A 249,725-nucleotide genomic window follows, 5' to 3' on the forward strand; every position below is an offset into this window, starting at 1 on the left:
TTTCTGCTGATCTTTATAGTGGTAGTTTCATGATAGAATAGCAGTGTGCTTACTGAAGACTCTAATGTATGGTTTGGGATTGGTGATTATTTTAGGGGGAAGGTAGAGACTTAAAAGATAGATGTTGCTCTGTGGACAAATAATTTTTCTTCTGTTTGAGATTTGTATGTGAATTATACGCATAAGGGATCCTGCTGAAAGTGGTGAGAGTTAAGGACCTGTGGCATTTAAGAAATCTGGAGAACATTAAACCTTTTGTTTCAGTCATATTATCTAGGAAATTATTCTGATTATTAGCTAGTATAGTGTTTTGTGTATGAATAAGAAAATCTATGTTAAAGTTTGGTAGACTATGTGATGTCAGAGCACATTATATAAAAGTCAAGAGCATCTTCAGGAAAGTGCCTGCCTTGTTGAGAACGTTGCAAAGATCCTGTCTGTCACAACAAGAATGTGATTGCTTATGAAAAAAAGAAGAGACATGCAACTGGTGTGTGAATAAACATTGCTGTTGATTTTTTGAAAACTAATAATAATAATAATAAAGCAAGATTTTCCTTGAAGGTGCTTTTTTTCATAAAGTTAAACCAAAATGCAATGCTTCAAGCAAAACTCCTTTCGAAATCAATAATTTGGTTTATAGAGGGAAGTTATGATATTTAAGATATTTTTTTCCTGTGTTAATAATTAAAGTTTAAAATCTTAGGAAGATACTGATTTTTGCAGATCATGTACTACAAATCTGATAAAGAGGAGTATAATTCTTTGTAGTGAACAGTGAATCAAATACCAAATTCAGCTGAAATATGGAACCAGATTTTGCTTAAAAGATGATTGAAGGCAAGTTGCAGTCTTTCTGGCTCTTTCAGACCTTAGACCAAGGCCAAAGGACTGGCAGTGTGTGAAAGTTGATTGAATTACTATGGAACACCAGTGGAATAGGCCTAAGTCTGTTTCTGTAAAGTTGATCTCTGCAGTATAACAGCACTGAAATGCAAAGCTGCTTAGCAATAGTTCATTTGTGCATACCTTTATTCAAATGTAGTTTAGTTGAAATCTTAAATCCTCTCAATGAGTTACTAGTGGTTACAGACTTAAATTTGCATCACACATTCTCTGTATGCTGTTAGCACCAAGCACTGCCAGCGCCCTGGAGAGGCTTAGTCTTGAATAGCTGCTTGCCTTGTGTCAGCCCAGTGTCAGTAGGGCCCAATGGCATGAACCTGCTTGCTCTGATTTTGGTGGTAGTCCTTCTTTCAATCACACACAGCTTTTCTCAATGTCATTCAAAACACCTCTAAACATTAAAAATAGAATGCAGGTTAAAGCAGAATTTCTATTCTCTGTCCCACTTTGCACACTGGAAGAAATTGTCACCCAGTGTGCAAACTTTTTCACTCCCACTTTACCTCTGCATCTCGAGGAGAGTCTCTCTTGAAAGAGATCTTCAGTGTTTTCACTTCAGAGTTTCCCCTGAGGATTGATCAGATAGCTAGTGGAGCCACAAGAGAGCTAGGAGCAGAGTGAGAAAGAGTTACTGAGGGCAGATGCTTGTCAGGTGCAGTTAATTTTTTCCCTGTCAAAGCGTAAGATGTGTTTTCTCTGAGAGCCTCATTTTTACTCATCCTTCTTATGTATTAGCCTCTAGGACAAACAACGGCTGTGAGAGCAGATACAGAGTGACATTTTGTTGCCCAGAACTCCTGGGGATGTGTTTGGTTGCCTGGAATTCAGAGCATCTTGTCTTCACAGTTCATTTACACTCTGGGCCCTGAAAATACACGTGTGTGCATGTGTTATGAGCATAAACAAACTCTTTCTTTTCAGTGAGTTCAGTGTGCAAAGAAAGCTTGTTCAAAGTAAAGGGAATAATGAATTCTTCGCCTTAGAAAACTTAAGATTGAGGTATTGCATGGCAGCATGAGAAACACACTGCTTTTTCCTGGAGACCTCACAGGGGCTTTGCACAAATAACGTTGATTTCTACCAGTGAGCCACAAAACATGAATCTAGATGCTTTGATATGCCTTCCCCCCAGTGCTAATTACTGAGTAAGTTCTAGCTCTGTATGTGTCTTTTCACAACTAGGATGGTAAAAATGGTATCCAAATTCCCACGAAGCTTGAATATGGAAGCTTTTCATAACTGCTTCAAAAATAAAAAGCTGAACTAACTGAGCAGCCTAACTGCTGCCCCTCCTTTGTGCTACTGAGCAGTATTGTGTTATGCCACTCTTTTTACTGACATCAGTGGGAATAGGTTTGATATAAAGTCGGCGTGAGCAGGGCAGCACACTTTATTTTGTCATGCCTATAATTCATTAAATAGCTTGCATTCCTTATAGTGTTATTCCTGTTCCTCTTCCCTCGTCAGTTGTCTCCTTCTCACCTTCATGTTTCGTAGCCTCATGGAATGCTTTGCAAGAAATTACATAACTTTTCCTGGTAAAACTATACTGAGGAAGAAACAAACAGCTATTTTATATCTATTATAGCTCTTGTTTAGTCTTGTTCCTTGACTTAACATCACGGAAATAGTTTGTCTCAGTAATATTGAGTAAATTATAAAGACTTTCCTTTTCTGGACTGCAGTGCAGATTGTGGGCCAGATCCCTAGCTTCTACAAGTTGGTGTTGCTTCATCAGCTTCAGTGGAGTGACACTGATTTGTCTGGGGAATTCAGCCAATTGGTTTTAATGTATCTATACCAGTTTATAGCAGCTGGGGAGATGTGAGCTAAAGGGCCTTTCTAATTGTAGCTTATGTTCACTGCATAGAAGATGTATTGGTTTCCTCCCCTCTGCCACTCAGACAAATCATCAAAATGTAGATATATCCCAACAGATCTGCTGCTCACAGCTATGGGGCAAAGCTGAAGAACAGTTCATTGTGATCTTAAAACAGAAGTCAGGGAAAACCACAGGTCAGACTCAAGCTGTGACTCAACATACACATAGAAGACTGATTATCAACCCTGTGTGTTTGTGGCCTCATGAGTTTAGCACAGTTGTGGTCTGTAATCTCTGTAATCTCTCATTCCATAACCTGTCTGTGTGTGCTTTTGATTGGTTGTGTGGTAATGGAGACCTCAAATAGAAGTCTAATTTGTTTTTCACCTTCTTGTTTACCAAAACAGAATGTATATTTTTTTATTCTGTACCTTAAACAAAGAACATGTGTTAAACCTGATGGCAGCATAATGGTGAAGATTAAAGTTAAAGCTTCATTTACAAAACGCTAAAATTCTTAAGGCCCAAACCTTCTGTATATCCTCATCTCTTCCCTGGGATTGCTTTCTCTACAAACAACCAGGAGTTTAAAGCTTTTAGGGAGCTGGTGACAGCAGGAAACATTATCTCCACGGTATTTATGAGGATATAGAGTAACTTGCCAAAGGTCTCGCAGGAAGTAATACTTTTATTTGGAAAGCTTATGCTGTTTGTTGTTTCTGATTTTAATCTTTTTTTTTTTTTCCAATTGTGTTTGGTGTTTCTCCTGTTCCCTTTTCAGTCACATCTTTGTGTTCAAAGTTCTTTTTGTGCTGCTTCTGTCCTGCTTACAGTATATATAATTTGGTCTGCTTCCAGACAGCTCATAATTTCATCTTATATTTCCACTTATAAAATTTTCCTGTAAGCACCTGTGTATTTTCTCTCCCACTTGTGAGAAGCTGCTATAAACAACTACAACATTACCACACTCGTCCTGCAAAACTTTCCTTTGTCCCCCTATGCTCCATAAATGTCAACACTGTTCCTGCAGAGCAGCAGGTGATGTTTTGTTCCAGGTAGGTAAAAGGGGCTACTTAAAATTTGAACAAGTTCTTGAACTATCAGAAATTATCCCCAACAGATTCTTCTTCTGGTGATGCCTATCTTTGTGGGTGGCTTCTCTGCTCTCCTGATTGCTCAGGATGTCATGTCAGAAGTCCCTATTCCTGACTGCATCCTTTGTTTGTACAGGGGGGGCAGCTGCTCACTAGCATTACCTCGTTATTTATTGGTATACTTTTTTTCAATCTGTATCCATCTTATTTTCTCATTTTATACCTCTGTTGAGAGAAAGCCTTTTTTACAACACTTGGCGCAACAAGGTGCCCATTTTTGACTCCTGTGTACTACGACTCAAAGGTATTAGTAATGGAGAGATGACCTCAGGCATTACAGTCCTGCACTTCAGCCCCTAGAGATTTGGTCTTTTCTACTCTTGCATTTATTTTAATATGTCTTTTAGAATTGGAGTTTCCAAACTTCAAAAGTGAGAAAACATATAGCAGTGACGATTTTTTTTCTCTTTAGTGTAAAATGTATTAATAAAAGAGTAATAATATGTTTTACAGGTAATGCATCCCTAGCAAAAACACTTCCCTACATGAATCTGTTAACTTTTTTATGGTTTCTAGAATCTGGTGCACACCATTTTACTCATCCCTTTATAGTCAGGTGTAGATTAGGAAAGAAAATATTTAAAAATTGCTAAAATCTTTCTGCTTTTTCTTTGGGTAATGGAATTATGTTCTCATTTACACTAGTTTCACCTTGTTATACTTCATTGACCAAGGTGAGTTACTTTGCCCATGTATCGGTGTGAATTTTATTCTCCTATAGTTTCCCTTGCCTCTATTCCAAGGGGCTTTCCAATTTGATAACTAAATATTTCTGGTTTTCAAGTTGTTTATTTCCTGGTTTGCCAGAACAGGGGAAACAGGTTAGGTTAAGTTGTGCTAAATGTTGTTGTAGCAGTTTATGGTAGGCATTGCAGCCCAAGCCCCTTTGCTGCCATTTGAGGCAGGGCAATCTGCTCTGAATAGATTTTTGGGGTATAGCTGCACAGTTCTTTGTTGGAGTCCAAATCATGCTGACAAACATGTACTACTCTGCTAGAGTGGTGGGTTGAGCACCATAAATCCTACCGGAACACAGACCCCTTTCTGGCACATGTGCTAGGAGGGGAGGTGACTCATTTGCCCTGCCAATGTGACATTTCTTCGGTGCCAAATTTCTCTTGCTTGCACCTGTCTTTAGATTCCTTCTAAAAGGAATAGGAAGAGCTGCTCCATCGTGATTCCTGTCACCTCCTGGCTGACTGCAGTCAGACCCTTGAGAGGCCCCAGGGGACAGGACTAGCAGCATGCACAGTGAAACTCCCTAATCATGAGGTTTCTTCAATGACATCAAAGGGCAAGGATCAAACAGTGGATATCTCTTGTGTTATGCTGGGAAGATGAGAGTTTGTTGGTGTGTTCCCCGCCCCCCCATCCCCCCCCTTTATCCTAGGAATTGCTCCAGAGCAGTTAATACTTTCCCTATCTCCTTGACCTGCATGTATGAGCTAGCTTTACATGAGCTAGCCCAGCTGTTCACAGCCTAGGGCAGGAATTTTATTGTGCAGGGTGATTAAACAGTTTATTTTTCATGCATCAGGAAGAGTCATCAGAGTGTTAGTCAGCTGGACTTGCTAGGTGACAACTTCTACCTTAGGCTAATGGCTCTCTTGAAAATAGCCGTTTTCAGACTTGCTCAGCCATTGCTCTGAGGGATTGTTTGAACTTCTAACATGCTTTTATTCTCATTTTGGGCTCAGGTTTTTCGGTTCCTGCTGTGTTTTTTCTGAGGTTTCACATTTCTCTCATTGCAGAAACATAGATTTTATCTTCTTGGAGCTGTTTCTTAAGACCACTGCTTCCCTCTAAGACTTGTGGATTTTCTTATCATTCCGTTAAGGAGAACAGTGTGGCACTTCAGGTGCTGCGCTGACCTCTAGTGACAAGTCAGGAGACAAAAAGTATCTTTGCCGTTCAAATCCACGAACAGCAGCCTCCCCTGGAGCACTCCTTTTTCAGCACTTCTTTTTCCTGCAGTGTTCTGCCCAAACAAATCGTAAGGGCTTAATCTCTCCTACTGTATCTCCAAGCTGTTACGATATTTGCTTAAATTTCTGCTCAGTTATTGAACAGCTGGTGTAGGATTCAAATCTGCTGGTTGTGCAATGGCAGAATTCTATTAACTTGTCTTAATACTTATTAATTATAAAATTAATAAATTCGGCAAGCTGCTGATACTCTATCCCATTTATAATCCTACGATAAAATGAAGACAATTTAAACCTTGAAAACCGGAGTTTAAAAAGCTTGATTTGACTCTTACAATTTTTTCTTTAATTACGTTTCAATTCACGCTTCTTGTTGCCAACAGGGGAGTTGGAAGGGTTCAGTGAGATACTACTTGATTTGAAAAACAGAAAAGAATTTATAATTGTAAATTTCTCCAGTGTTGCTATATCTCTTTCAGAAGGTTTTAGACACTTCATTCATCACAGTTTCGAATTGGTTTATTTGTTGAAAATTTGAAGTGTTAGAAAATTGGGAGCACAGTTACCCCTGTGTGAGTCACTGAAGTCAGTGGCGTTGCACAAAAATTAGGTGGGAAAATGTTCATATTAACAGACACTGTCAGTGGCATTTGTCAGAAGGATGAAGAGCTGACAGTGGAAATTGCATGGAACTGAACCAGAGACATTAAAAGTATAAGGGAATTGCAGTGGGAGAGAGCTGGGGGGAACTTTTCCCTTGGTCTGCCCTGGAGGCTGATAGGCCATGTGCAAGAAGCTCCTGCTTGAGGTCCTTGCCCTGGAGTCTTGTATGCTCCTGAGTCTCTAGGAGCTGCTTTGAGTTATATGTTTAGACAGGGAAAATACCTATAGTGTTAGATTTTCATGGACTATCTTCCTTTTGGTATGCATTTGCATGTGTTATGTTAGGTCTAATATGTGGTAGATGTAATATTTTTAGCAAACACTCAAATATAAACCTAGTTTTACTGGATGAGGTAAGGGCCAAATGGGCTAAAAATAGTTATTGCTGCCTTCTGGTAGAGTAACCGAATACCAGAACTATTACCAGATGTGAAATTAATATATATGTTTAAATGCACTATGTATTGTTTCACTCAATAAATGAAACCTTCAAAAGCTTCCTATCATCTGCTTTGGTTTATATTCAATGTGCTAAAATGAACTAACGTTGCAATCAGTAATATAGTTAATAGAGTTCCCTTTTTTTCTTTGCAGCTTAAGGGAATTTTAAAATAATAATTTTCTTTTTATTGAGCTTTTTTTTAAATTATGTCTAATTATGAGCAAATATGAATGCGAGTTCCATGTTCATTCAACTCACTGTTGTGCAAAGCAAAGGGTTTCCCTTTCCTGCTTTACTTTTGAAACTTCCTTATTTCATGTTTGCTGTTCAGCTCAGTTTGGTAACGCTGCAGGCCAAAGAACACATTCATTGCTGAAGGCATGTTTGAAATTTATTGCTCATGGTAAAAGAGGGACAATGAACGTCACATCTCTCTGGGTAGTTTAGTTGACTTGATGGTCCCTTCTATTTCTGTGAGGAGAGATTGCTGTGAGGGAAATGATTGGTTTACCTTGGCAGAAGATTTTTCTAAGTACCGGATAGCACCTATCAATTTCAACACATGCCAAATCTTTATTTAGAGACTGAAAACTACTTTATGGAGTCCAGTGTCAATGAACAGGAAGGATTGGGTACATGGGATGCTGAGGCTTTGGATTATGAGCAAATGACAGGATGTGCTGGAGGTAAAAAAGCAGAGGCAGGACTCCAGTCTGGAAAGGAGTATCAAATGGAACAGAAAGCCACGAATGCCCTTGCAGCTGGAGTTGAGTTGGATGGCTGCCTGCAGCAAGAAGAGGAGTTGTGAATCCTGAGAATGGTGCCCACTCACAAAATTACAGGGCAACTCCAATGACAGTAAAGTTTCATTCAGTTTTAGGTGAAAACAGACAATATCCTGCTCAAGATTTTGGAACAGGCCTTACCCACCCTTCCAGGCAGCTACCGCCTGGATGGGAAGTGACAGAAATTGAACTGTTAATGTGAAAGAAATAAAAAATCTGCTTAGCTGCATTCAAAACTTTTCTGCCAGAGACATTCCTCATTAAACACACATTGTGGGATTTTTTTAAAAAGAGCTTGGCACAGCCTTTTCTCTGCTCCCACTGGAATCCATGTAGGTGCCACAGGTTTCAGTGGGAGGGGAACTAAATCAATATGGAGTGCTTTGGAAAAATGCAGCTCAGATGGATCCTGGCAGCGTAAGCAGATAGGGATTGGAGGTGATGCTGAAATTGTCACGTAGAAATTTTCCATTCTGGCTAGCAGTATCCTCTCCGTCCTCCTTGGTTCGGAGTTAATGGAAAGCAGTGTGTGGCAAAGCATGACTTGAGGAGAAGGGAAAGTCAGTGTAGCATGAAATAAGAATATCCTAATTTCTTCTCTCCTCTGTGTCCTTTGTCAGGACAAAAACTTTACTTCAAAACTTCCTTTTACCTGATGTTGCCACTTAACTGTTCAAGGACGTATCGGTCAATTACAAGCAGCAGTGCACATTGTGCATAATGCTCCTGCTGGGTGGGATTCTCCTGAGGTGGCCTGAGCAGATTGGTGCTCTGTTTTGTCTAGACTGCACCTGACAGAAGCTCAGGTGTGGGAAAAGAAGGAGAGGAGGTCATGTTCCCTCTGTCCAGTTCCCTATCTCACATAAGGATAGATAGCAGAGGCTGTTGTGTCAGGTCACAGCCTGGTCTCATGGAAAAATGTATCTTGGAAGGGACCTCTGGAGGCTCCTAATGCAATTTCCTGCTTTAGGCATGGCAAATTTCAGAGTTCAGTGAGGTTGCTCAGCTGCAGAGGCACAGTGGTATCTTCTCAGGCTTAGAGCGTGAGAGGGAGAAGAGCAATCACAGGCCATAGACACAGCTGGGACAAAACATGCAGCCTGAAGACTTCCATTAGGAGTCTATGATTCAAAATACATATCTGGTGATTCAGTGGTCTTGAAGAAAACCTGACATGGCTGACATCCTGCATTTCTTTGGTTTATGTTATTCTTTTCCCAATAGATAGCAAGATCACTTATTAATGCATATTGTCATAGGATAATCCTGTTTCACTACATGTTCTCTAATTTTTACATGGGCACTAAAAATGGTAAAGGTTGGTGAGGGGTTGTGTTTGGGTTCAAGATCTTGCACAGCTTGGTGTGCAAACACAGCCAGTACCAGCTGCAGAGTTGGTGTCCCAGGTGGGTCTAAATTTTCTAGTTCTGTTGTGTGAGGTTATTCCTGCAGTTGAATGTAGTGACTGTAGCCCAGCCCAGTGATAGTGTTACTCTCACAAGGTGACATAGTCACTCATTGAGAAGCTTTCAGTAAGTGGCTGATTTTCCTCATTCACTCATTCTTAATTTTGCTCCTCTTTTGGACACATCACTTCCCTTGATAAATTTCAGACCTTCTGATAGAAAAAGCTACACAACTACCAAATTATGACCTCAGAAGAGAACAGTAGCCTCTGTGACACACAGCAATTCACCTCCTCTTTGCTTGAATGGCTCTTTAATAGCTTCCTTGGCCTGCTTGGTGTTAACAGAGTCCCCAGCAAGTACAAACTGCCCTTCGACGTGGGTGGCATTGTTAAAAGAACAATACTGTAGTGTCTTCCAGAGGCAGCAGCGGGGTTTGCAAGTTTGCTGTGCACTTTGAAGGAATGCACTGTGGTTTAATTGCTGCCCAGATCAGGCCTATGACATGCTCTAATAGGGTCTGTCACCTTTCCTTTTGAGAAATTAGGAAAGAGTGCCAAAGCCAGGAGCCCCTCTGTTGCCAAACTCAGATTCAATCCATATGAGGGTAAGGATCACTGTGAGCTAATGGGTCATGACAACCACTTTGGTGCCTTTAGCATTTTAGGACTTCTCCTAGTCAGGAATTTATTTGAGTGTGACAGTTGTCACTGACTAGCTGAATATTTGTCATGACTGAGAGTTCTGTCTCTTGGATCAAAATGATCTGTCCAGCTGTGACTGTTTTTTCCCAAGGAATGTTAGTGCTCACTTTAGTGAATAGTTTTAACATTGGCTAATTTCTTCCACTGAACAGCATCCCAACACGAAAGTATCTGTTTATATAAAATATCTTTCTAGCTGAAACGTGTGTAACTCTAGTTCCATAGTAACTTCATTCTCATTAACACAGCGGCATTATAAGGGAACTAGCAGAATTCAGTTCTACCACGTCAGCAATTTTATTTTTTGTAGCAAGGAAATGTCTGGCTGAAAAAGGACTAATACCTTTTTTAAAAAAATCCATATGGATGTATAAAGTACTGGTGCCATTTGGTATAAATTGTAATCAATTCCAGATTCTACTCCATTCAGAAACTTGAATCAGGGAATTGTACGTGGTGGTTTCTGTATTTTGAGGGCTCTCACCTAAACCACAGCTCTTGTAACAAGTAAATGGCTACATCCATGGTGTCCAGTCCCTTGTCTTAATCATGTTAAGAAAACGTTGGTTTAACTATGAATCAAAATTGTATTCCTAAACTGTGCAGCTTTTCAGGTGAAATGACAGAACCAGCCTTGCTACACTGAGGCAAAGTAGGTGGGCTCCAGAGGCTGAGGTCAGATGGTCTGAATTTCACTTAATTCCTTCAATTGTGGTTCCTTTATTAAAGTATTTCTGAAGGCCTGGAGCCAGGAAACGTGGAATACTAAGCACTGGGATGTAGGTCGTTTGGTCTGCTTTTGGCTCCCTGTGTGTGTTTTAAGGTATGTTAGAGGTACAAAGAGGTAAAAGGGAAAGGCACAAGCAAACAAAAAGTCTGCTGTTTGCTTATATAGTGTCTGTGATTGATAGAAGAGTGTGACTGTGCTGAGGACATGGCCGTTGAACCAAAAGAATGTTTCAAGCTTCATTCAGGGCTTGAGTCAACTGCTGCCCTCTTGAATTAGGCAAGGGAGATGGAAGATGGCTGAACACACCAAAATCTCTTTTGTGAATTGCTGGTAACAAAAACTGATAGGCCAATAGGCAGCTTAGGTTTGCTGGCTGTTTTGTTTTCCATGGAACCATAGCCAGCGTATGCCGTCTCTTCGAACCTACTGATAGCTTTTAACGTCATGACCAACTTCAACCATGTGTGTAAGGCAACCTAGACAAAAAAGCCAGTACAATCTGAGGTCTGTGAAGTTTGATGAACAGCCAGAGACAAATGACCCAACCAATCCTCCCTGCTGAGAGCATCAACAACATTTGTTGTGGCAGCAGTTGTGTCAAATCCTCTGCATCTGTCACCCTGTCCTGGCACCCACACCTGCAGACAGGTGCTACCTGTGCTTGTTGAGAGTGGCAGAGATGCAAGGACCTGGAGCTGGAGTTAGTTCTGCTGAGGAGAGAGTTACAAAGAGAGGTTATAAGAATTCAGGCTTCATTTTAGTTTTGCTGCTTAAGGAACAACTTTAGTCTTTGTTTTTGTTTTTGTTTGTTTGTTTGTTTTTGGTGTTGTTTTCCTTTTTGTTTGTTTTTTTTTGTTTTGGTTTGGTTTTTGGTCTGAAATAACACAAAGTAAGGAGTCTGAGTGTGTATATTTTATAAGAATGGTGAAGTTCCAGGCTATTCTTAATTTGCTTTTTTTAAAAAATGTAATAAATCAGCAAGAAGCCAATCTTGTGGCTCAGAATTACATGTTCAGTACAGTGTTTGTCCCCCAAGGAAAGACTTCTAAGGCTACTGAAGTTTGAGAGTTACTTCCTCAGCTGTCACACTGGTGAACTCCCAGGAAAAAGCAGAGGCTCATACTGTCATTTTAGCTCCCTAGCTGGGGATAGATTGATGGAGTACTGGGATGTTGACAATCTGAGGCTGCAGTGCCATTTGCAGTGGCACCTTTGGGGCCTATGCTGTCTTTCAGAGGTGAACGCAGCCAGTTTCTGAAGCAGAAGAAGGTGGGAGTCAAATTCCAGCAGACAGAGAGGAGGGTCTGGGAAAGACAGATGCTTCTGCAAATTCACAGTCACATGGACTTTAATAAGATCTCCTGTAGTGCACAGTACCGAAAGGGATACAACTTAAAACATTTTTGGTTCAGTGGCTGACCTGAATATTGGAAAAGAAATTCTATTCAGAATCAAAACAAGTATTTCTTTTTACAAGAAATAATAATGCAATTTTCTGACAACTGGACGGAGTTTAACTCACTTTTTAAAACCTCATGTTATCCTTCTCCTTAAAAACGTCAGGCAGGTCTAAAAGACACAGCAAGAATATTTCATTTGAAAAATATCAAAAGGACCTGTTTCAGGATTACCAAAAGAAACTCTTTCATGCTGGAGAAGGTCAAAATAAAACATCTGTCAGCCTCCTAATCTCTTTCTCTCGTTCCACTGAAAAATAAGGGCTGATGGGAAGATACAGTTCATTAGAAGGAGAAAACTCTCTCCCTTGTCTTCAGTGTTTTCTGAAAATCAGGCCATCATACTGCAGAAAATCTGTATTTGTAGATTTAGTGGGAAACATGCCTAAACCAGGAAAGAAGAAAAATTCCATGGGAATCAGCTTCCAAGTCAAACAGTTTCTGTAGGTCTGTGTTTGAAATCTTCCCCCTGAAAGCCTAACTTCAGGCATTAACTAATTCAGATTCTGGTCTTATTAAAACAGCATGAGAAGGAAAAACCAACCAGACAACTCCCTATGATTATTGTAATGTAAATTAAATCTAGCACTGTAAACACCTGAGGGTTGATTCTTGCAACATAAACACCAAAAAAAGAAGAAGGAAAAAAAGCCACAATTAGTAAATAGCTTCTCTTTTTTTTTCTAAAAAAAAGGTGATTTTATTGAGTTTTAATATACAGCTTTAATATGTTAGGGTAATCATACAAGATCTCTCTTGTGTTCAATTTACACATTACAATACAGACGTGAGCTAAAATCTTTTGTTTTAATGTACAAAAGGAATCCAATGTTGTCCACTAGCAGCTTTGAACTTGGCAAGAAAGATTCTAAAGACTTTAAGTGCAGTAACAACCATACAGGATACAAAATGAATATAAGGACATTTCGCCAAGGTATATAAACATTTGAAAAAAAATAAAGTGGTGCCTGCTCCACAGGGCAGACAACTAGCAAATTAAAAAAAAGTCACTGACCAATGTTCCAGAGAAGGAGGAGCATCACCCTGTGTAACAGTTCTTACAAAATGGCCTAAGAATATCTGTATCATAGAATTTGTACTTATCAGAAAAAGGTCTGAAAAGGAACAGTAGGCAAGGAACTGAACAATCAAAAAAATGACATAGTAATATAAAATATTTCCATCACTATTTAAATGCCAAATTAATCAAGCAATAATAAAAAAAATTCAAAACAAAACAAAAAACCATAAAAACCAAAGCTCTTCTGTTTAAAATAACAGCACTGTTTTTGAATATTTTCAAAGACTTTTTTTTTACGAACACACTATATACTCGATTGTTTCTTTCATACAGAGTAATGTGTCCATTTGGTTTGTCACTTCAGTGAAGCTGATAAACAATCAGCCCATCATGTCTCACCTTTGACACATTTAATGTTTCCTCCCCTTTCATTTGCTACTCTGGTGCCTTCTCAAGTTAAATACTTTTCTTCCTTTTCTTTATACAGTGCAGAGTATATGGGCTTAGGATATCGAGATTTTCCTCTACTCCAGTTCACTCTCTGGTTCTGAGTTCAGTGGTGTGCAGTAGTTTGGCTTGTCCGAAGGCACGTACCCAGGGAGACACAAACATTTGTACGAACCTTCTGTGTTAATGCACTTGGCATTCTTGCAGAGAGACATCCTGTTGTTCAGCTCGCTGCACTCGTTCACATCTGCAACAAGCAGCCATCAAAAGACAAGTACTTCAGTATGTGTGTAGGTAAAACTCATTTAATTTCCAGCATTGTCAAGAGTAGAACAATCTGCATGAATATCCTGAGAATTTTATTTTCAACTCCGATTGGGTGGAATTAGGCTGGGTCAAAGTTAATTAGAAAGAGGTGGAAGTTAACACAGGAAATCAATAGGGTTTTAAAGGGCCTTAAACTGTTAGATTACCAAGTTCAAATTCAGCCTAAGCCACCAAACAAAATTTAATAATCACTTACAGGTGTTTATCTGATGAAAAGTGGCTTATAAGAAAGAAGCTCAAAGTTCTCAGTATAACATCTGTATTTACACAATTGAATACTTGAGGAGCTGTTGGTGTTGTCAGCTAAAGAGTTGCGAAGAGCAAACTACCTGCACTCAACATCGTGCAGCATTGGCCTGACATACAGGAGCCACATTTTCTTGCTAAGGAGGCCAGCTTGCCATAAAGTCCTGAAGATTGCAAGGCATGTAGGCAGCTTCTCTTCAGAGAGCTGTGAGACCTTAGCTGTGGGTTACGGAGTGTAATGCTAAGCAAGGTTAGTGCAGACCTTAAACTGAAATAGTCATGCATAATTTCTACTAGACTTCTACACTGAGGGCAGGTTGTTTTGCTCCATCTTCTCATTGACACTTGCCATTCCCATGTTTTGTTGTTTTAAGTGAAGATTTAGATGTCTTGGTTAGTAAATGTACAGATTTACTAGTGTGAGAGGAATAGTTGAGTCTGTTGACTGTTGAAATCAGTGAGAACCAGGGGCCAAACTTCACCAGGTGGTTGGTGAATCTGCATATTTAGGCAATTCAACTCCTCTAAAAATCCATTCCTAAAATTACTCCCAGTTTCATCCTCCTAGCTCACTAAAGCTTTTTAGAAACATTTGGTCCATATATTAAAGTTAAATTCTTCATAGAAGTCTAAGCTTCATTCCACAGATGTCTGTCTGTTCATTTCTACACGCTTAACTGAACACAGCTGCATTGACCAAGATGACCTGAGAAACACCAACATAGTTATTTTTGTAACAATAATTACTGGCTTTTGCAGCAAATAAAACAAAACTGGCATCTGTAATACAATTCAGGTGATCGACTCTAACTCTTTTGTTCCAGGCCCTCTTTAGGACAAGTGACCGAGTAAACTGGACAGACTAACGGGAGAAATAATATGCTGTCCTCACCAACACAAGTCATCTTGGCCATGTCCAGGTGATAACCATCAAAGCAGTCACAGGTGTAGCCTTCCTGGACTCTTACACATCGGCCATTTTCACATCCATTCAGAATACCACATTCTTCTGCTTGTAACTCCTCAAAGCTGTTCAGGAAACCTGGGTGGAGAAATAACAAGAAAGTTACAAAGCTGTTTAATCAGTATACCCAAATATATAGGAAGAGTCTGAAATTCTCTCGGAAGTTTACTGGAATGTGACTTGACTTTGCAGAAAATAGGTCAGCTTTAGCAGAGCTGCACCATCTGGAGTTTTAGATGTACCAGAAAAGTACTGTGATATGTTTCAAGATAGAAACTGAATAAGTTTGTTAACTCTTAAGTTTTTGTGTTAAAAGTCTGTAATTTATTTTTTTTTTTGTAGTAAAGGAAACAGCATAATTTGATAGCACATTTTTTAAAGGATACGTCAGTGTTTTCTAAATAGGACATTTTATTTAAATTGTTATGTGTATCAACCTTTATGGAAACAAGTAGTAGTGCAGTTTAGGGTAAAAGATTCTTGAAACCGTATTCTAGAAAAATAAGGTGTGTGTAGAAGGGAAAGAGATGCATTCTAATTTATCTAGAAGAAAACATATATAAAAAATCAATCTCAGCTGCCTTGAGGAAAGTAAGAAGAAATCAGAGACTGCTTTCCTGTTGTGGTTTTGGCTTGTACTTCAGTAACTGGTGCCAGTACAAATACCTATAATCCACCAATTGCTCCTTGTCATAATTCTAGATGGTGAGCAGTCAAAGCTTAAAGGGTTGAGCTTTTTTTTTTTTTTTTACCTCTTACACAAAGAGTTGTCTTTGTACTCAGTGGTTTATACAATGCCTTTTGTGCTCCCTGTGTTAAGGCTTTTGTGACAGATATGCTTTTATGTATAAGGAAGGATTTATACTTACAAATTTATTTTTTTTTAACATGTTCAGAGATTCTCTCTAGGACTGAATTGCTCCTCTAAGTCCCGCACGAGTTTTTTTTTGCTAGTTTTCTGCTCATGGAGCAGTGATGTAACAGGACTGCAGATGGCAGCCCATCACATCAGAAAGACTTTCATGGAAAAAGTTGAGAATGTTGGAGTCATAGGTTTAACAGCATAATGAATATACAGAGGAGAAACTGGAGCTGGAGTGGAATAGAGTGGGATATATCTCCCCATCTGCCCCGTAACATACAGTGACATCAAAATCAAGCCATTGACTTATTGAAAACCTGTTTACTGATTTATATTACAACGTGATATGTATATTTGCTAACATACCTAGGACTGTGCATTTCTCCCTTTCCTTGTGCTTGTTCTTCTGTCTTTTTGTATTTACTCCATCCTGTCTCAGTCCTTGAGGCTCTCATTTCTATTGGCCTGCTTTTGCCTTTCTTCTCTGCTCTTTCCATATTATCCTCCATTTAACTTCCATACTGCCATTTCCACTCCCCCTCTCTTTGACTACATACATTGTTCCTATCCTGGATTTTCTAGCATGGTGGGATTCTTAGTTAGGACCATGCTGGCCAGTCATACACTGAATAGATTCTGAAGACACTGAATACATAATGTGACATGTACTTGCTGACATATGTCACATCTCAAGAACACATATAATAAATAGAATGTATACAAGGGTACATTAAGTGGGAAACATTGCAGCCTTTTCCATGAACCTAGTAAATCACTTCTGGGTGCAATGGTATTGAGGGTATTGAGCGCTGTCATGATGTAGGTAACAATGCAGTAAGAAATTTAACCAAGTTTAATTTAAATGTTCTCTGATAGAGCTTGCAGAGGGCTCTACAAGAGACCTTTAAAGTGAAGACCTTCGCTAATTTAGAAAACAGTGCCAAGAAAAGGAAAGGTGTCCCCTCAGATATGCAGATATTTTTCAATAAAGAAAATGCATCATTTATTAGACAGATATTTTATACACAGGTATATATACATGTGCATAAACATGTGTACACACCTATACACATATTTTTTCTCATCCTCTCTCTCTCCCTCATAAACACACTATGTCGTAATTTTAACTAGCTAAAACTGAAATACTTATCACTCACAGTAAGTTCTACTTCACAAGTTACTTCAAAACAGCTGGATGGGACCTGTATTGTAATCCTAATGCATGTATTTGGTTCTGTAGAAAATGACTGCACAATGACAAATACTACACTGAAGTATATGGACCTGCCATGGGACAGGAGGTATTGATTCCTCATACAACCTGCAGCAGGATTGTGACCTTGAAGTCTCTGATGCCTTAAGCAGGATTCCTCATCTGATTCAGTGATAGGACAGGAGCAAGAGACATAAGCATTTAAGCCTCTGCCCCTAAGAGGCTGGAACTGGATGATCTTTAAGGTTCCTTCCAATTGAAGCCATTCTATGAAGACAGTGGTCTCAGCTGTGCATTCAAAACCATCCACATTTTATCATATTTATTTACCTCTGCTTATAGCTTGTGAAATGCTTCTTTCCCAGTCAGTATTTTATCCGATTAACAGTATATGAACATTGGTTTCCCAGTCATCCTTCTGACCTTTCTTTTGTGTGGATGGTAGTTTCCATTGGTAGTTTTCAACTATGTTACATTTCAATTAAACATCAACACTAAGTAACTAAGTTTCAATTAAACATCAACACTCGATAACACTGACTGCGAAAGAGCACAGCAGCAACCTGTAGACCATAAATATATAAACCATGGGAAGTTACCAGCTCCTTCTGATACCTCCACTTTTCTTCTCTAAAACTGTGATTAAATATACTGGACCTGTGGCTGATTTTGAGAAAGATGCTGAAATCCGTAAACATTACTTTCCATCAAATCTTAACAATGAGCTGGGCCAGATCCCTAAAGAACCCCTACATTCCTCAAGTACAGCCAAGATGCCGTGTACAATCCCTCACACCCTGCTTGGCAGGCCATACACTCTAGCCTGAAGACTATATGTATATAGTGTATACAGCACACTGTGCTGTACTTTTTCTCCACTGAGCAAGAAAGTCTTGCATGTTCTCATTTCACCCATATAAATTCTGCTGGGAAATTATGGAAATTTTTTCTTTTAAATTAAATGCACTCTGGAGAAATCTGTCCTGTGCTCCAAAGGAAAATTAATTTGTGAGAAGGAAAACTGGCAATTCTTTTGACCTTGATTTGTAAATCTGTTGGTAAACACAAGTTTAGTAGACTTGGCACAAACTATTTCACTATATTAAAAATTAATTGTACTCTGAGCCCAACTGGACTCTCATACAAACCTGGCTCTTGAACTGGAACACCTGACTGAAAGCTAGTGTCATAGGAATAACTAAAACATAAAAAAGCCACATTACTCAGAAGCAAAGAGAAGAATTGAGCTGGCTACAGAGAAACAATTCAGGTTGCAACCCTCATTTCAACTGTTTTACATAACAGAGAAACTTGCTTACGGTCTTCAACAAAGTATGGATTAGTTTCTGGAGTGTAGTGCTCCTCGAAGTCAACTAAAGCATCCTGTCCATATGGCCGTCTTGATCCTGGAACAGGAATGTTGCACAGCTGGGCGTAATCCTCTGAGGGGGGAAAGAAAATAGGATATAAAAGTAAACACACTTGTAACACAGGCTGCATTACATTAGTCCCAGTGAGCTGTGGTTCATATTTGCTGGAAATAAACTTATCTTCCTAGAAACACCATAAATCTGCAATTTCCAGAAAGCATTCTCTCTTCAAGAAGAATGTCATTAAAATGTTAATGAGCCAAAAATATACTATTAAGTCATAATAGGGATAACACCAGGGATATCTCTGAGTCAATAACTGTACAAAAAGTTATAGGTCAGGTTCTTCTGGTCTGCATGGGAAGAAGAGGAGAGGGATGCTGTGTATCCCACTGCTAATGCATTCCTCTCCAAGACTATCAATGTTTATAGTCCTCATTCTGTGGAACAAAGGCTATCCCAGACCATCATGGTTGCTCTCAGAAGCAACCCCAAAGGAAATAAATTGGAGCAAGTACAGTCATATTTCTGGCACTGTCAGCCAACCTGCAGAAATCAGAGTGAAAAATACTTTTAAAATAGCCCACACTTATCTACACACTGTATCTTCAACACACAGGTTTAAGGATGAGTGCTGTTCAAAGTCTCCTTGGCTGTGAACCTCAAAAGGTATGGGGGAAAGGCACAGGAGAAATAATTACGCTCTGACTTTGTGCCTTTCTCTAGTAGCTAGACTACACAAGTTGAAGCAGACCAAAGAAACTCTTCATTTCAGGTGCCAGAGTCCATGTCTGAAATGCTGATGCAGAGTTTAATTTTTTTTTAAATCAAATTAAAATTGTGTCAACTCTGTTTTTATTACCCTTTACTAAAACACATACTAAACAATTTATTTGAAAATAGAAATGTTGTTAAAATATAGAATCCAGGTGCTTCTTTAATGTTCCTACAGACTATTTGGCATCTGGTTCTGTGAAGATTGCCTGGTGTTCTGGGAATCAGGCAGAGAAAGGACGTGCAAGAAAAACCACCAAAAAGAGAGAGAGGAAAAAAAGCCCTAAGCAGATACAAAATCCAAGAATTGCAAATGGTTACAGGCCAGAAACCTCATGCTGTGTAGAACTGTCCCACACAGCAAATAGCTGGATAAATCCAGCCTGCTCTAGACATTGCAGAGCACAACAACACTTGCTGCCCAGCACTGTAACTTTATTTTCACAGGTAGTACCTCCTCCACCTGTAACTATTTTATTTTGTACTGAAAAAAAAAAGTTCAAAAAGTCTGTTTGAATTCTGTGGTCAACAATGTGGCCCTTTGAGAGCACAAGACAGTACAGTACAGGTAAAGCTTGTCTATGAACATCTAGAGTTGTGAAGGGTGCCAGTCCAAGTCTGCAGAATGAACTCCCCAGAGAACTTACAAATCACTGTAAGTCTCACTACCTTCTGTTTCAAGAGCAAAGTGGTTTCCTTTGACGTGTGTCCTCCAGAACATATTTATATACAGCAATAATATTCAAAAAACCCTCTCCTCTTCCAGCTGACAAAGTACACTGCCCAAGAGTGGTATCCCAGGGCACATGAAACAAAGTCAGCATGAGAAAATAAACAACATACAGCATACATCCCTGACTGCACAGCTTCCCACTGAGATAGTATGATAATAAGCATAGTTTTAAGAGCTGTCATAGGACCAGAAACACCCCATTCTTCCTTCCCCACATCTAACTCCAGATAACATCCATGCATGGAGACAGCCAGGTTACCATCTCAGAGTGACTCCTCCATTCATATATACATAGAGAAAAGCTGTGTTGAATAGTAAAAGCACTTTCTCACAGATGCCCACGAATGTTCTTGGCAAAGGAAATCTGTGCTCTACCACAAAATACTAATTCATCTGGCCTGTGTGGAAGAAACCACCACATAAAAACAGTCAGTGAAAGGCAAGGGGACAAGACAAGCAGGTCTTAGGGATCACTGCTTCACTGGCTTCCCAGATTACTCAGTGCTAATTTTGCCCTTAGTGATACTGGTAGTAGAAACCATGTTTTAGTTGTGAAGGAAGCAGTTGGAACATTTGCAAATCTGTAGAGCTGGAGCTCTCAATGTACATGAGAGTTGGGTAGTCTGAAGATTGTGCAAGACTATTTTATACTGCACGTTTGCCAACACAAAGTTGTTTATCGTCTAAACAAGAATAAAGAAATGTTGACAAAAGAAACTTGTTTCCTGCCCCGCTGGTCCCCAAAAATCAAATTTTGAATATCTGCATTTTTAGGTCTCTTTCCCTATAATTACCTATCATCATCATTATCATGGTTAGGCTTCACAAACAAAGATTTGGGAAGGACTCTACCCACATTTGCTACAAGCAAATAGACACCTAGAGATAGACACCTATAATACTCTCTTAATACTCTATGTTCTATTTAGCTGTACAAGTAGCGTAGACTAAATCTCTAGTCTTTAGTAATGCGTTGGTTCGGTCACTAGGTGCTCAGTTGCTCTTAGCAACTCACTTAAGAAATCAACACCAGCGATTGAGGACCAATAACAACGGCAAGTTACCTATGTTACCTTCCTCAGCTTGTGTTTTCCTTTTTCTTTCTTTCCCCCCGCCCCAAGGGAAGAAAAGGGTGGGTGAAGAGGAGAGTACAAAGACTGAAAAATATCTGGGGGGTCACATTCTGGAAAGATCATGAGAGTTTTGAAATAAGGAGACTTGAATGCCTGAGAGAAATGAACCCATCAGAGTGCCCCTGTAGAGGATAGAACAAGTTATGGCAACGACAGTTTCTGTTGTTTTAAACTTTTCCCCTTGCTATGCTATGTTCCTACAGTTCAAACGAAAAATAATGTATTTTGGGTCACAGTGATGTCTGCTCATCACAGTTTTCCAGGGGAGGGAACTAAATTAACAGAGTGCTGTAAGATTTGTGCGTAAAAGCATGACTGACACACAGAAAGTTGCAGCAAGTATACAAATGGGAGAACAGCATGACATTGCCCTAGGGAGATGACAGTAGGAGACTGAGATCAAGAAGGTGGTAAGGGGGCAAAAAGCAAGAGAGAATGTGAAACTACTCCTGAATGACAAAACCATTTTAGTTGTCACAAAAATTAATGCTCACTTTCAAAAGAATCTTTCATGTAAAGTTAAAAAAATTATAGAATTCATAATCAATGAAAAACCTTTTTCTATATGGGTTTTTCTACTTGCTCATCTTCCGGCTGTGATCAGGGACAACACAACTGCAGTTCAAGAGGAAAAAAAAAGACTTTGTTTTTAGTATATAGTTTAGTCTACACTGGTCCATGTGTTTCTAAGTTTTTCTCATAACTTGCAAATGAAGCATAGAGACATCTTGTTGTATAACTTAGGGTAGCTATTTTAAAAGGAAGCTGATGTATGCTTCCAAAAATGTAAAAGACATTTTTAAAGTCAGATGTATTGCATATTAAACAAGTGTTAGGGGATTACAGCTAGACACATATGCGTACTGGCACAGATGTGAACTGTAATTGGTGATGAAAGCTCGGCTGACAGAGACAACGCAACATAAATTGGATGGACAGACTGGTTTTTAGGTGCTCTTTAGCACAAATGCAGCTGTGCAAATGTGCATCTGATTTGCATATACAGCTGTTGTAACTGCACAAGCCTGTGTGGGCCCAACTTGTACCCAAAAGGCCTAAAAATCCTTAATTCTCCCATCAGAAAAATTATTCCATATTTCACTTATTTAAAGCAATATATTATATAAAAAAGCTTTCCTGACACAAGCACAAAACAACGGCACCACAGCCAATTCAGCTCCTGCCCATAAAGCAAGCTTTATTTCTGTTCCAGCTCCTCAGAATTGTCACCATCACACACACACACACAGAGCCAAAACTATTGACACCAACGCAGTTCCTTCGAATTATTGAACAATGCAACAGTTTTGCCACTGAAGAAATCACCAGAGAGATGAAGAAAACCACAAAAGCATTTATTACATGTAATATATGTCCCTTCCCAACCAGAGGTTCTGGACATCAGTCTGAATTGGTTAACTTTAAGCTGTCTCAGGAGAATTCATCATTTGTGAACACAAGCTGAAGGTATTTCTGCTCTACATTTAGACTGTGCTATTTGATAATTTAGATAATTTCATTGATATCACCCATGAACAAATGCTGAGGTTTGTGGTGGAAAGCATTCACGTATATTCTACAACTGAAGAAAAGGGAATGCTATCAGTTCTAAGGGATTTTTTTCATGAGTTAGGAAGGATATGAATGTCTTCACATGGATATACTCTAAATGAAATTGCTGAGAGAGAGTTTACAGACGATGCAAAGCTCTTGCTAAAACTGAAGTAATTACCAATTTGTTTATCTCAAAAATCTTTTGGTTTTGTTCCTCACCTTTTGCTCCTCAACCAATGCTGCTCAAATTTCCTAAAATGATCTCTCTCCTACTGCTAGAGGTAGATAGTTAAAAGTTGTAATAAGAGTCAGGTTATTTTTGCTGCAACTTTGCACATGGCTTTCTGACTGCTTGATGGCTTCCATGTACACTCGGAACGTGAGGTTTCAGGAGGAAAACCCTTCCAAAGCTATTCTGCATGTCTCTCCTAAAGTTCAGAAAAAACACTGAAAACCTTCGTCAATAGAAATTAAATCAGTCTGCACAACTGAGCAGTTGTCAACGCCCAGTTACTGTAATATTTTAAGTCCAGAGGACATAATCGATTTGACCAGAGTCCTCACCAGAAAGGAAGGAGGCACAATGCCATCCTAAATGGAAAGATGAACAATGGTGTCCAGAAATGAATCCAGTGCCTCCCTGCTGATCTTTACCATCTCAAAAGAGGACAGATGGAAACTCATCCTTTACACACATTGGTTTTCCCTGTACTTCCAGATCTTCATGAGTGACATTAGTCAGAACTTGAAGGGAACACTATGTCCTCATAATACGGAAGCTCAGCCCAGAACTAATTCATGATGTTTACAAAGGATACATAGAGTCCCTTGCAACAAAAATGCAATCCAAATAATCTGTTCTGCCAGAAACGGGTATAATTCAGCTACATGTAGGCATCTCCAAAGGTCTGCATCTGAATTAGTTATCCAGTGTCCATTCTTTGCCCATGGAAACACATAACCACTTCTAGGATACCATCTCACTGTAAAGTACACGTCTAGAACAGGTCAGAGGAATATATTGCACAAGGGGCTGATTTCTCTTTCCTGATGGAAGGAGAAACTGGCAGGACCAGCACTGATGTGGGTTTCTGTATAAAAAACACCATGTGATATTGGCCAAGAGAAATCCTACGTTATACAACATCCCAGGCGATTCATGTTACCCACTACCTTCAGTGTTCTCCTAGTATGGGCTTTGCAAATGCTAAGGTGGAGATAAAGAGAAATTTCAAGGACAACATAAGTCTCCAGCAGTTTTTTATGCTACTGTCCCACAGAACATCGGTAACATCCACTGTCCTTTCTGAAGATCTTTTAAACATACAGTGGTTCCATAAAAACCCACTAAGTACTAGAATTTAAAACTTACAATAAAAAAAGGTATGTATAATGATACACAAATAAGAAGGCTGATAAACAATGCTAGTGCCCTTTCCAGTTGCCTAAGAATGTGTTCATGATGTTAGCACTCACACCAACAAAAAGGCAGAAGTTACATACGTAGTAATGTACCCCCACTCTAAATAGTTACTAAAACATCTGTCAAAGCTGCAGAGCCCCAGTCCTACCTTACCCCGTTTTTGTATACTAAAACTTCTCCAGGCAGCCACAGGACAAAGCACCCTCCCTCCTTAACTGACTGACATATCTTTAGTTCAGGGGCTCTTAATTCCATCTTACCAGCATCTTAAGGTGTTACTGAAACAAAGGGGGTACTGCACTGCAAGAACTCCAAAGAGATAATTATACAAATACAAAAATATGCAGTCTCTGCAAATTAAATGCTGACCCCAGCACACCACCTTACTGAACATTTTCTAGCTGGTAGTTCTATTTCCTCCTTTTCAAATGTCCTGTAACCTGTAACAATACACCTTGTCTAAAATCCACTACAGTTCCATAAGGGTCTCACAGGAGCTTCTGGACTCTCAGGAGGTTTATAGTTCAGGTCCTACATGTTCAGGTTAACTTCAAGTGTACACGGCTTTATTTAAGATTCCAGATTTTTTCAATCTAGGCCACTTGCTCTGCTTTCTAGCATGGAGGCTTTGACCCAGCTGCTAAACCTATCAGTGCCTGTCCTGCTGCCAGTTACTGGACTATAGACTCTGGATAGAAAGAGTTGGGACGTTAGACACTAACAGTAAATTGACCAAGAAAGCAGAAATTCTGAAGGCAGGCCATCCAGCAGGTATTTTTTGGGGGTGGGTGCAATGAAGAAAAGATATTTTGCTTTTGTTATCTAAACCAAAAGAATCCAATTTTCTGATTTTCCACAATTGGTCAATTACTACAGATTGCAAATGACAAATCTCAAATAACACAGAGGTTTCTTGAGAATAATTACTAAACATTCTTTAGGCAAGTACCTACTAAAGCCAAAATAAGCTCAGAGAGAATATATCTCAGTAGTTAATATTTTGGGATTGGATGCAATTTGTGAAAGTCTTTATCTGCAATATGATGATATCATAAGATTAGAATGTTAGAACCAATGTGATTGAAAATAATCTGTCTTTGTATCCTTTGTTTAATGATGAGAAGGCCTGCCCCAAGAAATTGTATGCACCAGTAAGACATACTCAATCACACCATTATAGTTCATGTTTACAGTATTTTGATCAGGACTCTGAACCAGTATTTTGAGTTTGTTCCTCAGTGTTGTCATCCAAATGCTTATCAATCTTACTGTTGTTAGATGTTGCTGTTCAGTTACAATATTTCAGCAAGTGCTCAGGTAATAAATATTTTTGTCACAGGCTCTGAATGTCTGGTGTTATTTTCAGTGGGGTTTGTTCGATTAAGCACTCATTAGTTTTTAGAAATCACAGCAAACGTAAGTTCTGTTTTCATGATGATTTAAGACTATATTTCTTTCTACTTAATATAGAATGTAATTCTGTATGTAATTCATCCTATAGAAGTTCTCTACCTTCCCACTGGTTTTATGCTGGATGCTACTTAAACAGGACATTTAAATCTTGTCATGAAAAATGGAAGGGCTTTAAAGACGAGCTGGGTTACAAAAATTGGAGGTTATTTTTATTAAAGCAAGAATCTCTTTAGAAGGGACTTGCAAATGTACCACTTATGCTGGTAGGTCTGTATTTCCTTCTTTCTAAGGGTGGCAACTAGATCCTCAAATACAAGAAGAGTATAATAAACAAGGTAAAAGGAAACCACAGATCAGTGAATGATCCGTTCTATGATCGAACCCATTTCAAGGTGAAAGTCTTCTGGTGATAATGCTTTTCACATCACCAGGTCTTCTTTAACATGTGTTGCAAATCTTCAGAAGGCTCCTAATTGGGGAAATAAGTAAACACCTTCAGTAGTAAATCTGGCCAACACAATACCTAAGTATTTAAAAATGGAGAAATTCCAGGTTCCCCAGCCAGGACTTGAACCTGTGACCTGCTGGCCTGGAGGTGTGAAAGCACTCTCTTGAGCCAATGATATCACTTTAAGCGCTACAGACTGAAGACATGTCAAATGAATCATTTATTCAGTTCAGTCAACTTTAAATTTTTCTTGGTAAATGTTCCTGAAAACAGAGGAAGGCTTCCAGGTTTCTGTGTGGGTGCGTGCACGTGTGTGTGAGGACAAATGAGCACATACCATCTCCACTAAGATATGTAAGCTTGTATGCTTGTTCTGACATAATAAAGATTCAATATGCTTTTATTTTTAACTATCTATGTTCCAATCTATAAGGATCATTTTAAGTATTTGGGATCAAAGTATGACTAATAGTTTTAGTTAAAGCAGATATTTCTCAATGCAAATTAAACATCACATAAAAGTTATCCTGCATCTGGAGAGAGAAAGATTTTATGATCCAACATAATGCTCTTCAGCTTTGACTGAGGATCATTGAACTGATATTCAGGATGTTGTCCATTGGGAACTTCCATGTCATTTTTTTAATTAATTTGTCAGGGTTCTTCATAGAGCTAGTGGGGATCTGCACCCCACTGCTGGCATGGGATTGCTGCTCCAGAATCCTGTGGTCCTAATGATCAAAATACACTTAATATTTTCAGATTGAAATAGTTCCAATTTTTAACTCATATCAGCACTTTTGTTTAATTAAAAAGTTTACAGGAATCCTCCATGATTGTGCTGTAATGTAGAGTCTTACTGTTTGTTCTGCACCCACCTTTGGAATTTTTCATCTTCCCTTGTAAGACAGTTGCCTTTCCCTGGCCATCTTTGTAGTCTTTTTCTCTTCCTTTTCAGATTTATCCTGCTTTAAATATAACTAGCTAGAAATTTCCAGAAGCAAGTCTCATACCTACCTGAACTCTCTACCAGGAACAGTTTTCTCCTTCTCTCAGGATTACATGGCACAGATGGGTCACTGTCACCATGTAATGAACTTTGTACAAAGAAAAACTGCTTTAATCTGCTCAGTCTTTCTACCTGAGGAGCTCCAGGTCATAGCAACAATTCTTCTACTAGCTATTGCCCTGGGGTTTTTTGTCAATATTACATTTAATTCCATTGCAATTGTTATTCTAGCAGGTGTAGTAATTCAATGTCCTTCTGTAAGATTTGTTCTGACAAAGATATTTCAGAGATTTCCATATGTTATAAATTAAGCTCCTGTCATGCCCTGTTTTTCTTCTTCAGTCTCTTTCTGGGGTAAGCATCAGCCAGCAGTTACTCGAGCCAACATCATCAAAATCAGGAGCTTTTTTTCAGTTGCTGTGCTTCCAAAGCAAACTCAAACAAGTAAAGATATCTAAGAACGGGTTCAGGGACCTCGCAAGTAAATTATAAAAGCATAAAAACCAAACAGAAAGAAACAACCACATTAATGCTTCACTGACCTTCCCTATATAGTTTTAACTCCAGGGTTTTTGCTACAAGTAAAACATGTACTGCTTTAGCCATGGCATTATCACTAGAGTAATGTAGGCCCAAGTGAAAATCCAGGTATGTTCACAATAAAATGTTTTACCAGTACAGCATGGTATTCCTACATGGAAAGCCATATTACCGAAAAACATATTTATGGTAAGAAAGCTACATCCAGACTAGACCTTGGAATAGTTTATATGCAGGGGAAGAAGTTAGTATCGTATCAGACTGTATATACCAGGGCTGATGTATCTTAGGCACAGCATGACATGTACCTATGCTGTTTCCACTGGTCCCTTCTCCAGTCCCCAGACATAAATCTATGTGCCAGTGACATTTCTCTCTACATCCTTTTTGCTTCTGTAGTCACCACAAGCAGCAACTTCTACCTGAAATATCATGGAACAATATCTGATTTCTACGCGCATAAATAAAATACAGTCTTTTAAAAATCTGACTGTCAGCTTTCTTTAACATTAAGTTACATTCCCTGGAAATTATTCGGTCCTTATTGGTAACCCATTTCCTTTAGCTATCTTAAATTGCTCATCTATACATTTCACATTATGTGAACATATGGCCATATAATAATAACTTATTTTGAAGGGCTTAGTGATTCTAAACCACAGCTTACCAGATCCTTATCAAGCAAACACATCTAATTGTGGCAGCCTGGCAGAATATCACATTGAAAAATGCATCTGAATGTATAAAGCAGCAACAAAAAAGCAAAACAGTTATGTAAGCTGTTGAGCAGTGTGGTGTGTGTGTGTCTGTGTGTGCACATGAACTGCATCTGTATTTTCACAGATGGTTTTTGTCAGCCACGTTAAGGAACTCTGCTACCCTTAAAATGTCCTCCCGTTTCCACCAAAGTTCTAAACTGCCTATCACTGATAGTTCCACTGGAAGGAAACAAGTCCTGTAAATGTCAAAAAATAAAAGCAAATACATTTTCAAAATGTAGACTGTAATGATTTTCCGTTAATTAATGAGAAAAAATTTCCATTAGTTCTTGAGGGGTTAGGGGTTTTTTTTGTTCTTTCTTATGTTATTAGCACAGGTACCAATGCAAGGGATTAAACTGATTAAGTATTTCAGATTTCATACCAAGAATTGGAATGTGTGTTTCCTTACCTGACTCTTTCATAGGACACAGTGCACACTGCATGCCCCAGGCTTCACCGTACAGGCAACAGCACTCAGTATACGTAGTCTGCTTTCCAACCAGAGGTCGACTACAAACAAAATCGTCACTTAGGTGCTGCCAGCAAAGGTCCTGGTAGACCTCAGCTTCTTCAGTTTGTTCTGATGGAGAAGACAAGATTAGATCATCATCACAGCACTGTTATTTAAAAAAGACACTGGCATATTGAAAAATTTTCTAAATTTGGATTAGAAAAATAACCTAACTTTACAGACTTTGCTGAAATTTAAGCTTAGAAGTCATGACCATTTTTAAGTGCCTGAGGTGGCTCATCCCTTGAGTGTTCAGTTTTGCAAAACTCTTAAAAAGTTCTGAGTTGGCACATTAGGTCAATTTAAAAGCACATTGGCTTGGATGCCCAAGAAATAAAACTTCCTAAATCATAGTCATTGCTGAATGCTTAACACTGATTCAGCTCGGCTCTCATGGAAGTTAACAGAGCTTGACAAAAACCAGCATTGAGACAGAGATGAATGCTTGGGCAACTCCATCCACAGAATGAATCTTTAAAAGTTGTTATTTTGCTTTTCTTCTATTGCCGTCAATGGCATCTGAAAGGACTTTTACAAGTAGGGCAGAGCTGAACAAAAATGGGCTCAACGGGAGACTGGACAAATACTTGGAAGAGAGAGTCCCATTAACTAAACAGACAAACTACATCAGGCTCAGGAAATCCCCTGAGCTGAAAATAGCTGGAGGCTGAGAGTGTGCTGGGGAGGGTGAGGAGGAGTATTGTTTATCTGCTCTTCTGGTCCCTAATCATCCACTTACAGCTATTGTTAGAGACAGAATACTGCTGTGAACTGCTGTCACATTCTTATGAACATTAACAAAAACATGTATTTTTGTCAAAGCTGGAATATTTCAGAGGCATACTAGTTTTGACATAGATCTCAGTAGGAATCATTCCTGGTCCTAGCAAGCTTTGGTCACTGCTGATCGGAGTGAGAGGAACTGTAAACTTAATCTTCCACTTGGAACATAAAAACTTCAGCACAATTGTTTTGTAAAGACATCTGCAAGGTTTTGATTTTGTTCCAACACAGAGTGAAAAATAAATGTTGTCAGAAGCCAAGGTTCTGTCTTGTCTGTGCATATCTATTTACTGTGGTTTTACATTATGCATGGGCGAGTACAGAACTGAAGCCTCTCTCAAGAGTAAAACTGAGTTCTGAAAGCACAAAGGTGATCACCATTTAGATACCTATTCTACTAAGAACTTGCCAGAACACGCAGTGAAGAGCAGCAGTGCGTCTCTGCAACCAAATCCAAATTCTGCTGGCAGCAAAGGAACGAGCCTGTCCCCTCCTCCTCTGCGTGAGGGAGGACATTGCCAGTAGCAACACAAGGTTTGAGTGCTTTGTGCTGGGTGAGATGATCATTGCTGCGTCAGCCTGAATGTCGCATGACAGAAGACCCTTTGGGCCCTTGCATTCTCTTCACACCCTAAATGAACCCAAAGGAGAATCTTGCTCTTGGTTTGTTTAACTGAAGATTGAACAATAGAAATGCTGTGGTTCTTTCACAGTTCCAGGCAACAGGATGACCACATTACTCCTCAAAAGTATCAGCCTTATAATTTGGAATGACTAAAACAGGCATTCAGTCTGTATTCCCATTTCTTTTCACAGAAGCAACTCAGGAAAATGCACTGCAAGTTGCAGGGATCCGAGGTCTGGATTTATGGCTATACAGTGCCAGTATTAATCAAACCCATTGTAACATTTCTTTCAAAGACGTGTGTGGCATAGACAAAGCTGTGCAGACTGCATAATGTTCTGGATTTCTGAGATGTTTTTAAGAATTTCATAAGATCTAACATCTTTTCTGAAATCAGTGTCTACTGAAATTAAAAGAACATGCAAAAACGTTACTCTAACAGTGATGCTGCAGCCCGCCGCTAGAGTTCAATGTACCTTCAATGTTAATCAATTGAAAGCACACATACAATTTCAGCTATTTCCTCCTATATCCTGTCATTCCTGTTTTTATTCCCTACTTTGGTAGAACTGAATCTCCAGACCTAGCCCGCAGCCAAACCCCAGCCTTACTGAGACAGCAAGCAGGCTCTGCTTCATTACCTACAAGGCTGGACAAGGCAGGCGCAGAGCTGGTGAACTGGGGTGAGGTCGGGCTGAAGAATCCTCAGCCTGAGTCTAATCTCATAATATTTCCAGCAATGTCCTGTCTGCATTGGCAAAGTGGAGCACTGTGGAGTCCTACATCATGATGCCTTCTGGATCAACAGATGATGGTCCAAGCACTGCCTTCCAAAATCCTCTAGAAGAGCAGGCTCATCCAAGGATAACCCAGTCTAAGCTTAGACTTAGGGTGTGTAGCCATGTCAGCACCACCTCGTAGAGGTGTACTCACTTCAGTAATATGTATAATGGATCATACCACTCGAATCTGCTGGTCTGATGCATCGCTTTTCTGTTGCGTCCAAAATCATTGGGTGTGTACAGAAACAGTTGTAAGATCCTTCTGTGTTAATGCACTGGCCATCAATACAGCTGTTTGGGTCCTGACATTCATCCGTGTCTTTAAAATGGAAGGAAATGTATCAAGAAGAGCCAGCACAAAGTAGTTGCATTGTGTTACTCTATGTTAATGTTTACCTAATTAGGAACAGATTTCCCTGCCTGCCTTCTGTTAATTACCACAAATACCAATTGCTCACAATAAAATCCTGCCTATGCCCATGGAGAAGGACAGATAGATCAGCAGGATTCTGACCTCTAATCCTCAAGTGCTAGCGAGGAGTACTATGGAGGATGAGGAGCCTTGCTGGGGGGACTGGAGTGCCAGGCACACCGTGCATCCAGCATAGCTGCAAATGCTTCCCACATTCCTATCCCTTTGGAACAGTATCAGGAGGTATTAGAGGTGGGCATACTCTCAGAGATTTTTCATGAGCTTGTCAGGAAAAGGGATCACCTTACCTAGCCACAGTAGTTATATTCCTTAGTTTGTCTTGGAGAGGAAAAGCCAAAATTTAGATTTTCAGTTGAGTAACAGAACAAAAGGAGTACAAGGTTGTGCAGACTAAGGTTGGGCTTATCAATGACCTTAACTAGAATTTTGCATTGCATATTAACTCCTATATGGAAAATATCTGTCCATGAAAGAAAAAAGAAGTGTTAATTTGATTTAATATAGTAAACCTGGGACACTTACCAAATGAAAGGTGAGCTTCAACATACAGGCTTTCAACTGCTCACCCCACATACAAAGAACAGAAGGTGAAATTGTACCTTAGCAGAGTGAAGCAGCGGTGTGCATGTAAGGAGGGAGCACCCTCTGATTACATTGTGCTGCCTTCATAAAGGCTGGCACCAGCATTTGACTATGCACTCAAAGGAGCATAAGGAACTGTTCTGGAGATGCAAACTCCTGGGAATAATTTGCTGAAAAAGGAAGCAAATAAAGCAAACCCTGCTCTACATGCCACAGCCATGTCATCCAGAATTTCTGACCAGCCGAGCAGAAGGGAAGGGAAATGACCCAAAGCATCTTAAAAAGCTGCTACAGGAGTTCAAAGGCCTGGTGTTCCTCCCCTTGCTGGGAATACCACGGTTGTGATGGGAATCCCGCCGTACAAGTCTGCTTGTTTTGCCCATCTGCATACCATTATAGTGACAAGACCACTTTAAATAAACTTACCAAAGCATTGGAGCTTAACAGGGTCATAGTATGTGCCTTGTTTGCAGTAGCACTCATAACCTGGCTGCGTATTCAAACAGAAGCCATTTTTACAGATTTCTTGTCCAAAGAGTTGGCATTCATCAGCATCTGGGGAGAAAATATTAAAGGCTTTGTTACCATCGTTACTATGATACCATGTAGAGGAGCAAGATGGAATAAATCCCATATGCTTCTCTATTCAAACAGACTTCACTTTAAACAGAGAGTCCCAGGAGCACAGATATCCACAGGAAAAAACCCAAACAACTGGTGTGGAAAAGCCTGTGGTGCACTTGTAGCTAGAATGGAAAAGGAAAAACTGGTGGATCATTACTTTCCCTTTCCCATGTCAGAATTAAGTCCTGCAGCACACAGAGACTGGAAGAATCTGCAGTTCCTCTTTCTCTCCTTTGGTACCCCACTGCTCTTAGCTCCAAACAAAAGAGATGAAGAATATGGACTGTATTTTCCTGTATAATTTGCTTTACCAAAGGGATTCCCACCACGGATCTAATTTAAGCATCATCTGATTACAAAACTAAGCAGTTATGCTTATGGATAGACTTTGTGATTGTTCTCCTCTTTCCACACAGTTTGGTGACTCTGCTGTACATGGCAGCAAATCTTCATATCTGTTCTGTCTGTGGCTTTATTTTTCAAAACACAGTTTCTATGCAGAATTTCCATCATGTAGGACCAATCGTGTTTGTTGCTAAATATAAGGCTGCAAATACTATAGAACTAGTGACAGCTAACAAAGAGAATCAAATGAGGCTAAATGTTTTCAGGAATGTTTCAAGGAAAATATATGCCAGCTCATATATAGCTTTTCACAGTTGTACACATTTTTTCCCAGCCTTGTATTTATGTATTTGTTACTGCTGGAATTCTATTCACTTCCTTTTTTCCAACCTACTTTTCATTTGCTAGACCTACTTAGAATAGTCTGTTAAAACCAGTTAAAAGCTGGTATTAAAAATGGCAATAAAACGCACAGCATAAAGTACATAATTCTTCTCTCAATACCAATTTTCTTAACCCAATGTCTTCTATAGATTTACTCCCTATTTATTCTGGGGCAACACAGACTTTAGCCCAAAGCTGTCATTTCCAGCTGTACAGCAGTTTTAATGGTGAATTATTCAACTTTTTCCTGAAGAATTGAAAGGTCCATAAAACTATTTATTTTAACACCCACTCTTCCAGTCACTAAGTGGCTACAAACATTAAATATTTTGACTGTTTAGCAGCAAGAACAATGCAAACATTAATAAGAAACGTAATCTGTCTTTTTCTTGTGGAACATGGATTTTGTGTCTGGAGAAAAATGTGAAAGCCTGGGACGCAGAGTCAAGAGAGGCTGGCTGAGTATATTCACTTCTAACAGATAATTCCAGTTAAGAAAACAGGAGTTGTTCCTACAAGCAGAAGCTCGTGGACAAAGGCAACAGGAACATATGAGTTAGTGTAACAGAGAAAGATCACATTACTAAAAGTTATTTATTCATTTAGTATTGGTCCTTTTGTCATTCCTAAGGTTTTTTACAAAATAAACTTACTGAAAACAGAAAAAGTCTGATTACGGAAAGGATTTGTGGAAGATATTTCTAGATGAACTATTTCCACGTTTCAATATTTATAGTAGCTAGAGATATTATCAACCCTGAGGTAGCACAAAAACAATGCATATTTTGTCTGAGACATTTGGACATACTGTACACACAGCATGTCCCAACCCCCCCCCCCCCCCCCCCCCCCGTGAATATATACAGAAATATTAGAACTGCAAAGATAAACAACACCTTCAAACAATCCCTGCACAAAAATACTCTCAGAGACTATCAGATCCTTTGAGATGAGCTCTGTGACAATGTTCTAACTTGTCTAGACAAAAACTATAAGTCTCTCGATGGTTGGTCCCTGCTACCTTCAGTCTCAGATCTGTGTTCATCCAACGGCACTTTGTTCTTTACTCCAAGTTGCTGGACAATGCAACCTCCAGAGAGTGGAGTCTTACAGGAGTTACCCCATTTAAAAGCCCACGTTAATTTGAACGAATCTGGGTATTAGTGCCTTATAAACTTTGTTATTTTTTCCATGTCACATGCAATTTACAGGCGCAAAGAAGCACCTGCTGAGGATAACACAAAAAATTACTAGTAGGACAGAGAACTGAACTCAATTATGGTCTACTCACTAACTCAACAAGAAAACTGACTTAGTAGTGTCCTACTCAGTGAGCAAGGGTAGTTTAAAAAGTACATATAATAACCTTTAGGGAAAAAACCCACAAAAATCTTTCCACCATTTTTTTCATCTCTCAGAATTAAGTCTGACAGATTAATTATTTAGCTAGAAGCAAGTCTGACAAATGCTTATCTATCAACCATGTGATACTGGGGATGTCCCAACCCTGGCAGTGTTCAAGGTCATGTTGGATACGGCCTTGAGTAACCCACTCTAGTGAGAGGTGGCCCTGCCCATGGCAGGGGAGTTTGGGACTAGATGGTCTTCTGTGTCCCTTCCAACCCTGAACATTCTATGATTCTGTGATTCTGCCTCCATTAAGGTCTTTAAAAAATAGTATTTTTTACTGCATTTTTACGTGACATGAACACACAGTACTTGCTATATTTATTTCTTGATTTGTAAAACAGTCATTCTAATAGTAACAAATATATTAAATGTGTGCTTTTCTACAGATTCTGTAGCTGTTATGTAAAAGATAATACATTGACTTCATTTTAGGTAACACAAATTTAGTGTGCTTATGCCAAGGAAAACTGATCTCTCAAATTATTAATATTGATGGCTACTTCTCAAACCTGAAAAGGGATTCCACTGATCTCACTTTTCCTTCTTGGTGATGCCAGTTCCCTCCCACTCACATCCACCAACTTCTATCCCTCTTATTTCTCTACCACCTTTTGTTCAATAATTATTTTATGAAGTTCTGTATTGAAAACATTGTTGCTAAACTTCTCGTCAGTTTTTATATTCATTCTCCCTTGTAGGCCTAATGTTTAACAGAACTCTTCTTCTCTCTCCCAACTCCCCATACACCTATCTACAAATTTAAGTTGGCTTTGTATTTCATATGTAAATGAGTATTTGAGGTTTGTGGTCTCAGCACCTGTTCTCACAGTTTATAGCACTTAGTATAAATTAAACCAGAATATTACAGAGACTGTGTAATTGACATTCTTAACAATCTGTCAAATGATTTTCAGTAATGTTTCATATCACAAGCTGTTTTTATCACCTAATAAAAGTTGAATTAGTATGTTTACATTGCTGGATCACACTGCTAGTCAATCAACTACCAGAACTGAAATAATTAAACTTGATACAAATCAGTACTGACCTTTGTAATTCTGAGTAAGAAGCCCATAAGATGATTCTCCAGAGGGAATGAAACCTTTTCCTTCAGGACACAAATCAGTAAATTCAGCTGCGAGAGAGAGAAAACAAAAAATTATGTTGTTAAGAAAAAGGTACTCACACATGTATGTGCTACTTATGTGTTTCAGGGTATTTTGAGAAACCTGCCTTATTTGCACATATCAGGCAATCATGTACACTCTTAGCTGAAAAGGGCATGTTAAATGATACAGCCTGACTTTCCTCTGCTCTCTGTTTGCTGAGCTAGCCTTGAGAAACCTAGCTAGGGTACCCATAGCATCATAGAGCTCCATACAAACTCATTTCTCTTGCTCCTAGGCAGGAGAATGTAGGCCTTACTTAATTTCATGGTGTGCTGCAGTTATAACAATACCAGTAGCCAAATTATCTTAATTAAAGCTAGCAAGGGCCTCTCTGAGCTATACTGCAAGCTGTAATATAGACATACCCCGACTGAGATACAAACCTCTGTTCACATTCTTCAGTCCTTATATAGGAAAAACACTAATTGACTGCAACAGGAGAACATGGTGTGGATTACAGAGGGAAATTATTTCAAGTGTCTTGGAGACTATACAGAACCAAATCAACCTATCCAAGCAGAGAGGCCCCTTTTTTGTTATGCATTTCATTTCAGTTTCACTGATTCTAAGGTATAGTTGAAAAAGGAATTAAACATGGTGATGCATTTGTAATCTTTAGTATTAATCTCAAAAATTTTACACATGTTCTCTCTTACGTGATTTTTTCCAGCTGGATTCTGAATTTCAGCCAACACTGTTTACATTTCAAGTACAGTTTTTCAATATTTGTGACAAATATCATACGGTTATTTTTGTCAAATTTAATATTTAGAAGTTAAAAAATGGTCTGCTGACAACACGATCACCTGAATTGCTCAGTAAGTAGCAAAATGTAAAACTAATGTTGTAGATGAGTAACTCATAGTGCTGTAGAAAAAGCTTTACAAAGAATAGCTGCAGACCTAAAAATGCTGTAATGCTTACCTTTGTTTTCCATCTTACAGAAAATATCTAACATGATATTACAGCATCTACAAAAAGTTTCTGTGAGAATCCAGCTTTCCTTAAAATCAGTTGGAGTTAATGCTGTTCAGTAACAGGCTCTTCTTATCCACAGAGCAACTGCAGAGAAGCCAATGGATTTACACCACGTAATAATTATTCTTACTAACCCTTCCTCTGTGGAAGGTTTCCTTCGATAAATCGTGACTAAATACTACAGACTACAGGATTTAATGGACAAGACTTCTCTGAAGGTAAAGCACACTACTGTTAACATAAACATAATGCTTCAAAAGCTTGCAAAGGGACAGGAGGCCCCATCTTACCAGTTCCAATGACAGGACATGGGAAGATTTCACAGTTATCACCCCAGCCAGCACCCAAGGTACAGCAGCATTCTTGTTTGGTTACATTGGATGTAAGCACATTGTCACAGAAATTAGCATCATTCAGATTGTAGTAGCACTCCTTCTTTCCATCTTCATGTTGATCGGTCTCTATTGGCATTTCTAAAGGAGGAAAGAAAACATAAATCACACAAGATAACATATGAATAAGTCTTACAGGAGAATGAGAAGAGCAGGAAAGAAAATGGTTAAGTGCAAATTTTGGTTTAACTTTTCAGTTCTTAGAAAGAATGATGGAAGTTGATAACATTCTTTTAGCTTTTTCAGATCTGTACTCCAACCTGGTCACAAAGGGATCCCTACATCTTTGCACTTCTATAATTTTCAAGCAATGCATGAAGTACCTGCTCTCATGTTCCCCTACCTAACAACCATGCTCAGCTACTGACATGGCGCTTTTTACATATGAATCTGGAAGCTCTTCACAGAGGTAAGCAAACATTACAATCTAATTTTTCAGATAAAGGAGCTAAGGCACAAACTGAAAAAGACACAATTTTCAAAACAATGAAAATTTACAGCCCCTTTAAATTTCACTGGGAAAAAAGCATGTTCCACATTTGAATATAAGGCCCTTTATGATTTTTGCAAAAGTAACTTACTGACTCCATGGTAAGCAGAGGAATATAATGCAGATGTCAAGTTAACTGACTCTGTGTTTTACTTTTAAATAGGCATCCAGCCAAGAAGTCAGATTTATTACCTTAAGCAGCTGAGTGGGTCCTCTCACAATATTTATATGGACTGGAGGCAAAATAGTCTGTCCCGTAGATGCAATAAAAGACCCTATTAATAGGCAATCCTAAAGTACACCAAGAAGCGAGTTTGAAAAAAACCCCAAACTAGTTAAAGCTTCTGTGTTTGCAGAACTCTGTCTACCTAACTTTGCACTTCACAGAAATTCTCATCAAGAGCTCAGAAGCGGGAACTACCACATAAAATTGTTATTCACACTTGATTGATATGAAAAACTTTTCTCAGGCCATCAATAAAGTCATCAAGTTCTAAAATTATATATGCTCACATTTATTAATCAAACCCAAAACTTTGTTTAGGAACCTAAGATAGATAAATCTTGAGATGACTGGTCCATTTCCCTTTTATCTAGGGAAATAGTTCTTTATGCTTAGCACTTAACAAATGTCTAACTCACAAAAAAACTACTAAAAATTATTGCATAATGGCCAATTTTCCATTCCTTGAGATTTCATTCATTTCCACTTAGGCTCTTGCACAATAAGCCAAGCATATGACATTTCTCAGGCAATGCAGGTATCCAGGTAGGAATCAGAATCTTATTTTATACCTGAGTGACAGCACATTTCCATATGCTACTGCAGCAAATGTTAGTTTCATGGTGCTGCAGGAAAACTATAGCATAGTTGTTGTCATCAAGTCATGGTGGGATGACTCATACAACTGGAGAGTTGCAATGAATGGTTATAAACTCCTCATAAGAGATAGGCAAGGAAGGAGAGGTGGTAGGGTAGCCCTGTATGTTAGGGAGTGTCTCAATTGTCTGGAACTTAATGATGATGACTACAGAGTTGAGCATTTATGGGTAAGAATCACGGGGAAGGCCAACAAGGCAGATATTCTGGTGGGAGTCTATTATAGACCACCCAATCAGGATGGAGAGGGAGATAAAATCTTCTATAAGCAGTTGGGAGAAGTCTTTCGATCTCTGGCCCTTGTTGTTGTGGCTGACTTCAAATTACCAGATGTCCGCTAGAAATACAAGACAGCAGAGAGGAAACAGTCGAGGAGGTTCGCAGAGTGTGTGGAAGATAACTTCCTGACACAGCTGGTGAGAGAGTCAACCAAGCGAGGTGCCCCGCTGGACTTGCTGTTTATGAACAGAGAAGGACTGGAGGTGATGTGATGGTCAGAGTCTGTCTTGGCCAAAGCAATTAGAAAATGATAGTGATTTTGATTCTTGGAAAAGTAAGGAGGGGTGCCAGCAGAACTGCCCCCTTGGACTTCCAGGGGGTAGACTTGCACCTCTTTAGGAGACTCCCTTGGGTGGCAGTCCTGAAGGGTAAAGGAATCCAGGCAGGTTGGATGTACTTTGAGAAAGAAATCTTAAAGGTGCCATAGGCCACATCTATGTAGTGAAAGACAAGATACCAGGGAAGACCAGCTTGCCTGAACAGAGAACTTCAGTTAGAACTCAGGAAAAAGGTGAATTACCCTTGAAACCAGGGAAAAGTAACTCTGGAGGACTACAAGAATGTCAGGAAGTTACACAGAGAGCAAATTAGAAGACCAAAGCTGAATCAGAACTTAATTTGGTTACTTCCATAAAAGACAACAAAATGTGTTTTTACAAATACATTAACAACAGAAGAAGGGTTAAGGAGAATCTCCATCCTTTTTTTGGATGTGTGGGGGGGAACACAGTGACAAAGAATAAGGAAAAGACTGAGGTACTTAATGCCTTTTTTGCCTCAGTCCTTAATAGTGAGACCAGTTATCCCCAGGGTATCCAGCCCCCTAAACTGGAAGACAGCAATGGGGAGCAGAATGAAGTCCCTGCAATCCAAGAGGAAACAGTTAGTGACCTGCTATGCCACGTAGACACAAGTCTATGGGGCTAGATGGGATCCACCTGAGGTACTGGGGGATTTGGCAGACATTCTCACCAAAGCACTTTCCATCATTCAACAGCAATACTGCCTAACCAGGGAGGTCCCAGTTCACTGGAGGTTAGCAAATACAACACACATCTATAAGAAAGCATAGATATATATAAGGAAGGACGATCCAGATGAAAAAATGCCTGCAGGACTGGGCCCAGACAGTGGTGGTGAATGGATTTAAGACCAGCTAGTGGCCAGTCAGAAGTGGTGTTCCCCAGGGCTCTGTACTGGGGGTAGTCCTGTCTAATATCTGTATCAATGATCCAGATTAGAGGATTGAGAGCACCCTTAGTTTGTAGGAGGTCATCAAGTTGGGCAGGAATGTTGATCTGTTGGAGTATAGGAAAACACTGCAGAGGGATCTGGACAGGCTGGATTGATGGGCCAAGGCATACTGTATGGGGTTCAACAGGGTCCTGCACTTGGGCAACAATAGCCCCATACAGCGCTACAGCCTGGCGGAAGTGTCTGGAAAGTTGCCTGGTGGAAAAGGTCCTGGGGGTGCTGGTCGGCAGCTGGTGGAACACGAGTCAGCAGTGTGTCCAGGTGACCAAGAAGGCCAATGACATCCTGGCCTGTATCAGAAATAGTGTGGCCAGCAGGACCAGGGCAGTGACCGTCTCCCAGTACTTGACACTGGTGAGGCTGTACCTCAAATCCTGTGCTTAGTACCGGGCCCCTCACTACAAGAAGGATATTGAGATGGTAGAGCATGTCCAGAGAAGGGCAACAGAGCTGGTGAAAGGTCTAGAGCACAGGTCTTAAGAGGAGCAGCTGAGAGGAAACTGAGGCTGTTTAGCCTGGAGAAAAGCAGGCTCAGGGGAGATGTTATCGCTCTCTACAACTACCTGGAACATTGTAGTGATGTGGGGGTTGGCCTCTTCTGCCATGTCTCAAGTGAAAGGATGAGAGGAAACAACCTCAAGTTGCTTCAGAGGAAATTTAGGTTGGATATTAGAAAAAATTTCTTCACAGAAGGGTGGTCAAGCATAGGAACAGGCTGCCCAGGAAAAGTGTTCAAGTCATCCTTCCTGAAAGTGTTCAAAAAATGTGTGCCACTTGGGGACATGGTTTAGTGATGAACATGGCATTGCTGGTTAATGGTTGGGCTTGATGATCTCAGGGTCACTTCCAATCTAAACAGTTCTATGATTCAAAAATACCACTTAAAAATAATGGTTGTGAGGTGAGAGCTTGAAGATAGTGATTGTCCAACAAATGCTGAAGGAATTAAATGAACTACAGCTCTTGCTACCCTCAATCCTATTATCACTGCACACCCACATTCCCCCAAGCAGATGGAGCAAGGCAACTTTACCGAGCATGCAAATATTAGATCCATTTTGAGGAAAGCAGGTTTAAAAATGCCAGCATGGATTGCACTCCAATGGTATGAAGGTGTGTAATAGTTCTTTGGGCTTCTAATTCCAAACTGACAATCGGAATTATTTCTAGTTTCCTCAGAAAAGTGACTTCAGTTTTGGGATGTTGAGGGCCTGGCAGACACCTTTATTCAAATTCAGTATAGCGTTGCCACCTACAAGGCAAACTTTCCTTTGCAGTTTTGCCAATACAACTAAGTTGTACATTAAAAGAAACACCCAGCTGGGTGCTTATTTCAGCTTTGTCAGTTTAGCCTGTGGTCAACCCTCATCAGATAATTACAATTTTCCATAATGTGCTGAATTGCATCAATTGAGGTGGTTTTGCGGTATCAGTTGCTATCCAATAGGAACTATGTTAAGACTATCATGTCACAGAAATGCAGCTAAAATCTGCCATTCCAAGGTGAGAGAACAGTACTTCAGACACCAAATCATACATTTTCCTTGGCCATTTGCCATCTGTCTAACTGAATCAAAGCCAAATTTACAACAGGAGAGAAAGCATGGCAGTTTTCATCCTGTTTACTATAGAAAGAACACCAGAAGCTGCTCTGGGAGGAAGGGGAGATAGTCTCATGTCCTTTTTTATTCCCATTTTACATACGATGTGTTGGTTTCTCCTCCCATTATCTGTTCATCAGCTTAAATGGGTGTTGTTTACACAGCTGTGGCTGAGAGTTAGTCAAGCAGGCGTCATGAATGTTTGGAAAGCAAATGAGGCAAATGAGACACAAATCTTTTTTTTTTTTTTTTTTTAAACCAAGACCAGTCTGTGTCTACAGGTTTATAATTTCTCTTTCATAGATTATTAACCATTTAGTAAAAAGGTTGGTTTTGAAAGTGATTTCACTAGGTATGTTGAAAAAATAAGATAGGAAATAGATACATATTTTTTGCATTGTTGCTTCTGGTTTTTTGTTAGAAAATGTAAAATATCTGTCTACCTAAGGCATGCTGGTACAGGAACATAATTTTATCATATTCTTGATACAACAGCCTATATGAGAAATTCTGTATAATTGCTGCATGGTTGGATTCTGAAGTATTTATTAGAAATAGGTTTATATACCTTAGATTAGCCTTGATCCAATAATATGCTTCAGCATATGTTTGATGCAAAAACATACATTAGTAAAATCGGATTCAGTAGACAGTCTGGATATTAGCACATGCTTAGATTTCAGCATACACTTAAGTATTTGTCTAATATTGTCCTGTTAACATTTTGATCTGAAAAAACCCCAAAATGTGTAGAACTGATGGATCTTAAATCATCATGGCTGGGCTTCGCGAACGAAGATTTGGGAAGGCTTTATCCACATTTGTTACAGGCACGTTGGTGACTTATGAGGCCAATACGTGACAGACGTATCCGATTGCAAAAGGCACAACAGAAAGACTCCTTAGATGGTGTATTCCGCAAGACACGGTTCTTCCTGCGTTGCCTTTTCTCCTCGAGAGTGAGGATCTTAAATACTGCAGCTGTATCCCAACACCTCTCATTCACAGGTAGAATCAGAAAGATGGTTGCTAGAGTGAAAAATAGTCACTGCAAGTTCATGACTTCTAAAAACTCAGCAAAGACTCAGGTGGCTCTGAGCAAATGCTTGAGTAACACTGGCTGAGGTCACTTGGTCTGTTCAGCCTGGAGAAGAGGAGACTGAGGGGAGACCTCACTGCAGTCTACAACTTCCTCTGAGGGGAAGAAGAAGGGTGGACACTGATCTGTGGTGACCAACGACAGGACATGAGGGGATGGCCTGAAGTTGTGCCAGGGGAGGTTTAGGCTGGATATTAGAGAAAGGTTCTTCACCCTTTGAGTGTCTTTGAGTACTGGAACAGGCTCCCAGAGAAATGGTCATGGCACCAAGCCTGACAGAGTTCAAAAGGAATTTGGGGATAGTCTCGTGCAGGGCTAAGGGTTGGACTCAATGATCCTTATGGATCCCTTCCAACTCATCATATTCTTCGATTCTGACTTTCAGAATCTGATTTTCAAAAATCCAGGAAAAATAGATTTGTATGGGCCTATCATCAGGGTGAACTTGTCTAAATTTCTCAATTGACTCCACATGTGACAAGCTGCAACACAATGCGTGTGTGTGTGTGTGTGTACAGTGCATATGCGTATCCAGGTGTTTTAGGAATCTTCAGGCCTGGGTTGTACAAGCTGTGTGGTGTTCACAGTTAACATCCAGCAAGTTGAAGTCCCCCACAGGGACAAGGGTATTTAATTTGGAGGTGTCCATTAGTTCCTCAAAGAACAATTCACCAGTGCCATTGTCCTGGCTAGGTGGTCTATTGTAGGCTCCCACGATGACATCCACATTATTTGTTTGTCCTCTAATCCTTACCCGTAAACTCTAAACTGTGTGATTGCCAGCTGTAAGCTCCATGCATTCCAGCCCCTTCATTACACACCATCTTTCACCTTGCCTGAAAAGCCTGTAACCATCCAACAAGGCACTCCAGTCACAGGACTCATCCAACCACGTCTTGCTTATGCCAATGATGCCATATCTCTAGAGGGGACTGGGCCAAGGCTTTGAGCTCATTTGTCATGCTGCAAGCATTGGTATAGAAACATTTCAAGTGTGGTTCATCGTAGCTGACAGCTCATGAAGGAGATTGAGGGATCTCACTAGCACTCAGTTCCTCAAGTTTTGGCGTGCCACCCCAAAGCATACCTGTTCTAATCCTCAAATATACACTATCCATTATTGCTTCCATTATCCATTCTATGCAACGACACATACTAGTAATGTATCAGTCTATATTAGTAGTTGAAATGCATTCTGCAACATGCACCAATTAAACCCACAATAATATGTATTATTGCTTGAACTACATTGAGTTTGGTACTTGATAGAAATTAATCACAAACGGCTTTATACAGCTTGTTAAAAGAATAAATGAGAAGACTTTAACCTAATCCATGCATTTTTTTCTCTCTTAGATACGAAGATGCATATAACAGCAAATTTTCATCTCATATAGAATAAAGTCACAGCAGGAAACGGTCAACAATTTAGTGGTTTGGGTTTTTGCTTTCCCCACTATGTTTTCTTAGGACTTATGTTAATACTAGACAATGCTAACAACATATCACTATATACAAATTCTGATTTTAATAATACGCTTCCTTAAACATTGTCCAAGCATACTATGTTTGTAAAAATTTGAACAAAAATTAAAATCACTCAGGACACAGACTTGATTCCATATCACATTTCATTATTACAGTACAGCAAACAAGAGACTGTTTACTCTTAACTGCTGTAACAGTTCATCATTATTGCCAAGTCTGTTGATGTATAACATTTAGAAGGTGTTTCTGCTATGTTTTCACTGCTAATGATTCACTGATAACATATTCTGTCCTAGAAAAACCTCTTCTCGTGCACGCACTTTCAAGAAGAAAAAGTTTTAAATTTTTCTGTTATTGTTAAAACAACACCAGCACTTAAACCAACTTTGCCCTTCCTGTGGTTACATATGCAGTGGAAATAACAGCAAGCGTGCAAAAATCCACTCGCATTTTACCTGGTGAGGTACGGAAGCGACACTGTCCGGTCATTGGATCATACTCCTGGTTTTCATCAGAGCACAGACACAGGAAAGAGCCATCAACATTTTCACAGAGGGCTTCGCCACATACTCCACTCAACATTTCACATTCATTCACATCTGGGGAAAAAATCCAAAACATAAATTGAGACCCATTACTGACAGTTTGTTCTTTTATCTGCTGTATCTGTGCCAATGTTGTCTGCCAGATTACTGATGTGATCTCTAGGGAAGGATTAAAAACTCACTAATACCAAAGTAGATTCATAAACAAGTAGTCAGTCCTTTGAAACAAAGGTCCCTGAAAGTGACAGTTTATAGGGTATTAGTGCTGATTAGGTGCTGCTTGTAGACCAGAAAACACTTTTTTTTGGTGTTTCTTTCTCATTTTTAATACTTGCTTTCCAGTGTATCCTCTTCTTGGGATTTAATATTCAGACTAATTTCATTTGTTTTCTTGACCTTATTATCAAATTTTCACTAAACTGAAGGAGCAGAATTAAGAGGTTTTGGTGTGATTCAGACTGCACTATAAAAAGACAATTAATTTTCCTCCTTAAAATCCCATTTTCCTTGTGAACAACCACTGATCAGTGAATTCCCCAGTCCCATTGCCACCATATGCCTCTCATATGCATGGCCTCACGGGCTGCTCTGGAACCCAGAAGAGTTATGCACAGGTCATCCAGGGACCCCTGGAACCCAGAAGAGTTATGCACAGGTCATCCAGGGACCCCTGCCAAACACTGCAAAACTCCTCATTCCACATATTCCTAACTTGGATTCCATACACTTGCTAACTAGCCTACTCTGAAATGTTTGCTTGATTGATGAGAGTTGTCTGTATTTAAGCAAGGATTACCAAATACTGTCAGGATCACCTAACTTTACACTCTTTTGCTAAAGTGGACATTTGAAAATCTACTTTGTCTACTAATGACAGAATCTGTAAATGATAATTTCTGTATCACAATTCAGAAATCTCTATAACTGAGTGTGGTATAATGTATAACTTGTGAGGCAATGCTTCATCAATTTTACCTCTTACCCATCAAAATCTACTCATGAATAAATGTTATTTTTGCATATTTTTGTATAAATATGCATTTTAACTTAGAGTTTGCTCAACACTTTAAAAATATACTTAGATTCTTCTTTATCTTTTTACTGGGTTCCTCTCATAAGGAACAAGTCTTCTTTGGGGACCATTGCCTAGTCAGGAACTAAAGACTTACTTTTTCCTAAAACTGTTTTTGTAGAAAACTGGCTTCAAAATTTATAACAGTATTTTATTTTACATAGTGTATACAAGAAAAAAATAAACAAATATATTACTTTATGGTTTTACTTCACTACGAACTCAAAATTAAATTTAGCTCCATACCAGCTTTTCCTTTCCCCCTTTTTTTTTCTTTCTTTGCTTCATTTGTTTTCTTCCATGAAAAGTTACTGCATGCCAAAATATATATTGGTATGTTGCAAGCTAAGTGCCAAATGGCATAAAGAATTTTGTAACAAAACTATTTAATATATTAGAAAATGCATACAAACACTCTGTAAAACTTCTAACTCCTCCTCTCTGTTTGGCATTCCATTTTAGTCTCTGTTCCTGGTAAATGTGTTTCATCCTGATTCTGGCTTGAAGAAATCACTTAATGAATACCTTTCCTTGATCTGGTATTAATTTTATATTAGAAACTTGTGCTGCCTCAGATGGTTCTCAAGTCCAAGCATCACTATTAACAACAGATCTGGAAACCTACTACTCACAAAAGAAATGTGCAGTATTTACATACCTATAAAAATCTCACATAATTTCATGGTGATAGGTGTCTTTCCTAGAGCTAGAAGCCAGTGTTAAGATCTGTTCAAATACGTGCAATTAGGGAGGTGCCATCTAATTCAGCCTGGCATTTCTGGTAGGAAATGCCAGACGCTATTTCCTGCAGGGGTAGTGCAGGGTCCTGGTTATTCAGCTAAGGGACTAAACAGATGGTGCACTTGAATAGGCTGAAGTATTAAATTCGACCTATTATGATTTATACTTGTGAATGGTCCCGACATGCAGAAACAGTGAGGTTTCTTGGGTTTTTAAAAAGAGATAAAATGAGTGGCTCGGCTTACTTGCTGTTGGCTTCCATTTGTCCTAATAGCAGGTTGTCATTGAATAGATACACAGTTAAGTTTCCATCTGGCACAAAGTTCAGTGAGTAAAGCACAGTTCAACCTCATTTTACTCGTAAGTGGTATAACTTCAATAAAAAATGACAGAAAATAAAAGTGTACTTGTGAAATGCGTTTTGTTTGAATGCTGCTTTTTGATCACTTGAACTTTGCAGCAATGACTACTTGCACCTAAGAACTCACCAGTACACCCTTGCCCATCCTGTGTGTCCTGATACCCTTGGTAACAGAGGCAGCGGTAGGAGCCATCCATATTTTCACAGAACCCGTGACTGCCACATACTGTGCCATTTGCACATTCATCCATATCTGCAAGGAAGAATTTTAACATCAGACAGGCTGCGTGACAGCCAAAGGCAGACATTCATGAAGTGTGCAGAAAATTAACAGACAGGCCATTTTTGCAAACAGATGCAGCAATGGTCCTCTACACATTGGGAAGGAACACTCAAAGGACAAGATACAAAAATTTGCACACATACAATTTAAGAAACTGTTTCAGTATTCACTTTGCAGGAAATATGTCAGACAATGGTTTTGGTCAACTGCCTCCACCCATCTGTTTCACCACACCTGCCAACCATGGCATGATACATACCACATAATAAGTCACAGTTTAAATAATCTCTCTGATTGATTTACAGATTCTACCAGTGTAGTATTATGCAGTCAACAGCACCTGTGAAACCAAACCCACTCTGCCTACAAAAAGAGTTCAAGGGCAGGGCTGCATTCCTTGTGCAGAAGTGCTGCACAGATCTCATTCTGGCTCTCAGCACAGAAGAGAATTTCATGGTCTAAGCGGTAAATATCTGTGGACTGAGCCTTCTGTCTTTAATCCCATAAATTTACACGCCCAAATAGCCTTACTCAGGTAGGCAAAGTAATTCCAGTGCCTGCATGCTTTCTACTGTCCCTTTCATTTATAGTTCCTGTTTGTGGTTTGCTGGCCTTGGAAGTAAGAGTCACTTGCATGAGTAAGTCTGTTCTTTGACTCGGCTGCCCCTCAAACTATAATGAAGCAAAGCTGCTTGCGGCAGATCACGGTTTATTTTTGCAAGTGTATGACAAGTGCTAGGAATGTATTATTTTTATCTCCACTTAAAGAAAGACCTAAACCCAAAGCCCTGACCATTTGTGGTGATTAAAGATGTCATGGTATGCTTTTCGAGAGGAAGAACAGGAGCTGAAACAGGGAACCTGCCAGGATACTAGGAGTAGTACCTTCTTCCTTCTAAACTCCACTGCAGTCTGAAGCAGAGAAAATATTGCTGTATTTCTTTCCTAAAAATCATTATGACATTAAGTAAGGTTGCTGTCCCCTTGCCTTCTGCACAGTGCCTCAAGGGATAATTACATTTTAAATGGGAAATAAAGGGATTTGCTCTTGATTTATCTGAGTACTTATTACTACAGTTAATTCTGTACATTACAGTTGCCCTTCATGTGATGGTGCTTGCCATCATCCTACCTCCAATGAAGGCCTTAGGCACTTCCTGAACTAAAGAGTTGGTGGGACTGAATCCTGCATTGCCTCAGAGATAGGGCTTCTTTGAACAGGTGAGCAGCAGTGCTGCTGAGTGTCTATCTCTTAGGAGAGAGTAGGGCTCAAACATAGTCCTGTCTACTCCTCTGGCTCTTCACAGCTGTGTCAAAGAAAGACCTAGAGAAGTCAGCAAAGATGCACCTCTGTAAAGTAAGAAATGCAGATATCCCCAGAAATGCCAAGGTAGTGGAAAGAATTCAAAAAGTTTATGTAGAAGGCCAGAACATGAGAAACTTAAAAATACCTACCAGTGCCGTTCACACACCGGGCCCCAGGGAGAAAAAAAAGGCAAGTTCCCGCCCTCTAAGGGCCTCTTTATAATCTCTGTTTCTCCCCTGCCTTCCCAAGGCCTCTGTCCGTGTCTGTTAGGGCTATTTCTCTCCAGCATAGGAGACACAGAGATAACGCAGCTCTCTCTGCAACACCCTCTGGATTGCAGAAGGGGAAAAAAACATCTAACACTCTTGAGAAGGTACTTTGCAGGCTTCCCAAGCAAAAACAAGAATTTCTAGCTTTCCCATTACAAAGTCTTCCGAAAGCAAACTACCCCTACAACCTCATTCTTCCCCTGACAGTGCTCACCCAGCAAGGACATTTTTCCTTTTAAATTGTGTCTTATGCTAAGCTGAAAGGGAACTCTTGGTCTTGGAACCAAGTGGTCACAGGTCCCCAAGCTATTAAAATTTAACAGCATGTCATTACCATCCATACCTGTTACCTGTTGTGTTGCCCTCTTGCTCCCCAAGTGCTCAAATTCATCCACACATATTTTCACATGCCACAGGGAAAGGCATTTTGGCGTCTTGAAAAACAGCTTTTCCTATGTGCTGTGGCAGGGTGTGAACAAATTTGGAATTGCATATAGACTTTTGAAGCCAGAAGAGACTATCCACAACCTTTTAAATAAGTTAACAAACTCTGGCAATTTCAGTACCAATGGAGTAAATTGTGCAATTTTAACATTTTTCTCAGAAAGGTATCTAATTTCACTTTAGAATGCTTAAGTGTGTGGAAACTTACATCTACTGATTCACTGGTTAACAATCTTCAGCTAAAATACAAATTTCATACAAAAAATGTATGAACTACATACACCATAATCTAGGAGAAATTTATGAGTATAATTAATGATTCTAAAAAAAGTACTTGCAGATGGAAGTGGCAGAAAAAAATTATTTGGTTTGTAAGTTTTGTCAATAAAGATTTTAATGGTCTTTATATCTTGATTTATTAAACAAAGGAAAAAGATTGAAAGAATTTATGTCAGAAAGGGCAATTTGTATTTGGCAAAGAATACAATAGCCAGTATGCTTATTCTCAAGGAACTGAATATTAAATTTTGGGTGGTTTCTGCATATTGAACTTATTGAAATCTACCACAAACTCTCCCTAGTAGAAATAATTCAACAACTAGAGTACACAATGTATCTGTATTAAAGACGCTGTCAAAGGTGAGAGGTTCCAGTACAACCTTTAATACCTTTTCCTTTTCAAGTCACCATAATGACAAAATTATAAAAAGATGCATGTGGAGTTAAGAAAATAAAAATTCTTTATGGTTGTGTTTTTCTAGTCCCTCCTTCTTGCTGCTATGCACTAGACCCGCATAACGTATCTGATTTTAATATTTAGTCCCACATGATAATCAGTTTCACATATCTAGCAAAAAAATCCGAATACCCTTATTCAGAAAACTATGTTAATAACAGTTAAGAAAAGGAATTCAAAATGAGTAAACAATGGTAGATTGACAGCCAGGAATTTAAGACAACAGACAATAACAGTGTTTGCATTTTCAGTGGCCTACATGAGTTGAATAAAAAAAGTTCCTGAGCCACAGAACAATTACTCTGTTAGAAACCTAAGCAGAAGAAACTACAACTGAAGATTTCAGAATGACCTAAACTATGGAATTTCACTTACTTAAAAGCTAAATGTTAAAGGAAACAGGACAATGATTCATGCAGGTGGTTCTTCATAGGTAAACCCAAGGTCATCGACTAAAAAGCTGCAGAAAGAAAACTTGTGATTGCATCAAGTGTCCTAATTCAGTATATAATACAGCCACAGAAGACGGTTTTGTTTTTAAAAAGCACAGTCTAAACATCTTTCAATGTATGGGATATTACAGAGAAGGTCCAAGCACCAAATATTTTTCCTTGTCTAGACAGTTCACTCAAAGGACTCTTTTTTACAGCCGGAAAGGACATTTGTTTCTTTAATCACCCCATAAAGAGTGAGGTTTGTAAGCGGCGATTCTCTTGCTACATGGAGACAAATTAAGCGGAAAAAAACTAAATATGAAACCAATATATCCTATGTCTATACAGTGACTAAAGCAGTTCTCTGTAATTACAACCTGTTTTAGAATCCATGAGTCAGTGCTATGTGCCTTAATCAAAACTCCTTTGATCTAATGTCATCAAGATGTAAGGAAAGGCAAAAAATGTCCGCACTCAAGCACACTATTCAGCTCAACGCTGTGTTCCTGTTTTCTGCCAACCCCAAAAAAATGAGGGCATCCTCAACCTCAGGCATGATATTTAAATCTCACTGAAATCTACTTACATGGCAAAGTGTCTGGAAGAGAAACTGCTTCCTAGAACAGCTCTGTACAGTGATTAGGGAAGCAGAGCTCTGATTCTAAGACTTCCAGGGCTGCCTATAACACCCATACATAAAAAGGAAGAAGTAGTGATCGGAGAGCTCTGGTGGGATGTGTAAGTTTTTTTGGATCACCTGTTGAAGCAGGCAGTGAAGCTCCTTGTAGTAGGAGGAGAGAAAAGTGAGGGAGCCACTGAGAGACATACGGCATTGGACATGGAGACAGAAGAGGCACTTGAGGCAGGGTACTGACTTAAGAGTCAGGGAACCTCTAACTTGAGGTTTTGCCAACATGGTTAACTAGCAGCCAGCTGGGTAAAACACCATCTTTACACGAACCCCAGAGAGCTTGACAAGGAACTAGGGAGTGCTCCGAGAGCTTCCAGTTCAGAAAGCCTGGTGCAGTCAAATTGCTGAGTCTGGGGCCAGGCAGCAGCGAAATGTCACTGCTACAACAAAAATTTGTCTACACCTTGGAAGAAGACACAGTCTCCACAGCTGTTCAGTTTACTTTGGCCAATGGCCATAAAAACTCCATACCAGAACTGAACCACATGAGGTTCTTAAATGTTTTATGTTGTTGTTGTTTCTAACTTTTTTAAAAAAACAAGTCAAAAACTCACACAAAAAAAAGACTGGAGATATGGAAAATTTGCTCTCCAGGTACAGAGAGGTGTGTAAATCCAGGAAAATTTCCTCAGGTTCTTTCTCTGATGGTATAAACAGTTATTCTCACTCACTTAACTACAAGTAAATTCACAGAGGCACCTAGTGTAAAGAACAGTATCTTCTGCAGCTGAAAGCCACATCCCTTCTCAGTACCTGGAATGTCACACATTCCTTTTGTTTTATCTTGCCTTTTCGCATGAAGCTGACACCACTACAAATACTAACACTGATGCCATCAGTGTTCCCTTCAAATGAGTTTTTTCAAAACTCTAGAGTTGTTTTTATTAAAATGACAGAATGGAGAAACTAATTGTGGTGGAAAACGAGTGCTGCTGCTTCAGAGACTAGAAGTACCCTTGCTTCGCCAAGTTATTAAAATACTTTTCCAAGTGCTGAATATAAAGTCTGATCTGTATTCCATATACTGTACCAATTACTTGTGAAGCACACTCAGCTGGTTTTGTACTTGTTTTATTCTTCATTAAAGAGTTCCAAAACTACTCACAACCGTGGAAATAAGATCTTGTGATTTCATCTTTCTCTATTTAGTCAAAGTTTGGCTTTTTTGTTCTAATGGAGATTAACTTTGTCCTACTTCATCATACGTGATAGCAACCCTTCCCTGGAAACTGCTACTTTATTAACTGTTAGAGGTTCAGAGGGATTGTTGTTTCTGGTACACCTCCAAAAATTAGATGCTAATGACTTCAGGATTTTTTTTAAAGTTGTGTTCCTATTCCGTTCTGTTCAGGTTTTTTTAAAATTCTGTTAATAAGTGGTCTTCTAACTTTGATTTGAAATAAAGTGTTTAGTTCCTACTAGAGCAGACTGCATTCTTCTCTAACCACTTTTTTTTTTTCAGCTGTGCTCAACAGTGAGGCAAAACACCTGCTACCACTTTTCTTGCAGCAAAATCAAAGATATCCAACCATATCCTTCCTAAACACTGGGTGAAATGTATACCTGCTGCCAAAAGAGTCCATCAACATGCTTTGGAATTATCCCCATTACTTGAAATCACAAAATACTTCCTTGTCCATCAATCACTGGAATAACTCAGATTTGCTCTCTCTAGCCTTCTTAACCAGGCTTTTGTCTTGGCAGTAAGAGAATGTTTCTTTCAACTTATGCCATGATTACAAAACAAAGAAAAAGTTTAGAGAGAAAAAAGCTGTAAAAATACTGCAGGATTTTTTTTTTAGTTATCAATATAATTAAAACACAACTATTGTGCTTGATGTCATGCTATATCTAAATATACAGCACTTATTCCCTTACAGCAGCATAACAGTGTTCTTGCCAGCAGTGTATTTCATTTCACTAGAGATCACATTACAAACTATATGGCAGGTTATGTGCCAGCTCAAATAATAATGCTGTAATGCTGGTTTTCCTCTGGTATAAGTAGAGGGAGTAAATGCAACAAGTTTCAATAAACCTTGTCCACTGAAGGACGAACATTTTCACTATCCCTAAGTGAACTATGAGAAGAGCTAACCCATGAAACCTAATCACATATGGATTTACTGGCCTATAATTTGGGAGAAAGAACAGTTGCTTAATTCTTGGATGCTTGAGATCCACTACTCATAGGTTCTCAGTGCTTCTTTGCACGCATCTCGCCAAAATACTATCACAAAATTTTTTCCTTTCTGAACTTTTCCAACAAGGCTTCTTGTCCTGAACAGTTCTCTCATCCTTAAGAACAGACATTTGTCACCCAGTTAGGTGATTATTTGTTTTCTGTCAGCATCACTGACCACAAAAAGCCTCATAGCTTCTGGATATCATTGAGCACAATTCTCCTACTTTAAATTCTGTGCAGGAGAACAGCATCACTAGCAACTGCATGCATTCCATTAGCAACAGGATATATTGTCATGCTATAACCACATAAAAACCCTAGTCACACTAAGTTCCAGGCTCCTGGTTGATGCTTTTTACCAGTGTTATTACTGGAGTAGCTTCACGATCTTATATTAAAGATACCTGTATAAGCATACCTGCGTACACTTACAAACAATAAGCTGACTTAGCACTTTAGTAAAGATCTAATTATTGCTATTTACTCCATTTCTGCCATTTCAAAAGGCCTGAAGTTCTATCATAGGTAGCATTTCACTACAACTTCTCATTGGAGTTACTTCTCTTGTATGGATGCATAATCTGCATATTTAAAAAACAGAAAGTCTGGACAAGCGAGATTCTGTTGTCTCCGACACAGCAATGAGAACATTCAGGCAGCTCAGGCTTGCTGATAATGCACTTATGCTTCAAATTAAATAATCATAAATATCCATGGTAGGAAGATCTTACACATTGAAACTTAATCAGAAGCCTGAGTTCCAAATACACTTTACATGCATTTTACATATATTTATTCCTTCAACCCCTACCGTAAGATAGAAATAATTTCCTATCTATGAATATTATCACAGATATCCACTGGTTTCATTTATCTCAGCATAAAAATATAATTCCCTTCTTTGCCATTGTTAGGTTAATACTCCTTTTTTACCAATTTGCTCAAAAAAATGTAATCTAATGTTAAGATAGCAAAATTATTAAAAATCAAGAAATGTAAAGCACAGATTGTAACAAACATTAACTCCATTATGCTGCCCATTTTCTAAATTTCCTATTATACTTCTTATGATTCCAACAGGAACATAGCATACCAAGTATTTATGAAAAAAGAATGAAGGACCCTTAAGTGGCAGATTTTGGAGGTAATAGTAGAAGACTATTCTTCTCACCCAACTAAAACCAGCAAATCAATGGGAATGGATTATTATAACTTGTCTCACCTTCACATGTTCGGCCACCTGCAGACACAGAAAAGCCCCGCTCACATATGCACTGGTAGGAACCATCTGTGTTTAGACACTCCCCATGAGGTGAGCAGAGGTCAGATCTCTCACATTCATTGATATCTGAAAGCACAGAGACATTAATAGCTTTGCTGACCATTGTATCCTTAATATTAAGCCTAAGTTCAATTTATCTTAAAAGTAGCTTTTATTTCCAGTAGCTATGTAAATAGCTATGCGAACAGGGTTCATTTTCCAGAGCAACCAAATGTCCTGGGATCATTCCTAAACTCTGTATAGGCATCATTATGTTCTGTTGCAGCATATTCTTTTTACATAACTCCCTGTGATGAGGATGAGCAAAGAGAAGAGAGTGATTTGTGCGATATCAGCATAAGCTCCATCCTAGCCAACACTTCTTCTGTGTTAGAGGAATTCTCAGATAGCTCCATCTGACTGCTTTTTGATTGCTGCACACTGGTCAACTTCAGCATCTGGCTCTACATATTACTAGCAGGTTTGGAGTTGCATCTTTCCCAGTAGGCTGATTTTCTATAATTTAAAGCCAAATGCTCTTTTTTGCTGATGGAGAGTGGGAACGATCCAAAAAGGTTGCTATATGAGAGTTTGTCATCATTGTCTGTCTTGCTGGGTTCTTTTTTAAACTTAGAAAGCATTTTTCAAACACCACCTTTCAAACTTGTGAATCTGAAAAACAAGTATTTTTTTTTGATTCATGTATCATCTTAGCAACCTATTCTGCCCTCAGAACTTAAGGACTGCATTCTTTCATTAAGGAAGTATCACTTTCATATCAATTACCATTCACATTGTAATTGCATTTTTGTATTTTGCTTTACAAAAACCTATTAAGATGCATTCAGTACCATGCTGAGCTCAAACACAAATTTACAAACAAAACTTATACATGTGGTTTATTCATCCATCATCACAATACTAGAACGTCTCATTCTTAACTGTATCTTTTGTTGCTTAGATTCTGTCTGTTGTTACAGCCATCCAAAATGCATCAAAGTAGACAGTAATTTTGATATACTAGAGAAACTATGATTTCAATACCAACATCTCAAGACCATGACATCCACTATGGAATTTTCTTTAGATACAAACTGATTCTAACCTGTGTGTAAACCTTCTAGACTTTAGCATCCTAAAATCATGGTCATGTGCAGAAAGGGAAGAGGCAGCTTGGAGAAACTATATCTGCATGAGATGCCCAAGGAAAAGTCATTGCTCCGTGCTTAACACAACATCCACATGTATAAAGGTCTCTTGAATTCATAGCAAATGCAAACCAACAACTACTTCCTGAAGCTCTCTGGAAGTTGGGAAGGGCGGGAGATTGGCAATGACAAGGACAGTATGGCAGTATTCTTGGGACCTACACTGTTCTCAAAATTTAGCTGTCAGTTTCTTAAAACTGCTAGAAAAATATTGAAAACAGAACCAGCTGATTACACAAGGTAGAATGATGTATTAAAAAGACAGGAAAACAAAATTAGCAATGTTAGGCAAATAGAGTATAATATGTCTGAAAAAGCAAACTGCAGTTTCTCATGTTTTGGACTCTTTTCAACTTTGCTCCTTACCAAAACGCATGTTCCTAATTTCTAGTCTAGTCCAGATTCAACTTGCAGACACTGCATTCTGTGATAAATTTGCCAGTTTAATTCAATAGCTCTCTGTCTGTACTGTCTGTCTCTTAGTTGGCTCATACGTGCTTTCGGTTTTATTATATTTATCCATTTAAAATATGAAGCCTATATCCTACTACTTTAGATGACAGAGTGAAGAGAATAGAGGGATAGCAAAGCTGGCAATGATTTTAGCTTGTGATCAATTCTCTTTCATCTGCTAAAGCAAGGTCTAATACAGTACTTCCGTATGCTGAATGCAACATTTCTGGAATTAGAAAGCAGTCACATATAATACTCAGAACTTTTAAAGGGAATTTACTTTGGTTGCAAAAGATCTTCAACATAGATCAGCTGGAATACAGTCTCTTAGCTCAAGTCTAAACTGTGCATAAGAGAGCAGCCAAAGCAAAGTCCAGTGTCCTGGTCCTACAGTCATTTAGAGCACGAACACGCTCTCACTTTCCAGCTCTGATACCATGGTTCCTGTCTCATAAAAGCAGATGGCAAAATGGAGTCGTGAGGCATGCCTGGATGTTGTGCCAACACAAAGTTGGGATCATTCAGAACTAAAACTTGGGAAGTATTTTTCTGGGTTTGGCAACGCTGACTCAGTCTCAGATAACACATTCTCTTCCTCCCCACCCATCCTCCACAAAGTACTGCAAGTGTTTTAGAAGTGAGAGAGGTTTATCTAATGTGACTTGACACTAACTATACTGCTCTTGCTGTTGCATCACTAATTTACAACACACAGAAGGTTCTGTTACAATAAAAGTTTCCAGGACCTGGGAAAAGAGGAGCACTCTGTCTCTGTTAGTTCTAATATAGAATCTCTTTCAGGTTATAAAGGCTGAGACTTCAGTCACTTGAAATAATTTTTCAGCATACATTTACAGAGAGTAATACAAAATGAGTAAGAAAGTACTAAAAATGATAAATGAGTTTTTCTTCCTCAGCATGATCAGTGAATATCACGAGTTACGCTTACAAACTTGCACATTTATAATAATGATCCAGGTATTTTTTACAGTATTTCATACCTTGACATCCCCTGTTTGCTATCTGCTGGAAACCATCTGGACAAGTGCATTTATAAGACCCATCAGTATTTATGCATTTTCCTCTAAGGCAAATATTGCTGTCTTGACGGCATTCATCAACATCTGAAATGAAAATTCATCTGTTGAATTAGATGATGTAAAAACTGATGAAACTTTTAATAGTGATACCTTGATACTAACATAGCAACTTGAAGCAACTGTGTGCATGTGTGGAAATCAAGTTTACTACAGTTTAGGATGTCTTTTTAATTTTCCTTTCATCATATCATCAAACTTCTCTTATTTCTAGAGGGTTTTGAAATTTGAGTTTTGTATGTGATTTATTCCTAGCAAATAAGACTCACATGTGCCACGTGCACCTCTCACAAAAGCATATCATAACAGTAATGCAGTTAAAAAGAAATCCAAGCAGCTGTACATTTAGAAGACAGACACAAAAAATACCTACTAATGCAAATTTGCAATATACGTCTTTAGACACGTTTAAACCACTACACTGAGATCCCTGGGTTGGAAGTGACTTACTCAGACATCCCCCTGAGTATGGGCGAGCCCAAGCACAGCTGGTGTGTCACACCAGACAGGACATGCCTGTGAAGACTACTCACAAAACAGCCACACTCACAAAACAGCCACGTGGGCAGGAGGCCTGCAGGACATGTGCATACTGCTGTGCTAATGGGTACTTCAGGCAGTTCATGCGATGCAACACAGCCATTTCACAGGCTTAACAGCTTAGTCATGAAGCTGAATAGCTGCTTTTGCACAGTGCTGCACCCAAGTCATAAATCCAGCGGCAGAGTCTGGGCATGCAGGGTCTAGTTCCCAGCTGCCTATACACCACACTCCCAGCATCAAGCCTCAAGTCTGTAGACATTGCCCTAGTATCTTGATATCCATGGGCTAAGTGTGCTGGTTGACACACAGCAGGAAAAGTTTCAGGATACACACTAGACATAAGGTAATCAAATATTTCAAGAACAGGACACTGGTATTGTCTCCACTCAAAGTCTTTTATTCTCGTTGTCTTTCAAAGGGCTTAAAGGCAGCCCAGTGGAGGAAACAGAGTATGGCTACTATGGGTATAGGATTAACTCAGCAAGTGCCTACATTCCAGTGATATTACACAGTTTTGGTTTCACTACAGCTAAAGATCACAAGATATTTGATGACTGTACCTCTAAGTTTTAAAGCAAACAGAAAGTGAGAGGGTCAAACACAAAAAAAGCGTCTTATAAGCAACTTCCCTCTGCCTCAACAGTCCCCCACCTAATAATTTACTGAGTCTATTGCTTTGATAATGTAGTGTTTCCTTTGAAAAACAGTAATCAAAGACTTTTCCCAGTGCCTTTGGTTATTCTGATTTCTTAAGCATGGATTTTAGCTGATTAGAATTCTAACTTTTTCCTGTGCTGCAGGAATGAATAACAACTGTAATTAAAAAGAGGACATGACCTCATTTCTACACTTATCTCTGGAAAGCCCACACTATATACCTCTCCTTGGGATTTAATCTATTTGATAAAAATAAGAAATAGGGATAGCTTTCTTACATAAATGAATGTTATTGAAGATAAAACTGTACTTAATGTTGACAAAGTTGTGACCTTTAGATAACCACATGTTTTATAATGATTTTCAACAGAGAAATAAATTGTGGCTTATTTAAAAAGCAACTGATTTTGACTAGGATCATGAGAAAAAACTAATGACTCCCTTGTGCTAAGTTAATGCCAAGTCTCACAACAAGAAGGTGCCTTCTGCCAAATTCAGTCAAAATGCATTATTTTCCATATAGGATGCGAACCTCCCTTTCTCTGATGCAACTCTTCATAGATCCTATAGCTGCTGCAAGAGAATCTCCAGAAAAGTCAGAAAGTAACTCACACTTGAGTGCTTTTCACCACCCTTTACACATGCGTCTGAGTGTTTTGGCCACAAAAATCTCTGAAAGCTCTTAGAAGAACACTGGAGCCTCTTATGTTTCAGACAGACTTTCTTGCAGTAATCCGAATTCTTTGAGATTTACAGTCTGTATTTACATCCCACTGGTGCACATTCCTGCTTCCTGTAAGTTGAAACAAGGACTCACAAGTGCACTCACACTTTGGGTTCCCTCTTTTTCAGAGCAAGACTGAGCAGATAAGTCTCAATGTCACTTAATCTCAAGAACAAGATGCTGAATGAGCGACTAAGGCAGAAAGAAGATAAACGTGCATGTGGGCGTGTATCTTGTAGACCTCTGACTACTAGGAAGTAACCTCTTTTTCTATCTTCAAGTGGAAGGTTTCCAAGCAGGTAATAGCAAGTCTCTGGAGGTAACGCAGAAGGAAAAAGTTCCTCAGCCTTGGATAACAGGGTATACAGGCATTTACATTAGGAATGGACATATGGCCTATTGCTCTCAAACAGAACTGAACGACTGAAGGCCTCAGTCCAGCTTTCTTATTTTCTGAAGAGCTCAGCACAAGAATGCACATAGAGCGCATATACACTTGTATAAACCAATGTATATAACAGTTATTTGCAAATAACCTCTATTCTTAAACATGTAAAATATTGTGCAAAGACTTCCAGACAAAAACTTAAGCCAGAGAGTTGCAAAAATCACAGCTGAAAACGAGCACAGCATAATTCTGCCAAATTCTGCAATACTGCTAGAAGTCTGTACAAGTTATAATGATCAAACCAGCAAACTCCTTCTTGAGCAGCTACATCTTTAAGAAAATTTCTGAACTAGAAGAAATCCTAATTAAACAAACACATTTCTTGCAAGTGTTTTGCCAATCACTTTGGCTTTGCAGCATCATACATTTTTGGGTATCCTCTGATGTGACAAATGCCCATACCTGACGCTTTGAGAAACTGGACAGACTTTGAACCACTTTGTTCTTTCCAGACAACTGTGCTGTGCTATACTTACAGTTTTTGTCATCTCTTTCTCGCTTTCTCTGTGAAGTGTTAGAAAACATTCAGGTAAATAGGCTAGTCCAAAGATCAGAGGCCATTATGCAGAGAAACACTGGATGTCTTGTCAAGGTGATTTTGTCTTCATGGAAACTCTGCCCTGTAGTTCACACACACATCTGGCTAAAGTAATAGTCACAAGGAAAGCCACGTTCATGAAGATGGGAACATGGTTATGAAGCTGAGGACCTTCACTGATATAAAAATAATACAAGATTTAAAACTGTAGCCGAGTTCCCTAAATGTGCACTGAATACTTCAAGGAGTCACCAAAAATAATTCCATTACAAGGTGAGGAAAAACAAGAGAGTTGAATGTATAGCAGCTAAAACAGTAGCACCAACCATTCCTACTGACATAAGAACAAGCACAGTCTGTTTAAACTTAGTTTCCAAGGTGCAAAAAGCAGTCTGCAATATCCTATACTTCAGAAAATTTTGAAGGGATATAATAAAAGCACAGAAGAATTCCTTCCACTTCAAGAGATTAATAGATTTTGGGGGGGAGTTGTAATATTTACGAAAAGTTTCAGTGAACAAACTGTCTCTACAGAAATTAATCCCTCTGTCACTGGGTGGAGAAGCTCTAGATTTGGTTGCAGACTTGGAAATGAGGCAAAGATTCTGGGGTGAGGGAGCAGTTTTAACGTTTTTCCTTGTTTGATCCAATCCCTCTTCTTTTGCTTTGAAAGAGTCCGAAATTATTTTGTCTTGAAAACTGCCTTTGAACAAGATCAAGAAAAAGTTGAAAATAAAGCATGGACCATGGTCCTGACAGGTCAGGTGATGGAGAGCTGCAACAGTTACCATGACTTCTTGGGATGTATAAAATGCACCAAAGCAGTCTGAAGAGAAGTTTGGAATCTCATCTGCTGAAGAGTAGGTTAGATGACTAGTTGTCAGGAATGATTCCTATTGTCCGTTTTGCCTTTGGGAGGCAGGAAGAGCCATGATCCCTTTCACCACATTTTTCTTCGATTCTTGACACAGTATCTTTTCATCTGCTGCAATTCATGAAGATCTTGAAGCCAGATGAGAGCAAAATTCTTTGACACGAGTTTCACAAGCCTTGCATCATCAGCCCACATTTCTTGAAGCTGATGCAAGTGATGCTGGTACTCACCAGGAATTCTGAAAAGCTTGTGTTAAATTTTTCCGCAAATGTATTCTTCAAGTAGGTCAGTACCAAAGACTAGCAGTGCGCTACGGAGATTTTATGAGATTATCCTCATTCCTTGTTGGTGAGAACTTCAAGAGGTGCTGTCACTCATTTTCACAATCCAGTATAATCATTGATGATAAAGTCCTTTATAGGTTTGTCGCGAGAAAACAGCATTTAGCTGGCTCAGAGGGAACTGCTTTTTTGCCTGGATCACTTGAAGAGGAGGATTCATGACTTTCTGCTGTGAGGGAGAAGGTGAGCCTTCCTGTATGGAGGACAACCTAGCAGCAGAACACTATTTGGTAGAAGAGCAGTAAGAAGCTGAATCTTCCATGGTATCAGCAGTTACAGAAGGCACACTAGAGGCCGAAAAGATTTTATGTGCTAATACCACATGTACAGTGAGATCTTAACTGAGGTTAAGTTTCCTGCTGCTAGCGTGACATAAGAAAGCAACTGAGATACAATCTTTTCTGAAGATCACCAGTAAGTAATTTTACATGCTCAAGGTGACCATGAGTAGTACAGCAGACTTACCATATCAGGTGTTATAGCCAATGACAGAGAAGAGGGAGTTGCTTTGAAACGATGCACTAGAAAAAGTCAGTTTGCCAACTACTGGACAAATAAATTGTTCTACTTGAGACACAATAGAAAGTTTTTGTTTGCTATAACACAACATTTCTCCCTACATTTACTGTACATCTTTTACCTCTTACTTTTGTTTTTACGTGCTCAGTACATAGGCCACGGTGCAAGCTGTGACCTCCAGCAGATCCACTGGAGCTCGTCTTACACTATATACTTTCTCCTGTCAGTGCACATGTGATTGTCAGGCTGGCTTCAGGTTCCCAAAACCAGCTAGAGAAGAAGTTTTAACTTAGCAGGCCCCCATGAGAATAGCATCTGCTGGCAGAAGTTTTTATAATATGGAACCTCTGTGTCAGAATATAAACAACAAGGTTTGGAAAGGTTTAATTGTTTTCAGTAATAATGTCAACTGCTCTTCCAGTCTTACTGTTGGAAACACATGTTCTGATTTCTTGTATATGGAAAGATGACAGGGACTATTTCTAAGAATCCATTAATTATGTGGCTGTGTAGGTGGGGATTACTGAAGGTTGACATTATAGAGAAAGAAAGAGAAGCAACACATATTTCTGCTCCGTTCTCAAAAGAGTTCATGCCTACAGGTGAAATACTCAAGATCTTACTGAAAAAATGAATCAGTAGCTTAAGTCCCTAAGCTTACCCTCACACTGATCTCCAGCAGATGATAATGAGTAGCCTTGGTTACAAATGCATCTGAAAGATCCTTCTGTGTTCCTGCAGTGCCCATTTGTACAGAGCGATCGGTGCTGGCATTCATTAATATCTGCAGCAGAAGAGACAGTGAAAATGTAACACATGAAAATACCCATTACTAATCAAATGGTGCAAAGATCAATTCTGAACAAAACAGCAAAGCAGAGCGCCGATATCCAGTACTGCTTCTCTTGTTCTTATTTATTAACAAATACAGACAGTCAATATGATGCATAAAATTATATGAAATTGCAGACTGCATGTTTTCCTTGAGATGACCGTGTTCAGCGTTCTCTCCTGTAGTGCCAACTTATCCCTCAGTGCCCAAATGGGTACACACAGACTCACAAATACATACACAGGCTGCCTGAGAGCTGCTTTTGTTTCTATTGTATCTGGCAAAGGTAACAAGTCAGTCACTTCAGTGAGTCAGCAAAACTCACAAAATACTTTCCAGCAGGATCATCACCTTTTAACAGGGTGTGGTTTTCAGATGCACACTGACAGGCTGTTCCCCTGTTAAGTTGTACATTAAGGCTCCTTAAAATACTTGCCTTGTAACAGTATTAGTCATCTAAGTGGAGGGAAATGTCTCTTTGCTTCCACAACACTGCTAATCCCTCTGTGCTTCAGTTCTCATAAACTGGGGTCAGCCTGAGTTAACAGATGGAATTGAATACCAAAGTTAAATTTTCCTATGGAAAACTCAAAGTATTGGCGGGGAGTGGCACTTTGAATTCAGAACATAGTACATGTCTTGTTTGAGCTAGGAAGCTTGTTTTCCCTCCGTTATTTATAAAACCTTCATTAAGAACCCATAATTAAATTGATATGGTATGTTCTTAGTCACTTGTAGCATTTAGGCATGGCTGAGTGTCTTTCTGAAAATACACTTCAATTCAAATAGGAGAAAACAACTCAATGAGGTTTTTCAGGTCTCTGTTATGGCTATGTAGTCTGACCTCTTAAGTAATGGTCTTTTACAACCACAGAAGTTTAGAATTTAAGGATCATTGAAAGCTGTGGGGCTGCATGAAGCATCTGGGCATGTGTACGGGTCCTTACTTCAGAAGGGTGCACTTTAAGAGAACAGTCTGCACATGCCAGCTCAGTTTGGCAAGGGCTCTTTTCCATGAAAGGCTCAGAGGAAGCAGTCAAATTTTGTCTACATATTTTCCCCAAGACCAGTCTGCTGTGCGTCCTGAACAGCACATTTAACTCACTCAAGACACATAACTTACACTGATGTTTTGTTTCAAACTTCCCGACAAATTTACACGAATGATCATTTAGTTTTATTGTAACATTTTTAGCACTCAGAAGTCTGCAAGTGTTGGTGCTGTACAGAGACACTTAGGGAAGGATGAGGGAAAGGGAAAAGAAGAAAACCCAGCATCTGACAAGAAACACAGAGGTTTCTGTGTGCTTCCACAGCCTGGAGACACTGTCCCAGATCTTCACCATTAGGGAGAAGTTTCAAGTCCCCTCTCCTTAAGGACAGGAATTTTCATACCTCCTGTACACACGCTAGGCTCTCTCTCAGAGTACTTCACTCCAACATCAGACCTAATTTTGTTCCACTGGAGCAGTCCCAACGGGAATTTTAGACATGGAAGAAATGTGGAAACTGACCCTTTGGAGGTACAGGTACTGTTCTTAGAAATATGACACCAAATTCTCTCTCTCACAATGTACCACTGGAATTGTAGGGACACCAATGCAAGCAGCAGCTCAGTGTTAACTAACACTGCTGAGTTACAAAACGAAGCAGTCTAGGTTTTTTGATTCCACTCACCCTCACTGAAGAAAAAAAAGATAAATAGAGAGAAAAGCAATTAAGGCAGCAAAAGTCACTATCCCCAAACCTCCAAAATGCCAGATATGCCAAGGGTTTTGCAGAAATTTCAATTTAGCAACATAAATATTACTACATGTTCTTAATTGGCTTTATAACACGTCAAAATCTACAATGTGACCATGGAAGCCATAAAATGGAAATACATATTCTTATATTTTGGAGTTTTTAGCATTGGTGTAGTACATTTGGTGTTTCTCCATTAAAAGGAAGGTGAAAAAAAAAAAAAAAAAGACAAACATTATCTAAAAGGTAAGAACAATCTTATGAATTTTGATCCTACCTTCACACTGATCCTTTGATGCAGAGAGTTTGAAACCCTGACCACAAATACATCTGAAAGATCCCTCGAGATTTTCACAACGTCCATTTGTACAGAGATTGCCATACTGACATTCATTTATATCTGTGAAAAGAAAGAAAGCACAAGTATAAAATTAATTTGGGTACAACCACCTTTCAGTTGAGCTTGGGAACTTATTGAAATTCTGCCATAAGCATGGCTATAATTCCTGAGGAATTTCAACGGGATTTCTGCACTTTATTCAGGTCCCTTTGTAAGGCTAATCTACATATGCAACAAAGAACTTCACAGGATTATAAAAAATCTTCCCAGTCACAAGCCATCCTTTATTTAGAAGGACTTGAAAGAAACTTTTTTTTCTATTAGCTATTCCATAGACACCTACTTTCATTATTCTCTGAAAGAAGGGTATTAACTAGATGGGCCACTTTCCTTAGCCAGCATGAAAATTGCTATGTTACTATTTAAGAATAATTTTCAAGAATTCCTTCTGAATGCAATTTGTATAAACAAAACAGAAATCAGGTATAGAAATAAATGAAATATTTTGTTATAAATGCAGCTAGAATTAATTCTGTATTCTAAAATACAAATTACTGACTTTTTCCTAGCAGTGGTTTTCACTTAAAAAAATAAAAGTCTAATTTTCAAATTTCATTTATTTATTTTGGGGGTGTAGTCAACAGCAAGCATGTGTCCCTGTTTGTATGGAAAAAGCTGTATTTTTTTAGCTTCACTGATGCAGAAAAAGAACTACATTTTGTGTGCTTTTATGTGCCAGAAATCATATTACTCCCAATTATCCTGTCTTTTACCACCAGAAAGCACACAAACCTCATCAACATAAAAGCCAGCAGACTGTTTGAGGCACTTGAGATATTTAAGCAGCTGTATCACAGGGAGAGCTGGAAAAAGATTAGACATCTTTAAATCATCATCATAGCTCTTATTAGCTATTGTGAATACGTGCAGTAACTATTTTTTTCATATGTATTTATCACTCACGGCTCGTTACAAGCTCCTGTACCATCTGACTTTGACAAAGCCCATCTTTCCCCAGACACAAACAAAATCATCATTATCATCCATATTTCAAATGATCTACAGTTCTTGTTTCCTCACTTAAGTGTCTAACTCTGTAAATAAGATGTCCTGTTGCCATGAAGATGAAGTGGCATCCTCCCAGAAACGACAGCACAGATTCACAGGTGCTCTGCTGTGGCAGTTCAGTAGGTGTTACCTTTCTTCAAGGCTAATTTCTCAGATCCCTACTGCTTCAAAATGTGCCTGCTCTACAAAACACGACCTTTGCTCTTAACATATATGATCAATGCTTTAATTGTAGAATCTGTTAAAAGGCACAGAGCCTAATTCAGCAGTCAAGTACACAAACTTCCAGCTGAACAACAAACCTGCTTCTTACACATTCATTTTCATCTATTTCTCTCCAATCTGCTTGAAAAAGAAACCTGCAATGCTATTTCCGATTTTTGGATGGGACTCGAAGATCAAGAGGCTTCCCCATAATACCAGCAGAAAAACAGGAACAGAATCTAAATCTTCTGAGATGAAATCCAGACCTGTAAGTGATTCTATTGAAGCTCCTTACAGTACGGCTAAAGGTACATGGATTGGCCCCACTGACCTGTTGATATCTTCTAATGGAGTCCTTAAAGCTGTACAAGCTGAATATTGATAGTTAACCACAGAGCTCTAAAATCCACCACCATGACAAACATGAGGCGATCTAGAGAGCTTTGTCAATCTATTTTTTTAATTTGTTCATCATCACACAGAAGTGTGCTCTTGATACATTATGATACATGAATTTATTTGAATGTGCAAATGTAGAGAGAGAAAAATAAATCAGTGATTGAAAGTAAGCTTAAAAACCAATTATTTCAAATAGTCCCATGTACAACACAAATGCACTGTAAGACCTGGGACAGTGGCAATTTCAAGACAATGAGGAGGCAAGGTGTGCAGGTGTCACTTTTTTCTTCCAATATGCATTGGGTATTCCCACCTAAACTCCAACTGATGGTATTCTACCCAAGTTTGAAGCGAACTGATTGGTTTGCCTTAATGAAACAAAAGTGGCTATGTTCCTGGTTTTAAACCCTGGAAAATTACAATGTAAATGGCATCAAAGAACTGTAGAATTGTTACAGCAGATTTTCTATGGCATAAAGTGCAAGCAGAGGAATGAAGTGAGGTAAAAAAAATACAGCATTGGGGAAAACCAGCAGAGCTGTGACTGACCTAAATTAACAAGAGAAACAAATGAATTTATGGAACAATGGACTTACATATCCTTCACAGATAATGGGAAATATTTTCCTTTCTAGTGTATTTAAGCTGTACAATATTGCAGACCTACAGATTTAAGACAAACTGTCTGCATTACATTTTCTGAAATGTGTATGGCTCATTTCCAATATGATGTAAGTCTAGGATAAACAAAAAATCAACTGATCACATCATTAATGAAGTGAGTGAGAATGTCTAGGCTTAGAACATTTCATAAAACAAATGAAAAAAGGGAAACTACATGCAGTAATACAAGTAAAAAAGTTTCAGTAATTTGGAACCAAGACATGACTTAGTTCTGTTTGTAAATCTGAGCAAAGCAATGACTTCTCTCATTTTGCTCCTACTAACCTGGTTAGCAAGAATGAAGCAAGTGAAAGTTAGGCCATGGCATTTTCAACCAGGCTATTTTTATAAATAGGTACAGAAATCAAGCTTGATATTGAGACAGAACGCAGAATTAAGCAAACATTTTTGCAAAAAGGAGTTAATTAAGAGGGAACTGTTCTAACAGAGTACATGTGCCACACTCTTCCCAGGGGCAGCAGGGATCCAGGTAGGTGGGAAAGAACAAAACAAAGATGAGTGTGGACTAATCTGTGCTAAGTGAAGCCCATTAATTTGTTGTAAACATTTCATATCTTGCTACAACTCCATTAAAATCCATGAAATTACCTGAGAAATACATTCCTCCACAGCAAATCACATTACAAGACCAAATATGCGGCTATGGAATGGCAGATCTGTTCAGACAGTATGCCTTCTTTAGAAAACACAGTGGTTGAAAAAGATGTATTCTGTATAGCAAAAACTTGTGGTGAGGATCTGACAGCCATGCCATGCATTTTTCAGATGCTTCACTGCAACCTGGCTCTAGCACATTTGCAGGTGAAACACAGCAGGTGCCCATCCTCCAGAGCTATTTCAACCAAACAATGCTCTTGGATTGCTTTGTGAACTGAACCAAATCACAGCAACTGGGAGCCATTAGGAAATAAGCTATGGAAGTACACTGACAATCTGACGTACAACAATAATGCAAACACTCCCTATATGTATGATATTGTACACCTTTTTAGGTACCATGCTTATTCCAGCTACCACAAATTATAGGGAATGTACTACATGGAGTGGTCAGGAGAACTCACAACAGACAGCAGATCCTTCACAACTGATGTTAAATTTAAGTTTCTGGTAGTACCCCAAAATGTGGCATTCAAAACCCAAAAGATTATTTCTTTTTGTCCAATGGATTAATTTCCTCTTTCTTACCTTTATCTCAAATAGCCAAAATTGATTTGAAAAAAGTTAAAAATCTAACATTTTAAAAAAAAATCAACAAAAGTTAAATGTGAGAAATCTGTCCTAAAATCCTAATCTGAAGTGAGACAAGGTGCTTTAAGATATGCTAATATTTTGCTGGACATATAGATAACTAGGAAGTTTCATTAATATGCTTTGTGAGCAAAGTCCCATATCCTATTGAAAAATCTGCTAGTCACACCGATGTGTTAGCATTCACATGCTTTTCCGTTTGCTAATACCAAACAACAGCCTACCAGTATTTCACTGATAGTAATCCCCTTTTGGTTCCATATTTGCTATTTCAAGAATTTTGTTTTGTAGTTACAATTATATTGTTTGTATTCTAGATTCAGTGTTCATTTATCTACAGTAAAACACAATTTCCTCATGCATACTGTGTCTGAGAAGATAAAGTAATTTCAAAAATCTCATGTTTTCAATTATTATTGAATTAAATGGGGACCCAGGGCACAATGCTGCCATCAGGTTGTAGCACTGATGGAATACGAAATACAGCACCTCAGAACACATGACAGGTGACTGGAGAGACAAAGAGTACTAAACATACCATGGCACTGTCCATTCCAGCCCCTGAATCCCACTCTGCAAGGAATGCACTGGTAAGAGCCAGGAGCGTTAAGGCACTGTGTATCTGGACAAGTAGCTGGAGTCAGGCATTCATCAATGTCTTCAAAAGAGAAGATAAAAGGAAATACCGGTCAAAGCTGTAACAGAACACTAAACTACTGTTATTCTGTTATTGGTTATTCTTACTCTGCTCCTGTTATATTAATGCATTGTAAAGAGTTGCTTACTTCATCTATTAGAGACACAGGAAAGTACAAGTTCACACAGATTTGTACCAGCGAAGGGGCATCTCTGAGAAATATGTGCAACTGAAACTGAATTTTCTCTTATGCTACAAATCTTCGGTAGGCCTTCCAGAACATACAACATGTCAGATTTCTGGCTTAGGTAAGAATAACTTTGCTTATGTCACTCCTTTAACATACTAAAGTGCCCTGAGGTTCTTCCTATAGTCAGACTTCGAAAGTTCATTGCAACAACAATAAAAATTGTAACTTTGGCTTCTAAAAGCCAAGTGGAATTTTGTATTCTCCATTGTTCCAGAGTTATGCAGCACGTAAGTATTATGTGGACTAAGAATTTAACTGTGTGAATGATAATTAAACGCATTTACAGGGAGGAAGAAGTTAATTGTGTCTGACAGAAGGCACAAGCCACATCACTGCAGCTGGCTGTGTTTAGGGTAACAGAGAGACTTGTATCAGGCAAGGTCCTAGTTTACCCACAACAAGAGATAGGTCCTGAAAAAGTCATGGAACTCATTATCTAGGTTCTGAGCAAGAATTTCCTATCCTGCACCAAAGAAACCCATAATACATACAATAATACATATGCAATCGAAAGGAGACTGCATACAAAAAATGACATTTGAAAACAACTTGCTGTCAAGTGACCAACAACCAGAAGACGGTGGAATTAACACTGTGTGGGCAGTCTCATTGCAGTCTGCTCCCATGCATGAGTATCATTTTATAATATGATCTTTAATTACACAATACATTTTATAATATGATCTTTAATTACACAATAATTATAACCTTTCCCACCAAACACTTGCTTCATGCAGTGCACAGAACTAATTAAATTGTTAAAGTCACCTCTAAACCCAGCTTCCTAAGGTCCCATTTCTTTCCTGCCCCAGGCCTAACAGGTTTGTCTTCTGCAATTAAGGACTGCTACTCCAGCACGTATCATAGAGGGTAATTCACTCCTAGTTTTGAGAACTAGCTCACAGAAGTCAAGTAGCCTCCAATATTTGTAATTTAACTAGACAAGGCTACAGACCCCAGAGAATTTAACAACCCAGCTCTGAACAACTCATTGGATGTGCGCAAATCACAATTTTTCATAGAATCATGACTGTCCAGCTGAAAATACTTTCTCATAAAAACAGCAACAGGCCTCTTCAGCCACTACACTGCAGACCTGCAAAAGTTTCTCACTGAAAGTGCTGTGAGATTTTTTTTTAATTAATTAACAAAACCATCCACTTCTGCTGTAACCTGTTCTCAGAACTGTCTGGACTGTGTGAGTACAACTTGAGGGTAGAATGAAGATGGGGTGAGGAAGTGTTAGTGAACTATGTGTGTTGTCTGCAGTTTGGAGGATTCTTGCCTTTGTTTTTGAAGTGTGGAGAAGGTGGAAAGGAGTTATTTGTGGAATCTGAAGTCTGTCAGTAGGGTGACTATACTGTGAAGGTGTAGTGACATGGTGTAACAGTTCCCCAAATGTGTCATTTCCTTGGTTTGATGGATCTAGTGTAGGAGGGTTTTTCCCTTAAGGAACCTTAAACAACTTTCAACAGAGAATTTGGTTTCAGAAATTACATACAGTTAAGTTAAATTATAGAGACTACCACCACACTACTTAAAATACAAGCTAATAACGAATTTGACATACTGTAATATTCTGATTTCTAGCCTATTTTAATCACAGATTCCCTACTCACAGAGAAGATTTGCAAAGACTAGTTGTAAGAGTGGAGCATGAGAAACATTTAAATAAATAAAAAATAGAAAGAGGAATCTTCCAGCAATGCTCAGAGCAGCAAATATATCCATGGTAGCTCTAAGTCACTTATTTGCTAGGCAACCTGACACGTCAGCAATTTTATTCTGTCCTGTGTAACTGAGACTAAAGCATGAACAAAACTATGTTTAAAATGAAATGACTGCTTGTGGCATTAAGTTCACAATTCAAGTTGAAAATGAAAAAAAACAGGAAAAAAGGCAAAAATATCACACTAAAAAATAATGTGAAGGTTTAAGTCAGATGTTCTAGGATCTCTTACAACATGAAATAGCTGCTAGATACAGGTATTAAAAATTCAACTTATCATTTGTTACCTGTTATAAATAGGAAAAGTTGTAACTATTTTTTTAACAGAAACTTGGTAAAGTACGCAGGGAAGAACTAACAATGAAGTTAAGTAATTCCATGGTGAGAGCCATTAACATAGCTGTCCCAAGATGGTTCTGTCTGTAGTGGGGGAACTCCTTTGCATCATCTTAAATCTAAATAACAAGAATTGAATTGCAGTTCCAGACATCAAATAACAACAAAGACTGAAGAGTACCCACAAAGGCTTCTTGTTTAAGATTGTACCCCCTGAGAATTGTCCCTCTGTGTTAAGCCTCCACTGAACAGCAGGGAGTGTTAATCATTCCAAACAGTAGTAACATTTGGCATTGTTTTTGTGCTCTCAATAAATGGTAATTTTACTTCACCATTACTCCTGGTGAAGAGTTCAAACCTACCTTCACATTCCCCTCTCCTGTTCATTTGGTATCCACTATCACAATATTCACATCTATATGAGCCAAGGGTGTTTATACAAAAGCCTTCTCCACAAGTATGAGGTCTTGAACATTCATCAAAATCTGCAGATGACAGAGAGAACAGAAACTGCTTCACCAGGAAATTACTGAATGCTTGTGTCTCTTCTAAACTCTGCTTTAATTAAACATTTAAGTAAGTTTGGCTTTTTGAAGCTCTTTGCAAGCCACAACCCCACAGTTGTTCTTACAGAGCAGTTCAGTCTTTACCTCACACCTTGTAAACACAAAGAGAATGAGTTCTAGAAACAACCAGGCTATAGGAATAAGGACTATGAGCAGCCCTGTGGTTGCAAACACGATGTGTGTTGCTGTGTGTATATTGTGCCCCAGACAGCGCTAACCTGAGGATGACCACAGCCAATTCAGGCTGTTCGTGTTGCTTTCTGAAGTCCATGGCTGTTTGCAGCTATATTTAAAAATATGGTTTGCTGCAGCTGCTAGTTATTGAAGGAGATTTTCCACAACAGAAAATATTTTATTAAATGGTAATTTTCCTAAACCAGGATGATACTAAATAAATTCTTGTTTTTCAACAACTAAACATTTTGAAAAGTAATAGGAGCTACTTAAGTGATTGGAGCTGCCTCTCTTGGTGACAGACTGTTAAAAACACTTGCAGCCATCAGTCCAGTACCAGTGGCACTGAGGTAAAAAAAACTGAAAGGGGGACTTTAGTGGGGTTTAGATAAGCTTTTTGATTAATTTTTGTATTTTTATTTTCTATAAAGAAGACCAGTAATTACCAACACAGTCGGTTCCATCTTCACTGGCCATAAATCCAGCTTGGCAAATACATAGGAAACTTCCTTCTGTATTTTCACAGCGTCCAAGGGAACAGAGATGGGGTGCCTGATTGCACTCATTAATATCTACAAAAGAAATGTAAACATAAGACTGTAGAATAATATACTTAGTTGTGATTCTTTTTCTGCATTCTATGCCATGCATTTGAAAAGACCGACCTTGTAATTATTTTAACTACTTGAAAAAGTCTATGTTTTCCTCAGAGATGCAAAAAAAGATGCATCAAATAGTTTCGGTTGGAGAAGAATGCTCTTATTGGCTTGACTATAAGAATATTGCATTGGCCTGAAGAACGTGACATGATTACTGTTCAAATCACTACACTGTGTGCAACACAGTTTCAGTTTAATCTTCCAAGCCACAAGCATGGAACATTAAAACAATTTGGACGAAATAAAGCGATTGTAAATTGTTATTTGGCTGTGTTGTGTAAATTACCTTTTAATACTGTATTTGCACCTGACTGCATGTGTTACAGCGTGAAGTTACTGAGCTTTGGTGGCATGAAAAGTTGATAGTATATCATCTGGCAACATGATATAATACACTTTTTCTGATCCAAGTTACAGAGGAACTAGTATACTCTAAATAAAGAAAAAATACCGATACAGCTGCTTCCAAATCTGAAATGGCTCATGTAGAGCCTCTGTTCCACAATTTACTAGCTTAGAAGAGGATGAAGACTCCACTTTGCAGATCTCCTATTGTGCTTCTTCAATGTTTATGATATACTTTCTCTTTTCAGCAGCAGGCTGAAAGGAATGACCTAACAAAATGCCTGGATTTAATCCCGCTGCAGAGCTGATAGCTGGGTAGATCGTTCTGAGAAATAGGCACCAGCTAATTTTTTCTCCAAAGAGAAGTGTATTTCTTCCTAGCAGTCTGACATTTTAGATACCTGATATAAAGCTGAGAGGAGATGGTTTGCCTAATCAGTTTTTCTCTCATGTCACAATGGGAAAGGTTTTCATTTAATTTAATTAAATTCATGTTCATTTCTGAGCAGCTGGAAGGCTATATTAGAGAGTACCTGGTAAATTTTATTTGACATAAAAAACTAGTTCGAACTTTGGAAGCATTCAGTAGAGGAAGGAATTCCTGACTGCTCTGTAGATATTTGCCCTGATCAGATTCTACATTTCAAGCATTTCACAGCATGGTTATTTCAGATTTTTGAAAGCATCATTTCATACCAGAGCACTTTGTCTGCTGATCATTAAGTTTGTACCCCTCGTAGCAGATGCAAGTGTATCCCACAGGCAAATTAACACAGTGTCCTGCTCCACAGATATCAGGATTAACTGTACATTCGTTGATTTCTAAGCAAACAAAAAGAAGTCTCACGTTAAACTCTCGACATAGTTCAGTAAGTGCACAATATTCATGTCTTTTGGACACAGCCGTAATTTAGACAAATGACTTGCATTTCTGTTATTTTCACTTCTTGACAAATAGGTGTACACAAGGCAACTAACACATCAGAAAAAGGAGAAGCACAAACACCAGAAGAACATTTAAAAATACATCTTACAGGAACTCCTCATCTGCTTTCTGCAGAACATGCTGATCTACATCCCATGAGGTCTACATCCTTTTATGAATATGATCATGTATACTTCATGAACATATGTGCAGAATATCTAATGACCTGACTTGTATCCAAGAAGTATGTATTTACTTCTGGACTTCCCTTGCAGATCATGTAATCTGAGGTGGAATTATTAATTTTACCTTCTATGTGGGCACAAAAATGGCAGGTACATCCTGGGAGGGCCCAGTCCTGGCTCTATTGACAGTACCCTCATTGCTGTGCTGTTCCGTACTTTCTCTCAAGAGTATTCGTGTTCTACAGACATGTTCTCTTCACTACGGTAATTCAGCAATACCACAGAACAGAAGTGTCAGGAGCTCATTCATTTCTTAATTTATTTTAGTTCTAAAAAGGAAGTACAATACCTGTAACTTGAGTAGGTGCGATAACTTGACTTGCACTTGAAGTAGAGACTTCAGGAGCAACTTCAACAGGCAAAGGAGGGGATGTTTTCTCAATCACTACTGTGTGACATGGAATGGAAATCAGTCACCTCCAAGAAAACCACCTTAAAGCATTTGAAAACCCCCACCCCTTAAAGAATTCACACATGACACTGAATGAGCCAGACATTATGGCGATTTTGATTTGTTTATTCTGCTTTGATCTGGAGTAGAAAAAAACAATATAATTTGGTTTCTCATCATTCTACTGCTTGTGAAAAGAAACCCCGAGGTGCTAAAGAAAGCAAACACAGTCATAAAACTTTTGCAGCAAAAGTTAAGCATAAATCTATGAGGAGGCACCTAACTACAGTTTCCCCTTGAAAGGGGGGACACTGAAATTCTCATGTACATAATCCAAGATACTACTTTTGCTTAAAATATATCTTTGCCACCTAACAAGTCACCTAGCCAATGCCAACCTCTATTCCATTCCTCTCACTACTTCTTCCATGATTTTTTTTTTTTTATAATGGAGAAATTGCTTCTGAAGCTTCAATCAATTTTTCATTAACCGCTATTACAATTGCTACTTCACCATTCTTTGAAGAATTGTAAGCACTCTCTCATACTGAAAGAAAAGTCAAAATAAATTACCTGGAAACTGTGGATGCAGGTTAATTGTTGAAATTCCAGGAGAAAGCTGAGGTTGCCCAGGCTCTAGATAAGGCTGCTTTTCTTGATCAAGGGAAGCTAATTCCTGGAAGAAAGATTAAAAAAATAACATTCTGAAAACGTTCCCTTAATTCATCTATCATAACAATCCACAAACTCCTAGCTTGAGAAACTGCTAACATTCTCATGAGTGGCTTTTGATAGCAGATCATTAATCACCATCAATTTAAACCTGAAAGAACGTGGAATACTCTGTTTATACAACAGCATACAATTTAACACTGATTTTATTTGAAGCAGCCATTTCACGGAGTTTCTTTGGCTTTGTCCCTCCATAATTCTCCCATTCTCTGGTCTTTATTCATTTAGAGTAGCATTTAATTGCAGTTCAGCACCACAGAAAAGTATACAATCACATCTAAGTCTCTGACCACTGTGAAAGGTTCTCTCTTATCTGTTGCACCAATCATCTTATTTTCATGGAAATCTTAGATGCTTTTAAACCTTTAGGAAAATAAATGAAGTACAGCTGCAGCTATTCACAACAAATCCCATTATCTTCAGCATAGAGAACCTGAAACCTCCAGAATGGAGGACTTAACACATATACACTCGCTCTTCTCCACTGAATACACAGGAACCCTAAAAAAAACAGCTTAGGCACTAATACAAGTCTCATAAGCAGTTCTCACAAATGCTTCTCAAAGCTTCATACTATTTCTCTCTGATTCATTTTCTCTAACTGTCGGTATCTGTGTCTTTTCTTCATATTGTCTGCATTTTTCATTATCCTCGTTAAAATACAGTCTCCAGAATGGGATAGAACAATATATACTAGACCCTCCACCAAATGCCTTTAAGATAGGTTAAAGTAATCTCTTTCCTGTACTTCGCTACCTGCCTGTTGTTGTATATAATAATAACATGAGCTCTTTTTGCCTCAGGGTTTGCACAGTAAGTCCACAGTGAGTTGTTTGTTCATCACAAATCCTAAATCCTTTCAGAGTTATCCGTATCATATCTTGTACACATGGTCTGCATTTTAATTCCTAGATAAATCACATCATGTTTTACCTGATCAGGAGCTGCAGTTGCCACTAAAACCAGAAAGAAAAAGGAAAATTAATCAGTTTTCACAAAAACATTTACTTATGTATTTTATCACATTTGAAGGTGGTTGTTGCCATCGCAAAAAAATTTCAGGCTCTAACCTCATTCCAAAACAGTGCAAACTTGAAGTAATGTTCCTGAAACAAGTGTACAAATTAACCTGAACTAGAATAAGATTCTACACACTATCCAATACTTATTTACTCAGTATTCAGCTGCCTTGTAGGTTTCTCAATTGTTTACCTGTTTCCTTAGAAACAATCTGACAAACTCACAGGTTATTAACTCACTGATTCAACTTTTTCAATTCCTTCAAAGGAATATCAACATCTGGAAATATTTTCAAGGTAAATTAATATAATAATGATATATAACTTATCATTAACAAATTTGCAAGAATTTATCGTAAAAAAAAATCAAGTTTTAAATTTTGCCTTTTCTTTAAGCAAGCAAGAATGGTTTGTAGTTTTTTTCCTTCACTAAAGTGACTTTTTTTTCTGGGAAGGAGCAGTAGGAATTTCATGTAAGTTCTTATTTTCCCTTGCAATTTGCCTTTTTTAATTTATCAATATATAATTTTATTTATAAATATTTTTTAAAAGTCTTACAACATATATGTACTGTTTTTTATCATAAAAATTAATGAGATTAAAGCAGTCTCTCTCTTCGTGGTGTTCTCAGCATCTTGTAGGACCTAAAATTTCAGAAGTAAATCATGTAATGCGATACACTCCACGACATGGAACGCTCTGCTGTGGGAAGTGACGCCTCTCTGTCCTGCACTGTATGCAGCTACTACTCAAAGAAACATACCATTGAAGACACATGCACAGAAACATAGAAAGACTAAATTTTCCCACTCTCACCTTCTTGCACAGCCATCTCAGTCTCACTTTTCTGTGAGAAGGTCAGTGCCTCCACTGGCTCTTCCTTTGCTGGGAGAGGTGGAGGAGAAGTACCTTTAGCAACAGGTTGAGTAATCGGGGTCTTGCCAATGACAGGTGGCTGTACTCTAACTGCTGGGTGATGATATAGCTTGTTTCTGTGAGGGCCAGAAACCGTATAACCCATTCCACCAGGGCAGATTTCCTTAAAAGCAGCTAGATTTGGGATGGGAAAATATTCCTTTTAGGAGTCTAAAAGTGCAATATGTTGACATAGTGGAAAATATAATGACTACCACTAATAAATTTCAACTCATATTGTATATACATTTTTACAAAAAACTACTTATAGACAAGCTATGCATTGCATGCTAATATGACTGAGCATTCTCCCAAAAGAATGTTCTGGCTGTTTTTTCTGGGAGGTTTCCACTCCAGTTTACCATCTTTCTTCAGTTATGCTTAATCTATCATTATATCATATTTTTTTGGTATTAATCCCCTTCAAACAATATATTCTTTCTGAGTATTAATTTAAATATGCAAATTGTCATTATCATCTTTATTGCATAAGGAATGAAGATCATTATTGCTATAATTCTCTTTTTTGCAGAAACCAAAGGAAAAAAGCTCATCACCCTTGTACTAGAGGAGCAGAAGACTATCAACCAGTAAAAACATTGATTCACAGGATCCCATCTGACTACATGAGAGGTCTCATACCAGCCCTGATCCAAATTCCACTGAATTGAAAAAGGCTGGATAAAAACAAGTTGGGGATCACAAAAAAGCCAAATCACCAATGAAAGAGAGGGAAAATAATCTCATTTATAAAGCTGCTACAGAGAAAAGTAATGAAAGTCAGGCAGCAGCACCTGCTCTGATCTCTGCAGCTGCTCTACATAAATATCAGGGTTTGCAATCCTACTTGAAGATCAAAATGAAAAAGAAATACAGGTCAGTCTTCCTCCCCGCCAAAGATAGCTTTGCTCCTCTCAGGGACAGGGAGACCTTAAGGAGTCTTGAGGGGGCAGTGCTTCATTGTCCTTATTAGTCTAGGTTAAGCCACATTTTATGGGATGAAATACTGAACATTTAGACTTCCATGTGCCCGGTGTGATTTCTTACAGCTTCGTAAGAGATGTGTGGAGTGGGGCATTGCTAAGTTCACAAATTCTGCTTTGAACATATCAGGATTTTAAAATTAAGTAGCATCTAAAATAAAACCACAAAGTACTACCTATAGGTACTCCACAGATGAATTCATTAAATTATACATGAAATTGCAGTATACAGTAATTGTATAATGGGTTCTCATAGTGTCTTAGTAATAGAAAACATGAAGGTTCAACGAACTGATGAAATTCAGTGGATCCAGAATGATGAAATACTTTTTGTTGGGATATGCTAATATCAAAACCTTCCACAAAAATGCCCAAATGAGGGTGGGAATTCTGGTCAAAGGAGGAAGACAGAAAAAATTTGATGTCTGTCCCTTCAGATGCATACTCAGGTTTTAGGTAAACTTGCCTCAGATCATATTCTTTCAAATGCAAAATAGAAAAGTGAACCTTATTCTACCACAGCTCTGACAGGTGCTCTCAAAACCTGGCCATACACATCTGGCCCCAGTGTTTGTTTCTTTAGAAGATGATTTACTCTATACGAATATTTTAGAAGCTATCAGGGAGTGAGATCATGAGTTTTAAATTAACATGGGATGCTACAGTAAATACATTACCCCATTCTGGAGTATCCCACTTTCACACTTTCATAGAAAACTCTGAAACATTATGAATTTAACCTGTTACAGAAAGGAACATGTTTTTAAATCATGAAAGTAATCATTAAATGGGAAAAGCTCATCAGAATTTTCTACTGACAGATTTTCTCTCCAAAGTCTTTTCATTAAGGAAAAAAAAAAATCACTGACATAACCAATTCCATATGATATTCAGTGTATTTCTGGTGACTAGAGAGCAGTCAACAAAAGGATATATTCTCTGCTCCATAACATACATAATTGGGCAGGAAGCCTCATGCAATATTCTCATATATGTAAAGCACCTGCATTTAAATTGTGAGTCATCTAATGAGAATATATTTTTTTCTCCATTAAAATCTATAGAAATATTATTTATCTGAAAGTGACTGGAGTTTTAAAATCCTGCTCAGTGATCTAGTGACCCAATGGTCATGCAGGAAACAGTGGCTTTAAAAATCAATTGAAATGCTCTAAAATGTTGGTCACTTTCATTTCTGTAAGTCCAACTTAAAAAAAAGTAGGGAATCTGCTGCTCTCATCACGTCTCTAATGCTAGTTGTGGATTTCCCAAAGCAGCTAGCTGTTTTTGACAATGTAAATCACTCTAAAATACTTCAAAGAAATACATGACCTGTATCATGGCAGTGACATCTGCAGCAGAAAATTCAAGTAAGCACAGTGGATTGCCATTACAAACACCTATGCTAAAAATACTGAAGACGCTGGACATTGCACCAAGCAATTATGTTTTTAAAGAAGATTAATTTGATCATACATTTGGACAAAAAGATAAAATTAAATTAATATATACCAAAGAATCCATGGACATTTAAGTTTTAAGCAAAATTGGGGAATAGAAAGTACTTAAAAGCAGCAATCAGTATCTACGATATGTGGTATCTTAATCTATAAGCAGCCTAAATGAGGGTCGTGACCAAGCAAGCTGGTATTTTCAGAATCCTTATATACTTTAAAAACAGCAGAACTCCAAGGGAAGTGATAATACAAATGAGCTTTATGTAACAAGTAAGGAATTGTTTAAGTGAAAGTTGATATGAAATGTTTAACTACAAGTTTTTATTGTTAAGAAGGCAACACCATCCTTAGCACAATTCTCAAAATGGATGGTAAAGACATGGAAGAAGGTGAGAAAGAAAAGATACTACCATGTATATCCTACTAAATGTAATATAAACTAAACCCCACGTTGTTCTGTAACCTAACTCTCAAAAGCTGCCGTCCTTTCACCAGAGCCTTTACTAACTGAGGAGTATTAACTAGATTTTGGGTTAATTTCCCTATATCTATAATATATAGTGTGGGTGGTTTTTTAAAGCATGCATAACAAACGTAGGGTGGGGGGAAGAGTTTGTATTTTTAATAGGATGTTCTTACCTGTTCCTGGAAGTGGACACTTCTCACAGTGTGGGCCCCAGGCTTTGCCAACACTGCAACAGCAAAGCTGCTTGCTGAGCTGAACAGAAAGAGGATGCATGCATTGCTTTCCTGCACTGACAAACCGGTAGCAGGGTCCTTTCTCTTCAGCAACTACAGGATTATCAGCTGCAACGAAAGTGAAAGAGAGGATGCTACTATTCAGGCAAAAAGAAAAATAGAGAAACACCATGAGATTTCCAACACCAGTTAAATGGATTAATATTACTGTCTGCAGAAGGTTTACTTCAAACACCTATCTCAAACAAGAATCACAACACAATAAAAAAAAAAATCTTATTTTGCATCAAACACTCCTGAATTCAAACTCATCCTAGACCAAGGATAAGTATTTTAAAGAAAAAAAAATAATTCCAAAGTTGCCATGCTGCCACAATAGAGTTAGAATCAGCTATCTCACTTGTCCACAAGTCCAGTTGCTGTAGATCAATCACTGGTGTTACACAGTTGTGTCAAGCTACAAACTCACTAGAACATTCATCCAGAAGTAGGCCATGTCAGTGAGACTGCAAAAGCATTAAGTATCATACATGACACTTTTTTTTAAAAAGAGACAATTACATATTTACATTTTGTTACACTTAGTTTTAATGTGGAAGAGCCAAAGGCCATAAGTTATGACTAGTATGAGAAAGCTAAGACCCATCCAGCTTTCTAATTTATGCAACCAAATTAACATATGGTTAACAGTTTTGGGTAATTTGTTCACTTAAAAATACAAAGACTACCTGATTTTCAACATGACACATAAAAGCAAAATCAAAAACTAACAACCAACTCCTTTTTTTCTGGTGTTCAACTGAAAAGTGATATGAAGTTCTCCAAACTGCTAAGAAACATTCTCAGTAATTGAGTGTCATTAACTAGTAGCATTGGATAATTATGCTGGGGAAAAAGAAAAGAAAGAATTCACCTGTATCTCAAGACCATATTTTATAAATATGAAGACAACTCAGAGAAGGAGCTTAGGAGATTAGCGATTTTTCACTTTACAGATTCTTTGCAGAAAATGTAAAGTGAAAAATTTAGTTTTTCACTACATCATCTTTTCTTCTCACAGAGGTAGTTGATCTCAAAGTAAAAGCTGACTAGTATGGGCAAATATTTGCATTCATGCTGTTCATAACTTTTTCTTTTTCCTAATTCTTTCTTAATTTTTAATCCTTTTTAATGAGAAGGAAAATGTGCCAAATATCAACCTGGGCTAAATGTTTAGTAATGGAAACTACTCAGATCAAAGCTGTAGAGGTGGAAGAGGGGAGAGCAGGACACAAAGATGATTTCGGCTGGGGAAGTAGCAGAGATGGGAGAAAAAAATATGTGGGAAGGAGAACTCCAAACTACTGAGAAAGACTGAATGTATGAGGAGGCTGGATGTGGCCTTGAAGGTTTTTTGTGACAAGCCAGGAAAACATAGCAAAGGTCTTGGGCAGCCACTAGTGGAAACCAACGTTTCCAGGACAAGAGACAGAAAAGAGGCATGAGCACTGAGACTGACTATGTAAAGTGAATAAACTGAGAAGATGAGATGGGGACAGCAAATAAAAGGTGACATTAAAATAGTCAGGCCTGGTCAAATAAATCTTCACCTAAAATGCAACTAAGTATCTGTTAGCTTAGCACCATTACTTACGTATGCATCTTGAGAGGGTAGGATCTGGCACAAATCCCATTTTGCAGGTACATCTATAACTGCCCATGGTATTCAAGCACTCACCATTAGGGCATACTCCCTGTAGCTGACACTCATTGATATCTGTGGGAAAATTGAAAATAATCAGATGCTGAAACACGTATTAATACTTCTCTTTAGTTACCTTTTTTAAAAAAATGTGTAGGAGGACTGTTACAAGTTAACACTCTAATCAACACTTTTTCCCATACTGACATTTGATTTATAACCTTTTAAAACACTGCTGAGAACATAACGGAAACAAAATTACATTTATACATCATTCTTGAACACTTTGAATTAAAAAGAACAAATACACTTTGGCTGGCTTATCAACCCCTCTTTTCCTGACTAGATGATTGCTTGTGCAGCCAAACACAGCTCACAAGAATGTTCACAGAGACAAATTTAAAGCGATGTAGTATATATTTTATGCAGGGTGGAACATTGCTTAACACATTTTACTACAGTTTTTATTAGTATTTGTATTCAACACTGCTCAAAGGTTCATTGTGCTGCAAGAAGCACAATGCAAAAATATCATCTCTAGTCTAAAGAGCTTACTGTCTTGATAACAAGAATATGCTTCAGGAAGCACAGAACACATGACATGAAAAAACATGTATCTGTGGGAACACAACTTTGTAACAACTGACAACTACTTTGATAAAGTTTGTTGTTATGAGGCCACCCACACAAGTGTCCCTTTCAGGGTCTCACTGAATCATTCTCCCATGACACAAGCATTGGACCTCAAGCCTGTATCATATTTGGGGTTGCATCTGTAATTCACTTACTCTTAGAACAGGACCTGCCTGACAATCATCTGGATACCATCTCTAACTAAGTCAGCCAGGATTTTATATCAGGGGAGAGCAACAACATAGCTCGGACTGATAAACAAAACATTAAAATAATAATAAAAATAAAAGCCCATCTAATCCATAATTACCTCTATCATAAATTTCCATGCCTCCTCTTGCAGAAAAATTGAGAGAGTACATTGAAATAGACCTACTTAAAAATGTTTATGTGTATTATTTTTACATAAGACTTCCCTCCCTATCCTTAAGGCTAGGAAAAAATGCCTACCTTTCTGGGCAAACCGCAAGTGGAAGTCAGATATTCCTGCTAGCTCCTTGAAAATCAAGTATTAGTGATCATTTTATCTAAAATATACAATATTTATTATCTTTCCTCTTGGCTCTTATAAAACCATCACCATTTTATTTCACCTTGTTGTATACTGTTGCCTAATTCAACACAATCAATGAGGGTAAGAAGTGGAATATACAAAATATGACAGATGTGCTGGAGTTTGCTTTTGGAAACCTATAGAAAGAACGTTTTTTCTTAATTTTTCTCCACAAGTTTGGCTACTTGTCCCACTACACAGGAGTGCACAGTACAGCAGATGCTAGCAGTTACTATACCAGCTGCATTTTTTTCCAAATACTTAGTGTTCAGCTTATCCCTCAGCTCTTCCAGTGCTATACCTAATATAGTATCTTGACACCACCTGGATAAACTTCTCTTCTATGCACTTAGCTATGTGTGACAGAGAGTGATAATTTATATACTACAACTTCGGACGAAATGTGATGGAAACCACATGAATTACAAAGGATCAGCTTTGCCTCAAAGGAATTTTCAAGTGAAATTCCCAGACTACATGACTTTCTAACCTCAGAGGGAGTGGACTATTAAAAAAGGAGAATGGTATAAGAAAAGAGCACAAAAAACATCTGAAATATTCTCCTACAGCAGTCTACCTTTTGTCTCATCCAACCTTTGAGCAGGATTATAACCCATATAAGCACAGGAGTATCTTATTTAAGGACTGCACTAATAGAGAATATTTATTAAGCTAGACTTTTTCTGATGCACTTGAAATTTTTTCTTGAAGTTTCTTCCATTTCTTAGTCAGACTAGATTCTTCCTATGCCTATGATTGAAGGCATCTACAAAGTTCCAGTTGATCCCAAAAGGAAGATCATAATTTTTCCAATACCATTATAATTTGTGAGTATAACAAGGAATGAACTTAAATATTAATAGTTAGCAAACTACAGATATTATTGAAATATCCCTAAATGGAAACATACTGATGCTACTGTAAAGTTGTCAGGAGGAAAGGAAGTATTACTAACCCTCTACTTTCAAAAATCAGGCACAACAAAGACCTGACGAAAGAGAAGACTGTGAAATACCTAGAAGCTAATACAAAGCAAATACTGGAACACTCAAGAACCTCCTACTGAATTTTTCACCCATAGATGATTTGGTCCTCAAGTGCTAAACCATGAAACAATTCTACTTGCTTTGATGAGCGCTGTCTCTGTTGTCAGAAATAAGTTAGAGGAAGAGACTGTATCCTTGTTCCCTTTACTTTGAATACAGGAAATCTTGATATCTGGGTTCATTTAAAAATAAAAATCCTCAACAAAATTACACAAATACAAAACTATATACACATAGGCAAAAAGCACAGAAAGATTTTGGAGGAAGAGAAAAAACGTGGGAGAAATTGGTACATATAATGAAAATAATTGCTTTGCTTCCTACACTGTAATAACCAGACATTTTTAAACAACTTTTTCCCTTTCCAAATTCAAAGTGTACATTTTTATTTATAGGAAAATTAACCTATACTAATGGGAAAAAATGGAAGATATCTCCCAGGTGACACATGTAACATATCACTTTTTTGGTCACTTTTTCTGGAATATATATCCATATAGAATTAGCAGAAATTCTTTGTAGAGTGAAAACAGGATTTAAGTTTTAAATCAGCATAGAAGACAACTTATTTTAAATAATGTAAATTTGACTTGGATTTTATAGCTCTAATTTTCAAGGAAAGACTAAATCTCATTTATTAACCATTAAAATACATTGCTCTTTGAATATATGTGATCATGAAAAATCTGGCACTTTCCCATTTTATCGAGGAGACTAATTCTACCATTCTATGTGTATTTAAGCAAGGTAAGTAATTATATAGAATAGCATAAGTGCATTTATATTTTTAATGTTTAAAATTATTAATGATGCATTTATTAGATGATAATTTTACTCATTGTTTGAATCCACCTTAATTTTAAGGAATGTTAAAAATCTATATGTGGATAAACTTCATTATTTGAATACTAAAAGTATATAGGCATGCTAAAAACAGAAAGCAAAATCCTGCAAAGACACAGATATATATTATATTTGTAGAACTATGTCTGTACGTTGTACAAAAATGGTGTCTGTTGTTGTAATTCTCAAGCAGTTGTTCAACTTTGAATAACTTAGCTACTGAACTGAAATCCATATATATATAAATATATTTACAGTGAAATGTTAGGAGGTACAAAATTCTAGTTACAGATTAAAGACTTCAACTAGCTAAATGATCTTGAATACCTACTAGATAAACTGTGGTATTTGGATTTTATAATGATTTTTTTTAACATAGCTTAAACTGTAATTGTGAACTTCTCGGTAAATTTAATTTGAATATAATCTAAACAGAAATTATGCATGTTTTTACAGATCTGAACTGTATTTCATGTCATTGCTGAGGAAAACTGGCATGGGAACATAGGAGACACTTGGTGAGACTGGAAGAATCTTCTTCTAGAGTTTTGCCTACTAATAGTGAAGGTTTCGTGGCATTATTTATTGAAGTGGTTGATTTGCGGGTAAATGGGATCTTCCTATAATTCATGAATACACAGGCATCTTTCTTTCCAAATGATTCAATTATTTTGCAGGAAATATTCACAGATGCTGTCATTATAGCCTCTGTATTCAATCTCTTTGCAGACAAACTGAGCTTGTATGTCTAGTATTTCAAAACACAACACCCAATCCACATGTGCTCTGTTATTGCTATTTAATGTGGGCGCCACTACATTTAAGTTCCAGCTCATGTGTAAATAGCTAAATACCAGTGAACTTTCCCTTTAGAGTCCCCAATACAGATATTCCTCTTTCTAAATTTGTGCACTTTTTAAAGTTAACTTCATTGTGCATGTTCTGATGCCTCAGCATAACTTAATTATAGTGTATTTTAACGCCTCTTTTCCAAGTCATATCTTCTCAATGAGCTCATAGAATTACTGAGCTGACGCTCTATGCTGAATTACACAAGCCTATCTAGGGATTCCTCAGAAACAAGCCATAAAAAAACCCCAACCCTTCACATTTTCAAAAGAAACATGTATATGTAAGAATAGTGGTTATTTAACAACTTGGGTGGAAAAAAAAAATCCCTTCCAGATTTACTATCTACTTCACTTCATTTCAGACTGTGGTAAAAGGCCACTTATCCAAAATGTTTGCTACCACTTGCCAACCTGCCCAGCTATGCAAATTGCACTGGAATCAACTTGTTCAGGCAGCTGGAAAAGAAATCTGATTCAAGATTAACAGATTTTTTTCTTTTCAGCCCACTATTTCTTGTATATGGACATAAAATATAAGTATAGGAACGAAAATTCATTTGTTCCATTGTACTAACTAGAGAAAAACACCTGAATAATCTTTTGTTGTGCCGAAGTATGAACTGATGACACTCTTGAGAAGTGATTTGATTAAACACCTTCATATACACAGAGGAAATACTATGGGGCTAGGTAGCAGTACTATAAAACCATACACACATAAATAAAGCCTTCCAAAGATCAATTCAATATTGACTTTCAGTTTTTGAAAAAAGCAGAATAATGAAGTTCCCTCGGTAAAAAGCCTCTGCGTTAGTGAGACAGAAAAAAAGAGTTTAAGCAAGGAGATATTCCACACAGCACCTTGCATGGCTACGCAATAAATTCTCATGCTAGTTCTTTATAAAGAACTAATAAATAAAGCATTGATTTTGTAATAGTTGATGTTTGATAATGGGAATGACTTGACCTTTCTCAATGGTAATAAATGAGTATAAACCCACTGGCATGAAAGAAGTATTGTCATTCTGCACTGACTGCCAGCCTGACCCTTTGCTGTTACTCTTCCATATTATACATGCCAAACACATGGAACTGTTCCATGGCATGCTGTGCTCCTCAGTTTGGTAGTCCATCTCCATGAAAGTTTGACTCATACTTTCAGTCTGTGGTAATGGCAGGGGAAGCCACATGCCATCCCAGCAACCCTGTTGGTTGACTCTGCTCTCATGAGTTCATCCAAATTCACAGAATCTTTGCCATAACCAAGGTCTTGACAGTGATGCTGCAGCACTGTACAGATGAGTCTGCTGTGTCTCCTCCTATATTTTTTTCTAAGCACACAGCTTGATATATGGTGAGGTCAGCCACCACACTGCCCTCCAGAGCCACCACAGTGCTCCCAGCTTCAAATAACCCAGATGCTGTAACCAAACTGCTGCTAATCTATCCCACAATCTTTCCCACTAAGAAGAACTTAAAGCAGTCTCTCTTAACAAGAACCGTTAGTGTTTGATACCTTCCCACACATTTTTATAGGTCTTCTGGGTGTCAGGTCAGCCTGCTCTCAGAAAATGAAATGTGTTAATGACTCACTGCCACTGAATTTCCTGGGGAAAAAAGCAAGCTAAACCAACTATTTCCTAACTGAATGCTTGTCTGCTCATGTGGAGAGCGTGACTTTGAACACAGTAATCTCCATGGACTTTAAAAAAAAAACAAAACAAAAAACAACAAACCCTCCTCCAAAACCAAACGGAAGTGAAGGAGGAAGATGAGAGCAATGTAAGATGTTCATTTAAACAAGTAAGCTTCACAGCCTAATGCTCTTCTACACATTGAGAGGCCAAGACAATGTGAAGAGCTTGATGCCAACTACAGCCAAGCAATGTGTTGCAGAAGGACTTGTTGATCAGCAAAGAATTTTTTGCTACAGAGCACCCTACAAAAGCTGATGGTTGGCGTATCAGCTCTGTAGTGTTTCCTTTTGGCAGCTTCCAGCTGTAAGACTATTTAGGAAGAGAAGTTCACTATGTTTTGGCTGTGTTAACCATTATAACAGCTCTTCAGACCACCCAGGCCCAGCTGGACTAATGCAGAAAAATTAAGGTGGTGTAAAGCTGTCTTCTCTGCCTTCAGCCTTGTAGGTCATTTGGACACATGGAGCAAGTCCCTTTTTGAAGAGTGAGCAATGCCCATATTTGGTCACAGACATACAAGAATTTGAAACATTTCTATAAAATTAAATTAATTCTTTCATTTCCAGGCATAGTACATTGAATTTATGCTCATCAAAATCATCACAGCTTGGAGCATTAAGTATTATCTTAAAATTCTAAAACTGAACATACAAGTTTATTAATGTGTTTTGGTCAAAGCTGAAATCTTCTGACTTTACATTATTTAAATCTATCTATTCATTTTAAAGAAAACATTTTTACTCAAGAAAAACAGTCTACAAATTCAGAAAAGTCAGGGGTCACAGCAAGAATTTTGAACAATGCAAATGCAAACAAAAACAGTCTGTAATTCGTTTTTTTGAAAGAAACCATTGCTACCATTCACGTAAATAATGTGGTGAATTTTGTTTTCTGGAGCACTGGTAACTTTGAAATGGTAAATTCCACTATCAAAATTGGACCAGGGTTTGAGTTTTATAACTATTTTATGTTGAAGTAACTAAAATGCATTTAAAATTTTCATAAATAAGGCTGAAGAATGCTAAGAAGTGATTTAGTATTAATTAAAAAAATATCTCTTTTGAAAGAATAGATCTCACTTGTATCATTGAGTTTTCTGTGTTACAAATTTGAGGTGATTTTTGATTACATGAATAAATTCGACTCAAAAGACAATGAACATTTCAGATTTTCAAAGTCAAATTACATGCCCTAAAAGAAGAAAACAATGTTTAATTTCACAATTTTTAAGAAAACATATGACAAGGTATAAAAAGTAAATATGCAACAGCTTCTAGCTTGGACAGTCATGATATCCAGAAGGTTCTTATGAATTTTGGACCAAGAATGGGAAGTTGTAGAAGCAGGAACTTCTAGTCAAACCACCACAGCCTTGGTAGCTTCACTGAAATATTTAGAATAAACTTGTGGCTACAAAGTACTGCAGCCTATCTCATGCTCTCTGTCTCAAGTGCCTGGTGCCAGAGGACACAAGCAATCTCAACAGTTTGAGACAGTGATTCCAGCCCTGAGCACTGTGGAAAGGTAAATTTCTGAAGGGGACTTCTGCATTTAGCTCTGAAATTCAGTCTCTACGTTTATCAAAAACCAATCGACTTCGGTTAAATTACTAAGCAATAAAACTGAACAGAAAATAGTAGTCTCCTTATGATGTAAAGTGAGCAAGTTGCTTTTCAATAAGACCCACGCACACTTAAGACACTTTGCTGCATTTAAGCAAAGCAAGTCTTCTAGATCAATTATATACTAATTTGCCACAGTACTGGGCAACTTCTTAATTAAAATTGGCCTAGTAGTCAGTCATTAAATGTTATTTAGTAAATATATGCCTGGATAGATGTTTTCATGCAGTAAGTGCTTTAATACGCACAATAAATTAGGTTGCAAATTTAGACTGGAATATATAATTTACATTATTCATGAAAATTTTACTCATTCTGGTACTTACATACCGGGAGTGCCATCTGACTGAATGATCTCCAAATTGACTCAATATATGGATATCAGCTTTTATTCTCTTTATGAAAATCAATTACAATCAATTACCTACTAACACCACAGAAAACACTGTTCCAACTGGTTCCACTATAGGTACATTGTTAACCACTATTAATATCCTCTGTTCTAAGAAACATATAATATCCAGATTTTTCTGCCTCCATTATAGTTGATTGTTTCAATAATAACATGATTAGTCAGAACAAGGGGCAAAAGAAACAAAAAACAAGGTTTCATTGTTAATTAATCTATTGCAATATTTTCTAAAATTACAGAAAAAACAGCTGCTTATTCTAAGAAATGACCCATTGATTTCTGTGAGCTAACGTAAAAGCAGCAGGAGAAATCAGTCCAACTCATTTTGTGCTTTTGTGTGGAATTTACTGGAACACAAGTTTGCAGATCCACACTTCTCAAACACATAATCAATGTCCAAACAGCAACCCAGCCCAGTTTCTGGAGATACATTTATTTCTCAGTACGATCATCATAAAAGAACTTCTTTGAAAGACGGTTGTTGACTTAGTAGCTAAGTAACATAAAAAGCATTTCTTATAAAGCTAAGCTCTTTTATTACTTTAAAGTAGTAAAATAAATATACAATGTGCAGAGAAAAGAAATTTATTACTGTATTTTAAGGACAAATGTAGGAGAGCAGAATATACCCTCAAAATTTATCTTAAATCATGATGAAGCCAAGGGAAAAGAGCTTTAAGTCCCCAGAGCACATGACTATAGAATTTGATCCATCAACAGACAAGTACTAGTTTCTACAAGCTCATATACATTTTATTGTAAGAATATAGGGACTTTCCATGGACTTCCATGCACTTTTTACTTCAATGTAAAACAACAAGTGTCCAGGTATTTTTCCAGTTCTTCAAGATAAGATTTCTAAAGTGCTCTACTGGCAATATGCTAGTTTCCTGAAAAACGAATCCAACCTTTTCACCAGCTGTTTTTTTCATTCTGTTTCAGTTTTCCAAGAAAACCATTAGAGAGTAAGGAAACAGTAGTATAATTCAAAGCAGGGAACCAGAAATTAACACTGCATGTGGATTCTGACAAAGAAGTTGTAACTCTGATAAGATGTATTTTGGCTCTAATGACAGCCTTAGGGCATCCATGTGTGTACATGTAATAAATCACCCAATTGAAAAGATAATTACTGAGGGGGGAAAGAGCTTTCTTAATAGCAATTACACTAAATTGTTCGAATTAACATACCCACAGATGGGTCTTTGTTGTCCTACTTACACATTAGAGAGAAGAATGTTTCATTATATTAGTTCACTCACTTGAAAGGAAAGAAATCAGGATCTGGTTATTAATCACACTAATACTTAGTTTATGAAGCCTTTGTAGGCTTTTGACTGCAAAACCAGTGTAGAACAAAAGGTTAATTAGACTTTTAGGTCTGATTTTCAAAGGCAGTGAAAGCTGGACAATATTTAGGTGAAAACAACAATCTCCTTAAGCTGGAGGCATGGATTCAGAAATATATCCCCATTACTATTTTGTCTGGCAACCCTGGTCCTTTCTGAGCATGGACACAGCATGCATACCCTTTCAGTAAAGAATAATCTAATTAAAACGTACACTTCCATATAGACATGCTGTTCCACTCCCTTTCAATATAATTGTAAGGATCATTGAAAGAATATGAATACTCCCATGACAGCAGCTTAAACAGTTTTCTCTCAACATCTACTGCTGTAGCTTTGCTCTGTGTTAGTGATATAGACAGCCCTTTTTGCATTAGTCCTGTCCTCTTTGTTCCTAGAAAAGCATTTCTGCTTCAGATAAACTAAGAGGACACTTTCGGCTGCCCCATTGAAAAGCACATGCTATTAACCATTTCAGGACTAAAATGCACCCTGACAGCAGCTTTCACGAATGAAGCTAGCTTTCCTGAAGAACATTCAAACAGAGGTCAAAATCATGACCTGCTGAAAGAAAATGGTAATCTTGTTACTTACTTCAACAGTACTAAATTCCATCATGCTTTGTTTCACGGGTATTTCTTCTCCCAGTTCCTTCCTTTTTTGTATCTCCTTTTTGGAGCGTGTTGGTGAGCAAACCACAGAGGAGCCATCCAAGCCTTGATAAGGCAATAGGGGGAACCTCCAACAGCCACCCCCCTCTGCCCTCTCCAGAAAGTTAAGAGATTGTGTCCATCCTCAATTCATCAACAGCCTACTTCCTGGTGAGATAATCCTACTCCCATTTGATGCTTAGACTCTAGATTATAAATTCCCATGTATCAACTACAAGTTATATTTAGAATTTACAGCTTGCTCTCTTCTGGGATAATGACAGCAGTATAAAACAAACTATTTTAAAGCCTCATATTTCTTGCAGTGTTAGTTATGTGGTACAAAAATGTGTCAGGGGAAAATCTATCAAAATCCAGTGCAAAAAACAATGACTAGCCTACCAGGTATGGATCTGTTTCTGTACACTACCATGTCAGTACTAAGTTCCCTCAAATGCTCCTACCCAGAGACATATGTTCTCCCTCCCTTATCAGCCTGCCACTGCTCAATGAAAAAATTTCCTGGTCTACTACAGGCAACCTTCCACAAGTACCAGACAATTTTTAACCATCTGTAGACCCTGACTGAGAATCTTAGTTTCCATGGAATAAGATTTGCCAACACCTACAATCTCGTGAAACAAACTGAATGCCCTACACGCCTTCAAATGCCTGCTGGGTTGCTGCTGTCTAGAAGACCACTGTGTGGGGTTTGTGCTCAACTACTGAAGGTACCAAAAGCTCCCTTCTCTCCTGGATCATGCTCAGAGGGATGCCATGATGGCATCATGGCATCTTCTAGGCACTTTCTGTGCTCAAAGTTAGAAAACCTCTCTTTTGCAGACTCCGAAAAACCTCACAAATAATATGCAGAATGAAACAATCTCCTTCAAAATAGCTGGAAACATCTTGCTGAAATATACACACCACCTGTGTGTTTAATTTGAGGCATGAAAAGGTGGCCCATTTATGACTCACACTCACCTCCTTCACCTTTTCACTTTTCAGTTCTCATTAGTAAGTTAGATCAACATCTCCCCACACCTTTTATTTATTAGGAGGACCCTATAGTTTTTCACTGCAGAGCAGGGAGCAAGCTCCTGAGATGCAACTGGCAGCTCTCCTCCATCTAGTTTTCACTATTTTGACCCACCCCAATTTTCTCGTGCAGTCTTCCAAATGCTCCTACCCTGCAACCTGGTAAACCACTAGGTAGAGGCCAGCAGCAGATCAGCTCAGGAGGCTATACTTGCAGATAGCAGCTCAGATCTCCCTCAGCAGTGAAACAGCATGACATTTGTGTTTAATGCTCTAGGAACTTTATTTTGGTTGGTAAACGATTTCTTTATGCAACTGGCTATTGTACATTCCCTCATCAAAATGTTAAGTGAAAGTTTTCAGTTAAATAAGATTAACTTTATGTCCAAAATGCCTACAAATATCCTTTAACATCAATTACTCTTTCATTTTATCCTGCTCTCTACCACCGCTACTCTTTGTTGGGACCTCTTTTACCCTTGCTGTATCAACAATGATTAACAAACCTGACCACAGCAATATCAGTCTCACTTGAACTCATTTTTCCCTTATTTCCCAAATCTCTCTCCAGAGTACCATTGCAAGACTGCTCACATCTTCTCAGACCTCCTTCTTGTTTGCTTGTGCTGTGCCAAACAAGTCAGACAAGCAATTAAGGTTTTTCCTACATCCTCATCTGGCACCTCTGTCCAGTGCTCAAAGATACACAGAAAGAACAACCATATGCCTATGGGTATCTCTTCAGCTTCATCAGATAGAGATGCCATAGGCCAGGAGTATATAAATGTCCCAAGCCTTTCTTTGTAGCTTCATGATCATGCAGATCCCACAACCCTACATGTTTTGATAACTTCTGTGTTTACAGCCAAGACGGAGAGATAGACAACAGGTTAGCAAAGGCACATAGAGCTTTTGGAAGACTCCATAAAAGAGTCTGGCAGAATAAACACCTGAAATACAAAGATCAGTGTTTACAGAGCCAAAGTGCTGTCTACTCTCTTATATGGGTCCGAATCATGGGTCATTTACCACCACCACCTGCGTCTCCTAGAACGCTTCCGTACAATCCTAAACATCCACTGGTCAGATTATGTGACCAATACATCTGTTCTAGAACAGGCAGCATTTACAAGTATTGAGGCCATGTTGCTGAGAACACAGCTGCGATGGGCAGGGCACGTCTCAAGGATGAAGGACCACCGCCTCCCCAAGATCGTGCTCTATGGTGAACTTGCCACTGGTTGCCACAAGAGAGGAGCCCCAAAGAGAAGATACAAGGACTCCCTGAAGCAACATCTCAGCCTTGGCCACACTGATCTCCATCGCTGGTCTACTCTGGCCTCCAATCAGGAGGCCTGGAGACACACCATCTATAACGCTGCTGCTTCCTTTGAGAACACACGCAGGATCACCATCAAAGAGAAAAGACAACGCAGAAAGAATTGTGTCTTGCCAATACCATCCAAGGAGTCTTTCTACTGTGCCTTTTGCAACCGATCTTGTCTATCTTGCATTGGCCTCTTTAGCCACCAGCGCACTTGTAGCAAATGTGGGTAGAGCCCTTCCCAAATCTGCATTCACGAAGCCTAGCCATGAATGTTTTCAGCCAAGAGATAATACAGTCTACTCTTGGAGTAACACAACTTATACACTGTCTAACTCCACACATCCTCACCTGCACTATGCACAACCTGGAAGTATGTGGGTCACTGCTTTACACAGCAGCCAGGTACACATGCTTATAATCTTCATCTTGCCAGGGACACTGTCTGGCTTTTCTCAGTACTGTTGTGTCTAACCTCTAAGTCCAAAAGGATTTTTCTCTGATTACTCTAAACTTCCATGATTATAAAAATTATTCTATATTGCTAGTTTCCTCTGATTTAACTAAGTGTACAGATTCACTGTTCAGCAAAAAAACTGACAGAATAATGTCTTTATACTGAAGAGTAAAGTAAATGGATCCTTATGAAATCATCTTTATACATCAAAGAAAATGAAACTATAAGTAAAAGTTTCAAAAGTTTTTTGCCCTTGAGGCAAAAAACCACTCTATACAGTTGCCAATATTTGGAAAGAGTTAAAAGTAGCCTCAACATTTTTTCTCAAATACAAATCAGTAAACTGGATTCATTCATGTAAGTCATAAATATCAAAGAATATGTCACAGAAAACAAATACACAAACACAGTCAATTGTGGACACTATCATACCTTGACAAAATGTAGCATTGATCCTCTTGTAGCCTTGTGGGCATTCCATCATAGGACTGTATCCATGGTAAGCTGAAGAAAAAAATTATATCAGTTAAATAATGCTAATTTATACACTGACAGCCAAATTATCATATAACTATAAAAAAAATTCCAAGTTTTTTTGATTCTTGGTTAAGCATAAAAGATAAAAAAATTAAAATTAAAGGTTGTACAGGTAACCTTAATTCCATCTCTTTCCATATGTTTACCATTTAAGATTTCAGTTATACAGTCAAATTTGTATTTTTTACAAAAACAGAAACCTTTGAAATCAGAACATTATCATTCATCCTATTTGTCCTAAAATATTTAAATAACTAGTTTTGCAAACAAGCTACAAATATCATGCTGGGAAAAGATAAAGTTGAAGATCCATCATGGAAACTCAATGATGGTTTTATAACTGAAAGCAGCTTCAGAAAGCAAAAGCATCTTCAAATGTTAAGCAAAATTGTTGAGTACCAGTTCTCCTGCCATACTGAATTAAAAAAATACTTGAAATCCAGAGCAAATAGATACAAATAAACTTTTAAAATAAGGGGAGAGGGGAAAGAAGAAAAGGGCACATCTGTGATTACAAAGCTGTTGAATTTTAGAAGACTGAACTTCACTTACTGGCTGATCAGTGCAAACTGTCACAGACATAACACTGCAAAGTAAAGACTGAATTCAATTTTGCCAAAATAGAAAGTGTTCAGTTAATCAGTTTTTTATTTCTCTTTATTGGTTTTTTCTTCCCTTAAGGTTGCTTTTGAGACTACAGAAAACTGTATTGATTCTTAAACATCATAAATAAGAGCAGTAACTTCCTTATATGATTATGCACTAAAATCTAACTTCTTGACGAAGTCCAGTAAGTTGTTAAACATACAGGACTAAGCTTTTGGCACTATGATAACATACGTGCCTTTGCTAAGAGTCAAGAGAGTTTTTCATAATTTGCTACAACAGAGATCCCTTACATTTTGTCACATCTTTCGGTTTCCTTTGAAAGTGTTCTAAATGTTCAGTAGATAAAAAAAAAAAGAACTTAAACCAAACCAACCAAACAAAAAACAACCCCAACAAAAAACCAGATGCAGTACTTTTCATCTTTACTGTATATAAATTGTCAAATAAGACAGAACAACTGAGTAACAACGTTGTTGATTGGCTTCACACTACGTAATGCCTGAATTGCACATTTATCCCTGCAGTTTATTTTAAAACTGGTAACTGGTTGACCGTAACAGTGAGGGGGAAAAAAAGGAAGAAAAAACCCAATAATTATTTTCATTACTTCTAAGGGTTTTCCTATTATTTGGAAAAATTTAAGTCATGATCTTGAGTAGCAGCTTTTGGAGCAAGATAGTTTTATTTCAAATTGCTGTGACTCATTTAAAATAATTACTTAATTAGAACATTAAGATTCTCCTTAGATATTGCATAAATTACAAAATGGTTAAACACAAAAATATTATGGGCTAAAACACAGTAACAATATTATTAGAGTTTTGAACACATATTTTCCATCTTTACATTGACTACAACCATTTTAACTTAACCCAAAATCTGGAAATTTTTTCTTTTAAAGTGGCAGCTACAATCTTTTCACAATGTTAACATTAAAACCAGTTGAAATTTAAGGTGAGATTTACAAAAGCACAATGGTCTAGTCCCCCCCAAAAATCAATGAAACTCCTAATAGTTATGTTGGCAGAGTCAGACTCGTAATTGCACTCATTACATCCTAACTGATCTGTGTTTGCCACTACAGACCTGATTCAATTCTCACTAAAACCAAGTGAGATACCCTGCAGTGCAGCCTGATGAACAAGAACAGAGGAAGAGCAGAACTCTTGCAGTTGTAGATGGAGACTAGCCCATAAGGTATGCCAGGCCTTTTCCAGTGCTGCAACACATTTTCCCTTCCAGGATGACTCAGCTGCTCTAGAAAGTGCAGCGGTGGAGTGAGGTCAGAGTTTTTTAACCTCTCTCTCCCTCTTCATCCTCCTACTCCCACACTGAACAGGAAATGGCAGCTTATTAGCAGCTGTTTTCTTCCTTCTACAAAGAGCAGAAACGTTAAGTGGGTCACAGTAGAGTAAGGAGCTTGTTCAGTGATGCCTAGTGATCCATGTGGGAGCTGGATGGAGTCCTACATTACTTACCCTTTATACACTTAGACAACCTGTTTGTAATTATTAACTGTTAAGAAGAAGCCTGACCAATCATAACATTCCCCATGTAACACAGAAATGCACTTTATCTTAAACGTCTTCTGTAGAAGCCCTCAAAAATGGAGATCTGTTCCAAAATTTCTTCTCTTGGTTTTCAGTAAAACTGAATAACCCATAACCTTACAGACATGGGAGCTGTCTCAGGCCAAGGCACTTAATTTTGCAATAGGACAGAAGCCCTGACTGAGCAGTGGCTGTAACCCAAAATATTCAAGTACATCTCTACAGAGTGACAGAGCCCTACTTAGGACTATGGGAAAAAGACACACATAAGCTCACGCATGTCCTTAAGCAGCTGACTGAAGTGAAAAGAAAAGTGCCTGCTAGTGAGACTGAAGTATATGCTTAAATATTTTGCTAAAGTGTGTTACACAAAAGATCGCAACCTGACTACATATTATTACAAAACCAGGTCAACCTTAAACTAAGTTTATGAAGCTTAAAACCATAAAAGCAAAAGGAAGTCTGTTTGCTTCCAAAAAATTTACAATAAAAAGGGTGATACCAATTTACTGAAGTATCAGAACAGGTCAAAATTATATGGGACTAATGTGGGACTAATTTTGCCTGTTGAGACACTGCCATAGGTATCACTTAACTAACAACTTACTAATGATTTACTTGACTCCCAAGTTTTTCCATCCAACAACATATAAATTTATACATGTAAATATATATGCATACTCTTTCTACTACTGAATGATTCTCATTGTTGTAAAAATAAAAATACTTGATGAACATAAATCCTTTAGCAGCCACTCCATACTTCCATTAAGTCTTATAATAAAGTTACATTTATCTTTGAAAATTGTTTACTCTACAGAAGCATAACACTTTGATACTGGCATGAGGCTTAGTTTGACACCTATGCCCTAAGGACACTTAGGCCCAGATTCAAAACAGATTTAGAGGTTCAAGTTGTGTGCCTAAGTTCAAACTGATCATCTATAAAATTCTAAAATGCTGTAAGATCACTTAAACACCTTCAAAACTCCAAATTTATCACCTAAAGTTCTTAGAAATATGAAAATTCACCATTTGCACCCATGCAGGCTTGCCATAAGACATGGCATGATTGAATAGCATCACACGTAGAATCATTCCTAAATCAAAGCTGGCCTAGAAAAAACACCTATACTGCTACCAAAGCTCCCTGACAGATTTAATGAATATTCCTGAAGCATACACCTACCAAATTATGTTCTTGATATAATGCAGTGATATAATGACACTGCATTTTAATCTGGGGAAAACAGAGAGTGGACCCTTCTCCTTCTCCCTTCTTAAAACACTAATGTACAGTGAGAACTCCCACCTAGAAAGATGAGAAATGTATCCCATTATGTCTAGGAGAAACAAACGCTTACTTTCCAGGAATGCTTTAATCAGAAGTAGAGGATTATTCCAAGTGACAACATTCTCTGTCTCCTCTTGAGATCATACAGTTACATTCAAAAAAACAATTCCAAATTGAGCCAGAAAGCAGGAGTGAGCATGACTCATACCGTAAGTAATTAAGGACTCTGGGAAAGAGACTGGGTTACTAGTCCTGTTCCAAGAATTGTTCCTACATTTTATGGGTTAGGGCATCTCCTCATAGGTATAAAATGTAGATTAGAAATTATTCTGGCAGATAAAGGAACTCTGAAGTGTCCCATCTTGAGCAAGTGTGCTAGCCATTAAGCTTTTATAACAAAAAGACATTGCTCATCTCATTAGCATTTAAAAAAAAAAGTATTCTTACTCAGTGCTTTGAAAAAAGGGTGCTGGACCTCCTTTCAGGAGAGGTTTTTAGGTTGAGTTCAGGCACTTTTCTGTACCCATCTAGGAAGCATCTGTGGATCAGGATTTCAGACCTGGTTTGCCCCAGTGTTTCATTCACTGCTTGCTCTTAACACCATGCCAGACATGTTGGTATTAAAGATCTGCCTGACCAACACATCGACTGTGGATTCCAGGCTGAGACAACCAGTGTTGTACGTGAACAATGAAGAACTAACAAGTAGACTTCACTTCAAACCAGAAACCAAAAAATTTGTATTAGTAGTTCCAAACAGTTTTTGGTTGAATCATCCCAGAAACTACAGGCCTGTCAGTCTCACTTCAGTGCCCAGTAAAATCACGAAAAATATTATTCTGGGAAATACTGAAAAACACCCGGAGGACAACACAGTCATCGGTCACAGCCAGCACAGTTTCATGTGGGGGAAGTCCTGGGATCATCAAGTCCAGCTCCTAGCCCTGAACAGGACAGCCCCAAGAATCACACCATGTGCCTGAGAACATTGCCCAAACGCTTCCTGAACTCTGGAAGGCTTGATGCCGTGACCGCTTCCCTGAGGAGCCTGTTCCAGAGCCCAACCACCCTCCGGCTGAAAAACCTTTTCCTAATATCCAACCTAAATCTCCCCTCACACAACTTCATGCCATTCCCTCAGGTTCTATCACTGGTCACCAGAGAGGAGAAATCAGTGCCTGCCCCTCCATTTCCTCTTGTGAAGGAGTTGTAGACTGCGATGAGGTTTCTGCTCATTCTCCTCTTCTCCAGGCTGAACGAGCCAACTGACCTATCAGTTGCTCCTCTTATGGTGTTCCCTCAAGGCCCTTCAATGTCTTCATAGCCCTCCTTTGGATGCTTTCTAATATTTTATATCCTTCTTGTATTGTGGTGCCCAAAACTGCACAGAATATTCAAGGTGAAGCCGCCCCAGTGCAGAGCAGAGCAGGACAATCCCCTCCCTCGACCAGCTGGTGATGCTTTGCCTGATGCCCCCCCGGACACAGTTGGCCCTCCTGGCAGCCAAGGTACTGCTGACTCATATTCAACGTGCCGTCAACCAGGACCCCCAGGTCCCTTTCCATGGCATTGCTTTCCAGCATCTCATTCCCTAGTCTATCTGTACATTCAGGGCTGTCCCATCCCAGGTGCAGAATCTGGCACTTTTCTTTGTTAAACGTCATACTGTTGGCATGCATGGCCCTGTTAGAAACTGTATTTACATAATACAGGAATAAAAATTCAGGTACCTGAGTCTTATTAACTATGACCCCAAGGAGGTTCTCTCCCTGAAGCACATCAGAAAATAAACATACTCTAATGCATGAAAATTAAATGCTTCATAAACTAGCAGATCAGACTGAGTCAGCATAAATTATGTCAGTCTCCTATGGAAGGAGGAGTCAGAGAAATAGAAGTAAAAGTAGGTTTTCTGCTGGAATTGTATTTATATCTACATTAAGACTTGCCAATCAAAACATGCTTCCAAAAAGATCTAACACTGAACATGTTTCCAACATTGCTATCTGTACAAATAACAGGGTCCTAGATGACCTAGATAAGAATGACTGCAATCTCCTGCCCTATTTCTGGCCCACTAAATGCAGGTCCACTCCATCTGCAAAACCGAGATTACATTACCTTTACCCATCTTTCATTTAACGATGAAAATATGACATGACACAGGAGTATTGTTATTCCTGTGCAACAATAACATAATTCACAGAAAGTTCAAGAAACTATCTTCACCTATCATGTAAAAAATTTGAAATTTCTTTTTCCTTATAATATGATGTCAAAACTTAGTAAAATGGTGAAAGAAGTCTTTGTCATTGTCTAATTGTTGGTGAAGATATTTCAAAAGCAGAGAAAAAAAAGCAACTGACAATTTAGAGCCTGGAAGATCTTGGCTCCAAACTTGAAAGTTCATCTGCAGTCCCAAGACGTCACTGCATTCTCTCCAAGCAGTAACTGGCGCCTCTATAATTTAAAATTTCTGTGCAAACTTAAAAAAAAAAAAAAAGTCCAGCTGGAAAAGGCAAGATGATTCAACGTGATTATTCTTCCTGCACTGAGAAAACACAACAGTCCACCACTGACTGAAAGGAGCAAGAAGGGGAGAAAAAACCCAACAATGTCAACTCTGCTGGCTGCACTGAGTGCCTGCATAATGTAACCCTGCTGGCATGCAGGGGAATTCCAGTTTCTACAACCTGTTCCTAATCAAATCATAGCACATTCTTTCTACTAGGTTCCTTTTGTTGTTTTTTTCCTTAAAAAAAAGAAAATACTACTTGAGGGGGAAAAAAGGCATAAGCTGATCCAGAGAATAACAACAAAATAGCACTTACATGGCTTCTTGGGACATTTCTGGCATTTGTTAAAACCCCAGGAAGTACCCACGGTTCCACAGCAGTCTTCTTGCTTAGAAAGGCCAGGAAGTGCTTTACCACACTGGAATAGTCAGGTAAAGAATACTCTGGTTAGTGATACTATAAAATGCTCACTTCTAGTACAATGTTTTTTCAGTTATCTTGGGTCAACCTCTCGCTGAGACACTGAAGATTCACTGGAGCTCTTAGCTGAGCTTAGAAGGTGCCTATGCATTGCAAAGGCTCTCTACACAGGCATGACTCAATTAGAGGACATTATTATCTTCTCCTGTGTCAACTTGAAAAGAAAGAGAAAGAAACAGAAGGAAACAATATGCCACAAGTATGAGTGAGTACATTTCTAAGGTAGTAACTTACCACTGGCACCTATTCCCTACCTTCTTCCTCATCAAAACATCCTTGTCCACTTTTTCAGAAGTTATATAAATTGTCTCAAACACCTAATTACTCTCTTAGAGAAAGACAAAAAGTATGATCATGGTTTTTATGTTATTTCCTACTAAATAGCCTCAATTTCCCATCAACTTATGTTTAATGTTTATGATCAGTTACTGAAAACTGCCAAATTTAATGACAGATTCTGCTGCTCAGACACTGAAGATAACACATGTAAGATGACTAAAGTTGAAATTAGCGATGCCTGTGTTACTCCAAAGAACTCTCTCACTCCCCATGCAAATATTCAAATTAATCATGCAATAATTTCTGAGGTCAATTGTCATTTCCCCCATTTCATTTCCTTATTCTGCTTTTTATTAATAAGAATACTAATTTTCAGAAGCTTACAAGGTACTAATTATGTTCTTGACTTCTGCAATTTTCTTCCATTTCTCATGGTAAAGAAAGCTTAAATGTATTTCAGATGCAGATGTTAAAAAACCCAAAACATCTAAACTTGCCAATCAAGTATAAAATGTAATGCACAATGCACAGAAGAAGTTCACAACAGTTGCCCTTAGTACTTTCAAAGCAAATGCTGATATAAATAAGCACTGCAGCAAACAATTCAAATGTGCCAAAGTGTGAATCCTCAGTACGGAGTGAATAGACTTTCCCTAATCTAACTCTGCTTTCTGACAGCATATAAACCTCTGACCCAAATGCTCACTGCCACTTAGCTTTCAGATCAAGATAGCTGGCTCATCCTATGCCACAGGCTGTGGCCTTGCAGTTGATTTCACTTCAGCTAGTAACCCAGTCACTCTGCAGTTCAGATTATGCTGAATGCACAGGCACTGACAGCTTCCTCCAACTTTTCTAAAATTTTTCCAATGTGCTCTTGATCATATGGGCACACGTGAGCCAATGATGTTTCTGAAGCAGAGTTACTCTTTGTAACACTCATAGTGTGACTAGTAACAGGATAGCAAGCTACCCCACACCAGGGTTGTGACTCATCAGAGGGTTCCCTCTGCATGGGGAGGGCCAACAAGTCATCATCCCAGCCATCTTCTCTATCCCTTTCTCACAGATACTACCCACCCCCAGGCACCTCCGGAAATATCTCTGCAACAAAGCAGCCCCAGTACACTATTTAAACATCAAACTGCAATGTGCAGCCTGCAGCAGCTCAGCACTTACTGCACATGAAGCTTAGACATTTGTCAAGGGATGTGCAAGAAGCTGGAAGCATCCTCCATCTTAATGACAGCTACACATGTCAAAGTTTTTGGCACTATGGCAACTTAGCACAGTTATGGTGTGCCTCTGTACACCATCCATATACAGGGTACCACCACTTGTGCTTTGAGTCTCGTTTTAGGGTGACACATGAACAGCAAAAACAAGAGTGGCCAAAAAGATTCAGAAAGACTGCTCAGTTATTGTGCAACTTCAGGAGTCTATTTTCAATTGCTGTCTGCAGAGGGTCTGGTGAAAAATTTTCCGATGTTGCAGGGGGTGAGAAACAGTCCTCGCCTGGATGGTTTTTGGCTGTGTTGAAGCAGCAAAGTATCTAAGCAAGATACTGGCCCAGGCTTACATTATATGAACACATCTTTCAGCTGTCTTGCACTAGACTGACCATTCCTGATCAGTCAGAGTCTGCTGAGTTGTTTCCAGAAGCAACTCTCAGCCTGGTACTTCACAAAGACCATCAAGATGCACAAATTCTTCACAACTCCCTCTGCTGTAGCAGCTCGGCTGTTTTGAAAACTGGAACTAGCTCTTCCAAGTGCCCCTAGCTAGATGATATACAGATTGTGCTGCAGTTCCCAGAAGCTTAAAAATCTTTCAGCTGGAGAATACTCATAATGCTTCCTCCAAGTGGCTACACTAAAACCTTAGAGAATTTGTATTACATCCTTAAACAATGCTGTTTTTCTCAACCTGTGTCCCAGGTGAGTATGCTCCAAGAAGGACCATTTTACATTATAACCACAGCTATTCAGTTTTACTTTATAATTACAGATGCTCAGCCCTTTTCCTAGAACTGAGATTGCTTTTTCAAAGACAAAGAAGCCACTTATTAAAGTCGTACACTATGGCTGTTATCAAGAGCCAGCTAAAGCATGTTGCACTCAACTCTTCTTCCCCCAGTGTATATTGCTTTTACAACTCTCCTCTTTCTGAAAAAAAGTAGAAGGAATCAAGGTTGGTGCTGCACCTCCCCTTAGGATCTCAGAAATGGAGCCTTTGGGCAGTGAGGCACATTACCTAAAACCCAGTGTTTCTCTTCAAGGTCAAAAGCCTCAAGGACACATTCCAGCAGTTCACATGTGTCAAGGCAAGATTCCACTAACCTGAGAGCCAACATTGCATCATGAACTGGCCCTTTTACCCCCCACCCCCAGAATAGAAAAGGTGTCATTTAATAGTAATAAATTAAAACCATAAAAAGTAAAGAAGGATGGGAGAAAAATAAAGTAGGGGAGGAGGAGGAAGATGAACTAAAGCCTACTTATAGTTTAGGTGTGGTGCTACAGCATTTGCACTCTACCAAAAATCATGATCTCTGTGGTCATAACTTTTTCAAATTTCCATATAAAAACCATGAGCAAAAATAAGGATGCCAAAGTCTGAGTCATCTGGCAATTGTAGTTTGTAGTCCTGTCAGTAAAAACTGGCAATGATTAAAGCTGCTGCTCCCACTGCCTCTATGGTGAATTAAAGCTTGAAGAATCAATGATAATTTGGTTAACATCCAGATCATTGTAGAAACTGGCCAGTGAGAAAAAGCAACTGCCACATGGGACTCCCAGTGCTGTAAGATCTGTGTAATTCTGGAGCTATGTATCAGAAAACATGACTGCTCTGCAAAGTCCTAATCCAAGCAGAAACAAAGAGTTCTTCTACTCCTAGTAAACCCTGATTTTTCTGATACATCTAATAGTGCTTCAGATACTCTCAGTGCTCAAGTCGCTGCACAGTTTCCTAGCCCGCTGTATTTTCTTAAGATACTCCCCCTCTTTCACAACCCTTAAGCATCTATGCACTGAAGCTCTGTTTCTACAGGTCTCAAAAAACTTTTATAGGTAATTTCTATCCACTTAAAAAGTCTTACCCACTTCCTATTACCAAGAAGAACTCATTAGTTTTTCAGCCAGTCTTTTCCAGTCTCTGAGTCACAAGTGACTGGAAACATCACTTTGGGGAATTCCCAACTATTTTTTAGTTTATCTGACCATTCAACATAACTCCAACACACACACAAAAGCCTAAAATAAGCAGAAAAGCTAAACAGGCATACAGCTTGACTGTCCATGAAGATAATGCCATTCCCTAAGCTTAGGTTTACACTTTTCTGTCAATCATCTATATTTTAAACTAATCTAGTCTGTATTCCTGAGGGGTCCTGGAAAAGAAAACAGATTTTCATGAATGGTATCTCTGTCACAAGCTTGGGATTTGGAAATCACTCTTACTCGATCAGAAGGCAAAGAAGTCATGAAGGTTTCATATAAAAGAGTCCAACTGTGCTGAAAGAGGCTCAGCAGTAGCAACAGTATGATGCACACATGGTACTGCTATAAAACAAAGTTCTTCCTGGGTAAAGAGCTCACAGACACTGAAAGTATTGTTTCGAATCCACATATTTTTCCCCATGCGTGCCTGGGCTTCTATGCCAATATTTTATATAACTGAAGGAAGTACTGAATATTCCCACTGGAAGACTGAAATTCTGGCTGACCCTATGCTGGTGCACGAAGGCCACCCCAAGCCACATCACCTCTTTATTACTCTGTCCAGACTACAGCCTCTGCCCCATCTCCACAGTCCTGGAGTGCTAACAGTTGTGTACTGCCACCAGGGTTTCATGTGTTTTCCAGTGCGAAGGGAAAAGGAAGGATTATATCCCTCCTTGAAATCCCTCTGCTAAGGCAGTAGATGAAATTTATTCTGTAAAGTGCAGTAGGGAGCCCAGTCTGGCAATTAGTCTCAGGGCAACCACAGAGGATTTTGGCCAGGGGACCACAACATTTCCTGGGACTCAGACACCTGCGTGACCCATCCACAAATCCCTGTCACAAGCTGTTAGTCAAAACCACAATACAGGCATAAATAAAGGGGTGTCATATGATTAACTATGATTGAAATTGATAGGTGCTTTGCCTGAGTTAATAGCTAATGACTCCGGGATTCAGCTCAAAAGACTGTATTTCACATACCACAATAGGAGAAGTGAATGGATACACTGTTTAACTTTCTGTAAACTATTCAACAGGCACAGACCTCGGATTCTTGCTTCTTTTTTTTTTCCCTATAGGCACGACAAACAGAGAAAGAAACCTCAAACTTAGTAAACTGCATTACTGAAACCATTAACAAACAAACTTAATTAGCTTACTGACCAGCTGAATGACAGGTTGTTACAAATGAAGAGTATTATCCCATGTACCACTGGCTCACTAACAGGCATTGTCTCATAAGCAGAGGAGAGAAACTTAAATATTTCCAGACTTTCTAGAAGAACTGGTAAAGAATTTGTTTTGGCTTAAACAGAACATTCTTCATAGGCAAGTAAAAATTATCCAGCTTCCTTCTATTTGAGTAATTAAAACAGTGTTTGGAGTTTTTGGTATCTGATACATCTTTAATCTTCTGATATTTCAGAGTATTGATCTTGCAAAGAAACTATTGCGAATGAAGCATTAATCCTGGACATGAATCCACACCAATTTCTGACAGTCTATTTATTTAAGAACTTCAGAAGCCAAACCATGAGCTTCAAGGAATTCCAGACAGTTATTTTATTTTATGAGATGGTATTTCTGAGACTATTCTAAAGAAAAAGGTTTTAAAAGTGCTCTAAGAGAACAAGTACCAGTATGAAGTACAAGACTGTACAATTTTTCCTGCCTGAAGAATATAAATAGCGAAGTTCATTTCACACAGCTGTCACAAAATGAAAATACCTGAAATTTACCTCCATAGGAAATGTTTTGTTAAATCTCAAGTTCAACAGGAATACTTATACAGTTGAATGAATAACTTCAAATGGCATATTACTACTGTAATCACCTCCGCAGTATATATACACTATGATCATATTGCATACAGCAGTATCAATGTTAGGTTAGGCATTAAGAGCTATCAACACATTTTTGATTTCTAACTCAAAAACTTTGCTGCCTTTGTTTAATATTTCCCATTTGAAAAACTCATCAATTATCTAAGTCCAGTTCCTAAACACTTTATGTATATTCTCAAAGTTAAGTACCCGACCAGCATATGCCCTTGGCTGAATAAGGTTATGTAAACGCTTAATGATTTGCAGTCAGAATCTTTACCATGATACAAGTTGGTAATTTCTGACCTTTTCCAGCTGCCACCAGTCACTTGGGTTATTTTGTATTCTACCAAGTCTGACAGCAGACAGAAGTGTGTTGCTCAAACAAAACCAAATGTTTCCTGTAAAAGACATTACTGAAACACAGTATTAAATAAACCATTTCCATAGAAATTTATCCCACTTGAGATGCTGATTAACTAACATCTGTTGATCAGGCATGCTAAGCAGCATTTGAAACACATTTGAACACATATGTGCACTGAAAAATGGACAGCCTTTGTAATTTTCAGTAGTCTTTCCTAGTGTTCACCATTAATGTTATTTAGCTTAATTAAAACAATTAATCTATCAAGATGTGCTTCTATTGTCTGCTATAGGTGTCATATTGTAATTTGATTCCTAACCATAGGAAAACACATGAATATACTTAGTTAACACTTCAAAGTGGTCTTAAGGGGTGAGAAAAGCAGTGCTTAACCATCTCTATATGAAGTTTGACAGATAGCAGGCATCTGCATTCTTTTCTTGATTTAAATGCAAAGTCACCATATGCAAAATCAACAGGACTCAAGAATACCAATACAATCTTTACTAGATGCACCACTGACACTGTATAAGTTTTTAGGAAATAAGATATTCTGTGCCGTAAGGCATTTTTGTTAGAATTAAAATAAAAATCTGCAGAAAAAAAGAAGAAAAACATAATCTCCCTTATTTACTTGCTTTTTAAATATGACCTAGAGAATCAGTGGTCTAAGATGACCAATGCCTTGGATTTCAGAAATAAAGGACTACATGGCTGTAAAACATCTTTCAGGACAAGTCTCCACGTCCAGTCTCTAGCCTTTGAAGCCACCATAACATATAGCGCTCTCCAGAAATTTATTGTTTTCCATCTTAAGTGCGATTTCAGTCCTACTGCTTCCACTGTGTTCATTTCCCAACTTCAAGTCTCTATGTTCTCTGCATTATTTTCTATATAACAAGGTGCAAGTTCAGGTAAAGGTTTGTTTCCTATATCTTTATGACAACAGAAAGTTTCTGCCCTGCAGCTTAACTGTTAGTTCATGATATACCTTGCAAAAATATTTCTGGTACTAGGAAAGCCATACTTTTGTATGCGAGATATCATAGTAAGCTATCATGTGACATGGTAAGCTACTCTGGAGCAATCACCACTAACATATTCTAGAGGAGAAATAATTGCTAAGCATTTCACTTAGAGAAAAGAGAAGCAGCCAGGAAAAGTGAACTGACTTAGGTACAAAAGAGAACCATCCAAAACACTATTTTTTCTTATATTTTTTTTTAAAAATTCAAATATTAATACTACTTTTATAGTTATCTTTCCACTTTATTTACCAGTGCTGAGAACACTTCAGAAAACAGTCACAATTAAGCAACACATACATACACGTGTATATGTATTTATGAAAACATGTGTCTTTATTTATTCTAATCAAACCAGGAAATTTCATTCCTCTAGCCCCTCTCTGTCCTCTAAGCTTGTAGACTGACATCTTTTCACACATCTTTTACTAGCCTCTTCTCTCCATTGCTGCCTTTGGTTACAGTCACTTATGATACTGCAGACAGCTAAGCGAATAGAAGGTCTAGAAGAATTCCTATGTCAGTAATTAAAAGTCATTGGAGGCCTGATAACATGACCAGATTCTTTAACTATCTGTACCATAAAGTCCTCTGAGCTTCAGTTCAAAGTGGCTCCAGTTGCTCACTTTAACAGTATGCATTCAGTTGGAAATTCACTGCAGAAAACACACTGTCTTGGAATTTGAGTATAGTGACTATCCTACTGTTTTTGAATGAGATGCATTAAGGGAATTTAACTAAGGTGGGGTGAGAAAGAATGTGCTGGGAGATGAAAAATATTCCATGGAAGGTTGTGAGAAAAACCTCAGAGCGCTATAATCAAAGGACCTGTAATTGAAGAGCAACTGAAATTTGAGGAAGAAGGAGAGAACAAGAGATGGAGAGAAACATAGAATGGTAGAAGTTACACATTCACACAAAACCACAAAAGAGATTCTGATACTTTTTTAATCTTGTGCTTTTAGCCCGGACCAGAGTCCTTACTAACTTGGCTGATTTGCTTACAAGAGGCCACACACATATCCTTCCATCAATCTGCTCTATACACAGTAAATTCATCTCTGATCCCAGGATATTTAATAAAACATTTCTGAAGCCAAGTACACAATCCACCCTGCAAAAAAATGTATAAAAACTGATGATTGTTGAACAAAGTATGGATATCAAAATTATCCAGCATCAACTCCAGAAAGGACTTGCAACACATTGTTCCGAACAATCTCAATTTAGTATCTCATCTGAACAGTTAAAGAGAACCCTCAAATATAGCAAAGCAAATATGAAGGAAACAAAAAACCTAATTCTTTTAGAATAGATCTATTTAAAAGTAAAAAAAATTAGGTGTTTTTCCCAGTTCAAGGCATATTTAACATACAAATAAATAATATGCACTGCTTGAGTGCAGGAAAAACAACATTTCAGATTCAAATTTGAACAGTCAACCAGTCACTTAGATCTATATGTTTGGCAAGGTCTTAAATGAATGCTCTACAAAATGCCATCCTAGAACTCCAATTCTAAATTTATCCATTAAATTACATAACAAAAGGCATATCTGAAATCCTTACTATGCTCTTCTTCAAGACTGACATGGAAAGGATCGACAAAATCTGTAAAAAATGAGAACATGCACGATTCTAAAGTAGGAGGCACTACCCTTTCTTGAGAGAACTGCAAAGACATATTGTTCCAGGGGAATACTGAAAAAAAAATTATCAAAATTGGTGACTAAGCATTTAGTAGGATTCCAAGTCAGACATGAGGGCAATGGAAGCATATTTTCCCTTTTCTCCTCCTTTAAAAGGAGCACGCTACTGTCTTCCAGAGAGTGATGAGTAAACTTTAGTTTCAAAACCATTGTAATGTGAGGGGCAGGCATAGGACAGAAAATTTTGGTATGTCATTCCAAAATGCCTTGCTTATGCATGCCTCAGAAACAACACACAGGAAATGATCAAGCATGAGAGGTAGGAGATAAAAGACAGAGCATCTATTGCCAAGTGTAAGACCAAGGAAGGAATTTTGGATTCCTCTATATATGAGTACAAATAGAACTACAAATAGATACTAAACAGCTATTAATTATCATAATTATTTCCAGATTTTTATGATTATGCATCATAATGCCATGTTTGTTAGATTGCTCATTCTTAGGAAACAGAGAGAAATGGTTGTTTGACACAGGCCCTGCTTCATTTTGTCATGTGAAATCCATGAACTTTCTTTTGAACATGTGCTTCAACAGTTGTCAAAGAAAAAATTGAAGGTTTTACTATTTCTTAAACAGACAAGCATAAAGAGCTCTTAATTGTAGATCCCAAATCAAGCGTTCAAGAATTAGTGAATACTAGCCTAAAACATTCCATACTCAGACTTAACTGGTGTTTTAGAAACATTTTCGGTGCATTATGACATTTAAATTTGCTTCTTCCACAGCATTTTTCAGAATGAATTATTTGTCATTGCCCTCATGAGATGGTCTAGCATGGTCTAGTGGGGGGCATTGGGACTAGATGATCTTTAAGGTCCCTTCCAACCCCTTAACATTCTATGATTCCAGAAGGTAACTGCTATCACAACTTACCATCTGACAACTACACTACATTGCCATCACCCAGGTCTGACAGCATCCTGCTTCTACTCCTGCCTGTTCCCCATTACCGCTCCTTTCCAAAGTTTCTTCCTTGCCCATTTGTGAGTCAGGGAGTGAGGTCTCTTCTCTTTTTTCTTTTTTTTTTTTTTTTTTTAAATTGGGGGCCAGGGTGTTGCACGCTGCTTAAGAGCCTTTAAAAAATTTCAGTGACAGCTCAAAGACACAGCTAGAAGATACACTTGTAAAGGGCACTTTGCTCTAGTCCAGTGTTTCAGGGAAGATGAAATCTTTGGATAATTTTGTTGCCAACATCTTACAAATGTTTGTGGAATATACTGAAAATAGATATAATTTCAGATGTTTGAAAATTGGCTAACTTTGGGTACATATTACTGAAAGGACCGAAAGCAGAGTGGCATTTGTGATAAATTTAAAATTCAAATCTCCAATTATAAAGTCGTAAAGTAATTTTTTAGCCTGAGAAAAACAACATATTCATTCTCTAACATTGCCTCCCAAAACAAGTGATTTTTCTGAAACCTCTCACAAAATATCAGTCTGAGGTACACATTCAGCTTAAAAACACTGGATCTGAAAAGTTATATTTCAGCATGGTGATAAGCAATAAATAAGAGGATTTTACTAACTTTTTAACAGTCTCTTCACATATCCTTATCATCTCAGTGTATATTTAAATATATATGCAAAAATAAAAAACTGTGTATCTTATGAAAATGCTTTCAGGAGCTGAAAGAAGATACACAATTTTGGATAGTCATATGCAAAACCTGATGTAAAAAATTATTTCTAACTGAACTAAGGTTTTTCTACCCCATTCAGTGGTCATATTTCAACAGATTCAAAACATTACCCTACAATACCGTAAAACACATAGAGATGCTGAATAGGAATTTCCATAAAAATGGCAACTGCTTAAAAAATACTGGCTGTTGAGATATATATGCAAAAAGACTCATTAAACCAAAGGACAGGAAAAACTGTGGAAAATGGTGTAACCTTGGTTGTTCAGTCAGGGAAGTTAGAGATTGGATTTAAGTCATGTTTTTTTTTTAATTTGGAGAAATAGCTTATAAATGGAGAAGTTGTGGCTAGAATAACTGAAATCAAAATGTCAGGAATCCAAGACTTGAAAATAAAGTCAGTAGTTTGAAGGAGAAAGAGGTTCAGAAAAATTTTGTAAGAATTTTACATTCTCGAAATAATTTTCTTTCAGAAAACAATGTCAAATGTGTCCTTTCCCAGCAATTGTGAATTTTTTTTTCATTCTTTTATAATACTGTTTTAAAGCTACCTGTCTTAAAAGCCTTAGCAAACATTTCTTACCTGCGTCCCAACAGTCTCCTGAAAGCAGCGCCCAAGCTGAGTTTTAACTGAAACAGGAAACATATGAGGAATGGGTTGTTGATTTGTGTAAGTTGTATGTCCTTTCTGGGTCTTCTGATATGGAAGACCTTGGTAAGAGACCTGTGGATGTACTGGCTGAGGTACTTTCGCTTTTTGTCCTGTTGATGTGCTGTCAATTCTTGAAACTTGATGGATCTGAACTGAGGCTTCTGGGGGATGTTTCACATGGATATTCACTATGTTAGGAGGGAACTTCACTAAAATAATTGAAGGAAAAACATATAAAAAAATTGGTAATAAAATATGTGAAAAATATATCTTAGGCACCTCTAAGACATTTCTTTTTTGTACATCAGAATTTTTACAGAGTGCCTTAAAGCAACTGAAATATAAATGAAGCCCAAATTTGGGGGTTAGAGGGAAGACTGAAAGAATGCATAGAGCCTCACTAACAAAGCAAGAAAATGAAAACTCTTCACACAGGAAAGAACAACATTATAAGATTGTAAAGACTGCTACATAAACATGGATGTCCAAATTGGCTGGTCTGACATTAATATTTGTGGTCATACTGTGTAATAAGAATCCCATTCAAAGTTCCAGAATTCAAACTCTACTGGGTTATTTCTGGATATATAGTAAGTTTTATTTTCTTTTTCAGATCCATCATCTGTCTCTGGAACACAGAAAAAGTTTCAGATTTCAACCCTTCACCTTTATGTACCTGCCAAGTCCTGAGACTGCCCCTGCAAGAGTTGCCAGCATCTGAACCATCTAAAATCACCACTCCCTTTGTTGAACTTTGAATTCAGGGTTTGGCAGATAAAGACGGAGGAAATTATTTTCAGATACTTCCATTTTTAAATACGGTTGTAGTTTTAAGTTTGGGTATGTAGACTGAGACCCTCCAGTCAATGTAATCTGCACAGAAGTGCTTATGACCCTCAGGCCTCTTTTCACTGGAGCACAAAATGTCCTTTAAAGATGCAATTCAAATTATTACTGGAGTGGGTAAGGAGAAGAGGTGTGTAAAACGTTTTATAGTTTGTAAGCTGCATAACAAAGTTAGCATTTCCTGTGTCTGGGTCAATCTCCCACGTCATACATTTTTATGTATGAAGAGGAATCCCTTCAACTAGTTTCTCTAGCTGCTAAATCTAAAAAATATTTTAGTCCTCAAAAGAAATCACTAATTGCTCTACTTTAATCTAACAATCCAATCAGAGATGTCCAGATGCTGAAAACATCAAATTTAGGCTGGGTCCTCCCGTGCAATATTACTATCACAATCCTCTCCAGGTCTTGGATCACTGCCTAGATGCGTTGATTTTTATTTCTGCCAGCCATTTCAGGATTAATTGTTTTATTATTTCCTTTAAAGAAATGAAATATTCCTCTCTCAACAATCCAACATTCTCATTTGTGCATAGAAAGAGAAGAAAAGGCATTGTGACTGCTAATGGTTCCTTTGAGGACTTGAAGGTCTGATTCAAGAGATCAGACTCTTTAGCAATGAGAAACCTATTGTGCATTTTAAGAGAGGAACTCTAGATCTGAAAAACAACTGCATCTTAAAAATTTGGTTTTTATGGTCCACCATAAAATTGTCTAAAATTATTTCATCTGTAATTACATAGGCACAGAAATATATTGCTGCTCTGCTAAATGTTTTGGTAATTATAGTCTCTTCTTCTGACCGAGCAGATACTCAAAAGTACTTGTAAAATATTGCGTTTCCAGGATACTGTCAACACTTCCTTCACAGCTATGTCACTTTCTGAAAACAGAATTACTACATTAGATTATATTTATCACAAACATATAAATAGTTCGGCTTGTTTTAGCAAAGTTATTCAGGAACTAGTTGCCAGCAACTGAGCTTCCTCACATCTTTACCTATTTATTTTGCTTTTATTCAGAGGTGCTGGAGAGCTAATTGTAAAATTACCCTTGACAAAAAAAAAAAGCAAACAGAAAAAAATCAAGCTGACTATTCAAACAAACAAACGTCACATTATTTCATATGTTGTGAATCTGAGTTGCAAGGGTCACTCCAGATAGACAGGATCCCACCCAGATAAAATGCTATCTACTGTCATAGGACATACAAGAGACAAATTCAACACTTCTCTTCAAGGTCATCAGAACGTGTCACCTCACCAAAAAAGTACTAAGGAAAACAGAATCTGAAGCTGAATGAACTTTCTTTGGGCAATATTTGATTAACACGATTGATTTCCTTGTTTCTTATCTTCTGCCTTCTTCACAGCATTAGCAGTATGAAAACCTTACCCTTTCTTAAATTATATTTTTCTTTGACCTGGAAAGAATGTTCTATTTAACTGAATCATATCACGGCCCACCTACACTAAAAAGTTCACCACAAAATTAACTTATAGGACTCTGCCAAATTATATAAAATTAACATGGATTGTATTTTTAGTTTTACATTAGATTTAAATTTCTGTTATGTTGAAAAGCATTGTCTCTTCCCTCCATTAGTAACCATGGAATGACCTGCAACTCTCTGTCTAGGTAAACTGCAATTTATGGACTCTGCTCAGCCACAACCATAATCTTTTTGAACAGGTCTACACTTCTGGAAGAAACCCCCCTGACTCTGCAATCTGTATTAAATTGCACCGTAAGGCAAAGTAAATTTACTTTAAAACTCTTTTCAATACCACTATTATTTCTTAGTGCTTCAGTCATCAAGCAAAATATGTTTCAGCCGTTCTGGTAAGCTCATGATTTAAGTTGTGGTGTCAACCTCCAGTACAGGTAGGTATATCACTATTGTTACTGGCTGAATACCCAAAGTTAGTTAAAGGAAAAAATATTTAACAAGGAAGAAGTTACCTTTTACACCTTGTTGTCCAGACATCGTCAGTGGTAACGTATGAGTAGAATGGATAACTTGTGATCCTACAGCCTTGTTCACCTGTTGCGGGTGATGGTAGTGTTTTGGAGAACTGGCAGTCTGCACAGGGATCTGACAAAGTTTACCAGTGTAATTAGGAGGGCACTGGCATTTATCTCTAGAACTACACTGGCCTCCATTCATGCACGGAAGATGGCAAATCACTGAAACAAACACAGAAAGAAAAATTTTGTTAATGAGTTTAACTTTAGTATTATCTGACCACATACCACAGAAAAGTTGAGGAGGAAAGGAATAGGGCTGGAGGCCTTCGTTCTTCTGACATCTGAGGAATGACTATCCATCTTTTAGTTGCCTTGTGGTAGAAACATTTCCCTTCCCCTCCTTGAGACTTCTATCTGGTTTTCACCTTCCTTCCATCACAAACCCTCCTTTTGAACTCTGCCTTGTTCTCATCTTCTTTGCATGTCAAAGTACATTCTTCCGTTAGCTATCCCAGCTATTTTACTTCACTATGCTATTAAGCAAGACACTAAATTAATATGGTGCCTGGTTACACCTCTTATTCACGCTTCAGTACAGGTACTCTTACTTTGTCAGCCTCCCATTTCTGAAAATCCTGAACCACTTACGTTTCCCTGGAAGGCTGGGAAAAAAACTCATCAGAGCATAGACAGTACTGGGGACAAATTTTCCACTTTCACTTTAAGCCTTGGTTGTTCTCCAGAAAACTATTTCTCACTGAGTATCTGAATTTTTGTTTAACATTTCTCTCTCAGATAAAAGAAGCTAATTTGCAACCACCCATGAAGATCATAAAAATATCAAGAGATTCTACTCAAATGATTTCAGAAAAAAATTCCAAAGCACTAAAATATAAAGACTCCAATATAAAGACAAGGATAATTACTTCTGTGCCAGCTAGCACTTGCACATCTACACCAATAAAAATTATGAGATGAAACATAAAAAATGTCAACATCAAATGAAAACTATTTCTTAACTCAGAGATACAAACAGTAATAGGCATGGTTCAGTACTTTCTAAAAATATGATGTAGGACTTTATAATTAATCACAATCTAGCTGAGTTGTCAGCATTTTCAAAAACTAAATGATGTGAAAACAACAGGAAAAATACCATAAGTTTTTTGTTCAAGACGAAGTAAGGTCATTTTTTCAGAAATCAAATATTACTTGAGAAATAATATAGAGTATCCATTCGTCAGATTTAAGATAAAGTCTGACTTTTGAGAATAAATTAATTAAAATATTTACAGTAATCATGGCATTTTGCTGGATTGGTATTGCTCGGTCTATAGTGAATTATCACAAAAATGAGAAACTGTAGATAATGCAAGGTAATTAAGAACCTAGTGCTCATTATGCCAAGTGCTGTTACCTCTGGACAACCACAGACTATTACTAGTGTGAATACCATAGAAGGTCAGTATTGGAAAAGGAACCTGTGTGTTGTGTGTCACAAGAAGACAAAGTAAGACGCTCAGCAGCCCAAGGAGTTCCAACCTAGCTGCGTAATTCCCTTGGCCCAGGAAGTGTGCTCAAGAAACAGCACAATCAACCTGGCCCGTCACAGATGGTGCCTGATTGCCAGATAAGGCCACGAACAAATGTAAACAGTCAGAACTGTTTTTCCAGTGTGCTCTGCAAATGTATATTTAATATTTTTCTTCTCTTATCTCGTATTTTAAATTCATATAAACTGACTGAAAGTACTTCAAGCTGTAGGACTGTGCTAGCAGGCCTTGTTGATGCTGGAAGACTGTCCACGCCAGCGCAAGCCTCACTTTTTTGGGTCCCAATCCATGTTGGGACTTTATCTAAGTGTATAAAAGATGTCCTTACAGAACTGCTGTTCTTCAGGGTAAAATGAAGGGGGATCAACCCCCGAAGTAACTAAAGCATGACAGCTCTCTCTCTCTCGTTCTCTCTCTGGTACCATTTCTTCCTAAGCAGCCACAAACAAGCGGATGTGCTGTAGTGGAGATAACATAAAAAGAATTTCAGTACTTTTAAAGATGTGCCTGAGCGAGGTTGAACACTAAGGTGTTTTTTCTGCAAAAGTAACATCACATAATGAAACAGTGCAAAATAGCATTAAGGGGGGAGCAGTTTGGTGTTTGAATGAAGTGCATTGAAACAGAGGCAAACAGAAATAGTCTCCCTGCGGAATTCATTGAGTACAAGAAGTCTAACCCATAGATTTTCTACTCGCCCTCTCCAGCCTCAAGGCAACAAGGTAACATGCAAAATATATATTTTAAACAACATAAATATACCCAGTATTTCCACCAAAAATAAATTAGTTTCTTCTGACCTCCTGTTCCTATATAGCAGGTGGTATCTAGAAGGCCTCTGCATTACAGGACTCTTCAGGCACTCCTCTCCTGCAGTAGTCCACTGGGTATTGAATCAATGGACATGTGAAAAGCTTTGCTTAAAGCCAAAAGTTTGTGCTAAAATTACTGAGAAGGAAGATGCCAATAGAAAAGAGTGTGTTCATTCCCTTTTCACAACTGGTAAACAGTTGTGTGGATATTCACACAAATAACTTGTGCAAATAAGTGGAAACAAATAACTCTAAAAGGTCTAGTATGAGGTAAATATTAAAGAATTTTTAATGCCTCAATATTTACACATAACAGGAAATAAAAATTCCAAGCTGCCCACATTAACATGTGGTACAAATCACTCAGTCAACTGATACTGATTTACATCTCTTGAAGGTCTGGCCTGTATGAGGAATGAACTTTCAATGAGAATACATGAAATCTATTCTGAGAATATAAAATTCTGTAAAAAAATTTTAAATTCTGAAATATACAACTGTAAGTTAAATTCAGCCATGTAAAAACAAATAGGATGTAACCTCCAGGCTAAACTGGACAATTTCAAATGGCAAATATCACAAGAACTTAAAAAAAAAAACCAAAAAGCTAACCAAAATACAACCCTCCCCAAACAAACAAACACCACCCACACTGAAATAAAATTTCTGCTAATTTTAAATAGATGTAAGCAGTACACTCACTTCTTGTGTTATTTCCTCAGGTAGTTTATGGCCAGGAGAAGGGGCTACATAACTGGTGCTGGAAATCACAGGCACACAACTTCACTAGAGCTGGAATTACACACAGACCATTTGAGAAAAGTGAGCTGGAGGAGGGTAAGCCTCCAAAAAAGCAAAGGAAGGAAACTCTACTTTTCCTTGACAAGCGTCTGGGAACCTCAGTTTAGTAAAGACCAAGGAGCCCTGGGGAAAGGACCATTTAAGATAGGAACAGAATACAAAGCCAGGGTATGTTTGAACAGCTCAACCTCTGACGTGAGATTTTGCTTTGTTTTGTCTTGTCATTGAGGTTAAAGGACTTAAACAGAACAGTAGAATACTGCCAGAGGCATAGGGGACATTCCCGACAAAAAACAGACCCATGTGCTGAGAGAGATCATTAGAAGATGCTGGGTTTACTCATATGTTCACAACCAGCATTCAGACAAAGTGCACTGGTTCTCACTTGGCTGTTGCCATTTCCTCTGAAAAGGAAAAAAAAGGAAATAAAAATACCCATTATGGTGTAAAACCCTCTAGCTTCTTAGAGCCTGACAAAAACGTGAAGATAGGTCACGTAAGATGAGAAGAAATTTCAGTTCCTGTGTGGGTATCTTACAGATAAAGCAAAGAAAGCATTAATGGACCTAAGAAAGTCAACAAATTCCTCATTTGGGTCTGACGTAAGCTAAGTCTCTCAGTGGTCTCTTAAGGAACAGCCAACATATGACTGAACAAACTTAATTATTTTTTACCATAAATGAACATACATCCCTTAGAAATGTGGAGACAGCTTTAAAAAAATACAAACATTTTAAGTATTCTTTCCATTATTGGGAGTTTAACTGGCAAGCTTTGATTTCTCTGGCACCCAAAAGCCTTAGCTCTTTTCAGTCTGGCACAGTTTGGTGGGTATCGCTGTTTGAAATGAGCCAAGCAGAGAAGGCGCATCAAGAAGCCCCCACAGGGAGTCTCTGAGAGGCTCAAGGCACAGAAAAAGAACATTTGCAAGATGAATCCCAATAAAGCTGCCACAGCTACAGGTTGGAAACACAAGAACAGGGCATGAAATCGTCAGCAAAACAGCTAAGAAACCACTGATACACACTTTGTCCATGTAATTACATAATCTAATTTGTTTTCGATACTCAAACAACCTGGAACAGCTCCAGATAAATTAATTTAATCAAGTCCAAATGGTTTCATATAATGAAAACAATGTGTAACAAAACAAATTCCAAGCACCTAAATCTTCCTAATTCCTAATAAATAGCCCATGCTTACCCAAACAAGCCCTTAGGATGGATGGAAACTCCCTTCCTGTAACAGTGTTTGAGAAAGTTAAGAAAGTGTTTTGAAATGTTCCTCATCTGACTCTCCAAATTCCTTTTCTTTTACACCTCAGGGAACACATGAGTTTCTGTCCCACTTTCCCTCACCACTCTTTGCCTTTTCTACTTACATGCTATCAGCTACTCAAGTGTAACACTATTCACAATTACGTCAACAGGCTCTCCAAGGAAAACCCTGAACTGCTCATTTATATTACAGTCTTTCCATTGGATGCATCACAAAGAGCAGATTAATTTTGTCTATGAGTGCTACAGTTATCCAGCATTACTACATGCCCCACAGCTGCTAGGGCATCTTTCATCCATCCTGTTACTAAGTACACCAAAAGTGCAGGGACTAGTACATAATTCTACCCAACATAAATTTTCACAGGAAAGTGAGGATGGCATTCACTGAGGGGAAGCAACACTCTTGTAAATACAGTGCTTCTAAACACCACAGATTTTAGGTAAAAGTTGAAAATCAGAGGTGCCACATATAGGTCTGTGCAATTGCTCTAAACCTAGTTCTTTCTAATTGCAGAAACTCTAACAATAACTCACAAAAGGCACAGAGGCATGAACTACACTAACGATGCTATCATCCCATTTAGATTCTTCCCTACATCTTACCTGTTGCCCCTTAACTTTCTAATCGATTCATCCTAAATTATTTTCTCTTCAGATTCGTGGTTGTAATTCAGAAGTGTAAGGTAAAGATGTCGCAAATTAAAAAATTCATTATTTGGTTATTTTAGTAACATTAAGACAACCTTGATATTACAAACTTGTGCTTAGGGAAGTAAAGAGAAAAAGAAATCTTTAAGTGGCCTTAGTAGTATTATATCTCTATATTCATCTCTGAATTCATCCTAATGTTTGTATTTTGACAACTTTTAACATAAACATTCTATTGCAATAACAAAACACAATTTTAAAAAATAAATCTGATGGCAAGGGCTACGGCAGAAGGCTCAGAGAAAATCAAGAGAGTTAGTCACAAAGAACAGTCCTGAAAGAAGTTCAACATTTCTAAAATACTATCAAGTTTTTCTGCATATAAATATTGTTTTCTGTATGCAAAATTATTTTCTTACATTTGCACTGTCAGCATTATTTTTTTAAAAAACAACAACACCAGGGGTAAAAATGCAGAACAATGACATTTCTCAGGAATACATATAACCACTTATTATTAACATCTTACACTCACACAAAACAGTATTAATGCTAAGCTGCATTTCAGGAGTCATTTTGCTGGTTTGCAATTGAGTGCACATGACATTTCAAGAGTGTTAACATTAAAGACATAAGCAAACATCAAGGATGAACTCAATAATGAATTCTTGAGCAAGAGACTGAACCACATTCAAGTTATGACAACTGTCTTTACTCTGCTCTAGCCCAAACACAATCATACCTGACCCTGTAAAGAAGACCAATGCAGCAGGTTGCATCTAAAAATCCCAGAGTAAGGAGATGTCTGTACACGACACATGTACACACCTTCCTTTATATTATATTGATCCTCTTCTTTATCTAGAAACTACTAACAAGGATACTTGGGTCTTTGAATGTTTTTTTGATTTTTTTTCTGTAAAGAGCACCCTAAACTTCCACACATTATGAGAATATGGTGCTTTTTAAAATTTATTGCTTAAGGGAGAATGTAAAATGTCCTACAGTTGCATCTCTCATATTATGACACAACAGATGAAATACCCAATTTCAGTGTGAGGAATCCAGGCAAAACAATTAAGAGGGAAAGAGTCTTAGCCTCAATCTTTTGCCAGTGGTGTAACACAGCCTTTGCTCACCAATTTCCGAGGACATACCACACCTGGGCCCTTTCTGAGATGGACTAAACATTGCTGAGGTTGAGATTCTAGTTTCCTTTACTTCAAAGGCTCAGTAACGTAAACAGAAGACTACTTAGATACATCTTGCAGTGTGTGAAATTGATAAATATTTTAGAAATCTAGTTTTTGTTGATCCAACATGGATTTATCTTTTTAAAGGAGAGGAAAGAACATATTATCCTTTTCACAAAGCATGAAATTTCATCCTTTCAGCCCCTTTGTTAGGATCACTACCTTGAATTTAACAGTTCTCATGTACTAGATGATATCTATGTCTACTTTAAACCATCTCTAACCAATATTTCTAGTTACTAACATTCCAGAAAGTAATCAGGCATTTCTGTATAATGCACATATGTTAGACAGATTGGTTCTACACACAAAGCAAACAGCTACTGAATCCTTCTGCTTTTATTTTAGTAATTTTATAAACGTACCTGTCTTATCTGCCATACCCACTACTGGATTTCTTCTCATACAATATTTAATGTTTACCCTGAAATATTTTTCTGTGAATTCTTTAGCTATCTCTACCAACTTTCTATATTTAATAACTTTTAGTTTATACTTCTCACTATTTTCCCACCTTCCACTTGTCATCAGTGATCTCACTGTATCCCACTCATCTTTACAAAATTATGTCTTCCTTCTTTCTTGCTGAACCATGACTGAACACTTTCAAAAGTAATTCCCATCTTTTCATACTTTTTTTTTTTCCCCTGATCAATTCTACTTTTAATCTTTGATCGTCAAAAAATCCTTACTGAAGAAAAATCACATGGCCCACGGTAATCTCACGAGGTTTAACAAGACCAAGTGTAAGGTGCTGCACCTGGGTCGGGGCAACCAAGAGGGACTCTGAGGTGGATGAGAGGCTGGACATGAGCTGGCAATGCCCTCTCACAGCCCAGAAAGTCAATTGTGTCCTGGGCTGCATCAAAAGAACCACAGCCAGCAGGTTGAGGGATGTGATTGTTCCCCCCTACTTCTCTCTAGTGAGACCCCACTTGGAGTACTGCATCCAGCTCTGGGGTCCCCTAAACAGGAAGGACCTAAGAGATCAAACTGGAATTGAGCCTTGAGAAGAAAAGGCTTCAGGATGACCTAATCACAGCCTTCCACTTCCTAAAGGGAGCCTACAAGAAAGATGGAGAGGCCTTTTTACAAGGGCATGTAGTGACAGAGCAAGAGGGAACGGCCTCAAACTGAGAGTAGGTTTAGATTAGATATTAGCAAGAAATTCTCCACTGTGAGAGTGGTGAGAGTGGTGAGACACTGGAACAGGCTACTCAGATGTGGATGCCCCATCCCTGGAAGTGTTCAAGGCCAGGTTGGATGGGGCTTTGAGCAAGCTGGTCTAGCGGAAAGTGTCCCTGCAGGGGAATGGAACTAAACAGTCTTTAAGGTCCCTTCTAACCTAAGCCGTTCTATGATACACGAAGACTTGGAGAAAAATGCAGGTAGCTTTGAGGACTGGATTCAAAGCACTGTTGTTAGCTTGAATCTAGTCTCATGACTGAACTCGGTAGAGTCAAACCATGTAAATATCTTAAATCCTAATTGAAGGAATGTCTGTGATGCTACTTAATGCAGTACTACACGGAAATTATCAAGTAGAAGAATGCATCACAACCTCAGATCACCTACATCTTCAGGAATTTTACATTTCATATCTCCCAACAGCAAACTTTCAATTTAAAAGTCATTCTCTAACTCAGCTGGTAAGTACAGCCTGTGCTTCTGGGAGGATCATTAATCTCCATGAGTAACTGAGCTTTATGTGATCTGCTGAAAGGCTGTCTAATTATTATCATCACTTAACGGCAGTGTCAATTCACTGTAAATAAGGTGCAGTTAGCATAACAAATTAGGTATACACTAGAAAAGAATAACTGTTCACTTAGGAAAAAGGAGGAGGGATGCTGTCTTCATTGAGAATGGAAAGCTGTGGATCCCACACAAGGAAAAACAGAATCAAACACGTATTGCCTTAGTTCTCTGTGTCTGTATTTATAGCAAGTTGACCAAATTTCTAAATCTCCATTGCCTCTAACATAAGTTTCAACATACATGCTAACATTTTAGCCGTCTCAGTCTACACGTACATCCCACTATGTCTCAGTTTTCCAATATAAAACAATACCAACAGCAGGGTATCATTCATTCTGTAATGGAGAATACAGTGTCAACTATGGGAGATCCCAATACTGACAACTGGGGAACAAGTTCCATCATAAAGGACAAGGTTGCAATACAATTTACAGAAATATATATTTGTTGAGTGAGCATCATGATCAGCAAGAAATCCAGAATGAAGATGGACAAAATAATTTCACTGTACTACTCGCTTGTCTTCCTCAGTTTTAAACTCAGTACTTTCAAACACCTCAGGAAGAAAAATTGTGTTGGCAACTTGAAGAGGTACACAAAGTCAACCAAGAGACATCTGTATGGCCCCATACCTCATTGTAGGTTTCAAGGGGATGGGAGTCTCGCAGGACCTGTATCACATCCTTCCAAACTCATGTGATAGGCCAGCTCTCCTCAGACATGTAAAATGCAACCATAGGCCTGTGTATAGGTGACTGAAATAGCATCATCTGACCAACAGTTGCCAAAAAACCTCCCAGTTACAATGTGGAAAGAACAGGGAGGCTGAAAAACAGTCTTAGAATATTCAAATGCTATCAGAAAAATAAAATGCGTGCTCTGGCATGGAAAATGGTCTAAAGCTGTGGTTACTCAATATAGAAAGGGCATAGAAAAAATTACGGTAGTTGCAAAATGATTGACAGGAGGATTCTGACTCACTAAGAGGCATGATGCTCAGTCCCTCTTTGCTTAATCTGCTTCTAAGATTCTCAGTATCAGAGATGATTCAGACACTATTTTTACAGGCAAGGAGACAGAGTGTTAAGGAGTCATCTGACTCACTCCTACCCTAATCATAGTTGGCAAATATATTATTTTATTAGAGCTCACCCTGATATACTGAGTATAACACTACAGTTAGGCTTAGAATCAGAATACTAAGAAAAAACCCCAACCCACCTGGTTACTGTTTATCAGGAAATCATGCATTATAAATGGCCAACATCAGATCCCTGATAATTATGCTAACACATACAGAGAAGCTACTTCAGACATTTCTTCAGATTTCTGGTGTATTGATATTAATTTTCCTCTTTGTGCAAGACAAATGCAACTGAAATAAAGCAACTAGGGAAAGCTGGCTTTGAAAGTGTAACAAATTAGCACGCTTCTTTAAAACAATTTCCTGCAGAATACAAAACAAATAGATTGCAAAATACCTTGGTGCAGTCTAAGGACTTTATAGGTATTAATTTAAGCAGTCCTGAATAACTTATTGCCATTGTGAAAGTGGGAACACTGATATCAAGGTCCCCAGTGTCTGATGAAAACTAACCCTTCCTATGTTCCCAGGGCTTTCAAGACTTACTTTTTTTGTATAATGTTTTATGTGCCTTAGCATGTGTAATACTAACAAATATTAGTTAATGTTGTAACATACTCATTTTCAATAAAACAAGAATTCAACAGAAGGACAGGTAACAACAAAGAGCAGGCATCTTTATTGCTACAGGATCCTTCCAGACTACTTTTCCTTCAGGTGTTAACTGAGCAGCATTACCCACCTTAAAGAGCAACGGGATTAATTAGTAACTTGACCATAATGACACTAGGCTGTCATTGCTCATGCACTGTTATAATCTGATGAAGCCACTGATTCTCTGCTCTGACACCATTCTCCTATTAGGTTGTTTCCAAAAATGTACTGGACTCTTGCATGGAGTAACACCCAGTAGCGTAAGACAGGGAAGAGAGCTGCTCCTAGACATCTAACTACTTGATTACCATCAGACAAAATAGAAAAATGTTCTGAGAAACATTTCAGTGATTGTGTATGCCTCTGCCATGCAAAGGCTCTGAAGACCACAGAAGTAGCAAGTTGACACTGGCTAGGGACATCAGCATCCTCGCCATTTCTGGCAAACTGAATAATAGATATTTAGGCTGATGTGTTGGTTTTGGCTTCACAGTGGCTAGTATGGGACTATGTTTTGGATTTCTGCTGAACACACTGTTGATAATACAGAGATGGTTTTGTTACTGCTGATCAGTGCTTACACAGAGCCAAGGCCTTTTTTGCTTTTCGTACTTTCACACTGGCAAGAAGACTGAGGTTGCATAGAAAACTGGGAAGAGACACAGCTGGGACAGGTGACCCAAACTGACCAAAAGCATATTCCGTATCATGTGAAATCACGCTCAGTATTTAAAGTGGGGGGGAAGAAGGAGGAAGTCGGGGGACCTTCAGAGTGATGGTGTTTGTCTTCCCAAGTAACCATTATGTGTGATAGGGCCCTGAATCTCCTGGAGACAGCTGAGCACCCGCCTGCCCATGGGAAGCAGTGAATTAATTTCTTGTTTTATTTCACTTGTGTGCACAGCTTTCGCTTTCCCTATTAAACTGTCTTCATCTCAACCTGTAAGTTTTCCATCTTTTACCCTTCCAATTCTCTCCCTGATCCTGCTGGTGAGGGAGGGAGTGAGTGGCTGCGTGGTAATTGGTTGCTAGCTGGGGTTAAACCAGAACTGCTGAGATTCATCACATTTAATGCCTTCTTAAGCCATATAAGTTGAGAATGTTGCTAGCTGAGGTTTCCTACTCTCTCAGGGAAGAGAAGCTTACCCAGCAGGCCATTTGGGACGTCCACAGGCCAACCTGCCACATAGGTGGCATTTCTCATGTGTCTTATCACCAACTACTAGGCTCCTGACTGAGGTACCTCAGTCTGATTTGGTGACTGAGATGAACTCCCAAACTTAGATCCAAATGGTCTATAAACACTGATCCACTGCATGCTGCCATACCACAAGACATCCTCCAATAACAGATTTACGTTTAGAATAGAAAAAGCCACAAAAACTACAGTCATCACAAAAATTTCCAAACATCAGGAGACTGCTCTCTGATTACTGTAACATTACCACCGTGCTCATTTTGGTGTGAAAAAGTTTACAAGAAGAATAAAGTAGGAATAGACTCTTTCAAGTGGATATTCATTAACAAATAATAGTTCATAATACAGACTGTGAGAAACTGAGAAAATGATTCGAGCTAATTAAGAGAAAACAGTGTAAGGTCAATATGACCTGGAGAGAGAAAAGAAAAACAAATTGTAAAACTTAATTGGGCCCCTACAAAGAGGTAAAACAAGTTACCTCCCTTTTACCTTGTGTAGGATTTATAGTGAGAGAATTTTGTTTAGTTAGCTAGATAATAGCACCTTTCTTAAAATTTATAGATAACAAGCAAACATCTGCTGAATGTCTGATTTAACAATATTATGCTTATAGATAACATTCTTGTTAAGAAATAATGTTTATACTTATGTAACTAACAATGTGTAATGTTTATACTTATGTATAATGAATATTCATGTAGTAACTGGAAATAAATGTAGAACAACTGTCTTCTTTGGGTGTGACAGGCGTTGGGAGTTGTTGAACCCCTTCCCTGATCACCCAGCGCTGATTTTGCTTTTATCATATAATAAATTCTGATTGGAAATTGCCCGATTGGGTTTCTATTTCTCACAAAACTTGGTGACTTCGCCCGACGTGATACCCTTTGTGTTCTGGGAGATACTTAGCGCCTGAGATAGGAGCGCGCCCGCTGTTTTTCAGCGGCCTATTCACAGGCCTAATATTTCAACAAGGGCCAAGGGTAACGCATGCATATGATAAAAGCAAGGAATTAAAAAGCTCCTGGAGTGCTGCAGCAAAAAGCCCATAATTCTTGTGCACGAAGACCCGAGTGAGAAAAACGGACTGTGAGTATCACTTCGGGGGGCGGATAAAGAGGTCGGAGTGAATGAGTGAATGAGACGCAGCGTAGCTGTGAATCAAGAGTGGAGTCCTTCTAACCTCGTTTCTGTCTCGCCGCGAGGAGAGCAGCGGGTGAAGGGATGAAGCGGAAGAATTGATGAGGGGACCTCTGGGGTCGGTGAGAGTTTTTCAGGAAGGACCGCTGAGTCAGTGAAAAATCCTAAAAGGGATCCCAGAGGATCGGTGGGAAGGTAAGAAACTTTAGAAGGGACCTCAGGAATATGGGGCAGGGAATTAGTAAATTCAGTTGCCCCAGGAAGGAAAGGAGCAAGCAGGCATTGCCGGATATACCCTGAGACAGTCCTCTAGGGGTGGTACCTATTGGGTTAGTTAGCAGCTGCGGGAAAGTTTTGTGTTTTGTGTTCCGGGAGATAGGGAACACGGGTTCCTGAAAAGTTTGCTTAAAAGACTTGGGCCCTCGGAATAGTCGGAAAGTCACTTTTCAGGAGGCGAACGGGTAGTTCGCCATCCCAGGTCAGAACCAGTCAGCCTAGGGCTGTTTGGTTTGGAGGGGACGCCCTCCGGTGCTCTGACACTGTGGAAGAGCCGGTGGGGCTCTGGAGTCAGTGTGACTCGGTAAATAGCTGAGAGGTTACGTTAACAGCGTTGTAACCCCAAGGTAACAAATTCGAATCTCAGTTGTGTGACAGTGGTTTGTTTTTGTTTTGCAAGCATGGGTTGTGTGGATTCAAAATTTAAGATCCCTGAAGAATCCCCCCTAAGTCTGGTTTTAAAACATTGGAAGACTTTAACTGGTTCTGAAACAACTTTAAAGAAGGAAGAACTGTGTAGGCTCTCTATAAATACCTGGCCGTTGTTTGGACAAATGAGAGGAGTAGCATGGCCAGAATTTGGACCGTTTGAACTGAACGCAGTGTTTCAATTAATCTCGCTTTTACATGTAGAACAGAGGTGGCGGGAAATTTGATACGCAGAGTTGTTTTTATTCCTATTAACACGCCCTGGATTGGGGGTGGAAGATAAGAGAAACGAGAGCTCAGAAAGGGCAGAAAGATCAGAAGTAGAATTAGAAAAAGAGGGAAAAGATCGAGTTAAAACTACCCCCGTCTCACGAGTTTTATTTAAAAACATGGAGAATGGTGATGTAAATGTGTTAATATCACCGGATGGGAGAGAAAATAGCCCGGGAGCTGCAGGAAGAGCGGCCCCGGGACCGGCTCCTGCTGAGCCGGCAGGAGCCATTGGCGGACCCCCTGGTGTGGATATGGCTGCACCGGGAGGGATTAGGCAAATTAAGGCCTCTGGAGAAGTTAGCTCGGGTCCAGCGGGAGCAAGTCCTGTCGTTTTGGCTGGAGTACGCACAGAGGTGCAGGTGAAATCAGCTTTTGTTGAAGCTGCTTGCAGCGCGGCAGAGCAGAGCGAGAGTTATGCAGATGCTGCGGAGCTTGCTAGCCAGAGATAACATCTAGTTTAGTTGCAACAGGAGTAATAGCAGAAGAAACTCCTGGCCCCACAGGGGCAATAGTTGTGGAGGCTACCCTACTTGTTCCAGTGAGCAGAGAAGCAGTCTGTAGCTCTGCAGTAGCTAGTAGCTTTGCCGGGGCAGATAAAGTTGTCATAGCAACAGCAGAAGTGAGCTCGGGAGTAGAGGAACAAGTAACAGCTGAAGTTGATAGTTGTATCGGTAACGGAGTAGTGAAGGCTGAAAAGTGAGCTTTTAGTAAGATTGCTTTTGGTGTAGTAACATCAGAGAAAGTTATTATAGATGCGGCATCTGTTGTAGAAACAAGAGAAATTTTAGAGGTCACAGCGAAAGCGCCGCCGGAATTGGCCAGTGCAAACGCAGCAGGCGTAGGAGTCGCTGATCTAGACAGTGACAGTGAAGCGAAGGCGTCGGCTCCAGGGGGGGTGACGGCCCCAAATGTAGAGGTGTTTGTGAGAGCGAGTAGCCCAGCACCACAGATGGGTGCTCAGGCAGTTGATTTAATCGGTGGCGATAGCAATACGAGAGTTGTAAGAACGGAGCTGCATGCCCCGAGTGCAAGAGAGACCCTAAAGTTTACGGCGGACTGTGCTGTTGTAGAAACAAAGACAAGAGAAATGAGTTGGGTCAAAATGTGTGAAACCAGGCAAAAAGCAAATGAGTTGCCCAGACTTTTCGAACAGATTGAAAGATGTTGTTAGAAAATATATTGATATTGATTTAGAATCAGACTTGGGAAAGAGACACCTGGTATACCTGTTTGTGGGACAGCCTACAAACGATATAAAGAGGAAATTATTAGAGATAGCTTGGGCAGTATATCAGAACAGAAAGCAGAAAGCTAGTACGGTGGGCGGAGAGGCGGTTATAAGAACAGCCATTGCCGCGGCAACGGAACTCCCGGCTCAGAGAGCAGGGGAGGCTTCTGGAATGGCCGTTACCACGGCGACGGAACTGGCTGGCGCCGTGAAGAAAAAAGTGTTACCTGTGTGTGTGATACAGTGAGAATGCGTGTGACAGGGAAAGATCCGGGGACAGAGAAAGCGAAATTAGAGCAGAGAGCGATCCCGAAGTTTAAAACTGTGGCGAGCACAATCAAGCGGAGACAGGAAAAGCTAGTCCTAGTTGTTGCTCTGACTAGTGAAGAAGTTTTAGTTCCTGCTAGTGTGGTCCAGGCAGAGACAGCAGATGCGAGTGCCGGGGCAGCGTTAACCACGCGCACAGAAAGAATGGGTCCAACTGCGGGACAGGCAAAATCTGGGTTTGATACAGGAGCTGCTGCCGCCTTTGCAGACAGAGCGGGGGCCGCAGCGGGGGCAAAGGCAAATTATTTCCTGGCTGTGGCCAGCACGAGCGGAGCAACTCATAACACCTTAGCGGCTGCGAGCAAGAGATCGGCTGGGGTGCAGAGGCTGCAAGAGAGCCTAGAATGGTGTCTGTGGCTGGAGTCCCAGCCCAACCTAACACAGGACCCTCTGGCTGCGCCACTGGGGGCGAAGACGGAGTTGTTGCTTCCACTCCAGCCCCCCCAAACCTGCATAATCCGTGCCCTCCCATCAGGCCGAAAGGGGGGAGGGGAAAACAAAATCAGTGTAAATTCCCGGCGAACACAAAAACTAAAACCCGCCGGTGCAAAATATGCCATAAGATGATAAGGTGATGCTTTGAAAACTGTGGGAGCTAAGTCTAAGGGAAAAGAAACTACCTACTAACCCTTGCATCCTCTGTCTTTTAAAACTGCCACAGGCTCACAACCTGTGAAAGAACATTCCTACCCTAACTCAGGAAGGGGGGAATACTGATTTGTCTTAAATATAGACTAACAATGTGTCAGAAGTTAGCTGTTCACAGACAGTTTGTTCCAGCAACCAGACCTGAAGCTGTACCACTAAAATTCAAGCTGAGAAGTCATGAGAACAACTTTTATGCAGAAGTAGACAAATGTCTCAACTGCAAATGAAAAACAGCACCATTAGATTTCAAGATACATAAAATAAACCCTGGGGATTGAGTCCTAATAAAGAGATGGAAAGAAACTTCTTTAACCCCATTTTGGGAAGATCCCTTCCAGGTACTGCTCACGACAGAGACCGCAGTGCATACAGCAGAACGAGGGTGAGCACACACGACCAGAGTGAAAGGACCTGTTGCTTCACCACCCCTGAAAGAGTGGACTGTGTCATCAACGCCTGGGGACCTACGACTTAAACTCCAAAAAAGACCTTTATGAATTCATCACCTGAATGGAGAAGACATATCGAAGGCTGGAATGAGTTATCCCCAGAACAAAGAGACTTAAAGGCCCGAGAGGTATTTCCTGAAAGTTTCTGTATAAAACCTAGCCAAAGATCTTGGTTTCAGTTAGTCCCAGGACAAATTCTTAGGAGACAGCGGTTTGTTTCCTGGAAAGAAGGAGCCATACCCTGGCAGAGTGGGGGGTCAGGTGCATATTTTACTGATCGCTTAGTTAACCCAATCCTTGTGTTAGCTTGTGACCTTGAAAAAGGAAGATCCCCTAACTCCCGGACCGCCACCACCAGATCGCACACGCTGTATAAAACATCCGTGGGCTCAGCATGATGGTTGAGTAGAGTGTCAGTGTAGGCACTGTCACCGTAAATGGTCCTGTGTGGCCTTTAACCGACATATACATTGCCCTGAGTGTCGTGACACGCAGGGAGATCAACCCCAATTAGAGTCAGTACAGATAAATAAGCTGTTTTGTGGGTGGGAATTGTTATTACCAGTAAATTGGGAAATATTTGAAACTGACTGGTATGCAGCATTAAGGTACAGTATGATGAAATTTTCTGGAGAAACAGCCCAAATTGACTGCCCGCTGGATGACTTTAACTTTATAGACCCCATGTAAAGAATGTCACAATGGCTAACAATTTATATATTGATTAATTAGTGAGAATAATAATTCTGTTGACAGAATCTGTTGTTGTGAGATAAAGTGAACCTTCACCTGGAAACGAAAAACTGGGCCTTAATTAAATTAGAAAATCTAAAAGGGGCAAGACCAGGTTAACCTCTGAACCTGCCACTGACAGCCAGCCACGGGATGCAACCCCGTTCGGGCATGGGCCGTGGAGGCTTAAGTTATACTGGACCCTTTTGGATACTCTGCTGCTTTTGGGCTCACGTCCTGTCTGACGAGTGTACAAAATGCTACCAAACTACACGATATAAAGGCCGTATGATTCAAAGCTTAAGCTATCACTCATTTGTCAACAAAGTCTGCTATGACTATAGACAACTGAACACTTGCAACACGGGTTCTCGGCAACTATGGGTAGCACAGAATTTAGGAATAGGGGGAACCAGGCTGGGACTTAGTTGTCCTAAGGGAGAGGAATGGATTTGTTTCACTCAAGAAGGCCATTGGGACATTTCTGACGGTGGTGGAATGCAGGACTTGAAAAGGGAGGAAATAATAAAACAGAGGGTGCAAACTACATTAAAAGAAAGAACACAGGGAAAGCCTTCCAACACAGGTGACTTATACCAGAAATTGAAAGACAAACTAGGAGAAGATTGGCAACTCCCGGGTTATGGAACTAACCTATATATTGATCTAATGGAACGTATTATTCAAACCTTAAATTTATCCAAGTGCTGGATTTGTAGTGGACCTTTGATGACAGAAGAGTGGCCCTGGAAAGGTACTGGTCTCACCCCATGGGAAATTTTAAAATGGAATCACTCCCAGAAAGCATCAGAATCTAGGCCCCAAGGTTGGATTTTAATTTCTGATGTGGTTGGGCAAGAATGCATTGAACGGAGAGGTAGGGAAATATATAAAACCAAAGTAGGAGAGTCCCCATGCCTATCAGTGAAAATAATCAATACCACAGGAGAATACTGGTGGCCAAAGAACCATTAGGGTATTGGACTAACAATATGACTGCAGACTGTACCTGGCATGATGAAGCTCAAAGCTGGTGGTGTAATGAAACAAATTTAAAAAAACCCTTTTGAAGAGCATGAGAGAATTAAAAACATATTGGGACCAAGCAGGTAGTACCGATTTAGAATGGGTAGCTCTGGAAGGATTATTCTGGATATGTGGAAAGCGAGCATATACACAGCTCCCTAAAGACTGGAGAGGAGTCTGTACACTAGGTATAATCCAACCGAGGTTCTTTTTACTGCCCCCCAAAAAAGGTATGAGTTTAGGTGTACCTTTGTATGATGATTATGGAACCATACGCCGAGAAAAAAGGGATGACATTGGAGGAACCCAAAAGTGGTACGATGATGAATGGCCTCCTGAACGAATCATTGCTACTTACGGACCAGCTACTTGGGCCCAAGATGGGACCTGGGGTTATCGAACCCCCATGTACATACTAAATAGAATTATCCACCTTCAAGCAGTCATGGAAATAGTAGCCAGTAAGACAATTCAAACTCTGGATCTAATCACAAGTCAGCAATCAAAAACTCGAGCAGCTGTGTATCAGAATCGGCTTGCCTTACATTATCTGCTAGCCGAGGAAGGGGGTGTGTGTGGTAAATTCAACACTTCAGATTGTTGTCTACAAATTGATGATAATAGACAGGCAGTTATGGATATTGCAAAGGATATCAAAAAACTGACTCATGTACCTGTACAAAAATAGAACTCTATGCTCGACAGCCAGTGGTGGGATAACTTGTTAGGAACAGCTTGGTGGAAGAAAGTAGGATTCTTTCTATTATGCGCGTTGCCAGTATACTATTTTTACCATGTTTAATCCCTTGTTTCATTAGATTGATAGTTTCTGTAGTACAAAGAATGCAAATATCAACAATGCCGACAGATCCAAAGACAGCTCAAAGTACCAAGGTACTGTTAGTCACCAGAACTCCACCTTCCCAAGATGAAGAAAATGTCAAATTAATATTGTCCAGATTAGAGCAAAAAACTCGAATCAATAATTTTATAGAAAGAGAGGAGGGATTGTGAGAAACTGAGAAAATGATTCGAGCTAATTAAGAGAAAACAGTGTAAGGTCAATATGACCTGGAGAGAGAAAAGAAAAACAAATTGTAAAACTTAATTGGGCCCCTACAAAGAGGTAAAACAAGTTACCTCCCTTTTACCTTGTGTAGGATTTATAGTGAGAGAATTTTGTTTAGTTAGCTAGATAATAGCACCTTTCTTAAAATTTATAGATAACAAGCAAACATCTGCTGAATGTCTGATTTAACAATATTATGCTTATAGATAACATTCTTGTTAAGAAATAATGTTTATACTTATGTAACTAACAATGTGTAATGTTTATACTTATGTATAATGAATATTCATGTAGTAACTGGAAATAAATGTAGAACAACTGTCTTCTTTGGGTGTGACAGGCGTTGGGAGTTGTTGAACCCCTTCCCTGATCACCCAGCGCTGATTTTGCTTTTATCATATAATAAATTCTGATTGGAAATTGCCCGATTGGGTTTCTATTTCTCACAAAACCACCCTGGAATAGTTAAAAAACTTGAAAAACATAGGCTATCTATGATTTTCTGGCACTGGTTGCATCACAAGCAATTGGAAAGTTTTCTAGGGAGTTGACAGAACATGAGGATTGGGGAGGATATTATTCAGAGTTTGAGTAATAAATTAGATCATTGGAGACCAGTGAAATGCAAGAGACTCAAACCCTGGAGTTCTGAAGGAGGAAAGGAGCAGAGTCACTGCTTGTGAGTAGGAAGGATAAAGGTTACTCGGTAGAGAACGTACAGTTGGAAATCCATAAAAAACCACACAACTTCACCACTCATGGCGGTTCTTATAACAACACACAATAGGTGTATAAATTGTTGCACAAGCTGAGTAAACCTAAAATACAGTCAACGCTCTGCCTGCTCATGTCCATTTCCAAGCAATTTAACCATGCACCCAACTCCCCTGAGTTGTGTACAACCTCACTGACAAGCTTCACACCATAGTGTTGTACCCAGCCCTGTCTGTTGAAATGTGTGCAAGTACAAAAAAAAAAAATCCCTTTCCCCCCTTACCACAGGCTTACGACAGGCTTTCTATGTAACTCTGATTAGATAGAAAGAGGTGTTCTAGCAACTACACATATAGCATCGTGCTAGTTTTGGCTGGGGTGGAGTGGCTAGTATGAAGGCTGAGTTTTGGATTTGTGCTGAACACAGGGTCGATAATACAGAGATGTTTTTGTTATGGCTAAGCAGGGCTTACACAGAGGCAAGGTCTTTTCTGCTTTTTGTACTGCTATGCTGTCAAGGAAGTTGGGGGTGCATGGGAGCTTAGGAGGAGGCACAGCTAGGACAGGTGACCCCCAATGACCAAAGGGGTATTCCAGACCGTATGACATCATGCTCAGTATATAAAGTAGGGGGAAGAAGGAGGAAGGGAGAGAGGTTTGGAGTGATTAAGGTTGTTCCCAAGTAACCTTTGTGCATGATGGGGCTCTGCTCTCCTGGAGATGGCTGAACACCTGCCTGCCCACAGGAAGCAGTGAATTAATTCCTTGTTTTGCTTTGCTTGTTTGTGTGGCTTTCGCTTTTCCTATTAAACTGTCTTTATTTCAACCCATAAGGTTTCTAGTTTTTACCCCTATGATTCTCTCCCCAGTCCTGCTTGTGGGGGACTGAGCAACTGGTTGTGTGGGGCTTGGCTGCTGGCTGGGGTTAAACCATGACATGCATCTAACATAACAGGCTGCATTTAATATAATCAAATGATAAGTAAGAGAGACATGAAGGACCGTACCAACCGTAAAAGGTAATATTACAGCTTAGGCTATGAAGCTGGTCTCCCCTGGTTACCTATACCAGCAGTTTCCAAAGCAGGGTGTGCTCACCCCAGACAGTGTGCAAGACAAACTATCTGGATGCTGGAAAAAATATGTTTTGTACCATTAATAAATAAAATAAATTTTCAAAACAGAGTTTACTTATCTTTATCTTATCCATTTTACTTTCTATTTTGTATATGGTTTATAATGTAGATGATATAGAGATCACAGACATGATATATACAGTAGTAGATTTATAGAATTTAGAAATATACATATATTAGGGGTGTATGTTCAAAAATATTTTACCAATAGGGATGTGCTATCAAAAAAATTTGGAGACCACTGCCCTATACAACCTATGGATAGAGGCAGTCTCTCTTAGGGAGAAGTCAAAGAACTCATTCCTAAATTATGAGATGAAAATTTGCTGAAAGTTCTCCTAAACTTGAAATATCTGAATAATATAAAATATAGAAATTTGATTTAATAGTTCAGTTTATCATCTTTAAAATAAACTGAAAATGAAAACAACATGGCAAATCAACAAAGTATTGAATAAAACACAGATCAGAAATACTCTGACTGGGTTTCTTAAAACTCAACCCTCTTCCTGTGCAATCAGAAAATATCAAATTTTCTTTTTATTTATTGAATGTCCCTAAAGACTTTGTAAGACGTTAGCAAAAAAAAAAAAAAAAAAAGTTTACAGTTCCCATAGACTTGAACTTGATTCCCATTAATAAATCCCTGGTTGAAAATTCAGTTCCCCTTTTTTAACCGTTTTTATGGACATTTTATGGATACATAGAAAACCCAAAGAACTTAAATGTATGCATAATGAAGATAGAATCCATGTTCCAAAAGAAAGATCCAGAAATCTCGGGGCCTTTACACTAAAAAATAGTCCTCTCCATTTACAGTGATGCTCAAATCTAAGAACCAATTAAAGGTGGAATGGATAGATGGAAGTTATATGGGCTACATGGTACAGTGACTAGGGAATTCTCTGGAGCAGAATACACCAAACAAGAATAAACAGGAGAGAGGTTGAATGGGGAAAGACTGTGATCAGTAGAGCAGCTTGCTTCCTTCTGATTGCACTATGTCCAGAAGGACACACTAAATACAAACGCATTTGCTAAGAAATCTATCCATGATAAATGCCATATTTTAAACAGTAGAGAAATTTTTCAGACTCTTTCTTCTGCACTTGCATAATTCAAAGGCAACTTTCTTTTTTAAGCCAAAGTGGGCATATACTTGGTCTTCAGTGAGGTATGTGCAAAGACATTTAGTTTAGCAATAACAAAATTATAGCTGTACAAGGTGGTGTGTTTATTTGAATATGCAACAATGTAATCACTCAAATAAATGCACTCTTAGTTCTCTTTTTACAGTACTTCAAGTCAGATGAACATAAACTAATCCCTATAAATTAAAACCATATAGAGTAATATAAAACATTATGCATTTTAACTTTGTGTTCTGTTTTGCTTTAACTTTTGAGGGAAACATACTCCATGTGTTTTTGAATGGCTGCAGGTGTGGATTTTGTACCAATTCCATTTGTGGTTTTTCCTATGACTGCACATCCAAAAACTGTGTTCTCTGTAATATACAGTTTGGGGAGTACTTTGAGAGCAGATGGACTTTTGCTTCACAGTGATGGCCTGAAGCCCTTAAGGTGAGCAAGGGAGTGGAAATGAGCTGCTAACAGGCTTGTCTAAGTTCAACTTCATTAAAATCATCTGACAGAACAATCTCCTTTCTTTAAATTATCATCTGGTCCTCATTAGAATCAGAGGTAAAGATGTCAATTTAGAATAATTATTTTAAGATTATGAAGAAAGAGCTTAGAAGATGCTGTAAGCATCTATGGTAGAAACCAGAACTATTTGTTGATGACAAATACCAATAAATACAAAGGGGAAAGAAATCATGCCTTCTTAACAGATGTGGATATCGATGGCAACAAAATCCTTAAAATACAACTTTTCTTTGTAATTTGAGTATTGATGGCCTATAACTGAAAATGCATTAAAACCCTGAGTGTTGCTCAGACTACAGAATGGTACATTTACATTACAGAGTAGAATTTTAGTCCACTAGTAGTTCAGATTAGGAAAGCCTATACTGAACTACTGAGACTGTAAGTAAATTATTAATTAATTCTGCTGTGTGTTCAAATTTATTTATAGAACAAAGGTAGACTGGAAAAAAAGGAATGTCTTTTAAACTGATGCTCATAAGTGGTTTCTCCAAAATCATTTTGCATAGGCTCTTGAAGCTGGGAAATACCTTTTTTCCCCAGTATCTTCTATAAGGCAGAGGATAATTTGTAATAATAGTCCCACCATTGTTTGTCCTTCTTTCAATTTTAACCTCTCAGTTCACTGTCTGAGGAAAAATACTTGGCCTTCATTTTGCTGCAGCTGTTACAATGCTGCTGAATGAAAAAATATTTCTAGCATGGTCATCATTTATACAGATTAAATTTCAAATTACCAGATAAAGCAGTGGATAAATTCTAATGTCCTGATCCTTTTCTTTCTTAGTTTTTTTCTCTGAGGCACACATACTCTAAAAGACTGACCAACTTCCTTGACTACTGTTTCAGGAAGTTTAAAAAGTTCCTCTTTTAGCCAAGTTGTCCAAGAATTCTGAAATTTTCAAGTGTCTGCCAGTGTCTGTTAAAAGAAACAATATTTCATCTGGCAGCAAAAAAACCCCATAAACCAACAAAGCCTGACAGGGCACAAATTATAACTACTGCAGGAACAGTAGAAACAAAGCTTTTACCAAATAAGGCTACAAGGTAGCCACCACAGAGACAGTAAAAGGACAAAACTGATAACACTGAACCAATTACAAGGTTCTTACATCGTAACTTCTTCAGACTGTCAAGTTCAAGTGCAAAACTCAAGGACGTTTCAAAGTAAGACTTCACTCTTAGCCACAGAGAATATACTACTAAAAACAGACTGTGAACTATCATATGCTGTTCTCAAGAACAGCTAAGTAGTTATTCCAGAAATAAGCTTCTCATCAATTAGGTTGTCTGATGGAACATAATCAAGATGAAAACAAGAGCATTAAAAAGAAAAATCAGTTCTCAGTTATGTTACCAAAATGAAAAAAAAAAAAAAATCTCTGCATGACATTTGTTACCAATTATTTTTAATCCTCCATTTGAAAAGCTACATATACATCTGCTAAGTCTCAGATGAAGCCACAGGAATAGTTTTGCTGGGGCACAAGTTACATAGGTCATACATGACGGGTTATCTACTCAGGCTGACACCATTTACCAAGTAGCAAACACCACTTCAAAAGGGAAAAGAAAGCATCTCTTCTAACATTCTAGCAACTCTTACTAAACCTAGTATAACAAAACAAAGAGTAAAATATAATGGGTAGAAAACTGAATAATGTATACCTAGCAAGTTGCCAAAAGAGACTGTGACTGTAAATTCTCAAAAATCCACACAAATACTTCCACAAGCTGTTGGTCTTTTATATGCCTTCATGTGTCATCAAATTCACCTTCAAATACTATGTACAAAATGCCTTTTCATCAAAATAATACTGAAAAATCTTCCTCAAATGTCATAGTCTTAGAGTTCGTCTTCAGTGTAGCAGGATATGTGTAGTATATATAATTTGGAGCAAAGAAATAACTTTATTATATACCAAATTGTATCAAGAAAACACCATTCACTGCCCTTGGATTTCCTGTCATATGTAAACTAAAGCAAAATGTAGTTGGATGGCTTGGCAACAGGTTGGCTTGCTTACAGGTAATTGCCATTTTTAACAAGCACAACTCTTTGATAAGACCTAAAAAGTGCTTGAACAAAAAGAAATGTTAACTCCTACAGCATTGATAGTAATTTGTGATCACATGTCTCAATAAAATTCAGAAACTCAATCAACTTTTTGTGAGACAACTGCTTTAAATTTTCACAGTTCTAAATAATTATGCTCTCTAGAATCTCTTCTAGAGAGGAAATTCCACTAGAATAATAGTTACATAGTGAGTCATTTTACTAAATTTCCTTTGAATAACCTGTTGTTTTAAAATATTTTCTTTTAAAAATTTTAAAAATTTTCTTTCATTACTTTCAACAGAAGTCCAAATAAAATTTGAGCAAAATGCTTCTGCTCCTTCTTGGAAGTTTTTGTCTATACATAATTGGAAACTTCTGAACAGCCTCAATTATCTAAAAATATTTATACAGAGCCAACACAGTAAAATAGGAAAAAATTTTGATAGAAAATTAAAACAGGAAAAGTGCCAAAATTCAAGAAACAACATAATTTGAGCATTATTGCAACAGAATATGCAGATCACTGTGTTCTGTGCTGAAAGTTTCAAAATTTATGATTAAATATGAAGGACCAGATACATTTTAACTTAGGACACCATGTTCACTTGGAGAGGGAGAAGGCTCTGGGGAGACCTTATAGCAGCCTTCCAGCATCTTAAAGGGGCCTACAAGAGAACTGAAGAGGGTCTTTTTACAAGGGCATGTAGTGATAGGACAGGGGGAATGGCTCTAAACTGACAGAGGGTAGTTTAGATTTGATATCAGAAAGAAAGTCTTTACTGTGACGGTGGTGAGATGCGGAACAGGCCACCCAGAGCTGTGGATGTCCCATGGCTGGCAGTGTTCAGGGCCAGGCTGGATGGGTCTTTGAGTAACCTAGTCTAGTGGAAGGTGTCGCTGACCATGGCAGGGGGGTTGGGATTAGATGATCCCTAAGGTCCCTTGCAACTCAAACCATTGTGTAATTCTATGAGTCTGTTTCCTTGCTTGACACAAATACTGTCAAGTGCTCAGACACAAAACTCCTACAGAAAGATATGCACTTTCACTGAATAACATGCAACTTTAACTTCTCATTTTTAACAGTTTGAATGAACCGGTTTAAAAGAGATGCAAGGTTGCAAATGAACAGTGAATATAAACCTAAGTATTAAATGGCTTCCTTTACTGTCATTCCTGCTCAATGAATGAGGCAGGGATCCTATGGAAAACATAAAATATAAATCTCTAATTAAATACATATACACAATAGTGAAAAATACAGAAGAGCATGAAAACATTACTTTGGGCATTTACTAATCCCTTACTGCTTCATTTTACAGTAAAAAAATTAGTCACTGTCCTCCCACTCCTTGCAGAAAGAAAATTCATTTCAAAATTGGAATGTGGAATAATTTTGAGGAGAAACAGGACACATCACTGAGTAACTTCAACAGCAAAAGAGACAGAAATCGCATGTGTTATTCTATTTGCAGCCTTTCCTATGCACACACATCAACCCTGTTTTACAAGCCTCTACAGATATATCAGGACTGAAATACCATACAAACTGCACATGCATCAATCCAGATAGAATAATGAGAATCATCTATTCAGCAAAAGTTTTCACTCCGGTTAAATGCTTTCTTCTCTAAGCCAATCAAATATTGGAGGTTGGTTAGTTTAACTGTGCAACATATCCCCATTCACAAAATGAAATGGCAAAAAACTCCAAAGTTTCACTGAAGCAGCCTGGCAACCAAGATGATCCTTCCTTTTAAATACCAAGCTTTCATCACCTTCAACTGCAATGCTAGGAGATATCCTTGACAAGAGCCAAAAACCTCAGCTACCTGAAAAGCAGCATTTCCCCCAATCTGCCCCCTGTTGTGTTTTTTTTTGTTCTTAATAGCTTATCCATATCTTATAAAATTTTCAGGAAACAGGATTTGTTCCTTGCCTGGGTTCACTGGTACCAAGCTTCAGCTGAAATGACAAACTCAGCACATTTTAAAAATCTGAAATAGCCCATGCAAAAGCTTGAGGAGCTTCAGTACAGGTATGATGACTTACTTATTTTTCTCTGAAAATAAAAGGAAGTGTTTACAAAGTTCAGCACAAAGTTTATTTTAATCAAAAAATGTACTCTGGTTCATTAATAGAAATAATAGATTATGAAGAACAGAGCAAAGTGATGTCGAACTTAATCTGTCATCAGAGAAGCTAAATTCAATCTTGTGTACTAGAATGCTATTCCTACTACAGAAATGCCTTTAAAACTAAAAAACCTAAAGCAGTTTCTTAATTTCCCCACTCACAGTAGGTATCTATTATTAGTAATAGCAGTTAGTTTTCCAAATAGGGCATGTGACTATCTTTTCTGGTTTTAGGAAGAACAATACTTTTTAAAAAGCATACTGAAAAAGTGCTGTCCATTGCTTTAAATATGCATTTTCTGACATGACATTGTGTTTCATGGTTGCACTTTTAAATGTCAAATGATCCAATAAGAGTTTCCATGCACTTTGGATAAACAGTAAATAAAGAAGTTTAGAACAGAGACTTAAAAGCAAAAAGCACAAGTAAAATATAATACAGATGTTAAATATATAACCAAAGTTCAGTATCTGCAAAGACCCAAATTACTTCTGCTTCATGTGTCGGGAGACACGTCCATCAGGACAAGCCTAAGCTAATGAGAAGCACTAGTTAGAAAGTAGATATAAAAAATTATTCCAGTAGTGTATATATTAATCCTCGATTCAAAAACTCCTGAAAATCTGTGGATTTGAGCGAAAGAACTCAATCTACAGGTGTAGGATCTCTCTTCTCCAGCTATTATGACATTACACAGCATTTCTAACTGGAGACTCTTGAATTCTTAGTTCAGACGTCTTTCTTATTCTTCTGTGAAAATGGCAACACTTAGAACTGTGGTGGACCCTTTTTGTCTTTTAAAGATAATAGGGAAGATAGATGGCTGCAGGCAGATTAAAAATCCTTATCCGTGCGTAGCAACTTGTTTTTATACATTTTTAAACATAACACTCCCTTATCTTTTCACTGAATACTATTATAGACTGCTTTTGTTGCATATTTCTAGCAGCCCATTGTACACAGTGCATCACGAGCTGCATGGCCTGAGGCCAGGCAGGAAGGTGTGGAACACGTCTTCACAGGTCCATTTCCACTCTCCAAGTTTTCAAGTATTTGAGAGAAGGTCATGTTACAGCACAGATTTACATAGCAGACAAATTACATGACTGCCTGTTCTCAGCATTTCATAATTTCAACAGAAAAATTAGGTCAAATGAAAAGGGGGAAGAATAACCCTATCCTTTCACAGTAGTCAGAAAATTAAACAAAAAACTTACTTACCTGTTGTTCTTGCCAAAACAGGTAAAAATTCTGTATTGGCAGTAAACACAAATTTAAAGTATTTGATTTACATTCCGTTACAATGGAGGTATTTTTTAATGCCTCCAAACAACCATAAACGAACCCAAAAATTCGCTGTACTGCAGCAAATCAAAAACACTGATTTTACTATTAGTCCAAAATGTGCACCCTTTCACAAGCATGTATATTATCAAGGAATGCATTGGTAATTTCAAGGGTTTCACACACAGTCTGACAGTCTAGTAGGAGTGTTAAAAGAGGAAACTGCTCCTTGTATCATCTGTCTGAATGAAAAGAATAATAATTTGGAACAGCTTCCCCCACCACCACCCTTAGAGCATAAAATTTAGTGCACTTTAAAAAGGGCAATATTGGCCAGCCTCAGCATTGCCTGCACATTATGTTTATACTAGACAGAGACTAAAATTACAATGTTCATATTTTCAGGATAACTACAAAATACCTTCCAAGAACAGCTAAGGATATCATAATGTAAAACAAATTTAGCAGTGTTTAAGTATGTATCCATATATCTGTATTTCCCTTAGCTTACAAGACTAATACTTGCACACAAATTCCTATGTAGCGTACAGTTAAAATATGCTAATCATTATCCTAGATAGCTTTCAGGATTTGTTTCAACACAGTCAAGCAGTTACAGGGTTTAGTCTGGCATACTGTTGAGACTTTTCTTGAGCAAGCAGAAAGAATAAACAGTAACAAAGAAATTACTGACTTCAGTAACTTTAATTAGACTTAACATTATTTCAGTTTTTAAAAACGCCAAATATGAAATCTGATTTACTTTCAGCAGAAAGAGAAACTTTTAAGCTGATGCATATTTAAAAAGGATTGTAGTTTTAAGGAATTGCTGAACAAATTTTTGAAGCCAAATTCACTGCATTACCTAGATTTTATGTGCATTTGATACCTATTCAACAAGTAAAAAAGAGGAAACAACTTTTTGTGGGATCTGTCATTTTCTCTATTTACTAATACGGAGGGATGAATTTTACCAAAAGCTCCAGCTTAGCATGTTGCAGCCCTGCAGCTGAAAGTTCAGATGAAAAATATGGGAGCTTTTTTTCTTCTGAGACAAAAGGAACTTTTGGGAACATTTCCGAAGGATACCAGAAAGCTTGCCTAACATACAATGGTTCCTACTCAGCACAGCCCTCCAAACAAAGAGTAACAGAGGCACAACTGGTATTAATAACAAAACATCTCCTCCCTCTTTTAGCCAAGAGAGGACAGCTAAGGACAAATACAGTTTCAGAGTACTTACCTACTCGGAAGTTAGTGGCTGTCAGAGTGTCAGCAGCATGGCCGTTTTCACTGATGAGGGTGGTTGTATTTCCCTTCTCACAGTTGTTCTGACAGTTGCCTTTGGTGCAAGTCACTTTACAGATGCTGGGTGTAAAGACCACCTTGATGCGACCAGTGTGATTTCCCACTGTCAGTGGAGGCAAAGAAAAAAGAAAAAGTAAACAGATCACTTTGGTATCCATTGATTTCCTTCAAAAAGTTTTTGGGAAAAAAAAAAGGCGCGGGGGGGGGAAAAGGCGACAGGTCTACAGGAGGAGGGCAGTCTGCAGTGCTCTCTCTCATAGATCTCCAGTGGTGTCTCTGAAACAGGAGTAGGAAGCTTAGCAAACAGAACTCCGGGATCCGCTCCAAAACCACATTTAAAGTCAAGTCACTGGAGTGGGATTAGTAATCACAATGCTGCACTTTATTCACAGGCAGACAAAGAGCAATACCAAGGGCATGACAGCTTAAATAGCCAACCCTGACAGGCAGATGTAATGTAAAGAGGCTGGCTGTGCACCTAGAGGTGAATAAACTCTTGTGTACTCCTACATACTTTTCCTGTTTCTGCACTTATTAAGTCACTATTTGTAGCTCGACCCCTGGAAATGTTTTAGGCATGCGGCATGTCTGAAAACATCTGTCTCAAATCTCCTGGCACCCCAGCCCGAAGTGGTCAAACCTTGTGACGCAGTTGCCTGGACCCATTTTTTCTTCAGTTTTTTGGCACTATTTTTCCACAAGGATTTACATACTATAGACTGAGCTTTGCTATCAGCCTTCATTTAAGTAATAAATAGCTCAGAGAAAAGGGTGAGGAAGTATCAGTGCTCTAAAATACTGAGATCAAACATAAAAAAGAGCATCTAGCATTTTTTCATATACTTCCTCACAGTCATTTTAAAAACTTGAATGTAATAAAGATTGCACAAACACTAACTTTTAAATTAAGCTAATTAGAAGAATTTCTTGTTACAGAATTATATTTAAAACCAGATGTATTTGATTCTACATCTAACAGCTGAAGACAAAAAAGATATTAAAACTGCTCATTAGGAAAATTAGGGAAAAGCACAGATTCCATGTGCAATTATTTAAAAAGAAAACTGTTTTTCCTCCGCACACTTCCTAATAAATTCAACAAGTTCTTGTAAATATATCACAGCATCTTTGTGGAAAAGATGCTATCAAACCTAACAATGCCAAGAAATGATGCAGAGAAAGAGAAGCATCTCCTTCCTCATGTCATAAAAATAAAAAAGTTGCTGGATAGTTGCCTAACCTAGTTTATGAAATACCCTCTGGACAAACATTTTTTGAAAATCTCAAGAAAATTAAGAAAATCTTCCCACTTCAAAAGAATATAAAGCCTTCTTATTTCTGGCTCTTCATAAACAAAGAAATTAAAGCAATTGTGCCAAATGTTTTGTCTACAGTAAAGGCATTCCTCTATTTGAACAGCAGCTGTAGTACATATGCTCCTACCTTATTCTGCCTTAACAATGGTTAGAAAAAGCAGAGCCTAGACAGACACAGGAATAAAATATTTCAATTAAAGGTCTATATTGTGATTTTAGTGGATTTAGAAGATACCTTGGTTTCTTGCATGCCAAGCATTTCTTACAAAAATTAATATGTCTTTACCAATAAACAGATATAAGTGACTTGTGAACTGCTGAGGATAGAACTTCTAAGCTTTACTTTTGTTAAGCACAGTGTCACAAGCAATATCGCCATCTTTGTACTTTATTCGCAAAGTTTTATATATATATTTTCCAAGAAAAGAGTCCATTTTATATTTTATATTTCAGATGTTTTAGCAATATTTTTCCTTTAGGATGTGATCTAATTAAAAAAACATGGTTAGTTGAGTCACAGAAGTCAGTCCTGCCTACACTGTAGAAACCAGTATTGGAGGACCTAGACAAGTTTTCCAGCTTAGCTAAAAACAAAATAATTTGGCTTTGTCAGTGCTGAAAGTGAAGAAAATGCAGAGCTCAATATGTGAGCAAATACTGAAACTGGATGGAAGTCACATGGTTTGTGTTGCCATGGCATTGGGGAGGAACGTTGAGGCCACGTGGTTTCATTCTTCTACCTGACACCCAGAAATGTTTTGTACAAACCATAAAGAATGGAAAGTTTGACCGTAGTCCCACCCGCAGCACTTTGCACAATAGTGGTTAATAAGGTATAAAAAGTATCCCAATTTTCTATCTAACTAGGGCATGACAATTCAACATGAAAATGCAGGTACAGATCAACAGGTTAGTTGGCCCCACCCTCCCCAGAAGGGACATCTTTTGGTAAGCCTTGCATCCTCAGCTACGCTGAGTGTTGACACAGGATATTAAGTCTGTGATCGCAATGGTATTGTTCGTGCTATATATAGCTACTCTGAGGTTAACATGTTTATCACTAGCAACCCAAAAGAACCATCTGCAAATGTTGCATTCAATAAATCGTACTGTTCACAAACCCAATTGGTTCTTTCTAATGTGACTGGACCTACAGTGCAAAGACTATTCATGCACCTGGTGTCCAGTCCACAGTTATGTTTTTTAAATAGTCAGCAAGTCAGTACAGATGAAACTAAACAATGACTTAATTCTCCTCCACAGTATTCCGTACTATGGTGTTGAGCACAGAGCTGCAGCAAATCTTGGGTATAATGTTCCTAACAACAACAACAACAAAAGTTATCACAGTTTAGATTTTACCAGAAAAACCTGTAGCAAAAGTATTTTAATGGAAGAGATGCCTTAGTATAAGACTCAATGGAAATTGTAAAGTTTGCCTTTCAATCCTTTTGGATGAGGAAATATTAGTATCTAAGTTTGGGAATAACAGCAGTTGAACTGTAGTTTCAAAAACACTGATCAGTATCTAAAGAGCTAAAGGATAACCACGAAAGAACACTTAAATGCAGCTTTTCAGGGAAGAAGTCTTAAGAAAACATAGTGTAAGCCCTAGTCCCTACAAATATTCAATCATTATTTAGCAATGTTTTTCACAGAATATCCTAAGTCGGAAGGGACCCAAACGAAGACAGATTCCAACTCCTGGCTCTGCAAAGGATGACACCAAGAATCACACCATGTGCCTGAGACGATTGTCCAAACACTTTCTGAACTCTATCAAGCTTGGTACTGTGACCACTTTCCTGGGGAGCCTGTTTCGGTGCCCATCCACCCTCTGGGTGAAAAATTTCTTTCTAATATCCAACCTAAACCTCCCCTGACACAGCTTCAGGTCATTCCCTCAGGTCCTGTCACTGGTTACCACAGAGAAGAAATCTTTATCTGCCCCTCCTCTTCCCCTCACAAGGAAGTTGTTGACTGCAATGAGGTGTCCCCTCAGACTCCTCCAGGCTGAACAGACCAAGTGACCTCATCCACTACTCACACAGCTTCCCCTCAAGGTTTCACCATCTTTGTCGCCCTCCTTTGGATGCTCTTTCATACTTTTATAGGCTTCTTATATTGTGGCACCCAAAACTGCATTGAAGAGCACTGGCCCTAGAATGGAGCTCTATAGAAATCCTGTCATAATCTCATGTACTATAACCCTTTGGACCCAACCTGTCAGCCAGTTTTTCACCCATCACATGAGGTATGCTACTTATTTTGCTATAAAACACATTTAATTCTCAGATATTTCAGTTTTGGTAGTTGCAAAGAGATAGAAAAAAGACAGCTTCATATTCTTTAGATGTGGGAAGATTTTCTCGATCTTCCTTAGATTTATGAAAACTCTAATGACACTTATTTTCTTCTCCTTGGCTAGCAGGCCACATCTTTTAACTTCAATTCTTCTGGAGACATTTAGGAAGGATACAAAGTCAATGATGGCCCCTGAAGTGAAAACTGACCAGTGTACGAGGTGGTGATGTTATTATCATTCTTCTCTGCAGTTGCACCTAAGTAGACAGTACTATCTTCACAAATTCTGAAGTTTAGGGACCTTAACAGTGAGCTTAATACACCCAAATTCAAACTGAAAACAGACCACAAACCCTTTTCCTGAAAGGAAGCTTTTAGCAGAAACTGAAAGTTTAGACTCTTGGACTTCCTTGAACCTTTCCCTTTCTTCCCTTCTGTATTTGGGTTTTTTTTCTCCTTCTTCTCCAAAGCAGAAAATTTAATTCTAAATGAGAAATTATATATTTCAATATCTCTTACCGATTTTGCAGTATTAATGTTAAAACCCACAATTTCGTGCTAGAAAAAGACCATAACTGCTATAGCCTTGACCTCATAGCTCATATTAAAGGACACTAATTTTAGGGAAGCCTACAGATTATTTTCCTCTTTAAACTCTTGAACCTTTACTGATGATGCCATTGTGACATAGACATGACAAAATGTGCAACTTAGATTATCTCAAATTCATTTCTGGAAAAAAAATGATGGTGCTACAGCAACACACCTGGGATAATTTTTATATATATACATATATATATATATAAAGAGAGAGAGACAGAAATTTATCATAACTTCAAGACCGATTTTAAACATGTGGAAATGAAACACCTCACTATGCTCTTAAGTATAACACCAGACTGAAGAAATACAAAAATGAGAGCAGATAAATAAATGAGTCTAATGAAAGACTACAAAAGTAGAAGATACAAACATCAAATAAACGTCAAAGCTACCAAAAAAAATGGTAGAACTGGAGATAACCTCAGACTGTTGTTTTAATAAAGACAGGATAATCAAGATTATTAATACTGGATAAAGCTTCATCCCTGAGCTAGGTAGCAAACACACAACAAGGATACTCAGCCAACAGTGCCATCATCCTGCCTCATAGTCCAGGCTCACTTAAACTTAAGAACTCCATGATATATTTGTCAAAAGAGATCAGTGGAAGAACGTACCCATAATTTCCAAAATCTGTAAAATTCTTGAGCCAGATTAAAAAAAGAAAGATGTCTGGCTAAAGTGATGAGATTTTACTCAAAAGTTGGCACCAATATATATGTGATTTTCTTTCCATCTCCTTAAGTCACTATGATATAGTGAACACAGCAAGCTCCTGCTGTGATAAATTTATGATTTAGCAACAACTGCAGGAGAAATGGAAAATACAAGCAAAAGTATTTCTTCATAGAGTCCCTTCTGCCCCCACTGTCCATTATGATAAACTGATGTGTTTTTTTCTGCATTAGCAGAAAAGGTGAATAAGTTAAGACAAGGCAGGTGGCAGGTTTTATGTCCAGGTGGTCACAATGGCTCACACAGCCATGCCTGGACAGAGTTGCATAAGGGGAAGAATTCCTCCTCAACCTCCTGGGTCCCTGTGTAATGCAACTCAGACTTGGTTTCCTTCTAGAAGAATTTCTATAAACACTTTTTATTCTTGGGTTTATGGCTGCCCTCACAGATCCAATATTCTGACAGCATTCAATAGCTGTAGTGGAGCTCAGATGATTTGTGGCATGCCCGTGTTTTGTGGGAAGACAATGGGCTAGCAACACTAGTGAAAGCAGAACTGGTATTCAGTTAAAAAGATGACTACATAGGTCAAGTGGGGCAAAGAGAATAAAATATTTTAATGTCTCAAAAAATACTGACGTTAATGTGTGCATGATAGTTTTGTGCTCCATAGTGATGTAATCAAAATGATTCACAATAAAATTTAAAAAAAGAAAAAAAATCTAAAGCAGTGGCTTCTACCAGCCAAGTACACAGTGTAGCTTACACATATATCTCCCATAATCCTTGAGTAAAAATTTCTGAAGCTACTTTAAGAGGGGTTATGGGTATTTGGTGAGGTTTTTTGGGGTTTTGGTTGCTGTTGTGGTTTGAGGGTTTATTTTAGTACCTTCACTTATGACAAATATAAGGCAAATCCTTATCCTGAGGCAAATCTCCTGTGGAAACAGAACTACTAGAATTGTAGGCTTTCCATTAGTACCTCCAGGAGTGATATACACTACTCTTTTTTCACTACTTCTGCACTGAATGCAGTATATTTTCATATGTTTATCTACACAACGTCATCGGACCTGAAGATTCTATCTTAAAATTACATTCTCTTCCCAATGAGTGTAGATTATCTCAGGTTATCTCATGTTTTCAAATTATTACCATGATGCATGAGGAGAGCTTTGAAATTAAATCTTCTCAAATCAAAGCCAATTAGCTTTTAAGTCGTTAATAGATTCAACATTTTAAATTCTCGGATGACCAACATCCTTTTTTTTCTTAGTTAAATGCTGACAGAAAAAAAAAGAAAAAGGAAAGAAGCCGAAGGAAATTACTCATTTCCTAAAACAGGTGTCTCCCAGTTATTTTACCAGTCCACCTGGCTTAGTCCTTACTAAATATGCTTGTTCAGCCAAAATGAAAGATGACATTGTATAAAAATCAACCACGTAAGTAAAACAGTTAAGTTCTCAGAGTTTTTGTCAAATTACCTTTTTCAGCTTGTGACAATATATGAGGAAGTTCTGTCTTGACACCACTTAGTCATCAATTTGAAAGAAAAGGAAAAAAATAAATAAAAACCTAGTTCCCGAAGATGAAAACAAGTTGAACATATATCTCAGGAACACCATCATCTGAAGATTTCTAATGCTAGAAGTTAAAGAAGAAGGAAAAAAACAAACAAACAGGAAAAAGAAAACAAAAAAGAGAGACAGACACACTAGATTGACATACAGACCAGAGGCAGATCTTCCCTGAAGACCTGCCTTTTTTTTTTTTTTTTTTTACAGCAAACTCTGACAATATTCCTCTGTGGATCAATTTCTAACATACTTGAAGACTGCTACCATCTCTCATTTTCTCCCTCAGTCTAATTTCACCAGACCAAAACCATTTAAACTTTTTCCAGCGTAACAGGCCATATCTTTCCCATCACAATAAGAAAGATATTAAGGTATCAGTGTCCAAAGGAGGGCAACAAAGATGGTGAAAGGCCTTGAGGGGAAGCCGTATGAGGAGTGGCTGAGGTCACTTGGTCTGTTCAGCCTGGAGAAGAGGAGACTGAGGGGAGACCTCACTGCAGTCAACAACTTCCTTGTGAGGAGAAGAGGAGGGGCAGGCACTGATCTCTTCTCTGTGGTGACCAGTGGTCAGTGACAGGACCTGAGGGAATTGCCTGAAGCTGTGTCAGGGGAGGTTTAGGTTAGATATGAGAGATTTTTCACCTAGAGGGTGGATGGGTATCAGAACAGGTTCCCCAGGGAAGTGGTCACAGTACCAAGCCTGACAAAGTTCAAGAAGCATTTGGATCATACTCACAGGCACATGGTGCAACTCTTGAGGATGGTCCCTTCCAACTCAGCATATTCTGTGATTGTCATCAGCATGTCCTGTGATTGCAGATCTCCATCCTTTTTGTTTTGCTTTTGATACCACTCACTTGGTCCTCATCTTTCTTTAAATACACTGTTCAAAACCACACTATATTGTAGCTGAAGTCTGATCAGTGTTGGGGAGAGCAGCAGAATTATGTAATACAGCTTTACATAAAATGTTTCTATTAGTATAACTTATTTTTCTCTCCAGCAGTGCACTACACATACCTCATACTCAGAACCAATCTGCAGGCTTGGCCAAAGGGGCACAGATCTCCCAAATAACCTTCTGATTTGCTGATGCAGGTATCATCCCAGTAAAGCAAGTATGGAACATTCCTTGCATGACCTTAGCAGGACTGAACTCAGCCTTTACTCTGCTCTGAGCATAGAAGTAAAACCTTCTGCATTCAAACCTCACCCATCCAAAAATCAGGCAGAATGTGAGCCTTATTCTTTCTCTAAGTCACAAGCAAAAACAAGTCTGAAAACTACATGGATTCAAAAAGGCAAGGCACAGCTAAATAATTTGATATTTGGCTTCAATATATAATAAGCCACTCTTCCTGAAGGTAAGTATCTTCGCTCTTTCCAGAAACTTTGTTACCTTACCCTTGTACACCTCACACAGAGTTCTCTTTTCATAACAACTGGGAGAAACTAGACATGTCAACAAAATTAAAAATAAGATGATCCAGCTTTATTTTGTCCAAGATCCAACACCTTCTCTAATGCTCAAAAGTACACCCCACAGTTCTGCATAAAGTGAAGTGTACTTCTGCACACTCATCCAATCAAACATTTTGAGCAAGATGACAGTACAACAAGCTGTATTTGATCTAACATATCTAGACACCTGTAGCAACACATTATTGAAATGTAATTAATTTAGCATTCCTTCTAGTTTTTGTTACTTCTGTAACTCATATTTTTGTTGCATTTGTATAATATTACAAGTATTTTATCAGCTAATACAGCTTAACCTTTGACATTTGGTCACTTTTCAAATACTCAGTTCTACTGTCTCCATACAAACAAAAAGGGTTTCCAAAAGAGCAAAACACAATTCAGCTACTTATTATGACAGTAACTGAACAGGGGCATGCACAGATTTTTTTGTTGCCATTCTTATTGCCACTGTTACACTTCTCTATATACCTATTTCTGATTAGCCATGTCACTACATCTTTGCATCATTTTCTCCGTCTGTCTTGTTTAGATGCTCCTACCACAGTCTTCTCCCTCCAATCAGAACTGAGCTCTCAGACTTCCTGCTTCTCTTTGTGCTCTTGTTTCTTTGCCCTCTTTTTAATCCCTTCTTGCTTCTTCAGCATGCTTGAGACAGGAAAATAAATCATCCAGAAAATTTGATGCTTCAAGGGTATGGAAGAAGATAACTGAAAAGAGGATATCCGGAAAAGTCTTCTCCTTTCTGATTATCACAGGGTACAATCTCTTCCTTGCTCTCTGTCACAGAATAGAGCAGAGAGAATTCTGCTGTCTTCCTTATCACCATCCCCACCACCCTTCAAAACATACTAAACTACAGCAAAATCTATGGGATATTCTAGGAGAGGCAAGTAACCCATTCTTCCATCCTCTTAATCTCAGTTTAAGATAGAGATAAATATAAACAGTGTACTGTTTGAAGTCATTTATTACAGCAACACTTGCTTCATTCAAGTAGGTTTCCTTCATTAATTTTGACAAACTCTCCTGTCTACAACACAGGTCTTCTGTGTTTCATATGGATGGCTGTCACTTAAAAGTAGTAAAAGAGCACATGCAGGCACAAGTGCCAGGATTGTTTAGAAAGACATTCATAATTCTGTTTACATGCCAGCAGAAATCCTTTGCTGATAAATTCTCTCACTGACACAGCCTTTCTAAGAGCAAGTCAGAAGAATTCACAAAAATTACCATCATTTTTGTCCTGTGCAAATGCATAACATAAATAAGCATTGATTTGAAATCTGGGATCTCTGTCAGCAAGTTTTATGAATCACCTTTTGTCTTCCTTGCCCTTTTTACCACTACAAAGATTCTTTATATGCAATTCTCAGGCAATGAACACCCTATCTTAAACTACAGTCATGCTCCATCTTTAAAGGATTGTTAAGAACTCTAATCAGCAGTTGGTAATGAGAAACATAACTATCATTTCCCTTCACATAGTTAAAAATTATTCAGAAAAAGGTACCAACCCAAATAAATTTGTCACCACAAAGCGGTTTGTTGTCTGATGGAATGGCCTCAACTCTATTCAACTGAACTTACTGGATGATAATTCTTTTAATCTGTTTTGTATTTATTTGATTTAAAGGTATCCACGAATGGATATGATGCTAAGGAGCTAATTTTAAGCCTCAAGTTATACAACTAATCAGTCCTAGGTCTCTTTTTCAAGGGACAAGAAAAGTTAATTGCATGGAGCAAGCAGCCTAACCAGCACACTGAGCAGAATGTGCACAACCCATTAAACAGAAAACGCTGAGGACCTAAGACTGCTTAGTTCAAATTTATTTAGGGCTCAGACATATTTCTTTGAAGATCTGGGTGACTGGGTTCCAGAGACCAGTATGACTGTGCTATAGCACTGCTTAGGGAGCTTAATCCTGCAGGAGAGTTCAGTTGACTGCCCCTCTAAGGACAGGCAGGCAGTCAAGTGCTTCAGCTGCAGCTTCAGGTCTGAATTGCAAAATATTAGAACCCAAATAACTTGTCTTTTTCAGAGTGAAGCACTTATCATGAAACAGAACTTCAAGCTCTTCAAGAGTCTCATGCTTGAGAGTTCACATCCATGCCTCAGGCTTGGGGCTGCATACAACTCCAGCTGTAAGGAAATCAGCACAGCATTCAGGTGTACAAGCCTTTTTAGCTTCCATTCAGGTTATTCAGCTTCTTAGGTACCTAAGCATATTTGGACCCAGAAGGCTTTCACTTGAAGGATATGGAAATAAAAGCCAAAAAGCCACATTTAAACACAGACATACACCTAAGGCAGAAAGTCATTCTATGCAATCCTCATCTCAGCTGTAATGAAGCAGCAGTGACTTCACAGGCCACTACAAGCAACTTTCTGCTGGAAGCTACTGAAGGTAGCTTTACACACAAACTTACAGCCATACAGGAGCTTTATTATTACCAGCCAAATGCAATGCCACTGTCCACTTTATCAAAGGGACTCTTTCAAGAAGGTCTGAATTTGGCCTTTATACACTGGGAATGAGAGTCATTCCCACTTGATCTTACTCATCTAAAATTATGCATTTTGCCTAAGATAATTATTTAGGCTTCTTTCACAACAGTAATACAAATAGTACACGACAGTATTACAAGTCTTAAGTTGGAAGAGCATTATTTCTTGAGAAAATAAATTCTTGAGACAGTTTCCCCCTCCCAACACAAGCAACTCCCTTAAATGACAAAAAGAGTCTAAAGTGCAACAATCAATGTTTATCATTTCTAGGAAGAATAGTGAATAAAAATTAAAGTAATATTACCTTTCTAAGTATATCCACTTAACATTCCATTTCCTGAAAGGAAACAACCGAAAAGCACTAAGGAAGTCAACAAACTGTAAACAGTGATAAAGGACAGGACGTCATGGAATTAAGTTATAAATGAACATAGCCACCTCTGCATGCTGAATCACCATTAAAATTCTTCTCTCTCAGCGCTGCATGAAACGAAGATCTTTTTTTCCTTTAATTTTCCGAACAGGGAAAAAATGACAACAGAAATAGGGATGTCACTGATTTTAAAACCTCAGATTCACTGCGTAGTAAAGGACCTTCTTCTTGTAGTACTTTTTTTGTCAATATTTGTTCATTCCCTGTGGCATAGGCAACTGCACTGATGGAGAAGAGCACTTTTACATTTCCTGTGAAGAAAAACAGACTCAGCTACTTGCAACAATCAGAATCAGTTCTTGGTATCAAAGACTTGTATCACAGCAACTCTGGAGTTACCCTGGTTAAGGGACTTTTGTGTTTGTGTGGGTTCAATCAGTCTCTATATCCACCCTAAATTAACACTTTTCAAACATGTCATAGAGGTTTTCCCTTATAGAACTTTCTGGAAAGTTTCCTCTTTTTTTTTCTTCTTGAGAAATTTTTGGGTTTGGAGCCAATTCTCTTTCATTGCAGCAGTTGAGACACATGTGTCTCAGTCTGTGTTTTTCCCCAGCTACAGCACACTTTGAACTGATTTTAATTCTGTTTGTCGGATCACCAGTCTGGTTTTCCAACATTTTTCCTTATGGTGCTGTATATCAGTCTCTGTCTCCATGTTTTAAAGCATAGAGATGATAATTCATTTTTGGGTGAATGTAGCATTTAAAATAGTTTCTATAAAAGTACCAGCAGCCTTTGCCTGTCACACAAACATTCAAGTGGTGAGCTCAGGGCCATAAAATCTTTTCAGAGTCCAAAGAGAAAAATACAGTACTTTTGGGGGGATGCTGATTTACTGGCCTCCTCAATTGTGAGCCCTTCATGGATACACAAACAATCATGAAGACAGCTTAGAAAGGGTATTGTTAAAATGCTTACAGCTACAGTATATTGAATGAAACAGTCTGTATTTATACAGAGCTATTCTGATTCCAAAGCCTTCAAAGAACTCCATAGTCTTTTATAAATGCTAAATAAATGACATTCATTTGTTAAAGTTATTTTTTCAGAATCTGTCACTCTATTTTTGAAGCAAAAGCTAAGTAAATGTGCTGCTTGATTTGATAGTTAGCTGTATTAGTGTGAATCTAGTTAAGTCACTTAATTTACATCTTGAGTTGAGTCTATTGTTTCCAAGTCCTGCTGGAATCAAAAGTAAACTTTAAATAGCTGTTATGAATTGCCATGCCATTCCATAGTGGGATGGGTAATGGTCTTAAATGGGAGAGAGGAAAAGGGCGCTTCACTGAACTTGTTTGGATTTTGTTCTCAATAAAACCACAGTGCTGTTTGACCCCGATGCTGACAGCATCAAATTTTTTTCCTTAAACTTTTTAGAATGTCCCTGAAAATTCCATCCTGACTCTTGAATAGGAGGAAAGGCTTTGAACATATGTGCAAATGTTTTGCATTTGAGAACACAAAACAAAAGAGTCCTGGACATTTCTACACCTACTATTTCTAACCCTATTTCCTTGTATTTTTTTATGTACAGCTTTAGTAGCAAGACATGAATGTCAGTTGCCATGAGTGACTGAAGTGAATTTCACTCTGCATTCCCTCCAAATATACGATGTTGTGATTTTTCAGTTATTTCTTCTTGTTAGCCTTCTAACTTTTTACCCACCTTATTCTGCTGGGTCATATCTTGTTCAGAGTAAAGCTTTAACACCCTCCCTTACCTCCAAATTTTCCAAAACTTTGTTAGGAAAGTTACCACTGTTTAACATCCATAAATCCATTGATAAGCAGAAGTTACAAGGATCATGATGCAGTGCTCTGGTTAAGATGAGCCAGTGAGAGAATTATTTTGCTGTTTATGCAGAGTGGTTCCACAAACAAATATCAAAAGGAGGGTGGAAAGAATATCTGACCCAGTGAAGACCAGAGGGAGACTTTCCTCTAAAGTCAACTCCGAACTCGGGCAGAATGTCAAATCATACAGATGCATTTATGGAACAAATGTTGTATCTCTGTGTGCACTTTTTTAAACAGAAAAACATGTATGTCTTTTATAGCTGTTTACCCATACTTCCTGCTGGGGAAACACTATCATCATGAAGCAAGTGTCACTTAATGAAGTCAGAATGGTGCAATTCCACAAAAATAGCTTAAATTGGAATTTCAAAGTGACACCTGTTTTTGCTCAAGTCAACCTATAAAGTCATTGTTGAAACCAGCTTGTGTAAATTATGAATGAGCTTAAAGAAGAGCTTCTCTAAGTGATCAGTTCATTATGCTTCCAGTAGTAGGAAAGCCACTGTTATGCCAAACTCCTAACAGGGTATTCTGCATATGACAACTGTAAGTGCTGGGACATTTTCTTCCACATTAATCTTATTTCATGTAAATAAACACATGTAAAATTATGTTGTAAAATATGAGGCAATATAACGTATCCACAGTCAGAAGAGTTACATGACTTTCATACTGTTTCAGCTTCATCTTTACACAGGAATTCAAGTGCTGCCCACAGAATCACATGCAGATCCTAGAAGTCCAATATCCATACAGGCATACTAGTCCAGCCTCTAGTTGGACCACACAACTAAGTCACAGTAGGGTGTTGCAAGCCTATCTAACCTGTACTACTTAAATTCAAGACATATTTTCACTGACTACCTAAAATGGAGGCAAGTCTTCTTAATGCATTTTATAAGAAATTTTGGTGAAGAACAAAAAAAACTCCACCTACTTAAAAGAAGGGAAAAAAGTCTGCCATAGTATTTAATTTTATAAACTTAACACACAACTTCAATTGCAAAATTCACATACTTGTCATATTGTCTTCCCGAACAGAGAGATTAGTCTCATTTACCTTCTTATCCTCCATTCTTCCTTGGTATAACTTTGTTATATAAACACATGCTTTATTTACTTCACATAATATCATTCCAGTTTGGGAAAGCATTTTATAGCTACTCTTGAGTTTTTCTTCTGCTTTTAGTATATTCTGTAGTCATCTCAGGCACTAATTAATATATTTTCTTGACATGCCTCTAAGACAGAGAAGTGGTGGCATCATCATTGTACTGATGGGGAACTGTAGCCTGGTGTACAAAGTTGTCCTATGTATGTAGGCAACTAATTTCAGAAGCAGAAATTTCACTTTTTTCAGCTTGATGGATGCACAATGCCACTAAAAACTAGCCCTCAACCATCTCTGGCTGGAAAATGAAGCCTGTATTTCAGTGCATTTTCTGAAGAATCATCAGAAGTGGACAGAGTAAAAATGAGAACTTCCTAGCCTCTTACCACTGTAATGAATGATTCTCACAAAAGCTATGTTGAAAGGAATTCCAGAAAGAATATGTTAAGTTTAGAATTTGTTTATTTTCATATACATTTTAGACCAATAGAAACAGCACAGAATCCTTTAACTAATTTTCTTCAGCATTGCCTTTATAAAGCTAGGGAGATAAGCACTGATATTTAAAGGATCCCTGCTCAGCTAACTAGTGATAACTATTTAATAGTGCCATTAAGAGAATAGTAGGAAATGTCTGAGGTAGACATACCTGAATTACTAAAAACATCTTCCTCCTGTTTTATAGGCTACTAGGTTGCAAATAGAATTTTACAGTTGAAATTTCTGTGCTGCTGCCATTGCTACTGTTACAGAATTTTTAGCTCTGAGGTTCTAAATATTTAGGCAGATTACAGGTCCAGTGTGACAGTATGTACTTTTAAGCAAGTAATGTATCTCTTGAGAATTACTCAGTTCACGGCGAGTTTATATAAGACATATATTGGCTTATAAGATTTATATTTGGCTGGCCTCACCTACATATTAAGGTATTTTTGATATTTACATTACAAATGTTGAGATACACATGATGGATGGATGGATGGATCAGTTTTTATTTGCTGATCATATCAATTCCACTACAAGCTTATTTTTATCACTATATATCACTATATATTCAGTCTTCCTACTGAAGACATGGCACAAAACCATGTTTATAGTTTCTCTGCAGCTGTCAGCCTATTCAACATGAGCAATTTTTATTTGTTTGAGAAGGCTCTGAACTTCCAAAGCCTTATCCTTAAGTATTTGCTAATTCAACACAAAGATATTTGATGATTAATTTGCAGTAACTTAAATATAGCAGCGTAACGATTAAATAGAATCGGATCAATGCTTTAGAGTGTAATATCTTCAACAGATTATTTAGAAGTATGCAAGCAGAATAGCATTTCAGGTCTAAAAACAAGCACTTTAAAATTACACACCACCTTATGAGTCATGATTTTTCTCTCCTATACTAAATGTCGTATGAGCCCTTTGAAAAACGCAATATACGGCCATATAAATTAAACTGCATTACAATACAAGGCATAAGGAGATAAAATTAATTATGGTATAAAACTGTGACCCTTCTGAAAATTTGAATGAGTCAGTGAACTCAAAACAATGTTTAAGATTTTTAACATTATTTCCAAGGTGGGTCTTTTGTTTGTTTTGCTTTTACAAAACAAGACTTCTTAAAAATCACTATGAACAATTTTAACAGCCTCACCTATTAGGGACAATGAATCAGAATTTCAAATTTAGCAGTAAGAAAATAAAATTTTTATGTAAGCTTTATGACTCCTTACACTAGCTAGTCTTTAGAGATGGCTTGTATTCCACAGGACAAAAGTTCAAAATGCTTGATAGTAGAAATGGCTACTGGCAGGTAACTTGATTTCACATCCCAGGGTAACTTTAAATCCTATTATTGTAACCCAAATGGCTTACTGAATTTTCAAGCTCTGTAGATGTGATATATGACTTTACAGTAAAATTCAGCTTAAAAGCCAAAAAAGAACAGAATATTTGCTGTCTTTAATAAGACTACTATACTGCATGTTCTGAACATTATCAGAGAAGGAAACTGCTCATAAATACATCAGAGTAAACATTATGGGAGTTAATTTTTATTGAAAAATGTTTCAAGTAACTAATCTTCAACATTTTTTACCCAAAAGCTAATCTTACAACACTACTGTGGAGCATTCAAACATGACTGACTTTCTATGAATGAGGAGATGCTCAGAAGCACCTACTCAAGCTTGGTAGTTTTCCTCCCAGTCTACTAGTACCCCACATCTCATTTGCCTCTGTCAGGACAGACCTGTTGGTAAAGGTAACTCAAGACTGACACTTTTTCCAGTTTTAAGACTACCTATTTCATGACACTGGGTTGAAATAACCTAAAGAAGTCCAGAAGAATCACAAATACCAATTGCAGCTACACTCAGAAAAAAAAAATTTATTCTATGGCATACATCTTTGACAGATGCCAATCTCTGTCACAGTTTTAATACTTGAAAGTAAAATGCATAGAAATGTTCAGGAAAAAAATAACAGTGCTTTGCACTCCATGTTAGTTGATAACTATGAACTCTTGGGCAATAGCACCAAATATTACCTGGTTACTATTTTTTCTCTTCTCTGAAAAAAGATTATTTAATAATAGCATAAAAAAAAATTGTGAAGCATTCAGTACAAACTTTTCGGTTTTCGCTTTTTTAGTACAATTATTACATTTTCCCCCTCTTCCTTTTCAAGTGCTTCCACATTGTCATTACCAATTCCATTGCTCAATGAAATAAGAGGTTCTGCCATTGAACAAGATTATACATTTATGAGCAGTGACAAAACACCATGAGATCATCAGCCACTCATAAATTAACTAGACAATGTCAACTGTGACGTAAGTATGAACTGATTCACAGAGCTCGTCTCTCTGTTCAAGACAGGACTAGGAACTGCATATTGGTGGTTATCACAGAACACCTGACATGAAGTTTCACATCCTAATCTTACCTCACTGAATTAATTCAAACATCCCTAACATTAAAATACTGACAGTTGAAGTTAACATTCACTTCTTAGCAAAACAAGTAATCTTCTATTCTTAGAGTTCATTCCAGCACTCCAGAAACCAGAAGCCACCCTAAATAGATATAGCTGGCCAAGTTCTAGGTCTCCTGATCAGGCTAGGAATATACAACCTTAAACCCTAATAACACAGCTCAAAGTGCCCTCTGGACTACTAGATATCTAAACTGCTTCATCAGAAGTTGGCATCACCGACTTGCACCTCACAGACGTAGAAGTGGAGGCAAAACAGGTAATATGACCTTTTCAGGCTGAAGAGCCCAGTATCAGAAATTTCAACACTATCTAAATAGCCTTACAACTAGCCCTGCATTTTACCTCTAAGTCAACACTTAAGTCATGGTTGATTTTATCAGGCCGTAAAATCTGTTTTAACTACCTGTCCTCTGGCTGCTTTAGGAGTCATAAGTTTTTCAATAAGGGTAGAATGTTTTACTAAAGCATTGCTCACTGAGGGGTTTCTTAGAATTTGACAAAAAATACTCTTTTTCTTTAGCTCCTGGTTTTCCTTCTCCTAGTCATGTCCCTCAGAATACTGTAATTAACAGTGGGGCTCAAGTAAGCCAGAAAAAGGTGGAAGCACTGGCTCTTTTGTCGAACAGCTGGATGGAGTTATCCCCTTATGCTACTACAGAGGAAAAAAAAAAACAACTCACAGAACCTATTAATTAGTGGCAGCCTGGTACTTGCAATTAACACTGAGTGTATCTAAGGTAGACTAAATCAAACAGCCTGAAAAATGGGGGCAAAACGGAAGAATTTTTTGGCCAGAATCCAACCAGGAACAGTCACTTCAAATACTGGAGTACTATACAACCTGGAATTTGTAAACTCTGAGTAGCAAGAATCAGAAGTGAGGAACACAATTCAATCCCAGTGGTCACTAATATTTTTTTAAGGAAAATTGCTGCTAATTGGAAGAAAAGCAATATCGTCTTAATTGCAAAAGAGACTACTAGTTCACATTGACAGTGTGATTAAATATCTTTCTGATGCTTCTGAGAAAGGGAGGTAGTGCTTTGCAAGAAGCATACTTTACCAGTCTGAAAATGTTAATTGAAAGACCTCCAGCTGCCCACTGTTCTTCTCATTAGCGTCAATATTCTCATTTACCATCTATGAACTTACACTTGAGAAAAAGGAAGCAGGGAGTTGTATTTCAGTATAAATGGACAGAGTATAAAGATGTGCAATACAGAAATGTAAAGATACACAAAGAAGTTCTATTTAAAGATTCAGAAGCAAAGGCTCTTCCCTAAAACCTCAGCAGACCATAATTCTCTGTGCTACAGCAGAGGAAATCTGTCAGGAGACTGCAAGTACCTTAAGGTCTCAATGTTAATCAGTCCACTATTTAACTGCAGGAACTTTTCTTCAAATCAAGCCAGCAGACGCTCTGTAATACCTAACCCATAATTCATCAAGCTCTTCATCTTCTAAGCCAAAAATTGTCCTCAAGCTCCCCACACAATGGGGCATGAGCCAAGGCCACAAGCTGGGCACCTACACAATCCTTTTTTAATAAATATGAAGCAGAAACTCTCATGCAGCCTCCATACTGTGCAGAAGTTCATAAACACATAATAAATTAAATATAGAGAAAAATAGTCACCAATGAGACCACAATCCTGGACTCCAGCTTTCCAAAAAGGGTATCCATCATACTGACAGTGAATACACTCATAGTTATGCCTATTCTAGCAAAGTGTTCACAAAGCACCTTTTATCTGAAGGAAAAACTATCAACTAGAAATAGCATGATGAAATTCCAACTGTGAATCCAGGAAATCTGTTTTGCTTCTCCACAAAATGCAGAATGTTGGAGTATTTGCTAATCTAAGAATTCTCATGTATAATTATTTTAACCTTTCTCTGTCTTGAAGTGTTAGTGCAGAAAATTTCAAGGTCTTAAAAATTGGGGTGAGGGTTTTGTGGGAGGAAAGAAGGAAGTATGCTTTCTGTAGCTGTACTCACATCGAAAAGATGACACAGGTTGATCCTGGCCCAGTCTCAGTGGTAATGAGCCCTCGGTGGACTGTTCTCCTGAAATCACTTTTTTTACTGGATAATATTTGGGTTTAATCACATATTCCTGTGTTTGGCCATGATGAAGATTCATCATCAGTGTCTGAGATGAAAGGGGTATCATCCTGTTTTGGAAAAAGATAGAAAAGACAGAATTATGTACGAATTAATAAATTAGACTTAGAAACTACTGGTAAAAAAACTGAAGACAAATTCATCTGTACTCCATGTTCTCAAAATACAGTTTGTGAAAGTTACTAGCTTCCAAGTAAGCACCTGATTTTCTATACACTTCGCATTCATCGTCTTGTCAGCTCAACAAACTCCTAACAAATAAAGACTACAAGGATTATATCACTTCCTTTTTTCACATGGCAAGAGAAATATCATGGACAGCTCAGCAAAAATGAAGGAATAGGATAAAGCCCTGCTCAAAAACATGAGTTGCAGCTCAACTTCATTAACACACAGAGCAGCAGTACATTCAAACCTTTCTCAATTTCTTACAACTGTCAATTCACACCAGGTATATTAAGTAGAACCTAAACCCAGTTGACTTTCTCCCTCTGTTCCCAGAAACCCTGAGCACTGCCCCTCTTCCCCTTCTTCTGCCTGTGTCCCATGTCATCACATCTATCTGTTTCCCAGAGTCACATTACTTCCCCCATCCACTTTCTTTGCCTGCACTATTGAACATCTCTGACAAATGTCTCATAACCACACAGCTTCCCTTAATGGCAAACCTATTCCTCCTTCCTGTTAAACAAGATGATTCCTTGGAGCTCACAGATTCCCTCGCTGCCAATCCCAGTTCCTTACGCATATTTTTAGATTCCTATAACCTCAGCTTCTCACTGCACAAGGCCTTGCCAACTTCCAGTAACAATTCCCTTCTCTCCCTATCAAAAACCCCACGGTTATTTAGCCACCATTAGCAGTAGGAATCACTTCTTCACTAACAAACCAGCCTTCACTCTTCCACAGTGCTACCCAGTAATAAATAAGGCAGCAGACTGGGTAGCTCTTAGCACATGCAATGAAACTGCAAGCTACTTTGGGCCCTGGACAGTGCAGAATCCCACTGCCTAGCAAGTAATAACACACTTTCAAGTAGCAAATCTACTAATAGCATGCCTTTGAGAAGTTATAGCTAGTGTAGATCAGATTGTAAAGACACACGTTACTCAAAGAGTAGTATCAATTACTAACCTAGTAAGAGTGGCTATTAGGACTACATCGTCCTTTGCTCAAAAGAAGGCACAAAGAGTGGGATGGTGTAAGCCTCCCTCACTTTATTCTCTGAGGGTCTGTAATTAGTTTGGTCTCCAAAAACAGAAAAATGGGAAAGCTATGGGATTTGTAACAACCATCCCTCAGAGCCACAGTTCTGCAGGGTAAATAACTGTCCTCTGAGAGTAACTCATGAGCCCTATATCATACAGGACAGCTGAGCAGCACTTCCCCACAGCAGTGAGACTGCTGAGTTTCAGCTAGGAAGTTAGATGACTACAGCATTGTTTTCCAACATGTGGAGCCTGAGCCAGCCCTTATCTCCAAAGCAATGCCTAGTTCCTTGGTCATGTTATTCAAGATGCTTAGTAACTGCTGTAGCAAATGGATTTGTGGTTAGGAAAAACAATGGGGTTTTGTCCTACAAAAGATGCTCTTATTAACTTGGACCAGTTTGAGAAAAAGAGTATTCATTAGCAGTGACATTCTATGACTCCTAAGTAGAACAGAAACACAACTGCTCAAACTGTCTCCGAGTCAATTTTTTTTTAATACAGTACTTACACAGCCTCATTACATTTAGTAAAACTCCTTTCCCCAGACTAAGAAAGAGTACTGTCCTTTCTATGTTGTCTTGAGGTTTCCTACCAACAGATCGAAAAGAGGCTTAAGGGACCTTGGAGGTCAGGCTCAGAATTCAAAACAGTCTGTTAAGAAGTATCATCAGGAAGCCCTCAGTCTGAGATAAAGCTGAAATTGCTGCCTTCAGTACTACTTACCAATGACTTTTATTTCTTTAAAGAGTCAATGCAATCATTCCAACGCAACCTGTTTTATCTAACAGACATCATCCGATGCCTAGGTTGAAGGACATCCATTTCTGTTCTTGGATGTGCATGTCTATACTGAATGTATAAGCAGGCCTTGACAACAGAGCTCAAAATACTACACAAAGATTCTGCCATTTAAGTGGATGAATGTTTTTTGTTAAGACTATAACATGTTGTAAAGCATTAGAGAGTCCTAGAATGGTTAAGGTTGGAAGGAACCACTGGTGGGGTCAATTGGTCCAACCTCACTACTCAAGCAGGGTCTTCCAATCATTCCTGATTAGCAGTCGCCTAATCATCTTTGTCTCCCTTCACTGGACCCACTCCAGGAGCTTTGAGTCTTTGTTGTACTGAGGAGCTCAGAACTGGATACAGTACCCCAGATGGGGCTTCACTAGAGCTGAAAAGAGGTCCAGGATCACCTCTCTCAACCTGCTTGCAATGCTTTTCCTAATGTATTCCATGATACCATTGGCCTTCTTGTCCATAAGGGCACACTGCTGGCTCAGGGACAGCTTGTGGTCCACCAGGACCCCCAGATCCTTCTCCACAGAGCTGCTTTCCAGCAGGTCAGCCCCCAGCCTGTACTGGTGCAGGGGGTTTTATTCTTCCCCAGATACAGGACCCTGATTTGCCTTAGTTGAACTTCAGACAGTTGTTCTCTGCCCATCCCTCCAACCTGCCAGGATCCTTCTGCACAGCACTCCAGGGTATTGGCCACTCCTCCCAGTTTCATGTTGCCAGTGAATTTGCTGAAGAGGCACCTACCCCTTCATTCAAGTCACTGATGAATAAGTGAACAATACTGGACCCAGTATCGACCCTTGTTAGACACCACTAGTGACAGGCCACTAGTGACAACCAAACCCTCTGCCACTGACAATGACCCTCTGGGATCTGCCATTCAGCCAGTTCTCAATCCACCTCACTGTCCACTCAATCCAGTCCACACTTCCCAAGTTTGCCTATGAGGATGCTGTGAGAGACTGTGTCAAAAGCCTTGCTGAGTCCAAGTAGACAGTATTCACTCCTCTCCCCTCACCCATTCAGGAAGCCTTGTGATTGTAGAAGACAATTGAGTTAGTCAAGCATGATTTACCTTCAGTGAATCCATGCCAACTACTCCTGATCACCTTCTTGTCTTCCATATGCTTAAAGATGGACTCCAGAATGAGGCACTTATTTACCTTTCCAGAGATTAGGGTGAGTTTGACTAGCCAATTGTTCCCTGGGTGCTCCTTTTTTGCCCTTTTTGAAGACCGGGGTGACATTTGTTCTCCTCTAGTCCTCAAGCACCTCTCCTGACTGCCATGACCTTACAAAGTTGATCATGAGTGGCCTAGTTATGGTGTCTGCCATCTCCCTCAGCACTCCTGTAGATGCATCCCATCATGGCTCACAGACTTGGAGATATTAAGTTTGCCTAGGTGATCTCAAACCCAATCCTCCCTGACCAAGCAAAATCTTCTTTCCACCATTCCCCTTCCCTGGTCTCCTGGGTCAGAGATTGCTAAGGGCTGGTCTTCTTAGCGAAGACTGATGGACAGAAGATGTTCAGTAACTGCGTTCTCTGCATCCTGTCACCAAAGTCCCTGCTCCATTCAGTAACAGGCCCACATTTTCCTTAGTTTTCCTTTTGTTATTGATGCATTTGAAGAAAGCTTTCTTGCCGTACTTGATATCCTTGGTCAGATTTTTAATTCCAGATGGGCCTTGGCCTTCCTTGTTGCATTTCTGTATACTCTGACATCTCTATATTTGTTATAAGCGGTCTGCCCCGGCTTCCTGTGAATCTCCTGCTTGTCCCTAAGTATTGATAGGAGCTCCTTGTTCACCCACACAGGTCTCTTGCCCCCTTTGCTCAATTTCTTGCTCATCAGGATGTACCAGTTTTGAGCCTGGAGCAAGTAGCGTTTAACTACTGATTACCTCTCTTGGATCCTTCTTCCCTGCAGGAATCTCCCATGAGATTCATCCAAGATGGTCCCTGAAGAGGCTAAAGTTAACTTTCCTGAAGACCAGGGTTGCAAACTTAATTGCTGCCCTGCTTCATTCATGCAAGATACGGAAGTCCACAATCTCATGGTCACTGTAGCCAAGGTTGCCCCAAACTCCACATGTTCAAAAAGGCCTTCCTTGATTGTTAGTATAAGGTTCTTTTACTTTTACTATCATCATTTATATTGCCACATATCCAGTCACACTGTCAACCTACAGTAAATTCTATCCTAAAACTTGAAATTGTAATAAAATTCAAAAAAATAATTTAAAAAACCCAACAACACACCATGCCACTCCGAAACTATGAATGCCATATGTTGGATGCTCAGAGCTTAACCATCAGAATTTCTAAGAGTTGCCTCTTCCTTCCTTCTCGGGTATTGTAATTTTCTTCCATAATTTAGTTTGCATTAAATACTAATGTTAATGAATTACTGCTAAAATAGTAAAAAAGTAAGTTTGTTTTGCAGTAGAGTGGCTTACTTAGTAGTACACAGGAAAGCTGTAATCTTTACTCTAGAAACTCTAGTTCTTTAAAAGAAAACACCTTCATGTGATGAGAATTGTTAATCCTCATTTCAACATAGACTAAATCACTTATTCTTGAATCAAGGTATATGCTTACAATAGTCACATGAAACCAAAGTTAAGACTTGTGTAGACCCTTTTTCTTGCACATTTATGCTCAGTTTTGATGATTTTGATGTATAGCTACCAAAGATCCTGAATACAGGTACACACAAGAACACTCCAAGTGTTTAGACGTTGCCCAGTATCGTGCATCTGCTGTGACTGTGCATGTCAGCTAACTGGTAGCAGGGTTTTGCCAGGCATCAGACCAGTTTGACTGGTCTTGCTCACCAGAAGTGCAGTTCCAGTAGGAGCTTACACGCTCAAACATCAAAACATTAGCGAGATACTTCTGTTCTGGCTGTTCTTTCAATATTCAGATTCTTCGCAACATAATCTAGTTCTTAGAGATGTCAGCCCATAATCCAAAGGATACTGCACACCTAACTGAGATGGTGTATCTTCCACTAAAATCAAGGATACTCCTCTAATTACACCATGGGAGCAGTATGAGATCAGTCACATAGCTTTTCAAAGACTTTGGTATAGCTGCTAATAAAAGACAGGATTTTTTTTTCTTCCTATACCATGAGGTCCTTCAGTGCTGCAGGACCTCTAAGATATGAATTCTACTGGGCTCATTGGCCAGGGGCCCTGGCACAAAACAGAAGCCAAGCCTGCTACTATGCTCAGATTCATTTAGCTGTCCCAAGGCAAATGGCTCATTCAGATTATCCTGTGTTCAGAGTACACTAGGGTAGCAACACTAGGCACTGAATGGAGTGTTCTCATTTATTCCTAGTGCTGGAATAGCCAAATAAACAAGTAGCAGGATAGACTAATTTCCTCAACACCGCTCAAGATTCAAGGCCTCTAAGAACAGTCAGTGTCCTCTTGCTACCACAGTCCACAAGAGTATGCTCAAAGTAGGTCACAAACACTCTAAATCAGGTTTTAATTATTTAAAACAAAGAAATTAAAGGCATATTCATCAACTCACGGTGACTCTACTTAACATTAAAAGATAAATAGCTCTCATCTACTAATAACAACTGTCACGAGCATGAAGGTATTTTATGGCTTCCCAATTTTAGCATGTTGCTTACTGCACAATTGAACACTACACAACTCAAAGGAACCCCTGGGCATTCCTGAAATACAAAATATTCAAGTACTACCAAAGTTTCCAGTAACACTAGCTAGAAAGATGCAAGTAACAGTTCCAATCTTTAACTTTTTAATGAAATGGACAAGACTAAACAAGATTTTTGCATTACACAGGCTGATCTGGTAGTTTTTAATTAGACAGTCAAAACTAATATTAACTTAATAAACATGATGAAAACTTTCTATTCCTGAAGTGTACATTAGGCAGACAAGTGTCTAGCTGCATCTTCAACAAACAACCAAGGTGATAAATACTAATAAAGTTACAAGAGCACTACAGAGGGAGAAGAAACATTTGCAGCTATCACGTGAAAGAAAGCTCTCTTGCTTGATAAAAGCAAGCAAGGAATGCAATGTATCAGAGTAACTCTGGCAAGAAGAAATGAGACCAGCAACATTTGGCATGAGAAATACTGTGTAGACTCAGATGAGCCTCATTCAGGCTACTTTATTTTATTTACTGTAAGTCTGATGGTCCCATGCTTAGCTCGTAGCTAGCAACACAAAAAAAATAGGAATTGCTAACACTGTTGTTTCACGCAAGCATACAAATTAATACCTTCTTCACTACGCCCTCTCAAAGTCACAATGAAAAGTCAAAAGGAGAAGAAAGTAAAGAAAATATACAGGCCAGTTCAAAAGGCACAAAAATAGAACTAAATCCCTCCACGCACACCCTGTAAGTTATTAAAATTCAGTTGCTGACTCAGCCTGACCTTTGCCAGCTGTTTCCTCGTTCCACTGCTTCTCTGATATATATTTTTTTAAGATACACGAAAAAGTTTTAACTTCCCCGCTGACGATGAACAGATGGGATTTCTTCAAAGCCTTTTACATTATCATACCTAACATTAATCAAGTATGGCCTATTTCATAAGGTCATACCAGTCACAAGAGATGAAAGAGAAGAAGTGTTCAGCTCTTCTTTCTTCACTGCAAAAATTCTGCACAAAATTGATTTTATGTACAAATATGTATTTTTAATGCATACTTAAAAGCCCTGTCCCTGAAATACAGTGCAAACCCTGCAAAACAAGCATGGATATCTGCCTACCCTAAAACAACTAGTGTTGCATTCATATCTTAATTATAAAACTGCTTTGACTTTTTACTTTTGCAATACATTATCCCCCGGCAAAATTTTGCAAAGATATAGTTTGGATATGACTAATTTGATGTTTGGATGTGACTAATTTGTTTTAAAACAATACCTTCAAGTTATTAATTCTTACTTTTTTTATCCTTTTAAAGGATTAGAATGTTATTTACAGTATAGACAAGATCTTTTTTGAACATCATCAAGTTGACTTGGTTTGTAAATTAGGTAATACCACAAGTACAACAAATCCTAATAAAGATATTTAACGTACAACAAGGTAAAGGGTAAACAGGAAATCAAAATTGTTTATAAAGGTACACACAGAAATGTGAAAGAAACTTTTATACACAAGTACCAGTTTTGACCATGTTATATACAATTTCTGTGGTAAAAGCCTTGTCCAAGACACTTTCAGGGATCATATAACTCCTAAGTGTTCACTAATAAAGCTAGCCCTGTATTTCCAGACTCAACTGAATTGCTCATTGGTCACAATCCTTTTGCCAGCATAAGCTGGTCTAGTAGTTAAACAAAAGCTCTGTGACAAAACACTGAAAACTTAGCACAACATTGATATATTCCATGTTTCACATAACACAGAAACTGAAACAGCAGATTACAAATATTCTTCCAGGTTTCTAAAGATGTACACTGAGTCTTCCAGAATCACAAGCAATGCTTCATTTCCTAGATGTCAAAAAGTAGAAAGGGGTCTTAAGGTAAAGAAATATATCTTCTGGTTACATATTCATATACAAAGCAAAAATACAGATGCTCAGTCACACAACCTGAAGGAAGCTACAGTTCTTGCAAGTTATGCAACAGTAAGCAAGCATTCCTTATATAATAGAGCATTCAAAGATTAAATTTGAAGAATATTAAACTATAAATGGTAATTCTCTGTGGGAAAAAAGGAAAGCTTGCCTAGCACATCTTTTCCTTAGAACAAATACAGAAAGTTTGTTCCCCCCCGCTCCCAAGTGACATTAAGATATGAGTGATGTAAATTAAAAAAAAAAAATCTTCTTAGAGTATTAAGTCTTAAGTATCTTCAACGTAAACAAATACCAAAGGAAACAGTATGCATAAAGGCTAGAAAAATCTGATATGAGACAATGATGAACACAAAACAGCCATGAGTCTGTATGTCTTACAGTAACAGCAATTCACAAACTTCCCTTTTCACCATGAACCAAATGAACAACTGGGAGCTACCAATTATTCATTCTCTCATGCACACTTTCACCAACACTTAGCCAGTGATGCTCTTCACAAATCCAGATGAATTAATTTGATATCTGGGTTATTTTATACAGATTCTCAGCCATACACACATCTTCAATTACTAGCAAAGTTCAAGAAGGAAAAAAAAACAACTCCACAACAAAAAAAGGTGTGTCCACAATAAAAAACCCACAGAAGTCAGGTATGTTGCTGACTGATTCTTGTTCCCCTGTTTTTATTAGTTTATTGTTTATTTTGGGATTCTTTGTAGCTTTTGTTTTCCAAGATGCTGCATTTGCTAGTACTACAATCAGATAAGATACTTGGTCAGTATCAAACTCAGTAATTTAGTTTTTAAAAAAGTGGTGACTTATGTCACAAGTATTTGCATTAAAAAATGACCTTCAGATATTCGTTATGTTGCAGCACTGAGTCACGACAACATTTACTAGTTGCATTTAAGGAGCAAACTTACTTAACTGAGTAATGAGTCAGTTCAATACATAATCTCCAGTAAATTCATTTATGTTATTCCCTTCTCTGTCTTACATTAAATTTTCTACAGAAAAATTGCTTTTGTTTTCACTTGACACTGTGTAACAAAAAAAATTACTCAGATAAAAGACATGTTAACTAGTGATATTTTCTAATCTATCCACCCATGAGATAGACTTTGGTATTAGAAAGGCATGTCGAAATGACAACTGGAAACAGAAACAAGCTCCCACAATGGATATTATATGATAAAGGCAAATAAACACAGCTGTTGCAAAGCAAAACCATGCATCACTAATCTACTCCAATTCTTGAGCATGTTAAACAAAACAGGAAATGAAGAGCCCAGTAGATTGATACAATTTATTTGAAATTTGAAAAATACTTTGAAGACTTATCTTACAAGAGGCTACTGAGAAATTCTAAATTACAAAACAGTGTTTCAAGCTTAAAATGGGCAAATATATAGAACAGAACAGATTAAGTTAATTTTCTTGGACATACGTTAATTACAATATAACTGTTAGAAGTCTACGAACACATACATGATTTGGCAATATGTCACTTCAGTTAATTAAGTATCTTAAAAATATACGTAATTTTGTTACATAGTTCAGCAAACCCTCAATTCTAATTTTGTCTTTCAGACTAGCAGGTATACATTTACACAAGATAAATTCACTCTGAGAATACACTTACATCCTTGTCTGAATTAAGCAGAAATCTGTCATTTAGAAATATAACACCTAAATAAAAGTGCCAGTAAAGAACATAAAACCTTGGTCTATCCTTGATATTCTGACATTACTTCATGATTATGAAAAACAAATGCAACTAGCAAGTAGTCACCCCACCAAGTTTTTGCATAGATGCAGACAGATTAGCAAAAGATGTTTTGTCGCTACAGCTTGCTACATCTAGAAAACGTTTTAAAAGTAGGATCTTGGTGGTATAAACAGAACTGCTCAGGAGTCAGATATAAGGAATACGTCATAGGCTTATAACCTGTTTATAAATTAGACTCGTGTACAAGGAGGAAAAGACAAAAAACCCATGAAAATTAATAATGGCTAGACAGGAAGAGAGGAGGACTCCAAGGACCTGGACTGTAGACGAAATCAAGCTCCAACAAATATGACCACGTGCACCAGAAGCAACCAGAACTTGTAACACACATAACGGATGTCTATGCTGACTGCAGCCAACCAACCAAGAGACTTTAGCATCAGCCCCATGAAAGTTTCCAGTGTACTAAATTGGATTAAAAGATAAAGCTCAAAGCATTAATGAGTGCAAAGAGCTGAGGGGAAATAACAAGGAAAGCTTTTAAAGGCACTGATATTCACAAAGCTAAGAGCGTCCATGAAGTGCCCAGGCAGAGAAAAGCCAGGCTCTGGTCCCAGAGGAAATTCCTTAGGGAACGTATGACAAAAATACAAAATAACCCTTCAAAGTTAACTGCAATTAGTTCTACAATAAAAAAGAAACATTTTTTCCACATACTGCATAATCAGAACTATGACAAGACATCAATCATTATTGCTTTCAAGAATGCCAATGTAAAGGGGTGATGAGCACATCTCAAATTCAATTATGAGATCACAGAAAAAAAAATCTCAGAAATCCTTATGCTTAAGAGCATATCAGTTTCCCAACAGAACAAAAAAAATATTAACAGACCTTACTTTTCTCCTCCAAAGGAAGTGCCAGGTGTGCAAGTCAGAGCACTTTATCCCTCTGTAATACATACTGATTTCTTACATAAGCAACTACTAGCAGATGTATTATGATACTGACTTTGCCAAAGTGTTATACACAAAAAGTGCCACGTGCTCATATGAGAACAAATGATGTCTTCGTGTTTGAATAGGGGGGATGGTTACTGCCCATTAAGAATCTTGATCACATTTACTGAAGGCTTTCTAATTTTACTTGACAAGAAGCATAACATGCATAGTACTTTATGATGAACAAGCCTTGAAAATTTCAAGATTAAATCCAGACTCCATCTGCATTACATGTATTTATCAGCAGAAGCTCTTTTTGGTATACTAAATCAGCAGTAAGATGACAGTACTGGCTACAGGATACACTTCCTGAAACACTCCAGGGGCTGCTCTTCCTAAATTACACCACAAAATTTAGCAACCCTAAAGACGGCGAATCAGAAAAAAAAAAAAAACAACCAAACCTCAAACCCCAAAGTTTACTCAAATTCTCCACAGCAGTCACCTAAATTCAAGTGATGAAACAATGGCACATCTGGGAAGTCTGGAAGTGATGCAAGGCAAGAACAGAAGTACATGTTGTGCTGTACCCCTGAGGGTGAAAAGATGAGTGGTGAAAGGTTTTGGATCTAGAAATAATATTTGTATTAGGCCAAGAACACTTTTAACATCTAAGTTAAATGTATAATTACTTTCTTAGCTGAACTAGATAAACAACTCATCTATTTTTTCATACCACAAAATTGAGCAATAAAGATTATCCTTTGTTTTAAGTCATCACCAAAATGGAATGTTTTCATTTGTGGATAGAACTAGGGAAAGGGGGGGGGGTCAACAGCAAGCAGTTACACTTAGCAGGAGTCTAACTTTCGGGGTCAGGAGCTTCCAAAGCCCTGCGACATATATGTACAAATAGTTTGAACATAATATCACAAAAAAATATTTTCTAATTAAGATAGTAAACTCATGACAGATCAGATGACAGCAATTCCAAAAAATTGTTAGTGAATTTTAGTTGTTGGTTGAAATTCAGCCACATAACTTTTTGTTCATTAAAAATGCATACATATGATGCATTATAACTATGTGTTCGTGACCATGTATTTTCAGAAAAATAACATCCAGGGAAATAGCATGTTTGTGCTTACATGGTCTAATGTGTCAATAAAGATAAACAGAAGGTAGCTCTAATCCTTTTTGTGTCAGTACAAGATCCCTAATGTAAAAAATTCACTTCAGTAGATCTAAACAACAGACTAAAGCTAACAGAACTAATAAAGAATTTATTCACTCTCATGACCTGGGAAATTCCTCTGCAGAGAAAACCTTGGAAAAGAACCTTGGCAATAGATTAACAAAAATCAATATGCTTTATTTATACTATTAGAGCACAAAAAAATAATTAAACTCCATCACAACACTATTTATGAGATTGTTTAATAATGGAGACCAGCTAAGGTAAATTTTACCTATATGACTAATCACTTTAAGGTCTAAGAAGAGCAGCATTTTAGGAGTACCTATGCTATCTTAGTGTCCCTGAATCAGGAGAGGTACAATATATACCTTTTAATTTCAGATATTAAAGAAAGAAAAAATAAGTTCAGTACACCAACAGTAACTCTTGTCATATATAGATCACAAAAACATTTACATTGCTCTGCGAAATGTTGTAAAACAGCATTTGAGTAATCTAGATTTAAAAATAGGCTGTCTTTTCCTCATTTACTTGCTTAATTTAATCCCACTATAAAAAGATTGGTTGCTTGAAAACTGTGTTAAAATAATCTTTCAGAAAGCAAACCTAGATAATATAAAGATATAATACTTTTTTTCTGAGCAAGGTTCATGACTACAGGGCTAAAGGTGAGTGTAGATTTCAACTCAAAAATTACCTTTCCACTGCTAATGAGTCCAATGAATGCTATAATTATAATTAATACCATAATGATGCACTAGTTTTATTTCTAAAATTATTAGGTAGAAGGTAAGTTTTTCCAGTGCACTGAGGTCAAGGATGAAAGCTAAACTGTATGAAATTCTCAATTTTACTACTGATCCTGCTCTACCAAGCAATACAGTTTACTCCAGAGACAGAGAAGTTCACATAGAATAGGCACACATTTATTTTGTTTTACAAATACAGAATTGGAGCAAAGATCTACATCACCATCTAATAAGATACTGCAAAGTACTCAACAATGAAAGGTTGGTACATATGCAAAAAGAATACCAAAACAGTTAAACTGTTTTTAATACAATCTGTTTTCCCAGACACTAGCATAAAATCCACTGAAGTCAAAGGCAGAACTCCCATTTATTTCCTTGCTGACCATCCCAGGACTTTGTTACTTGTCAAACACAGCTTTGTACCTTTGGACTTTAAACCCATAGATGCTACATTCAGCGGTCTTTACCCTGCCTTGGAATGCCAAAGCAGAGATTGCTCGTGGTTCCTAACTCTGGTTGCTGAAACCCAAATTTGTCACCCTGGAAGGCAGTGAAATGCAAACAAACTTAAAGAACACTGTATCCCTGACTTCAGCCCATGATCAACACAGGAATAAAGTATGTGAAAGTGATCTAATTCCTTATTATAAAAATAAGTCCAACTGCACTTCAAATTCAGCCTGTAAGAAAGTAGTTATGAAGAATTTCTGACACACGGCTGAACCAACAGTGTCTGGAAGAACTTGAATCTCCTATTCCAAACCACTTTGCCTACTTGAAAAAAAATAAAAATACTGTGACCAAAAGCCCAGACTGCATTCCAGAGGTCTAGGAATAGCTTGTTTTCCTATTTGCAGTTGGTAAATTTGAAGTCTGTGAGGCATTCCTCTGGTTTTTAAGGATGTCTCCGATTTCTCCTCAAAAATTCACTTTGCTTCTTTTTCTACATGTAAAATTTTGCTTTCCCTAGAACTACAGGTTTGTTATATGAAATATTTTTCAGAGTTAATTTTGAGAAAATGTAATTGCTATACATGCCTTGTGATACTGCCCCAGTCTTTAGTTTTGGTACAATATATTAGGTGTATATTATAAGTTGCTGAAGCTTGTGACTTCCAGCTTCATGTTATACACAGGCAAAACAGTAAACCACATTTCACAATACTTCATTTTTTTTCTCCCTGTTGCATAAGGGATGTTTTTTAAACATAAACTGAATACCGTCATTCCAACAAGTCTAAACCATAAAAAGGACAGGTTATAAAGTGTTTGAGATTACATCCTTAGGGCTCAAATTAGAAGCTTCTTCTCAAATTCTTTTGATTTGCATGGTTCATTATTGAAATGTCTGCTAGAGTTTTTTTCTTTCCTCATTAATGACTTAAAAAAAAAAAACAAACAACCATGCTTGAACTTCTAAACATATTAAATTAATTTAAATTATCTTAAAACACCCAGTGACTGCTCAGCAAACCAGAAAAAGCAGATAGTGCTTCTGGAAATAATATACTATTTATTTACTGAACTGCATGCATAATGAATTACAAAATAAACACATCTAACTAAAGAATATCATCAATATATACACATACAATTTGGAGTTTGTTAAAGCTACTAAAGCATCACAGTAACATAGAAACATGAAAATAAATTTAAAAACTGAAAATACCTTTTTAAAAATTATTTTTATTTAAAAGAGAACAGTTATGCTCTTTATTTTCAAGGGAGAGGGAATAAAAGAAAAAAGCAAACACTTATGTACATTCCACAAAGAAACAATTCAGAATTACAATTAACATCTACAAACTCATCGGTTTACACTATAATTTTAAAGAGCGTCTGCTATATCTAGGTTTATTAACTTAATAAACCCCAAAAATTTAAGTACAGCATTACCCTCTACAAGGATGAATGCTATTATAGAATTTTCAAAAATTAAAACATGGTTTCAACAGAACCGAAACACCATCCTTAATGTGACTATATTTTGGGCTCTACAGAAAAAAAAAATTAGTCTCTTACTAAAAGAAGTATCTTAATTATAAACCAAATCAGAATTTGCATTTTCAAATCAGATATTGACAGAGACAACCTACTGCCAAAACAAAACAGAAAACTTACTGTTGACAATATTTGCATAGACTAATGCATGCTGAATGACAAAACTGATCAAACAACCTTATGCATATACTAAAACATAGACAACTTGTAAACAAAATCTACTGAGATAATTTGTCATGATAGGAACGTAAGTAAAATAGTACCATCTCAGGACCACTAATAAAAGCCTGTTTTGGAAACATCCTATTCTGTAGTGACAGCTGGTTTGTAAATTACATATCCTCAGCAGCCTGGAAGAACTTATTCCTCTGAATTTCTGGTAACTGCATTATTGTCAAAAAGACCTTTTTGAGGCTCGTATTTAGCCCCTTGGTTCTACGTGAGACAAATTCACCTCTACCTCGGTAAAGCAACAAGGATTTCAGAAATCTCTGGGTACTACTATGAAACCAACATTACACATTTCCAGGTCACTTCGCTACCTTGAGTCATGATGATGCTGAGCACATTCTTCCTGTTTCCAGCACTTAAATGTTCCTGTAATTGCCTAGTATTTCTGAACACTTTGAGTTCTTTGGCAGGACTCACTGCTCATTGCTATTTTTAGAAACTCCAGCAATAAATACCATAGGTACCTGCCCTTACACACCATTTAATGATGAAAAGGCTTTGCTGTTTGGAAGCCCTGGGCTTACACACTACTTTTGAACAAAGAATGAACGATGGAGCAGTCCCTACTCATCTCCAGTTCTTTAAACTCTCCTTTAGACTTGTTCAAATGCCTTCATCCTCACATGAGAAATGAGCAAACACTCCTAGCTCCACTATGCATACCCACAGACAATGGTTTGAGTGATGAAGGCACTAGTTCTACCCTTTCAGCTGAGTAGAAGATACAACAGTCTTGCAATCTATCCTTGCTCCTTGCCGGTCAGGCAGCCCGACATCTTGAGATCAGCTCCTGTTCTTAAGTGGGAAATGGCTGAATCATCCACAGGTACTTCCTGTATCTGCAGCCTCCTTCCAGGGGAGATGGATGAAATTGGATATCTTTCAGCAACAAGGAGATACCATCAGCATCCTACCCACAGAGATGGCTTGCCCAATTACCGCTGCTCAGAATAATGATAAGTGACTCTACTGATACTATTAGTAGGCAGATGACAATCTTCTGCTTCACAACTGAACAAACTGGGGCTGCAGTCTGGAAATGAGATACAAGATTGGGAGGGACAAAAAAACCAAACCAGTAAAAAGCCCCACACAAGAGCCATGGTATGCCTAGGACCATCCAAAGTTAAACAACAAGCAGAGCTGACTGGCTGACCTTTTATAATCCTTACAGCCTGCTGCTTCTTAGCTTATAAGAAGCTTTTTCTCATATACAGACTTCTACATACATGGAGATGGAAACAGCTATAGTAGAGGCTTGTTTTCACAATTAAAGCAATCTAGTTATACCCAAATAGTATCTTCTGTGCATACTTGTTCTAAAAGAAAAGGGTTTTTTTAGCTCTGCTTACCTCCTGATGCAGTACTAATGCACTTAACACTTGCGTCAAGAAAAAAATGAAGAACCTTCCTTGACAGAAATGAAGATAAAATCCCACAAGCACGTACCCTTAAATTTTTTTGCATTCTCTGTTCTGCAGCTTACAGCATAAGTTGCTGTAGTTCTTAGAGCTATTCTGTGATGTAGGAGGCTCTGCAGTTTCATAGTTCTGAGTGCTTTATTAGAAACTGTGAATTAACAAATAACGATAAAAAGAGCAATGTTTTAAAATAACATACCAAAGGGTAAAATTTGGGCTGTACTTTCAGCCATAACTACTTTTCCTCCCTACTGATCACTTGAGTTCTTGCCTACAGTTCCTATGAATGCCAAAACATTCTGTATGAGGCAGACACACTGAGAACTGCACACAAACATCAATAATTTCATTTTACAAAATTCAAAAACTATTTAGAAAACCATTACAATATAGTGTACACCAATTACAACTGATTTAAACTATACAGGATCTGTTGGGGATTTCTTTGTTTTGTTTTGGTTTGTCCCCCAGTAACATAGGAGGGATGGGAGGAAGAGAAGCAGGAAGGATCAGAAAAGCAAAGAGTTGACATTTGAATTTTAAAAGGGAGGCACACATTACTTCTTCAATTCTCTGTAACAAGTTTGACAAATAAAATTATATATTTTCAGAAGACAATCATTGTAATTTGTAGTTTAACTGATTCTAAAACTGTTTACCTGAGTCATATAGCTCCAGTCAAACCCAGCTATGGCTCCTCATAGCATGTGTTTAAGGGTACAGCATGAATAGTAATTCTGAAAGATTGTGTCAAGCATGTTAAAAGTCTACAGATAAGTCTTTTCTAGCAAGCACTACCATATTAAGAAGATAAAGATTTTAAGAACACATGCATACTGTTTCCTATACAGTTAGGAAAGTTATCAAACTGTTTTCAATTACTATAACTGCATTATACTTTGTGTACCAGCAGGATGTTGAATCAGAATAGCAACTACTTCCAATGTGAGTCACTGGAATTTTAGAACTTCAGAAATATAATCAAGAAGCACTAACTTAGTAGAGCCACGCCAAGTTCAACTTATCAAGGAACTTGACAACTAATATGCATAGAGCTTATTATCTACCCCTCTCACCATCAAAAAGAAACCCTGGGTTTGAACTGTACTTGTAGAAAGAGAAACATTTAACAAGCCTTCCCACGGAATTTTCTATCTACAACAGTAGAACCACCACAGACTTAACAGAAAGAAATGGGTGGCAATCACCGGCTTTTATTGCCTCTTTGGTTTTTCATCCTTTTAATCTGGAAGAATCTTCCTCCTCCCCTTTCTCTTTAACGAGAAAATAAAAGACTACTCGAGTATTTTTTAAATGCCATAATCAAGTTAAATGATAATGCTTAACCATTTGTGTTAGAGATGCATTGTACATAGTGTAATCAAACAAACTGGAAGTTATGCCCACTAAACTCTGCACCTCAATCTAGGTACACAACTCCTATAACCTTCAGGACATGTTTAGTAACATACACTGAGACAAATCTTTTGTCTTAAAAGATGAAAGTTGTAACTTGGCACTTTTGGTCTTGTTTCAAGAAAATTTTCTTTAACCAGATATTTCCAGTTTGAAAGAGAAAAAAAGATTCTATTTATGATTGCATAACTTAAAAAACAAACACAGAAAGCTAAGCAAACCACAGTCTTATGTTTTAAAACTCTACCATATCTTAATCTGGATGAATATTTTGCCCATTTAAAGAAAATTAAATTAATTGGAAATGTTATAGAGTGCCCATGAAGCATGACATTTTCAAGAAGGGAGCACAGCCAATAAAAGCAACAAATACTCATATTAAATTGAGAATCATCTAGTTTCCATAGCTACTTTTTAAACAATCATGAGCACTTATCATTTCTTAGAATGACCTTGTTTACTATGAATAGCTTTAAACTGGCTGTTCTCAGAAAGAGCTACTTGAAAACATTCATAAAAAAGTACAATAATCAAAAGCAGCCACGGCTTTAAACTTTTAAAGAAAACAAATAAGTAAAGAACAAAACAACAGCAAATAACACATTTACCTTTTCCATTATATCATCAGTAGTAGAGCATAAGCCTTAGGTACCTCAACCAGGATCCCAATCTTGCCACATAAAACACTTCAAAAATGCCCAGCAATACAAAAATTGCAGTGCAAGGATCATACAGGACACATGCTCACTACAAGAACTGAGAATAAAAGAGGAGTTCGAAGAGCATCAAGCTCCCCAAAGTGAAAATTTGTCACCAGAGCTCCCCTCCTAGTTAATTTCTGTAAGTATTTATTTCATTTTCAATATTGGCAACACAAAACAAGTAAATATCAATTAAGCAGATACAAGCTATATCTTCTTTTCCTGGTATGAATAAGCTCTGCATCATATAGAAAAAGCAGCTGCACTTCATGTTACATGACAATACAGGACAACACGACAATGTGCTGCTACCCTGTACAGAGCAACCCTGATGGTGTGCAAATTAAAGGAACTCAGGGTCTCCATGGGTACTTACCAGGCTTCCCTAGATCTTACCCTTGAATAAAGTTAATGCAGTCACTAGGGAAGCTACAGACTTTACACAGTTACACTGTGTCACTTCATATCCCACCAGGGAATCAGGTAGGCTGAGGATTAACACCCATGACATCCCCAAAAGGAGCTTTGCCATACCGCATGAAAACATTTCAGGAAAAACTGCATTCATAACAGTAAGCCCGGTACTTTCCTCTCACTTGGTTAAAGGATTCCATGTGCAGGTGGAGTTAAGAGCACTAACAGCAGAGTGCTCTAGAAGAAATAGCAACATCCACACAAAGCAGCTCTCCAAAGATCTATTAAGTACCTGAAAGCAAAATGGCAGGAAGACTATGAAAACAACTGCTTATGTCCTCTTCCTCTAAGACTCTGACCAGCTGAAGCAGCCAGAAGCAAAACCTGCATCCGTCAAAAAAATTACATCCCAGCTCCAGAACTAGGAAGCTATGAACAGTGTGTGTCTCCCTTCTCCAATGGGAACATGAAAAAGGTGTGAAATGCCATCCCTTCAGGCAGACTAGCTGTTACAGAAAGGATTGACAGACTGACTACTCTGGAAGCACCCCAAAATCATCTACTTTACAAGGAGCACTGTACGTAGAATTGCCAGTTCTCCTCTACTCTTTAAATAATAGTAGAAATTGGCAATGCATGGGAGGAAAGAAAATAAATAAATAACTGAATTTATACACTTCTTTTTTCTTCTACAGTCTCATGCTCTTCAGTCTACATCCCCTGAATTCCCATTAGAAATGTTCCAAGTATATGGCTGAGGGTTACATTTATTTTTAATATCACTTCCAGAAGCACAACAAGAGACAATCAAATTTAGGATTTCACTGGATTTTTCAATAGACGGTCAAAAAAAAAAAAATTTATAGACACAGCCCTCCAGGGTGCAACAGAAGGAAAATACTTCAGGATGCAAAGTGTACTGCGTAGTGAAAAGCCACTAAAAACCACTGGAATAGCAAAAGGGGTAATGAGGAGGAGTTGGTTTCTTGTTAAAGATCTGCATGTGTGCAACGGCTGGAATACCAAAACAGGCATTATATAATAGCAACAAAAGCTGTTCAAAGCAGTAAGGATGCACAGCTGGGGCTGTGGTGACCGGCAGTTGTCCTCTACTTCAGAGTTTCAGGGTTCCAGTACAGGAAGCAGGACAGATACCAAAGCTTTTGCTCTAGTATATAAATGTATATATGTATTTCTGCTTAACTGTTATTATTAATTTCACAGTGGCATCAATTCTACAACCATCCTTATCGACCATGCAGAAACCAGAACAGAATCCATATCATAGTAGTATTTAAGATCAGAGTATTCATCAATTGAACAGGCTTTATATGTTTGCTACCTTTCCCAAAAGCACATACAGGTTATAAAACACAAAATGGCACAAGAAAAGAACTCTCCCAGTGTAAAACCCTTACAAAGGAAAGACTAATTTCATACTCCCAAAAACTGTCACATTCTAAAAGTACTTTAAAAAATACTTAAAGCTAAAGGGATTCCAGACTCAGATATTGCTGTCCAGAGGCGATCGCTGAAGACTACCAAAATATTAACTTTGCTCCATAGTTCAGAAAAGTTCAGCATAGTTCAGAAAAGTTGAGTAGCATCCTGGTGGGAATGTGTGTGTGGAATCACAGTGAAATTTAAAAAAAAAAAAAAAAAAAAAGGAGTAAATGTATTAAGATCGTAAACTTTGTAACTAGGAAGCTGATGTAAAGAAAAAAGTCTTGCCTACAGTCTATGAATTTAGATCTTGGTTTACTGTTTCCTGTACCACACCTTTAGACTAATTCTTGAGAACTTAATATTTATAATATTGTTATAAAATATTTTTGAATCTTGTTTATCATTCAGAGGCATTTACTTTTTATGGAGGTAACAGTTTTAGGCTGAAGAAGGGACATAAAGAAAAACCTTTTATGATGAGGATGGTGAAGCATTGCAACAAGTTTCCCAGAAAAGTTGTGGATGCCCCACCCATGAAAGAGTTTGAGGCCAGGTCAGATGGGGCTTTGAGCAACCTCATCTAGTGGAATGTTCCTTGTCCATGACAGAGGGTTGGAACAAGATGGTCTTTAAAGGTCCCTTCCAAACCAAACCATTCTGTGATTCTGGAAAAGTGCCAAATGACAGCACATCTCATGCTCTAAAAGTGTCATGCTCTGACACTTTTTGCTAACAGTCCACACAAACAAGGTGCCAAAAAGGTTGACAGTTTAAGTGCATGGCTCAGAAAACGGTATAAATACATGGGACTGCAGGGTTGTCAGAAACTGGAACAAAGAAACCTCTATGGCAGACACAACTCCATTTAAAGCTTGATGGAACTGACATGTATCATAGAAGAATTCTTAAATTAGAAACTGGGAAAGAAAGTATACAGCTCTGAACAATGTGGTCACAACTTCTAGTGAAGTCAGTACACTCAAGTAAAGAGCAAAGCAAGAGTTGGTAACAAACAAGTAACGGTGAGAAACAGAACAAACTGAAAGCTTTTTAAACAGTGTGCTTTTTAACAGAGGAGGCAACTGAATCAAAAGTATCTGTGCTTCTACATGAAACATTGTAAGTTCAAGAAATACAACTGAGAAAGAATGACCAGACTCACCAGGAAGGAATCATTCCTGTCTTAGGAAAGTAAAAGTAATTGGAGGACTAGGAAAAATCCATATAATATTCTGGATATGAAACAGATGACCTGGTGAAGGAGTGATGCTACTTCTCAAAGACTAGTCTTTCAAATTCATGATTGATATGGTTAACTTGCTGATCTAACAGAGTGTCTGTAATCTGTTATTTCAACACAAAGCAGAGGATACACAGCATTAGGACTATATTACTAGCTGCCTAAGATGGTGACGGATACCATATCACTGACGCTACAAGGTCAGAAAACAACAGTGGTATGACATTTCAGTTAACCCCCAAAGCAACAGCACAACACTAAAACAAAATTTTCAGATGTAATTAAAATCTTCAGGGATCAGCTCATCAGGAATGCAGAAGAATAAAATCTTGATTGGCCTAAGCTGTGTACAGCATCCAAATCAAATGTTACCACTGAAAAGACAAGAGTAAGCAAAACAGAGTTAACATCCTTGAAGAGGGAACAAAAGCCAAAGATTCTCTACAGCAGTTCATAATTCCAAAACAAGAATGAAAATAAAATGGAAGCTAGTTTAAAAATGTTAATGAACTAAAAAGCTGTCCAAAAATCTTTAGACCCAATTAAGAAATGTATTAAAGGAATGTACACAGAAGAAAAGACCAAAGAAGGCAGTTCCAATTAATTCTTCCCATCTAAGCTCATGAAGGAGCTTAGAAAGGTTCCTATGCCTTTCTCTATGAGGTATTCCTAGGATCTGTTTCAAACTGAAGGACAACAGAAGGTCAGGCAACACCAATAGGTCATTAGACCAGATGATTCTCATATAAAACTTACAGAAGTTAAGCAAGATTCAAGATCCTACCTCTCTCTACTATGTAGTACTCCAGGCACAACAAAACACACACCAAAATTAGATGGGCTTTAACATTCCTTACTTTCACGTGGAATGAGGTTTTTTTGAACAGTTTGCTGCAATTCAGGCACAGTGTCTGGAAAAGTGAAATAAACACAGTAAGCTCTTGGAGACTGACTGGAATCTTAACGAAGCTGTTTTCTCTCTCACTATAATGCAGATTGTCTGCGTTGGCTTCCTAACACAGATGAATTGTGGCTGAATGACAGGGGAAGGGGTGGACGATTCTCCTACAGACATTTCGTTGATCCTTCTCTCACACTAGAGACACAATTACTAGATGAAATTGTACAACAGCATAGCCAGGCAACAATTTCCCTTATACAACTCCAATACTGACCACCCTTTTCTTGCACCAAAGCTTTACTCAAGCAAATGGTGTCACATAGACACATAAAACAATAAGTCAACTGGCTTTTGCCTTCCCATGGATTAGCTTCCTCCTTTTATCTGGAATAAGTTCTGTTTGGCTTGAGATCCCTGCTGGCTCCCTAAAATTTAAGTCTCTCTATGAAAAAGATTCCATTTCTGAGAATCCTTTTCCTGTCAGAGATACTAGTGAAAACACTGAATATCCTGTAACAAATGTTTGTGAGATCTTCACTTAACTAGATGATAGCTCAAGTGTGGATAAAATGAGATGTTCATGCAAAGGTAGGCTACATCATCTCAGGAACAACAATAACTCAATTGTAGGACACTGGAGCTCAATCTCTTAAATGCCTTGTATGCTGGTGCAATGCTGATACTTCATGTTTTCAAAATTCTTTCCAAGATATCTCTGCTTTTCTGGTGGACACAAGTTCACTGCACATGTACAGTATCTGACATGGCCAGATGCTATCTGTCCACTGAAAGTAATCTGATTAACTCTCAACAGAAGTAGATCCTTGCATCTCCAAAGACTTCATCCCAAACAGGTGGAGTAGAAATCACAAGTGTTCACATTCAAAAGGTCTTAGAAACAAGTCATTAGAACAGACTTGACTTTGTCCATCAAAACACCAAAGGCTTCCCTCAAGGCAGTTTGCCATAACAATCTGCCCACTTCTCACACCATGGTGAGCTAACAAGATCTATCAAATGATTAGCCTATCTCACAACAAAGTCATGTTTTTTCTACCTTTCACACCCCACTTAAGTAAGATCATGGTCTTCAGATCCAGGTCTATTACAACTTAATTAACAGCAAAAATACTCAGTCCAACAGAGGTAACTACAAGTTATGTTAGCTTATCAATTAGCACTGAAATGTGCATCAGCAGTGTTCAAAAAGGACACCAAGATTGACATTATTGTCATCAAAAAATAATCTCCATGTTTTCCGCCAACACAAACGACCCCAATCCCGAGAGAGACCAGCCATTTTAACTAAGCAGTGACTTCAGCTCTTATAGTCCAATGACTACATTCCCCTAGAATGATGAATGGAGGTGTTCTTGAGGGCTGACTCAGTGTCTGGCAGCACAAAGAGATGAATAACTACCTTTGAACCAGTTTTTGTTCTAGCACACATAGATCAATAGCACTGCCAAAGACTACAGAAGTGAGAATAACCGCAGTATCAGAATCTCAAAACACTGGTCTCAACGTACCAACAGTTGATGCCAAAGATCCTCTGTTTTGCCCAGTGCTCCTGCAGCTATGAAATTAACCCTGCCTTCAACTGACAGCTTAGAACTTCATTGCCAGTCCCAAAACATTTCTGATCTTCATTAGGCATTGTGTGAGGACAAAGATTCAGCTGTGAAAATGTAAATTCGTATGGAGTCTTTGTTAACTAAGGAGACCCCCCATACAGAATGCCCTGCTATAGCATAAGTATGTTAATTATTGGTTTAGAATTTCTAGAATGACATTCATCAAATGCAATGAATACGATCATGTTTGTGATCAAGAATATCCAGGACAGCTGATCTTCCTCAGAAACAATATCCTGCACTCAGGATGTAGTGACTGAGAACGAGAGGGAGGTAATTTTTTTAATCCAGAACAAACTTTTTCGTAACTTTAATAGCAAAGCAAGAAGAACTTTAACTCAATCATTATGAGGAAACTCCAAGAATTAACTTGGCTAATGGGTAGAAATGTGTTCTGAAGAATAGATGGACAAGAGCTAAGATGAACTACACAGGAGAGGTGCTGCACTCCTGGTATTCTTTGTAAAGAGATAGAGCTGACCACTAAATTCATCAGCTTTCAGGTGATTTACTCTAGGCAAGAAATCTGAGCAGAGAAGGGGTATTAACAGTCATCCTCAACAGAAAGATCCTAAGGACAAACACACAAGCATTGTCCTCTCTACACACCATTAGTTTTATCTAGACAATTTGTTGCTTCTGGTGCTTGACTGTCCCCATGCCTGCTCCTACACATCAGCAGTGCAGGCTGATTTTGTGAGGACAGCTACACTAGACTAGCAATTCATGGGGGAATGGAGGGAAGAATGCAAACACATGGACTAGGACAGGGCAACACATCATAAGACAGACAAATATTCTGTTATTTTTCTTTTTCAGGTACAGAACAGGGAGAGAAGTGTAAGTCCCATTATGAGAAAATGCTGTATTAAATGAGGGTCTTGTGCCTCCTCACCGCTAGCTGTACTGTGGTCCACAACAGAAGCTGAACAGAAGGACACCAAATAATTTGGGATTGACTGGGACTGCACCTCATTTGTTTAATATGTGTACTAGTAATCTGCTTACAGAAGCCATAAGAGAACAACGGAGTTCACAATTCTTGATTTGTGTCCATCTGTCATTTGAAGAGAGGCTTCACTTCAGTATTCCATAGAAAGAATTATCCACAATGAACAAAAGAGATGGTTTAAAATAATGTGCTGCCAATAAATGACATAATGCAGCAAATTTAAACCACCCTTATAAAAATTCTGGCATTTGACAACACGAATACAAACCCTAAGTAGAAGGAAAAGCAAAGTTTGCCACCTACTGCCCAATGACATAATAGTATGCACTGGTATTGTCTATCTCCTTTTAACAGACTGTCTTTTCCTGACACAGAATATACAGAATTGCATCTTCAGTTGTATTTTTAATGAAACAGAAAACACAAAACAAGTACACTGCTTATAAAATCCTTGACAAGCCTGAAACATGATTTATCACAGCATACAAGCTGACAAAGAACTCCTTTTAATATCCTCCAGTGGTGCTAGAGGCTTTCATAAAGTCTGTCCTTAGCTGCATGATAAGTTTTAAAGGGAGTACTTTACACTTAAAAATAATTATTACAATACATAAGGGCTATCAGAAAAGATTTCTTTTCCTGTACACATGTCTGGAGGAGATATTTTTAAAGCTAGAGACTACATTAGTAATAAGACATGGCTGCAATGAACGCTGCTTTATGGCAGATACTTTGACCCAGAAATTTCATGTCTCAGCAACGGAAACAATGCTTCTTTACGTTTCCAAGCACAGAGAAATTCTCTTTGATATTTAGAATACTTCAGTGAGCTACTAGTCCAGAGGTATTTATTTTCCTAACATATCACATATAAAATCACTTCTGAATAACAGTAGGTTCTTTGCTTAGTGTAGGAAGTTGCTTAACTCAAAGTCAAGTAGTCACGATTCAACTCCCTATGTAACTTCTAAGCACACCGGCAGACTTATCTTCAGAAACAATACGATGCTGCACACTGCAAATTAGCCAACAGTACACCTTTGGGTCCTCCAACACTGTTCTCCAAGGCTGAGATAATTCAAGGAAAGTTTGATAAAGAGAAATAAACAAGGACTTACTGCAGAGTCCCTCTAATAGGCTACTGGCTGGTTACAAAGTCTCAGTCAATACTTGAACAATAATATCAGAAGATCCTGTTCTCTCCATCTGCCTTGCATTCTCTACTAGTTACACTCATAGAAAAAAAAACCTCTGTCCCTCACCAGATACTGATGAACAGTAACACCTAAACTTCAACACAAGACAACATGAGTTGTCTTCTTGATTGTGATTAGACTAATAACTGATTGTAAAACAAAAGTTTTGGATTTCTGAGCAGAATTTATCAAAGTGCAAGAATATATGGCCTTTACAGAGCTTAGGTAAAGCAGAAACTGCTTCTCAGTATGAAAAAGTCTGCTTCTCAGTGAAGTACTCAGAATCTAACACTGAAGAAAATCAGTGTAATGGAGATGAAATATGTGTGTTGTTCCTAAATCATGAGCAGAACAGGCTATTTATAACAGGAGAAATCAATGAGGCGTTTGTAATTAATTAGACAGCCCCAATCCTGAAAATACATCTGCCTTTGTCTAAGGCCAGTTCACATTATGTTAATGAAGATTCTTAAGCTAGCTAGTTATCTGCTACACTAGCAAAATGCTAAGACTAAGTAAATCCACTAAGAGGGGTTCTTTGTGTCTTTGTTATCTATTTAATAAGGTTATTAACAATGAATAGTGATTGGAAGGATAAAGACAATACCAAAAGTTATATTAATATACACGACATACAAATCAGCTAATAGGTATGACTAATATTATTTTAAAGGGCCGAAGATCAAATATTAAGCAAGATTTCTGACCAAAGGCAGATACATCTACCAACATGAAGCCTTTTCTCCAAGTTCAATATACCTGAAACAGAGGAAAACGTCGTCAATTCAGTGATCATATGAACATTATAACACTAAACAAAAACACCTAGAGTTTTCTAAAGACATCATTTTTCTGAATCATATTTTTATACCTGATATCAGTAAAAATATTCTTACCTTGTTTTTCTTCCTTTGAAAGTTAAAGGTACTTCCATTGAAAGTTAAAGCAGACATTACTTTTCCATTGAGATCTATTTCACCGTCTCTAAAGTTGGGGGGAAACGGCTCTTGCAATACTGTTTTTATTTCAGCCACATCTTATAATCACTACTGTTGCACAGTAGCTTGCTCAGGGAAACAAACTGTAACCTGAGTGGGTTACTTTTATCTGTTTGGCTAAACAGTCTCAGTAAAGTATAAAACTGTTGCATATTGTTTTAGTATGAGAAGCATTTGCTAACAGAGAAACCTTTTTAAAAGCAAATGTTCCGAATGCCTAGAAAGACATTTTGACGCAACAACAGCAAGATGTCAAATAAACTTTAACAACACAAATACACCTTTCTGAAACTGAAAACTCACTGCCACGCTTTCTGCAAAAAGACGAGCTCCTTCAGCCCCAGCAAGCCACTGGAAAGAAGTTCTTCTGATTGTTTCTCAACATCTCCTGAAATAATTCCCTTATGATACTTGGTAAAAGTTTCAATAGTTATGTAATTTTTTAAAAAGACAGCCTGGAAAAGCTACTTTGGAAGAGAATATACCATTTTGCAACACAGTAACAAAGAACACTGAAAGCTCCTTAATAAAGCCCCTATACATCCCCATGCGAACACTGTGAATGGCATGTGCATTTTTAAGTTAGGAAAAAAAAAATTCTATAGTTTGGAATGGTGGCTTACAGTCCTCTAAGTTCAAAGCACCAGTATAGTTTTAGAAGTCATTTTCTTTCCTGAAAAGCAGTGCCTTGAAAACAAGACAATAGTTTCTACACACATGGAATATGCCTAAATTGTCTCTATTTTGCTGTATTGATATACAGTAGTATGAACATACTCTAGTACCACTCAAAGAAAATAACTTCATGACAAGTTAATTAAAAAGTTGACTTTACCTCATGGTGTGTTCAAGTTGCTGGGACTGTGTGAGGGAAGGGTACACTGACATTCTGAAATGAAATATGCCTTACAGGACAATACAGATAACTGATCTGCATAAACTCAAGTCTATTAGGAAGAAATTAATAACCTGATGGATAATAGGGTGCACTGTGGTTCCTTGCAGCAGGTCTCTTGTTAAAAGCACTGTGTAGAGGCATCTCAGAATCCACCCCAAATAGCTCACAAAGAAAAAGTAACTTAGCTTATTCTCCCTGCAGCCACCTTGCATTAGTGAACCTAAAACAAGCACACGAGTTCATTACACGTCAGAAGTCTGTACTGAAGGGCTGCAGTACATAATCTGCAAACAGACTCTAGTTTTCCATCTCTCTGACACAAACCAGTGGGCTCAAGAATTGCTAGAAAAGCCTCACCTCTGACTACTGAAGTTAAATTTTTAAGTCTGCGAAGCAGTAACACCTCAGTGTTGCAAAGTGCAGGGTGCTAATACAAGTTCTCAAGATTTAGATGTTCTTTTCTTGGAATAACACAAACAGCCATGTCCCAGGGCTCTAGGAGTGCAGAATGCAGTAGCCCATGACTTACAGACAAAAGCTCTGAAGCACCAGGTAACAATCTATGGTTGTATCGTAACAGTGTCGTCATGGCGTGCTCAACATGCTTAGGTGTATCAGGCCTGAGCACATACATATGCATGTGTCTAAGAACACAGATCCAGTTCTGAGAACACAAAAAATCAGATTTAAAAATATTAGTATGGAACATTTTGCCTAGAATCATAAATAATAATTTCCAAGACATCATCACTTCAGTTGCTTCCAGCTCCCCAGTGTAGACCAAGAGAACATAAACTTTTCTATAATCTTTTTTCAGACCATCATTTGGTCAGTCATCACAAACTAATCTTAGAACCAGAAGTTTTAAAAAATAAATTATATGCAGTCAAAGATACAAAAAGGAACTAGTACGGAAGACAGGAAATAGCCAAGAGAGCAGTCTCTTATACTTTGCAGTAGTCCGCAGCCAAGAGTTTGTACAAAGTCAATCCTTATAGATGTTAAATATATATGTAAATATATTCAATTTTCAGTTACAACTGTCCTACATTGCTGATTTCAGTAGGGTCACAACAGCATGCCCAGTTCTTCTCTCAGGCATTTTTTTTCCATCTAAACTCACGCTAATCTCACATCAATTAGTTAAAATTGGGAAAATACTGGAAAAAATGCTATATCCTTCAACAGAAGGAAAAAAATCAGGTTTAAGATGCCAGGTTGATAGGTTTAATACATTAGCAGGCAATATGCTAAAACACGGAACTAGACCTAGTGATCCAGGAATAGAGAGGTTTGGAGGGGATCTCTTAGGAAAGATTTCTGGGTGCATCAGGCATATCGGTAAATCCAAATCTGTCACCTGAAGTCTGTGCATCTACCACTCCTTTGATGAGCTTTGCTTTGCCCAACATTAAAACAGACTTTCACATTTCATCAACAATTGCCTTCAAAAGAGACTGAAAGAGCAATGCTGTGACACTGTCATGTATTATTGAGCTCCAGTTGGTTGATACTGTACACCTTCTGGTGACCATTTCCAAAACTGTACTAGAAAGGTCCCTTTAAAAAACAAAAAAAATCTTCTGCTTACACAGATGGTAAATGCAGAAAATCAAGCTGTTGGAGCTATAATGTTGCCAACAAGTGAGAACATGAGATGTGAAAGGAACACCCAGAGTTACTGGAGAGCTATCACAGAAATTCAGGCCCACAAAGCATGCCTGTTACTGAGATCAGAATTCCCAACAGGTTCCAATAAGAAGTAGATTTTTGAGACACCACTTGTTTTCAGTTACAGCCATCTACACCCTCTGCTAACGTTCTTATGAGATGAGACCTTGTAAGTGACAGTATCCATCTTCAGACCAGAGCTATGACAGACTTACTGAATCCAGGATATTCCAAGAAATTAATCTCTCTCCAGGTTTCCTTCTGTCCAGCACCTAATTCTTCAAAAAAAAAAAAAATCTGGAAAAAAAAAAATGAATTCCCTGCTTCCCTAAATATCATTGCCACCACGATCCTCTTCAGAAAACATGCAAGAACACATCTTGATAACTGAGCTGGACAAGTTGATTTCATAAACAAAACAGAAAAAAGTTGACAGAGGATGGCAAAACAGAAACACTGCAGAGGCAAGCCTCTTCTAGGAGCTAATTTAGGTGTTCCAGGTTGGGTTCTGCCCTGGCTTTCACCAGTCCTTGACAGCTCTGGATGGCAGCAGTGTCCAGACCAGCATACCAACCACACTGACAATGGATGACTCCACTTTCTAGGAGTGGAAACAGAAAAAGCCATTCCAAAAATACCTAGGTAGCCTCACATAACATACAAAATCACAAGACACGAAAAGAGGAACTGAAACAGGAACTAGCCCATCTTCTCTCTGCCAATGGTAGAGACCTGACCTCCGAAGGATCTTTCAGCCCTGTAAATTGTCCTAATAGCCATACGTAAAAACTACTGCTGGCACTCATTTCAACAGCTGTTATCTAAATATCCACCTTCTGCTGCATTTGATATGACTGCTTTGGTTTGTGAAACAGCCCATTTCCTCTCCATCTGCTGCTCCTATGCCTGCCTCCTGCTGAGGTTGTAGGCTGGCTTTCTCATGACTCCAGAAACTCAAGTTTCCATTTTTCCACTCTATTTTTAAGCTGGTTGAAAAAGATTTATCTTTATGTGATCTCAAAGACCAACAGATCCAGCTACCTGAAAAGGTCTCTTCACAGTTAGAAGAAAATCCTTAGGTTGAGAAGGGTCACATGAACAACACAGCCCACCTGGGTTAACACTACATATGGAAGCGTGCAGAGGCACTTTGGATAACAGATGACTGTTTTTTCAGCCTGAAGTTGCTTCCTCTACATCTGGGATGATGTCTCATGCAAACAGGTACTGAGATTTTGGTGAAGCATGACATGCTGTAGGTACCCTCTAGAAACACTTCGAGTATCATAGCCCAGCAACTATCATGGTAGCACAGAAGAATATCAGTTTAGCATCACCTCTTTTCTTACAAGAGAAACTCGTGATCCCTGAACGTTATTCCAGGAATAATGAAAAATAAGTCTTCTTTAGAGGTTGTCACAAGCCTTTTGAGTATAGTTTTACAGCACTTGAAAGAAGACGGGGTTTTAGGGTTTTGTTTGGTTGTGGGGGTTTTTTTAGGTAAGAACAAATTACATTCTTCTCCGTTTTTTTTTCTTTTCCCTGTTTTCTTTCTTTGAAGTATATTTTACTACCCATTTTGGAAAACTGGTCTTTATCACAACAGAAGGAAAAATTCCTTCAGAATGGTTGTGGGCAGAGGGAGGAAGAAAAACGACATGCAATATCCTCTACAGGAATCAGTACTGATAGGCCAGATAACTCCTGTCTTCTTTGTACTCATGTGCTGTGCACTGCACTTTGTGGGGCTAAGCCCAGACACCAGGTGATGAGGATTGTAGGTCTGGATGGAAAGGAGCAGAAAAAAGCCTGATGATTTTACTGGTAATTTCCCCTTCATATTAGTCACTTCAATAACCCTTGCTTCACTTACAGGCATGAAACTGGACTCCGAGTACAATGAAATACCAAAATTGGGTAGCAATTTCTCTGTCTTTCAAGACTATGGATGCATTTGTTCCTAAAGCCCACCCTGATCTACCTTCTACCTTTCTCAAAGAACATCCTAGCTTAGGGTTTAGAACTCCAAGGAAGTTAAGTAAGTTGTGTTCCTAAAAGTGTTCCTACAACGCATGTAGGAACCTAGTTTAGCTTGTGGATCCAGAGTTGGATGAACCAAGACAACAATAAAAAGAGTTGGGAGGGTTTAGGAGGAAAAAACCTGATAGAGATTACAAGACAACATCAAACAACATTGGCAGTGCCCAGTGATCTCTATTCTCAGATGCTGCTTTGCAAAGGAGTGGCAGGATGTACTTTGTTGTCACAGGCATATGACCACTCAGGTGCAGAACTCTAATCACACACCACCCTTCCACATTCATTTTTACAGTTTTGAACACAGGAAAACACAGTTTATTTCCTATTCCTGATTATCTTGCTCTGGAGACTAAAAGTGAAACAGTCTGCACCCTCCTTGCAGCTCTCAGAAAGCAAGGCCTGTTAGAGGACAGAAACACTTTTTGTCACTGACTTCACCTCAAACTGGAAGGACAGCAGTTGCTGCAGACACCTGCATCTGTTCACATTCAACTGGATTGCCACCCTCCTGTGCACCTCCCTCCCCCCAGTATGAAATGCAGCTTTGAAAGAAGTTAAGGTCAGATACATCAATAAAAACAACACCACAGAGAAATTTCAGACTCAAAGTGAGTAATGGAAGTGATATCAAAGACTGGCTAAGTTACCAGCTACTGAAGAGGCAGAGAAAAAATTCTCTAACAAGATGGTTGTTTCCTTGATACCTATGACAGTCAGGTACAGTCCTGAACCTCAAACACAAGCAAGCAGAAGCATCCACTGTAGTACAGCCACACACACTTAATTAAAAAAAAAAATAAATATTGAAAATAGAAGAAACCAGAACACAACACAGGCACTAAATCTTACTCTCCTCAGTCATGCAAGGTGTCAAAATTCCATGCCAGACTCTGTTCTAGGCTAAACTCAAAAAGTCACCAGGATAAATTAAAAATAATTCCTCTGAAATTAGTACAGCATTGTCATTCTAAGGAAAATAAAAGCTGACTGATATTATGAGATATTCTGTTCAGATGAAGAAATCTGGCTCGTAAGTAACAGAAGTTTAAAAATCCACTAAAATCTGACACTTAAAACAAGAAGCTCTTTAAAAAAAACAAATCTGTGAGAGTTTCCAAGTATGACTTTTTGAAAACATTTGCAAGGAACAACTTTTTACAAATCTAACATACCGGACTTCTTGGAAAGCAAAGAAAACACTTACTGTGGTTGCATTTGCTGAGTTAACCCAACAGGAGGCTTCTGCTTGATGGTGAATGCCATCTGAGTCATAGGGCCAACCTTTGGTGGGACCTGCACCTTCTGAGAGAAGGTCTGCTGGGCAGCCTGCTGGGGTATGGGCCAAGGGGGAACAACAGGGCTTCGGCCTCCAGTGGAAGATGTATCTTGCACGACTGTATCCTCACAGGAATTACCTTTTGTTCCTGGTTTACACACACAAAGCTGAGGTCGCAGGCACATCCCTCCGTTTTGGCATGGTGGTGCACAGTTAGCTAAGAAAAGACATTTTAAAAAGTACCTGTGAAACAAAGCACAAAGGAAAATGCAAACCCTCCCCATCATAAAAAAGGCATTAATTGTTAATGTAATTGGAGTACAAGAGAGCACCATTGCTCAGTTCCACAAAACATAGTATACAAGTTGGTACAGCTTTTGCTGCTTTCCTACATAAGACATGCACAACGTTTGAACAGCTTTGAAAAGTAAAATGCTGGTGATCTAAAAAACAGGAAATGCACCAGTTAAATCAAGAAACAGCATTATTTCAAATCTTCCTGTTAGTGGCCTTTTACACTCTCTTCCTAGCATCCTTCCTCCTCATACTTTAACAACCTAAACTGCATCTAGTGAAACAATGTTATACTGGCTTAGAATTTTACTACTCATCCTGGCCTAGATTCACTCCATTACTATTTTAAAATTGGATACTGCATAGGTACCTAGACTAAATATCTACAGTTACCTTATAGACCATGAAAACGATGCTGAGAAGCATGAAGTGATTCAAACTTTCCCTCACTAAAACCCAAATGACATTGCCTTCACTACCACCACCAAAACAACATAAAGAAAGAGACATATGAACTGCTGCTACAAAGACATCGCTACACCTGGGGATTACATTCTTTGAAGAAACAGACAGGTGTTTGTGATTATCCCAAGCCAGCTTCTGTGCATTCTTTGTACCACCAGTGAAAAGGGGTCAGATTCTTCAGAAGACAATTCGCCTTCAGATAGGATTAATTACACTGCTTTGTGCTGCTCTATCTAGTGACTGTCGAGGGAGCCTGAATAATCAGCCTAGACTCAACACCCAGGTCATAAACCTAGTTAATGCAGGATCAACTCCACTTTGAATAAGAACCTTGGAGAAGCAGTAAATCCCACAAAAAAAGAGGAAAAATGAAAAAGCAAAAGCAATTGCTGATCATATGTATACATAATACTGCAAAAGCATACCTAATTTGAGGATTTATTTTAGATATTTAAATTTACAATGCTACTGCGTTTTGAGAATGCTAAAATAACACAAAGATGGCAAAACAAAATTAATTCTCTTACCCAGAGAATGGAATTTAACATTAAAATATAATCCTAATTAATATAAATATCAAAATACTTTCTTCATTTGTCCCATTAAAGATGCCATACAATGAAGCATTTATTAAAAAAAAAAAAATAAAAATCACTGCTGAGCTACTTTGCTTCTGCAAACTAAGTATATTTTTAATATTGTTAAAGACCTTTTAACACAGACAAAATGATATGCAAGATCAGTTTTTACTAAAATAGGTAAGATCATACCTTAAACCATAACATGGGATTCTACACCATATTTAGATACATCCAATTGTACAGTTATATTATTAAAAAACAAAAAAGTCACAGCCCTGGTCCAAGTAAATTAGAGTACTTGGTACTTCAATCAAGTTTTAATATGCACATTTACTTATAAAAATAAATGCACAAGCATACATATGAAAAAACTTAGTAGGATGGGACTGTGTTAATTTGGAAGACTAGTTTGTCAAGTGACAACACCCTCTGATACAGACCTATCACGGTATACCAACTGTACATGGCACCAGAATTGCCATACAACTTTAACCTGAGTTTTGCATGGGGTTGTTCTCACATGCACTTTCCCCTCCATGTGCTGTTCAGAAACTTATTTTTTCAATACTACTTAGCTGGGCGACCTTAATTGCATATTATGCATCTCCCTGGCAACACAAAAGTAATCATTTGCTTACTTATATTTGTTTAATTTTGAGACTGTATCTTGTCATTGATTTCTGGAAGACTGGAGCCCATTTTAACTGCAAACCTGAGATGGGATTTGCAACAAGCATATGCTGCAATATACCAGCCAAGTCTTCCTTGTGCGTTGTTTCTAAGACTTAGATTATGCTAAAAACAGTAAAAATTTGCTTATGTGCACATGACTGAAATTAATCATATCTTGAAAAATAGATTCAGTAGCCTTAAATTTTAATTAAGTTTCACTGGCTTTGGAGAGACTTTTAAGACCAGAACAGTGACCCCCATCATCTGGATCATCTGTAGAAAATGAGTAAAGATGACAGTGAAAGAGTTTGGGCACAGCTGGGAGTGCTTCTAAAAAACATCAGATGAAAAATGCTTAAAAAAACCAAACAACTAGGACTTTCAAAGGTCTCATTTTTACAACATATATTTCTGGAGATTTACAGACATGCACCTATATCAACCTCTGAGCTTCTTGACAAGTTAAATATTTAAAAAACAAAGACTGAACACAGAAGTAAGCTAACAAGACCACCCCAAAAGTCAATATGACAAAATATACACTCTTCTAGAACACTGATCATGGCATATCCCCTCTCAAAAGGGAAATAACAATGTATACATACACAAGAGACAATACTGAAAAAACTGCAACTCTTTTTCCTGTAGTTAAGAATCAAAAGGTGTGCTTTAGAAGCCTAAGAAAACTTAAGGTTCTACGTATGAAAGTGAACTTAGGGTTGCAGTGAATTTAAAATTATGAAGCTGAAAACAGAACCTGTTTTTAAATTACCTTATTTATTTTACCCAAATAGACTTGATGATTCTTACTCCACTGACAGCAATGTAAACCCTGAAAGCTTAAATACATATTACATATACATAAATCATATGCTCTGCATTACTCTAACTGGCCTTTAACAAAACAAGCATCATGAGATACAGCAACTATTGTCTCAGATCATATGAACAGTGACAACAAGTTAAAAAAATGATCCATTAGATCTTTACAGCAATGAACCCTTTGACTGAAATCCTTCATTAATGTTGTGTAGTCAAATATTACAAAACTGGATAAAGATCACATTTTTTAGGAAAGAATTAAACTGAACATTTTAATTTACATAATACAGCAGTTTAGCTTCAAAAATGTCCAAGACAGCTGCAGTGTGCCAAATGAATGACCTAATTATTTTGTTTGAAGACAACAATAATGGCACACAACTGAAAAGACCAATATTTTCCAAAAAGCTAAGCTTTCAAAAACTGGAGCATGGAAGTACTAAGTTCAAAACCGAAAAGCAGGTCAATATACTCCTGCTAAAGGCAATTGGCTTGGTCCTATTCAATTCAAGGAGGTCATGACTGGAAATTCAAAATAGAGCTTGGCAAAGATGCAGATAATGAGATCACACTTAGTGGGTCAGATTAAAGATCCACTTAGTTCAGTCTTCTCCCTCCATTACCGAGGTGGATGCCTAAGGACAGGGTGAGATGCAGTAAAAGTTTGTACCACTACAGCCTTCAAGAATTAGAGGCTCAGCAACTTCTTGAACAAGAGTGCTGGTTTTGTGTTTGATAACCCTCAGCAGACTTTTCTGTCAGAGGTTCACTGACCTGCTTTTTGAACCTCCTAGCTTCAGCATCAAAGACTTCCTGTGCCAAGGAAGTTGGCCATGTTGGAAGTCCAGGCATAGACAATATAACCAATCTTCCCTCGCTTTCCAGAGGCGTGGTAAAGAAATAAGGATTCTTCGGGTTGTTTTTTGTGTTTTAAAGAACATGCCATCTCTATCTACTAAGAATAAAGCCACAGCAACACCTTTGCTTTGGAACTACCTACATCACAAAAAGTTGAAAGCTGTATTCCAAGATGCTCATACTTTTTTATGCATCTTTCCCTAATCAACTGCTGCTCACCACTCTCACAGACAATTACTGGGTTTGACACAACCACATTGGGACTGGTATGGTTGTATTTGTGACATGCTTTCAGAAGAGCAAGTATAAAATAACATTACCATTAGGCTTAAACACATCCCTTCCAAAACATCTTACGTTGTTTTGGGACGATCTATACATATACACTTTTCAGTTCATGTGTTCATGTTATTATGGTTAAAGAGTATACAAATATTTGCAGGAGCAAGACCTAAAAGGTTTATAATAGTTTCAAAATATGTAAATATTTTAAAGCCTCTACATATACAAAATGTATTTGTTTTAATACATGGTAAATTAAGCATAATTTATTATATGAAATCAGTAAGCATAAAATATTGTCATCCATGGAAGAAGTTTAGATAATTGCTCTTTTGTCCTTTCAAATGAATCAAAATGCAGGTATAACTGACTTCACTTGTCACAAAACAATGTTTATATTATATTAATGCTAGTTCTTGAATTAAGATCATTACAGTCTCATTCTTATGCTAATCATTTATTTTATCTTGATTCACAATTAATTTCTTCAAAAGTAACACCACACTTAAAAGATTATTTCCTTGTGTCTCTAGACCATGTCAAGAATTGAAATTCACAAAAATGTATCTTCAGTGAGAAAATCACAATAAACAAATTTACATGTCCCAAAAGTTTGCTACACTCAAGTTTCTAGCCTTTCAGCCTCAGCTCCACCTTTAAGTATTTCCTTTATCAAGGAACTGCTGTTGATTTGTACTTAAATGCCTATATAAATGTCTATATTTTTTGAATTTCTACAGATTTCTAATACTGTGACAACAGGTACACTACAACAGTGTTGTGAGTCTTGTGCTATTTCTAGTGCACCCATCCACTACGTTTTTTCTTTGTTTCCACACGAAATTTATTTTTTTCCTCCTCTTGAGCACACATAGTCAAGCACCAGTTTAAACAGGATGCACTGACTTTCAACAAATTTCATCACAGTGCACATATCAACTTCTCCCATAGGAGTGCAGAAATCCTGTCAGGTAAAATACATGGTAGAGGGCAAATAATAGAAAATACAGTAATTGGAAAGAAGATTATAAGTACGGGACTGCTTTGAATTCCAGCATAAAACGGTTGAGAAATGATGCATGCATCAAGTTTACAGAAAGGGGAAAAACCAACACACTGGCACGGATATATCTGTGCTTAGGGCAGAAATTTCAAGTTGCTTTACATGAAACGCAGGAATACTGTTAAGGGCATAATAAATACTTTCTTTATCATTTTATTAATTCAAGATTTCTATTCCATGAGCACACAAGGAAACCAAACCAATGCTTAGCTTGGTTGAGTGCACATCCTAAACAAAAAGTTGTGACACAAAGGCACCTTTAACTCCTGCTGTGTTGAAAGACAGAGTGATGATCCCCCACCGATTCCAGAAGAAAAGCAGTGAAGCACTTTCTTTGGAAAGCAACAAGCTGTGGGTTCTGAAAGGAAAGAGACATATTCCAGTTTCCCTCAGAAAAATCTGAATACAGTGCTGACATCCTGGAGAAGAGCAATGTTTCTAAGAATTTCTGTTCTCCAAATTACCCTACTGATTAGCTCACAATTTAGTTTTATGATTTTATTCTGGATACCATTTTAAGTCTTTAATCATCGTCAGGACTGAGGATGCAATACTGGAATCTAGAAACCCAAAAGCTAAGTGAAAGAACATCTGCTGCTCACCATCTAATGCTTTCCTGGGGATCTAGTTCTCTAAGTACCTCACTCCAAAAAATTTTCAGAAGTCGAACTTTACCAGAAATATATCCAACAATTCCAAACATTCATTGAGAATGGAGGAGACAGGAATTTGTAACCAAGGGTGATATAACCATGTTGCAAGACCATTCTATAAAAGAAGTTTAAATTACTTAAATAATCCTAAGAAATTACATTAACTGCAGAAAGCCTGTATGACCTTTACACTACTAATGGAGGAGGTAGACATCATCTGCGTCTTTCTACACAGGAACTTGTTTTTAGCCTAACTATATGATCTTAAGGAATTCTTTCCCTAAATAGACTTCAAATGAAAGCATGTGTTGGAATTCTTTGCTTGTCCACTTCAAAACATCAAATTCATTCCCATACTGGCATGTAAACATGACCTCCATGAAGGAAGGGAAACAAAAAACAATGCTTTTGGCATACATACTTCTTTTAGAACAAACACACAAAAAAACCCAGTTTCTCTCCTAACCCAATGACAACATAGCATATTTTATTTTCTATTTATCTTCATAGTACAACCTCTAAATGCCAAGATCTATAAGAATTCAATAGCAACTATACTCAAATACTTCAAAAGCCCAACTTCAGCAAAAGGATGCATTATTTTATCAGTCATAAGGATATAACATGCTCTTTGATATTTGGCATTTTCATTCATGTTGTGTTTACTGGAGTTTATATAGTATAAATACTTAAGACTGCACAATCTGAGAGACACTTAGAAATACTTAATTATATGAGATCATAATTATACATATTCTGACAATATAAACATTTCACATCCTTCTATCACTTCAGTGTCAAAAAAAAAAATCATTCACTACAGAATGGACTAAGCCAAGGAAATCAGTAGATTCTCATGCTACACTCCATTCTTGCTGCTGGAGTGGTTAACAGTCCAGTCTGCAATCATTTTAATTGTTTTAACCTTTCTCATTACAGTGCCTACTCATTTTGTTACAAAATACTTCATAATAAATATGCGGGAAACTGAACAAACTAAGAGAAATTCAGTAAAGAGACAACTGGAAATATTTAACTGGATGCAGGATTCAGACAACTGAAGAGTTACAAAAAAAAGAAACACTGGAGAAAAGACTATTAATCATAATAGAGTAAGTAAAATGCTAAGTACAGTAAAGTTTTTCCGAAATTCAACCAACTCTCAATAGGAGTTCACCATTTAGTTGAGCTTCTCGGAAAATCCAGGCCTAAACTGCCATCTAGGGATAATAAAAAACCTTGATCTGATTTATGAAAAAAGCCAATCTTGCCACCGGACACAAAACAATTCACCTTTATCAGGAACCATCTCTCCAAAACCCTAGGTTTATGCAGAAATTATCTGCACTTCACAAAAAATGTACATGGCCAAGTAGACCTATTTTTAGCTCTGTATTTAAATTAACATCTTGCCTTACTAACATGTAAAATTATTGCTCCCCTTCTCTGTGGAGTCATAAATGCAAAAATGCTAAAGGTTTGCTTTCTTTCTATAGTCAATGGGGAGGATCTGTTTTCTAGGAATAAATTAGGCTTTGCAAATCAAGTACTGGTGCTTTTAAAGGCAAAACAAACAAACAAACTAACAACAAAACACTAAAGCAAAAAATCTCAAACTCAACCCAGCATCAGCCCATGCTGGTTACAGAATATGGACTGACTTGACAACCCGAACCACTGATAACCTACTAATAACCAGTACTGCAGAATCCAAACAAGGAGACAGTTTAGGGAGATGCGCCCCTCTTCATCCACCCTCCACAAATCCTATACGTCTCAGGCAGGATCAGTTGGAACAAGCAGCCTTTCATGGTGAATGCTGCAAAGAAGGGTATCATTAGAGATGCTGCACTCAACTTCTTCTCAAGACCCCACAGAGAGCAGAATTCCACCACTCACTACAGCCCTGCTTTCCTGAAGGTTGGGAAGTTTGCTGATCCCATTTGCCCAGCTCTCTCACTTTACAGGAGAGGAAGGAGAGGGGAGTTTGCCCCACTTCCAGCTCTTCCCTTCTCCACGCTCAGGAAGAGCAGCTATAACAGAAGAGAGGTATAACACTAGTACTGTAAGTATCAAAGTATCACTTCACTGTCGATACATAATTTTGTTCCTGAACATACGCAGAACAAGAACAGTGCATGATCGATGGCTGAACCACAGCTTCCCCTGACACTCATAGAGCTTTCTGCGCGTAACTTTCAAGTTATACCCTGAAAAAAAAACAGCCAACAAACTTGAAGGGGAGAAAAAACCCAAAACACCTCAGTTTTCTGGGCTCCTGATTATGTATTAAGAAAGGAACTGTTCAGGACTTTTTATTACTTTACTACATCCCCTGCTTCTTTTGTTAACACCAACTGTTGCAATGAGCTGAGCAAGTTCACTATTAATCTGTCCTCTGCTTCAATGCAGGAGCACAACATCTTGAGAAGTTTCTTTTAAGGTTCTCTTTTTTTTGTTTTGTCTTGTCTTAATTCTGTACACACTTGTAGTATGTGTAAGAAACAGGGACTACATATGGTTATAAGCTTGTTTCCAGTAAATTCCCAAGTGTCTCACAAAGAAAAGTAGGTTTCCCCTTATACGAATTGTGGACTTGATTTTCCTCACTGAAAAAAGGGAATGGCATGGTCACATGTGTACAACAGGCAGCAGCTAACAGCTCCCCCATCTTCTCACAGCTCTTTTACTGTCTTCTCTCACAGGAGGGAGGTTAGCTGCAATCAATGGCCAGGACACAGACACTGTGCTCAGTCTGCATTAATGCTGATTTGGGTCTGATTTCCTCGAAACACATCTTACCAATTGCACTTATTGAGTTGTGGGGCCATCTTTAGTTATGTGCACTCTATTGCTTTTAGATGCAAAGAAAAAAATATGTTTAAATAATAAAAAGCTAAAACCAAAACACGAACACTAAGAAAGCATCTTATGTATTTCAGGTTCATATTGGCGTTCATTCCATGAGACCAGAGTACACCTTGACCAAAATAAAACACTAAGCCCTGTGTTTCATCAAAACCAAAGGCTTTTGTTTATAGATCAGCTCCTGTTAGTCCATGCTACTTGCTGATGTAGACTAAGACTACAAGAATTTGGAACCTGTCATACTACTCCCTCTTCCCAAGGGCAGTAAGTGAAAAATAAGGCAGAGTAGAAATACCACTGAGTGCTAACAAGAGCTTTCCCACTACAAAAGCCCATCTATTCCCTGTATATGACATTCAAAAGTTTTATTTACATATTACAGTAACAAGCACAGCAGAGGCAAAACCCAGTTCCTCCAGTAATGGCTTTCAGTTTTTCAATTTTGAATTGTATAAAAACCTCACCAAACAATAGATTAAAAAGGACTAATGTATAGGTCAGTTACATGAGGTCAAAGTAGTTATGCCCCTTTAAAACTGAGGCATTTAATTTTGATTTAGACATAATTTGAAGGAGATGGATACTGCTTTTACTGAGATGATGGTCTTAGAATGAGAAGAAACAACATTTGGGGACAGTATGCTATAGTTAGGCTTTGTATACACAATGTAAATAAACAGACCTTGGTAAAACTCAAAGCCACGAAATTAATTAAGCCTCAGGAACTGTTTATGACTGAAAACCTCCAAGAAGTACAGCTGCAAACTTTTGAAGTACACAGTTCCCATGATCAGAAGTACAGCTCTCTTGGATGCTACCATTTCAAAGAGTTGAACTTAAGAGAAAAAGAGTAGATTCTGAGCAACCAATATTAAAATACTTAGTGATACAGAGTTTTATGTCTAAACTGGAGGACCCATGTATGCTTCCAAGCTTCCAGATCTGGATCATAAACCTGTACCAGAACAAGATCTAAGCATGTAACCTTTTCTTCACCTTCCCCAAGAAATTCAGGAACGCAAAATAGAAGCAACTGAGTGCACAATCTGTCCAGGTCTTGGACAATTGGGGATCGAGAACTACTGGTCACATTGTGAAGTGCCCATGTCCTGGACACAAAGCTGTAGCATGCTAACTCATCCATATCAAGTATAGCTCTGGAAGTTTAGGGATCAGATGACTCAAATTAAACAGAAGTACACAAGCAGAGGCCATGCAGATTAAGGAACCGAACAAAGCGGACCCTTCCTCTGGGCAAGTATACACACAGCTTTCCAGTCTCCTGTTCTTACATCAGCAAGAATCTACTATCATATATTTTCTTATTCTGAAAAATAAATTAAACCTCTACAGTGTGTTTATTTTAATGTTGAGTCAGGAAGTCTTTTAAAAGAGAAGAGAATTAGCAAGATAACATCTTAATACAAAAAAAAGACAACAGACTGTTTGTCTTATTTTCTGATGATCTTTCCAAGGTGCCCAAATACACAACAGACAAGAAAAGTTCATGATAAAATTCACATAATTCAATCCAGTTCCAACACCAAAATCCTCTCCTTATGCCTATGCATCGAACACATGCATGCACACATGCAACACCCTCAGCTAAGCAAGACAGAAGATCCTCTTTATCTTAATTGACAATGACTGTGTACATGGGTTCTACATTTACACAAACAGCAATTCATCTCCCTGTTGGAAATTTCCTCTAAACATGATCCTACAAAATCCAGTTCCTCACCTGTTTGCCCTAAGAGCCTTTCTTACACCTCTGCAATAAGGAGTTCATGCTTCAGTACTCTATTAACAACAGCCAGTTCTCTCCTTCCCACTTTTTTAACCATCCAGTTTACACTGAGAACACTCTTAAACAACCGATATTAATACTCCAGACAAAACATATTACACATTTTAGAAGGGGTCTACTATTAAAATAAGGTAGTTCTTTTCATTTATCTTTTTAGAGATATCAGATCCTACATACAACAGTAATTTTTTTCTTAACTTCCCAACATAAAAAACAGTTCCTTGTAACCATTAAGAAAACAAAATCAGAACAAATAGAAGAAAGTAGCTTTAACTAATAGAAATTTAGTAGCAAGTAATAAAGTAGGAGACAACAGATTTCAATAGGATAAACACGCAGTTGGGCAGTAAGAACTAATTTCCAGCACAGGCCTTCCCAAGAGGTGTTAAAACTTGTCCAAGGGCACATTTAACCTATGGTTCAATTTCCATAAATGAAATAAATAACAAAAGCCCCACACTCCAAGCTTTACTTGCCTTACAGCCATATTATAGAGCTAATTAATGTTTCTATAATGCTCTCCTATGCAACAAGTACTAACAAAACATGGTGTCTCCAGCCTTGGTGGTATCTTATTACTGCACTTACACAGATTATAACCTATGATAACTATGGTTGGAAGACAGTCTTTGTCATAAACCCTTTCATGCACTTCTAACTTTCCAAGGTGTTTACTGCTGTGGTTCAATTTTTCCCACCTTTGTCTTTATCCAAAGGTGGATGTTCTGAAAGCTTCAAGGGTTGTTTTGGATTGTTCGACATTATTCTTCCAGCACAAAGCAATTCTGAATACTTTTAACACTGAGTACTGTGATTTCATCTTCTTAATTAGAATGATGTAGTTCTTCACAATTGAAGTCACATCATGTTTGAAAAAGAAGTTCTTAAGATAAAACTTAACAATGTAAAACTTAAATATTAGGCACAGAAGGGGGAAAACCCTATATGCCTAAATTGGATACAGTAGGCACTCTCGTAGTTTAGAGGAAGACAGAAGATCACATTCTAAAGACTATCAGGCTTCCAAGAGAATAGGAATAACTGTAAACACAGCAGGCAGTTCGGCTTCAGACTAAAATTTAGAAAAAGGATTTGAAAAGTCCACTTGCCTCCTCCATACAGATGCTGCCCTCTGACCTGCACAGAAACATTTCAAACACCCCCTGTTGCTGCTATTGAGGGAAAAGCGATGTGGCTGCCACTGCTCCCAGTCAGACCACCACCCACGTGGGATAGAAGTCATCCGAGGGAATGGCAGCCTCAACCACAGCCTCATGTGGGAGGAAGTAGGGATAGCAAACACCACCATGCAAGAGAAAGGGAATGGGAAGCAGCCTGGGCTGCAAGACCCATACCTCTTCCCTTCACCCCCTCCTTTTGTGGGTTACAGGCAGGCTTATTCACACAGGTGCAGCAGAGCAGAAACACATGCTGCTTGTTCCAGCCTGGGATTACACCTGAGCTAATAAACCTTGCTGATCAGAGCTGGCTCTCAGCACTCTGGTTCTGGAAGCACGATGCAGACAAATGCAAGTTGGCTCTGGAAAAAGCCAGTGTAGGTCTGGGGTTTATTAGCTCAGGCTTTGCACCATGCAAAAAAATAAAATCTGGCCCTAGAGACCAAATAGGTTATTAAAGTGATACTGAGACTGAGCTAATAAACCCTGACAGATCCAAACTGCCTTTGCATCAAGTCAGCTCAGGTGTGCTAGCATCTGTGCCACAATTAATCCACTACTGCAATAATCCACTCAAAAACAAGAGTGCACTATCTGATTTTAAAAATTGTTTCGTTTTACAGAAAACAAAGGGGTTAACTGTTGTTCAGTTATAGGGTTTCTGGTCTTCTGAAAGGAACATCAGCAGCTTCCAGAAAAGGTGATATTTGGCTTTTATGACTGTGAGACTAATCTTCCATAGCTAAATCAAGTCACTGATATCTCATGGTTTGCCTAAGTTACAAAACAGACAACTTCAGTACATTTAGTGCTTCCCTTGGCCTGCCAAGAAAGGGGTGAAACTCAGAAGATCCAAGCCAAGAGTATTATACCACTGCTAGGAGGCATTAGAGCAGCATTAGAGGAGGTAGCAAAAATATTTAATGCTAAAGAGACCCTAGTATCAGAGGCACAAAAAGAGAAAGAAAGGTCAATGAGAAAATTCCCCCCCCCCCTTTCTTTTAACCCTTTCTCTGCTGCTTCATTCCTCCAGTAACTATATGAATGAACCAAGTAATTAATGGATTTAAATTAAATTCTATGTAGTTATCCCATAAAAAACCAATTGGCTGGCTTGGTCTTTACTGAAGACTCTAAAAATAAAAATAAAAAACAAAGAAGACAAAAAAGGGAGAACAGTTGAATAACAACTATAAAAAATAAAAAGACAAAACTTAAAGGACCGAAAGTAAAGAAAACTACCTAATTTACAAACAAAAGTTAAAAAGTATGAAGTTATCTGAAAATAAAAGTTACTAGAAGGCAGAAAAAGAGCCACAAAAGGCAATGTTGTTTGGGTTTTGCTCAAGATAGTTAAAATAAAATTGTTTCACAATAGCATAGCAATTGAAATACAGTTTTTCACTTTATCTCCTGAAATTACTAAGAGATTTTTTCACTTTGATTAGTATTTCAGCTAAGGTAGGTGTTTATTAAGATCTGCAATTAACCTTAAAATACCAACGTAAGCTGAACAAAATCATTTAAGTATTACTAAGGTATTAAACAAAAAAGGTGATGAACCTAAGACAGCAGCATGTATTTTAAGCTGAAAATGTTGATTTAGAAGAGTATCTTAAATACATGCCTAAATTTGTCAGGGAAACCATGAAGTTTCATCTTTAACTACCGTAATAAAGTCTTAGCTTCTTTGCAACAGGTCCATGCAGGTCAAAGGTACTTGACCTTACTCAGGATTACAAAAGTGATTGCTCTCTACTGTGAAAAATCCCACACAGGGACAAAAGCCACCACAAAAAAAAAAAAAAAGCAAACCAGCATTTGCATCCTGGAAGCATTTACTCCAACTCTCTCAAGGACAGAAGTCTGTCCTGCTGAACTAAAGCGCCAAGATCTGCCCAATCTCACTGATACCCAAAGGAGTTTCCTGAAGAAGTATGCTGTTCCAGTGTTTCCTGACCTCATGGCAACATTACTCCACTTTAGCCATTTGCAGTCATTCTGAATCTTGCCTAAATTACTAGAAATTCTTTCACTTTCATATCAGAAAGCACAACCTGAATATAACAGCATTGACTCTATCAGTGTTACTTTATGCACGTATTTTGTGTTTCTAGTTATCAAAGCGGAGGTACATCCCCCATCAGGACCTTCTCCAAATCTATTTCTTTTGCTTTGTTCAGTGCTTCACGAATTCCATGCCCTAAGCACAGGATCATCACATGGGCTGGTGGCTGAAGGGACGGTGTGGGTAGATGGTAAATTCTTGCTCCCCACCTGTGCTCCTCTGGTAGATTCTTTACCCTGTTAAGCCCTCCACTCAAAAAACTCCTAAAAAACAAGCACTAATGGAGGGGAGAAGGTGTTCACAAAAAAAATAGCCTCCACAAAGCTCTCTCCAAAAATGTCATTGTTTGCGCCGAGGATAACTGTAACAGGCATCATCTATTCATCCTTTAGCAATTCTGAAGGTTAGGAAGGAGGGATTTAGGGATGAAGTGTTACAACTGCTGGTGTGGATTTTGTAGGTCAGCCAGCACCTCTTTGCGCACAGGCGATGCCAGCATCCACCACCTCGCCAGATGCCAGCATGGTCCCCTCGGGTCCCCACGACGCCGCTGACCGCAGGGGCATCCCCCACACACCCACCTCCCCGACCGCACGGCTACTCACGTTTGATGCACCTCTGGGAGCCCGTGGCCTTGCTCCAGCCATGGCAGCACTGCCCCCCGCACACATTGACCCTGCGGGAACAGCAAAGAAGAACGAGTGTCCGGCGGGGCACGCCCGGTCAGCCCCGTCCTCCCCCATCCCGAGCCGGCCAGCGGGGCGGGCACTGGCCTGGGGTGAGAAAAGGCGGGAAGAATTAAACCTTCCGATTAAACTCGACGCCTCAGCCCGGGCCCGGGCCCCGCCGCGGACTCCTGGGACGGGAGTGAGCTGGTCCCGCGCCCGACCTCGGTTGCCGCGGGAAGGCGGCAAAGAAACGGGAGTGTGTTCCGCGCCCGCAGCGGGTTCGCAGCCAGCCGGGCACCGGCGGCCGGCAGGTAACGCCGCGGTGCCTCCCCCGGAGCCCGGCACGGGCTGCCCCCGCCCCCTACCCGGGGGGGCGACAGCGGCCGGGGCGAAGATGCTGGAGGTGGTCGGGAGGCTGCGGTCGCGGAGCGGGGGACGCGCGGGGCGGGAGGGCGCCTTACCCCGGCAGCGGCGGCAGCTGGTGCTTCTGGCGGAGGGGCAGGGCGGCGCTGCTGTTGCCGTGGGGGCCTGGCGGCGCCTTGGGCCGCGGGCCGAAGCGGGCCGGCTTGGCGAAGGAGCCGTGAGCGGCGGAGTTGGGGTGGACGTGCCCGGCGGGGCCCACGCGGAGCTGGACGCCCGCGCCGCCCGGTTTGCTCATCCGCCGGGTCCGCTCCAGGGAACCGCCGCCGCCGCCGTAGCGCGTGTTCAGCTGCACATTGAATGTGCGCTGCTGCTGCTCCCCCCCGAGGAGGGTCGGGCGCTGCTGCCGGCTGCCAGAGGAGCCCCCCCGGCCGGGCTGCAGGACGTACGTGATCCTCCTTAGCCTTCCCTTTTCGGAGGCTGCGAGCGCTGGTGACAAAAGTGCACAGGCAGCCAGGAGCAGAAGGAAGCCCCATCTGATCCGAGCCATTTCCACAGCGAGAGCCCCTGCAGCCGGCGAGCTTCGCGGACTCGCCGTGCGAGGGTTTTCTCTCCGTGGTGTGCGCGACCTGCGCCCGGGGCGCGGATCCCTCCTCCGCTCGCTGCCCCCCAACCTGCTCCGGGCGCGGAGAAGAAGGAAAAAAGCCTCGGGATCCTCCCGCCCGCCCCCCAAACTGTTTGGAAAGTTCAGCAAACACTTCGCCCCGTGGAGCAGGAAAACATCGTTGGAAGAAAGGAAGCGGCGGGTGCGAGCCGAGCTTCGAGCCGGAGCGGGAAGGGAGGAGGAGCAGCAGGGGAAGGGTGTTTGCTGGAGGGGGGTGGTCGCAATGGAGAGCAGATGTCTCGGTTGCCGGAGCTGCCAGGGGTCTCCGCGCGTGTGTGAGAATCGGCCCTTAAGCCGGTGCGGGCTGCTCCAAAGCCCCCTCTTTAAGAATTTCTCGGCGACTGAGCGTGTGCGGAGGGGAGGGGGCTGGGGGTGGGTGCCCCTGCCCGAGTGCCGGCCCCGCGCAGCCAATCTGGGGCCGCCGTGACGTCAGGCGGCGCTCCCGGGGCTGGGGAGGGGGCCGGGGCCGGGCCAGGTGACCACGGGGCGCAGGGGAAGCGGCCGCAGAGGTCTAGGTTACGAGCCTGCGCCGCTAAGCAAGACTCAAAAAGACCTGTTTTAACTTACAGGCGCCGACTTGCCGTCTGCCACTGACACAGACAGCACAGCTGTCCCGTGCGGTTGGGGTAGCGTACCTGTACTTCTGCAATAGCTGAGCCTTTCTGTTCTGTTTTAGTGGAGGTGAGGCTTTGAACCCCCAAAAGCGTTATATACATTCTTCACTGTATAGGTAGGAACTCGATTAAAGTCCTTATACGCTAAAGGTAAGCACATTCCTGAGTCTCAGCTTGATGAGAGCCAGAGGTTGCTCTTAGCAGAAATCCTAGCAGGATTAGGAAGGACTAGATTCTTTCTTGGTTTTCTTTATGTTTGTAAAGCAGTATGTATTACTAAAGAACAAAATACAAACCACAATTGTACACTTGTAATTAATATATAATAAAAACTGCCCACGTTTTTCTCCAGTGTGTCGTAACCAACTCACCCTTTAGCACTGTAAACAAAAAAAAAACAAAGTTCACAAAATAACCCAAAGGTTACATCTTTTAAAATACTCAGAAGTTGATGTGTCTGAGTTCTTCCCAAGAAACTTTGTGGTGAATCAGTTTGCAAATCCAATAGCTTGGAATTCAGGTCCTCCTGTCTGGGTTCTCCTCTGCTCTTTTCCAAAGCTTTAAGGACGCTGACCCTAGCTCCAAACTGATGAGATTTTGCTCTTACATGCTCTTGGCACAGCTACACAGCCGGCAAGGAGAGCAGGAAGGTTTTACATTGACAAGATTCCAGGCAACAGCCAGTGTTAGGAGCACAACGGTCCCTTCTTCCTTAGTTCCCATCTATTTAAAACTGCTCAAAAATAAATAGATGTTTTAAATAGATGAGAGTTCGGAGCTTGCTATAGTCACATTGTAGGGGAGCCATATCAATGTTAAAGGCTTCTGCTCCTGTGCCTCCAATGGTCTGAACTGAAACCCAGTGTTTGAAAATGCCACAAGCGCTTGGGGCTTCTAAATCCACAGTGGGTTAAATGAGAATGAAAATCTGTAGTGCTTCAGAGGAAAACTGAGATAAAGCCTGAAAGTTTCAGAGCCCCAGTTTGAAGATAACTAAGAAGTTAACTGTGAGACCACTGCCTCCTCTCTTAGCAAACATACATCTGTTGTTTTTTTAACTTGGAAGACATTCTCAGCAAGTGAACTGTTCAGCCTTCCGAAGGCTAATTATTGTGAATCCCGAGTATGCTAAATGTTTTTACAGTATTTAGGGAACAAAAAAATACCTTGAAACCAGAGTAGGGGAGTGAGGACTAAGTAGAGAGAAATCGATGTAGTACTAGGCATTGCTGCTCTACACAAGGCCGCTGTCCCTCAGAAGTTTTCCAGAATGAGATCACAACTACGTGTGTGGCTTGGTTTGTTGAACAGAGGGCAAAAACTGCATCATTCCACAGCAGAAGCCAGTTGCTTTTAAGAAATGTGGGGTTTAAGTCATGTCAAGCAGGGGGCAAATGCAGTGTATTACTGGCTACTGTACAGCAAATGGTAAGGAACCTCGAGGGAAATATATCCACAAAGGTGGATGCCTTACATAGAATCACTGAGGTATAAAAACATTCTTGAAAAAATATTTAGTATTATCTGAAATTAATCGGTTGAGGTCAAGCACTCCTCACAAATTTAAATGGCAGATCTGATTTTCAGTGTTCTCTTTTTCTCCTCTAGCAAGGAAATCCACTCTTCTCCGTTTGTCCACTGTCTGGTTTTGCTCCCTCCCTCCCTCCTGCTCCTCCTCCACAAGTCTGGAGGGTCTTGGATGCTAGGGACCAGGTCTGGTTGCAGTAATACGTTGGGTCAGCCACAGAAGTTTTAACAGCTAAAAGAGACCTTCAGGGAACCACCACTGCGATCTAAAGCTCAGCTCAAAATTTCTTCACACGTAGGAGTTTCTGCTTCCAAAGGACAAAAAGTACATCCAGCACCAAACAGCCAGATGCTGGCCTTTGAAAATTAAGCCAGGTGGCTACTAAAATTACTGAGGATTCTTTAGTAAATGGTCTGATTGCCTGTGGGAAACCTGCTCTGACTGCCTCCCCACTTCCTGTGGAAAAGGCACTGACTTGAGTTAGCAGTGACAAACAGGAATTAGTATCTCACATCACCTTTCAGGCACACCTGTCTCTTGAAGAAGAGTTGGAAAAGCAGTTTGCACTGTTTCTGTTCTTTCCCCCTGTGGTTTGTGACTAAAGGGTGAACTTAAGGAAACATAAAGAAAGTTCCTTAGTCTGTACACCACCCACCAGAGGGGCAGACCTCCAGCTGCTCTGCTTTAAGGGTGTAGCTGAGGCTGAGAAGGGCAGAACTGGATGGAAGACTGGAAGCACAGATGAAGGAGGCAGAACTGCTGCCCAGGGAGGTGGCAGAATTGCGTCAAGGTTTAAAGGCTTAATGGATAGGGGAGAAGCAAGTCTGAGAGTGTATCTACAACAAGAACCAAAATAGCATTATTCAAACCAAAATGAAAGGAAGAACTAAACTACCTTGTATGTTTTTGTGGAAATCTCATGACTTTGAGGCCTGTCCGATGAGTTGAATGAGGAAGGACAATTGTTTTGAACTGTTGAAGTTGTCAGCATTCAGACCTCCATCGTTCTTGTCATCAAACAAAGGAGATGGGACTATGGCCCCAGGTCTCATGGAGGATGTGTGTGGCAACACAAGCTTGCAGGGCAACAAGGGACCTTTGCTGGATGCTTCAGTGAAGATGGTACGTTATGTTGAGGGTGAAGTCTTCTGAGCACGGGTGATCACTGAGCCAGCCTTATGCACCACAGTGCCACACTATCCCCCTCTGACTCCATGTCCATGTTAGCCAGGCAGTAAGTTGAGTGATCGGCAATGCCTGTTGTGTTGAGCTACAGGGCCAGTAAGTGGCCCTGGTGGTCTTGTAGATCTACCAGGCAGCAAGCCTTAGCCTGTAAGGAAAGCTCGCTTGGGAGTTCACAGTTAACATTAGAACTTGACAAGGCTAAACGCTGTGTTTAGCCTCAATTTAGGCTTTAGGAGAGAAATTTTACAGTACTGTAGCTCCACTAGCTTCAATAATAGTACTCAAAACTTCTTTTGAGCTAAAGGAGGAAAAGCAGTCTCTATTAATTTCTTGCAAGCTGAGAACCAGCTGGAGACCTGTATGTGCTCTTTTCCTTTCCAGTACTATACAATTATCTGCAAAAAAGTCCTGTATTTTGCTGGCTAAATTATACCTTTAGGCATAGCTCTGTACAGGTAACATGACTCTAATTTAGAGGGTATTTCTTTTGAACAAAAGAGAACAGCTTAGTCTCATTGTCATCAGAGTAGGAAAAAGAAGTAATTGATATTTATTATGTCACTAAAGTATACAGCACACGACTCTGAACACATACAAGGTTTGAAGAGTAAGACCACGTAGATGTTCATATCATTTCTACATGGTATTTTTCAAATAGAACTGTACCTTCCAACTCTGACTGTTGTTTGTTCCTTCAGGCAGAAACTGTAATCACTCTATGGTTTGCAACTAATATCCTGAGGCCTCAACTGTTCCTGTTACCACAGTATAAATATAATTAATACTGTTTCACAAAAGGACAAGTACTGCTCACTTTATTCATGTAGGCACTTATATTCACATCCAATAGTCAGACTGGGTCTGGATGGATGTGTGAGGCTTTAGAAGGAAGCAGCTTCTTAGCTTTGTTGGACCCATTCACTACTGGTGACCTTCCTTGTGACTCGGAGATCTGTAATGATCATACTTGGCACATCTAAGTGATTCCAGACTCATACTCCATTACCTTGGATAAACAACCATCTGCCTCCCCCTCCTTGGATTTGCTGAATTCAAGATGCATGAATGCATCTTTGTAGTGCCTTTCCCAGCACCTCCTCTGAAAGAAGTCATCATTTCCCAAAGTGTTGTTATTGCCACCGCAGTCAGGTCTTTGCCGCATGAGGCACTGAACCCACACAAGCCGATAAATCATACCAGCTTTTCCAACTGGGATTCACACGGTCCTGAAGCAGACTAGATTTTCAGGGACAAAGGAACTTTTATGATAAGCTTGATCTGTGATATGAATTTGTATCTTGGAGCATCCTGTGTGGCAGTGGGTTTCTGAAGCAGACAGATTAGCATGCAGATAGTCCAGAGCCACAAGTCTGGATGGGAAAACAGGCTAATGATAGTGGGGATAGGGGTCATCAGTCCCCCTCAGACTACTACCAAAAGAGATTGTAATAAAGACTTTTTTTTTTTCATTAAGTCACACTGAAAGTTGGATCCATTTGGAAAAAGTCTGATGCTGGTCTGTCGCTACTGACCACCACTATGTCCAGCAAAATACACACTCAAGGCAAGTAGGAGTCAGCTTCTTTGTAAGTTTCTGACATAACAGTTGTAGTAAAAGAAGTTGTGTGGATTTGCATAGTCTTGAATTCCGTTTTCCTGAACTGGCAGAAATCCCTTCTAGAATATTTGGCAGTTTCACTGTTATCCTCATATACGCAAAATAACTAATTCAGAAATACAAGATTTTTTCCAAGATAAGGAAATCTCCACATTGTGCTGTTGCAATTATTCTTCCCCTCAAGGAAATAAATATATCTGGTCTAGAAAACTATTAAAATATCCATTGAACTTTTTTACTACACCATTCCTTGCAAGTGTTTGTTTCTTTGTACAATCACATGTACACTGAAGATAAATAAACTGCAGAAGAAATTAGGTGGAAAGACCCACAAAAATAAGAAATACATTTAATTGTTTCACCTCACCTTAGAAGAAGACATGTTTAAATTAACATACTTTTCATAAAAGCAAAGTAAATATTATAACTAATATTTGAAAACTCTCACAGTGCGTCTATGTTGCATGCCAAGAATACTAAAGTCTACAAAACCAAACTTCAGCACTGAATCCTGATTTTTCACTGTTCTGCTGTATGCTGCTAAGACTTTTGAAAGCTGAGGGGAAAAGTCTGTGTAAAATAAAGCTGCTCCTAACTTGAATTAGCATTGAAGAACACCTTCAAGTTTTCATAATTATACATAATCTAGGCAGACCAGCAAATTGGCATATGTGGAAGTGAAGCAGATAGAAGTGGTATGAGACTATGGAAAGAGGAGCCATGGCTCATGGGAACATCAGCCATGATTACCCCTGCAGCAGCTGCTTAGTAACTTGAAAGGTAATGTTTTCACACCCTTTTCTGTGCTTGGTCTCCCCCTCTGACAGCCTGGGATGATGTTTAGTGGGCAGCTTTGGTATCTACTGTCCATTTTAAACTTGTTCTCGATGTCACAGAGACAGAAACCCAGACCTGCTTAGACTGCTGTGCTAGAGACTAGTACCTGAGCTTGTGTCAGGGTAAACAATTGTTTAAAGACCAGCTGGACACACAGAGCAGCACATCTTGGCTGTCTGAGTTAAAAAAAAGGCAGAATAGTACTTCTAATGATGCACTTGGAGCAGCTCCCAGCACACCGATGTTAGAGGTTGAGAGTATGTGTATAGGTTCTCTGTCTGTTGCTCTTTCAGGGTTTGTGGTGGAAGGTGATGGAATGAAAATTACAAGCTTTCTTTTTTTTTAAAAGTAGGTAGGGAGAAAAATACTGGGCTTTCATTTCCATCACTTTTTCTCCAATAGCAAAATGTGTCTGCAGAGGTGTTTAATGTCAGTCTGTAGTGTGTCTGTGTTTTGTATCATGATGCTTGAACACAGACCCTGACCTGAGCAGGAAGATCTCTGAGGGTCCCTGCCACCCTTAGTGATGCATCTATGATGAGATGTGGCATCATGCCTAACAAACAGCCTCAAGTGGAAACAAGCACAGCTGCTGCCCATTTTGGGTGGATCACAAACGGTTTTCAAAAAAGCACGTCTGCAGTGTAACATTGTAGAGATGTTTTCCTGGTGTACGCTACAGGTGGGAAGGAGATTGAGGACTGGAAGAGCTAGGACATGGCAGAAAGGATGAAGCAGAACCTAGGAAAAGGCTAAAAACCTGGGCTAACGGATGACTCCAGGCACAGTCTGAACCGATCTTGCCACTGGGCAGGTTGAAATGTAAGAGTACCATAGAAAGACTCACTTCTATTTAGAAAACAGAATTTCAGTCTGGCTTTATAATAAAGAGGCTTAGCCAAGAAGGGCGTGGTAGGAGCTGACTGCAGCAGATAATCAAAATATGGTCTGTAACCAGCCAAATCAAAGTGATGTGAGTGACTACTTGACTAGAACCTTTTTGAGGTTAAAGTCCATTTTGCAGTGTTCGCCTGTTAGGGTCAGGACACTGAGCCTAAGAAAAAGAAGTATGAATATGAAAATCATAAATTTTTATCCTCCCTTAACAGCTGTATTTTAAAAAAGTTTCTATAATTGTCAGATCGTTTTAAGCTTGCCATCATAATTTACCATGCTTCCCTAAAGCAGTAGCAGACGAATCTAAACAGTACCTGGCTTGTGGTCTGTCCACAGCATGCCCAGGACACCGTCCTGCTCTCAGACATTCCCGTGACGGCCAGCCGGTGAGTCACGCAACCGCAGCTCCTCGTTGCTGGCAAGCGGAGCCCACCTGAGGGGTAGCCTTTCACTCCTTCCTTCATTCAGGCACTCACTTCTCCCAGTAGGGCTCCAGTCTCCGGCACAGGCGGCGTCTCGGCAGAGGCGTGCTGATGATCTCTTCAGAAGCCTTTAGCACACAAAAGCAAGCACTCCTGCTACATATCTGCAGGCTGATTTATTAGAATACACAGGTTGGCAGGGGCAATATAATATCACATGCAGCAGAGAGGAACAGCATGCAGAAAGTCTTTCAGCTATGCACATCTGTATTCCTATCTGAAGAAAAAGTCTAAAGATGTGCCTCAGCGCTAAATAGTCTGTCTGTCAGTGAGATTCTTGTTTGGATCACATGTAGTTAGGGTGTAAAGAGGAGAACCATTATCTTTCCAGATCAGGGTCATCTAGGAAAGCAAGCATTTGTAGCATGAATTTTCTGCTCTTGTAGCCTTTTTTTCTTTTTCTCATTTTACTTGTGTTGACTTTTAGCCAGCAGCACACAGAAAATTCAGACAGTTCTCTAGATTCAGGATCCATGTGTAGATGAATTTGCTGGTTTTGTTCATATTAAAGTTTAAAATTTTCAGGGAAAAAAAAAAGCAGATTCCTATCCTTTTTTTCCTATTCTTGTTTTCCAAAACAAGCTTAGCATTTTCAAGAACCAGAGTTTTGACCTATCAGAGTATGTACCATCTTGAACTGAAAAGATGTAATCTGAAGACAAAAAGAATTATCTACCACTGCACAGAAGATTCTCATCTGTTCCTGTTCAGAGCACATTGATGGCCATCTCCAACCTAAAACTAAGTAATACCAATACTCCTAAACTGAATTAATCTGTTTTGCCCCTCATTTTCTGTGGGGGTTGTAGCCATGGCTAACAAGGATCAGGATTCTATTCCAGGACAGTAAGTCTGATGATTTCCAGAGTTGATTCAAAGGTAATTGCAATTATGAAAATCAGAAATTATGACTGCCAGCTATTTAAATTGAGAGAAACCCTGAGCAAAGACCATGTGTGAGTCCTTAACATTGACGGGCGAAAACACCAGTGATTTTTTGAGTGTTTGCCAGTTTTGCAAGAGATACACTACATAACATTTTCAGGAGCTGCAGGAATCTCTTGTGATTCTTTACAGTTCAGCTCATCAACTACTGACATTTTCAACTTCAGTGCTTCATTATGTAAAGCAACTTTTACAGGCCATAGTCATACATTTCTTCAGCCTTCTCTAGTCATTTATGTTATCATGTACCTTTCAAAGACTAGAATAGATTTATACTAATTGATTTAGCTCTGCTCAAAGATAGGGCTGATAAATTGAACTTTCACTCCTACTACCTTTTCTTATGCTTTATTAGTTTTAAAATGAGGTGGGCTTTTTCCTTCTGAAAGAATTTAAGATTTCTTTTTATTGCAGAGAGGATCTTGGTGATCTGACAACATAATTAGGTAGAACAAAGTCTTTTTACAAATAGTTAGTTATGTTGAACAAAAGATTAACAGCCATTTAAATATTTCCTCACGATTTGATGAAAAAAAAATCCATATTCATAACTCACGTATTGAAGGTGTTTGTTTGGAACCAGCATCCAAATCTCATCTCACTTCTGTGATCTCCAAGTTTTCAAGCAGGCATTGCCTGAGGATTAAGTTCTGCCCTATTCTGGAGAAATCGGGGAGTTTTGCTTAAGTTATGCATGTTTTAGACTGCTATTAAGGGCTCTGATCAGCATATTAGGGAAGTGGGGTTTTTTCCTCCTTTATTTTAAAACTTGTTTGTACAGATGAGCTGAGGCTGAATTTGCATTTAAACTAAACCACTTTAGCAAGTAATTTTCTTAAATGTAACTCTTTCCAATTGTTTCCACAGCAAATTTTTTTTAAAGTGCGCGTAATGTTGCCACCAGACAGGTAGCTTATCACATTACGAATAAAAATTAAAAAAGAGTTTTGACTGAATTCTCTAATGGAGCTTTTTGTGAAGGAGAATATGGGTATTATACTGTTAAAAGAGTTACTAGGGATCCTCAAAGCAGAAAGTGTTTTTCTTAATTTTTTGTTAAGTGTGCCTGCTGTAAATAACTGTTGAATGCTTTGTCTTATGTATTAAATGAAACGGAGTTAATGTGACCATCTAGTTAAGTAGGATATATGTGTTGAATACTCCATTAGCTGCTTTTCACAGTTAAAAGAAATGTGCTTTAGGGCATCTTTTTCCTCTCTGGCTGAGCAGTAATCTTCAGTACACATTAGCCTGTATCACAAAACCTTATCTTCTCAGCAAAGGAGGCTTCAAGTTCTCTTTCACTGGTAAAGTAGTTTAGCTCTATGCCAAACTGGAAAACTTCACCCTCCCCCAGGGGTAAATAAAATCCCTATAAGCAAGAGTTCAAGTCGAGCAAGTTCTTCACTAGTTACTCTTTCCATGAGTCACACACTTCTCTTCTGCAGAATCTGTCCAGCTCTTTGTCTCAGTAATATAAGATCAGCATAATCCAAATTATCCTTCATAGCTGAAAACAATACTAACCTCTAATACTAACAAGAATAAAAGCCCTCTGCAGTTACAAACTACACTTTTCTTCTTTCCTTCTGCAGTTTTCTTCATTTTCCTATTCCTCTTACTGTTTTCCTAGGTCTGGCTCTCTAATCGAAACATCATGCTTACCTTCTCACGCTGATAATTTCCAAAGCAGCCACCAATCTTCTTAATGTTTATCACTCAGGGAGATGCTCTTCTTTTCTTATACTATCTGATCATGTCTCTGTTAGGAAATTATGTTGGCATGTGATCATTCCTCACAGCACCCCATTGCACAAAGCTTAGACTCAAATCAGCAGCAGTGTGGTAGTGGACATGGCCTGGTTTCCAGGGCTAGTGCAGCTTGTTACAGTCCACTTCTAATTTGAAAAAAGATTTTGTTTTGAGGAAAAGCTAATGCTCTTTGAGCATACTGTCTGATCCTATAATCAATTAATCTTGCACAGTGTCTTAACTATTACATACAACCGTGTTTCCACAGGTAATTCCAGCGAGACCTATAAACAAAAAAAAGTTTTTATTTTTGTGACTTAATAAACCAGAAACAGCCTCAGAGAATAACCTGTTTTATCCAAAGAGGGACGTATAGCACAGTGATTAGCATCTTCCAGGGCTGGGTTTTATGGATGGTACATGGGAAACCTTTCTTCAAAAATAAGAAAATAACACATTCAAAAGAACAAAGAATGCTTAAATTGAGAATGTGGGTGAGAAACCACGAGTTAGTTTTCGTCACTGATAGTGCTGATTCCACATATTACCAGCCTGTCTGTAATACTGTGCACAGAAAGCAGAGCAGTCCCAAGGGGGACCTTTGGTTTTTATTGGGTATTATGGTGATACATGCACAAAGGTTTATGTATTGTCCAAGAGGATCTTGTCATAGACAATAATCCCAGCAAACCGCTTGGAATGTTTTCACAGTTTCATTTTCCAGGATATCTCCAGAAGTGTAGCTGGTGATGTCTAGGCATCGTGGAAGATGAATGATATTCTCCTGACCTTCAGTAGTAGGTTAAGACACTAGGTAGCCTGTTGAGTCCAAAAGCAGTTACACTAACATTTTCGCTGCCTAAACATGTAATGTAAAGATTTTTAGAGTCACAGGTTTATGAGTATACTGAAGTAACAGAAAGTATAGCACAGAATGCTTTCAACTGCAGGCAATTAACTATTCTCTGTTTATTTCTTTTACTAGGTCTCTTTTTTCTATCTACGTGTTTAATAGTATACAAGAATAAACTTCATTAGGATTTATGTATAACAAATGCAAATGTACTTAGGAGAAAAAATCCAAGCCCCTTAACAGGTTTTGCTTTGTTTTAAAAATACAATGGTGTGAAAGCTGAGCACATGGTTTAGGTTCCCTCTTATCACTTTAGCATGTTGTCTGGCTTTTCCAAGCCATACACATAAATATGACTATATAACCTGGAGATAGGAAAACACTTGTTTAAACATGTCCATGTCCATAGTAGCACAATTTACAGAGACTCAGAGTTGGCACTGTGCTCTGACATGGAAATTTAAGGTTGCACCACACATACCGAACAATTGCTCTAATGTTTGAAATACAATGGCTACACTGTTTTGTTTCCAAGTTCTTTGGTAAAAATCAGTACAGATTTTTTGGTATGATATTACCTTTCTAGATACTGTAGAAAAGTATTCAGTGTGTTATTTCTGAATTAACTGTAACTTATAATACTTTTAAAAAAAATCTTCAAATTAAAGCTTAGGCACAATTTACTGGCACACGGGACAAAAAATTTGAAATTCAGTGGAAATGCCGTAGTAGCCTGTGGATTTAGAAGCAGCAGGTGGAACATAAACAAACAAACAAAAAAGGCTTTCTAAGAAAAACTCCAAGTTACATAGAGCGGTTTCATTTTTACAAACCAGCAGGTCAACCAAGCACTATGTTTTATGAGGTGTTAGAGAGTCAGGGGAAAAGGGGCTGGGGGGACGGTATCAAAAAATAACAGTGCAAGGTAATGAAGAAAAACCCCCCACATTTGTCCCCATGAAAAGAAAATTCCCTGTACTGGGTGTAGTTGTGATATATGCTGTTAACTGTACACAGCCTGGTGCTCCTCAGCATAGAGAAGTTCATGGAAAACCCAAAAGGTTCTCCTAGCTTAGCCTCACGGGTTTTAACCTCCATATACTGCATGGATCACAGTCCAGCCACCTCTGCATACAGATACTTCTCAGTGAGTGGTTGTAAGACAGAAAGATTTTATTGATATGTTCATTCTAAGCCTTTTTCTTGATGGCAAGTCATACTTCTGCTTTCCTGGTGTTTAAAACTGAGTTTGTCATCTTGACTCAAGGAAAGCACCTGTGTGGGACGAATGCATTGAGTAAACAACTGCCAGCAGTATGATAGGATGCCTGTCATGTTACCAGTAGTACGAATTGCCTGTCAGCACATCTTTCTGTGAGGCTATAAAGGGAGAAGGTGCTTAGCTGTTCAAAATGACATTTTTTTGAAAGAGATATTGAAAAATGTGAGCCAGAAAGTGATCTTTGCAACCTTGCAGCTATCCATGGTCTCTGCTATGTTTGACCCGACTAGACAGAATCTTTTGACTGAATTACAGGAATGCTACAGCAATTTTTTTTTTCCTTGTGCCTCAGTAGTTCTCAGCAAAAATGTCAACTTACCTGGGCTTAAGTTGACACTGCTGTGGCTCGCTGTCATTTCTAACGCTGTCTAGTTCTATTAAGCAGCTAATAATACTCACACCTATGCAACACTTTTAATTTACAGACTTCAACACACTGGCACAGCTGTACCCCGATTTTACACAGGGAAAAAGTCAAGGAAAGGGAGGCCTACACTGGACTTAAGGCATGCTGCAGTTTGGGTGGCAAGAGCCTGACGGATATTGTTTTTTTCCTCTAGTGTGCTGGAAAAGGGTTTAATTAGCCACAGCGGACTTCAAGTGTGCAACCATTTACGGGGCTGAGGGCCCCACAGGGTTCCCACATGTCTTGCAGGCGCAGCTGGTTGTGCTGTGGGTGTGGGGGCTCAGCCCAAAGTGTGGTAGCACCCTCCTGCCACAGCCCCAGGGCACAGCACATCTGCTACACCAAACACAGTCTGCTCCTGTGTTACCAGGAGAAACAGAAACAAAGAAGAGGGAGACACACAGCCTTGGAAAGGTTGGTACATGGAGTCAGAGGGGAAGGTGTAGGGGAGACTCTGTAAGGAGAAGGGAACACACAGCAGAAAGTTCCAGCACAGTGAAATAAAATGCATTCAGGGAAGAAGAGGGCGGGGGGGAGACTCCACCTAGTACACTTAAGTTTTGATCGACCAAAAAAAACATAAACATCATTTAAGTGTCCTTTAAATTTGAGAAGCTGGAATACAAAGGTGCCTGAGCTTTGCAGTCTTTACATTTTTCCACTCAAACATCTCTCCAAGTTCCTGCCCTGTACTGGAAATACTCACTGAATTATAGTACAGTTCTCCTGAGTATCATGCCCAGGTAAATGGAAGCTTAACAGAACAGGAAGTCAAGCCCCTATCATTATGCAAGAACAAGACAAAGCAAGATCCCAGGGTGAGTGCAGTCCCTGTTGTTTGGAGCAACCCAATCATCCATGGTGCACAGGCACATCAATCTCATTTTCATAGCCTCAATTTCATTGCCCCATCACTTCTCTGTAAGCCTGACACCCTCTTTTAATTTTCAGACTCCATTTGTGCATCACCACTTTGTATTGACTCCTTGCTTTCTGCAGGAGAATTTTCTTTCCACCTTAGCAAAGTTCAGAGCTTTTCCTGAGTGGATAACAGGTATGTTGAGTTCACTGCAAGTCTATTAGCACATCACTTATGGATTAATAACAATGTCTATGTTTATACAGGACTTTATATTCAGTGTACTTCCTAATACCTTGGAAGTGTTAATATAAAATATTAATTTCCTTTACAGAGATGTTCTTGTCTTAAACCACTAACAGAGGTGTGATTTATAAGAATTATTAAGTAGACTAATAGATTTATCAGTTAAATAACTAAGCTTTAGCCTTAAAAAAACATTTAAATAACATAGCCTTAACAAAATATTTAAACAGTGTGGAATTAAGGCTTATAATTAGAGACATTAGAGAAAACACACTTCAATAACATTTTAGAAAACACCAAATATTAGAAAGTTTAGTCTGACAGTGAAGCTTATCAGTTTAAAAACCACCCACGAAATACTGGCATACAGTTACTTGACAATTAATCACATCACAGCTCACGTGTTGAACAAGAAGTACACACTGGACCCCTCTGCTGAGTACAAAACAGTTTTTATGTGGTTTAAGCTTTAAGGCATTTGTACATTTACCGGTTAGACTCCTAGGTCAAAAAAAAATCAACAATGAACAGAAGTATACTCTAAGAATAGGCTATTAAGTGTTTATAGCATATTCATCCAAATATTCAGAAAAATCATAATCTGAGTTTTCCTAAAACAGTTTATAGAAAGTCACCAGCAGCTGTCAGGTTCTGATTTCTTTTCAAAATTAGATTATTAATTTAGATGCAACTAGAATGTAAATTTGGCTATCCCAGTTTAAATATCAGTCTTCATATAATGATATTGTTCCCTATCTTGTAACAATTCCCTAATTACAAAGAAATTCTGAGTTGCTGGAAAGCACCAGACAGCTGGCTCAGCCAATCAAAAATAGGATTTTCTTTTTAAAGTTAATATTGCCATTCAAGGCCATGGGTTGTGTGCAGCTCTAACCCAGCTGTTCAGGATAACAAAGGACCAGACAAAGGCATGTTTCATCCTTTCAAACCTTGCTGCACTGCTTCCACTTAGCTTTTGCTTTGGGAAATGATGGGATGACACTGGCTTCTGCCCAGGCATACCCCTGGGAGCTGGTGGACAGATACCCATTTCTTTAAAGCTCTTGCCCCCTCATCCACATGGCTACAGACTCTGACAGAAACACGGTGTGGGGCGAGGAAGATGGGCAGCTGAAGCCCAGCTCCACTGCCCCTCTGCCAGCTGCATGAGCAAACACACCCAAGGGCTCCTCTCCTTGCCAGGGCTGCTGCCCCAGTGCTGCTACTCTCTCATGGAGACTGGACACTGAGCTTAATCCATGAAAAGCAGAGAGCAAATTTCTGCCTAGTGGTTGGGAAGGGGAAAACCAAAACCAGGCACCTCCACCAATTTGAATCTTTGGTCACGTTTCAGTGAATGATCATAGGAAAGTGTGGTGTGATACCTCTGTGTGCATGGGAAAGCAGGCAGGAACATGCACATGGGAGGTATGCACAAAACCCTAAAAATAAGAGGCTATAAATGTACTGCAGAGTCGAAAGTAAGTGAAATGTTTTCAGAAAATCCTAAAGGGAAGAGTGCAAAAAAAGCAGACCAGCCCTCTGGGAGCTCTGCTTTCCTAAGTCATAAAACTCTCTGTTTTCCCTGTCTGGAAAAGTTGTCCACAATGCTCAGAACAATATGTTTTTATTTTTAGTCTTTTACAGCAAATAACCATGAAAAAAATAAATATCTAGTGTCAATTGCTGTGAGTGGGCAAAAGTACCATTTTGTAGTTAAGAGAGGTATGTTTTCAAAAGCTGGAGTTTGAGACATGAAAGTGAAATTGTTCAACAAAGTTAACAAGTAAACATGATATTTCAGAAACTTGTTTATGTCCTTAACTAAAACACATTTTCAAACTGCTTTAGTTTTTTATGCCATGTGTAAAAAATATTTCATGTTCTTCACATTGAAATTCACAGAAATTTAGAATCTTAAAAAGTTCTGAAAAATTGGCATGCCAAATGTGTTGTTAATAAACCAAAAAAAAATTATTTTATTGAATGAAATGGCTTGAAAACAAGCCAAACTTCCAAAATGGAAAGGAAGATACATTTTTTTTTCTTTTCCTGATGGCATCCAACAGTGCAGGAATGCTTTGTTGAAAATCTAAAGATGGACAAATAATCAAAAACTTGGTGGAGCATGGAACAGCAGACTGTATTAATTAAACCACAATTATCTTTGTGGCACTATTTGGTTTTGCATGGTCGCGCAGTATATTCATGCATATTGTATTTAATCCTGCTATCACTAGATAGACAAAACTCCAGACACCAGGAATTTGATTTGGCTAAGTCAAGCACAGTGACCTATTTCAGATGCTGATATCTGTTTCTTAAAAAGAAGCATTGTTAGTTTTTCCTGTATATTCTATAGCTGAACTGGGCCTCAGACGGGTGGGTGTGCTCAAGGCAAACCTTCTGACAACAGTCAGATATTGCAAAAATTTAGAAAGGTGCTAATGAGGCTTTGCCTGGGTGTGTTTCTGTATCTGCTGCTGAACTGGGTCAGTGACTGAAACTCCTGAGCACCCTCCCAGCTGCTCACTGTTGCTTTTTCTTTTTTTCATTGCCAGAGGTTACCCTCCCCTGGGATCTGCCTCTGTGACTGAAAGCTTAGGCTGGCATTGTGAATTGTGTAGTTGTCATTGTCATGATTGCTTTATCATTGATAATTCTTAATAGGTACTCGCAGTACGGATACAATCCCACCTGTATCTCCCTTAGGTCAGGCATAGTCGTTATCTTTTTAGTTTTTCATGGGTGGCAACCAAAGCAGAGTGAGCCTGGTCACTGGGTTTGCCTGCACCCAGTAGTGTGGCTAAGGCTGATGTAAGAGTTTGGAGTTTACAGCAGCAGAAAGTCATTGGAGGCATTTCTTGCCTCAAGGGGCTGGCAAACCCCCCTGGGTACATGAGCCTCTCTTGTGCACCCCTCCTGAGAAATGGAAACCTCTACTCCAGTGTGCTGGGCTAGCCCTTATTCTTAGACTCTGCTGTACCATACTGACACTCAGATGTCAGTCAAAGGCAACCTTTTAGTTTGGCACACCACAGGTGTTAAGGAATAGATACAGGTAGGGTTTCACTGCATTAACACCTGTGGCAGGGTTCCCCAGCAACCTAACAAACTGTAAGCAGGGGACAAGGTGATAAGAGGCAGGATAGTTTTGGCAGCCTGCCACCACAAAACAATGTATGCTGAATGTATGTCACAGGCAGATCCTGTGCAAAGGTCACAGCAAGCTAAACATTAGAAATCCTAAAAGGTCCTTGCATAATTAACATTTTTAAAATAATATATATTATATAAACTGCTGCATTTTAAAGAGGCCAGGAACAAGGGAAGGTAGCCTGCAACCAGGATTGTGCTAATTAAAGTATACAATAGAATTATTAACCAAGTGAGCTTAGGGGTGAGAAGCAGGCAGAAGGAATGGGGAAGACATGACATAATCCCCTTAGTACCATGTGATATTCCAGTGCCCTGAAAAAGGGAACAGACAGACAGTACGAGAACAGTCCTGCCATCCTGGCTGGGAAAAGCTGTCTCCACCAAGGCAGTGGCTCTGCTGGGGTCTAAAAGTCACATGTAATGTCTCTGAGTGACCACCAGCACACACCACAGCTGGGATACACAGTGGCCTGAAGCTTCACGAGCCCATGAAGGCCCTAGAAAGTATGCTTACCAAATGTTGTTTTAAAAATGGGTTTTGTTTTACTTTTCCCTATCTCGGTACTACAGATCGATGGTTTGAAGGTAAGCCTTGTCTTTAAGGAAAAATCTGACTCTAAGTAACCTCACACACTAAAGCACTCTGCTCCTATGAGCATAGCAATGTTTAAAGCTTTTCCTGTAATCAATTGTCCCTAGCTGTATTTTTCAGGATGCCCTAATGATGGTATAGTCAGCCTCCTCTTAGTCACACAGGCTGTTTGGGAGATGGTATCTCTGGGTCTGAAGTGGGGGACCATCTGCCAGCAAACTGCTTTAGCCAGGAAAATTCTCTGGCACACAGGGTGAGTCAGGAGTCTGCCAAGTACAGAGCACTGTGAGGGAGTTTGTAATGAAGCAATGAAGCCTGTGCATGCTTCTTTGTCTTCATTTGCTTGCTGCTATGGAGGAACATCCTTATGTGGCTTGTTTTGTTTAGGTCTACCCACTCATCTTCCTTTTAGTTCCTCAGCTGATTTTGCCAGTAAACTAGGCACTTCTATTGAAAAATCCTATATGTCTCTATTCCCTCTTACTCTGGAGTACTCTTGTGTGTGGCTGTGAAATTCCTCACTTAATTCTTTTTGTCCCTTGATCTTGACCTGACATCTTTATCAGCCTCTGATGGTCAGGTTTCTAGGCATGCAGCACAGAGCAGTGTGGGGCTGGATTTCCCTGGCAGGAGAAGTAATGAGGAAGAAGGATGGAGAATCTTAGCTGGATTCTGTCGCATCAATATACTATCTTACAGTAACTAAGAACCTCATAGCAGCTTGGATATACATGTCCTTTGTGCCTGCCCAAAAACTCACTTGCATACTGTATTTCTCTTAGCATTTTTTTCACCAATTTTTGAATGGTATTTTGGAGTAGCTCTCAGTATCAGCAGCAGGATAAACAGGGTAGTCCTGCTCAACTTAATTTGTAGTTTGCAGCAAGTATAGTTTTCAAATATTAGCTCTTACTATCATAATGATATAAACTTTCTTGCATGCAAGCACCCAGTCAAAGGAATGCATATGCCCATACCAAAAGTTCTTTCAATAGCTTAGCTGGCATCTGTTATATATTGCCTGAACAAAGAAAGAGAATGGGTCTTTTCAGCCATCTAGTAATTCATACCTAAGGTCTTTGTTTCTGGGGCACAGGAATGAAGCTGGTCCCCAGGAAAAAAAATGGTTGAAAAGACCTCAATGTAATCTTGTTTCCTTTCATGATTAACTGCAGCTAGGAAAAAAAAGGGATGTCTTTCATGAGCTTTAGGTCACTGGGAACGTATTGGAGTCATGCTGCTTTGTCAGCTGAACAGGAGCTCCCAATGTGACACACTGCTAAAAGAGACAATGCTGCTCTTGGATACACAAGCATATACCCAAGGGTATATCAAGTAGGACAGCTATCGTATGTCTCCACGCAGTCCTGAGCAAATTCTGCGAGAATACTATCCTGGCTTAGCATCTGCAGTTCAAAAGGGATGCTCATAAATTATAGTAAGTTTAGAGAAAAGCCACAACAGTGTTTAACACAGGGATGACCAATCTTCCTTGTCCTGTAAAGCCCTGTGCCAAAATCTTTGATTAAAAGCCAGGAAAAGGGAATTCCAGGAATGATCAGCAGAAGACAAAATTGCTCCCCCAGAAGTCTCACCACACTGCATGAAAGATGAGACAAGCCCATTATAGAAGATGGACTGGTGACTCCTCATCTTCCATGGTCCTGGCATGAGATTGCACCTTTAACTGCTTATATTTCATGCAGCTCAAGCGCTGCTAATTAGCCACCTGGAAAATAAACATCATATATGAGAAAACCCATGGATTCAGACTATTTAGCTCACCAAAAAGAAGGTTAAGGACAGAGTTCAGAGTCTTATACGTGAGTAACAAATCTTTGATAACAACTGTTTCAATTCAGCAAAGGAGAAGGACTCTGAAGGTTGAATTTCAATGAGATTTCAGTTTCAATGAGGTTGGACCCCATTTCTTAAGGTGAAGACACTTTTTGAATGTAATCCAGCATTTGAAATTTTGAAAAAGAAAGCTCAAGGCAGCCATAAACTCATTTTCCCTCTTAAAGCCATTCTCCTCTGCGCAATCCTATGAGAAAGTATTGCTTATTCACATGGCAAATGGCTGTAGTTGTATAACCAAGAGAAATCTCATTAAAAAATGGTTTTTCTCTACATTGAAAAGATCAAATAAAAATTCTCATACCCATTTCTAACTTTCTACTTTGGAAATATCTATTTATGAGATAATAATTCACAAACTTGAATAAAAAACCCATACCCTAAACTCTAAGCAGTTCAGCTACTCTGGTAGCTCACCTCTTTTCTGATGGTAGCACATAGCTGACACCACAGCACACACTTACCAGCAAATTAGGCAGGACCTTCAGACTTAGTAAAGAAAAAAAAAACAAAATTCAGAAGCCCTTGGCAAGGATGACCCCTGCTAGTAGTTTTATAACTTCACAGTGAATTAAGGCACAGAGTAATTTTTTTGCAGTCCATAGGTATGCAGAAGAGCCATTAAAAGATGAAGAAAAGTAGGGGATTCTGGGAAACCAACACTTGCAATTTTAAAGACTTAAATGTATTTTTTTGAAACAGCACAATCTCTCTTTCTTGGCTTCCTTAAGAATAGGTTAATAGAAATCATGTGACAATGATAAGTGCTTCAGCAGCCATTATTGTGGCTAGTGGTGTTTTAAAACAACAACAGAATTGTTTTATGTTTCTATTAAATCCTCTTTGTCACCATTGATAGAATTGATCGAGTGCTCTTCAGTGAATAAACACATTGGTGAATTACTCTTTTTCTTGGTCAGCTGTTGTGTTGACAGGACTCTTTTATCCTTTGAGTGGTGGATGGTATGTGTGGCTGCTGGGAGGCAGCAGACAGAAAGTCAAGTCAAGGGCTTAGGGAACAGACTAAGAAATGCCAGTGGAAGCTTGTGCAATGTGTAAGAATCAGCCAGATTCAGGAGGAGGGGAGAAGCCCTGTCTAGTGACTGTTAGGACTGATTTGGTCAGCCATTGGGATTATCTTCCTGATGACATGGCTGAGGGTTGCTTTTAAAGATGCTGTAGTGATTTCAAACATTGTTTGGTTTTCCCAGCAGTTCCGGAAACCATCTCAACCTCCAGGAAATCAGGCACCGCTGAAATAACTTGCCAGAGAGGACAAAACCATACAACAGTAAAAGGTAATGCCATTTTCTCATATGCAAACATATTAGAAAAAAAGGAAAAGTGATTAGGAGAGCCTTCCTCTAAATGTACATGTTGCATAACAATCTCCTGTGTAGGTCCAAACCTTTTTGCTATTTTTAGTGCAATTCTACCAAATTAAAGGGAGCCATAGAAAGCACTGAATCAACCTATGCCTGCTTTCTGTACCTCAACACACCACATCCAGTAATCCAGTATCCCTGTGGTTTTCAGTGATCAGAGAAAGAGTAGCCTGTGACATTAGGCAGGTATTTTTTTCTTAGCAGTAAGAGTTTGTTTCCAATTTCTCTCTGATGTTGTGTTCTGTCTCCAGCAGCAGACCAGGGTCTGCTGACATCCCGAGCACCATCCCTACTCCCACGCGCCAGCTCAGCAGGGAGAATCGGTGCAATGAATTTTACAGCTATTCTCTGTGTCCGCCCATCAGTGTCACCAACTACATTCCTGGGACCTGACACACACTGGAACACCTCTCCTATGCATTTTTCTCCTCCAGTTTTGGCTCATTCGAGAGGTTTTCTTAGAAAAATGAACTAAGTATGGTTGTATTACTTTAAAATGTAAAGCAGACATTTTGGCCCCTCAGCAAAACATCTAGAGTGAAGTAGTGTAGAAATGTACAGAAGACGTTTTGACCACCAGAGGGGGCCTGCATTGTCCCAAATTTAAAGTAAAACCAGAATATCATGTTTTAGGAGTGAAAGAAAACAGTAAGTATGTATTTGTACTAGGGTAGCACCTAGAGGTGTGGAGTGATGATCAGCTGATTGCAACACACGATGAGATGAAGGGAAAACAAGTTTATGTGGGGTGAGCTGGGAGTGCTGCCTGGTACCCACCCCATCAGCTGTGCCTAGAAGGTATCTTACAGAGAAATTCTTGAGGAGTAATATGAGGTTTTCTGTGAATCTATATGTGAAATACATGGAGATTATTTTGGCTGTTGTATTTAACTGCTACCTCCCCCCATGTTCATTTCAGTGAAAGAAATGCTGTCAAATAACGCAAGTCAAGTTCTCAAAGCTGTTATCATATGTCACAGTGCTAGTGTCCCTGTCTTAATTTTAAATAGGACATTTTTCAATCATCAATATTTTATCAACATTTTGCAGAGATCTAAGACACTGTTAGGCATCCCAGCTACAGTGTAAAGAATAGACTTCGGAAATATGGTTTCCAGTTAATGCTTTTAATTACAGTGAGAAATCCCAGCACAGAATTTAACATGTATGAATGGAAAAGCCCAAAAAAAGGTTTTTTCCCCTAGGAAAATGAACTGATACACAACTGAGATATACCACTTTTCTTCAATATCTACTGAGCTATCATACAGTAAATCTCAAAAGCACTTGTTTTCCCTTTGTCTGGCCTTTGCTTTTTTTATCTGTGTAGAATGAATGCAAACCATGTGTAATACCCCATGCTTGTGGTTTAAAGCAACTTTGAAAAGCATCCATATATAATCATATTAATAACAAGGCAGCAGGAATTCTAATCCAGCATTTAATGTAAGAAATCCTGGTTTTGTTCCATGACTTTTATAGTAGGCCATCTATACAAAACAATGGCATTAATAGAATTTTAAAAGATGGGAAACTTACTGCTGCTTGAATAGCAATTTACAATCTTACATGTTCTTGCTTGGAAACACTGTTCAAAGGAAACAAATCTTTCAGCTGAAAGCCTCATTCCTAGAGTCATCCAATAATACATAAATAGGACCACTTAGACACAGCATTTGTCCCCCACCCTGACTTATTCATCTATCTGTAGCGGATGTGAGAGCTTGTGGGTGGCCTGACATGGTCCTCATTCAATTTTATTTAATTACTCACTTGATTTCACTTGAAAGAACTATTAAAATGGCATCTTAATTGCTCAGTGTTATCCCGAATCTCTTTCAAAGCCCATAAACTGTCAAGGATTAAAAATGATGTCACTTTTCTGAATTCCCTATTCAGAGAGGGAAAGAATAAAAATCTCCCTCCAAGCCAAAATAAATACATAAACACAAAAATACATGGCCCTTGAGGAGGGGGCCAACTCTTCCCCTCCCCCCATGCTGCACTTCTGCTGTGAGCAGGATTTGAGGAAAGCAGATGAGGCACCACAGCCATAAAGTTTTAAGCAGGAGCGGAAAGTCATGTTTGAGCTCCTCAGATCCTGGATGATGGAGTTTCACAGCCACAGACCACTCCACCCGCCAAACACAGGGAAACTGCCATCCCGGGTCAGATGAAAGGTCCATCCAGCCCAATATCCTGCCTTTCACAGCAGACAGAGGCAGATGCTTAGGAAAAGAATATAAGAACAGGGTACATGCAAAGTGATTCCCTCTCCACCAACCCCTCCCTTAATATCCTCCCTGTTTCCGACAATCAGCAGTTTAGGGATTTCCTGAGCCAGATGTTGCATCTCGACCACTGTTTTTAATAGCCAGACAGAAAACTCTTTTCTACAGGGGCTTAGCTGTAACTGCAACCAGCCTAACACAGTAGCAGCCAGAAAGAGTGGCTGTACTGCTTCTCTGAATTCACAGAAGGTTTCTTCCTGTTTCTGACCTTCACATATAAAAATTACATAAACTCAGGGTTAGCCCTAAAGAAAATTAATAGCCATTGGACTTTATAAAGCTAGATTATGCCATCAGTAGTCTTATTAAACAATGTGTTAGTTGAATGTAAAATCCTGTTTTTACATGCACAAACGCACAGCCTATGTCTGCAAGCAGATGTGAACTGCGAGACATATGGAATCTACCCCTTAAATATCTTAAGTATCAGAAAATTTGGTCGGATATTTGTTTCAAATGTACTTCAACCTTTTTTGAAAAATAAAAGTAAAACAAAAAATAAAATAGATAAATGTAGGTATAGAAGGAGGGGGCATTAGTGCATTGGGCCATAACTTCCCTTGAAGTGCCGCAGATTCTTTCTACAGCAGACATCCCATAATGGCTATAAGGGCAAGCTCTCATGGATCTAGAAATTAGATTAATTTTTACTTTCAGAGAAGGGAAGAAGAGAGAATATCTTCCTCAGGAAATCAGATTTTTCTATGCTTGATCTCCATGCATAGCTTCACCTTTTCTTTGTTTTATTAACTGATTTGAAAGACAAAGCATCTTTTATTTCTCTTTTAAATAAAATCATCTCCCCATCTTCTCCTGATCAAATATCACCCACTTTCTTTTTTTTTTTTAAATTTTTATTTTTATGGAGTTAAGTCAAAAATAACTGAACTCTGAAACCTGGCATGCAAATAGTTCTAATCTTAGTGTACACACATGTTCAAGCTTGAAAACAAACTGAGTAAGATAAAAATAAAGGTGTTGGCAATTCTGAATATGGCTGCTTGGCATCTGCTAAGACTTTTAGAATGTCCTGATTAATCTCTCCCATATTTTGTGACTTGACACAGATATACCTGCTCAAAAGGATCTGCAGAGGCAGCAGGCAATGAAGGAGAGCAGTGCCTCACAGTTATCAGTTATCTTGTGGATGGTGAGGGAAAAGAAAGAAGAAATTGCCTAAGCACAGACAATCTGGAGAGTGTTTTCTTCCACTAACTGCAGCTCCCAAATACTTTTTTTGCATTTTGATACTTTAAGCTCTGCAGTTGACTCTAAGTACTTGACTCTAAACAGTTCCAGTCCATTGGTCCTGGCATATCACAATAATTCATTGAACTGGTCATACCACATTCCATTCCAGTGAAGCAAGAGCATCACTGGCCAATTTTATGATAATTTAGCTTCTGATTCATCAGTGTTTAGGTTTATGTTCACCTCCAAGGAAGAAGGATACCATTTACATACCCAAGTGGCTTCCTTAGTTGGAATTTACCTACTCCAAACCCCAAAAACCATAAACCCTAATGGCCCTTGAACTGGAGTTCCCAGCATTTTTAAGCTGCCCAAGAGAGACTTAAAACTGAGACATTCCCCAAGACCAAAGTCAGACCTTCCATTCAGTAGGGATGTGCAAGTCTTCTCTATTTCTCCCTTTCTTTCTCAGCAGCCTATGAGAAGCCAAACACCTTCATGGAGCCTGGATCATCTCAAAACACTTCCTGTCTCACAGAGGATTGCAGGCAGTGGAAATAGTGTTTAATGTCTTTCAATCCTCACTCCTTCTTCTTTTGCAGTTCTGTCTAAACCTCTCTGCACTCCATCACACAGTCACCAGTTCTACCATTCCTGTGCAGCAAGAAGAAGAGAAGAGAATCTGTCTACAGGGCTGAAAAGGGAAGATAATGCAGAAGGAGAACCCAAAATCTTCCCCTTTCATGAACCCCATTCAAGGACAGATGCAAGAAATAATTTTGCCCATAGCTTTTAGCAATTATATTACATTGAAAATGCTATTAACTGATCTTCATGGTGTCAGTAGAGTCTTCTAAAGTCATGAGAAAGTATTGCTATGCAAAGAAAAATTGTCAGAATCTTTACAAATTGATACAGCAAGTTAGGATTGCCAGAAATACCTGCATGTCACAGCCAGTGACTCCTGCTAGAAAGAGCATCACCACTGCAGTGAGTTTCCTCACGCATGGCTGTGTGTGTCACTCAAAACAGTGTCCAGCCTGAGCCCTGACATACTCATGCTGGGCTTAAAGTTAAACATTAATTCACTGAGAAAGATGGAATGAATAGTTCTGGGTACCAGGGAGGCATACACATGTAAGTAAAATAGGTACTGACAATCTTCAGGGCTCCTAAGATGCAACAGATCATCCACCTGAAAAGTCTTTTCTATCATATGAGAAAGCACTTAAATAATATCTGAATTTTGTGAGCATGAGACATGGACATCTTCTCTCAAAATGATACCAATATTGAAAAATTTCAAAGTATGTTTTAACTCTAAGTTGGATTTCTCATAAAGAAATGAAGTACTGAGAGCTGTTGTTAACAGAGCAAAGCAAAATACACATCATTGCACGAGTGTTGATTTTATAAATTAAAACTGGGCTTTTTCTTAGGCATGACTTAAAACCAGAAGAAATAATGTGCCTCTGTGCCTAGGTATGGATTTACAAGGACTCACCTACATACAAGAACAGCAGTCATAACATGTTTTATCATTTAAAAAACATCCTCCTGTGGGAAAATAATGCTGGAAGTTACTTTTCTCATTTCATGAATTAGAACTCCAACAGTTTCCAATTTTAGCATAGCTCTCAAGAAATGAGTGTTATTCCACGCCACCTGAAGTTCAAGGGGTCATTCATCTTTACGTCTCCTACTGGCACGTGCTGACTGCAGACATGTAGTCAGTCACACACAGTCCTGCAAGCTTGCACCACTCCTGTCAATCTCAAGAACTGTTTTCCAAAATGCAGCAGTGACGATTCATTTCAAACAATACAGTGAAGTAGTTGTATTTACACTGTAACCAGAACGGTCAGTGGAAGCAGTTTATTTTCTGACTAAAAAATTGCTGATCACTTCAGGCTTATACAAAATAAGGGGGAAAAACCAACCTCAGCTAATTCAAAACTTGCTTTGCAATATTACTTTAAAGATTTGTTTCCCCCCCCTTTGCTGCTTGCCAGATGTTAACAGGATTGCAGTGCATTTGCACAGCTCATACAGATCTTTGAGCACAAAGTTTACAAGAGACATATAAGATGAATCTCGTATTCTCTGATACAATTTATTATTTTTAACCAGCCCAAGTGAAAGCAATAAAATTCCTTGCTCAGCACTTGAGGAATGAGTATCTGACAAAGAATGCAGAAGAATTGCCCCCAAATAACTTTGCCCTGACCCACTAAACACAGTGATAAAACAAATGAGATGGTTCTTCACTCCCCTCCTCCTTTTCTGAGAAGTCAGCATTCTCCACTGAAAATAAACCAGTGTCAGTAAGTGACAATTCTGGAATTCTCCCTGGGAGTTAAGTCCCAGCTGAGACACTAAATCACTTCATGAGAATGTGTCCTATTGTGAAACATTTATATCAGGGTCCCATTGCACTGTCCTTAGGTGCATTCTTTTTTCAATAAAATTGACATTTTATTCCACTTGGGAACATCATAAAATTGCCACCAAATAATACTTCATGTGGTAGTTCTGTAATAATCAAAGAGACATGCCGGGTACATTATTCCAAATGTTAGTCCTAATCCTCCAGGCAAATACTAACGGATAGTAGCAATCTGTGTAGTCACTGGAGCATAAAAATGAACTTTTAAAAATATCTAAAGCTTAAAAAGCAAACAAACAAACACAATAGTTTGCTTGTCAGAGCACAAACAACTTCCCCACAAAACATCTGAGAAAGAATTAAAAGGCAAAAGTTTGGACAAATCCAGTTTAGTCATTGTGTGTGGGTCTCTGCCTGCACTAGGAAATTTTGATGCTTTCCTATTTTATACTGACATGAATGCTGCTGCACTAACGGATCAACAAATGAAGCAGTAATATGCACAAGAGGAGACATTTAGCAAAATGAAAAACATTACCTGCTTCCCTGTCCCAGGACAGTGGATATCATAGCTATCAATAGACGTGTTAAACCAAAACTAGAGGAAAGTGACTGTAGAGACAAACACCCGATATGTGACATGGCAGATACGCACACCGAGCTGAGTTCCCCAAGTGAACAGCCCCACTTCCACTAGAGAATTAATGACACTGTGCTATGTGTGCTAACTTACCTTGTAGGAGGCAAACCCTCTAATAGCAGTTCTCATGGCTATGATTCAGACTTTACTTCTCACCTGAACTTCTCCAAACTTCCACTGTAAACAGAACACATTGTCTTGGAATCATTAAACAATTTTAATGTGTCCTTTTTTAAGTGGTTGAAAACAAACAAGCAGATTGACCCACACATGCAACAATGCAGGACTATAATTTCCCCATTTTTCTTTATGCTCCCCTTCTTCCCCACTTTCAAATGTTGAAACTGCACAATTTGATCTTTCCTTTTTGGAAACTAGGAGCTTTCAATCTTGAGGGAAGCAGGAAAAGCTGCTGCCCACCTCCTCACATTTAGGCCCTTGACAGCAAGATACCCCCAGCTAACATGTTTTGGGAGCCTGCTGCCAAGGTCCATGCAGCGATTCAGAGATTCCCTATGGGACCAGCATGCTAGGAGAGCAAATGAGCCCAGCACGACTTGACTTGGTCTCTTCAGAGCCACATGTCCTATGGCATCCTCTAGCCATCCTGGCTTCCAGAGAGGCTTTTACCCATGAACCTGGAGGAACAGGAACAACAAAACATCAGATGCCCATGCAATGTTACAGTGATATACACTTCCTGACATGTTTCTACTGGGAGCATCAGGCCAAGTCAGTCAGACACAAACTCAATCTTTTCTTCAGATTGGCGAAAGCCAAGTCATACACAGTAAGCCCAAGCCAGAGCTTACCTCTGTCTTAGTGGTCAGGGCATCCATTTGGGAGGAATTGAGTTCTAGTCTTGGTATCTGTGCCAGATATAATTTGTATCTTCTTTTTAATAAACAATGGACATATGCATATACACATATACAGGCAGATAGATAGATATATTTAACTAATTGAGCTTTTGCTGAGGGTGGGTACCCGCAGCTTATTGCGAGAAGTGGTACAAGTTGCTAATGAGCACTATTTAAATTTTGAGGGAGTTGTACCTATGTTTGTGCAGGCCTGATCCAGCTGGATTTGTTTTAAACAGGTTCTCAGCTTGCTGATTGCACTAGGTCCCTTCTGAAGGCTGCAGGACCGCGCCAAGCATAGTCAGTAAAGTAACTGCTCCTGAGGCTCCAAACAGAGTGGAGAATAGAAATCCAGACATCTCAAGATGGAGTGGACTTGATGACTATAGGACTGGGAGGCAGCAAAATGAGAGCTTTCTGGCTTTTTATTTTGATATTTTCAACTTGAGCACCTATACCCTTTATGCGGCTGAGCCTGAAGCTCCAAGTTCACAGGAATATTGTGCACCAGATAGGTTCTTATCCATCAAAGGCAACCATCTATCTTTATTGTTACAAATACTTGTATCTGAATTATGCTGTAAATATATTTTCCCAAATTATTTTCAAGAAGCAAATACTGTAAAGCACTATATCTATGAAAAATTTCAAACAAACAGCAATTATTTTGTAAAGACCAGCTGCTTTTTATGAGAATATTTAAAACAAAGGAGAAGGAATACATGTACTTGGAGCTCGATGGAAAGATGAGGGGAGGGTGAAGGATGCATATAATTTGAATATTCCTTCTTTTGAAAACTGCCACTTCTACTATTTATAGTGTGATTAAGTTCATGGAATGAACTAGGCTGAACACAGAAAACATTAGTATTCAGCGAACACTGTTTATTAGTAAACATTCACATTCAGAGAAGCCTAGCAGCAACTCCATGAATGTTTGGTGGAAGTCTGTGAAACCATGCCTTCAGGGTACAGATTCTGGTTTCTGATCTGAAAAGTACCTTACATTCCTGTTTCTAACACAGTACAAATCACAGAGTATTCCAAGCTGAAGGGACCCACAAGGATCATTGAGTCCAACCCTTGGCCCCACACAGGACAGCCCCAAGAATCACACCATGTAAATTAAAATGATAAAGTACTAGACACTGATAAAATGGAGGCTTCACAAAGAAAATATTAATGAATTCTAAGTGCCCAAAACATTTAATTTTAGTATTTGAAGGTCATGGACTTTCTCTGACATCCTAAGAGGGAATGAAGTTGTGTTGGGGAGGTTTAGGTTGGGTATTAGAAAAAGGTTCTTCACCCAGAGAGTGTTTGGGCACTGGAACAGGCTCCCCAGGGAAGTGGTCACAGTGCAAAGCCTGACAGAGTTCAAGCATTTGGATTATACTTTCAGGCACTTTGTGTTATTCTTGGGGATGGTCCTGTGCAGGGTTAAGAGTTGGACTCTTTGGGTCCCTTCCAACTCAGCATATTCTGTGATTCTGTGATTCTGTGAAAATCAGAATCTCACTATAACATTCTTGAATAATTTTCTGCCTTTTTTCTCTCTCTAGATGGAGAATTTTTATCAAAATTTGTTGCTTACCTAACAGTTCATATTTATGCTGACTCTGTATGCTAGAAAGGAGACAAGAAATATCAAGCATATTCTTCAAAACATATTGTCAGACGTGGAAGATACAGAATCACATTAGTTACCTTGGTGACCCCAGCAAAAATGACAGAGCTTGTTTCTGGTGATAACACTGACCAGACTGATACTCGGTCTATGTCAGGCAACATACTCTCAGCTCTGGAAACTGACACAAACAACTGAGCCAGTGTTTTCTCCCTCTTAGATGTAGCTTTTACATGTCAGTGTGGTGGCTATGTTAAATCACAGTCTCTCATAGGATACTATCATTAAGGAGAAGCACACGGGAAACTAGTAATTGGTACTAAAACTGCTTGATCTTTCACCTCTGTTGATGGTTACTCAACAGATTTCCCATTCTCGTGCTTCAAGAGATACTTTAACTTTTGGAAAAATGTTAATGTACTCAGAGCTTGTGACAAACATTTCAGTGTTAACCTCGTTTTGCTGAGCTGATATCCCTGCCTCAGTGCAGGCACTGGTGTTCGCATTATAAAAACAGATGTTTAAATGCTGTGCATAACAACATAACAAAATTCCACGACTAGAAAACAAATTTACAGAAGTTGAAATGGTAAAGCATACAAATTTCTACTGTTAGGAAATTAAGCATTTACTTCAAGTTTGTGTCAATACCGAATTTTTGCACAGCTGGCTGAAATGTTCTAGGCGCAAACCAAGAACTGCAGTGTGAAATTCTATGGTTTGTCCTATAAGCAAAGTTGAAAGAGATGAATATTAACAGCCCCTCATGGCTTTAAAATCTAACTGTTCTTTGACCTATGATCAGAGTTCCACCAAGATATTTGGAAGAATTCCCCAAATTGTTTTCAGACTATTAAAATTTTATAATTTTGGAAATATGCTCTCGTTTTTTAGTGTTTACTCCACTTTATTTTCCTGTTCCTTTTTTTTTGGGTGGGGGGAGGTGGAAGGGAGGGACATGAAATGAAAAAAAAACCAACTTTCACTGAAAGGTCCGCCTAAACTAGTAAATAGTTTTGTCTACTTCAGATGAAACCTTGGTTTTATGCATTCATTAGAAGATAGTACAAAGAATTTTTTAATTGCTTAACTTTGCCAATTGCCTGAAATGCCAATTAATTAGCTTTTTCCCAAAGATATTCAGGTGCCTTATTTCAGCAATTAACAGATACTTCAAGTGGAGCGTATGCTAAACAGCTCTGCAGCCATCACTTACTGGGATAAGTATTTACTAGAAGTTTGAAAAAGTAGAATCCTAAAGTTAATTTTATAAATAGTGGATCATCTCCCTCTGACATGGCCGACCAACTTAGACTTATTCTGTTATATAATGTTCAAAGTAGGTAAACCATCTGAATTCATTTTCCCTTTGACCTCCTACAATCTGAATAAGTTAATGCATATCTTTTTTCGTCACCTGTCTTTCATATGAGGAAGAGCAGAAGATAGAGATCTATCCCACTAAGGAACCTGCAGACAACTGACTTTCCAGCAAACCCCTCTAATGCATAATTCATTTTCCAAATGAGATCCTGCCAAACCTGAAGAGTTTTTTGCATAAAATACTGAATCACATCAGGATGTTTTTGCATACAAACTCGTATCATTATTATTCTTGGCCTTGTTTCCTAAGACATTGAAAAAGTGTAATCATTATATGTGTCTTCCCCTAATAACTTCTAAGTACAGGGTCAGTTTCAATCATCTTTTAAGAAGAATAGGGATGTCAAATATATTCAGTTCTACAAGATATTTAAATTGAAATGAGAGAAGCCTCTATTACTGCTCTGTTGAAAAATGACAACCATTTCAGAGATTAGTGAATGCAAAACACTGTGGGAATCCCAGCTCTGGGACAGGTTTGGTTGGCGTTTGCACTGTAGATCAGACAAGATATACCCATAAGACAGAAAGCTATATACTAGATCTCAGTAGTTCTACTGCCCACAAAACTATTTTCTGTACAGTGATTGATATACATTTTTTCTTTTTAAGACAAACGTGTTTGTGTAGTCCCAATCTGCTGCACATGAAGCGGCTGCCTGCATGTGCCATTGCCATCCAGGCTCCTGTTAATTCCACTCAAAAGATTGCCTCTGCCTCCTGAGAACCACTACTGCCATTCTCTGTCCCCCACTGATTAAGGAGAAGACCAGGAGTTCTACTACTGCCAGGCAATTCAACCCAGGAGCCATTATCTCTGTGCCAAGTTCTGTGGGCAGGTCTCACAACTAGTCTCCAGCCCCACCTCCTAAAAAGGGCGGGACAGCTAATCACACAAGCCATAAATCACAATTATATTTGCATTATTTCATTACATTGTTATGGCTTTGGTTTGCTGTTGGAATTCTGTGTCTCTACCTTCTTGTTTGTAAGTGAAGTTCTCATCCTCAAGCTAAACAATATAGAATTATGCTCTAGCTATAAGGAGAAAAAAGCCACTAAAAAACCACACTGAAATGAAAAGTGACCCGGTCTCTCTGTCAAGATTTTTCCTGGAACTGATAAATACTAGATAGACTGTAAGAAAAACTGAAAATAAACTTTAAAATATGGCTCTAATAGCAAACCAATTTGGACGGTCTTATGGAAACTTAGAAAATCAAGTTCAAGCCACAGAGATTCAAAATAAAAAAGCAGAAAGAGCAGATCTTTAGATCCTGTAAATACATAGAACAGAATATTTGTTTTGACTGAAAGATTATTCAATGTATTTTTTAAAATATATTTACTTACATAATACAAAACTGCATGCATAAAAAATAACATACTTTTTATACCCTGACATCATCCATCCCATCTCTCTGATGAAACCCAATTGCAATATATGCCTTTAATATTTTGTCATTGGAAGTTTAGCTAGAAAAACAAATGCCGAACAATTTTATTGTTCAATTCCTGAAAGAATTCTGGTTTTCATTACAGCAAAGAATAGTTATAAAAGCTGCTTTTCAAAGACTGTGTATGGTAACCACAGACTGACATTAGGTACCTAAATGAAGCCCACAGTGAGAGAAAATCATGGCATATTTGCATTGTCATTCACAGGATATTTGCAAGCAGTTGCTATGGAATTAAACTCTCTGATAGCATCTACAGAGTGGACAGTCAAAACATTAATCCTTCTATCAGTTTCCATATGTTTTTAATTAGTTAAGATGACACAGGAAAGACTATCTCTGGCATTGTAAAGCACCATATACGTAGCCAAGCCACAGCTTTTATGATTCTGAGGAGGACTGGGGCTTATTGCTAAGAAACTGTAAATGTAAATAAAGATGTGATAGTTTGAAGGTAAAGGTATTTTTTTTTTCTTTTTACTTTATAAAGTGTCTGGTCCTATAACCAACTAGTTTGTTACTTCAGGAGCTTTGTCCTTGCTTTAACTGGACACAGAGTCAGGATGTGACAAATCATTCAACGTGCAATAGTTCAGTGTAGGTCAATACTGGGTAAAAGTGTGATACCACTGTTTCTTTAGTCTTCTCTTTCATATGCTCTAAGCAGCATACCTTCCTTTTACTCTCCCTGGGCAGGGGGACAATTCTGACAAGATAACATAGATCTTCTGCAATGCTGAATATTAAACATATTGAATAATTTCCTTATGTGTCTTTATCTTATTTTTGGAAAGTATGACTTATCAAGAGTAGCACTAGTCAGGGTTGAGAACCCCAGCATTTCCTCTCTCTGCTGTCTGAAAATTCTCTTTAAATTTTTTATGCTTACTGTCATCTGAAAGGTAGATTTTATTGAAAAGTTTGGAAGTAAATATATCCAACTGTTTCTTAAGTTATGCAAGGATCTGACATGTATGTTATTCTTATACATGATTGTGCTAGGTGATAAAAAACCTACCATCAATAACAGAGAAAAATCACTTCTGACTGCATTCACTCTCCCCAAACTCACATCCAAGTGTTAAACTCTCTCCTTGATCAGACTAAGCTCATAGTTTCTTGTACTCTCTGGGTCAGTTTCATACAAGTGGTTTTAATACAAACGGGCAAACAGGCCAGCTATTTACTGATTTCAGTTGGTTCTTATCCTTCTGGGTGGTAAGAGCCTCCTAGGGAACGCTTAGAGACTAACTTCTGTTGACCTCTGGGCAGCTGAGTGCTCTCAGCATCTTGAAAAGACTGAGCTCCTGAGTTCACAGCTTCAGATGTGGTCACAATATAACTATGAGGTGTTTTGAAAGTAGTTTTCAAGGCTGCCTGTTCCCTTCTTCTCCCAGGGACATCAGTGAAGTAAAGCATTGACTTTTCATTAAATATCACAGAATCACAGAATCAATCATCAGGTCTAACCTATGACTGAACACCACCACGTCAAATAGACCGTTGACCTCCAGGGACAGTGACTCCACCACTTCTCTGGGCAGCCCTTTCCAATATCTAATCACCCTTTCTGTGGAGAAATTCTTCCTAACGTCCAACCTGAATCTCCCCTGGAGCAGCTTAAGACTATGTCCTCTTGTTCTGTCACTACTTGCTTGGAAGAAGAGGCCAACTCCCACCTTCTACAACCTTCTTTTAGGCAGTTCTAGAGAGTGATAAGGTCTCCCCTGAGCCTCCTCTTCCCCAGACTAAATAACCCCAGCCCCCTCATAGGACTTGAGCTCCAGACCCTTCACCAGCCAGCTCCATTGCCCTTCTCTGGACCTACTCCAGCACCACAATGTCCTTCCTGAATTGAGGGGCACAGGACTGGACACAGGACTTGAAGTGCGGCCTTTCCAGTGCCAAGTACAGGGAAAGAATCACTTCCCTAGTCCCACTGGCCACACTATTCCTGATACAGGCCAGGATGCCATTGGCCTTCTTGGCCATCTGGGCTCTTATCAAGCTGGATGTCAACCAGCGCTACCAGTTCCTTTTCCTCTGGGCTGCTTTCCCACCACTCTTCCCCCAGCCTGTAGGACTGCATGTGGTTACTGTGGCCAAAGCGTAGGACCTGGCATTTTGTCTTGTTGAAACCAGCACTTGGTCTTGTTAAATCCCATGCTGTTGCTCTCGGCTCATCTATCCAGCCTGTCCAGGTCCCTCTGCAGAGCCCTCTACCTTCCAGCAGATCAACGCTCCCCCCTAACTTAGTGTCATCTGCAAATTTGCTAATGGTACACTCAATCCCCTCATCCAGATCATCAATAAATATGTTCAACAGGACTGGGCCCAACACTGATCCCCAGGGGACACCACTATTGACTGGCCACCAGCTGGATGCAGCACCGTTCACCACCACTCTCTGTGCCCGGCCCTCCAGCCACTTCCTAACCCAGCAGAGTGGGCCTGTCGAAGCTGTGGGCTGCCAATTTTTCTGGGAGATGCCATGGGAGATGGTGTCAAAGGCTTGCTGAACTCCAGGTAACTACATCCACAGCCTTTCCCTCATCCACCAGGTGGGTCACCTGGTCATAAAAGGAGATCAGGTTGACCTGGCAGGACCTGTCTGTCCTAAACCAATGCTGGCTGAGTCTAATCCCTTGGTTGTCCTGCAGATCCCTTGGTTGTCCTGTAGTAAAAAAAAAATAAATAAAAGGGAAAAAAGCAGGGCTCAAGCATTGTGTCAGAGTACAGATGTGTCACCCAGTCCTTAATTTATGGGGCACCTTTCCTATTACGTGAGAGTGACATAAAACGCACCAACCTAGAAGCATTTATCTCCCTAAAATACTATAAAAAGCCCAGCATACCAAGGGATCTGTTTCCCCTTCTCCCCACTCCAAAAAAGAAAAAAAGTGGGCATGAGAAGAGAGATGGAAGAGACTGGGATTGTCCTCCATGACCTTATGTGCCTTCCTGAACATGCAGATGGCAGAGCAGGGTACTTCAGCTAGAAGGGGCAAAGCATAGCCAGGGAAAGGGTGTGATGAGAACCAGGCATGCTCAATAGTTTATTATTTCTAAAATGTATAGGAAATCCCAGCTGTTGGCAGCCTGCCTGTGCAAGTCACACCTCGTCACCCTTTCTGTGCAGACAGAAAAGAAAGAAGAAGAGCAGCTAAGTAAGATCTCTCTGTGGATTCGGCCACCGGTCCACCTGGTAGCCACCAGTCAGGGATATACTGAGACGTAATGTTTGAGTACCTACTTTGCTTTAACTGTGGGCTAGAGATTTCTGCTTCAGTCTTAAACTGAGGAATAGTTGTTGGCCTAAGTACTGGAATAGCAAATGCTGCTAGGACTGTGAAACACATAGAAAGGCTAGATGACTTCCCCTTCTCAGCATGGGAAAGAACTCAGCTGAAGTATTCTGCCCCATTTGGACTCTGCACTTCACAGATGGAGCCAAGTGGAGATAGCCTGGAGGGGAACAGTGAAAACTAATCTCTGAGGTCCAGAAAATCTGACATAGAAGGAAAGAGTGAATAAACAGTTGTTTAGAGAAAAGGATTGAGAAGATACTTGATAACAGTCTTCAGTGTATAAGGCTGCAAAAAGAAAAAGAACAAACTGTTAACCAGGTCCAGTGTGGACAGGATGAGAAGTAATATGCTTGATTTGCAGCATGAGAAATTTGGGGCAAATGAGTCCTCTAAAAAAGAAGAAAATAAAACACTGGCAAGTTTGTCTGGAGAGCTCATTATGGGTGGTATTTAAGAACAGATCAGACAAATCTCTATGACAAGAGATGTTGGTTTAACTGATCCTTACTTGGGATAGGGAGTGGACTTTATAACTTTTCTGAAAAAAGTTTGAGAAAAGCTCAAGAAAAGTCTAAAAGAGATAAGCTGTGTGTCATGGTCACACTACAGACCCTGAGACATCACATGTGACTGAAGGTCAGTAAGGACTGTGCCATACTGAAAGGCCAAATGGATTCCTTGGCACTTCAGAGGAGGACTGTGGGTACTTCTTTCAGGCCATATTGTGTGTGAAACACTACCTACTGACACTCACTTCCCTCTGCCATTTCCAAGTAACTTCTGCTTATCTGGGAACTGATTCAGAAGACAGTCTTTCAATCATTGTTAGGGCCTCACTTGGCCTCCTTTCACATGAGGGAGAAAGGGGTCTAGGAAAAGAAGTTGCACCCTCACAACAGTTGTTAGAAATCACAGTTTTTTTGGTGAGTCAACAGAAATCCCTTAAATCTGCTTAAAGCTTTGGATTAACAAGGACCCGGAGTATCTCTACAGTAAGCAGAGCCCTGGGGTGGGAAACAGCCTGTTTCTAAGATAAGTTAAAAAAAGAGAACTAAAGAGAGCTGTATACACGCACCCCCTGTATATGCAAAGGGGCCAAGAGCCTTCTGGCCACCTCCAGCTCAGGTGAATCAATCCCCTTCTCCAGTCAGCCCACAGACAGCAGGAATCCTTCCAGGAAGGGTTGCCATCCTTTTCTTCCTGCTGGCCAGACAATGTCCTCACCCTTATTCAGCTCTGCAGGAAGCACATTCTGGTGAGTGCTGCAGTTTAAGGAATGCAGGCATGTTAATTATTAGAGCTTCAAAAGATACGAGTTCCAGTGGGCTGGATTCCAGAGCTCTGAATGAAATGAAAACCTTGTCTTGATCTCCCTTGGCCCATAGCTTGGGCTGTTAGTGGAAAAAAAAATTGACTACACACAGAAGATGGTTTACCAGTACAAAACAATAGTACACAGCTTTGGGAATATGGGGACATTTTAAAGCAGGGGCTGTTGTTGGGCAACCTGCCTTATACAGACTTACTCTTCACTGTTGTTAAGAAATTCCACAGGAAAATTTCAGTGTAATGTTTACTCTGCTCTCCTTTAAAACAAATGTAAGCGCATCACCCCCTTCTCTACTGTTTATTTGGAGTTCACATTTCAGGTCGTGTGCTGTGACCACATTATATAATGGGTGCCATTGAGATTCTGAATGCCATAAGCAAAAAAGAATCACTTAAAAATATATCAGAGTTTCTCTGTCTGTAGTTTCTCATCATTCCCCATGGTAGTTTCTTGCTGTTTCTCCCCTTTTGCAGAAGAGTATGCAAAGTTGTTATTCTGCTGCTTGCCTCCCTCTCTGTCTGAGGAAGCCTGTGAGACAAGCAAAAAACCTACGAGATATGATCATCCTCTATCTGCTGAAAAGCTGTGATTCTAGGTATTGGAGGTAGGAAGAGTAGCACAAATATGTCTCCAGGACATATGTCTCCAGGACAGTAGTTCAAAATTTGGCCTGTTTTGCCCAAGATCCTACTGTAATACACATGGACAAAATAAGCTTGTTTAGATTATGATTAAGCATCAGATGGCTTACCTAGTAAAATATGGGATCAGAGAGTATCTAAAAGAAATATGAGGTATCTGCACAGAGGAAAGGAAGAACTGCACTTCTTACCTCACTGATTATGACTAATTCGCAAGAGATCACTAGCACCCAAAAAAGGCAGGATTTTCTGTGAGTGGGCAAAAGAAAACATAGTGGGAGGTCCCTCTGGGATCTATAAAAACCATCCATACTACGTTCTCAATAAGTTCCAAAAACATCAGTGATGAAAAATTGCATTTCAATATAGCTAAGAATTCAAATACTATAAAAGCACCATTAAAATGTACATTTGTATTGCATCACTGAGGCAAAGCATCAAAGGATACATACTAGAGTTTTACTTCGCTGACTTTAATATAGGCGTTGCTATATTCTGGCTGCTCTAGGACTACTTCTTTATGACTTTGCCTTTACTATCCAAATATATACATGAAGTACTTACAGTTGTTTTAGTGGACTGCACTGAAGAATATCTTTCTTAAAAAAATAATAGTGCATACTTGGTATTTTACCTACATACTTGGATAATTACCTACACAATTATGAATGACTGTGCAGTTGTGAAAACTAAAAAATTTGACTTAACATTTACCAGTGCAGGCTTTTACACTAGGGCTGAAATGGAAATCTTCTGTTTTAAAGTGCAAAACTATGAAATCTGGATTAAACAGCATAGCTAATCAAAAACTGATGGTGGTAGTTGTGTGGACTCACCAAAATAAAAGGACAAACCCACAATTTTGGAAGCATACTACACATCAGCTGTTGTGCACACAACATTGAAAACCTGTAAATAAATCATCAAATCTGCCATCTCTTATGGGA

At 38.7% G+C, this 249,725-nt stretch overlaps 1 protein-coding gene across 9 annotated transcripts; it reads right to left on the reverse strand.

Annotated features, from left to right (window-relative positions):
* Positions 1 to 12,675: 12,675 nt before the first annotated feature.
* On the reverse strand, positions 12,676 to 211,537 carry LTBP1 (latent transforming growth factor beta binding protein 1). 9 transcript variants are annotated; one of them, XM_032683256.1, is made up of 33 exons: positions 210,605 to 211,537; positions 210,081 to 210,151; positions 195,793 to 196,081; positions 163,085 to 163,260; positions 144,218 to 144,385; positions 115,332 to 115,556; positions 112,452 to 112,498; positions 101,632 to 101,734; positions 95,243 to 95,314; positions 82,288 to 82,410; positions 80,595 to 80,762; positions 77,417 to 77,650; positions 76,515 to 76,537; positions 75,423 to 75,525; positions 74,748 to 74,846; positions 73,985 to 74,110; positions 72,731 to 72,856; positions 71,907 to 72,029; positions 69,131 to 69,250; positions 64,927 to 65,049; positions 62,736 to 62,858; positions 57,335 to 57,457; positions 54,634 to 54,759; positions 47,191 to 47,316; positions 44,800 to 44,943; positions 37,152 to 37,334; positions 35,763 to 35,849; positions 32,378 to 32,506; positions 31,115 to 31,255; positions 28,645 to 28,815; positions 18,397 to 18,519; positions 14,931 to 15,080; positions 12,676 to 13,712 (listed from the first exon to the last, which is right to left on the reverse strand). In XM_032683256.1, the coding sequence occupies exons 1-33, from the start codon at positions 211,051 to 211,053 to the stop codon at positions 13,543 to 13,545; spliced, it is 4,764 nt and encodes a 1,587-aa protein (XP_032539147.1). In that variant the 5' UTR covers positions 211,054 to 211,537; the 3' UTR covers positions 12,676 to 13,542. The 9 variants fall into 9 exon arrangements, with proteins under 9 accessions (XP_032539147.1, XP_032539146.1, XP_032539143.1 ...); XM_032683255.1 differs by having other exon boundaries at positions 77,417 to 77,485; positions 112,452 to 112,729; XM_032683252.1 differs by having other exon boundaries at positions 74,748 to 74,843; positions 112,452 to 112,729.
* Positions 211,538 to 249,725: the final 38,188 nt, after the last annotated feature.

This window comes from Chiroxiphia lanceolata, chromosome 3 (genome assembly GCF_009829145.1).
Source record: "Chiroxiphia lanceolata isolate bChiLan1 chromosome 3, bChiLan1.pri, whole genome shotgun sequence".
In the NCBI taxonomy this organism is placed as follows: Eukaryota; Metazoa; Chordata; class Aves; order Passeriformes; family Pipridae; genus Chiroxiphia; species Chiroxiphia lanceolata.

Excerpts from the sequence above, each read along its gene's own strand:
- LTBP1 (XM_032683251.1), bottom strand. The coding sequence starts at position 211,053 with ATGGCTCGGATCAGATGGGGCTTCCTTCTGCTCCTGGCTGCCTGTGCA. Across the intron at positions 75,526-76,514 it reads CAACTGCAGCTCCTGATCAG|GAATTAGCTTCCCTTGATCA; the intron begins GTAAAACATGAT and ends TCTTTCTTCCAG. Across the intron at positions 18,520-28,644 it reads GTGTCCTATGAAAGAGTCAG|AGGATTACGCCCAGCTGTGC; the intron begins GTAAGGAAACAC and ends TTCCCCCCTCAG.